This window comes from Peromyscus californicus, unplaced genomic scaffold (genome assembly GCF_007827085.1).
Source record: "Peromyscus californicus insignis strain IS unplaced genomic scaffold, ASM782708v3 Scaffold_5__1_contigs__length_169319896, whole genome shotgun sequence".
Lineage (NCBI taxonomy): Eukaryota > Metazoa > Chordata > Mammalia > Rodentia > Cricetidae > Peromyscus > Peromyscus californicus.
In genome coordinates, this window is record NW_026294573.1 from 154,492,997 (window position 1) to 154,781,354 (window position 288,358).

General features: G+C 38.7%; 3 protein-coding genes, 1 long non-coding RNA gene and 2 other non-coding genes across 13 annotated transcripts; 3 read left to right on the forward strand and 3 right to left on the reverse strand.

Annotated features, from left to right (window-relative positions):
- Positions 1–9,190: 9,190 nt before the first annotated feature.
- Positions 9,191–68,803, reverse strand: Cpne3 (copine 3). Of its 4 annotated transcripts, none has more exons than XM_052717007.1 (16): positions 68,688–68,803; positions 49,448–49,591; positions 48,586–48,765; positions 46,528–46,602; positions 44,867–44,938; positions 39,610–39,693; positions 37,744–37,833; positions 32,619–32,717; positions 31,224–31,310; positions 29,714–29,773; positions 29,064–29,197; positions 25,037–25,091; positions 21,992–22,043; positions 18,247–18,380; positions 16,977–17,213; positions 9,191–13,401 (listed from the first exon to the last, which is right to left on the reverse strand). In XM_052717007.1, the coding sequence occupies exons 2-16, from the start codon at positions 49,577–49,579 to the stop codon at positions 13,291–13,293; spliced, it is 1,602 nt and encodes a 533-aa protein (XP_052572967.1). In that variant the 5' UTR covers positions 49,580–49,591; positions 68,688–68,803; the 3' UTR covers positions 9,191–13,290. The 4 variants fall into 4 exon arrangements, with proteins under 4 accessions (XP_052572967.1, XP_052572968.1, XP_052572971.1 ...); XM_052717008.1 differs by having other exon boundaries at positions 68,684–68,790; XM_052717011.1 differs by lacking the exon at positions 68,688–68,803 and adding an exon at positions 68,458–68,589.
- Positions 45,469–45,588, reverse strand: LOC128098135 (U5 spliceosomal RNA). Its single transcript, XR_008214151.1, has one exon. It is a non-coding gene; the product is annotated as a U5 spliceosomal RNA (small nuclear RNA).
- A 5,487-nt stretch (positions 68,804–74,290) lies between the features above and the next one.
- Rmdn1 (regulator of microtubule dynamics 1) lies at positions 74,291–111,719 on the forward strand. The gene is made up of 10 exons (XM_052717012.1): positions 74,291–74,549; positions 80,003–80,120; positions 88,427–88,514; positions 90,084–90,243; positions 100,352–100,441; positions 102,789–102,844; positions 104,179–104,266; positions 105,451–105,481; positions 108,255–108,388; positions 108,915–111,719. The coding sequence occupies exons 1-10, from the start codon at positions 74,421–74,423 to the stop codon at positions 108,951–108,953; spliced, it is 933 nt and encodes a 310-aa protein (XP_052572972.1). The 5' UTR covers positions 74,291–74,420; the 3' UTR covers positions 108,954–111,719.
- Wwp1 (WW domain containing E3 ubiquitin protein ligase 1) lies at positions 84,515–218,849 on the reverse strand. Of its 5 annotated transcripts, none has more exons than XM_052717006.1 (25): positions 218,689–218,849; positions 202,824–202,916; positions 185,437–185,527; positions 180,149–180,287; positions 179,432–179,556; positions 173,257–173,394; positions 173,107–173,173; positions 170,572–170,756; positions 153,227–153,554; positions 147,469–147,564; positions 145,509–145,683; positions 143,914–143,968; positions 143,742–143,826; positions 143,499–143,627; positions 142,376–142,451; positions 142,205–142,276; positions 139,217–139,305; positions 134,888–135,047; positions 131,508–131,641; positions 131,274–131,414; positions 127,670–127,790; positions 125,739–125,843; positions 122,379–122,475; positions 121,511–121,583; positions 84,515–87,428 (listed from the first exon to the last, which is right to left on the reverse strand). In XM_052717006.1, the coding sequence occupies exons 3-25, from the start codon at positions 185,504–185,506 to the stop codon at positions 87,368–87,370; spliced, it is 2,721 nt and encodes a 906-aa protein (XP_052572966.1). In that variant the 5' UTR covers positions 185,507–185,527; positions 202,824–202,916; positions 218,689–218,849; the 3' UTR covers positions 84,515–87,367. The 5 variants fall into 5 exon arrangements, with proteins under 5 accessions (XP_052572966.1, XP_052572964.1, XP_052572965.1 ...); XM_052717004.1 differs by lacking the exon at positions 84,515–87,428 and adding an exon at positions 110,535–115,172 and having other exon boundaries at positions 173,107–173,170; XM_052717005.1 differs by lacking the exon at positions 84,515–87,428 and adding an exon at positions 110,535–115,172 and having other exon boundaries at positions 153,227–153,524; positions 218,689–218,848.
- Positions 218,850–219,123: 274 nt separating this feature from the next.
- LOC128097760 (uncharacterized) lies at positions 219,124–225,930 on the forward strand. Its single transcript, XR_008213981.1, has 3 exons — positions 219,124–219,231; positions 223,359–223,509; positions 225,012–225,930. It is a non-coding gene; the product is annotated as an uncharacterized LOC128097760 (long non-coding RNA).
- Positions 225,931–265,554: 39,624 nt separating this feature from the next.
- Positions 265,555–265,718, forward strand: LOC128098104 (U1 spliceosomal RNA). Its single transcript, XR_008214130.1, has one exon. It is a non-coding gene; the product is annotated as a U1 spliceosomal RNA (small nuclear RNA).
- The last annotated feature ends 22,640 nt before the right edge of the window (positions 265,719–288,358 follow it).

Here is a 288,358-nt window from a genome sequence, read left to right on the forward strand (position 1 = left end):
TGTCATAAAATATAGAATTCCTACTTGATGAATAGTTTGGGGTACAGATATGCCTGTACCACATTTGAGACAGGTCTCCTTTTTTTTATTTAAGGAATTTTTTTTATTTATTTTACATACCAACCACCCTCTCATCCCTCCTCCTGTTCTTCCCCAGCCTCCCCACTCATTCCCTCCTACAAAAGGGTAAGGGCTCACATGGGGAGTCAGCAAAGCCTGGTACATTCAGTTGAGGTAGGACCAAGCCCCTCTCACCTGCATCAAGTCGTCCCACCATAGGTAATGAGCTCCAGAAAGCCAGCTCATGCACCAGGGATAGATCCTGATCCTACTTCCAGGGACCCCTCAAACAGACCAAGCTACATAACTGTAGCCCATATGCAGAAGGCCTAGTCCCATGCAGGCTCCACAGCTGTCTAAAGTTTGTGAGTTCCTATGAGCTTGGTTCAGTTGTCTCTATAGATTTCCCCATCATGATCTTGAGTCCCCTTGCTCATATAATCCTCTTCACTCTCTTTGAGTGGACTCTCAGAGCTTGGCCTGGTGCATGGTTGTGGATCTCTGCATCTGCTTCCATCAGCTACTGGAGAAAGGCTCTATGATGACAGTTAGGGTATTCACCAATCTGATTACCAGGGTAGGCCAGTTCAGGCACCCTCTCCACTATTGCTAGTAGTCTAATTTGGGGTCATCCCTGTGGATTCCTGGAAATTACCCTAGCACCAGGTTTCTCCCTAATCCCATAATGGCTCCCTCTATCGAGATAGCTCTTTCATTTCTCTCCCCCACCTTGACCATCCCATTCCCTCATACTGAGACAGATCTACTTTTATAGGTTTATTTACAAGATTCAATTTTAAATTTTGTCATGTATTTTTGTTTGCTAAATCTTGCAACCTTATACAAAGGCTGTGTTGAAAAATAAGGAAACTTGTCCTTCTAACAGAGACAGAGAATTTTGTAACAGAAATTACTGTAGATGTAACTGTCTTGTTAAATAAGAAACACAGAGCCAGTGCAGAGATGAAAGCCCAAGAGGTCAGAGCAATAGCTAAGAGCTAAAAACCTTACCCTTCACTGCCGCTGCTGTCCTCCTCAGCAAGTGCGCTACTTCCTGTGTATCCATCTTTATATAGACTTTCTATTCTGCCTTCTCATAGGTTTTAAACCCAACCACATGACCTCCTTGCCACTGCCCATCTATACAGACCTCCAGGTCTTCTATGGTTGGTATTGAGATTAAAGCCGTGTGTCTCCATCTGGCTGTATCCTTGAACACACAGAGATCTGCCTAGCCCTGCCTCCCAAGTGCTGGGATTAAAGGCGTGCACTACCACCGCCCAGCTTCTGCTATGGCTTGCTATTAGCTCTGACCCCCAGGCAACTTTATTTATTAACATACAAATAAAATCACATTTCAGTACAAATAAAATATCACCATATTTCCCCTTTTCTATTTTAATAAAAAGAAAAAAGAAAAAAGTTTTAACTAATATAAGAAAAACTATATACAAAAATACAATAACTATATACCATATACACAAGCAATAAATACCTAAAAAATGTCTAGTCCATTAACATTTGACAGATTCAGACAAAAAACTCCATTATATATATTAACAATGTCCAGTCCAGTAACATTTGATAAACTCAGACAAAAAAATTTCATTACTTACCTTATTTAAAACAAGTAGTTCCTTTTTAAAAGTATTTTTTTCTTTTCATAATAGATTCAGTAATCTACCTTTTGTCATTTTTAAATCTTCCCCTTTTTTCTTTTTAGTGTAGATTTAATTATCTACCCATTTATCTTATTATTTCTTTATCTTTTTTCTCAGAGTAGATTCATATCTATATTCTCTTTTTTCTTTTTCTTTTTTTAAACGAAACCTCTGAATATAATCTCCTTGTTCAGCTTTTTTCCTGACCATTAACAATTAACAACTTGTAACCAACCGTCATAAACAATGACAATATCCAAAACTCATTAAACGACCAACCACCTCTTGGGAATGTGGGCGTCATTTTCTTAAAATTACTTCCTGCTTTCTGGGGGTGAAGATATCTTTAGGGAATCTTAAAAAGAAAATTTTTGGGTTAATTGTCAAGTCCTGTATCATTTGTCCAGTCTCTACATAATGGGAAAGTTCAGGGCTTGTTTCAAGTCCTTGTTGAAGTAGTCTGTCAGGTTGGATCATCTCAGCTAGCCATCTTGAAATTGTCCTATTTTTTTCAAACAATAATTTGGTTGGTTAAGCATTTGGCTGGTTAAGCTTTCAGGATTCTAGCAGCAGTTCAGCTGAGATTCATTCTGGATGAGGACTCAGAGGCTTCCAGTCTGAGGAAACAGGACCAGCTGAGGAACTGGCGAGGTGAGGTGGCTGTGACCTGTTCTGTCTCTCTGATCTTCCAGCGTTCACCCCAATACCTGGCTCAGGTTTGATTTTATTAATAAGACTCTTTAAGATTCATGCTACAAATTACTTTATAGCATACTTCACAAAAGTTAGGTTAAATGGACCCAAAGCTCTAAGATCTAAAGAGAGGAGTAATATGACCCCTGTTTTGTAGTCTAGAGACAACTTCTGACTTAATACTGATATTAAATAATCCTAAACTAATATACGACAGATTGATTCCTTTTGGTTATATGTTAGATAAAATATTGCTGCACAGAACTCCAATAAGGAGAATCTGCGCTTTCTGTAATTTGAACATGTTCTCTACCTGCAATAATTCTGTTGCCTTCCTAGGAGAATTCTTTGTAAATCTTCAGCAGCAATTAATCACCACTTCACTTTGCAATTTATTATATCTAATCAAATCAAAGACACGTGAAATTCATGTTTTAAGCACCTTATCCATAACACTGTAGTAAAATTTGATGTTTTCCCCTATGAAATTTTATGAGTGGCTATATTTTTCATACTATATCTTTTGGGACTAGAACGGATGGTACAAAGGTCAAACAAATGAGCATCATTAAGCAATACAACCTGACATTTCTAGACAATAATTCCCTTGCATGAGGAAAGGGAGAAATGCCTGAGAGATCACACCCCTCTCTCTGTCTCTCCCCACCTCCAGTCATTGCTCTCATTGTGAATGGCTGTGTTACAAATTTCTGAGAACTCTCTTTGTTGGTAATTGTAGGACTGCATAACTGAGTACACGGTGCCTCCTAAGGGTTATTAACCAGACTGGCGATGTCGTTTCTCACATACAGTTGTGGCTTCCTTCGGAATCAGAAACTTGAAAGGGAATTCAGATCCTACTCACATCCTCATTTAATGAAAGGTGGAATGAGATCCTATAATCCTGTATCCTGGGTTGTGAAAGAGTATGGTAGATTTCAAGGACAAAAGTACCATTTTTTTTTCAAACATGAATACCAGGGATGCTCATTCTAAAAGACTTTTTCAAACAAACGAATACATTTCTTGGGGTTAAATAGTGGTCAAGTTTGCTGTGTTATACTTTTTTTTTATTTTGACTTGTCCACAAAAAGAAACTAATCACAGATTTCACCAAAAAAAAAAAAATTAGGACTATATGAAAGACTTAATATAGTTTTTAAATGTCACATTTCTAAGAGTAAAGGTATTTAGTTATGAAACAATGGATGTTGCAGCACACACTCATCTGTTTATCCTAACAATGGCCAATCTATTTGCCTACTATCCTTTGGCACAACAAGAAAGCCTCTCTTGTTGTCTCTATACTACAACATCCTATGCAGCCTTTCGACGCCAGATGAATGCCAAACACCCATGCAGCTCTCCCATACCTTCCCACCGCCTTCAGTGTTCCTGTACTGAGAGCTTGTTTGGAGATTCTAGAAGGGAGGGTTTTAAGATCATATACAGAGGAAGAGTTCCTTTCTATCAAGGAAGGTCATCCTCTCCTACCAAGGGCACAGCTTCCCAAGGAGGGACATGCATGGGATGGTGAGGGAGGATGGGGACATTTGCCTATCCAGTGATCAATGATGTAACAGGTGTCACAGCCAGATCAAGACATTAGGTTCCTTGTACTGAATGAAAAAGACGTTCATATTTTAAGTTGTGATTTTCTGAAAATAGTTCATTTCTATCATTGTTTATGTATGAGTCCCTCCTCCAATTGTTCTCTTTCTTTAATTCTATTTTCTTTCTTTCTCTCCCACCCCTCACTCTGTCTTTCTTAAGACAGGCTTTTATTATGTAGTCCACACTGTCCTGCCAGGAGACTGAGCAGTTTTAGAAAGTCCAGACAGCCTGGAACACTAGATGGATGGATCAAAAGTTTGTACATACAATATTAGGGAACATGTCTATCAATTTGTTATCATAGTAATAGATTCTTTTCACTTTTACCTTAACTTGTGAAAACAAGCCCTCAGTACAGGGACACTGAAGGCAATGGGAAGGTATGGGAGAGCTGCATGGGTGTTTTGACATTTCATCTGGTGGTAGAAGGTTGTATACGGTGTTATAATGTAGAAAATACTAGAGAGACTTTCAGAGAGTTATTGGTGTCAAAGGCACAGTAGGCAAATGTGGAGGGCTCTGAAAACACCTGGCTGGCAAGTTAATGATACATGTGAGGCAAGAAGGAAATCTGATTCAACATGACTCAGTTGCCAGTCTTGGTTCAAACTTCTAGAGTTTGACACTGGGCAGTTTATTTTAGGCATATTTAAGCACAGCACAATTTTAGAGGAAAGTTTCCTTATGAAAATTAGCTCAATCCTTTGTTGTGTGTACAACAAAGTTTAAGACATGATGACATTGAAAGTCTTTACAAAGTACATATGACCTCTTCCATAAAGACGAGTTTAGTTGACTGAGAAACAATGCTAAAGATAAGGTCTAAATTGGGAGAATGACTGAGGTAAACATAAAGCCTGAGGGAGTCAGATGTGGTCTGGCCCTCCAGATATCAGAGAGGTTACCTAGGCTATTAACCACTTCTGCTCCATTTGGAAAGTACATGTGACATCTCCCATAAGGATGGGTTCTATTGACTGAGAAATAATGCACAGGATAAATGTGTAGGGAGGAACGGTCTGGGATAAACATAAAAGTCTGGGGGAGTCATGTATGGTCTGGCCACACAGACAGCACAGGTCACTGGGCTATTAACTACATCCATTCCCAGCCTTCTAGGCAGAAAATAGGTTATAGATCTCTTCCCCTGAAGAGACAACCCTGCATGTTTAACATCCCTGGTTTCCCTGGTGCTTATCTGTGAGGACTAGGACCTCATGCCCTCTACAGGCAAATAGACTGGGTATTGTTAAGATAAGAAGATGATCTCATGATCCTCCTGCCTCAGCATCCAGAAGGCTGGGATTAAATAGGAAAATCTAAAGAAAGTGGGATGGTGGAGGTGGTGGTGGAGGTGATGGTGGAGGTGGTGGTGGTAGTGGAGGTGGTGATGCTGATGGAGGTGGTGATGGTGATGGAGGAGGTGGTGGTGGTGGTGGTGGTGGTGGTGGTGGTGGTGGTGGTGGTGGTGGAGATGGAGGTGGTAGTGATGGTGGTAGTGGAAGAACTAGAGAAGAACTGGAAGACTAACTTTAGTAAGGTGATCAGCAGAGGTCTCAGTTGGTGATGCTTGAGTAAAGACTTGCAGAAAAAGAGGAAAGGGAGCAAGACACTTAAGTGACTATAGAAGTTTTCAGGAAGGGACAAGAGGAGGCTGGGCACAGTCAAGCAGGAGCAAGGAAGTTCATATGGTTGAGACAGAAGGGTCAAGGCAATGAGTATTAGGAAAAAAATCTAGAAAAGTAAGGAACAAGAGGAGCCATGCCAAGTAAAACAATGAAAATGAAAAGTGTGATGGGTTAGTACAATGAAGGCCCTAATGGATAAAGATTTATTTGAGTTGTGGCACTAGAAGGAATGTGAGGATAGCAAGTTTGTACTGGAAAATGGAATACTACACCTAAACATTAGATAAGTTTTTGATTATTTTGGGTATGTGGAAATGGGGGGGCGGGTTGGTGGAGAGATAGATTCGTGGTTATGAGTGTGTACTGCTCTTGCAGAGGATCTGAATTCAGTTCCAGCACCCATATCAAGTATCTAGAAGCTCATAACAGAGTGCAACTCCAGATCAAGGTCCTGACATCCCCTTCCAGCCTCCACAGGCACTTACATTCACCCACAGGCAGATAGATATACATATATATGCATAATTTTAAAATATAATAAATCTTTAAAAAATTAGAGAGGGGTTTGTTATACTACTAAATAGTTTAGGCTAAACTAGAGAATAAGAATTTACTAGAAGGAGAGATATACTATAACTTATTATTAACATTCAAAGTCAAAAACCTTAAAGAGGAGGGAAAACTATCTCAGAGCAGAGTAAGCCTCCATGTGTGATTTATTCAGGAGCTGAGTGGCGAGGCCCCTCAAAGAGCCAAAGAGTTAAAATAACCAACAACAAGTAGGTAGAATAAAGAAGTTTACCAAGTGAGTTCCAGGAAAGGCGCAAAGCTACACAGAGAAACCCTGTCTCGAAAAACCAAAACCAAAAAAAAAAAAAAAAAAAAGAAGTTAATGTGCCAAAATTTGTGTGAGGGAATGTGTCAACAGTCTGGGTGGGGCAACAGATTTGTCCTGTCTTTCAGAGGCCATTTGTGGGTCCCCAAAAATGCCTGAAGCTATGAAGAGACAGCTTCACTGTTACCACAGAGGACCTCACTTGCTTATTCCTGCTTTGTCTTCACGTATCACCTTCATTTTCATATTAAGTCATAAGCTTTGGAGATAATCAGATTTCTTTTAAAAAATTCCTTTGTTGATTGCCAGTAGCAAGCTATTCAGTAACTATTTAGGCAAGAGGAAAATGAATACATTTTACAGGATGGTGGAATGAGAATGGCCCCAATATATATACATACATGGTCTTCAGTTGGTGGAAACGTTTGTGAAGAGTTAGGAGTTATGGCCTTGTTGGAGGTGTGTCACTCGAGGCTGGGCTTTCATATTTCAAAAAGCCCATGCCATTCCTGTCTCTGTCTCTCCCTCCTTCTCCTCCTCTTATTCCTCTCTCCTCTCTCCTCCTGTTCTTATTCCTCTCTCCTCTCTCCTTTCTTATTCCCCCCTCTCCCTTCTCCTCGTCTTCTTATTCCTCTCCTCTCTTCTTATCCCCCTCCTCTCTCTTTCTGCCTTATGCCTGTGGATCAGGATGTAGGCTCCCAGCTACTAATCCAGTGCCATGCCTTACTTCCTGTTGCCATCATGGGTTCTAGCCCTCTGGAACCATAAGCCCTAATAAACATTTTCTTATATAAATTACCTTGGTCATGGTGTCATCACAGATACAGAAAAGTAACTAAGATGGGTGTGACGACTGAAGGACACAAGAATTATTTCCTATACATTCTTTTTCCTGAGAAACCCCTGGGGCTCCTAGTCCTAGACCTAAGTCCTGCTCTGAAGACCAGAGCTGTTTCTAAACCTGGTGACTGGTAAGTCTGCTAATGAATCAAAGATCCAACTCTCCTAGAGCTGTACAATATCAAAATTCTGCTTGAAATATCTTACCCATCATGGGACGGGGGCAGATAGCTAAGCCAGTCTCCAAGGTAATTTACAAACTCCTGTGATTTTTCTGGGGAATTTGGCAAAACATAGTGATGATTAGTGACAAGTGACAAGAGTAATGATCTTATCACAAGCAAGATTGGCAGTTCTAGAGATCTGTGTAATTACCAGGTGTGTGCCAACCTCTGAACCATTGAAGGAACTGATGAGAGGGCCCAAATGATGATACAGAAGCAGACTTGTAGCCAAATAATCTGGAAAAGACCCAGAACTAAGTGTGTGTTCTAAAAGCTGAGTCACACCAGGTGACATTGCCAACTCCCTGGCTTGTGTGTCACTGTGGCCAGAATTGAGTTTGGCAATGTGGTCAGTGGAGCCCTTGAGCTTATGTTAATGATGGAAATGTAAGGCCCTTTAAGTCTTTCAAAATTACGAATATGCCTTTCCTGAAACCTATCCAACATTATTCTTCCCCTAAGACTGAGCCCTCCCCTGTCTGCGCTGAGGGCTCCCCAGGATGAAACCCCACCAATTGCTCCTTCTTTCCACTCCTTTCTTGATTACATTTTCTCGCCCTTATATTCAATAAATGCATTTTTTTTGTATTCTTAAAACATTTAGCTTCTGTGATAGTTTAAATGTAACTGCCCCCCAGAAGCTCATAGGGGATCGTACTATTAGGAGCTGTGGCCTTGTTGGAGGTGTCACGGGGGGGGGGGGGGGGGGGGGGGGGTTTGAGGTCTCCTAGGCTCAAGCTATGCTCAATATGGACAGAGATTCTTTTTGCTGCCTGTGATCAAGATGTAGAACTCTCAGCTCCTTTTTCAACACCATGTCTGCATGCATGCTGCCATGTCCCATCATAATAATGGACTTGACCTCTGAAACTGTAAGCCACCCTAATTAAATGTTTTTCTTTATAAGAGTTGCTGTGGCATGTCTCTTCACAGCACTAGGAACCCCAAGCAGCCTAATATTTGCTGTTTAATCTTTTTTTATCAGTTACCATTCAGTTCTTAGCCCTACTGAATTGTTAATGCTTCTATCACAGGTCCAGGTCAGTCACTGTGGAAGTAGGTTCCTGATGCAAAGGATAAGTTCAGCTCAAATCCTTCTCCCCATCTCACATGTGTTCTTTGCCTTTCTACCATGTCACGACACAGCAGAGGCGCCTTCTAGATTCCAGCATCATGCTCTTGAACTTCCCAGCCTGGGTTATTTACAAATCAGTCTATGGTGGTTTTTAATGGCACCCCAAATTAGACTAATTTTCTATTTATTTCTAACTTTTCTATTATTTTTCTTGTATATGGTATATGAGTGCATGAATAAGTGTGTGAGGGATGCATAGGCCAGAGGACACCAAGTGTCCTCTATTTTTTCTCTGCCTTATTCCATTAAGTAAGGACCTCTTACTAAACCTGGAGCTTGCCAGTTCCCAGCTAGGCTAAGAGCTGTACCCATTCCCTCCAGTGCTAAGGTTAAAGCCTGTGTGGCCATGCCTGGCTTATTACAGGGGTACAAGGATCTGAACTCAGGTCCTCAAACTTAAGTGGCAAGTGGTGTTATCCACTGAGCCATTCATCCAGCTCCATTTTCTATTATTTTGGTAAGATGTAGAGAAATACAAATGAAAACAAAATACAGCCATGTTACATCAAGCAGTAACTTTATCCAAAGGGAATTCACACAGAAGATATATTTGACATGAATTCATATATTGGTAAGTTATGCACATACTGTGACATCCACAGCAACACAACTGCTCACAATTTTCACCCAGCTGCTAACTTACCTTACATCACCTTCATGAAAAATAGACTAGAGAGTATTCTTGAAGATGGCTTTCTAGGAAATGTATGAAAGGAGGAAAGCATGTCAAAATGCAGCACAAGCAGCAATGAGGCCCTGAATTTATTTTGGAAAAGCTGACCAAGCATTGTCTAAAGTGAACACTTGTAAATCCCTCAAAAGACTTAAAATTTTAAGGGCCTTTTTAAAAAAATCAATTGTAAACAGAAGACAAGGTGACTAGACCAGTGGGAATACTATTCCTGAATATATGCATGTACATATGTGGTTACAGAGAAATGAAAATCAATGTGGTGATTTTCATTTTAGATGTATTTTATGAAAGAATGGCATTTGTTCAAATAATGGCACAATAAGGAAAATAAATATTTCAATATAAAATGGCATGGAATGAAGTTGAGGGCTGAAACTACGAGTTTTATAAAATGACAATTTAGAAGTTGTAAATGCTTTTATTTCAAACTGCAAGTAACGTATGGATTGCTTTAGTTTGCCAGAATCACAGGTCTTATAAATAACATATCTATAAAAACCTGATCAAGATGAGTCATTTAAAGAAAAAACTATTTTAACAGCAAACAATTCTGGTAGGCCAGAATGTACAACTGTTCAGACCAAATGGCAGAAAGATGGCTGCCAGATGCCCACTGAAAGCATGAAGAAGGGTCTACAGTTCTGAGGAGTCTCTGGGGCTGAGCAAGCAGCAAGTCCTGCTTCAGAGCCAGAGAAGCCCCTCTGCTACTGCGTCACACACACGAGAATGTGTAAGCCACTTCTGTGCTAGCTCCCTCTGTATGCAAAAGAAAGTCCTGAAAACCACTGTGGCGTCTTCCCAAGCACAGAGAACTGAGATGTGTGAAACAGTAATGGCTTCAAAAGAGAGAAAAGAAAAAAAAGAAAGAAAATCAGTATTTGTCTCCTTTATTGATAACTGAATTGTTACTAATGAATCAGGCTGTACAGGTTCTTGAACTGTGGGCCATGGCCCCATAAGTAGTCATGTAGCTGACTGAAAAATCCAACTTCAGTAAAAGGTTTCTAAGGTCTAATGCACAATGGCCAACAATTAATTCAAAAGCAACTGTATAATGAATCTGAGGTGTTTCTGGAGGGGCTCGCCCATATTATATCACTCAACTTCACTGCAGCCTTGGTGCTGAGGACACACCCAGTGCACTTTGCATTACACAGCAGCCATGCCATGAATAACAACAATAAACACTGCCTGAGTACCTCAGCTCCACTCAGGGTTACTTGTGTATTAGGAATCACAGCCATTTTACTGCACAAACTAGCTTTCTGAAGCATAAGTGCTTAGTTTTAGAAAACAAAGACTTCAATACCTCCTGCCATTCTGAATCCAGTAAATGTCAAATCAATATCTCTAGATTGTATTGTGTTAGGAAGTTTGATTTTTAAAAATTGTCAGCTTCAGCTTCGTTCAAAAATCTTTAAATGTGTTTTGGCTTAGGATAAGGACAGAACATTCAACTTCTGAAACACCCCTAAACATGTTTATGACATTCTGTACTATGTATTTATGTGAAAGGGGGTTCTAAGCATTGACAATTGTAAAATCAAAATATCAATCAAGTCTGAAGCACATCAAAGGTGCTCTATGTATGCAACAGATCCAGCTGAGATCAAATTCTTATTTAAAAACAAAGTATATCCACCTCATGAATAGGCAAATATGCCTTCACCTTTAATAAATGGTAAAATTGTAAGTCTAAAAAAACTGTGTTAAATAAGTTTGTTTGTGTGTCTCTGTGTGTGTACGCATGTGCATAGTGCTCATGGAGGACAGAGGAGGGCATCAGGGCCCCTGAAGCTGGAACTGTGTGTGTCTCTGTGTGTGTCTCTGTGTGTGTATGCATGTGTGCAGTGCTCATGGAGGACAGAGGAGGGCATCAGGGCCCCTGAAGCTGGAACTGTGTGTGTCTCTGTGTGTGTATGCACGTGTGCAGTGCTCATGGAGGACAGAGGAGGGCATCAGGGCCCCTGAAGCTAAAGTTACAGCCAACTGTGAGCTGCCTGATGTAGGTACTGGGAACCAAACTCAGGTCCTCTGCAAGAGTAATATATGCTCTGAACCCTGAGCCATCTTTCCAGCCCCCTAAAATAAATTTCATTTGATTTACTTGCAATGTTTGATTTTATACCTATCTTAAATGCTTATAAAACTGGGGTTGCATAAAAATGTCTTGAGTGAAATGACTCAAAAATAAATTTAAGAAACCCTGCTATAGAGGTACACTGCCTCAGGTTAATAGCACATACCAAGATGCCAGCTACCCAGGTGGGAAGGAGGCATCTGCTCACTGGGCTAGGCAAACAAGACCTCAGCAATAAGTTCTTTCTGAGAAGCCTGCAGAGAACAAAGACACAGGCAGCAGTAGAGGGACTCAGTTACACTGACAGGAACGCTGACTAGGGCTAGACTATGTGACAAATACACAATTTTAAATGTTAAATTGTTAGTGATGATTGGCCACTGCATAGACGGGCAAAGTATTTGACATCGAGAGTCTCAGGCAAATGTTACAGAATCTATTCCAAACATGTGGTGCTCAGGAAGCAGCATGTTTCAAAGGGTAGAGTCGAGATAATTCTATTCTTCAAAACATGCATACTAAGTACACACTATCTAAATGTAGCAATTAGAAAAGGGTATTGTTTGTGTGAGTTGCTTTTTCTTTTTAAATGCTGTATCAGGTTTTATGCTTAACAGAATCCACTCTGAACTTAGGAAATAATACATTATTGAAATGAAAAATGGAATTTTGATTAATAAATAATGAACTACATGTTTAAAGAAAACAAAAATACCATTTTAAAAGGCAAAAATATCTAAAAAAAAATTTATACAAATCAATGCACAGGACCATAGCAAAAAAAGAATAAAAATGACCTCCCCCAATTATGCCATTAGATAGAAGAAATGGATTTCTCAATTATTTATTTTTCTTTGTTATTTTGAAACATCTTACTGTGTAGCTGGCTGACCTGGAACTTACTACATAGGCAGATTGGCTTCTGATGATTCTCCTGCCTCTGCCTCCCAAGCGCTAGTATGATGTGCCACCATGCCTAGCCTACAATTGTGAATTTTCATCTTAAATGTTTGGTCCTCACAGCTTTAATGGACAAAGCAATCCCAATCCCTTAGTTACCTTACACTGACCTAGTCATGTAGACTCTGGGAATGACCTATCATTTGCACTTCCACAGAAGGATGTCTTGTTTACTCAGTAAAAGAAAGGCCAAACCTGACCATGTTGTGTGTAACAGTTGACAGAGAAAAGAAGAGATTTCAAAAGGCAAAGCTGTCTTGTCTGCAAGGATCCTTCCACTGGTTGATTGAACATTTTAAAAACCGAGTAAGTTCCTGCTTTTCATGAAGACCCATGTGAAAACAGTTTTGTATAATGCATCATTGCAGCATGGGAAGGGACAAATACAAAGTCACAGGTACAAATTCAGTACTACTTGTTTTAAGGAGCTCTCTCAGTCACAAGTACAGACTCTGGCTTGCAAGATATTTACTATAAACAGTATAGCAACCTGCAAACCACATCATCCTGTAATTCCTCATTCACTCTGACAACATTTAAAATTAGCATTTTCATTATAGAAAGTAGACAACAAACCAACAAATCCCCACTTTTCCCACATTAAATTCAATTCCAAATAGCACTCTTACAATTTCTAGACATCACTAACAATCACTGAATTTATGAAGCAGAGATGGATTTGCTACTGTCCTCTTCAAAAAGTATAAAACGTGTGCTTTAAACAAATAAAATACGTACAAAAAGTTGGGTTTGTCTCAGGAACACTGGGGGTGAAAAGCACATAAGGTAGATAAGATACATCATTCTGCATAAGAGATGGCATTGCTCCACGAGGCTTATGAATCCTGGAGTTGTCCTGGCTCCTTCTATTTCACAGCTGGGTTTTTGGGAGGAAGGAGTTTGTATGTGTTGAAGTAGCCCACCACCTGCTGGGGAATCTCTGCCAAGACACACTGTGCAAGAGCTTCTTTTGGAGCCTTGAGGAAAAACAAAATCACAGTTACTGTTACCAACTGGAGATTTGCTGGCTTGCTTATTTGTTTGTCTCTTGTAGCTCAAGCTGGCCTTGGACTCACTATACAGTCAAGTATGACCCTGAACTCTCCATCCTCCTGACTCTCCCTACCAAGTGCTGGAATTGCAGGCACACACAACCATATTTGGCTGATATACTGGCTATATGATAAAAGATTACAGATAACTCAGCAGTCATTAAAATGTGGAAATTCCCAACCTCTAGGCTTGTACATTAGGAACAGTCCACATAATATGGGGGAAATAATCAATGTTATTTATAATTGCCATCATTATCACTGCTAATATGTGTCAAGTTCTTTGGTGCCATCCATTTCATATTGATAATTCTCTGTTGTTATGGCTCCTATTTTTTGAGGCAGGGTCTCACTATGTAGCCCTGGCTGGCTTGGAAATCACTATGTAGACCAGGCTGGCCTTGAACTTACAGACTTCTGCTTGCCTCTGCCTCCCAAGTGATCTTGATATCCTTCCTGCCTCTGTTTGCTTAGTGCTAAGACTAGAGATGTGAGCTAACATGCATGGCCTATTTTTTTTTTAATGTATCTTTAACTTTTTCCTCTTATTGAAAGTCTATATGAAAGTCATGTTAAAAGATTGTTCCATTTGTGCCTAAAGACTTTATGTTAGTCATACAAAGAGTTTATTAGTCATTCTTATGACTACTAAATGCAATCCCCATTTTAATTACCTATAAGCTCTAGTAATACTATAAAAGAATTTTAAAAGGAGTTTTGGGTATCAGTCACCATTCTGAAATGAGCATGTAAAAATCTAATGTATAATGCTATATGAAACACAGTCTATGATTACAGGAGTGACATGAGTTTAAACAGAATTGATTCTGAATGCTTATTTTCCCAAGCAACCTTCATGTAAGGCCTTCATATCAGCCTTTGTAAAAGCACCAGGTACTGTTTTTAAAGTCTATTCATAAGTATCCCATGTTTTAGATGTACCATAGTTTCCTTCTTCATTTACCTCTTGAAGGGCATCTGGGTTGTTTCCAGCTTTTATATATTATGCATAAAGCTGCTAAAATATTCACATTTGGGTTTCTATTTTTGTTTTTTTTATATATGTGATATAAGACTGTATTTCATATAGCATTATATATTAAATTTTTCCATGTTCCTCTCAAAATGGTCAGCCTGGTCTACACTGGAAATTCCTGACTGAAATTGTCTCAAGAATTCAAAAATCAAACAAAACTAAGGAGCAATGCATGCAAGAACCTGGGTGACTCTAAGAAGAACCATGCTAGAAGAAAAAAGCCAGCCTTATAGTTCATATACAGTATGATTCCATTTATGTAAAATTTTTGTTTACTTGTTTGTTTTCTGAGATAGTATCTCTCCAAGCAGCTCAGACTGGCCTCAAATTCACACTTGCTGCCTCCCATGTGCTGTTACTACAGACATGTACCATCTTACCCAAATATTTATGTAAATTCCTGAACTTACGAGATTATAGAAATGAACAGTTTAGTGGTTTCCATGGGCTAAGGAGGCACAGGTGTAGATGGGAAGTAGATGCACCAACAAAGGCACAACGTAAGGGCTCCCTGTGGTGATGAATCGTAATTATATTATATAATTCCTGGCTGTGATCCTATAAAATAGTCTACAAGGTATTAACACTGGACCAATCTTCTAACAGATTTTTTTTTTTTTTTGAGACATGTCTTCCTATAGGACTCTAGATAGCTTGGAACTCACTACATGGTCCAAACTGGTCTTAGAGCGAGAGAACTAAAGATGTATTAACATACCCTGCTTCTAAGAGCTTTTCTTCAAGTAGACATATTTTCCTAGAGGTTTGGCTAGTGTGCTGTGGGATGGTCTGTATGTCAAATGTGTTGCTGATTGGTCAATGAATAAATCACTGATTGGTCAGTGGCCAGGCAGGAAATATAGGCGGGACTAACAGAGAGAAGAATTGAGAAAACAGGAAGCTGGGTGAGGGAGACACTGCCAGCCGCCATCAGGACAAGGAAGATGTAAAGTACCGGTAAGCCACAAGCCACGTGGCAAGGTATAGATTAATAGAAATGGATTAATTTAAGCTGTAAGAACAGTTAGCAAGAAGCCTGCCACGGCCATACAGTTTGTAACCAATATAAGTCTCTGTGTTTATTTGGTTGGGTCTGAATGGCTGTGGGACTGGCGGGTAACAAAGATTTGTCCTGACTGTGGGCCAGGCAGGTAAACTCTAGCTACACTAGTGATTTGTTTTTCTGTTGTTACAAAGTGTAGCTTATTTTGATTGTCCATTCAATAGGATCCAGAATCACCAAGGACATAAACTTCTGGCCCTATCTCTGTTCCCAGAGCAGTTTAATTGGAGTGGATGAGTAGACAGACCTACCCTGAGTATGAGTGGTACTATTCCATGCATCAGAGTACTGGACTAAGTAAAGAAAAATTGAGCTGAGCATCTGAGCTGGCTGGTTTTTTAATGTTAATTTGATATAAACTAGAGTTATCTGAGAAGAGGGAGCTCAATTAAGAAAATGCTTCTCTAAGATTGGGCTGTAGACAGCCTGAAGAACATTTTCTTTCTTTCTCTTTCTTTCTTTCCTTCTTTCCTTCTTTCTTTCTTTCTTTTCTTCTTTCTTTCTTTCTTTCTTTCTTTCTTTCTTCCTTCCTTCCTTCCTTCCTTCCTTCCTTCCTTCCTTCCTTCCTTCCTTCCTTTCTTTCTTTCTTTCTTTTCTCTCTCTTTCTCTATTTCTCTCTCTGTTTCAAGGCAGGGTTTTTCTGTGTAATCCTGGTGTCCCAGAACTTGCTCTGTAAGCCAAGCTGGCCTTAAACTTAGAGGTATCTGCCTGCCTCTGCCTTCCAGGTGCTGGGATTAAAGGCATGTACCACCACCACCCAGCATAGAACGTTTTCTCAATTAGTGATTGATATTGGAGGGTCCAGACCACTGTAGGTGGTGCTACCCCTAGGCTGGTATCCTGGGTTCTATAAAAAGGCAAGCTGAGCAAGCCATAAGAAGCAAGCCAATAATCAGCATTCCTGTGGCCTCTGCTTCAGCTCCTGCCTCCAGGTTCCTCCCTGCGTGATGGACTGTGATAAGAAAGTGTAAGCAAAATAAACTTCTTTCCCATGTTGCTATAGATCATAGTGTTTTATCACAGCAATAAAACCCCTAAGTAAGGCAGTACCCAAATTCATCCTCTCTGCATGACTGTGGATGTACTGTGACCAGCTGGCCCAGACTCCTGCCATGCCTTTCCCACCATGATGGACCACGAGCCAAGGGAAGCTTTTACTTCCTCCAGTTGTCTTTCCAGGTAACTTTTCACAACCATGAGGAAAGTAATTAACACAAAAGCAACATCAACAACAACAAAAAAAAAACTTAACATATTCATAACAGTTTCATTTTAAGTTTATCATACTATCATAGCAAAAGCACAAAAGATACAAAAATGCCCAATCAAACCAAACCTCTCACATGCAAAAGCAAAAGCATCCTGAAGGTCTGGGTTTAAGTCAGAAAGAATGGTACTCACATTCTGGAACTGTCTGAAAGGCACGAACTGAACAATATCTCTTATGGCCACCTCTCCTGATGGGGAGCGGAGACTTCCCCCATCACCATCCAGAAACTCCATGGCACTGAAGTCAGCTCCCCCAACTCCCACAATGATGATAGACATGGGCAGTTTGGAAGCATTGACGATAGCATGTCTGGTTTCATCAAGGTCTGTGATCACGCCATCCGTGATGATCAAGAGCACAAAGTATTGCTGCCAAAACATAAAGCATGTCCACTGAGCAGGTGAAGGTCAGACAGTGGTCTAGGTTAAGGAGTCATCTGCCTCACTTACTCATTCTCACTGCCACACTAAACCTAGGATACCATCTGCATAAAATATTCTGGAATTCTCTGATGACAAGGATCAACTCTTACGAAAACTGAAGATTCATTACAAATGCAACACACCACAGAATAGGTTGAAAAAATACTCAGAAGAAATCTAAATGTCGAAGAGAAACCTTTCAAGTAATCAGAGGAATAAACACTCATTAAACTGAACCACTAAACATGTCAAAGATTGGAGCAAGGGAGCAGATGAGAAGTCCAATCTCAACAGATCCAAAACTTTTGCAGAAGGATTATCTGCCTGGCTAAAACAGATGCTTTACAATTTTTTTTTCTTTTTTGATGAAACTTTCCAGAGCAATAAAATGTCACATAAAGTTGTCATTTCATTTTTTGGGCAAGTTAAATCTAGGACAGGAATAAGATTTATGACAGTAACTTATAAGTATGGGCGTGTTTTCTCTGACCCAGGCACTGTGCACTTTACATGAATTATCTTGTTTAACTTTTTCAACACCTGCACAATAGGGTCCCCGTGATCCCTACTTCTAAATATATTACAACATGAGAGATTTGGTACCCAACATCCGACTGGTAATGGTCAACTAATTCAAACCTCAGTAGTACAGTTAAGTGATGCAATACCAGCAACTGATAAAAGTATTCAAAGGCCTTCACATCAACTATGTTTCTAAAAGTTAAGTAATAGCCCCCCCCTCCCTTTTGGTAGAATCTAAACAAATTACTTCCAAAGTCAGAGAAAAGACTCGCAAATGCAAGCATTATTTTGTTTTAGTGATCATTAGTAGCAACAGATACCTCTCCCAAACTAATGCTGATTATATCATCACTTTTCACTCTTGATTTAGTACCCTGACAAACTCAATAAACAACAGTATGGTAACCAGGAAGAAGTACCAACCACACCCTTTTGTTCCTGAGCCTAGAGCACTTACAGACGCTGTCTGCTGCTGTGTGGCGGCAGCTGCAAACCTGGCCACATGATTTATAATTGGAGAAAAATTAGTTGGTCCATAGAGTTTTATCTGAGGAAGACAGGTCCGATAAGCCTCTATAATGCCTTGGATTCCTAGATCAAAGAAAGTAGTATTAAAAATCCTCAAATGTAATTTGTTAGCCCACAGTACTGGGAAGCACAATTATATACATATCAAGTCTGGTGAATAATAGCTGTTATCCCAGCTCTAGGGAGACTGCAGTGGAAGTATCAAAATCACCTTGACTATAGTGAGTCCCTATCACAACTACAAAACAAAAGAAAACAACAACAAAAAGTACTTTGACTAGGGAAAAGTTTCACATTCAAGAGTTCTTCATGGTTGTGCTTCATTGTAGAAAGCTACAAACACAGCCTCTCCAAGCAGAAAGTATGCATTTTCATCTCAGATGGGACTTATATTTATGCTTAACTTTGGTGTGTTTTTGATGAAAAAAGTGTAACATCTTACAACTGTTAAGCAGAAAGAAAAAATTAATGAGATAAACACTGATTTGCACATGTGGTCAAAGTTCTATAAAAAAATAAGGTTATAAGGCTGATTGTTCTAAACAATTAGACGATACAAGTAAGGGTCAGGCACGGTATAGTGGATGCATTAGTTTCAATATTCACATGGGCCGTTTCCTGCATTTTCTGTAGAAACTGTAAACAGTTGGGCCTGCCAGTCTTATTAATAGCAAGTTGAACGGGGCTCTCTCTATGTGATTCAATGCATATAAGTGGACAGGGCCCCCACATCTAAGCAGATGCTTTAAGAACCACTGCCTGTTTTCTCTAGTTCTTGTACTCTGTTCCTGGGTCACAGGACCAGCAGGTGAAGAGCTGGTCCTTCAGGCTGAGTCCCAGACTAAGAAACTTAGGAGAGCTGGGTGAGGCTTTACATCTACAATCCTAGGACTCAGGAAACTGAGGTAGGAAGATGCCAAGTTTATAGCCTGAACTACATGGCAAGACCTATCTTATAAAAATAAACTAAAAAAGAAATGTGGAAAACAGCTGTGATCTAGCTACAAGTCAAACGAGTAAGGCACAGATGTGCCACTGTAAGTCACTGAGGTGTAGAGATAGTTCTGTTACAACAGCATGGCCTGGTGAGCCAGCTAGTGTCTGGTGAAAAGTTGTCTACAAATGAGTATCCTAGGTATGTTGATTCTGTCCTCAATGTTAGTTTAGGATACAGGCAAATGCTACAAATACCAAAAGAACTCCCTGCACTGTTTTGAAACCATAGATACTTGTTTATAGTGTATTTTGAAGTTTTATTTTTTTAGTGTAAATTTTTATTCATTTGTGTGTAGTGTATATGTGTGGTGTGTATGCATGGTACACGCAAGCGAATGTGCAGGTATGTACGCCTGTGCATGCCATACAGACACCATAACAAGGTATCAGGTGTCCTCCATTGCTCTCCATCTTCTGCCTTAAAACAGGGTATCATACGAACCACTTTGGTTAGGCTGATTAACCAGTGAACTCTCAAGATCTACCTGTCTGTGACCTCCAATGGGGTTACAGGAATGTGCAGTCATACCCAGCTTTTTACATGGGTGGCTGGGATTTGAACTCAGGTCCTCATGTTTGTATAGAAATTGTTCTTATTCGCTGACTTATCTCTTCAGCCCTGTAGAAAACTTTTCAACAAAAACAAGTCTCTTGCTTTAGATCAAGGACAAGAACGAAACACCAATTCTCTCCTCTTAAAATTTAAGAGTTCCAAGAAACTCCTTTAGGTCATGTTGAACTTAGAAACAAGTAGCCATGAGCAAATTACCTATGAGAATAATTCATGCAGAGATGTAATTTTACATGTATAAACTGACAGTTTAACTAGGAGTTAGTCTAACAGTAATAAGAACAATATTAACCATAGCTAGCAACATCACTAACTGCAATGGAATAGACTGTAGAAAACCTGAGCATTTTACTTCAGCAACAATAGTTGTGGTGGTTTGAATAAGAATGCCCCCCATAGGCTCACAGATTTGAATGCTTGGTCACCATCTGAAAGGATTAGGTGGTGTGACCTTTGGGAGGAAGTGTGTCATTGGGGTGGGATTTGAGGTTTCAGAAGCCCATGCTGACCCCAGAGTCTCTTTTCCTCCCACTTGCAGATCTGAATGTAGAACTCTCAGCTACCATGTCTGCCTGCACACAGCCATGCTCCTCACCATGAGGATAATGGACTGAACTCTGAAACTCTATGCAAGTCCCAACTAAATGCTTTCTTTCTTTTCTAAGAGTTGCCATGGTCATGGTGTCTCTTCACACCAATAGAACACTGACAAAGACAGAAGTATTTTCTCCATTTGTATTATTATGCGTGCTTTGTACCCTGAAGGTTTTAACAATTTACTCTCTTCACAAATATAAAGTATTCAACTACTCACTTAAAATTGAATTTTACTGAAATCCTTCCTTGCATTAAAGCAATAAGTGAAATGTCATTTCTAGGCAACTAGGCTCAATGATGTCTTTTTAAAAAGGGAATTTAGCTACACAGAGAAACCCTGTCTCGAAAAAAAACAAAAACAAAAAAAAAAAAAAAGGGAATTTAACTTTGGTGTCTTAAGTCCTTCCCTTTTCTATATAGTATACCTGTAATCTATAACCAAACTGTTTTTTTTTTCCAGACTATATACCTAAAGAGAAAAGGCTATTTGCTTGATGAGCAGACCAAGGATGGGTTCACACTACTTATAGAGCAATAAACTTCTAGAATGAGTTGTCATATGACATAAGTTATATTCCAAAAACAATTCCAATTTCAGATAAGCACCAAGGACATTTCTTTATTTTATCTTCAATAATAAATGGTTTTATAAACTTTATCATAAAAACCTTACAAATAAAATCAGACACCAAAATTAACACACTAACAAAAGCACATTTTTAAAATAAACTCAATTATAAATATCTAGACATAAAAATGGTCACAACCATGCACTAAAAGTACCTCAAAGGAATACTGAATTAATTAGTACAGGAAAGGTATCTTAGAACAAAGAAGAAACAACCCCCAGAAGTAACCCTGTGTTCTTCCAACCTGTGAGTATTTACAAAGATAAATAATCTTTGTCTCTAGAAGCTACTATGCACTTTGTAGATGTTAAAAGGGACCCTCTTAAGAAAAAAAAAAAAAAGGGACCCTCTGCAGGGTATCAATTTAGAATATAGAATTTTAAGTAATATCTCCAACCACACAAACACACAACTACCTTTCCTCCCCAAAACATTCAGTCTTACATAATTTAGTAGGAGTCTTGGTATTGCAGGTTGGTTGTTCAATTTGATTTTTCAAAAAATTACTTTTAAAGAGGAAGCATTTGTGCATCTGAAGTATAAAGCAAAAAGTGAAATGGAAGACAAACACCAGCTTCCTGCTGTCTACAGAGCTGTGCTAGGAGCTCAGCTCCCTGTTCTCGTCACCGTCCTAGCTACTGAGTGAATACTGTGCAAGCAGTAAGAAATATAAGAACTGACACTTTTCACTTGACAAGAGTGATTGCTTCTCTGAACCTTTTCTCCAGAGTCTTTAATACTGAACTAATCACTTATGGGAAGTTTATTTTATAGTCAACTTACATGTGAAAATACTTTTTATTTTTATGATGACTTTTAGTGACCTACTCCTAAGATGGTAGTGAGGTGGTCTTTATGTTTGGCTTCTTGGCTTTACTTACCATTACAGTAGGGGTTAGATGGGTTAAAGTTCATTGGAAATTCATGAGACACCTGTCAAAAGAAAAAAGGGTGGTGAGGCCTGTTTGCTAGTTCAGAATAAAGCTTTAAAAGGAGGTTTCCTGGCAGATCAGCCCTTTCCAGACCTGAGCCAGTCGAGGACACAGATGGCTCCACCCCAGACTTCTTGGTCTGGAGGGGCACCATCAACCAGGAGCCTGCCCAGTGCCTCTGGCACCGGGTGGTCTGGCACCATCATACCAAGTGCCACCCAAGGTTTCTAGGCCCAGACATGTCAGAAGAAAAGCAACAGGTCTGCACCATGCCTTGAGCAGGGGCAGGTAGGACTCAACGATGTGCCACCTGTGACCCAACCAAGAGCCATGGTGCCAGGATGGTTGGGCGCCAGGATGGTTGGGCACCATTATGGTTAGCCAGTACAGGGTGGGGAAAGGAAGAGAGAGAGAGGCAGAACAGTTCACGGGCTTAGGGGAGAGGCAGATCTGAAGACATGAAGGCAGTGAGGAATAGGCTAACGTGAATGGCTTGCTAGCCACCTGGATCCAAGGTGACTTGGTGTCTAAGCTATAGCCAAGGGCCAGGTCTTTGAGTTCTGAAGCAGCTGAGGTGGCCTGAGTTGATGTCTGTGACTCCTGTTGCCACTGATGGCTATGAGGAAGATTGTGGTCTGGGCCACCACCTGGAGCCATGTTGGTATCTGAGGGCTATGCTGTTGCAGGGGCCATGCCAATCTGGATGGCCTGCACTGCCACCTGGAGCCATGGTGCTATCTCGGCCCTGGCTGCTGCTGAGGACCATGTCTGGGTCCATGATCCTAACACAGTCAGGGTCTGAGTTGATGTCCCTGGTCTGTGATGATATGGGGGGCCACACCGATGCCCTGGGTCTAGGCCACAACCTCTGACCATGTTGGTATCCAAGAGCTGTGCTGCTGTCAGGGCCAAGCCAATTGGGGTGGCTAGTGCTGTCACCTGGGGCCATATCTGGGTCCATGGCCCTGGCTTAGCCAGGGTCTGTGTTGATGTCCAAGGCTCCCGAGACCATTGAAGGATGTGCTGATGCCAGGGGTCTGAGCTGCCACCTAAGGTCATATTGGTGCCCAATGGCCACACTGCCATGGGGGCCATGCCACTCTCAGTGGCCTGTACTGCCACCTGGGACTGTGGTGACATCCAGGCCCAGACTCCTGCCTAGGCTCACGTCTGAGTCTGTGTCCTATCACAGCCAGGGTCTGTATTGATGTCTGTGGCCCATGTTGCCAGCAAAGACCACACAGATGCCACACAGGGCCATGAGTGTGCCCAAGGGCTGTGGTGTCATCTGGCCCAGGGTTGCTACTAAGGTCCATGTCTGGATCCGTGGCCCTGCAAAAGCCAGGGTCTGAGTTGATGTCTATGGCTCCTGTTACCACCAAGGGCCAAACGAATGACCAGGGTCTGCTCAGCCACCTGAGACCATGTCAGTGTCCAAGAACCATGCCACTGCTGGGGCCATATTCATTTGGGTGGCTGGTGCTGCCACCTGGGGCCATGGAGGCATTCAGACCCAGGCTGCAGCCTAGAGCCACATCTGGGTCTGTGGCCCTACAGCAGCTGGGATCTGGGGTGATGTCCATAGTTCCGGTTACCACTGAGGGCTCTGCAGACACCCAGGTTCTGGTCAGTCACCTGAGACCATGTTGGTGCTCCAGGGCTATGCTGCCACTAGGGCCATGGTGACTTCTGGGCCCAAGATGCTGCCAAGGACCATGTCCTATTGCAGCTGGAGTCAGTGAGGATGTCCATGGTCTGCGCTAGCACAGTGGGAGGCGTCACTGGAACCATGCTGTGTTGAGCCAGTTCTACCCTTCACTGGCTCTGGCCTTTACTGGATATTACATCAGGAGAGCTGGTCCCACCCATCAGGGGAAAGCTGCCCCTCCACCATCATCCTCCCACAGCCCCTATCCTGCACTCAGGAAAGACAGCTCCACCCTTCACCACAGGCATGCACCTCACCTGGGCAGCACATTAGAGTTGATCCTGTCGTTAGGGACACAGGTGAGCCAGCTTTGAAGGCATGAGAGCAACAGAACTGCCCCTGCCCTACCTTGTCTGCCAGGAAGTGGCATGCATGAAGAAAAAATGCCCTCCCGCCTCCACCCCTTGCTATCCTTCCTCTCTCTGCAAGCGAGAGAGCTGGCCCTGGGGTCACTAGAGTGCGAACTAGCCTTTGCCCTCACAAGCTGGAGCAACATAAGAGTAGGCTCTGCACCCTACCTGGACAGCATACTAGAGCTGATTCTGTTGTCTGTGCACAGGTGAGCCAGCCCTGAAGGCACGAGAGCTGCCCCCACCCCAGTCCCCTATAGCAATCAGGAGAGAAGAGCCCTGCACCTCTCCCAGGCAAAACAGTAGAGTTGTGTGAGTGTGGGTGACCTGGACCTGGATCTGAGGACCTAAGAGCAGGAGAACTGACCCCACTTCTTGCTGGTCACACTGGGTAACTAGCCTGGCCAGTGCTGGAGAGCCACCTGGGTAGTGAAGATGAGGGAAAGGTGGTGAGATAACCAACCCAGCTACCACCCAGGCCCAGAACCAGGGCTATGAGTTGGTCCACCCCGACATCCACCTCATCTATGAACTGTTGGAGCAGGTGAAGGGGACAAACCTACAGATCCAAAACAGCAGGACCTCCACAACACAGGACAACAGGAGAGCCCATTATTGGTGGCTTAGCAGAAGCTAGAGACCTTGAGGCAGACCAACGACTCTGGCAATGAACCTGGCAAGTAAAGATGAGTGGACTAACGGGTAAACTGTGTGGCTCACCGGGCCACACTGCAGCTTCCATGACGAGATGCTTCTCTCTTTTGTTACTACTGTTTGTTTGTTTTGGTTTTTCTTTTAAATTTGGTTTTGTTTGGGGGAGGGGAAAGAACGCAAGGCAGAGGGCAGATGCAAGGGCACAGGAGATGAGTGGGACTAGAATGCATGATGTGAAATCCACAGAGAATCAAAAAAAGTTAGACAAAAAAAAAGAATTACCTGCCACTGAGGAGGCACCTGAGCTCCAAAGCCAAAAGCTGGAAACATCTTATCACTAAAAAAGAAAAAGAAAACAAATCAAACAATTTTTGCTAAAAAATATATATATATTTACTCACACTAAAAATAGTATGCTTATATTTAAAAAATTCAAAGCAATAAAAAATTATAAACAAAAAATTATCTATACTAATGCTGATGCTAACACTGGAAAACACTCATTTTAAGTGTTTTTCTGTGCATTAAAGGAAGAACTATCTTCCAGGTTCTTTTGCTGTGTGTGGTATGCATGTGTGATATCTATCTGAGTATGTGCACCTGTGTATAACCCAGGGAAGCCAGAGGAGGACGTACAGTATGTTCCTCTATCACTCTCCACCCTAATGCCTCGAGAGAAGCATAAATTAAAATTTACGGGGCAAGAGATGGCTCAATGGTTGAGAGCACTTGTTCTTGCTGAGGGCCTGGGCTAATTTCCCAGCACCTACTTGGTGGCTAGCAGCCATCTGCAAGTACAGTTCAGGGGATCCTATACCTCTTCTGATATCCCACAGGCCCCTGAACATACGAGGTGAACATACATACCCTCATGCACACATATACTTATTAAATAAATAAATAAAATAAGTCTCATAACCTACTACTTTCCATTTAAACCTTGTGCATTATTTCCCTGAACAAATATGAACAAGCCAAAAAAAAATAAAAGAACAAAAACCACATCTTTTTTTTTTTTTTTTTTCCTTTTAAGCAAGACTGTCTGGCAGAAAAACCAGGCATCAAGTAATGAAGTTATTTATAGCATTTACTTATGTCATTTGATGTGAATATTCATACATTTGACCATAGAAACACTGTGCAAAATGTCATTTATTATAAAACTCTCAAGTTTCTGCAAGAAAACACATGTCCATCTGGAGCCTGTGGTTTATGGACACAAAGTATGGACCTGAATATATAACATGTGAGTTGGTACTTCCAGGGTATGGGTATTCTCCCAGAGGCACACTGATGGATGGCCAATGTGCCTTACTAGAAAATACCACCGAATGCACTGTTTTCTACTGGAATAGTCTTTGTATGCTCACCCGTATTTACTACATTAATTTATTTATGTGCGTAGGGGGTCGTGTGCTGGCCACAGCATGTACGTGAGAACAGACGGCAACTCGGGTGTCAGGCTTGGCAGAAGCACCTTCACTTATACAAGCACCTCATTCATCCTGTATTATTAATTCTGAGCATTTGGGGTTCATTTTCCATTAATGATAGAACCCATGTCATGTCAAAAATATTTTTCCTAGTCTGCAGCCTGTCTCTAATGTGGTTTAGAAACTTTCATAGATTTCCTTTTCAAATTCTCTCACAGAATTTCCTCTATCATTTCCCAGTTTCTCCTTTATCACTTCCATCTTCCAACACTGACTATAGGCACACATGGTCATGTTAAGCTTTTCTATGGGTGCTGGGGATCTAACTAAGCTTCTCTTGCTTTCATAGAAAGTACTCTTACTCACTGAAGCCATCTCCCCACCCAACCTCATGGATTTTAGTATTAAGAAATGTGAACACATACAAATTATTCCAAGATTTCGGCCTCTGTTGTCTTACCAGCCATGCACACTGCAAATTATGAGCCAATCATATATTTTTTTCTAATAAAAATTTTCAAGTTTACTTTTGATATTAAACTTCTCATTACTCTGAAAAGTACTTTGAAGTAGAATATGAAGCAGAAACATCTGTTTCCCAACAACAGCACTCCCTCCCTTAATAACAGACACTTGAAGTGGTGACAACACCTATTCTAAAAGCCAGTCGAGATCAGGTGGCTAGGTTCTAGCCCAAGGAGATATGAGGAGGATTTTTTTCAGCAGCATCTGAATCATGGCCCTAAAAGGGAATGCACATGCATTTCTGGACCCCTTTCTCCTCTTCCTACTGTCTAAAGAAGAGCAGAGATTTTGTCACCAGGAATAGAATCTATAAATTGAGGAGGGCAAAAACATCGGAACAGTCCTGAACTCACTGCTATTTTGTTAGGCTGCTTTGTTGAGGAGTATCTACTTCAGGTTTACAATGTGTGGTTTATACTTTGCAGGTAAGAATTGTGGATTCAAATTCAATTCTTTGTTTTTTGTCTTGAGACAGGGTTTCACTATGTAGATCTCGCTGTCCTAGAATTCACTATGTAGACCAGGCTGGCCTCAAACTCACAACATGCCACCTGCCTCTGCCTCCCCAGTGCTGGGATTAAAGATGTGTACCACTATGTCCAGCTTTAAATTCCACTCTAATGCAATATGTTGCTGTTACAATCCTTTCCTCTTAGATGCTATTCTTACTTAATTCACTTATGTGTACATACAGTTCTATTTCTTACCATATGCTTGGTTCAATTGGTCAAGTATAGTTCTATACTTGAGTTGTAAAATAAATTTTAAAAACTGCTAGAGCAGGAATGAGAGCTACTCAGAGATTAAGAGCACTTATTGCTCTTACAGAGGACCCAGGTTTGGTTCCCAGTACCTACATGGTGGCTCACAATCTTCATAATGCCACCCCCTTCTGACCTCCACTGGCACCAGGCACACACATGGTACGCATACACATACAGGCAAAACACTCATGCACGTAAAATTAATAAATCCTTTCAAAAGTTAAAAACAAAAACCAAGCAAGAAAACTGCTAGAGCAAATTCCTCTTGCCTTTTCCTCTCCTTCCCTTCTTTCCTTTAGAAAAATGTCTGGATGATTCTGACTCCTTCTAGCTAGAGAATTTTAAGACTTGTCAGGATTCTACTGTAATTCTGATTTAAACTGATTAACTGTGAAAGAAATTTCATTTCACATCATTATCATAGGATCTCTCTATTTAAACATGGTTCCTTCTTAGTTCTTCAGCACAATTTTTAGTTTACCTTACTAAAAATCTGAGATATTTTACAAAAATCCTATTCATTTATTATGACTTGTATCGTGACTTTTATTCACTGTAATTTTTAGTGAATATAATTTACTTCATTAGCTTAATTTGACAATATAATTTTGTTGTTGCTGACTAGTAAGAAGTTGATTTTTTCTTATTCTGAATTTTCCCCTTTTTCTGAAATCTAGATACTTTCTAAATTTTTTAAATTCACTCATTTGGGTTTGAATTGGTTAATTACATGTTTTTAAGAATTCCATGTGTGAAATGACTCTGGCCTGGTACCCTTTTCAGGAGTGACTCTTTGATGACCTGTTGATTGCCATCTGTGACTCATCATCTATTCTGACTAATAAAATGATCTCTGGCACATACTATCTGTTATAAGAAATCTCTAATAATAATAATAATAATTAGTAGTAGTAGTCATATAGTTTTATGACTAAGAATTGAATCCAGGGTATACTTTGCAGCAATTAGGTTAAGATGCTCTTTAACCTTGTCAAAGCTCCAATTAAAAAATATTTTCAGCAGAGTGTGGTGATGTACTTCTTTAATTGCAGCACTTTCAAGGCAGAAGTAGATGGACCTTTGTGCTTTCAAGGTCAGGCTGGTCTACATACTGAGTTCCAAGCCAAGGAGGGAAATAGTGAGATCCTTTCTCAGAATAATATATAAATAATAAATAATAATAAATATATAAAAAATAAATAAATAAAATTTAATTATTGCAAAGAACATGTATATATGCTAAGAAACAATTTTTATTACTGTATACAAGATTATGTCATCTAGATTTCAATCACATATACAACTTACCCCTGATTAAAACTCCAAGGAAATCAGATCAAAGAAATGAGTCTTGCTGACTCCATCAACCACTAAATGAAGAAGCTATAGTCAACACATTTTAACGAGCCACAGCAAGAGTGAAGATCAAAGTGAAACAAAGGAATAAAGATGAGAAGTTTGTGAGGGAATGCTGCTCTATCACTGGCATCTTCCCACCTCTATTAGAACACCAGCTGATGAAACAGAAAGTGCCCTTTCTAAGGAATTATGAAACATGTACTTGAGTATTTCCAAAGTTATACTCACGCATCATAATCTTGAATTACCAATCCCACAGACCAGATGGCAGTCAGATACTCATTAACACCATTAGGACTGATGTAATGCAGGGAATCTGAAGAACGGGGGTCGCCATTGGAGCCGGTGAAGTCCACTCCCACCTGCCAAGACAGCAGTTCTTACTAAAGAGAAGGCAGGGCTGCCTGAGCTCCAGGTCCAAGAAAACTTCAAGCAACAAGGTCCCAAATCATCCCAGACCCTCTACTGCCAACCCCCAACAAATGCCCAGAGCATTTCCACAAACAAGTGAACAGGCCTCAGCATGAAAACAACCTGTACTTCTTTTTCTAGATGAAGAATCATGAATCACTGCGTGAAATGACCATATTTAGGGGCTGTTTTTACATGTTTGTTCTCTATTCCTTTAATTACTGCAGGGTAACCACTGGTTTGTGCATATCTGCTTTCTCTAAAGAGGGAACACTTATTCATCAACCAACTAAGTAAAACCCTCCATGATGAACCTAGACAGTCCATGAGGAAATCATGTTAAACAGATTGTATAAATTTCATAACAAGGCAGCTTGGTAGTAGAAGAATGCTGCAAAATGGAGTGGGGGGCGGGGGGTGGGGGGCAATATCTAACAGCCTATGCTAGAAAACTCAGTATTACTTACAGTAAAGTTCAGCTGGCACCCTCCCATGATGTAGTCAAGAAATGTGCATTCTACAGTAATCTAAAAACAAAAACACATGTATGTTAAAGCTGAACTCAGTCGGTGGTGGTACACACCTTTAATTCCAGTACTTGGGAGGCAGAAGTAGGCAAATCTCTGAGTTCAAGGCCAGCCTGGGTTACACTGAGAAACCTTGTCTTGATAAACCAAACAAAAATAACCAGAACTCAAGAGAAACAAAAGGCTCCTTGGTATATGCATTTCAGAATTTGTAAGTTGACCAGGACATGACATAAATACATGAAATTTACCTCACATTTAAGCACATAGAACTCCTCCCCGAGATGTCAGGACTTATAAAGACTTTACTACAGCTTAAGCACAGCAGTATTAAGACTAAAATATCAGGGGGAGGGTTCACGATGTCAGGTCCCTTCTGTGATTTCACAGGCTGTTAGTGACTGCTGATGGAGAATCATTTTCTTCAGGTATCACCACTGGTATGCTACTCATGCTCCTGTAAATAACCCTAATTAAACTGAGTAACACACACACACACACACACACACACACACACGGGGTGGGGGGGAGAAGGGGGGAATGAAAGTAAAAGGAGACTAGTTGGGAAGAGGAAGGACAAGAGAGGGTAATGGGGGAAGGTAAATATGAGCAAAACGCATTACATACATGTATGAGATAATGTCATAACAAAATCTACCATGGTTAACTAATAAATGCAAATAAGAACATAAAAAGACATCACAATGTGACTAAAATAAAAAAGATTAGAATACCAATGGCAAAAGGGGAAATGTAGTCACTGTAAGTTTTATGTAGTAAGTCTAATATACTGACAGTTTTAAAAAGCATCTAGTAATAAAGCTTTAAAGGAATAACAAAAACAAAACATGCTTTCATTGTGGAAAAATGTGGCCTTTCCCCACCATTTATAACATCTTATGAAGAAATTATACCCAGGAAGATGTACGGGGTTATTTCCAACCTCACATTTCCTCAGACAGAAGAAAACTTTATCATTCTTTATCCTTTGCTAACAAGTTGCCAATGGGCTCAGTACTGAAGAGGCAGTATTCTTGCAGAGGACATGGGCTGGTTCTCAGCACCCACATGGAGACTAACAACTATCTCGTAATTCCAGATCCAGAACACCTAACACCTTCTTCTGGCCTCCACAGATCACTGCACACATGTGCATACATCTCACACATAGTATACATAACTACTTGCAGGCAAAACACTCATATACATTAAATATATATATATATACATCCACATAAATACATGTACATATATCTATTAAAAGTTGTCAAACCTTAGAAGCAGAGTTACTTGAAAGATTTTATTATTCCAAATCCCATTCTTTCCCTCAAGATGATCACATGTTCATGTGATTTCCAGCTGCTTAGAGCCAGTACTTGTTTGGTATAAACCCACACTGATACAAGAACTCAGAAAGTGACCTCATTACAGGTGGCTATGGACTACTGACCTCACAGTGCTTTACACTGATAACACCTGAATTCTTATAGCTTTTTTTCTTTTGTCTCTTTTTTTCATTTATGCATTCATATTCAACCTATGGAAGGAGAAAATGAAATATTAAACTTTTTACAAGCAATAGCCAAATTACTAAAATGAATTTCAATGAACCTTTTCCCTTAAAATCAAATCTTAAAAGAAAAAGAAAAAAGAAAGTAAACGCTAATTTTTTGAACAACACAAAACGAAAAAAATGCCAAGGACAGAAAATGAACAGAATAAACAAAAATACATGAAATGCAATCCTGTGGCCACAAGAAATTACACTTTAATATAAATATAAACTTGACAAGAATGGCAGTCTCATGTGCACGAATCTTGAGCCTAAGATATTTCCTTACCAAAAGATACACTCCTCACAGCCTGTGCTGGGCTTCTGTTGTCTGTGGAAGTGTAACAGGCCCCCAGACCTCAGCACAACTGACTCCATGATGGAAGTACCATTCAGGCCATAAAGCTTATTAGCATGTAGACAGCACCACCAGCCAAAACTAAAACAAAGACCTAATTCATCCAAGTCCATAGTTCTGGGAAAGTCTCTAAATGCACTAACCTTGCTTTTTGGCTCCTGTAGTTCTGCTTCTGGTTAACTGTTCTTGTTAACTGAAGTATGTCAACCCTGAACATGGTGTTTAAGCTTTCTCACTGAGAAAGGCTCAGTGCCACACTGGGATTCTGAAAACCCAGTGTAGTCACCGGGCCACTAACAAAGACTTCCTATTGGTTTAAACCCATGTCTGAGCAGTTTTCCTGGGTGGATACCCCACAACGAAAACCTTTCCAGGCTTCAGAATCAATGACTATTCCATGGTTTACCTGTACATTAATGACTCTTGGGCTTACCCCTAATTATCAGTATTTTAGACTCTGCAGGGAGACATGAAGTCCTTCCATGGAGGCACAGGAAGGGTACAAATGTAGATCACAGGACATCTGCCCTGCTTAGCCAGCCATGGGGGACTCATACCTACCACTGAAGGTGATTGTGCTCTGTCTTCCCTATGTGGGCAGAGCATGGTTTCATCCAGCACTGGACTATGATGTTTTCCCTTCCAAGATAAAAAAGGAAAGTCTACTTCCACGCCTGGAGATGACACTGCAATGGTCTTTGCTTTCTTTCCTATAGTTTGGAGTCCTCACTTAGTGCTGGTCACCATTACAAGGTCTCCACTTAGTAAGACACATACCTCATGTATGAATTATGGATGACTATTGAACAAAAGATATTAGGGCTTAATGCAATATAGAATAAAAACATGATAAACTAATTGCTAAGTCAAAGAAAAACATAAAATAATAAACAGGTAAACTATAATGTTTATATAACTGCAAAGGTGTAACTTACAGGTGAGTTTCTGGAGGCTTCTTTGAGTTTTGTCATGGTGGTTTGAAATGTCCCAATAAGATCATGTGATCCATCATTGTCATAATCATAACACTCTACCTGGAATTAAATATAATAAAAATATACAAAAATCAGTATAATTTTATTAAAAAGTATTGGCTGCCATTTTAATTAAAATAAGGGAAAAACCCTTAATATTAGTGTCTAATTGGAGGAACAGGAACTAACTATCTAGAGAAATGATGCTGAAGTATGTTTAAACCGGAACTATCCAGAGAACAGGACCTAGACCACAAAAGATGAAAACCCAAATCTGGCCTGCATTTCACACAGGAAGCAGTTCCCAGCTCCTCTACCATGCTCGCTGTAGATGCCGACAGAAGACTAAGTGTGATTAAGTCTACTCTTTCATTTGCTTTACTTAATTACCACTGTATAGGAGGTAGAAGCAAGTATCCAGCCGCTAGAAATGACACAACTAAGTCCTAGATAATTTAGAGTTCCAAGAAACATTTCTGATCAGCTGCAACCCAAGGAATCTGGGCTTGTAATTACAAGTTAGACATGAGAGTCAGATTTGGTCTGAAGATTGGAAATCTTACAACACAAAGGAAAACTCTAGGGCGAGAACAGTCAGTTCACTTAAGTATCTACACTAGGTCACACTTACTCTGTTCCCATGTAAGAAGGAAGAAATGTAGAGTTCTAGAGTTCTAGCCTTAGATCTGAATCTTATTAAACGCACATTACTTCTCCTTCCATGCACCCTTCTCTCCTTCTCTCCCTGCCCATCTCAGAAAAAAAAAAGAAAGAAAAAGAAAAAGAAAATATTTATTTGCTCTTAGTAGGGTTTTTGTTAGTTTGTTTTGTATGTGTGTGTGTGTTAACTGGCAGATGGAAGAAAAAGTATTATATTCACCAGAATGCTAGAACTTTCCTATTGTAGATTATTATTTTAATATGTGTTACATTTGTTTATGCTGTGGAACATTTGCAAAGATGTGTTGCATTCTTTTTTGTTGCATTTGTTTAACTCTGTGAAGCTGTGTTACTGTGCCTGTCTAAAACACCTGATGCTCTAATAAAGAGCTGAATGGCCAATAGTGAGGTAGAAGAAAGAACAGGCGGGACTGGCAGGCAGAGAGACTAAATACAAGAAATCCAGGAGGAAAAGAAGAACAAGAGGGATAAAGGAGGAGGACATCAGGGGCCAGCCACCCAGCTACACAGCTAGCTGTGGAGTAAGAGTGAAAGTAAGATATACAGAAGTAAGAAAAGGAAAAAGCACAGAGGCAAATGTTAGATGGGCTAATTTAAAGTTAAGAAAAGCTGGCAAGAAATAAGCCAAGCTAAGGCCGGGCATTTATAATTAAGAAAAAGGCCTCCATGTGTGATTTATTTAGGAGCTGGGTGGCAGGCGCCCACAAAAGAGCAAAAACAACTAAACACTTTCTAATGAGAAAATAAGGTGCTGTGTTCAAGGCAAGCTATATTCAGGGCAAGCTGAAAATTGATGACAGGGATGTGAACTTCTAACATGTAATTTCAACACATCAATTCATTTACATGGATATTTAAATGTGTACACAGTACATATTCTCTAGATAGACCTAAGAGTTACATAGAATGGAGATGCTGTTACTATTATTCCCATTTTTCAGAAATGGAACTTGAAGGAATTAAGTGCAAAGCCAACAGATGCATCTTGTGTGGTAAGCAATAGGGACAAAGTAAAATCGCACACCAAAGACACTTCTGAAGACTGTGCTTCAAAGCAGAAGTTTCTAACAAGAATTAATTGCATCTGCCTTGGAGAGAGCTCCACAAAGCTTCCAGCCTTCATGAAGTTGTAGTGACCCACCAAGGTACAATGTTTAGGAATCTTACATGCTCATCTGGTGAATGATGGTTTTCTTCTCAGTTCTACATACCGATTGCTTTTCACAACTGGATGTCTTAGGGTTTCTATTGCTGTGATTAAATACCAGGACCAATCAATGTGGGGAAGGAAGGGTTTATTTCACTTTCACTTCCACATCACTGTTGATCATCAAAAGAAGTTAGGACAGGAACTCAAATAAGGTAGGAACCTGGAGGCAGGAGCTGATGCAGAAGCCATGGAGGAGTACTCCCTACTGGATTGCTCCCCCTGGCTCTCTCAGCCTGTTTTCTTATGGAACTCAGGACCACCTGCCCAGGGGCAGCACCATCCACAATAAGCTGAGCTTACCACATCATTCATCAATTGAGAAAATGCACCACAGCCTTGGCCACAGGTCTGTCTGGTGGGGACATTTTCTCAAGTAAGATTCCCTCCTCCAAAGTGATTCTAGTCTGTGTCAAATTGACATAAAATTAGCCAGTACACTGGAAGGCTTTCATTCATTACTTGTATTTTCATTATCCTTCAGAAACACTTAAAATCAATCAATCAATCAACCAATCAAAACAGGTACACTCTAGAATTGCAAAGTGCCTTGTTTAAGGAAATGCCTTATAGATATTTTTGCCCATGACCAAGTCTGACAGTTTGACTCCTGCCCTACATATTCAATACCCAATTTTAAACCAACAGCTTTTATATGACTAATGTTGTCAAGAGGAAAAAAATAAAAAATTGGTTTTTTTCTTAAAGGAAGCAAAGTTTCAAGAAGGCAGAAAACAAACCATCTTAATGACTGAATGAGATCACTTTTAGCAGACATTCTTAAATTATGGCAAAACAAAACTTTACATTTTAGATTCCATGGAAAGAACATCAATTTACATGTAAGCCAAATAAAACATTAAAATGGCTAAGATTTAGTTAGGCCTTAGTAAGGGCTAAAACGTTAAAAAAGTTTAGACCAATTAAAGCTTTAAGAAACAGAAAATACATCTTTACCCTCTAAGTTCTGATTACTCACTACAGGAAATAAATGGAAAAGCCCCCTCTTGTCCTTTCAAAGTCAGACATAACATTTTCAATGCTTCCAGGAGTATGTATAGAATTTAAACACCAGTACTATTTACTATTTAAGCAGCAGTATCTGAAGAGCTTTTGAAATTTAAATGTATGCATATATACATAAGAGCATATGTATATATGTAAAAAACTGTACACACCACACAATGCATCCTTACTTTAGGCAAGGTGGCAGCATGCATGATTATTTCTCTTACTCTCTTCATCTTTTAAAAATAATAATAATATACATGCTAGGATGACAGCACAGTGATGGATCCACAGATGACTCTGACTTTATTCTCTGCTCTGTAATTCTTTACCATACCTTTAAGTAATTTCCAAAGAGTAAGTAAACTGCAGATGTGGGACTATTTGATATTGCAAAGAAATACAGAACTAAAGAACTAAAGTGAGTGATGATGTAGAAAACCAAGTGTGTGTAATAAAAACAAACTAAGAGACTTTAAGAATGGAAGACATTTATCAGACAAAGCCAAGAAAATCAGTTTACTTACTATAACAAATTGGCCCTGCAAGCATGCCACTGTGAGCAAAAAATGTTTTAGAAACATGGTTTTATTGTTAATTTGTCAGAAACAGTCAAATAGTCAAGGCATAGACTTCTGCCCTCTCTAGGTTTGTCTTAAAATTAGAATTTGTAGCTACTTTGATAATATTTATACAATTCATAGTATATTTATATATTTATACCATAACTATATTTTCACTGCTCTTTGACACACCATACAAATCACACATAACAATAACTTTTTAAATTCTCTATAAACTAGGGACAACTCCTTCTGAAGCTCAGAAATTTTAGTAGCTTTTAATAATAGCTGCATCTCTGCTGCTGTTTTATCTGTTACAATGTTTTCACTTTCAATATTCTATCTTTACCCTCTTGTATGGTAGATATTACTATCCACCTTATTAGCAAGGAGATTAGGTGACTTGTTCAACATCCTTTACCTGGTTAAAGAGCTAAATCAAAATGTAAGCTATGGTCTGACTCCATGCTGTTATGTCACGTTATGCTGTTTCCTATCATCTTTCCCGTTTTTACTGTATTAATTACAAGAAGAAACACCAACAACACCTTCATCTGTTGAGGTGTAAAGGGAAGAAAGTTTTCTATAAGGACTTGTGGTAAGCCAGACAGCTCAGTCAGGAGGACCTGAATTTGGTCCTCAGACAGAACTCACCTATTAAAAAGGAGGACATGTTGGTGTTTTAAGTTTGTGTGTGTTCAACTGGCTGGTTGTTTGGGGTTTTGTTTTGTTGGTAAATACCTACAAATAAAAACATTTAAAATAACTGTGATCTGCTTTTCCTTGACCCTACAATACCTCCACTGTTTTTCTGCATAAGGACAGGAAGGCTCTGAGATCTCAGAATAACTAACACCTGCTTTTATTTTCAAAGGATACACTACAGGCAAAGAATGTAGTCAATGCTTCATATTTGCTGAGAAAAAGCATCTCATTAAAAAGAAGACATATTTAAACTGAATGTCTTATTTTTTAAAACAGGTTAAAATGAAAATTGTGCTGTACCCTTAAGCATTAAGTCAATATATTAGATAACAACAACACACTCACATACGTATGCCTGTAATGTCATTTATTTCTTAAAAAAATCTTATCTTACATATTAATTTTAGAAAGTAGGTAAAATGTATTCATCTGTAGGAGTTGTATACAGTGTCTGAGTTGTTACAGTGTGCCTTGAGGTTCTGACTTTATAATGTTGTAAAGGTGACACCATTTAGTAGACACTGCATGCGTTTTGAATTTTAATCTTCCTTGTAATTCTCTTGTAATGCTGGGCAGTGGCAGCAAGCCAAACCTGCCAATCAGCCACAGTATCACCATGGTAAATACCAACACTTAACAGTGTACTGTAATTTGGGTTGTTACAGGGTTGCTGTAATTTGGTAAGTTAGGTATATTAAATGCATTTTTAACATCATTTCTTCCCTCCTCTACTCCCTTTTCTTCCCTTTCCTTTCTCCCTGTCTCTCCCCTCAAATAAACACAGGCCCTCAAGATCACTAAGTAATGCTCTAACCAAACTACACCTCTAGCGTAACTTATGAAGATTTCAATTAATGATGAGTTTATCAGGACATAATCCCATAGCAAACTACAGAGTATCTGAGTAGTAATTTCAAATTACCTTAATGGTTTTGTCCATATCTCCATAGCACAGAGAGTTAAGAGAGATTTTAAAAGGCTTCCACACAGGATTCAGGTTGTTTTTTATGACCTGTAAAGAATAAAGGATCTATTAGAACACGCAGTGCATCACTATCTTTCTCTTGCCTTTCCTGGGTTCTTGCTACATTCTTACCACTTATCCCTCATTGTATCACTCAATTAATTCCAAGAAAAATTAGTAAGATAATATTTTATGATTATTATGTGGCAAGTATAATAAATTGTCCAATTGTAGTACATTCTGAGTAAAGAAGAAAGGTGTTTGGGAACTATATCTACCTAATAATAATGTATACTTAGAAATGGTAGCATGTGGGTTTTTTTAAACCAGGCATTTCACCATGGTCCCAGAGGATTAAAAAACCGAGCAGGAGAAGAATGAACCTTGTGGGTGCTGGGGAAAATAGTTCAGCAGTTATGAGCACTGACTGCTCTTCCAGAGGACCCAGGTTTGATTCCCAGCACCCACATGGTGGCTCACAACCATCTGTAACTTCTGTTCTAAGGCATCCAATATCCTCTTCTGACCTCAATGGTTACCGCATGCACACATGCAAGTAAAACACCCATATACATTTAAAAAATTAAAAATATAAATCTTGCTGTGTTGAACATAAATTGGAAAATAAAATCTAAGTTGTGAATTTTTAAGTTTCAATATTACATAGATATACAGTATCTTTCTTATTATGACCATTGAAAAAGAATGAAAGCTATGATATCCTCATATGAATTAACACATCTAGCACTCAGATCTTGACATCTATTTTATATGGTAAGAACTGGCCCCTTCTAACTCTGAAACAGAACAGCAAGAACAACAACAAAAACCATATTCTATCAATGCTGAAAAAAACCCAGGATCCATTTGAAGATGCACCCCCTCATCAAATCCGGATTTAAGCAGTACAAATATTAATTTATGATGGCAGTTTGTGAGTTTACAGTGATAAAGAATCCATCCTACTCTCAATAATTCAAGCTGTTCTATGACATGAAAGTATAGGCAGGTAAAAATAAGCGTGTAAGTGGAAAAGTGGGAGCTTAATAGCAAAATACAAAACATGAGCCTTCCCTTGAACCTAGACAAAACACAATCTATAAAAAATATGCTCTATTCTGAGGAAATCTGAGCATGGATGGCACTCAGAAAGGCATTAGTAAATCAATGGTAATTTCCTTAGGTATGGTGATAAATAGCATGTCCTTATTCTTTTGAGAGATGGTCTCACTATGTGGGTCTGGCTGGCCTGGAACTTAATTTATAGATAAAGCTGGTTCATAGAGATCTGTCTGCCTCCAGAGAACTGAGATTAAAAGTGTGTATCCCCACTCCTGAAAGTGCCTGATGTAACATTGAAAGGGAATCTAGATGCTTGTAGTTTATATCAGGATGGTTTTCCAAAAGAAAAATAAATTGTCTGCATAAGTGTGTGTGTGTGCGTGTGTGTGTGTGTGTGTATGTGTGTGTGTGAGGGGGGGGAAATAAGCAAGAACACATTTAGTATTCTTTACACAATTTAAAGTTTTTCAAAATGAAAATAATTAAGCATGTAGTATGTCTTTTTTTTAAGAGAAAAGGGTAAGCAAATAAGCATATTGATATGTCTCTGGCTGCATACAAACCTGAATTAAAATGACTATTTTCTGTGAGTTCGAGGCCAACGTGGTGTACACAGTAACTTCCAGGACAGGCAAGGTTATGTGGAAAGACATATGTTATGTTCCAAAAACAACAATATGATATATATGTGATATATAGTGGTTAATTCCTATTATAATGCCAAACAAAATGGTGATTCTCCTTTTAGATTCAAGTACTTACCTCTGTTCGGTGAACCATCAGCCAGTGGCCATCTGATGTCTGCTTGTGAAACTCCAAGTATGGATCTGACTTTCCAAACAAATCCTACATTAAAAAAACCAGCTTTCACTTTCTTATGAAACCCTGTGTGAACACACCTTATACATGATACACACACACACATATGCATATACATATGTATGTTTACATAACCACACAGGTCCAAGTCCATAGATATACCGGTTGCAAGTATCAATCCCATCACCTCTAACACTAACTTAGAAATGTGGAGAAGTATACTAGGGGGGAATATTAAGACATTTGCGATGAGTAATCCTGTGTATCAAACACACAGTACTTTAAAATGCATTGATAAAACGTGTGCTGGCTTAATGTCAGCATTTTAAGTTTCCATTCATATAATATTAAATACACAAATGATATCCCGAACATTAGCCTTATTAACTCTATGACAGACAGGGCTGTTAGCCATGGAAAGGGAGACGGAAAGGCTTTAATAACTTTCCCAAGGCCACATACCTTATTAACTGATAAATTTGGGCTTTAACTTTGTATCTCTTCCTTCCATATCTGACTCCCTTTCACCAATTCTAAACATATTTTTTCTTCACACAAAGGATCAGAAGTACACAGTATATAATAGAAATCGAAAATACAAGCTGTATCCCCTATACCCTCTATACCTCACCACAGCATTCCTATACAAGGTTTAGGCGCAGTGAGTCTCAAAAGTGCTTATTCCTTGTCTTTATCACATGTAGATAAAACGATGGCATAAGTACAAACTACTCCACAAGATTAAATTCAGCCATATGGTGATCATTTTGCTTATCATCATTTTGAAACATACTTATTACTAAGTTCATATTACTTAGTGTTTCTGAAAGTAGATGACACTTTTAATAACTCAAATAATACATGTAGATTGGTCACTATAATGAAGATTTATGCAAGTTAGGGCTGGCGAGATTGCTCAGTGGTTAAGAGCACCTGCAGCTCTGTTAGATGTGCCTGACTCGGTCCCTAGCACCCACATCAGGCAGCTCAAACCACGGATAACTCTTGTTCCAAGGGACCCAGCTCTCTATTCTGCATCTGTGCACACCAGGCAGAAACAAGATGCATACTCACATATGCATGCACATGAAATGTAAACAAAATATTTTTCTTTAAAGACCTATGATAGGACTATTTCTCTTGAGCAAATTTAATGTCAAACAACATACTTGGTACAGTGAAAATTAAAACAACTATAGAGAATTATCTCTAAGAATCTTAAAAGTGAATTAAAGAAACTTTTTGTGCTCCCATTTTCTACAGCTGATAAGAGTCTTAACAGGTAAGTTAACTTACACACACACATACACATTACATGCTTTGTGACTTATCTGAAAATGATTCCATGGGAAAGGCAAAGCATGCTTATTAGCATTTTGAAGGTCAAAAAGCAGTCCTTGTTTAAAAGTTCATTAACCTGTCCATATTAATAGTAACGGAGGAGGTAAAGGTTCTTGACTGACTTGTAGGATGCTAAAGTAAAAACAAACAGAATGAAAGAAGCATGTGTCGAACACAGTGCAAGAATGGAGTGTGCGAGGGGAATTCTGAGTGCCTGTGAAAAAGCTCCAAGAAAGCAAGAGTCTTGTGACCTTAGTTTCTTCAAAAACACGGAATTGTTCTTGAAATGTGATTTTTGTGCCCCTCCCAAGTGTAGCAGATAGGAGTGAGCTGATTTCAGCTGTTGTTATTCATATGCCTCTATGGAAAAACATGTTTGTGCCATGGGTGGCTTATCCTTGTGATTCAACACCTTACTTACATGTTTTTTTTTTAACCCTCAGAGTATAAATTGTCTGATGCTCTGAATAAACTTGGTTATTGCATTTAGTCCGCTTCATTTTTAGGCCTCACTCTCTCAGGTTCACGCTGCCAACTAGAGCAGTAAACAGTATGTATCTACTGAACTAGATTTACTTAAGGGCTGGGAGTGGATACTATAAATACAAACCCAAATACAATTATGTAAATATAGAGAGAATATGTACAAACATGTACATGTATGTGTGAACACGTATGTGCATAAGTATGTACACATATGTGCTGTGGGATGGTGTGTATGTCAAATGTGTTGTTGATTGGTCAATGAATAAATGACTGATTGGTCAGTGGCCAGGCAGGAAGTATAGGCGGGACTAACAGAGAGGAGAATTGAGAGAACAGGAAGTTGAGTCAGAGAGACACTGCCAGCTGCCATGATGACAAGCCGCATGTAAAGATGCGGGTAAGCCACAAGCCATGTGGCAAGGTATAGATTAATGGAAATGGATTAATTTAAGCTGTAAGAACAGTTAGCAAGAAGCCTGCCACGGCCATACAGTTTGTAACTAATATAAGTCTCTGTGTTTACTTGGTCGGGTCTAATGGCTGTGGGACTGGGGGGTGTCAGAGATTTGTCCTGACTGTGGGCCAGGCAGGAAAACTCTAGCTACACATATGTATAAGTATGTGAATGTCTATGTGTATATGTGCACATACACCTATGTAAAATCTTAGGTTCTCATGAAATTAAAGTCACAAATATAAACATTTAAAAATATTACTTACAGAAAAATAGCAAGAACAGAAAGAAAGAGAAACTAAATCTCTTGGATATATTTTGTTTTATAGATTTAGGTTTAAAGCCACAGGACTTGTTTCTTTAGAGACAGGTGTTCACTATGTACCCCAGGGGCCTCAAACTTGCAATATTCCTACCTGTTTCCTGAATGCCAAGTCTACAAGTATTGCCACCACAGCTGGCTAAATTATAGTGCAATGATCTTCTCTCCTGTGTGTGTGGTGACGAAGACTGAACTAGAGCCACACACAGACTAGGCAAGCATACTCCCAATGTTTGCTCAGACCTATAATCTCAGCACTTGGGAGGCAGAGGCAGGAAGACTGTCATGAGTTTGAGGTTAAAAGAAGAAAAAAAATAGGAAGAAAAGTATTTAAAAACCAGTGGGGGGAGCTGGAGGCAAAGATGACTCAGCAGTTAAGACACTTGCTGTGCAGCCATGGACCAGAGTTAGGATCCCAGCATACACATAGCAAGTCAGGCACCTCACAGACACCTGTAACTCGAGATCTGAGGGATCCAATGCTTCTGTGCACCCAACCACATGTGCACAGGCACATAAACTCACATATACACATAAAATTAATCTTTAAAAAAGGTCTTTTCTCGGGATGTGTGTACTACAAGGGCCTAGAACCAAACGACGAGTGACAGCAGCAGCAAATGGGAAGCACCTCTACGCCAGTGCAGCCCCAGATACACAACCATGAAGGTGAGACCAGGCTCTTTTTGATGGGCCAGTCTGGGGCAGAAATGACATAAAATTAACTTGGAACATCATGTCATATGACAGAAATAGAACAAGGAGACTATCTATAGATTCCTGTTTGTACCAAAAGGTCTCAAACCTGAGGCTGAGACTGGGATAACTTGAATATCAACCATAATTCACTTGTTGTAGTTAGCAGTTATTAATGTTTAAATCCATAAGTTTATAGTTATCTAAAGAATAAAATTAAACAACAAAAAATACTTAGTAGTCACATCTGGAGGATGCTAGGGAACCTACTTATTCAGGAAAAAAAAAAGATGTTTACAAAGGGTATTAAATGTTTTGTCTTTCCTGTATAGAACATACTTCAATGATAAATAATCAACAGATAAATATTGGGGCTAGATAGATGGTTTAGCACTTAAGAGTACTTGTTATTCTTGCAGAGTTCCCAGGTTCAGTTTCCAGCACCCACAAAGTGACTTACAACCATCTATAACTCCAGTTCCTGGGGATCTGAACATCTCTTCTAACCACCACAGACTTCATGCACACACATGGCAAACACACATACACATAGTCAAAAGACACATACATGAAATAGATAAGTCTAATAACACACCCCAAGAGGAGACAGACAGAGAGAGAGAGAGAGAGAGAGAGAGAGAGAGAGAGAGAGAGAGAGAGAGAGAGAGAGAGATATTGAGAGATTGATTGATTTAGTTTGGGGAAATGTCTCTCTATAGAAATGAAGGTCTAGTAGAGTAAGAATATCACTGTTTCACAGACCTGTAAGACAACATATGCAGGCAGCTATCATCAATAGTCATTAAAATCACCAAAAATAACTGATGAAATTGTCTTGCCAACAATTCAAAATACTATCAGATAAGCTTACTGAAATCAGGAAACAGAGAATAAAGCATGAGAAATGATGCCACAGGGATTTGGTTAGCCATATGCTGAATGTACAAACTTCTACAGGACAAAAGAATCTTTTTCTAACTGTATTGATAGATAGGTGAATGGATGAGTGGACGTGGGGTGGTGAAGGAAGGAGGAGTGAGGGATAGATGGCAAGAAAAGAAAGATATAACAAAGAATTTACAGATCAAAAATTATCTTTAGGTATTTTAAATAATCATACTTTAAAGGGTCTTTAGAAACGTATCAATATATTTGTGCTCAAGATGGCACAGTGCCTGAGAAGAGGAAAAGTGGATAAAAACAAACAAAATTCACCATGAATCACAATTGTTAAAGGTGGGTAAGAGAACATGGTATTTGTTGGATTTTGTTCTGTTTGTTTTGTTTTTTCGAGACACGGTTTCTCTGTGTAGCCCTGGCTGTCCTGGAACTCGCTCTGTAGACCAAGCTGGCCTCAAACTCACAAAGATCTGCCTGCCTCTGCCTCCCGAATGCAGGGATTAAAGGTGTACATCACCACAACATGGCAATATGGTATTTTGAAAAATGCTATTCTATTAATGTTATATGTTAATTTTTAAAGCCCCTGGAAACTAGTCTTAAGATACTTTCAAATTAAGTTCTAAGATAAACAAAAATGGTGAAGAACACTGTAAACTGTTGTGTATTCAATACTGAAATGCAAAAGGATTAACTGATTTATAATTAATAAGCCACAGGCATTTTGCTTCCCTCCCCCCCAAAGGTTATTAAAATACTTTCTGGAACTTTACTGTAACATTAATGCTTATATACTTTAATCTTTAATTGCACCTTCATGAAAAAGCTGAAGGGAACTAGGCGCTATTTAAGTAGACCTGGGGGGGGGGGGGGAAGAAGAAAGGAGGGAAGCGAGGGAAGAAGGGAGGGGGAGAGAGAAAGGAGGATGCTGTGCTCAGATGAACAACAGTTCATGGAAAAAAACTGGTACTATGCTTGTAAAATACCTCAAACCTACTTACCTTATTATCCAGTTTTCTGGCTTCCATTTCAAACAAGACCACTCTGTTATCCTTGATTTCTTCTGCTGAAATCTACAAGTAGATAAGGTAAGTGAAAAAAAATAAAGTACTTATGAATTAAGTACTTTCTTTTTATTTTACTTGCAGTACAGGGGATGGAATCCAGATCGCAGCACACGTCAGGCAACCATCTTACCAACTGATAAAAGTCTCTTTTTAAATGTGGTTCCTTAGTAAGCTGTTTCAGGTGTGCAAAGCAGGGGTGAGGTATGCAGATCTTATTACACAATGTATTTGTAAACATACTTTCACTGTGGATATGGTCAAGAATGTTCAAGAGTAAAAATAATGACCAGGAAAAAGAGTGGTTCTCTAAATATTCCTACTCCATAGAAAAATCAAAGTACCAGAAGACCAAAGGATATCCTTTATACAAAACCAGCTAAAATTCTGCACATTGAGAGGGAAGAATAAATAAATCCTATGTAGAGAACTGTAAACTGGAATATGAGCCCAGCGCTTTTCAGTCAGTGTAACTGGAAGACTCACTCTACCCTAAGTCGAATCCCAGGCTATCAACTATCTTTGCTTTTAGCCTCCCCTTTATAGCAAAGATTCAAAAACAGAAAAAAGGAAGGGTTAAGGCTCAAATCTGCTCCTCTTGGTGGAAATCCTTAGTAAAAGGCAAAAGACTTATATGATCTGAAGTGAAGCCAGTGTCTTAACGATTGACAAATTTCTCTGTAGCACAAAAGTCAACCCTCCCAATAGTCTAAATATTCTTTTGCCTCTGGAAATCTAAGATAGACAAAGAGCTGCTGAGAAAAATGTGTGTGACAATTATAATTACCAGGCTTCCATGTCACAGAAAACTAGTTAGAACACTATCATTGCAGATGGAAACACTACAAGTTAAGGTATTCAAAAGCTTATTATCCGATAACTGGAAATCTAAAATACAGTAAAGCATATACATGCACTTGGTCAGAGTTAGTAATGAGCAATGCAAAACCTAGATATGAGGACATGTAACAGAAGCAATGACAGGAAGCCACAGGAAAGCATTTCTAGAGCTTTTTGTTTGGTTTTGTCATTATTTGTTTTATATTTTTAAGACAGAGCCTCACTATTTAGCTCTGGCTAATCAGGAACTCAATACAGAGACCAGGATGACCTTGAATTTTGAGGGATTCTACTGCATCAGGCTTCTGACTATTAGGATAACAGAAATGTACCACCATGCCTAGCTAAGAGTTTATAAGTTCAATGGCCACCTTATAATATCCATTTAGAATAAAATCCATCTTGGGAAGTTTGTGTCATGGTAAGAGCACCATGTTTCCTTTGCAGAGAGCCCAACTGATTTATTCAGTTTACTAAGCCTTTCCTCTCTAATGTATGAATAGACACATTCATGGAAGTGTTGCACCTGACCTTGATGGACAACTTAAAAAAACTGAAAGAAGGAATTCCTACAATTCATTTTTTCTCTTCTGTTAGCAAGACAGCTTCCATTTCTGATGACTATTAGGTCAGAGTGAATGGAATGCAATGTTCAAGATCAACGGATCAGGAATGGCTATAGATTATTTGCTTGTTACATCCCATCTTATTAGACTTAACAGACTATCTCTTGAAGCAAAAGTTTATATTATCTTTACCGTAATACTCCCTTTCCCTGCAGGTCTGCCATTTCTGAGCACCAGTGGTCGAGTTAACTTCTTACTGGAAACAATCTGTCAAAAGCAGAAAGTAATGTTTCATCATGTGAGCTGCTGAACTGCATACTTAAAAAAAAAAAGAAGTTGAATATAAAGTTCATTGAAAGTCATTAGAAAGAGTGACATTAAAACCACACCCCTTAAAGACATTTAAAACGCATCTCCACATTTAAAACCCATTTGAAAAGATTTCAAAGAACTTCACTCTGGCAGCTATTATTGCCCTACCCATTAGGTTGTTCACTAAGAAGGGGGAAAAAGTCCAGATTTTAATCTCTTACACAAAGCGCTGGGCTAAAAACCCCCTGAAGGTAAAGGTGGGCCTCAGAATACTCAATAAGTGTGATTCAATCTCCCAACTGGCACAGAACTTTGATATGTAGCTTCCAGAAAAGCTCACATTGCTTAAAATGATATAGTATGTCTGGCTCTTTGAAATTGTCTCTCAAATTCATTAGAATTTTGGCTACATTGTTTTTTTTATTCTGCAGTTGATAAAAATGCTTCTAATTATTTTCTAAACTACTATTCATGGCCAACACAACTGATCAGTTCCACACTGCCCTTGAGACATGAGAACTAGTGGGACTGCCAAGTGATTCAAACCTGGAAAATAAACCCAGAAAAGCTGCTCTGAAGAACAACTTTAACTCACTGAAAAATGACTCTAATTTCCCTGTGTTTTTCTCAATTTATACAAATGATCATGACCTTTCTAAGCAAATCAGAGTTAGGAGCAAAAGGACAAACCCCTACCTAACCTGAACATGCTCATCATATACTAAGATGACAGAAAAATAAGGCACCTAAAGAATAAAATGACACACAAACAGTGCCAGCTCAGAAAAGGATGCTAAGGAGTCTACGGGGTCAGAGGTTTATGGGGAAGAGAGAGTTAAATGACACACTTAACAACGTGGGAAGGAGAGAGCAGGGGAAAGAGCAGTAACGAAATTACAGTTATGAAGTAGCAACCAAGTAATTTTATGGTGGGAGGTCACCACAACTTGAGGAACTGTATTGAAGGGTTGCAGCATTAGAAAGGTTGAGAACCACTGCCCTAGAGTCTCACTGGAGTCAGCCTGGAAGGTACACAAACCTAATGCAACTAATATCCAAAAGGTCTATTACAGACTTACCAACTTTAAAAAGTACACTAACAACCTGTGGTGGATTAAATAAGAATGGCCCTCCACAGGCTCATATATTTGAATAGTCGGACATTGGGGAGTAGCACTACTTGACAGGGATTAGGAGGATGGCCTTGTTGAAACAGGTATGCTCTTGTTGGAAGAAGTGTGTCACTGGGGGTGAGCTTTGGGGTTTCAAATGCTCAAGTCAGGCCCAGTCTCTCTCCCTGTTGCCTGTGGATCCTGATGTAGAACTCTCAGCTACCTCTCCAGCACCATGTCCTCCTGCATGCTGCCATGCTTCTTATCATGATGATAATGGACTAAACCTCTGAACTGTAAGCCAGTCCCAATGAAATGCTTTCCTTCGTAAGAGTTGTTGTGATCATGGAGTCTCCCCACAGCAATAGAACACTGATTAAGACACAATGTTTGCCGGGCGGTGGTGGCGCACGCCTTTAATCCCAGCACTCGGGAGGCAGAGCCAGGCGGATCTCTGTGAGTTCGAGGCCAGCCTGGGCTACCAAGTGAGTTCCAGGAAAGGCGCGAAGCTACACAGAGGAACCCTGTCTCGAAAAACCAAAAAAAAAAAAAAACAAAAAAAACCCACAATGTTTATCAAAAGCACTCAACTCTTTGGTTTAAAATCTATATAAAAAAGCTGGGTGTGATGGCACACACCTGTAATCACAACACTCTGGAGGCAGAGGCTGGAGGGTTACCATAGGTTTAAGTCCAAACTAGGTTACATAGCAAGTATGAGGCCAACCTCTGCTATGTAGTGAGATTTTTATCTCAAAAATAAATAAATGAATAAATAAAACAAACATCCACACAAAATTAAAGGTTACAAAAACTAAACACTTACTTGTCCAAGAGTGACTTCACATTCTCCTAAGAAGTCATCATCACTCAGCTCGATAGTTTTGTTGTCGATGTCAAAAATTCCAAATTTCAATTTCTGAACCACTTCAAAGTAGTAATCAATAATAAATGTCTTAGAAAATTTGGGACTCAAAGAATTCTTAATCCTTTCTGTCCGTTCAACCTATACTCACCCCAAAAAAACACAAGAAAAATTTTTTCAGATCCAAGAAGTACTTAGATTTTTAGCATCTTTATATACTAATTATAGTTATACATAAGCATGAAGATAAAAGGAAATTTCTCTTCTTAAAGTTTGTGCATGTGTCGGGGCATACAGGTCTTATGACATGTGTGAGGTCGGAGGACGACTGAGAAGAGTCAGTTCTCTCCTACCATGTGGCTTCTGGGGCTCAAACACAAACTGTCTGGTTTAGCCGTCTTGCCATTGAGCCATATCACTGGCCTATTTATCATTTATATTTTGAAATTTTCTCTATGAACATGAGGAATTGTGCTATCAAGGGCAAATTTGTAGAAAAAATGCACGAACAGATGAGATGGTGCAGTGCTGCTACTGTTTGTTGACGTGGGTGGGTGTCTCCCTGCATGGACAACTGTGCAACACATGGGTACAGTGCCTGCAAAGGCCAGAAGGGGGTGTCAGATCCCCAGGAATGGGAGTTACAGGTAACTAAGCTACCATGTGGGTGTAGGAATAGATTCCAGGTCATCTAGAAGATCAGCCAGGGTTCTTGATCTCTAAGCTATCTCTTCAGTCCTACAGTATTACTTTTAACATTTTAAAATAAACTCTTATTGTAAAAAGGAATTTACTGCTTTTCCCCGAAATCATATAATATTACCTCATACCACTGTTGACCACTCGTGCTCAAAAACAGCACACATAAAGGGTCCGACTTTGATGTTACATCTTTATCCAAAAGGTTGTCACAGGAAACATTTAGTTCCACCTTCGTGACACACTGGGCAGCCATGTCTTGCTTGAGCTGTGGGAGAACCAATGAGAAACATTATCTGTAAGAAGCACACTCACTCTTAATGGAGATAGCTGAATTACTAACACAAGCCTCCAGCAAGGACTTACTGAGCAGCTCTGCTGGAGGAACTGAAATTCGAGCCTCCAGAGGATGGGGGTGTTTAGTAGCTCTTGGTCCAGTGACACTTTATTCTTTCACTGAGTAAAACCTGCTTATGATCTAGCAGTAAAATGTACCTTTCAAGACAGCAATTAATATGCACTAATACTCTGCTTACCTTATGTATTAAAAAATATATTGGTGAACTGTCCTTTTCTGTTTAGCTGACTCTGATAGCAAGCTCTCAAAGTTAAGCATGTTTTATCAAGTGTCCCCTGAGACCCTCTCCTGGGACAGGCTGACCCCTAACCCCAGTGACAGGGAGAAAGGAGAAAAGTAAATGCCTAAGGGTATTAAAACCATCCCATCCTTACAAACAAAGCAAACCTTTACCAACAGAGTCACTGTGTTTATCCTATGATATAAAAAAACGTAGGTGAGGATGAGAAGCCAAATGTCATACATGAAGATGTTCTTCCTGGACTTTCAACTGGAAAGGCCACCATGACAGGTTCTGCAGAGCTTCACTACTCATTCCCGATAGATGCTGATTGATGATGTTTTGCTATTTGTCTGTTTTTTTCTATCTATGTGGTTTAAAGCACAACTTGGGCATCATCTCTGGATGATTCCAACGAGAATGCTCCACAAGTAGCATTCAGCAAATTAGTGTGTACGGCTTGCCATGGCTTGCCAAGAAATACCAGTTAGTCTAACTTCCACAGCTTCAACCACCAAACAAAATACATTAACAAGACTAGGGGTGGGGCAGAGCACATGATGGGTGCTGGCCTTGAGGAAGCCTTCACAGCCTGCTTGCTGGCACATGCCTTGAATCCCAGCACTTGGTAGACAAAGGCAGGCAGATCTCTAAATTCAAGGCCAGCCTGAGTTCCAGGACAGCCAGGGCTATATGTAGAGACCGTGTCTTGAAAAAATCCAGAAAAAGGGAGGGCAGGAAAGCCTTGAGCACTGATGGTGAAGTGTTCTCCTCCACAGTGTCACCAAGAGGAACTGGGCACGGCACTTCTGCACTGGACGTCAACAGAGCCAACTGTGTAGCATGACTTAGGAGTTCACGGTGGCGGTGCGGGTTCTGGGCTACAAAGACACTTCCTCCCAGCATCCTTTGCATCTGGAGTGCTCAGTGCTCTCTACTTTTGGAATTTAGCGGAGCTACTAGGCCAACAGGAATAAGTCTACTCAGCATCCTGTTTAATATTTAAAATGGCAGTAGCTTTTATGTGCTGTATAAAATGCCTCATCAAGCACAAGAAAAAAAGAACGGTAAGATCCTTTGACAAGTCCAAAACACTCACGTGAATGTTCATGTAGATGTGTGTATGTGTGTGTCAGTAAGAATGCATTTGGAGGTCAAAGATCAATGGTAAGTGTCTCCCTCAACTGCTTACTTTCATTTTAGAAACACTGAACCTAGAGTTCAGTTTGGCTAGGCTGGACAGTCACTAAGTGCCAGGGTTCTGTCTGTCTTTGCTAGTCCCCTTCCCCAACAGACATTTTTTTACATGGGTGATCCAAACTTAGGTTCACATGCTTCTTAAGAAGCAAGTACTTTATTGTGCTGACTGAGAGCCATCCTTCCCACTATTTACTTTCTATAAGTACCAACTGAAAGGTTTACAACAAGCCCCCACGGTCGGGCGTGTTCGCATATGCCCGACGGACACTTCCGCCTAGCCAGTTCCAGGTCGGGATAGCCATTTCTGTGTCAGGGCATCTCATGTGACCAAGATCCGTGACATTCCACTGGCTACGTAGGCGCGCAACGTGGCCATGTGATCTACGTGCTTGCGTGTAGTAGTGACGTTGATCTGTCCACGCCCAGCCTTTAAAATCCGGCGCCATGTTCCCGGTTCCTTCTTCTTCTTCTTCCTTCTTCTCCACACACGTGTTTCCCGCAGGCCTGTTCACTCTCTGTCCCTTTATCTTTAATAAAACTCTTATTAGCGGATTCTGTCGTGTTTTGTGACATTTCCGCGCAGGGTAAGAACACAGCACAGTTGAAAAACTAACATTTGGTGCCGAAACCCAGGACTGTGAAACTCTGCTCCGTATGTGACAGACTGCTCTCCATTCGCCTGACCACAAAACTTCCATGCAGCACTGCTTTCTCCGATTGGTGAGTCCCCCCATTTTTCGGCCAGTGTAAACGGTTTCCTGAATCTGTGAGAACAACCGGTGCCTCACAAGTATTCTTGACGGGGAATCCCCGGCCACGGTCTTCATTGGCTACGGTTGGCCCCTATTGCAGGCCTCAGATTTTTAGCCCTCTCCCACGTCTGCAGCCTGAGATATTTCTCGCGCTGGGACCACCGCCGTTGGGTGCGTCCTGGGGGCCATGTGGGGCCGACACGTTCATCCGACTTGACGAAGCGAAGCGGCAGACACTGTCCGGATTCCTGGGGAATCCTTTCCTCACGTGGCAGGGGCCCTCCGCTTCTGTGGCTGATGAGCCAAGGAGCGGCTTGTGCCTGGTATCCGTCCTTGGCCTTGGGGACGCCTGGGGCCTTGGCTCCGGATCACGTTTGGTTTTTTTATCTTTTTTATTTTTCTGCCTCTCCGCTGCAGACATGGGAAACAAGGCTTCCAACCCTGTTAGTCCTTCCTCTCCGTTAGGCTGTCTTGTTGAAGCTTTAAAACCTCTCAGTTTAATGCCTTACATAAAGATTCCTAAGCTAACTCATCTATGTTCTAAAAAATGGCCCAAGAATGCTTTAGAAAACAACAAAAATGGCCGCCGAGTGGCTCCTTAGATCCCGATATTTTACGGGATTTATCTAATTTCTGTCAGAGTTCAGGCAAATGGAAAGAGTTGCCCTATGTGATAGCATTTTTCTTTCTCAGTGCTAAACCATCTCTTCTGGATTCCTTCTCTCCTGCTCATATGCTCTTAGCTATGCCTAAACCGGAGGATTCTCTGACTCTGGAATCTCTAACTTTAGACCCTGCTAACAAACCTCCACCTATTCGACCTCCAGCTCCAACTCCTAGAACAACCGTTCCTTCCGCTCCCCTTCCGGATTCTTCTTCTAAAGCTGTTCCTTCCTCGGCAGCGGCCATTTTCAAAGGCCCTGTCCTAGCTCCAAACTTCACTCCTCTTACCACCCGCTCTCGGACTGCTAAACTGCCTGATTCCAGCCATCCAAACCCTTCCACTGTTCTCCCTTTGCGAGAGGTAGCTGGTGTGGATGGACTGATTAAAGTTCATGTTCCATTCTCTCTAGCAGAACTCTCTCAGATAGAAAGTAAGCTGGGTTCTTATACTTCTAATTCTGCTGCCTTTATTAAACAGTTTCAATATATAACTCAATCTTATAGTCTCACCTTTCATGATATATTCATGATACTTTCTAATAATTTACTTCCTGAGGAGCGCAGGCGGGTTTAGGAACAGGCTAGGACTCATGCAGATGAAATTCATCAAACTAACCTTTCACACCCTCCAGGAGCTGAGGCGGTTCCTGACCGAGAGCCACACTGGGATTATAACACCCAGTGTGGCTGTCTAGCCAGAGATAGGTTTATTACCTGTCTCCTGACAGGTCTCCATAAGGCTGCCCTAAAACCAGTAAACTATGAAAAACTAAAAATGGTAATTCAAGATAAGGACGAAAATCCATCTCATTTCTTAGAGCAGCTCACCAAGGCTCTGCTTCAGTTCACTAGCTTAGACCCGGAGAGCCCTGAGGGCAGGCAGCTGCTAATAACCCAGTTTGTCTCACAGAGCTTCCCTGACATTAGGGATAAACTTAAATGTTTGGAGAACGGCCCTCTAACTCCACAGGCAGATGTGCTGGCGATAGCATTTAAGGTGTACCATGGGAGAGATGAAAAAGCCCATAAGAGGAGCTGCCAGATGCTGGCAAGCACTGCCCGACCGGCTCCCCGAAAGCCGTCTGGTCCCTGCTTCAAGTGTGGGAGAGAAGGCCATTGGGCCCGGGCTTGCACCACCGGTCCACGAAGGGCACCGACAAGGCCTTGTCCAAAGTGTTACCAAAAGGGTCACTGGTCAGCTGACTGTCCTAATGTCCCAAGTGACATAGGAACGCCAGACGAAGACCACTCTCCAGCTGACTTTGTAGGCTTGGCTTACAGCAAGGACTGACACTGCCCAGTTTCCGCCCCAGCCACTCCCATCTCACACAGGGAACCTAGGGTAATTATAAAGGTCAATGGGCACCCCATCTCGTTCCTTTTGGACACCGGAGCTAACTACTCTGTCCTGAGAGAGTTTTGGGGGCCCACCTCTCCTGCTCATCTCCCTATTGTCGGGGTTGGGGAACAGCCTTATCTACCTCATCAGACACCACCACTCAATTCCATATTCAGAGGCATCCCTCTTACACACACATTCTTAGTGGTGCCAAGCTGCCCTGTACCTTTAATGGGGAGGGATCTTCTAGCTAAGGTAGGAGAGTCCATTTCTTTCGCTCCACACATTCGCTCCATCCCAGATGCTCCAGCAGCTCCTTTACTTCTCCTCCTAGCCACTCACTCTACTGACTCTAACAATTCTTTTCCCTTGCCAGCCTCTCAGGTAGACCCAAAAGTCTGGGATACCCAGAACCATTCTATTGCTAGACACCATCAGCCTGTTATTATCCAGCTACAAGATCCTGCCAGGTATATCACCCAAGCTCAGTATCCTCTTTCACTCCAGAGCCTGAGGACTTAAGCCTATCATTTCTGACCTCAGGAAAAAGCTGCTCCGCCTAACCTCTTCACCTTTTAACACTCCCATACTTGCAGTTAAAAAGTCTAACGGAGCCGGGCGGTGGTGGCGCACGCCTTTAATCCCAGCACTCGGGAGGCAGAGCCAGGCGGATCTCTGTGAGTTCGAGGCCAGCCTGGTCTCCAAAGGCGCAAAGCTACACAGAGAAACCCTGTCTCGAAAAACCAAAAAAAAAAAAAAAAAAAGTCTAACGGAACCTACCGCCTGGTTCAAGACCTCTGGCTCATTAACTCTGCAGTGGTCCCTCTCCATCCTGTAGTGCCTAACCCTTATACTCTCCTATCCACTATCCCTTCGGGAACCTCTCACTCTCAAGCTATCCACTGCCTTGTCACCAATTCCAGAGGAATAAGGTATCACCCCTTCATTTCCCAACCAGGGCCACACAGAGCCGGAGGCAAAAAGGACCATCAAAAATATCCAGGCGGTAAGGAATAATGTAATACAATAATCTATTATTGTTCAATACTCAGCAACTGATCACCTGCGTTTCCCAAATGCTAACCTAATAAGGGAAACAGGTGCCTTAAACAAACTACCTCTAATAAGGCTTGTCTCAGATAAAAATTAAGCAGAGTACTAAGGCCAGATCTACCTCAGGTAAATATCACATGTCTCTATCTGGGCAGGCCAGATCTACCTCAGACAAATGCCAACTCCAAAATAAAATAATAATGATTCTTTCTCTCTAAGCTTTTTCTATGTCAACAGTATCTTGTCAAACACAAGGTTCCCAGCCACAGCACAGAAGGTTCCCAGCCACAGCACGGATGGACAGCTGCAGAACGAGGGGACAGCAGAACGTCATTCCAGGACCTGCCCACCATCATCCCAGGACTTCACAAGATACCCTCTCATCCCCCACCCCCAAGAGCTAACCAACGCCCACTATTCAGTTGGAAGCAGTCTCTGAGAGAAACGTTGCCCCCATACCCAGTCAACCACAATTTTTTTCTTTTTTAAAAAGAAAGAGTCAGGGATGAAAGGTTTACAACAAGCCCCCACGGTCGGGCGTGTTCGAATATGCCCGATGGACACTTCTGCCTAGCCAGTTCCAGGTCAGGATAGCCATTTCTGGGTCAGGGCATCTCATGTGACCAAGATCCGTGACATTCCACTGGCTACGTAGGCGCGCAACGTGGCCATGTGATCTATGCGCTTGCGTGTAGTAGTGACGTTGATCTGTCCACGCCCAGCCTTTAAAATCCAGCGCCATGTTCCTGGTTCCTTCTTCTTCTTCTTCCTTCTTCTCCACACACTTGTTTCCCGCAGGCCTGTTCACTCTCTGTCCCTTTATCGTTAATAAAACTCTTATTAGCGGATTCTGTCGTGTTTCGTGACATTTCCATGCAGGGTAAGAACACAGCACAGCCGAAAAACTAACACCAACAACCTTCAACACATGTTAAAAATCAGCACTAATGCCTGTTCACCTGAAAACTATTTCTTACAGAATGACAGTTCCCCCAAATCTCCAATTTGCTTCCTATCTTCTCTGTCCAGAGATATTACAATAAAATTAAAACTACTGCAAATGCAACATCGACAAAATTGCACTTAGCTCTGTTGGCTGGGTTTTGTTTGGCTTTCTGTCATTTTAACAGGTATCAGAATAGTTGAGTACTACAGTATTAATGGTACATACAAAGGCTATAAAGGGCAAGGAAAAGCTACAGAAGCTGCTGGAGGACCGTTGACAGTATGGGGCAGACTTATCTGAACAGAAGCGGCAGGTAACACAAACACAGGAAAGAGCAGGACCCAAGAAGGCAGAGGGGACACCAAAGTATGTGATATTTTAAAAGTGAACTCACTGGCGAAAAACAAACCTGACAGGAGACCGGACAAGTTTAGAGGGCCCAACAGACCAGAGTGCTAAATGGATGGATCACAAGTTTGTACATACAACATTCGGGAAGACTTCTATCACGTTGTTAACATAGTAATAGTTTCTTTTCACCCTTATCTTAGTGTGTGTGTGTGTGTGTGTGTGTGTGTGTTCTTGAAAATAAAACACAAGAGGCAAGAAAAAAAGGTAGGAAAAGAAAAAAAAAACAGTGAAACACAAAAACAGTTAATTAGAGGGTATGTACATCATGGAAGCCTGATGTGTTAGCAATGGGACCTGGGCCTAAATCCATTAACTAGTACATCTCTTCCTCCTCCCACCTGAGAAGCCAAGCATAAACTAAGGGTGTTATCTTAAGGTCTTCATACACATCTGCTCATGTTTACCCTAAGTCTCTCAACACTCAGGTAGCTAGTTGGTCCACAGTGCTCTGTAAACCTTCGGCCCTCACCTGTGCTCTGATATACAGGCTTATTTTCCCTCCTTTTTATGTCTATTATATTCAGTCCTGAAGCACCCAGTACCCACTGTTCATGACCACATACCACATGCTCTGGAATCTCATTCTATGATTACTATGTGACTAAGGCTAGATCCTTATCTGTTTCCCCATCTATAATGTAAATAATTGTCCCTATCTCAAGGGGCTGTTCTGAGGACTGAAAGAGTTATTATATTTAAAAAGTATACAAATGTTTACTATTATTATTTTAGCACTGTTTGCCTCCATGCACAATGTAATCCTTTCTAATCCCACATTTCCTATATTTAATTGTTAAATTCCATGATGATTTTCCTGACTATGCCAAAACACATTAATTGCATCCCATCCCACCCCCAAACTCCTGCAGCTCTCGTAGTAACAGATTGGTACAGTATTGGAAAACAATATCAAATTTTGAAAGTTGGGTGTGGTAGTACACCTCTATCTATATCCATAGTATTCAGGAGGCTAAGAAAGGCAGATCACATACAAGGCCAGTCTAGGCTACATCAAGATACCCTGTTTAAAAACAAGTATGAAGGAATGCACATCTGAGATAAATTTAGCACCTAGACCCATCTGTGTAACCACATGGAAATAACTTCAACTTCCTAAGCCCAGATTGCCACATAGAAATAAACTAAATCTGGAATGTACAAAGCATATTGCTTTCCATCTCAGACACAGAATCTGTGAAAAAAAGTTTTATCATGTCTTTTCTTTTGCATAAGGTAGTTTTAGAGTCTTGTAAGGTACATGTCCACAGTACCCTGTTACAAACAGAATGAGCATGATTGTTAAAGAACACTGTTAAAGATCAGCACAGAAAATTCTCTACCACCAACCAAACAAGTTTATATTTCTAAAAATGGGGAGAACTCAACCAAGAACACAAATATTTATGTACAAAGTGATTCTCAACAGAGGCACAACGTATCAGTAGAGCAGTATTTTTCTCTCCTGAATACGCTCAAACAAAAGCTACACAAACAACATGCTGGCATGGCAAATTATTTAAGAACTTGCTGACAGTTGCCATTACGACACTGTGGCCAGGAAGCAAATTCCCTCCAGTGCAGCACCTCCATCACCCCAAACAAGCCGGATTGCCATCTCTCTGTGCTATTTGCCCATTTATCTCCAGAAACCCATTACACTGAATGGCAAATGCAAGAAATTAAATAGACATTTGGGTCTAGAACTTTGCCAATATGAACATTCATATAAATACTCTTGGCTGGTGTGCTTTTCAGTAACTATTGAGTACAAGATATGTGAAGAAAACAGTGTAATCCATGCATACAGTGTAATGGGAGAAGATAAACCAATGTTCTGCATTCTTTGAGGATAGAAAATAGGTCATTTTTCTGCAAAAAAAAAAAAAAAAAAAAAAAGACCAATCAGAAGAATATGTGAGCAACTAAAGAAGACTCCTTATGTTTTTTCCCTAAACAGGATCATAAAGAGGATACCAAAGGAAACACTTAAGATGAGGTGCTTGTGCCGGGCGGTGGTGGCACACGCCTTTAATCCCAGTGGAGTCAGGCAGATCTCTGTGAGTTTGAGGCCAGCCTGGTCTACAGAGTGAGATCCAGGACAGGCACCAAAACTACACAGAGAAACCCTGTCTCGAAAAACCAAAAAAAAAAAAAAAAAAAAAAAAAAAAACCAAACAAACAAACAAAAAAAAAAACTAAAGATGAGGTGCTTGGCTAACATAATCTGTAAGCATACTGAACAGAATTCATTCCCCCCAAATTTTACCTTCTACAGCAACATAACAGACTATACAAATCAAGTGAAAATTAAGACATGAAGTGGAGCCTGAGGTGAATTTGAAGTACATGGCCACTGCCATGCCCTGCTGAAGGCCTCCTGTTTGTCAATGTTTCACAATAAACAATTTAAAGGAGGAAAGATTTATTTTATGTAATTTTTCCCACTTGCCAATCAGTCATAATGCATTTCTAGGTAAAAAGAGGCTGCTATCAGAGTCAATTTCCAGAAGGTGGGTGGGCAGGAGTGACAGGAACTAAGTCTCCTATCAGACCAAAATAAACAAAATAACGGTTTGGGTTCCTGGTCCCTCAGGCCTGTCCCTTTGGTCTTGAGATGAGACACAACATCACAGTGGACGCGCACATGGTGCAGAGGGCTGGTGACCTCAGGGTGGACAGGAAGCGAGAGACTAACACCTATGCATCTACTCCTTCCTCCTCTTTCACTACACCCGGGCCCCAAGTCCCTTGGGCACTGCCATCATCTCCTTTCAGGATGGATCTTCCCACCTAGCTAATCCTTTCTGGAAATGCCCTCAAGCACACCCAGGAGTGTGCTAAACTAATATCCTAGATATTCTCACTATATTGAGAGCTTAAAGGCAGCCTGGACTACGTCACATCCAAGTAATAAACACACACAATACTTACCCTATGGTTACTAACCTAACAAACACCAGACCAAAGCTACAACACAGATGTTTTATCTCCTCATGACAAAATGCTCTCAGGGCAATAAAGTGCCTCTAATTAATATTTGCTTGGTGTAATAGTAATAATATTTAATTGATTCTGCAACTGTTAGCATATCAAATAAAATATTTATCATGGCACAATTGAATAGTGAAATAGGATCTCAAAAAGTATAAGGTTAATATTTAGGTTATAACTGTTAACATCTTTCTTAAACAACTGTAGCCAGAATAACAGCAGTCTGTCAGGGACTGGAAGGAGTAGCATGGCTTATATTATACAGCAGCTCCTCTTTGAGACAGTCCATTAGTCTGTAGGTTGACTGTAGGTTGCTTAGTGCTAAGCAAGGTTTTTCTCCTTTCTATTTTATTTTTTATTGATATGTGAGAGTTTTGTCTAACATGTCTAAGTGGATTATGTGCATTCAGTGCCTGTGGAGGCCAGAAGAGGGCATCAGTTCCCATGAAACTGAATTAGAGGCTTGTGAGCCATCACGTGGGTGCTCGGAACCAAATCTGGGTCCTCTGTGAGAGTAGCCAGTTTTCTTAACTGCTGAGCCATCTCTTCAGCCCCTTTTCTCTTTTCTAGGGCATGTCCACATTTTCATGTCTACCATGCGCTTACTGCTGCACCATCTCAGAACAGCAAAATTTATTCTCAGGAACTGTCAGTCAGCTTTCTGTCCCTGTGACAAAATACTTGAGAAAATGCAGCTTTAGAAGGAAGGGTATGTTTTGGCTCATGGTTACACAAGTTATAGCCAATGGCTGAGTAGTCTGGTAGCGTTTTGTTTGTTTGGGGTGTGTGTGTGTGGTGTGTGTGTGTGTGTGTGTGTGTGTGTGTGTGTGTGTGTGTGTTGAGGCATCGCATCATGACAGAAACAACTAGGAGAATACTGTTCATGGAATGGCTTCCAGGGAACAAAGAGAAAAGCAGGCTGGAGAAGCAGATGAGCTGGTAAAGTACTTGCCACGAAAGACAGGAGCGCCTGAGCCTCAGAAAGCACCTGAAAAAACAAAGTGCAGTGACACTAGTGTGCAACCCCAGTGCTGGGAGGTGGAGCCAGATGGACTTCTGGACCTCACTGATCAGCCAGTTCAGTCAGCTAGCCTACTCTACATGCTTCAGGCCAGGCAGAGAGCCTGTGTCCAAACAATCAAGGCAGATGGCACCTGAGGAAAAACACCCAAGGTTGGCTTCTGGCTTCTAATACACACCATGCCTGAGCACCTGCCCATACAGGAACATGCACATACATGTACATATATACCCCATTAAGCTATGAAATTAATAAATGTATAAATCCCCCAAGAGGCAGAAGGAGACATATCTCTCTGAGTTTGAGGCCAACCTGATCTACACAGTGAGTTCCAGGACAGACAGGTCTCATTCTCCATAGTGAGACCATGTCTGAAAAACAAAAACAAAACAACATAGATAGATAGATAGATAGATAGATAGATAGATAGATAGATAGATAGACAGATAGATAGACAGAGAGAGAGAGAGAGAGAGAGAGAGAGAGAGAGAGAGAGAGAGAGAGGTATGAACCCATTCAGAGAGCCCCATAATTCAATCACCTCCTGAAGTTTCACCTCTGACCACTGCTACCCTGAGAATCAAGCCTCTAACATGGTATCTTGGGGGACACTTAAAATCCAAACCACAATACATATTGCACTTAAAAGCCAGATTCTTGTTATGGGTGTAGCGCAGTGATAGAGTGCATTTTCTATACACCCAGGCCCCCAGAATCCAAATAAATAAGCAACCAGGCTCTGAGACTGAAAGTCTCACTTTAAAAGAATTTAAAGCTAGGTGTGGTAGCACAGCTTGCATTAATATTCAGAAAATTGAGACATGAGTTCAAGTCCATCCTCTACTACATATTAAGTTTTAGTCTAGCCTGGAATACATAAGACCTTGTATCAAAAATTAAATTAAAAAAAAGAAAATAAATTTGAATTCCACAAGAAGAAAGTGACACCAAGGGTTATTTCTGGCTGGCTGCTGTTTCTATCCTTGCCACAGATCTGAGAAATGAAAATGAGGAATGTCAAGTATAAAATCACTCAAGACAGAGAAGAGGACACTGTTCTCACTTTAGTATGAAGCAAACAAGAAGGGTCACTGGAGAAGTGAAAGAAAGCAGACCCTGGCTCTGGATTAGACGTGATGGGTTTGTGGGCAGGGGGTTAACTTCTGCAGGCCTTGCTTTTCCCAGTGGGAAATCTTAACAGTACTCAGTATCTTCAGGTAATGCCTAATGTCTCCTCAAGTTTGTCCTTTTACTCAAATGTAATTACAGTGAACATATAACTTGTGTAGGAAGTGCTACTCAAGGACTCAAAAGAAACCGAAAACACCAGAATATTTATAACAGCAAAAAGAAGAAATGGTTGGAAAAGGATGGTATTGTCCAAACTCAGCTTCCATCAGCCACTTTTTTAAAAAGCTATAAAAATGTACGTGTGAATACTTTCTCACTAGTCTGGGATCTCTGTCTGAAACTGACTAAACTCACATATAATGTGAAAAAGGCAGCGTACCCCAACAAGCAGACAGGCGTAGCCTACTGCGCCAACACAGCACGAGGAAGTGAGTTTTACAAACCCATGGCATCTCAGTCTGGAACTCGCAGAACACATCACGCCAGAAAAGGGAAACAGATTTTGGGCACCATTTAAAAATTCTGGTGTGTATGTAGGGCAATGAGATTGGCTCAGTGGTTAGGAGCACGTAGGAGTGCAGCATCCACCTCAGGAGGCTCACAGCTCCCTGTAATTCTAGCTCCAAGGAATCTGACACCCTCTTGTGGTCTCTGTGGATATCTACACACACGGCAGGCACATACACACAAATACACAAATACAAATAAAAATAAAATAAATCTAAACACTTTTTCCAAAATAGTAGAACATGTCTTTAGCATATGCAAGGCCAGGAGATGCCTTCCCCATCCCCAAAAGGTTCCCAAATTCTTAAAGTAAAATCTGAATGGTGATACTGCTGCTGGCCCCTGGGCATGAAGAACAGAGGAAAGCCAGCTAATAGGAAAGTATTAACACTGGATCAGTAGCTTAAGAAGTACATATGGGCCAGGCTGGGATGGCCCGTGCCTTTAATTCCAGAGACAGGTGGATCTCTGTTACAAAGTGAGTTCCAGGACAGCCTGGGTTGTTAGACAGAGAAACCTTGTCTTGAAAAACCAAAACCAAAAAACAAAACAACAATATAAAAATACACATAGTTTTACTTTGTCCTTATTACCAGAAAGTGAACTATTAACTCAAGCTCCTCCCTTAAATTCTCTCTAAAATCCTTAAAACATATTCTATGATTGATTCAGAGTAAGAAAGAAACTTATTTATTAGGTTTTTTACTTAATAAACATTCTAAACTTTGCTACTGTTCTAACCTAGGTCAATGTACATGAATTCTAGAAATGTCACAGGCTACACATTGAAGGAGTAGATCACCAGACAGCCACATGGGAATTTGATGGCTAGCTGAATAGCAAGTTGACAGGATCTACAAACACCTAGGAGATGTGTAATCGGATGATTCCTGTCCCAATTGCCCAGTCCCAAAAAACCACTCAGAGGCTTATATTATAAATGCTTAGCCAACAGCTCATGCTAGTTACTAGCTAACTCTTACTTTTAAATTAACCCATCTCTATTAATCTATGTATTGCAGCATAGCTTGTGACTTTACATGTCCTCTAGCATGTCTTGCTTCCTGGGTGGCCGACTGGCATCTCTCTGACTCCGCCCTCCTTCTTCCCATCCGTCTCAGTTTGGCTTTCCCACCTAACTTCCTGTTCAGCTACCGGCCTGTCACTTTTTATTAGCCAATGAAAGTGATATATATTCGTGTAGTGTAGAAAGGATTGTTCCACAGCAGAGACAAGCTTCTAGGCATGGCCATGAAGGAGTTTCTACAATCCACTCTAAATGATACCATTCCACGAGCTGGGGTCCCAGACTGAATAAAAAGTAGAAAGCAAGTGGAGTGCCAGCTTCCAGGGCTCTCTGACTAACGACAGGTATAAAGTGACAGCCACCTCCCATTCCTGCCACTGTGTCTTCCTTGCCACAGTGGACTGTACCTTGAGTGGCTTTTGTCCAGTATTTTGTCACAGCAGTGAGAACAGTAATTAACACAGGTTTTAAAAGAAGCAATGCCAGCACCTCACTTTAAGAAACAAACATCTGAGCCGGGTGGTGGTGGCGAACGCCTTTAATCCCAGCACTCGGGAGGCAGAGCCAGGTGGATCTCTGTGAGTTCGAGGCCAGCCTGGGCTACCAAGTGAGTTCCAGGAAAAGGCGCAAAGCTACACAGAGAAACCCTGTCTCGAAAAACCAAAAAAAAAAAAAAAAAAAGAAAGAAACAAACATCTGGCCGGGCATGGTGGCGCACGCCTTTAATCCCAGCACTCGGGAGGCAGAGCCAGGCGGATCTCTGTGAGTTCGAGGCCAGCCTGGGCTACCAAGTGAGTTCCAGGAAAGGCGCAAAGCTACACAGAGAAACCCTGTCTCGAAAAACCAAAAAAAAAAAAAAGAAACAAACAAACATCTGAGCACACCTGGCTATAAAATGCACACCAACAACGGAACTCATCTTTACTTCAATATAAATCGGGGCAATCAGCTGCCAACAATGTAAGTAAAGACAGTAAAGCTGTGGGCCAGCTGTGCAGAAGTGTGGACATGTACTCAGGCATATGATCTACTGAAACTCAAGTCCTTTATGAGTCCCCTTTGCTTGGAGCTCTCTATGAACTTTCCACTGCTCCTTACCTCCACATGTTGAGCCATTGGAACTTCCCACTGCCTTGTGAACTATGTCTTGACTCTACACACCTGCTTTTTAAATATGGCTCCCTTTCTTCCCTTCTTAGCTGGGTACCGGGACCATTCTGCTGGATAAGATCAGCATTTCACTTGTCACATAGTGCCTCTCTAGTTCATAGTGAACAATGATAGAAAAGTTCTTTTAGGGTCGATGGTCTTACATGCCAGGATCCCAGCATTTGATGGTCTTACATGCCAGGATCCCAGCATTTAGGAGGCTGAAGCAGGAAGAAGTGAGTTCAAGCCCAGCCTGGGATCTTACCCCAAAATAAACAAACAAATTCCTTCAGTTTAAAGCTGAAACAACTACTACTTTCATTCTCAAAGTTTGAAAGTTTATAGCATTCATGGTGTTATAGATCATGTTATGGCATTCCTAACACAAATAAACGATTATATATTGCACAAAACTATGAAGATGTTTAGATATTTTCTGATTTCAAAAATATTCATTTCATGATTGATTACCATATACATCACAGCTGTTTTTAACTTTCTGGCAAATCCTTTTACATTTCCCAATCACTAATATTTAATAACATTATTATTCAATACTCACTCATCAAATTCCTATGGATCACCTGCCCTGTGCCAGGCACTATTCTGAGTTGTTGGGGAATCAACACAGACCAAAACAGACTCTTGCAATAATGTGATTACACTATATAAAGATAAACTAGCTAAGTAAAATTAACAGCATGTTACGTGGTAGTAAAGGCTAAGGAGAAAAGTAAAGCAGGAAAGGAAAACAAATATTGTAGGTGCGCTGTACCTTCTAGATATTTTATAAATTTCTTTTGACAATACCATCAGGAAACATTTGTTTAGATTTTTACTTCTGGTGATAAAAGCCTGGTGGTGGTGGTGGTGGTGGCAATGTGCACACCTCTAATCTCAGTGCTTGGGAGGGAGACACAGGGATTTCTGTGAGTTTGAGGCCTGTCTGGTCTACAGGGCAAATTCCACACAGCTAAGTCTATGCAGAGAAACCCTGTCTTGAAGCCCCTCCCCAAAAAAGACCCCCAAGCAGATGGAACCGGACTTCCACTCCTTTTCTCCTATGTATGAAATGGATGCACTATGTCTAGTTCCTGTAAAATTAGCAAAGCAACAATGTGGGTGTGGCTTCAAGTGCCATCACACTACTCTAGTGCTCTGTTTTGCTTGGCTGTTTCCTTTTCTTTCTTTCTTCAAGTCCTTCCACTCCTTTGCAAATATAAATTTTAACATATAGTGATTGTCAACTTAAAGTCTAGAGGAATTATAAAACAAAAGCTGCATTACAAAGTAATGAAGTACTTGGGTGTGGTTGTAAGGACCGGTAATCCCAGAACTTGGTGTTTGGAGGGAAGAGTTGAAGGTCATCATCCAGTTCCACCAAGCTACCTAAGACTCTTAAAAAAAGAAAAAAAAAGAAAGCAAGGGGAGGGGAGGAGAGGAAAAGCCAGCAGTGCTGGCACTCGCCTTTAATCCCAGCACTCTGGAGGCAGAGGACAGCCAGGGCTACACTGAGAAACCCTGTCTCAAAAAACCAAAAAAGGGAAGGAAGGGAGGGAGGAAGGAAGGGAGAGAGGAAGGAAGGAAGGAAAGAAAAAAAAAAAAACCAGCTCAAACAGAGCAAAGCAAAACAGAACACCAGAGTAGCATCATCATACACTTGAAGCTGCACCCACATCCCACATTGTTGCTTTGCTAATTTTACAGGAACTAGATATAATGCATCCATTTCATAAGATGGTATTTCAAAATAGTTTACTAAAATGACTGTAATAGTCCTTTCTCATGGAGGAACTGTTAATGTACTATATACCTAATACAAAATGGTAAGTGTGGCCACAATATTGACTAATTTTCATGTCTTTTTAAAAGTTATGATTCCATTCAGTTAACCTTATGTGTGTGTGTAAATATGGAATGAAAAGCCTTTCCAAAAAAAAAAAATTCCCAGTATCCCACTCCCAGCCTTCTTCAAATACATTTAAACCAGTATATAACATAGCTACAGGTATGGTTTAAACATAGTTATCAGAATCTTATCAAAATGTGTATATAGTAAGTTCAGTTGGTTATCAGTATGAGAAACTTAATATTAAATAAAATCTATGATAAGTGATTATTTAAACTCTTGACAACTCTTAAACAAATCTTTTACAAGTCTTCTACCTCATTCATTTTGGTTTTAACCTAGACATCAGCACCTACAAGACAAATTTAAGAACATAAAGGAAAACACTAGAAGAAAGTCAGACTGCAAGATGAAGGTAACAGAAAGGACTTGGCAGCAATGGCTTGGACTCCTCAAGGGCCCAGGAACTAATGGAAGTGGTATTGATTCTTACTAAAAGATCCATTACAGAGATCATGCTTTGATAAGAATAGAGCCTCGTTATGAATATTTAAAGGTCAAAATATCATGACATTATTTTTCTCAGCCAACATTTTCTTTCTTGACTTGACTACCAAGCATACTTAAATCATTGATGAATGAAATTTTTAGAAAACAGATCATGCTTTGATAAGAATAGAGCCTCGTTATGAATATTTAAAGGTCAAAATATCATGACATCATTTTTCGCAGCCAACATTTTCTTTCTTGACTTGGCGACCAAGCATACTTAAATCACTGATGAAAGAAATTTTTAGAAAGAGGTAGTTTAACAATAACAGATAAAATCCGGGGACAGCAACAGAAGATGGCAAGAAACACCACATAGAAAAGCAGACGAAGAATTGACAAGGCATAAGAACAATATGAACTAGATGTCTGAGCAGATGGTGCAAAAGGAATTCTGTTGCAAAGAATGATAATAAATATTCTGTTTAATTTTACGTGTTTATTCCAGTGTTGGGGGACTGAGCCCAAGGCCTCCACTTTGCTGGACAAGTTCCCTTACACTGAGCTACATCACCAGTCCCATAAAATATCTTAAAATATATAATTGTTAGCTTTCTTACATGTAGTTATTTTATAGATGACTGTCTACAAATGTTCACATTTCTAAGTAAAATTAGAAGAGATGTCCAATTAGCAACATGCCTTTTTTGTTCCCCCAATTCTAAAACCTCAGCTTTTGGGGTTAGATCAGAAGAGATTCTGAAAGAGAATACTTCATTCTCTTTCTGTGCACGGCATCTTTTAATCCGTAAAAGCCAGAAATTCAGTTTGCCTCAGTAAGAGGGCTTCTGCATGGTCCTGTTGCCAAAAGGAACTGCCTTCGTAAAGAACTGTCACAAAGGTAAAAAAAAAAAAAAAAAAAAAAAAGGCCTTGAAAAGCAGATTAATCCTGAGAATCCATTAATGTCACTGCAGCTATTATCATATGCCATCTTTTCTCAGTTCCCTTTTCCTAAGCTGTGCTGTTTCCCTCTACCTATGTTCTAGGCCCGAACAGGTTTTATTTGGGTACAACTGGCTGACAAGATGTGTGGGAGTATATAGTTTATCATTATTTGTGTACCAGACACTTTGCTGAATGCTTTACAAATATTTTACTTAATCCTCACAACTCTATGACATAGCAGTACTGTATCTACTTTACAAATGTAGAAACACATCTTAAAGGGTTGTGTATCCTACCCAAACGTTAGACAGCTAACACACCTCAGAACATACTTAAAACTAGACAGATAACTTCCTCATGAAATCATGTTCGTTTACATTTATAAATCTTATACTATAAAACCATACAGACCTGGATCGCAACCTAATGCTATCACTTGACACACATACAGCGAAAGTAAGTCAAGCCCGGTTTCCTGAAGAATGGAAAAGATAAGAGCACCATTTAAACTGTGAGCTAACATATATAAAAACTGTCTAGCACAGTGGCTGTGGATCACTGCAGTCCATTACTACTTTTAAACCCGCCCTACCCTCTATTTGATTATTCTGAGGCGGCCACAAACGGGTAACAGAAAGAAGCAAAAGTTGGAAGATCACCGTCAAGTGCATTAGGTCCAGCACTAACGGTCACTTTGCTCTGTCAAGTTTCTGAGTGAAAAACAAATGCCACTGCCCTTCCTCCAGGCCCTGTGGCAGTGAGCCCGAAGCACCGGGCAGACTTTCGAAGCCGGTACAGGTGCAGGAGCTGCTAGGACTTCACGCAGTCCTGGTTTTGCACCGAATTCAGTATCACCTTTTCCCATACCGTGCAGCCTCTCCTCCACCGTTCCCCCCCCCCCCCCCCCCCGACACGACCGGTTCGTCTGGTTCACCGATCTCTCCCCGCTGAGCGGGACCGAGATTTCGGAGCATGGAACCCTTCGCCCCACCCTGCCCTTCCCTGGGGCCCGCCGATCCCTGGCTCCGCCGTCCAGGTGCGCCAGCTGCAGGCCCAGGAGGTGCTCGCGGCCCAAGGCTGACCTCGAGCGCCGAGCCTCGACTGGCCGCGGACCCGGCACGCGACGCCCGGGGAGCCCCCAGGGTGGGCACCGGAAGCCCGCGGAGCACTTCCAGCGCCCGGGCCCGGCGGGCGGAGCAGCTCGAAGCCTGCGGGCCCTAATTCCCTCCGCTAGGACCAGCCGGCTCCCCGGGAGGCTGCAGGCGGGGGCTGGGCCACAGGGCTCCTGAACTGGGAAAAGTCACGCACTCACGTGCGAGGTCGCCGGTGAAGCGGAGTGAGGGTGGAGACCCAGCAGAGAGCACCGCAAGGTGGCCAGGAGAGCAGGGGCTTTACTGGAACCTGAGGGCTGGCCCGCGGAGGGGCGGGGCTCGTGGGCGGGGTCCTGAGCGGCTCGGGGCGAAGGCGGGGCTTGTGGGTGGTTCTAAGATGAAGTTTTGCTTTTGGTAGTGAACTTGCTCCCCACCCCATTTCACTCCAGTTTTCTTCGCTGAGCTTCTGCCCGCGGACGTTTTAAGATTTCTCACAAAATCCGTAGTTGACTTTAGACATTGAAATATCAGATCTGGGGGGCTCGGAGGTTAAGAGCACTTGCTCTTGCAGAGTTCCCGGTTTGTGGCTCACAAACATCTGGAACTCCTGAGGATCTAATGTCCTCTTCTGACCTCCAAGGGTAGCAGGCAAATATATATACACATACATGCATGCAGGCAAAACACTCATATATAAAATAAATAAATCTTTAAAAAGGAGAATAGATCCAGACAAAAATTTTTAAGAATGAAATGCCAAGTCTTAACCATCCTGTAGAGTGGGTTCAGTGTGCATACTCCCTGAGTCATTTTACATGCTTAATTTTATTTAAGCATCACAAAAGCCTTGGAATGTTTTTAGTGCCATGTACCTTTTCATAAGTGAGAAAGGTACAAATGAATAACATGAACTGTGGTAGATAAGTAGTTGTTCTGTTTGCCTAAAGTCATCAGACTGTACTGATCTCAAAAAGCCTATTGTGATGGGTACTCAATGTCACATCTACTGCATAAAAATTTAAAACTTCTGCACAAGAATGGGATAAAAATAAACAAAATAACAGTAGTTACATGAACCTGGAAAAAGTTAGTTCACTTAAACTGAAGAGAAAAAGGGGGTGGGAAGAAGCACTCAATAGAAATAGCCAAAGAATGGAATACGTTATGTGTGCTACCAGAGGAAAAAAGTAATCTCAGTCTTACCCAGCAGTGAACCCTGTAAGCTACAGTAATAACCAGCCTGGAAAGACAGGCCCCACTGTGCAATAGTGGCAGAAATATCATGGGAATAACCAACCACTTTCTGTTTGGATTTAAGTTCCACTCCACAAAATGAAACTCACACCTGGCACTGTTATCAAGACAAGAACTACGGCTAGACAAGTCATAGGCCCTAAGCAGGAACCTAGTACTGCTAATGGACAGAGTATTAAACCAACTCCTAATGACTTACTGCTAAACCCATAGATTAATGCACCTCTCAAACGCTCAGCAGAGAAGCTTCTATTTAACACAGAGTCCCACAAATAGCAAAAGCACAGAGAATAAGAGACGAAGGAAAGGTCAGCCTTAAATGGGATATCTGTATCATACCATCATACCGCGCCCCCCACCCACCCAAGACCCAGCAGTGATCATTAAAGAAGGCAGAAACGAAAGAATGGTCAGTGTCAATGAGAATGGCCTGGGTCAGTGAGTAACTGTAAGGAAATAGTTTTCTAGGCAGTTTCACATATGAACTCATAGCAATTGTGACAGCATGCAAAAGGTCTGCCAAAGCTCAAGTTAGACAGCATCTCAGCAGGGAGAGGGGCAATGGGCATGGGGTCTCACCCTTGGCAACTGATAACTGCTGGGAGAAGGAGAGTTAGTTTCCTTTAAGGGGGTTGCCCCTCGGAGGCCAACCATGCTCCCCTTTAGTCTGTTCTCAACACAGAAGGCCCCACCCAACATACCATGTAAATTAGATCTGACCTAGTCACACAAAGAAAACATTCAAAATTCTTACAGTGTCACTGAGAAGCTATACTGCGGGCCACCCACCTTGTCACTGATCTTTATCTCTTACTTCCTCCTTGCCTGCTGGTCATGAGAATTTCCATTTACTTTTCCAGAGCAGGACTTTGCATGTTTATTTTACTCTGCACAAAATGCTTTGTCCCTAAAGATATTCGGGACTCACTTCTTCGGGTATTAATTCAAAAGTTCTGAGTGAGGGTTTTTTTCTGGCCATTATCCAATTTAGGATTGGAAAGTTTGGCTGAGGTAGTTGTGCAGTTATAAAGTACTAAATACCTGGCATGAACAATATTTAACACTGAAAGGGAAAAAAGAAATAAAATGAAATTGCAATGCCTTACAGAAATATATTTATACTTCTTTCTCCCTCATCTTCCTAGTTAGCATTTATCACCATATAGTATTTCATACTGTTTTTACTTTTCTTGTTACTTGAAGAGTAGAAAGCATATTACATAAATGAAAAGAAAAAAGAAAAAAAAAAGGAGAACTTGATGCTCCTAGGTATAGGTGGAGGAGGAAGTTTATTGTAGATACAATAAGGCTGTGAAGAACACAGCCAGAGGTATCTGGAAGTGTCCAGACTGAACAGGGCCATGAGAGAAGAGAGTATGGGAGAGTGAAAGAGCAAAGAAGAAAAACCGGGAGCCGAGAGGCCAGGAGACCAAGAAAGAGGCATAGCCAAAATGGCTGGGTTATATAGGGCAGAGCTATAGTGTTTAGGGTACAGGGAGGGGTATGCCAGCCAGGATGACCCAGTAACAAATAGTTGCTGAGAATCTGGTGGCCAGAGTCTGCTTTGATAGGTTACATAGGCACCTCAGTTAGCCATTTGTCCGAGGTCTGAGACCTAACATTATATATACATAATACATATTTACTGAATGAATAGGAAAATTGGGTCATATCTTTTTATAAGTGAAAAAATCAGACTAATTGAAATTATAGTATAATGAAAGCATATGCTACCAATTCCTCCAAAATATACTCCAGACAAACAAATAATCACAAAAGTAAAAGTGAAATTATGAATTAATAAATTAAAATATATTTAGGAGTAATTAAGAGGCATTTCTTTAAGGAAAGAGAAATTAAAATTAGCCAGGTAAGAAAGTTTGGTCATATGGGGAAAGGAAGAAGTTATTTGGTAGTAGAATACGAAGGAATACTGGCAAAGAAAATATCATGGAGTGAAGCCTGCAGCTCATTGTAGCATCAAAAAGACAGTGGGACTGAAACTTACTGAGCTGCATGTGGTGAAGGGGGAAGAGGAGAGGGGTCAGGGAATGAAGCCAAAAAGACACAGAAAAGATAGCAGAAAGTGTAGTCTCTGTGTGCCGGGAGAGTATGCCAATAACAAACTTAAGAAAGGCAGTAAGTGTCCGATCTACCTTTTATTTCCTTTTCTTACAGGGTCAGGGATCGAACCCAAGGCCTCACACTTTAGCATTCTCTCGCCAAGCTACAGAACCAGTGCTTTAAATCTGTTTCTTAAGCAGATCCCATTGCATGCTATGGATTATATCTCACACGTGCAAGGTCCTGGGTTCAAACCATGTACAAAAAAAAAAATCCTAACTTGCCTATAATAGGACAAAATCATATCAAAAGCTTCAGTATGCAAAGGGATGGAAAGGATATATATATCACATAACATTTCTGCCAAAAATACCAAAACCAAAAAAAAAAAAATGACTGAGGTTAACTCAGGAAAATAGATAGTGCAGGAGATTAAACCTATGGTTTCGTTCAGGCAAGGTAAGCACTCTACCATAAACTATGTCCCTAGTCTCTAAACTGATGATGCCTGACCATGGAAAACCAAGTAAGGTTGCCAGAAAAGATGCTGAGCTAAATCTGAATTTCAGGTAAACAAGTTTTTCAGCATAAGTATAACCAATGAAATATATTTTGGGTAAGGCCATGCACGCTCTATAACCAGAGCCCTTGCCTAACATGTACAAAGCCCTGGGTTTATTCACAACAACACAATAAACCCAGAATTCATTGTAGCTGAAACATCAGAATTGGAATTTCAGCATGAGCATGGCCTCCAATGGTGTATAAACATATTATTTAGCAATATTGAACTAGCTGGAAGTAGAGATACATAAAAGGATTCAACAGAAGTTGAGAAGGACATATACATATTTTCAATATAATGTATTTTTAACATTTATTTAACATGAAAATTGGCAAATAAAATTTTATATATTTATTAAATAGTGCATGATGTTGTGGCATATATACATGAGTTGCTATTATCATAAAATTATAGTTGATTTCCCAGACAACTAGAGACCAATACAATAAAGTTTGGAATAAGAACTAGAATGTGGGGACAAAAGCTCAGAAGTTACCCCTTGTAACTCCAGTTCTAATTCCAAGAAATATTCATTCTCATTTCCTCTCTCTCTCTCTCTCTCTCTCTCTCTCTCTCTCTCTCTCCTACATGCACACATACACACACACACACACACACACACACACACACACACACATACACACACACACACACCAAACAGAATGTGTCTTGTAGATTTGCCACAGTTTAGAGAAATCTTGCAGGCATATTTTTCCATTATCACTGACATAAGCATGTTATAATAGAAAAGGCAACATCTTATGTCTTTGCAGCTGTGAAACCTGGTTTGAATACCAGTTCTCTCGATTTTTTTTCATGGGCATGAGTGACTCTGGGGAATTCAAACTCTTGCTGAAGCACATGTCTTCTCATTTATAAAATGCAGAAACTATCTATACCTAATGATGATTAAATGAGATAATTTAATGACATAACGATTAAATGACATTAAATTCTCAGCACCACATAGCACCTTTAGCAAACAGGGATCTAAATAATTTAAGGCAATAAATGTAAGTTAAATTATAATTTTATTTTTTGCCATCTCTAGGATATAACCACTCAGGAAAGCACTGGGATATTTATCTGTCTGCATTTTTTAAATGCAGCGTCTAACAGTCATATTCTGTATTTCAGGCTAGACTGGTATTCACTGAGTAGCCCAGGCTGTCCTTAAATTCAAGATAAAATAGTGCTGGGATTTCAACAATCAACTTCTTTTTTTCTTTATTGAGACATGGTCTTCCAGATTTCAAGCTAGCACTCAACTCGGTATGTAACCGAGGATGGTCTTGAACTCGTGGTTATACGTCCACCTCGCCAGTGCTGGCATTATAGGCATGTGCTACCACTCTAGTCTTATGCAGTGCTGGGAATTGAACCCAGGACCTCATGCAAGCTAAGGCAAGCACTCTGAATGTCTGGCTATGGTAGGATTCCTCCTCTTCCTAGTTAGTATTCTTGACTCAGACCTGGTGGGCCTTTCCTTTCCTTCTCTTCTCGGTCGGCTCCCCAACTTTAGCTTCCACCACCTCCAGTCTGTGGATTTCCACTGTCCCCTTATGTGGGACAATTTAATTCATTCAAGCACTTATTTTCAAAAAGGACCGTAAGTGCCAGGATTGACTTTACTTTTGGAGACTTTGGAGGATTATGGAAAAACTGCTTTTAATCACCTTTTCTTTCATGCATACATTATTGGGTCCACTTCAGAACTTTCAGCTCTGCTCTGTTAATTTACACTTTGGCCAAAGGTAGGAAAGCTTTTGCAAAAGTTACAACAGACAGCCGCCACTGGCCACCGGGGGGCTCTCTCGCTCGCCGGAGCTTGCTGCGCGCATGCGTGACGCCCCCCCCCCCCCCCCCCCCCCCCCGCCAGCGCCTCCTCCCGCCCCCCGCCCCCCCAGACCCGTCGATTTATTTCCGGTCTCTGGAACCCGAGGCCCGGAAGCGGGCGTGGCGGAGGTGCGGGCCAGGAAGCTGGAGACCAGGGTTCCGGTCGTGCCTTTCGCCCCGCCCCGTTCGGTGGAGTCCTGGGGACGCGCTCGGGCAGATTGGTGCGCTGTCAGTCATGGCGCTGTCCTCGCGGCTGTGGCGCCTTCTCCGTCTGCGGCACGGAGCCGCCCAGAGCGTCTGTCCGCTGGCGAGGGCCTGGGGCAGCCGTGGGCACTGTGGCGCCCGGGGATTCCTCGGCTCCGAGGTAACCGGCTGTCCTGGTCCTGCCCGCGCCCTCGGCAGGGCGTCGGGGGTGTCCCGTCTCCAGGTTCGGAGGTCCAGCACCCTGGCTAGACGTTCGCGGAGCTTCGGCATTGCACGCCTCCTCCGTGACAGCTGGCCCTGGGGCAGAGGTGTTTGTCCTCCCTGCCCTTCCTGTCCGAAAATAGAACAGGAAGGTGCAAGAACTTTGACCGTTGAGAAAGTCGCTTTCTGCCAAGCCACCGAGGGTTATGGCACCCAGGTTATTATTACCTCAGACAGCCCAGCCTGATGGCTCAATGCTGTAGTCCAGCTGCTAGGCAGGAGGGTCGCAAATTCAAGGTCAGCTTGGGATATGGAGCCAGTTCAAGGCTAGTCTGGGCAATTTAATGAGCCTTTGTCTCGAAATAAATAGTTAAAAAGAAAGAAGCTCAGGGCTACAGCCCTTGCCTACCACCCGGGGGCAAAATTGCTTTTGATGTAACTCTGAAATTTTCAATAAATACGAGAATTTATTTTTTAAAGTAATTATCCTCGAGTTTCTTGGTTTCTATACATGTTAATGCTGTCTGGATTTTTTTTAAATTGTCTCAGTTCTGAAACTTTTACTAGACTGATCATAACCCTATTTATTCTTGAAAAGGGATGGTATTGGTCCCTAAAATATATTTAACTATTTTATTATTGTAAGCCCAAAAAGACGCTTTTAAATGCCTGCTTAATACGAATATTTATTATCCGTGGTGTGTGTAGGTCAGGAATCTAGGTATGGCTTAATTGGGTGCCTAGCATACGATCTCTCATGAGGTTAAGTCAGGCTTTCAACTGTTGAGGTCTCATTTAAAAGCTCAGGATTTTGTTTTATTTTGTGGTTGTGTTTGTTGGCTTATTTTGACAGGGCCTCCCTAATGCCTAAGGTTGACATTGAATTTAATGTGCAGCCCAAGTGGTTTTCTTGCCTTAGCCTTCTGAGTGCTGGTATTTCAGGTGGGAAGGTTAAACCAACAACTTACCTTGCTTATGTTTTTTAAAATTTATGTGTAGGGGTGTTTTTCCTGCATGTATGTCTGTGCACCAAATGCATGCCTAGTGCAGGTGGAGGCCAGAAGAGGGCATCAGATCCCCTGATCCTCCAGGAACTGGAGTTTTTTAAGTGGTTGTTAGTCACATCATGGGTGCTGGGAATTGAATCTGGGTCCTCAGGAAGAGCAGCCAGTGATTTTAACCATGGGTTATCTCTCCAGCCTCTCTTTTGCTTTTTTGAAAGCTCAGTTTCTGAGGAAAGAAGGAGGAAGTTCTGCTTCCATGCTCTCAGATGGCAGTAGGCAGATATTTTCTCCTCAAGGCTGCTGTTGCCAGCAGACATTGCAGCTGACCTTCCCAGGGTGGGCAGGGGGTCAAAGAGGATAGTGGTCTTCCAACCACTTAATCTTTGACAGTAAGGAGGTCAGTAAATCCACAGTACAAGTAAAGGAAAATGTCACACAAGGGATAAATTGCCTTCTTTTTTTGTGTGTTGCGGGGGTGGGGGGTAGTGTCTCACACAGGGTTTCTCTATGTATCCCTGACTGTCCTGGAACTAGCTCTGTAGACCAGACTGGCTTCTAATTCACAGAGATTCACCTGCCTCTGCCTCCCAAGTTTTGGGATTAAAGGTATGCACCACCATGGCCTGGGATAAACTGCCTCTGACAACCAGATTCAGAAAACCTTGTAGACTGTGCTACTTGATCCTCTGACCCACTGTGGAAAGATAGGACTGAGTCCCCAGAATTATTCTCTGACCTCTACATGTCATCTGTACTCATATCATACAATAATAAGTACAAAATTTTAAAACCTTATGAACTGTTGTAAGTATTTCTGATTTTAGTCTAAAGATTATAGGAAATCAAATAACAGCCTAATGAATAGTGGTGCTACTTAGTGAGCTATGACTGCCAAAAGAAATCTGAGGGTAAAGGGGAAGTTGACATATGGGTAGGCAAATAGCTCAGTAGGTCTGCCAGGTATCTTTTGAACTTTTAGTATGTAATGATTTCTTTGTTTTGTTTTGTTTTTGAGACAGGGTCTCTTTGTAGCCTGGCTGGCCTGGAACTCACAGAGTTCTGAGCGCCAGGATTAAATAAATGCCAGTGTCACCATAGTAGGCTCATATATAATTGTATTTTTTTCAGCCATGGCAAAATATTCGAAGTATTTAATATGACAGCAAGAAAGAGGCCTTGTATTCATCACAGGGGAATTCTAATATTTAAGAGGAAGATATTCTGGCGAAAATTACAAAGAAAGGAGGAAGAATTTTAACATATTCCTTTCCATCTAATGATTTAAAAAAAATTCTGGCTTTCAAGTTGGTAAAATTAATGTAGAAGAAAAAATATGTCTGAGAGCATTCTTCTTTTATATAAGAAATGTTTTTAAAAACTGTAATTACATTTTACTTTCCATATGTGTGCTCAGATGCATACTAGTTCGAGGCCAGCCTGGTCTACAGAGTGAGATCCAGGAAAGGCACAAAGCTACACAGAGAAACCCTGTCTTGAAAAACCAAAAAAATAAAAAATTAAGAATTCATTCAGAACATGAAATACTATTTTGCTGTTGATTCGTTTTTAATTCACAGGTGCTAATATCTTGAATATTCATTTTAACAAATCATTCAACAAATTAGAATGTGGTGTATTTTCCCTTTTCTAGTCTAAGATTATATCAGAAGTTTAGATGTGAATTAAATATGGATTGTGAGAAAATCTAGACGAGTCAGTGGTTTTTTGTTTATTTTTAAAAACTGGACAAGTAGGCTGGAGAGATAGCTCAGTGGCAGTTGTTAAGAACATGTTATGCTCTTTCTTAGAACCCCATTTCTGTTCCCAGCACCTACATGGTAGCTTACAACCTTTGGTAACTCCAGTTCCAGAGGATCTGACACCCTCTTCTGACCTCTGCAAGTCCCAGGCATGCACATAGAACATATACATACTTTCAGGCAAAGCACTCATGCACATAAAATAGATGAATCTAAAAATAAAAATAAAACCAAAACAAACAAAAAAGAGAGCAACTAGGAGAATACAGCTCCCATTTCTTTAATAGGGGAACTGAGAAGAGAGAGTTTGGTGGGAAGAACCCTGCCTTGAAAATCATAATAGACTTCACATAGAGACAGATGTTGAGTGACTCTCCAGTTGAGAAGAGACGTCCAGGCTAGAGATAGAATGGGTCAAATCTGTCATTTAAAACTGTGAGAGGAAATAAGGTCACAAATACAAAACAGAGGTTTAGGATTAAGCCTGGACACATACAACAGGTAAGGAAATGAATTAATAAAAGAGAAGTAACAGTCATGAGACAGGAAGAAATCCAAGGGAATAATATTTCAAAAACAACCTGAACTGTTTTAAGAGTAACAAAACACTTGCTGGGAAAGTACATTACAAAAAGGATAATTTTAAGTTGATAAGTACGTTTATCATCTTGATTGTGGTGGTGAAAATGGATTTCCCTAGTTTATACAAGTTAAAATTGTACCCTCAAGTATGTAGTTTATTATATGTAAATATTCCAATAGAGATGGTTTTAAAATTTAGTGTCAGCCCATGACTTGTCTATTTTTATTCTTATAATGTCTTTTTCTAAGAGAAAATAATTAGCTGTCAAATGCTGTTGATATGCCCAAGTACAATGAGAATTCAGAATTGACCACAGGAAATATAGAGTAAGCATTCTTAATTTGAAAATTGAACTCCCAAAATGCCTTAAAATTCAAGGCATTTGAGTGCCATAGAATTGGAAATTCCACTCTGACTTCTTGTAACAGGTCAAAGTTAAAACACAGGCACACTAATAATATTACACAAAATTATTTGCAGGCTCTGTGTACAAAGATCATAAAAACCATAAATTAATTTCATGGGTATACTAGGGACCTATCCACATGATCTCATCATGTTTCTATAAATATTCCAAAATCTGAGAAACAAAACAATAAGTAGGTGCTATTAACTAGAATAGCATTTATAGAGTGGTTTGGTCATGTATGTCCTTTTGAGCTGTGAAGGCAGGGGGATCAGAAGTTCAAGGTTATCCTCAGCTACTTAATGAGTTCAGGGTCAGCCTGGGCTACCAGAAACACTGTCTAAATATATATATATATATATATATATATATATATATATATTTAATCTGTGTGGGTTCAAGAGAAAATGGGAACTAGAAAGTGGAAACAAGTAAACAGAATAAAGAACTTCTTGAAAGAGTTGGGAATGGAGACAAAATGAGATTTTAAATTAAGGGGAAGTGTGTTTTATTTTTTTCAGTACTGAGATTAAACATAGCTGTCATAAGTACTTTACCACTGAGTTACATATCTGGTCCAAGGTTGTTTTTTAAAAGCAAAATAAATGAGCTGGAACCTTGTAATCCCATCTCTGGAGGCAGAGACAGGAGAACCAGGAAGATAGTCAAGTCCAGCTTGGCCTATAAAATGGGACCCAGTCTCCAAAAGATTGAAAAAAAAATTACAGGCTGCTTTTTAATAAAGAGAGCAGTTTGTTTTTATGCTGATCAAATGATTTGACAAAAAGGAAAAAATGATACTGTGTCAAATAGAAGAGTGATGAAAAAGGGGAAGAGTTGTAGGAGTGACATATAGTCCTTGTAATTGGTCAAAACAATCTGGTTATAAGTCAATTCCAAATCTGCTTGTATATTTTGTTGTTTGAGGCTGGGCCTCAGGTCTATCCTAGTTGGCCTTGAACTGAAACTCAGCAACTCTTTTGCTGATAATGGCCTTGAATATCTTTCTGGTCTGCCTGCCTCTAACTCCTGAGTAATGGGATTATAGGCATGTGTACCATACACATCTTAAATATGATTATTATTCATCATCTATTTAAAAACTATAGGGTCTTTAGTATCCTATCTGAGAGCTGTATATATTTTTATGTGTAGTAATTATAGTTTTCAGCTTGTCTGTATTTGTTATGTGTTGGTTTAGAAGATCATTGAATTGATAAATTTATTATTAATATTATTCCATACAATTTATAGTATCTATGTCTTTGTAAAAGATTTCCATAATAATGTGAGTCATGTTTGCTATATTAATTAATTAATCGATTGATTGATTCATTCATTCATTTTGAGGTCCTGGGTTTTGAAACAAGTGTCTCATTCATGATGCTCTACCCCTGAGTTACATTCTTAGTCTACAATTGACCTTTAGACAAACTGCTACCTCCATTACTAAGATATACTGTATGTAAGGTTTGAAATAGTTTTACTAAGGAACTGTTTTTTGGTTTTGTTTGTTTTTTTTTTTTTTTTTTAGCTTCTATCATTCTATAATTACTTGCTTGCTTTGGAGGTGGGAGAAAATGTATATGTTTTTGCTTGGGGTTGAAAATTCTTTATGATTTCTAAGTTTTATAATTTTAATATATTATTTTTCTCTAGGTGATAGGAAACACAAGACCTTTCAAGAGAGGCCTATTGTTCTCAGCCTTGTCTTATTTGGGTTTTGAAACCTACCAAGTCATTTCTCAGGCTGCCGTAGTTCATGCCACAGCCAAAGGTAAGCATAAGCTAAAGATCTTGAAGATTTTTTTGTGGGTGGGTGAATATGTAAGCCAGCCCCTTAATTGTGAGATTTTATCATTAACTTATTTTTGAATACATAATGAAATTTATAGTATTATATGTTCTTCTCTATCAGTCAGTGTGTGTGTGTGTTATATAAAATTTATTTAATGTGTGTGCTTGTGGGGTGCCACAGCATGGTAGCAAACATCAGTGGACAACCTTTGGGAATTCTTTCACTCTACTATATGGGGCCAGGAGATACATCTTAACTTGTCAGTCTTCCTGGGAAGTCCTTTTATCCACTGAGCCCTCTTTATAGACTCTTAAGCTAAGATTTTTTTTTTAATATCTTGAAACGTTTGAAGATGCATTGTGTGTATAGAATGAAACAGGATAGCAAAAGACAGTGAATGGCCTACAAACTCTAAACTCTAGATGTATATATAGCAGAAGTTTATCAACTCTTGCTTTAGAATGACAAAATGATTCTTTTATTTCTCTAGTACCAAAGTGTTATACTCGATATAATAAAGAAGCTATCCTCTAGTTTAGAATTTGGAGAGGGGATTATTTTATTTACAAATAGAATGCAGCTTGGTATCAATGATTAGGTAACTGGTTAAAAAGTGGGAAAATTCCATTTCATTTCTTCTTTGACATAACATAAATGAGTAAACACTTTAAGGCTTGCCCATTAAAAAACGTATCTCATTAAGTCAGTTTATATAGCAAGGGGCAAATTTTTTCTTATATAAAAGGAATACCACTTCAGTTTATGGATTGATTCTTTTGTAGCCCTAAAGGAGAATGTGATCAAGGAAGGGAAGTACTGAATACTGAACTGATATTCTTTTAAAGTTCTGATACAAGAACTTGAGGTTGTTATTATAAACTAGTTGGTAGAGCTTAGTGTGATGGTGCATGCAGATCTCTGTGAGTTCTAGGCCAACCTGGTCTATATAGCAAGTTTCAGGACAGCCAGAGCTACATAGTGAGACTCTGTCTTTTTTTTTTTTTTTTTTTTTTCCGAGACAGGGTTTCTCTGTGTAGCTTTGTGCCTTTCCTGGAACTCACTTGGTAGCCCAGGCTGGCCTCGAACTCACAGAGATCCGCCTGGCCCTGCCTCCTGAGTGCTGGGATTAAAGGTGTGTGCCACCACCGCCTGGCGAGACTCTGTCTTAAAAACAAAACAACAAAAAACAGAAAAACAAACAGAAAACTCTAGTTGCCTATTTCATTTATATGGAACTATCTTGTCTTTAAGAAAATGGTACCCAGCTGGGCGGTGGTGGTTCACGCCTTTAATCTCAGCACTCGGGAGGCAGAGGCAGGCAGATCTCTGTGAGTTCGAGGCCACCCTCTTCTACAGAGTGAATTCCAGGACATCTAGGGCTGTTTCACAGAGAAAAACCCTGTCTCGAAAAACCAAAAAAAAAAAAAAAAAAGAAAGAAAGAAAGAAAGAAAATGGTACCCAGGAGACAGAGGCAGGTGGATCTTTGTGAGTTCAAGGCCACCCTGATCTACCTAATGACTTCCAGATCAACCATGGTCACACAGTGAGACCTAGTCTAGGGGGAAAAGGTCTCTATATATCTGTTACATTAAAAATACGTTTTCAGAAGATAGACCTTCTTGAGGCCCGTGAACTTTGTGTATGTGTAATAGAAGGGGTGACGGTATGGGAGGATATGTCTTCTAAGGGGCAATCAGGAGCTGGGATGTGGGACTCCTATATATAAATTACTAGTATTACCATTGGATGGGATTGATTGATTCATGCTTTTTTTTCCCCTTGCAGCACATATATATTTTGGTGAACCACTAATTCAGATTTTTGCTTCTTGTTTGATTCTGTCTATGTTTTTTTTGTGTTTTGTTTGTTTGTTTTGAGACAGGATCTCACTATGTAGCTCTGGATGGCCTAGAACTCTATATGTAGAAGAACCTGCCCATGAAAAGCTAATTCAGATTTAAAAACAAACAAACAAACAAACAAACAAACAAAACAGTTAAATCACCAGGGCATGATGCTGCCCACCTTTAGTTCCTTTAGCACTCAGGACGTGGAGGCAAGCAGATCTCTTTTAGTTCCAGATTAGCCAAGTTACTAGTTAAGACCCTGCCTCAAAAATATAAAATTAAACCAAAACAAAACAGTGGATCAAGTAATAAAGTATTTATAAGGATATGGAAATTTGGGGCAACATGGCAGTGGTGCTTAGTCTATTGATGAATATGAATTAATAAAATGCATTGTTTACAAGCTCCTGTGGAATATTTTTAAAATACTGCATACTTAGACATAGGTTTGGTGCCTTTTTTTCAGCATCCTAGAGACTGACACAACATTCTGGACCTCATAGGATTGATTTCTTTTTTCTTTTTTGGTTCAAGACCAACTTGGGCTTCTTAGAAAGTCACCTAGAAAATAAAACCAAGAGGAATAAAAAGGAACCTCTACTTGATATTAAAAAAAGTTTAAATTTTTTTCTAATAATCAGCACAAGGCCATGGCAGATTAATTATTTGCCCTTGGTCCTGAGTTCAATCCCCAGTACTACTAATAACATTACTATCATTTTTTTCACATTTTTCAGCTCTAATGTAACTGGGTAGGAATCAACAATAAAAAGCTGGCCAAGGAAATCCAGTATGTGATAATTTCTAAATAATTCACAACGAAGGATAAAATATGGACTAACACTAAGTTAAAGTGGAAATTGGAAGAAAATTAATTGCCTTAGCTGCGTTTGTTAAAATAAAACAGTGGAGAAATAAAGTGTCCAACTTCAGATACTAGGAGGAGACTATCAGAATACTCAAATTAAGTAAAAGGAAGGAAATAACAAAAAATAAACAGAAATTGGTGGTCTGGAGAAGTTGGGCTGATCCTTTTTAATGGCTTAATAAAATTTGGACCACTCAGCTAGTAAACATGGAATAAACTACTCAGGTAGTAAATCTCGGAAGTAATGGTACTATGAACCAAGAGTGAAAATATTTTTTTGTGAGAAATTCAAGCAAGCACAGACTGTATAAGAATAAAAATGTTGCCTTAAAGACAAAACAGTAGTCCCCATACTTGAGAGGCTGAGCTGGGAGGATCTAGTATTTGAGGCCAGCCTGGGTTACACAGAGACTTTGTCTGAAAATTCAAACAAAAGAATTGGGTGTGTAGCACAGTGGTATTGTGCTTGCCCAGCACTACAAGGCCTTGGGTTGATCCCCAGTACTGTTAGAACAAACAAAAACAGCAAAGTTAGACACACACACACACACACACACACACACACACACAAAAGCAATAAAACGAGCAAAAGGAAACTGAAGTTCAGAGGTATATTCCATAGGACAGTGATTAACTTCAGACATGTTATCTTCTTTTATATTTTGAGATGGAGCTTTACTGTGTAGCTCTGGCTGGACTGGAACTGAGTATGACACCAGGCTAACCTCAAACTCACAGTGGTCCAACTGCCTCTACCTCCCAAGTTGTGATTAAAGGCAGTACCCCTAGCCCAACTTCAAACATTGTTATATAATATGTATGTTATATAGATATAATATACAGGTGAAAAAATTAAAGGTGACTGTTTTAGTCAGTGTTCTATTGTCATGAAGAGACACCATGACCACAGCAATTTTTATAAAAGAAAGCATTTAATTGGACCTTGCTTACAGTTTCAGAGGTTTAGCCCATTATCATCATGGCAGGGCGCATGGGAGCAGGCCAGCTTGGTGCTGGAGAGGTAGCTTGAGAGTTCTACATCTGGATCCACAGGGAGCAAGAAGAGAGAGGCACTAGGACCTGGCTTGGGTTTTTGAACCCTCAAAGCCCACCCCCAATGACACTTCCTCCAGAAAGGCCACACCTTTAATCCTTTTAAATAGTGCCACTCCCTGTTGACTAAGAAATCAAATATATGGGCCTATGGGGACCATTCTTATTCAGATCACCACAGATGACTAAAGAAAGAACAGATATAGAATATATTCCAAGCCAGTAGAGAGAAAAGAAAATGAAACTCTCTTCAGTACACCCTTGGGTAGGAAATAACAAAGGAAAGAAACAAAGGCCCGTTAGTGTTGCTGTCTCCAAGTTGATTTCCCTTTATGCCCCTGCTCCCTTCCTGAGATGCCTGCCCTTGGGTAGTCTTCCATAATGAGCTGGCTGAACTTCCTGGCTGGTGTTAGTCCTATGGCATATTGGCACAAGTGATAGTGTGTCACTTCATACCCACTATGGCTTGTTTTCTGGGCCTCATAATACCAATCTTTTTTTCTGTTTAATCAAGGTAGTTGGCTCTTTGCATGCTAGGCACACTCAACTGTTATGCCTATATCATGGGGACCCCCCAAAAGACCACGACAGAGACCAAATCCCATATGTAAAAGCAAAGAGCCTTTATTTCAAACTCAGAGCTTGGCCTCTCTGTCCGATGCAGTGGTGAGAGCAGAGAGTCCAAGCCTGGGCAAGGTGAGGTTTTTATCATAGCAGAGGTTGGAGTGAGGGCATTTCCAGGGTTCAGGACCCTGATTGGCTGACATTTGTCTAAGGGTATAGGGAATGTTTGGAATGTCAGGTATATCCCCTTAGACCCTGGGTAGGGGTCAGCTTATGGCTTTTCCTGGATCTGTGTGTTGCCTGCCAGTAAGCCTGTCATAGAAGCTGTGTCTGGGCCTCTAAGCCTGTCATGGCAGCTGTTTGGTCAAGCTGCTTTGGGCCCTCCACACAATCACTGTGGATTTTTTTAGTTTTTTAAATGGTAATATCTGTGCTCACCACAAGGTGGTAGCAAATACCTAGTCTGGCAAGAAGTGAATACACACAGTGAACAACTTCAAAATTTTTTTCTTTAAAATGGATACATTTAAATTCTGTGGCATAGATTAGTATATTCACAGTACTCTCCTGCAAGTGAAAGCTTACTTCTAAACTACTTAGAAGTTGAGTTAGTCACAGGTGAGCAACCTAAAGATTCTTCATGTATCACTTCATTTCCCTTCTTTTCATACTTTTGAAACATCCCTCAAAGATGAAGAAACCTACAGAAGTTCAGTACTACTTAAGTAATATTACCTGTTATTTTATTTATTTATTTATTTATTTATTTATTTATTTATTTATTTATTTATTTATTTATTTTGGTTTTTCAAGACAGGGTTTTTCTGTGTAGTTTTGGTGCCTGACCTGGATCTCGCTCTGTAGGGCAGGCTGGCCTCAAACTCACAGAGATCTGCCTGGCTCTGCCTCCCGAGTGCTGGGATTAAAGGCATGCGCCACTGCTTTTCCTGGTATTTTTAATAGCATTGTTTTCTGTACTTGTGAGACACACAGAATTACTGGTATGAAAGATTTGCCTCAGATCTGGATGATGATGTTGTATTGATCCTTGACTGTCAGTATGAATATTTTCCATGTATTAAGTCCTACATAAAGAAAACATAGAAGTATGAAAATTTTGGTTGCCTAAGAAAACTTATATTTTTGGTTGTGAGCCTAACCTTTAACTGCTGAACTTTCTCTCCAGCTCCCCTGAGCAAAACTTAAGGAGTATTTTATCTTTGTCTTGATGACTCTGATGTGACTGCAGTTCATTTAACAAACAAAAAACTAGAAAGTCAAAGTTTCCTAGCACATGTACATGCCAGGTTTCACACCATTGGCATTTCTTTCTTTGAAAAGTTTTTGCAGAACTGTTATCAACTTGTGTGTATTCATTTCAGGTCAAGTTTAAGATTTCACTGTATAGTTGTGTTTCTTACCTTATCTTAGAATATCTATATTGTCATAATTTAGGTTGAAAGTAGTTTACTCTAGATGTTTAGATTGTTTTCTAGAATGTGGTTTCTATGTCAGCAGCATTGTTTATTTTTAAATATTTCAGGACACTGCAGAATATTAAATCAGAGAACAACCAATTTTCAGATACGTGCATGGAGTGGTCTGCATGCTCCTACCAGAGTACCTATGTGACCCCATAGTACTATAACTATTTTTTTTTCTTATATGTCATATACTGTGTGGTGTTCAGAATTCCTTCTTAGAATCGGAAGAGATTACACATATTTTTAAACTCTGTATATTATAATGTATCACAATATAAAATTTAATAAAGAAATTGGAGCTAAGTGGCTTGAGAAGTTATTAGAATATACACAAAAAGATTATTCACTGCAGCAATGTAATTTTTAAATTACTGGCAGGATGAGATATAGAATTCCTGTTAAGAGCATTAACTAGTTTTCAGGAGTTGTAGAGTAATAAATAAAATTAACTGCTGTTTATATATTTTTATGTAACTATTGAGATTACCAAGTAATATGCTTTAGTATTATATTAGTATTTTTGTCACTATTCTGGCAAAGTTGGTAACTTAAGACAGTACAGACTTATTAAGTTGTTCATTTGGTACTTGTCTAATCCCAGAACATGGAAAGTAGAGGCAAGAGTGTAAGTTCCCTGTTACCCTGTAATATATATTGAGAGTTAAAAAATACATAAATGGACTAGAAAGATAGCTAAGTGATTAAGACCACCTACTGCTTTTGAAGAGGACTCAGGTTTGATTTATAGCACCCACATCGTGGCTAGTAACTGTCTGTAACTCTAGTTCTAGGGGATCCAATTGTCTCTTCTGGCTTCTACAGGTATTGCATACACATGGTACAAAGACATACATGCAGGCAAGACACCAATATACATAAAAATAAAAATAATAAACCTCAAAAAATATGTTAAAATAAAATTACTTAATTGTAATAATAGTGAAATTGCTACTTATCCTAAAACTTGTGTTTAAAATTAGACTTGACAAATTAACTATTTATTCATATATAAATAATAAAATGGAATACAATTGAAGCAAACTTCATAAATTAACCAACCAAATGAATGTATTAGAATTGATCCTAACTAATCAGATGGAAGTGCAATTAGTAAGGAAAAAAAACTTTAATAAATTTTAGTGTTTCTTTACTGTTGTCATCCAATTTATAAGTAATATAGTTGGTGATATTAACTTACAGTATGGCTATGCTATGAATTTCATGGTTTTGTGTTGGTCTAATAGATTTTAATTTTTTTAACTTAAACTTTTAACCTCAAAAGACTATGACTAAAATATATCAAAATGGGGCTGAAAGTGTCAAACACTGGCTGCTCTTCCAGAGGACTTGGGTTCCATTCCAGTACTCACATGGCAGCTCATAACCATTTTAACTCCAGTTCCAAGGGATCAACACCCTCTTCTGGTCTTCTCAGTCACCAGGTACACACATGATGCACAGACATACATGCTGTCAAAATATTCATATACATAAAAGAAAAAGAATTTAAAATAAAAAATCAAGATAAATAATAAATTGAATACAAGCTTATAGGAGGAGTAGATAATATGGTACCCTTATAGAAGGCAAAATTTAAATTCATGTGTACCTAAGTAATAAATGGAACTTCCTGGGATTCAAACTTACTGTGTTTTTAGTAAACAAACAAATTTTGGGGGCATTAGAGTGTGATTAATATTTTTATGATCAATATGTATTTTATAATCATGTGTAATAGTTTTAAGACTTGCATGGAATACAGTGCCAATAAATTACGTTACAGATTCTCTGTGTGGTTAGCTTTGTCTAAGTTTATGACAGGTTTGACTTTTACAGTGTATGTATAAGTTAGATAATAAGAAAATATAGTAAAATAGTGTGTTTGTAGTTCTGCAAGTAGATAGACTATATCATTTTCTTTAAAAATTTATTATTTATTTGTGTGTATGTGTGTATGAGAGAGAGACAGAGACAGAGGAGAGAGAAAGACAGAGGGGGGAGGAATTAGTATGAATGAACATTTATTTACCCAAGAAGGACAGAAGAGGGTCTCTGATATTTACAGGGTGTCTGATAGGTGGTTGTGAGCCACCAGACATGTCTACTAGGAACTGAACTCTAGCCTTAACCACTGAACCATCTCTCCAGTCCCTATATTATCCTTTCCTACAGGGCATGACAATTAACAGCAGCAGCAAAAAGATTGTAGTTTCAGTGTCATAAATTCCTCATAAGGAATCATTCTCTTTCATTTTTTAAAACTGTATTCACCAAATTTAGTATCCCATGTTCTCTAAGTTGTATGCTCTCCAGTTTCAGTAGATCACTTACTATAATTGCTTCAGGCTTACTGCTCCAGTACTTTTATCTGGATTGTTCAGAATTTCTGATTTAAAGGTAGTTTCTGTGTCTGGTTTTGTTAGCATATATAACAGTGGCAATCTTTTTTCATTTTATGATTTTGGAAGTTGAGGAAATACTTGAGCAAGCAGACTACCTATATGAAAGTGGAGAAACAGAGAAGCTTTATCAGTTGCTCACACAGTACAAAGAAAGGTAAGCAATGTATGATTTTCCTGGGTTTGAAGTTAACCCAAAAAGTTTTTTTTAACAATGAAATGGTTCTTGGTATTAAAATTTTTGTATGACATTTTTTTTACTCAAAGTAGTATTTCTTAGAGTTCAGTTTATAGTAAATCATTATTTAAAGTAAATGATTGAAAAGTGCTATTTGAATCTCATTGATTTGTAAAGACTATTCTTATTTTACTGGAATGTTGAAATATTTTTTCTATTTTGCATTGGTTCATAAAAGTATCACTAAATATATGCATTTTCTCATCACCCATATTTCTTGTTTTTTAAAAAAGTAATTCCTAATTGGAATAAGATTTAAATGACTTTACTGGAGTTTTGGACAGTTCTATGGCACTACTGAATGGCAGCTGTGTTTAGAGTTTTCAAAGAAACACCAAACACTTCCATATTCTGTTTTTAGTTCTAGATTACATGTTTACTATAGAATATCAGTGTGCATTCTTTCAGAGGGTAGGGGTGGAAACCTCAACCCTATGAGTTAAATATGGCTAAATGACATTTCCAGGTATTTACTTCTGGAAATATTGAGTTGCTTTTCATCTACTTGGATTAATAATTTCACCCCGCCCCATTCCTATCAACTTCAGTTGCTAAGTATCTATAGAATCAGTCTTTACTTCTTCAGTGTTTTTTTATGAGTTGGCTGTTTTAGCATTTTACATTGCTTATTTGAAAAGTAAGCTATGAGGTGTAATTATTCCATGTAACTGAATAATAAACATACTTTTTTGTTACCTTTAGCTTCAACATTTATGTGAATGTTATTTTTCATTAACAAAGAAAAAAATACAAATTAGGCTTTAAACACACACATTTAATAAAAAGTAATTCAAGGTTAAAACATTTTTTATCCACTGTGATTTTTAATTTATTAGCCATTTTTTGTTTCATATGATTGTATTTAAATAATAGTTCTTAAGGAGTCTAGTGCCCTTACTTGAAATATGTCATACAACATCATGGCACTGAAACTTAGGATTTAGTTCAAGATTGCATTTGTTCAATCATTCATTCATGTACAAATGAGTAACTATCACACATCTCTTTTTGCCAAATATATTTGGGGAAAAGGATTTGGCAGTTCCATTTTTATAGAGTATGATCCTGTGCATAAAGCTAATGTATTTTATGGTACTATCTGAGCCAGTTAGGAGTTGTATGAAGTACAATGTTAGTAAATCAAGCCTCATGATATATGTTGAGCTTGAAGACAAGTAAGTGTTCAGAGAACTGAAATACAAAAATATTTTTTAAAGAGGTCACTGTTTTAGATATTGTGTGTGTGTGTGTGTGTGTGTGTGTGTGTGTGTGTGTGTGTGTGTGTGTGTGTGTTTGCCAATAATTTGGAAAATTTCAATAGATTTTAGCAAATAAAGGCTTTTATGAAAGAAAATAATAGTATTAATAATGCCTCTTATATGATACCTGATACATCCTAACTCAGCTGAAAGAACTTTCATTAGTGATGCGACATTTAACAGTTTTTTAGTGTGAATTAAGACGGTTTTATGTCTTGTCCAAAATTAGTGAAGATGCAGAGTTACTGTGGCGTTTGGCACGAGCATCACGTGACATAGCACAGCTTAGTAGGACTTCAGAAGAGGAAAAAAAAGCTTTGGTGTATGAAGCCCTAGAGTATGCAAAAAAAGCACTAGAGAAAAACGAGTCAAGTTTTGCTGCTCATAAGGTGAGTTAGTTAATAAAATGTTATGTGTTAGCCCTAACTTCTGTGAGGAGAAAAAATGCTCCACTTTAAAAGACTAGAAACAGGATTGATACAATTTTGAGTTTGAATAGGTAGTCTAACTCCATTAGTATGCTTGATAAAATACTTTTGGGAATGCTTATTGTGTGCCTATTTTTAAACAAATACTAGAAGTCACCAATCTTTATTTGTAGTTAGTATAGCAAGCATTTGACATATTATGTTTAATGCTGAGCATGTTGGTATAAACCTGTAATCTCAGCACTGGGGAAGGAGAATGGAGAGTTCCAGGATTGCTTAGGCCACATTGTAAGTCCTTGTCTGAAACCCTCCCCACCCCCCCCCACCCCACCCCTTTACTGTTTTCTTTCTTGACTGTTTCTGGTATATGCAGCAGTGGGAGTATAGCAACTGGAAAACTGAGAACTAATATTATTCCCATATTTTGGTTAGCTTCTGCATCTCCTGACGGGTTTATAGTGGTTTTTCAGTGATGCGAAGAGATTGGCGGTGAGGTCAATACCGTCTTGGATTTGGACTTTTTTTTTCTTTTAAGAAAATTTAAAAGCAAATTTTTAAAAATAATTGCTTATTTCATTTGTATGAGTGTTTTGCTTGTATATATGTATATATGTTCATCATGTGCATGCCTGGTACAATGGGGGGGTCAGAAGAGGACATTAGATCCCTTAGAACTGGAGTTTACAGACAGTTGTAAACCACCACTTGGGTGCTGGAAACAGAACCACGTCTTCTGCAAGAAGTGTTCTTAATTGCTAAGCCATCTTTCCAGCCCTTTCCACTTGAGTTTCTGTGTAGTGTTTTTACAAATCATCCGGTCGGAACTATATTTCACTGACTATAGATCAACTTGAGGAGGATCTTGATGATATTAAGAATCCTAGCCCACTTTCTGCTTATTTAGATCATTAATGTTTTACACAGTGTTTTGTATTTTCTAAGTACATTAGTTGACTTAATTTGGTTAAATTTATTCTCAAATATTTTTTTGATTCTCTCGTTTACTTAAAATTTTTTTGAAATTATTTATTGCTGGTATATACAAATGTAACCATTTTTGCATTTTAATTTTATATCCTGTGTTTGTTTAATAATTATCTATTGGTTCTATTTAGGATTCTATTACAGATGTAAGATCAGATGATATCGTCTATAAATTTTGCTTTATATTTTTTTTTTCCCATTTGAACACCTTTTTTTTTCCCCCAAGACAGGGTTTCTCTGTGTGTCCCTGGCTGTCCAGGAACTCAGTCTGTAGACCAGACTGGCCTTGAACTTGGAACTGTGCCTGCCTCTGTTTCCCAAGTTTGGGATAAAGGCATGTGCCATCACTGCCTGACCCATTTGAACACTTTTTAAACTACTTTTCCATCCCCAGTTTCCCTGGCTAGACTCTTAAGTACAATGTTGAGTAGTAGTGACCAGAATCAATACCTTTGTCTTATTCCTTATTTTTGAGGGAAAGGTACTGTAATCAGAGAACATCCTCTTTTTTTTTTAATGATGTCTATTTTAGTTTTTAATGATAGCTATCTTAGATAATGTGTACATGTATGTGTCTTTATGTGAGTATGTGCATGCAAGTGCAGGTTCCCTAATATCCTGGTCAGAGGCATTGAATCCACCTGAAACTAGAGTAATAGGCAGTTGTAAGCTTCCTAACTCAGGTGCTGGGACTCCAAATGCAGTCCTCTGCAAGAACAATGCTCAACTGCTGAGCCATCTCTGTAGCTCAATCTATTTTTAAAAATTTTTGACATGTATTTAAATTATTACTTTTTCCCAGTGTGTTGCTTATATTACTAAATCTTTTAAAATTGATATATACCAATCATACTAAGAAGGTTTCACTGTGACATTTTCATAGGTGCATATAAAATTACCCTCACTATCCTCTCTTATCTATCACCACCTACTTTATTTCCTCCCATGTCCCTAATTGTCTCCCTTTTACTTCCTTTTGGGAGAGCCTATAAAGATAGTTCCAGGGTTCATGCAATTTGACCATTTTCACCTCCTATACACTTTATTTATTCTCCCATTTCCTTTTGCTAGATACATTACTTCCTCCAATGTCTCTGTTTTCCTGTCATATATGTGGTCTTATGTGTCTGTATAAAAATCTAGGCTCTACAAATGAGAAAAAAACAGGTAACTTTACCTGGCTTATTTTGCTTAGTATGATGTGTCTATTTTCCAGCAAATGACATAATTCAGTTATTTATGGCTCCTTAAAACTCCTTTATGTGCTGGGCGGTGGTGGCGCACGCCTTTAATCCCAGCACTCGGGAGGAAGAGCCAGGCGGATCTCTGTGAGTTCGAGACCAGCCTGGGCTACCAAGTGAGTTCCAGGAGAGGCGCAAAGCTACACAGAGAAACCCTGTCTCGAAAAACCAAAAAAAAAAAAAAAAAAACTCCTTTATGTATATATGCCATATTTTCTTTAAAAATTTATTAATTATTAGGTTTAGCATATAAAGTTATGGGTTTCATTATGACTTTATTTTCAGTGTTTATTCATAGGCTAATCCCATAACATGGTGATAGTGACTAGTGCTCCAATAAACTTTGTATGCACAAGTGTCTCTGTGATATGCTCACTACAATTGCTTTGAGTATGTACCCAGAACTTGGATCATGTGGTAGCGCTTCTTTATTTGTGTGTGTGTGTGTGTGTGTGTGTATGTGTGGGTCTGCAGCTACTCATATACCTTATCTTCAGCCTCTTATATTTGTTGTCTATGTACTTTACCCAATCTACTAATAAGTCTTTCCACTGTGCTTTTTATTTGGCCTTTTGATGCTTCCATTTATAAAATTTCTTTTGACTGTTTCTATATCTTTGTTGAACTCTTTTTCATGTTCTCAGAGTCATTTATATTCTCTTTGAATTTATTCCAAAGTTTTTTTGTTGTTGTTGGTGTGTGTGTGTGTGTGTGCGCGCACACATATGTGTACCTTGCATGACCTCATTGAATATTCTTATTGTCATTCTTTGAATTCTCTAGAATTTTATCTTATTCATTCTCATTGGAATCCATTACTTGGAATTGGTAATTTTTAGAGGAGTCATGTTGCCTTGATTTTTCATATTTCCTGTGTTTCTGATGGAACATGGACATCTTGTATTAGTTTACTGATTAAAAAAAAAGGGGGGGGTGGGTCTGGACATGGTGACACACACCTTAAATCCCAGCATTCAGGAGGCAGAGGCAGGTGGATCTCTGAGTTCCAACTTGGTCTACAAAGAGAGTTCCATGACCTCCTCCCCCACCCCCAATGTACTTTTCCCCTGTATTCTTTCAGTTAACATGTTTGTGATTTTTTCCAGTATGACTAGGTTGTAGAGTTGAAGTGTTACTTTTCCTCATATACTAAATGGTTCAGTAATGAAACCCTCAGTTTATGTGCTCAGGGCATGATCCCAGAATCTTTCCTAGATGCTGAGGACTTCTAGGAAGGATAGTAATAACTAAATCAAAGCCAAATTCTACTTCAACTCCAGTAACTTTGGGAGACTAAAAGAATGAGGATATTACAGTATCTGTTAATGTACTTATTGCCAGGGATAGGACAGGAAGGAAAATACAATAAGTAAGCCTAGTAATCTATGTAAGAGCAATGGAGAAATGATAAAAGAAGTAATGTGAAAAGAAGGGGGGTTATAAACAAGAAAAGAGATAGGTAGTGTCAGACCAAAAGAAACCTGGGACAAATGGCTAACTGTGGTGCCTATTAGCATACCAAAGAACATGCTGGCATCTAGGCTCTCTCAGCATTTCAAGTACCTGTTACAGAAACCATCCTGGCATCCCAGCACCTCTCAGCTCTTCTCACCCCACCCCCTACCCTAAACTTCTCCAGCTCATGGGCTTCCCTTCTCCCAGCTTCTCATTCCTCTGTAACCCTGCTATTTGAGCCATGCTCTCTCTTGGACCCCTCTCTGGGATCTCCTGCTCTCCTCTCTTCTTCTTTCTTCTTTCTTCCTTCTCTTCCTCCTCCTCCTCCTCCTCCTCCTTCTCCTCTCTGTCTCTGTCTCTGTCTCTCCCCCTTTCTGTCTTCCCCCAATCCTTCTTCTCAGGGCCTGGTTCATTCTACTGACTGTGTTCAGTCTACTACTTTCTTCCTTCTCTGGACACTTCCAGATGCCTCTGACTGTACTCTCCCTCATGTCTACAATAAAAATCTTCCCCTCAGCCATACCTTGGAGCAGTCATGTCCTCACTTTATACAGGTAGCATGAATAGTAGAGTGGATAGAAACTTGCACCCATACAACCTAAAACACTTCCTGTGCCTGAGAGGCTGAGGCAGGGAGATCTCCCAGTCCAGGACAGCCTGGGTCTTTTGGGAAAGACTGTCTCCAGAGAAAGAGGGAGAGGGAGAAGGGGAAGGAGTGAGAAGAATTAAAATTAGATAGCAAATTGTGTCTGTATCTATACAGTCACTTTCATGAGTACAGGTATAGACTGTTTAGTGCCTTGTGTGTGTGCAGGGGCAGAGTTTCTGGTCACTTGTGAATGTACAGGAACATACTGTCTCTGTGTGGTCATTCACATGTGCAATGGCTTTATTCAGTCACTTGCTTTATAATAGATGCAAACTGTCTAGTATAGTCTCTGCATATGCACAGGTAGAGGTTTTCTCTATGCCAGTGGTTCTTAACCTTCCTAACGCTGTGATCCTTTAATACAGTTCCTCATGTTGTGGTGATCCCCAACCAGAAATTTATTTCATTGCTACTGTAACTTTGCTACTGTTATGAATCATGATGTAAATATCTGATATGCAGGATATCTGATATGCAACCCCCAAAGGGGCCACTACCCACAGGCTGAGAAGCGCTACTCTATGCAGTTACTTGACTGCATGTGCATTGTCTCAGTGCCATCATTTGTCTTAGTGTAGGTGCAGGTCCTGTTCCTATGCTATCTTGCGTTTCCTTCTCTGGCTACATGGAATCGAGCATAGCCTTTCTAGTACACTCTTTGTGTTGGTCTTTGTATTGTGCACATCACAACCACAGAGTGTAGTCTAGATTAGGCAATGGGTCTTATAACTAGAGGTATGTTTCAGTCTCTAGGAAGTGGACAGGGCTGTTAGCAGTTTTTCCAATGGTATGCCTTAGTACCTAGTACCTTTAAGCTCTTACCACTGCTTATCTTTTCTTCCAAGGACCTAGTGAGTTTCACTCCCAGTGTATGGCTCAGAGCAGGTTTCCACTGTGTAGAACACTGCATAGTTCTGGCTAAGGTTTGCTCCAGAGGTGTCCTGATTGCCAAGACTCAGAGAATCCTTCCATGACACTTGCCCTAGGTTCCCAGAGGCTGGTATAGGGAGGGCACTATGTATCTAGAGTCACCTACCTGTCAGTTCAGCAGGGGGCTGGCATATTTTTTAATCATTAAATATGTTTCAGGTGGGTTGAATATTTTGCATCTGTTAAATCTAATTGGTTTTCAGTATTCAAATCTGTTCCCTGCTGGTTTCTATTTAGTATTTCTATCCATTCTTGAAAGTGGGGTGTTGAAATAGCTGAATGATCCATTTTTTCTCTTTCAGTGTCTTTGGATATTTTGGGCTTCTGTTATGTGTATTTTTTTTCTACAATTGTTACATCTAGATTGTATTTTCCATCTATACTTTTTTTGGTCTTTAGTCATTTTGTCTGTTATTAGTGTAACCATTCCATCTCTTTCTAGTACTGTTTATATGAAGTACCACTTATATGTTCTTACCCTTATCCTGTGTTTCTTTGAATCTCAGTGTTATGTAACGTATATTGATTCATGTATAGATCATATATAGATCAGTTTCTACTCAATAATTGGAGGAACTGTTTATTCCACTTTGCTGGTTTTGTTTATGTTGTCATGTCATTTTGTTTCTCAGTTCTTCAGTTAATGTCTATTTTTTTTTGGTATTAGATTATATGCATGTGTTTAATTCCTTCATTTTATTGCTTATTTTCATTAGAATTATAGTTTATAGCAATGTACTTTGGGCCAGGAATCAATTTCATTAGTATATAGAGATTGGTTCTTATGTATCTTTATTCTGCTTACTCTGACAAAATTCGCTGTCACTTTGGTGTTCGACCTCCTAGCCTCTGCAACAAATGTGAGAAATAGGGCTGTGTTGTTTAATGCACCCAGCCAATGGCGTTTTGTTACAGCAGCCAAGCCCACTTAAGACAGGCACCCATGGCTACTGGTGAGAAATATGCTGTTAACCCCTATGAAGAAGATGTTTTGTACTGATGTGTGGCTCTTTCCTGCTGCTTTAGGGATCATCCTATTTTGATGGTTTGTGCCTTTTGCTGTGGAGCTCTCTGAATTTTTCTGTCTTGAGATTTGTTCTTCAAAGTAAGGAAGGATTTGCAAGTTGGAGTTTCAAATCAATTTTTAGTGCCTTTCTCTCTCTGGTCTCCTGAAACTTCCATGTATGGGTAGGTTTAGTGCTACCCCACAGTTCTCAGAAGCTATGCTTACTTTTCTTCATTCCTTTTCCTTTCGTCTGACCAGACAGGATAATCTCAGTGGATATATCTTCATGTTAGCTGATGTTTTTCTTCAACTTGTTCAGGTCTGCTGATGAGCTCTTGCTATTGAACTTTTCAATTCAACTAAACATATGTATAAATTGTAGCCTATAGATTCCCTAGTGCTGGGATTACAGGCATGTACCTGTAATTCTGTCTAGCTCTTTTTCAGTATTTTCACCTCAAAAATTTGTTTTTTAGCTCCTTCTTTTATTGGTATTTTTATAGCAAAACCTTATTCCTTTTTTTTAAACAAATATTTTATTTTCAAATTTTATGTATGGAGTGTTTTGTCTGTGTGCACTTCTATACCACATGTGTGCATTACCCCGAGGAGGACAAACAGGGTGCTAGATCTCCAGAAGTGGAGTTATTGACAGTTGTAAGCCCTTAGGTGAGTGCTGGAAACTCAAACTTGGGTCCTCTGAAAGAACATTATGTGCCCTTTACTGCTAAGCCATCTCTCAACCCCCTTTAGTTTCTATTTTAAAAAATACATTTATCTAGTGTGTATGTGTGTACACCTGAGCATGCCATAGCCTGCCTGTGAAGGTCAGAGGACAATTTGTAGGAATTTGGTTTCTCTTTCTACCACATGAGTCGCGGGGATTAAATTCAGGATCTCAGGCTTTGTGGCAGAGCTATCTTGCTGGCTATTAGCCTTAGTTCTTTAGACACAGTTTCTGTGTTCAAGTATGAATAGTATATCCAAGAAACTTTTGTCCATGTCTTGTGATGTTACTGCGGACTTGTTAGGTAGGTCCTTAATGATGTTTTAGTTCATTTCTACTGAACCTAGTTTGTTCGGAATTCTTGTTATGAATGTTAAATCTTTCTTCAGCTATTGAAATAATCATGATTTCTGTATGTTGATGTAGTGTATCACATAATTTATGTACATTGAGTGATCCTTCACCTCTGAGAGGAATCCTGCTTTGGTGAATACTCTGCTTGGTCACTTATTCATTATTGTAAATAATCTTTAATGTGATACTGGACTGATTGCTAGTATTTTCTTGGAGTTTTGCTGTTGTATCTCTACTGTTGTCTTCGTTGTTGTTATCTTCCTTTGGTTTGATAACATCCATCCATTTGTTTCTTTAATAGAGAGACTTTAAAAAAGTAATAACTACATTAATATATTAAGAAGTAATGGTTTTTACTTTGGCAGGACTGGTACTGATTTGTAAATCTAAAAGCTTGAACTGATTCTCTCTCCCTACTTTAACCAAGGAGGAAGGGTATTCTCCATAACATGCTGCCTGGAACAGGGGGTAGCATACACTGGCAAATTTCTCCCTCTGCTTTTTTTTAGTACTTCTTATTAGAAGGCTAACACTAGGTGCTATAATTTCATCAATTTATTCCCTTAGGTCTTGTAAGGGATTTTGGGGTTTCAGCGATTAAATTTGCTATTCCAGTGAAGAAAAAAATGTCTAAGAGTCTTACTCTGCTACTGCTCTCTTACCCTTCCTCCTCTAAGTAGTACTGAAATTATTCCTGGGCTGTGTTCTCAAACATAGTTGAGTTACTCAGAAACAATCTGATGCTGTAGAGACTTGTCTTAAGGTCTGTTAGGCAGGACTAGAGCAGCATCTAGATTAATTCTTCCTATAATTGAGGCAGAGCCAGATGGGATGGCTTACAACTGTAACTCCAACACTCCTATGGTGAGGTGGGAAGTGGAGGCAGGAGAATTTCCATAAAGCTGGCACCTGGCAGCCTAGAATATGAGAACAACTGAAACAAGAGATTCCTAGTCCCCCAAGGAAAGGAGAACCAACTCCCAAAAGTTGTGCTCTAACCTCCATACTCATTTTGTCACACACACACACACACACACACACACACACACACACACACACACACACACACACACATCACCACCACCACCACCACCACCAACAACAACAACAACAGCAACAACAGCAACAGAAGTTTAAATGTAAACTTTGTAAATAGTGGACATTTTAGAAATTGAAATGGGTGGATATGGAAAGAGAAGACACTAACTAGCATACTTCAGCTATTGCTAGTATAAGCATGACATCAGCTCTTGCTAGTATAAGCTTAAGGAACAGTATAACAAATAAGGCTAATCAAGGAGAAGATGCTCCATGTTTGTTTCATGTATAGGTAGTAAATGCATTAAAGACTTTCTAGAGGCTGGAAAGATGGCTCAGAGCACTTGTTAGTCTTGCAGACCTAGGTTCAGTTCTCAGTACCCACATGGTGGCTAACAGCCACCTGTAACTCTAGTTCCAGGGGATCTAATGCTCTGTTCTGTCCTTAGGGCACTGCACATACAGTACACAGACATACATGCAGACAAAACACCCATATACATAAAATTAATTATTTTTCTTCCTTTTTTATTTTTGATTTTCAAGACAGAGTTTCTTTGTAACAGCCATAGCTGTCTTGGAACTAGCTGTGTAGACCAGGCTGGCCTCAAACTCACAGAGATCCACCTGCGTCTGCCTCCCGAGTGCTGGGATTAAAGGTGTGCACCACCACTGCCCAGCTAAATAAATCCCTTTTTTAAAAAGGAAGTTTTGTGTTTGTGGTACAGTGGGTTACACATGATACCCCAACTCCCTGCCATTGAACTGTACCACTAGCCATTCATAAGAGATTATTTTATTCAATAGCTCTGATATGTGGGAGGAGATCTGAGTAGCAAGTTTAAAATCCTGCTTAACCCTTCTAATGAACTGAATTTGTACAACTGGATAACAGAGATTTAATAATAATAGTCTATAGAGAGGTGTGTATATGTGTGTTTCAAAATGTGCCATTTTATTTCTACTAAACATGCCAGGACACAGAAAGTTTCTGTGGAAAGTAGATTTAAATAAATTTATATCTTTTTATGTTGTGTATTCAGATCCTTTAGCTATAGCTCATACAGAGGGGAGGAATATAATAAGAAACTGTTGCATGCACAGAACTCATAGGCAGGTCCTTCTGGTCCCCCAAGAAAAACTAGCTCAATTGCTCCAAGTCTTCACAAATATTTTTTACTGCAGACATTTTTTTCCTAAACATACCATAAATCTGGTGGCTCTTCATAACACCTGAGTTTATGAAGTTTAGATATTTTAGACTTAATTCTTTGTAGAGAAACTCAGATCGTCTCAGTTGGGGTCCATTGTCCAACAGTGGCTATGAAGGTGATGCTACAGCTGCCGCTGTGCCTTTCTATTTACAGCAATACAGATGTTGAAAAAGGAGATGAGACAGTACAATAAGTCATTCAGTTACAACCCTATCTAAATGTATATTCAGATGTTATTTCTCTATTATATTGGCAATTGTCTTAGATTTTACCACTTTCTACCTTGTATTATAGCTCTGTGTGTCCTATCCTTTAGTTCCTAGGGGGCCATGTCTTCTTTTATTTGTACCTTTTGTTCTTAATTCATCATTATGCTAAGTAACATTTGGCTAAATGAGAATAACAATGGAGAGTACTCGTGTAATTTTTATTACGATCAGTATTCTCATCTTTTATTTTTCCTACTTTTAGTGGTATGCGATCTGCATTAGTGATGTTGGAGACTACGAAGGCATCAAGGTCAAGATTGCAAATGCCTACATTATCAAGGAACATTTTGAGGTACTGATTTAAGTTCATGAATTTAAGAAGTCAGTAGTTTTCTGAGTGGATGTGTTGTCATTTTAATTACTGTATAGAGAACATGTTACTGCATACTTGTAGGCCAACTCTTGAAAGACAGAGGCATGAGATTACTTGAGCCTAGGAGTTAGGGACCTATCCAAGGAAACAGAACAAGACCTATCTCATTTTAAAAAGCACAGCCAAAGCCTAGTGGAATACAGCAATAATAGTTCATTATTTCTTCCAATTTTCTGGGTAAATTGAATGTATTAGTGCTTTTGCCTTGCTTGGTAGAGCTACAACCATTATGTGCTTTACTTAGCTAGGGCTGGGAGATTCAAGATGGCCTCTCATCTAGCTTAGTTCCTCTTTACTTGTCCTGTTGTTTAGGGGTCTAGCCCAAGCTTCTCTACAGTATGAGAGATGGCATTCAAGAGTGAATCTCCAAAAGAAAAGTTCCAGTGTACAAACTTTTTCAAACCATTTGTAGCACAACTGATAACACTGTATTTAATTTAAAAATTTGCTATCTGTAGTGGCACATGCCTTTAATACACATACTCAGAAGCAGAGATATCTGTGAGTTCAAGACAATTCTGAGAGACTCTGTCTCAAAAAAAAAAGTCACAGGCTAAGCCAGTTTCTGTGGAAGGTTTTGAATGCCCATTAGTTAAAATATAATAGTCTAATACAATTGACACACCTTTATTAGTAGTAATAATTTTATGATTATGCTGTGTATATTTTATGTTGTTTGAAATTTCTCCCTAAAGTTAATTTACTTTTAGTAATTTTGTTCAGTGGTAAAAATTACACAGAAATCTATATATTTCATATTCTATGTGCACACTATTTCATTATTCTTACACAGAGAACAAAACTACCAAAATGTTCAGCATTTAAAAATCTTTTATTATTGTAGATCATCTCAAAGCACATGTAGGAATGGGCTGGGTATGCTACTCAGTAACTCCTCAGGAGCTGATGGCTACAAGTCCCAGTTTCTGGCTTATATAATTACTAGAGAAAAATAACATTGGACTAGAAATCAGGACACCTAACTTCTCAAACAAGCATTTTTACATATTACAGTTTGTTTATATGTCCTATATTTTAATATGCCTGAATTAAGATTACATCACAGAATTAGTGTTACCTTACAGTATAAATTAGAAGTAGTATTCTTTTTTCTTTAATGGGTGTTTTGCCTGTACATATGTATGTGCACCACATGCATGCAGTACCCAGAGTGGTCAGAAGATGGTGTCAGAACCCCTGGAACTGTACTTACAGATGGTTGTAACCTGTCACAGGGGTATTGGGAGCCAAACCCAAGTCCTTTGCAAGAGCAGCATGTGCTTTTAACTGCTGAACCATCCCTCCAGCTCTGGAAGCAGTATGTTTTATTCTTTTTAAAGGGGTACATAAAATGGTTTTGTGTCACATTGATTTGGGGGGAGGTGATAATGGGAAGACTTTTCTCCAATATTCAATTAAATTTGTCAAAAAGGACTTATTACCCTTCCTTTTATCTTAAAGAAATAGTAACAATTGTACTTTATTAAATTATTTTCAGAATTAGATTAATTTGTATATTTTATGGGGTTTCTCACCTCCTAAACCAATTTCTGAAACTTGTAAAATATATCTTTAGTCTAAGTCTTTAAATAGTGTATTGGAACAACTTTAACCAATTAAGAATATGGGGGTGAAGAGATAACCGTGTATAAAACATTTGACATGCAACCATGAGGGCCAGAGCTTAACTACTCAGCATCCACGTAAAATGTTAGGTGTGGAGGTGTGCACTACTAAGTCTAGTGTGGGCTGAGACAAAGGCAAGAGAATCCTGGGGACTTGCTGGCCAGCTGGTCTAACCAGTCAGTGATCTCCAGGTTTGGTAAAAGACCCTGTCTTTAAAATCAGGGTGGAGAATGACTGAGGAGACATCTGGCTTTAAGCTCTCACCTAAACACATATAAACACACATGGAGGGGCAGTGTAGGTGGGGAAGACTATATCCTGAGGGAAAACGCTGTTTTTGATTACAATGCGGGTTTTGGGGCTGAAGAGATGGCTCAGTGGTTGAAAGTGCTGAGACTGCTCTCCCAGCAGACCCGAGTTCAATTCCCAGAACCCACATTAGGTGGCTCCAGTGCCAAATGGCCCAACACCCTCTTCTAGTTTCCATGGGTACCTGCACGTATGTGGTATTTATTCACATACACACACACACACACACACACATACACACACACACAAAACCTTTAAAATGCAGGGTTATACTTTTCTTTTTTTAATTCACTGCTGCTTTGGTGTTTAGAAAGATTTTATTTCTTAACAGAAAGCCATTGAGCTGAACCCTAAAGATGCTACTTCAATTCACCTTATGGGTATTTGGTAAGAAAATTTCAGTAATGTTTCTGTCCTATTTAGTATGATCTTATTTCGTACTATGTATAAGCACTATTTTATTTTACAATATATATCTAAGCAAAATAAACTATTTAAAATACTATTTAACAGAGCTGAGTATTAAATCACTAAATAGCACTTGTGTATGTATTGTTAGAACATAGTAAATGTAGACAGACATGGTGGTGCATGCCTGTAATCCTAGCACTTAGACAATGGCAGGAACATTAGTGAGTTCAGGGCAGCATCGTTCACATGAGACCCTGTCTCAAAACCCTCTTTCTCACCACCAGAAAAATAAAAATCCCAAGAAAACTAAAAAGACTTTAAGATTTTTTCTGTAGACCTTTAAATTTCCTTTCTTGGGAAAGACCTCATTTACAATGCTAAATAAAACTGCATTCTTATAAATACAGTAGGTTGCCACAGGAGGTCTTTGTATCTTCAAAACATCAGATTGAGATTTGAATATTCTGGAGAACTATGTAATCTTTCTTCCAGTTTCAATGTGACCTTATGTCCAATATGAGGAATTATTTTGCTGGTATGAGGGCATTACCAATGTTTTAAATATTTGCTGGTCTATTATACTCTTCTACAAAAGAAATACTTTTCAGATAAACTACCCACTGAAGATTTATAATTATCAAAGGACAGCCACTTAATCAAAAAGCAAATGTGTGATACAATCTATGCCCAAGGAGTTCAGTCTCTAGTCAAAGATCTGAAACAGTTTTTTTCCTACTTCAGAAAGTTGTCATTATTTTTGGATGCTAATCACTTACTTCACTCTTTTTTAAATGGGCATAAATTAGTGGCTGACATTGTTATTCATGTATAGTACATTGTTTTGTCATTTAAAAAAATTCTGAATTTTCTTATTCAAAACTAGTAGTAAGCCAGGCATAAGCCCTTCAAAAGTGAAGATGAGGCAGAAAAGGATTAGGAGTTCATGGCTAGCCTGGGATACATCTAACCCATTCTCAAAAGAAAACTTAAAACAAATTGTAATTACGGTCCTGTGTCACTTAGTTGTTCTAAGGAACAAATAAGAAAGAGAGTAATGTTGGTCCAGTACCTGGTACAAAGTGACCACAGTTGTTTACATTTAATCACAAAATAGACCCAACTTCTGCATCAGGTCTGTCTCTAGATAATAAACTAAGTATAAATAGTAACCAACTATGTATCATGTAAAGTTCCAATTATTTAAAAATATAATAGAGGATTCCTTTTATAATATCTATTAAAATGTTTGGTTCTCTGAGTAAAAATGGTACAATTTGAATGTGTAATGCTATCTCTTTCTTTCCCTGTAGGTGCTATACATTTGCTGAAATGCCTTGGTATCAAAGAAGAATTGCTAAAGTGCTGTTTGCAAATCCTCCTAGTTCCACCTACGAGGAGGTAGTATGATGTCCTTTGTTAAGTTAGTACCGATTTCTTAACTACAGTACCATTCTACAGTGTCCACACATATGGAGATCTGATTCTGTGAGGGACTTGAGCGAGTTTCTAATGATCCAATTCAACAATATCACAAAGGCTTAATACTTACTGTCCAGGACTGGTGAGTGCTTTTTTTTTTTTTTTTTTTTTTTTTTTTTTTTTTTTTTTTTTCTTGTTGTTTAGGTGAGTGGTTTAGGCTGATAATTCTGGTATATTGTCAGCTAAAGTAGCTAATGGCGAAAACAGACCTCCATTTTCTATTTGTAATCTATACCACATAGAAGTCATAAAATAGAGGAAGAAATATAGTAATTGTTATCCAGTAAGTTTTAGATATTATACATAGCAAGTCATCTAGAGAAATGAAGGACATGTAAGAATTGATTTAAAAAAATTATTGAGTGTGAAAGGCTCCTCATATTTTAAAGGCTGTTTGATTTTCCTATAAAAATAAAATTTGAAAAGAATTTGTACACAAGCTTTAAAGTCCACCCTTTGAATGCTGGGGTTTGAACCAGGATCTTACCACTGACCTACCTTCCTAGCCTACTGGATGAAAATCTTAAGTTTATTTAATCACTTAATTTTCAAAATATAAGGAAAAAATTATCCTAGTATTTCTTCTATCATAGTAAGGAGTATTTGTTGTTGTTTGTCCCTAGGAATCTATGGTATACAATCAGATGTTGAAGAACCTGGTTTCTTTCCATTCCCAGTCAAAGCCAAACCAAACCAAACACACACACACAAAAAGTATAAGCAGTGAATGAATTCACCATTTAATCATATCTAGTTTGTACTAGAAGTGTGACTATCATGACTTAGGAGAAAGGTAGCAGCTGAATTCCACATGATCAGTTCCTTAACTTTGTGCCAGGATAGTCTGGTACAAACTCTTAAGTAGCAACCAGGTAATTATAAGAAGTGATCTTCATTATTAAAATCCTAGTTTTTAATGATTTAATAGTGTTATATTGAACCTATGTAAATCTCCTTACTGAACTTATTATTTTTTAATAATCATTTACTTCCTGACACCTTTAATAGTAAGAATAAATCTTAAAGAAAATATGGGTTTTTTTTCCCCTGAGTTATTGAATCTAATTCTTTCCATTCTATTTTACTCTTTGTATTCTTAACAGGCCTTGAAATACTTTCACAGGGCAGAACAAGGTGAAATACTTTTATTTCAACTATTCGAATAATATTGTCTCGGTGTTGGCTATGTCATAGAAAATTTTAAATCAAGATAAATATATATTTGCTTTATCTTTCACACTGGATAATATAAAATTTAAATTAAAAAATTTATATGTATGGGTATTTGACCTGCATGTATGTCTGTGTACCACATGTATGTCTGGTGTCCTTAGAGACCAGAAGAGGCATCCCCTTGGGGCTGGAGTTAACAGTTATGAGTTGCCATGATGGTGCTGGGAATTGAACCCAGGTCCACTGGAAGAACATTCAGTGATCTTAACCATGAATCCTCTCTCCAGCCTCAAATTTTAATTTTTTTTTTAAATAAGGATCACTTATTTAATTCCTTAAGTAGGAATTGCACTTAAATTCAGAGTTCCAATTCAGGAATGTTCCCATCATTTAATGTAATTTTTTTATTAGGCAGCTTGCACAAATTGTCTAACTTGATATTTTATAGTTAGAGGCACCTAAATGGAAACTATTTAAATCCAGGCTAATGCAGTATATTGCATTCCATTGTGAAAGAGTTTGTTTTTCTTACTTTGATTTAAAAAAAAAAAAAAAAGGCTACTCCTGTAGTGCTATTGCTTGCCTGTCCTACATATTTCTCCTTAAAAAACATATAGAACTGTGGTTGTTAACTCAATGGCACAGGGCTTTGCTAACATGCACAAGGCCCTCAGTTCAGTCCCCCAAATGAGAAGAAACAATAAGAAAAAGAAGTGTCTGTGACCAAATGTACCATAAAAGCCACTCCAAATACCTTTTCATTTTCTTTTCGATAGTTCTCACTACAAACCTCAAGCTGGCCTCAATGTAACAATTCTCCTGCCTCAGCTTCCAATTATTGGAATTTTATAGGCATATGATACTCACAATTCCTAATAACAGAAAACTAAGGTATCTTTTTTTAATTTGAGGTGCTTAAGCAATTTGGTGATAACTATGTTTGAATGTTAAATATTTCTAACTCAAAGTTTTGCTCACTGCTCATTTTATTGATAATTTTTTTCTGACCATATTATGAATATGAACTGATCCTATTCATGAATATGAATCACGAATGAAATTATCTCAAAGGGGTTTGAAACTATAATTCTAAAGCAAAAATTAGACCTTAAGATAAGGTTTGGCAGTCCTAAATGAAGTTGTGCTCCTCTGCTCATGGAGTTAAATCCTTGGTGACTCCACTTGGACATAGGATTTTATCTGAGCCGTCACTTTCTGTAAGTATAAGGATGCCTGCCTCTAGTCCAGAAGCCCCTCCCATGTTGTGTGTCATACACCTCCCATATGGGTCTCCTGATTCTGCTGTTTGTGTGTGTAAGGCTGTGTGTGGGTAGATGGGATGTTTTTCTTTTGGCTCATGATTATATTTCCATTTCTTCACATATGATACTTGGCTGACTTCCTGGATGAGGATATAGATGCATAAATCAGTGTACTTAACCTTAAAATGTTGAAATCCAAGAAACTAAATGACTTTGAGTTTTAAGCAAATGCAGGTAATCATAAGTTACATCCAGGAAAAAGTAGGCTTTGTTTTTTTTTAAACCTAGACCCTGGTATGTGCTAGACATGTGTTCTATTACCAAGCTTCATCCCTGGCCTAAGAAAGCATGCTTGGAATAAAGAAAGACCAAGATTATTAAGAGGAAACTATGTGAAGTTAGAGCTGAGTGTGGTGTGCATGCCTATTGTCACCACCAGCACTTAGGAGACTGAGGTACTGTGAAATTGAGTTACAATGAATTTTTCAGTTCCAGGCTTACTTAGACTACACAGAATTCTCTCTCAAAAAAACAACATAAAACAAAAAGTTAGTGAGAGGATTCTTTTATACTTGCATTCATAGGCTTCTTAAAAAATATTTTTATTTAACATATAATTATACATATTTATGGAGCATTGGTAATTCAGTATATTCATACGTAAAGTAATTATCAAATCAAAAGTTATCTCCATCTCAAGCATATATCATCTTTGTATTGGGAAGTACTGGAGTCTTGTAAGTCTTTGAAAAATATATAGTAAATTGTTAAAAATATTTCCCTACTTTTGTGACCCCCTATCCAGCTTCTGGTAACCACTATTCTATTCTCACATTGCTAAGCTTTGTCTGTACTTTTCTTTCAACCAAGAATATTCTCTACTTTATCTGTTAAAATCCTGTTCATCCTCCAAGATGTTTATCAATTAGTTGTTGTCTTTTTTTGTTTGTTTTTTAAATGTGGCTTCTTATAGCACATAAGTTTATATCTGGCAAAGTATTTAGTTGTGTTCATGTTTCCCTCTCTGTACCTAAGTATAGGAGACATTTAACAAATTGATCAAATTTATATTAACCATGACTTCATTCATGCATTCCTTCATTCACTGAACAAATGCACTAAGTATATTACTTCCCCTACACTATTCAAGGCAATTGGAATATAATAAGGATGGGTGGTTTAAAAAGAAAATGGTTCTTATATAGCTCATGTTCTATCAGCATGAAGATACCATATAATTAATTCTTAAAGTGAGACCTTGGTATAATAATATATGGAGCCCATAAGTATATTCAATACATAATTATCTTAGGGTGGTTTTTAAAAGGTAACAATTGAACAAAATAATTATATTAGCCTAATCATTGTTTTACCACACAATTTTATTAGAATTTAGACCAAAAAATTTAAACCTATAAAAATAAAAACACTATTTCTCTGGAGCTGACTTTGTTTCTCTTCCTTATGTACAGTGGATCCAAACTTCTACAGCAAAAACTTGCTGCTTTTAGGAAAGACATACTTGAAGCTAAACAACAAAAAGCTTGCTGCTTTCTGGCTGGTAAAAGCCAAGGGTTATCCAGCACATACAGAAGAAGATAAACAGGTAAAATATCTGTAATAAAGTAAGGCAGATAGGCTTTCATTGAGGCATTAGTAAATAAATGAACTGAGAACGTCTTTAAAAGCATAATTGTTTAAATGCATAGTATTGTGGAAAGTACAAGTGCCCATTTGTTTATTTACCTTTACAGTTTAACATGAGAACTCTTTAGTTAATATCACCAAATGTTATAAGTTGCTTGCTGCAGTGTAGAATTAATTGATGTGTATATACAATCAGATGTGATTTCTAAAATGTAAGAGTCAACTCAGCCATAGATGCTTACCTGACATGCACAAAGACCTGGTTCAATTTCTGACACTGGGGGAATGGGGTTGGGGGCAGGATATGGAAGGTTAAGAGAATGAACTAGAGTTCTCTTGGAGTCTCATCTAATCATCACTATCCACAGACCTTATTCATACCATGTCCTGTCTTTATTATCTTGAAACTCCTAGAAACCAGTCTAATTAACAATTTTCAGTTTCTGGCTGCACTATTTATATGTAATGTGTTTTTTTCACTTTAGATACAGACAGAAGCTGCTCAGTTGCTTACAGGTTTGTGACAAGAACTGAGAACTTTTTGGAGAAGGCAACAATGTACCTAACACTTTGCACTTCATTGATTTATAAAGATGAAACATTAACCATAATGATTCTGTGGCTTTTTTCCCCAGTTCTTTGATGTGTGACCATTTTACACAATAAATGTACAAAATTCTGGGTTTCTTCACAAGTAAATGGGTAAAAGAAACTGCCACATTGCCCTAAGAGTGGCAGTAATACACTTCACTGGTTCATACAGACATTTTCAATTTGGAATGCCAATAGGAAAAAATGGTATGGGATATGTAAGAACTGATCACATCAGGATGAGAGGTTTTTAAAAGAAGCCTTTGTGAACAGGTGGCATATGAGAGAATGGTTTTCAGGTTGTAACTAACTGAAAGCTGCTATCTTAGAGAAAAGGTAAAACAAGAGTTAGGTGTTTATGATGTTGTGGGTTCCTGGCATAAAGAACTTAAGTGATGTGTTGTAGAAGCCAGCCCAGATAAGGAAAAATACTATGGAACGATTTTCCTTTTTAAAATGTTATAGCTTCATGTATGGGTTGAATTTGTCAGTTGACAAATTGTAATCCTTTATAGAATGGAGGGACACAGACTTCAGGGTAAGAAGGAAATAGATGTATTTAACAGGCAAGGTGCTATCACTTCAGTCTGAGGCACCACCACAGCAAACTTAACATTTTGTAACACCTGAAGCTTGAATGCCACTTACACTAAACAAATGTGAGGCTGTGTATAGGTATATTTTCTCCAAAAGACATGAGAATTGTAATGTTTTAATAAATTACAGCAAAATGTATAGGTGTGTGCTGTACCTGTTTTACCATGTAAACTTTCAAACATTGGAAATACATCCTATACTTGGATTTAAGGTGTTAATACTTTGCTATATTCTATTTATATATGTATATCTATTCATATATAATGGATTTTTAAACCTTTGAAATTACAGATATCATACCCTTAAGTGTCTCAGCTGTGTCTTATGCTTTTCAGAATAAGTACATCTTAAAAACAAATACATCACACCTATTACATTACCTCGTAACAAGACATACTCAGATTTCCTTAACTGTCCAAAAAACTGCTTTTTGAGACAAGAATTTGATTTGCAGCAGATGGTTTTAGTACAGAAAAATTTTTCCCACATCTTACAACATAGACTTTTTGGAGAGGCCAATCCAGTTGTTATCAACTGTCCTTCATTCCAGATCAGCCTCTGAGAATCCATGTTTCATCTTGTCTTCTGGACTCCAGTTAATTATATTCAGTCTTCTTTGGCTTTCACATTCATGACTTTGAAATTAACTTGTTTCATTTTCTACTTTCATTTCCATTTTTGATACATTTTGTTTTGCTTAAAGACATGATAATTGTCTTCATTTGCACGCTTTGGAGTTTGGGTTTTTTGTTTTGTTTTATCTTTTTCTTCATTTTTTTCCCTTCCCGACTTTTGTCAGCAGCCACTTCATATCTTCATTTATTGTTTAGTTATAAACTTTAGCTACTTTTCATATTCACATTAGTATATTATGCTAAAGAATTTAATTTTTTTACATTATATCCAGGTCCTTGTACTTCTTAAATAAGGGCTTTTTTTTTTTTTTTAAACCAGATATGTATCCCAGCTGCTTCTGTGGGTTTATCCCTTAGAATGGCTTTTCTAGTGAATTTTTGTTACCATCTCAAAGGTCCTGGAATCAATCCCTAGCACTCACACACAAAAAATTATTTCTGGAGAGTTCTTTTTGTGAAACAAGGTATTTTCCAGTAATGAAGACTTTTGTGGATTAGAGGATCTATCTTCTGATGCTTTATAGACCTTCTTTATTTTAAAATAATTAAGATTCACAAGAAATTACATATTATAGTACAAGCAGGTTCTGAATACCCTTCTTCCTGGTTTGCCCTTGGGTGACATGTAACTATGGTTTTATAACAAACTAAGAAACATACTGGTATGATCTGTAGATCTTAATTCAGATTTTATGACTTTTAGATGTCCTCACTTTATGTCTAGTTCTTAGTAACTTTATTATACAATTTTTTATAACTACCACCACAGACAAGATACAGATTTGTTTTACTCAGACATCTAGTGCTGTATATAGCCATACTCAGCAACTTTCAGTCCCTCTTATATTCCTGACACACCCTACAGCTAATCGGCTATACATTTGTCATTTCAAGACTCTTAGGCAAATGCAATCTTCTGGAATATAACCTTTGGAGATTGTGCCTTTTTACTTAGCCAGATCCTCTTATAACAACTAAGTTCAATCAATATTTTTTCCTTTTATTACATAGGTTTACTCTTTTATCCACCTGTTGAAGGTATTTAATTTTTTTCTGATCTGTGACTATTAAAACTAAAGATGTTTTACATTCATGTTTATTGTGGCATTGTTCACAAACAAGTTATGGAATCAGTGTAGATGTCTATCAAGTGAACAAAGAAAATGTATATATTAACAAACCAGTTTTATTCAGCCATAAAGTGAAATTACCTCATTTGCAGCCAAAAGGATGGAACTGAAGATGATCTTGTTAAGTCTATATAAGCTCAGATGGATACTACATGTGGATCCAAATTAAACAAACAAACAAATGACATGAAAGTAGAAGGCGGATTACTTGGGAAGAGGAAGGAGGTAATGGTGGGCTGGACATGTCAGAGCACATGTGAAAATGTCACAGTGAAACCTATTATTTTGTATAGTGAATATATACTAATAAATAAAATTTTAAAGCTGTTATGACCTATTTTTTTATATATTTATTTTCCTACATGGGATAAATGACCAGGAAGACAAAAGATTCTGTGTATTTTCTAAGTCCTTGTTTTTACTTCCAGGAGCCTTATTCATAAGGTTTCACCTTAGTTCTTGATGTGGGCCCAAGGGTGAGTCCACTACTCAGAGAATGCACCATTTAATGCCATTATCTCTCCTTCCTGTAAAATTACCATCTGACTCTGTGCATTCCAGACCTCACTTTGTTTGAATAAGGTTAATTTCCCCATGCACATAGTTTGTTGTATTCTCTATGCTAAACATACTACAGACAGCAATGGGTGATCTCCTCTCCTTAACTGTGTCTCCTACCTTTGAGGACTGCATAAAACCTGAATTTGGATTTGTTTATTGGTAGTGCAGTGGCCAGGGGAGCATAGGCCTTTGAGCACACCAGGGAAAAGCTGGGGGTATTTGGTTGTCTCCTTTCCCCTGGTATTCGGCAGTGAACCTGTTGTCACTTCTTGATAACAAAATACTCCCAGTGTGAACCATCAACAGGCAATGGATGCTACAACACAGCTTGTCAGATCTGTCTCATCTTTAAAAAGGCATAACAAAAACAAAACACCAAGTTAACCACAAGGACCAAGAGAATAAATAGTTCATGAGAAAAACATAGAATTACTGCTTTAAAAAGAAATACTATCATCACTTTAGTTGCATTCTCCTTGGTTGAATTTTGGAGTAGAGCTTCTAGAATTTAGTACATAGCACTTTTAGGTTTATGTCAAATTCCCAGTTGACATTAAACTTGATCTCTATATTCAACAGATTAAGAAGTAGGGCATGTTACAGGAGAACTTTTATTTCACGTTTCAATAACTGATTTGTTTCTTCATTGTTTACTAGATCATGTTAATGTTTAAATGTTAGACACAATAAGCCTACAATAAACTACGTTCGTTTGGCATCAGTTTACTAAGAATACTGTAGTGCAGGAAACATGACTAGCCACAGGGCAAGGTTAGGCCTCGTTCCAGAAAATGAACATGTAGCAATAATGTAGCAGGAACATCTACATGGTTCTCCAAGAACCAGAGTCTCCTAAAGAGACAGCTCAGGGCATAAGATTGTAAGAGTTTTCAGATTCAGGGAAACCCCATTACCACTCCCTAGTATACATCAGGAGCTTTCTCAGTTCAGAAGCAGCTTAGTTAGGGTCTTTGCAACCCCAAACAAAAGCAAGGGTGTCTGGTAATTAATTGAGTAGATATACAACACCTTATTTAGTTTTCAGGAGAACTGGGTGAAGTTAGCTGGAGGAAATAGTTACATTTTTATTTTCAACTGCCTAGAAAGTACAGAAAAGAAAAAAAGACAGGGACAAAACAAAAAAACAAATAGTAGGTTCTTTCCCCAAAGATAGTTGGCTGAGTTGACCAGTAAAATTGTTTTAAGCCTGTGACCCATTCCCTAGGCTCAATTTATTGGTGATGTTGGGACCATCACTATTATAATGTATTATTAGCCCATCTCTGAGTCTCCCTCATCTCCCATTTTGTTATGACTGTAGTGGGTCCAGTTCAGAATAGGGATGGGAAGGAGAGAAGACAGGAGGTGAACTACATCTCTTTGATTTTATGTTCAGTACTGAGAAGATAAGACAAGTCTATATGTATTAAAAATATAACTGCATATGAAAGATAGATGGGCCTGATGAGGTCTGCAAATTAGTCTTCACCAGAAAACTGGTTTGGTCTTATGGGCTGTTACCAGTGTGAGGTAACAAAAAGAACCAGCTCCCTGAAATCCCACCTGAAAGCCACCTTGAACCATATCTGCAAAATGATAGTCTCAAATACCTCCACTGAATGAAAGCCAATACTTTCAATCATAGCAAGTTTATTATTTTACAGAATAATTTATGCATACTTTTGAAGACTGGCCATCCTCTACTATATAACTTGTCATATACTAGGATTAAAAAAAATTCTTTAAGCTTGAAAATAACCAGATTTTTTGTAGTTTATCAACTATGAAAATTACTGGTTTTATTTTTTCTTTCTGAATTTTGAATAAAATTGAAGAACATAATCTAAATATGTAGAAAAATAAAATCTTGGCAAAACTAAACTAGTGAGTAGAAGTTGTAATTCTAAGTGAATTTCATAGTTACAAAATTTTAAGTTAATGAACTTTGAAGTGCATATTGAAAGGATAAAAATGGAAAATATTTTTATGTTAATTAGGAAGCCCAGTTTGCTAAAAGTAGCAGTATCGTTCACATTAGATTTTAAATTTTTTCATACACCATGAATGCCCTCATAATGAAAATCAGTGTTATTTGGAGAAAACTTGAAGTATATAAAGTGGGGGGCACAAAGGATTTTTTTAATGTACCTACTGAATTTGGAAACAAGTTTCATGAATTTTAAAGGAAGGGGGATATGTAGACACTAATAGAAAGTTCTTATTGTGAATGCTTAAATACTTATGCAGCTTTTTGATCCATTTAGTTTAATTACATCTCTAATTTCATAAAACTAAACCTTGAGCACAAAAGCGTCAAAGTTCAGTACCTTTATATATCCCTAAGTATTAAACTATCAATTTATTATTAATTAAATTTGAAGCACATTACAAGTTTAAAAATGTTAAGTACAGAAATGCCTGATTCTTTGAAATTCCACAAATATCCAGCATCCCAAAGTAACATGTAAATAGACCTCTGCTGCTCACCAAATCAATTCCAGCTGCTCCTAGACACTATTGGATCTATTACATGACTTCTGTGTTTACTGATATAACAATGATGGGAAATTTTTTTATCTATTCATTTAGAACTTGGTAAATTGAAGTACTTGTCTTCAGAAAATTCAGCAGCATTTTAAAAATACACTTAAAGACTTGGCCTAAGCCCTAAATACCTTCCTGAACAGCCATGCAACTAAACACAATCAGATGTCACCTAAGGAGAAGAACATGGAACATTTGCACTTTCCCCTGAATAACAGAAACACGGCAAAGCAAATTCAGAGCTTTGTGAGTGAATGGCTGCCATGTTTAGTACACCTGGTGCTCTATAAAACTAGAGCCACTGTCATATGCTTATATAGATATATACTTCTTAATAAATTCTCTTGCTTGCTTCAAAATTTAAGGATGATCTTTTTCCTGGTCAGTCATTTCAAGGGAACAATAAATAAAGTAGAAAATGATGAAATGTTTTGCATATTTCTGTGGAAGAACGGAAAACATTGATACTTTGAAAGATTCAGAAAATTAACTGTACAGAATGAACAGCTTATATACACTATCTGTGCAATTTTTCTTGGCTGGGGTATTTAAATGCAAGAGCTCCTCCAAGACAAGAAGCCACATTCATTCTTGTCCAAATCCCTCTGTCTCTTCTATTGCAAAAAGAAGTTTTTCCTTTAGTTGTTCATAACTCTTATATGGTGGTAGATCCAAGCGATTAAAACTGAACAAAAACAAAAACAAAATCAGACGTTTTCAATAAAATAAACTGAAGAGATTTTTAATACAGTATTCTCTAACAGCACATTGAAACCTTGAATATTATGTATGTAAAAATTTTGCCAAAGGTATCCTAACATTTTAATATAATAATTAGCATATTAACTAACACATCTATATTTCAGAGGAATCTATTCAACTTTAAGACATAAAATATCTATATATTTGCATAAGAATAATGGAATTATAAATAATATCAATATGTATAAAGACTAGATTAAAAAATTGGGTTTCCTTTTGCTATTCCTGTGTCATAGATCATGAGTCTACATAACTTTTCTTAGGTTAAGAACTAATTTCATCCATTCACTATTTTCTGAGAAATTTTGTGTGCAAGATGTCCCAGCAGCTGGTAATACAGTGATGAAAATGCTAAGTCCCTTCTCTCATGGAAGTTAAGTTCTGAATAGAGACAGTCAAAATAGATACATATATTTGTCTCCTTAAATAATTCCACCATATTAAATTCTAATCTACAAACTGACCATTTTCCAGTCCTTCTAAGATCAATTTTTTTTTTCTGAGACTGAATGATGAAAAGAAAAATACTAAACTAAAAAATAATAATATTCAATTTCTAAAATATGATAGAACTAATTTCATTAGACTCAAGTATCCATGGTTTTGGCAGCTTAGTGAACACCTAGGAAAGAGTCAAAACCTTTCTGTACCTTCATTTTTTTGTAGACACTTCTCATTTGTTTTTGCCCCCAACCATGCAAGTTAGTCTTGAGGAAAAGGCAGCTAATTTCAACAGTTATGAAAACCATCATTAACATACTAAAAAACAAATATATTGATGGTAGCAATTTAGACTTTATATGACTGCCTTTCATTTTAAACTACGCTCCAAGAAAGAAAGACTCTTAATGGTAACTGAGGTTAGGAAAACAACAAAAAAACCTTTTTTCAATATACTCCTATACCAAAACAGTACTTCACACACCCTTTGCAAAATTCTGTCATTCTACTAAATCCTATATTTTCCTCCTGATCATTTTTGTTGTCACTATACCTTCTCTGTCTCATCTGGACCATTAAGAATTTGTTGCTCTGCTCACTTTCCATCCACTTCCTTTCTTCGCCCTCTATGTTGCTTTACGTCACTGCCTGTGTCACTTTGCAAAAAAGACATACTAGCTTAGACAGTCTTAGAAACCCTTTACTGCTAAAGCTGCAGAAGATGTAAAATGACTGATGGAAGCCTAGTATCAACTTATTTTATGCTTTTTAACATAATACACACTTTTTTCTACAGTCAAATCCTTTGGTCTAGAATACCCTTGCATGTGAAAGTCTCATCTGTTCACCAACAATCATCCTAAATGCTAGAGCTTCTAAGAAGTTTATCTACAGCATCTTACATAGCTCTTTATTTCATTTTAGCATTCTTATCATGACTGACAGTTTTCCCCCATTAGATTAAGTGCAGAGTCATCTCTGAATTATTAGTAAATACTTAATTTAGGAAATGTTAAGCTGAATAACAGACAACAATGGATTATTTGAAAATACTCCAAAGAGATCTCTGTTTCAAGAAAGTGGCCATTATGTTTGTGCTGCTTCATAAAGGACAGAGACATTAATAAAAATACGCTCATTTTTTTAATTAGGCATTGACTGTAAATATCAAAGTACTGGTTTTTAGGTCTGGCTTTGAGCCTGATGTACTCAAAATAGACAAAATCAAATTTGCTACTTCTACTAATCTGTAAAAAGGAAAGAGACTTGCCCATGTATTTTCCACATAACCTGAAAAATTAAATGCTTACTATTTATTGACTCTGTAACTTGGAAACCAAAGCTGCTACCTCACTATGAAGATGACACTAGTAGGACCCCATAATTAATAATGCCCCAACTTACTGAGAGTCATTAAGGCTAAATATATTACTGATGAGATCACCATTTACCTTAGTCATTGTTATAAATCAAAATCTTTCTGATCACCTATGTTTTATCCAAATGCTCATCAGAATACTCATTTGTATTTTCCCTTGTTTGAATTAAATCCCAATCCTATCTCAGACTTCTTTGGGTCTGGTCTGAGCTTCTGATTCATGGCTTTTAGTCTCTTATAGTCTTAACTCTTCATCTCTTATCATAAGTGAAATTCAACAAGGTGAAAAATGTCATTTCCTTTGAAGCCAATCAGTAAAAGTGTTCCTTTTCTGATGCACACCCAGTTCATCAGCTACGTGATCTTTCTGAATTTCTTACTACATGTTCTTGGTTGTGTTTTTTTCATTTAAGGCTTTGGTTTAGAGGATTTACTTCACAGTATTTACATATAGATGAAAACAATGTCATGGCCTCCCACTTCCTTGCCCTTCTCACTCTTGAGTGATCTGTTGCTCTATTTTCTTCAGTTACTGACCTCAGGATCTTATCTTTAATAGTATCACCACCAATGAAGAACATTTCTTTCTTAATAGTGTTTTCTTAATCGTGTCTTTCAAGTTTATTTCAATGAAAACGCAATCCTGTTGTTAAGTCAATACTCTTTTACCACCAAGCCACAATTATACCAAGAGGATATAAACAACTTTTAGTAGATTAAAACAGTAACCAATGTTGCTCAATTTTAAAAAAAGTTTTAAATGGACTCACTAATAAGTGCCACCAGCCTTTTAAAGAAAGGTAACATCAGCACTCTTCAAAACATTGCAGAAGATAGAAAAGGAAGACATTTACCACATTCATTTTATGAAGCTAGTATTACCCTAGTACCCAAAGTAGATAGGCAAAAGAGAAAATTACAGGCCATTATCCCTGATAAACACTGATGTAACAGTTTTTGAGAAAATACTGGTGAATCAAATTCAAGAGCACACCAAAAAGATCATTCATGAGGCTGGAGAGATGGTTCAACAGTAAAGAGCACTGTTCAGTCTTCCAGAGGACCCAGATTCATGTCCTAGCACCTACACAGTGGCTCACCACCAACTCTAACTCCAGTTCTTAGGGATCCAAAGCCTGACCTCCAGTGGCACAGACATGGAGTACAGACATGCATACAGGTAAAACACTCATGCACATAAAATGGAAAGAAAAAATATTCACCATGACTGAGTTTCATTTCAGAAATTCAAGAACAGTACAAAACATACAAAATACCTCATAGTATTACACAAAGATCAGAAATCACCTTATCATATCAACAGATGTAGAAAAGGCCTTTGATAAGGGAACAACCCCTAGAGATAAAAGCCGTGAAGAATCTAAGAGTTATAGCAAAAAGGGCATATACGACACCTATAAGCAACATTATGGTGAGCAGGAAAATAAACAAAAATCAAAGCATTTTCACTAACTCAGGAAAAGAAAGAATGTCTAATTTCTCTACTCTTATTTCATAGAGTTCTTTTAGTCTTAACTAGAGCAATAACAGATGGAAACAAATAGGAAAGGAAGAAGTCAAAGTACCTTTATTTGCACAGTATAATTCTATATGTCAGACTATAAACTCCACCAGATTTTTAGAACTAATAAACACTTTGAAAGTAGCAAGACACAAAGTCGACATATAAAAATTGGTAGCTTTCTTATAGCCCTAGAATGAACTTGGCAAGAATGAACTTAAGCAAGCAGTTCTATTCACAATAGTTTTGAAACAAAACAGAAACCCACTAATGAATAAATTTAGCCATAAAAATGAAAGACCTCTACCTTGAAATTATTAAAACCACTCAAGATAAAAACAGAAGACAACAAAAGAGGGAAAGAACACTTACACTCATGGATTAGTAGGATTAATGACTATATTACTGAAAGAAATCTACAGATTCAATGCAATCTCCAATAACATTCTACACAGACATAGAAAACTAAGTCTTAAAATTCATATGAAAACAGTTATGCCATCCCATAGGTTTGTACCTAAAAGATTCCAAATAACATGCTACAGTGATTCTTACAGTCTATGTTTCAAAAGATGCAAAGAGCAAAGCAATACTGAGCAAAGAGAACAATGCTGGAGATATTACCTTACCCAATTTGAAGTTATACTAGAAAGCCAAAGAAACAAAACAGACAAATCAATGCAATAAAATAAAGCCATTTGACTTTTGACAAAGATTCCAAAAATACACACTGGAAAAAAAGATACCTTCTTCAACAAATAGTGCTGAAAAATGGGTGTCCATGTGTAAAAATATAAAAATAGATCCCTATTTCTCATCCTTTACCTACAATCAACTTAAGATGTATCAAATATCATAATGTAATACTTGAAACAGCTAGAAGAAAACCTAGGAAAAATACAACAAATATAGAGTATTTTCTGAAAAGGAGTCCTATATCAGGAAATGAAACCAAGAACTGATAAACAGGTTTGCATGAAATTACAAAAATTCAGCACTGCAAAAGGAACAAATGAGTGAGCAGACAACCTAGAGAGCAGGGCAAGAATGTGCCAGCTATATATACATTTGATAAAGGACTAATGACAAGAGGACTAATATCTATATTAAGAACTAAAAATACTAAATACCAAAAGCCAAGCAAACCAATCAAATAGACTAATGAAATGAACAGGCAGTTCTCAAAACAAAGAAATGGCCAATTAATATGAAAAAGAAATGTTCATTGTCCTTAGTCATCAGAGACATACAAATTGAAACTACATTGAGATTCCACATCATCCCAGTCAGATGGCTATCATGAAAAAAAAAGAACACATGCTGATGAGGATGTGAGGAAGACAGAACCCTATGTACTGCTGGTGAAAATGTAGGTAATCTATCTGCTATGGAAGTCAGTGTGGAGAGTTCTAAAACTCGAAGTAGAACTTCCACATGATGACACAGTTATGCCATCCCTAGGTATGTACCTAAAGGACTCTAAATCAACATGCCACAGTGATTCTTACAGTCTCTGTTTCAACAGTATTCACAAAGGCAAGCTATGCTATCAGCCTACAGGTCTTGAAACAGATAAATGGACAAAGAAAATGGGATGCATATACAGACTAATAGTTTTATTCTGCCACAAAGAATAAAGTTATGTCATCCGCAAGAAAATATTCAAGCAGATAATCATATTAAGCAAAGTAAGACTTAGACAAATATCATATATTCTCTTCCATTTACATATCCTACATTATAATACATGTATATGGGACATAAAAGTAGAAGCAAGGAGAATGAATGGAAATAGTGGAGGATGGGATAAAGGAGAAAAAGAGGTTGAACTTAACCAAATAAATGGTATATTTACATGAAGATGTCTGTACTAAACCCATCACTATATACAACGAATATATGTTAATAAACTTGAGTATTAATGTTAGAAAAGGCATATATTCAAACATCAAGATTTAATAAACAATGCTTAGTGCTTCCTAAAGCACTGGCTTTACTTATTTTGACAAGTACATGTTCTTGAAGAGTATCAAAGAACAGCTTGGCATTCCTGCTTTTATTTGTCCTAAGACACTACCAAGTTTTAACGCTATTGTTTCTGCACATGTAGAAATACCAAGGCAACAAAAAGCCAAATCATGGCTTAGGATGAAAACAGCTTTGAGCTCCTGAAAGAACTACTTATAATTTGTGGTTTGGACAATGTAACATTCCCCTGCATTCTCTTTCACTCACTTTTGTTATACTAATACTAAATGATTTCTCTTAAATCTCATTATTTGTTATTTACAATTTTTTAACCCTTTAAATTTCCTTATAAGGAAGTCCAAATTACAATAATAATATGGGCTAAATCATGTATTTCCAATATGTTCATATTTTCTGACTCACTAAGTTCCAGTCAGGTCAGTCAATTATGTTCACGTTTTCTGACTTACTATGTTCCAGTCACTTCAGTCAAATTTCAGTTCTTGATTCAGGGCTTTTGCTTTCTTCAGTATTTATTCTAAGAATATTCTACTTTCCCCCATAGCATGCTATTTACTAAACTTAAGTTAAATATTACCCTTTCCAAGGAATCTGGGTCATCATCACGTCCAAGCAACTCGCACACTCCCAATTGCTACAGTATCCTTTTCTCCTTTTAGCTATTTGTTATTTTTCTGTCCTACAAAGACTCATAAAAATGCAAAGAGTAATTCCATCCTACTTGCTATATAATGGGTACTCTAAATATTCATTAAACCAATGGACACATTCTCAAGTATTTCTATTAAAGCTATACAAACTCATTCTAGAGCACTTAGTTACAGAACACTACATAATGAAGAAGTAGCTATTATGGCTCTTACCTGGTAACAAACAAATAAACAAAAACCTCTCTGGCCCTCACCTTCCTGTTTAGGATTCTTAAACTTACCATGTATGGCTTCTTGGTAACCAGGTGTCTTTGCCAACTTTTTCAATACAAAACTTTTGAGGCCCATTACTTCCTAAATCAGGAACATAAGAGAAGAAAATATTTATCTGATGGTGCTTTAAAACTAACAGAAGCATGTCATACTGTTATATGAATGACATAGAGGAAACTGAAATTTTCATAATTATAGTCTACTTCTGAACTGAGAAGTTTTTGGTGCTGCAGAGATACTGAAGTAAGAATTACATCCCTGGAGAGAAAGGTAACTATTTTTACACAATCTTGCTTTCCTAGCAATTACCCTATGGAGTAAAGCAGTAGTTAGCTCTCTTTGATGACACTTCCATTTTATCTCACAAATTGTGGTGGTCTGAATGAGAATGGCCCCCACAGGCTCATAAAATCAAATGCTTGGTCACGAGGGGTGAGATGGATTAGGAGGTGTGGCCTTTTGGAGGAAGTGTGTCACTGGGCATGGGCTTTAAGGTTTTAAAAGCCCATGGTAGGCCCAGTGTCTTTCTCTTCCTGCTACCTGTGGATCAGAAAGTAGAAATCTCAGTTACTCCTCCAGCACCATGTCTGCCTACATGCTGCCATGCTCCCTGCCATGACAATGGACCAAACCTCTGAAACTGTAAGCAAGCCCCAATTAAATGCTTTCCTTTGTCAGAATTCCCATGGTCATGGTGTATCTTCAGGGCAGAACAGTGACCAAGACACAAATGGCTTTGGTATCAATGATTTTTTCTATTGTAGAAACCTTACATATAGCCCAGAAAAAAATAGTCATTACATTTAAGTCTACTGTACGGCTAATAGCTATTACACAAAACTAACTTCAGAGAAACTACAGTGAATCTGCATTTACCCATCAGCTCAGCAAATCCTCCTAGAGGTAATCGGCAGGTTCCAGTGACAAACTGCAAGAGTCGCATTCTTACTTCATTATCAGTCTCTTTCACAAACTGTATGACAAAATCAAATGTACTTTAATATAAAATAAGGGTCAACATCCTGTCAATAATGAACAGTAAATAGGTGAAAATGTAAAAAAAAAAAATGAACACTGACACTGGTTCAAGTAATGCAATAAAAAGTGTAATACTACCACTTAGGTGCACTGTAGATCTCACATCAACTAACCCTCACAATAACACTACAACCAGCCACTATTACAGCTATCATACAAAAGGGAAATAAACAAGAAGCTTCAAAATCTTAAGTCACTAAAAAGTGTCTCTAAGAGGTACACTTGTCTCTCTTCCTGAGAGCTGGTGTTAAGCACTGTGACATGTGTTTCTCATTTACTTAGACATCACAACAATCTATGAGGCAGCTGCAATCATTAGTAATCTCACCATACATGCAAGAAAAGGGAGGCCTATAGAGTTTAAGTAATTTGTCTCTTCAAACTGCTAAAAAGTTGAACATTTGAACTCTGGTCTCATTGAGCCCTAAACTACTGGTAAGCTATGTCAACTACTTCCTTTTAAGCTACAAAAACAAACGAACACTTCCCCACTACTCCTCTCTGTGGTATTTTCTGCTATTAAGCATTTTACAAACTTTCTATGCCCTTCACTAGTACCTGAAACACTGAAGATGTCTCCAAAATAGACATTTGCTGACAAGTTAACTTCTTTTGGAAGAGGAATATGAATGGCAAATAATGAATAGGTTGGTTCGAATATAACAAAGTCAGCAACTTAAGAGGGCAGTTTGAGAACAAAACGGCTTCTTTCAAATAGGAAATACACAGGTAGTGGCTAATTTTTATTATGGACTTGACTGGATTAATTAAAAGCCTAAAGCTTTAGTGAGGCACAAGCTTTGGGTGTGTCTCTGAGGTGTTCCAGACAGGATTAAGTGAAGGAAAAAACTCTCCCCTAAATGTGGGAGGCACCATGCCAAGGGCTAAGTCCCAGGCTGAATAAAAAGAAATGTGAGCAGGCCATTTCTACTTCCTGATCTGCATACCTATGAACAAGCTCCCAAGGTCACTGCTTTTAGCTGCTCTTAACATCATGCTTTGCTGTGATGGCTGGTACTCTTAAAATTGTGGGCCAAGAATTTGTCAAGAATTTGGTCATAGTAACGAGAAAGTAGCTAATGTAACAATTTAGTTAAACATAAGACGCTTTTTTAATCCAGATCGAAAACTGCACAGAATTGTGCTGAGGCACACAGTCCATTGTGGGGATGTGAAAGCCAGCTCTAAACTGATGGCACTGTGTTTTCTGCCTGTCGAGAAATGAACTGCTCTATCTCAGTTATTAGAGTGCTCAGACCTCAGCAATAATTTACACAGGTCCACTGTGATGACTAAAGAAATGTAATATGGAGCCAGGCATCCCTGAAGGGCTGTTGACCTTTTGCTCTGGGACACCTGGGAGATCCTAGTGGCCTGCAGGTGTGGTAAGAATAGTCATGGGCTGTGAGGTATTAACAGCTGCCTTTGTTTCTGTAAAACCTGCTTGTTGCTATGGGAAAGGGAATGAAATGGTCTTCTTATTACTATATGGGGGAAAATAAACACCTGGGGAAGTAAAACAATTTTCCTGCCCAGCTGTGGATTCCCTGGATAGTTGTGATACATGCCTTTCTGATGTTTGCCTTAAAACCACACCTTAACCCCGCCCCTTCTGCATGGCTTACTGTTTGGTTCTAACACTGCCATCCTTCTGCTAGCAATAAGAATAAACTCATTTAATCTGAATTTGATTGAGTCTGTCTCTGGTTTTTCCTAGTGGATTCAAATGCCACAATACCATCAAGACATGGGAAACACATTTTATTACCAGCTTTGACATAAATCTCACCATTTTACCTAAATCAAACAGTTCAGAAATACAAATACTCATTGGGTTTCTATGACTTCAAGTTCCTAGGTTATTTAGACACATGTCCAAATGTAAGGTCTTTAAAGTGTAAGGAGACAGGAAAGGGTGCAAAGGGGAACACCTGTGCACACTGTCTAGTCGGCATTTCTGTATTTCATCTTGAAAGCAGACTTACTCCTGTGTAAACAGGAGAAACAGACACTAGTTTTTTTTTTTTTTTAATGCTTTCTCAGCTTGGCCTCCAACTACTAAGCTCCTCTTCCCTTCTCTTCCTACCTTTCAGAGACGGTATATTCATATCCTATAGCACATACATACAGAAAATAAATGTTATAGTTCATTCAATCCTCTCCTGGAAGACATTTGAGTTCTGTTAGCATACAATTATTGCATTAAGCACTTTGGTGTATGCCATTTTGTACATATTGATGAATATTTAAGACAGGTTCCCAGAAGGGTCTATACATTAAAATATAATGAACTAATGAGATTCATTCCTATAAAAAGAAGTACCTTTTGGAAAATCTCCTCATGATAATATGATACCCAGCTTTTCACCTGAGTGTGAAAATTGCCAGAAGTCCAATCGTTAAGTTGCTCAGTTGAGTTATAGTTAGTAAAACAGTTATAGAAAGAATATCCCAGGATTAGAGATTTAAAATCTTCAACATGTAAAACAAAGCAAAACAAAATGCCTCTCATAAAATGTGCTTAAATAGCTAGGTAGTGGTGGCTCACACCTTTAATCCCAGCACTCAGGAGGCAGAGGCAGGCAGGTCTCTGTGAATTCAAGGCCAGCCTAGTCTACAGACTGAGTTTCAGGACAGCCAGGGCTACACAGAGAAACCCTGTCTTTGAAAAAAAAAAAGTGCTTAAATAATAGAATGGTGAACTTGGATGTTCTGCGACCTACCCGATCACAGTTTAAGCCAAAACATAGTAGGAAAAAATAGTCATTCTTGTGTATTACTATCTGAATTATTCCAATTCTTTAGCAGATTATCACTTTCAGAAGAATTAAATACCCACATTGACAGCATCATTAAAAACATACACCTGGCAGCACTGAATGAGCTGATGCAGAAGGAAAGCAAATTCATGACCAGCCTGGGTTATTCAGGAAGACCTATCTCAGTGGACAGTCCAACAAATCCCAAACCAGCCAGCCAAAACCCTACACGCCCTCTTCTAGAAACATGCAGAATTCATAGAATAGTTGTGATACCACTAAAGACCAATCTTATCTCCATTTAGAAAATAGTGAAAGAGTTGGAAGGCTAAAACACAGGTCCAAAAGCACTCTCAAAAATAAAAACTACTTTAAGACCACATTTTATGAGAAAACTTTTTCTTCAAATGATTTGTCTCAAAAAAGATAAAGCAAATACCTGCCAAAACCAAATAATTTGCTTGCTGTTTCTTGTATAATGTCGGTAAACAGTGTTTCTCTGCCAGTCTGCCAAGTCAACCTCTTGCATGCCACACAGCATAACCTGGGGAAGAAGCATGCTATCAGCCACAACAAAGACTGGGGGGCAGGGGAGGTTGTTTGCTTGTTTGTCTTTGTATTATTTATAGGAGTTTCTGAAAATATATTTTGTGTAGAATAGTTTGTCCTGGTAGTTTCTGCCAGTGTGTTGGTGTTTTCTTTTCCCTCCTTCCTGAGGCAGGGTCTCACTATGTAGTCCTGTGGGAAAGTAGGGGGTGGGGGAACTCACCACATATACCGAGCTAGCCTACAGGCCTAAAACTAATGGCAATCCTCAACCGATCCTCTCAGTGCTGGGACTATAGGTATCTGCAACCAAGCCTAGCCTTTTTAATTCCTTAACAGTGTCTTTTAAAGAACAGAATTTTTACTTTTGATGAAGTCAGGCTGTTTTCTTTACAGTGTTAAAAAAAATTCTCTGTAAACAACTTCTACCTATATCATGAATATTTATATTTACCTCCAGGTGTTTGTATAAACACACATTTCATTTCCATAGGTAAGTAGCTAATGGAAGATTTGCTAGGGCATGAGGAAGACATACATTTAACATTATAACCTGAGAAATTACCAACATTATCCAAAGTGGGATTTCATTTAGGCTACTATTCTCTTGTTTTATTTTAGGTTTTCATGTTTAATATTCATTTAAAATTCATTTTTGTTTCTGGGCTGAGGTAGTGGCCAAAGTTAACTTTCTTTCACATGGATATCCATTGCTTCAACATTATTTGTTGAAAGGGGTTTCCCTTTTCCCACTGAAAATAATTTGACAATGCATGTTGTGCTCTGTTTCTAGATTTGCTTAGATGCCATAAATCAAAATGTATACATTTGAAATATGCTACACTGAGGACATTATGGTAGTGACATAAACAGTCATAAAAACACAAAGATGACATGATTTCATTTATATGAGATTTAAACAGTCAGAATAATAAAAATAAAATAGGGGGCCACGAGGCTTTGTGCTTAATGTGTGTGTAGTTTCAATTTTATAAGACGGAAGAATTCCCAAGACTTGATGTAATGTATAATGATGCAGTCATACTTAATATTATTGAATTGCATACTTAAATATCATTGAAGTGGTAAGTTTTATATGTATTTTACCCTATATAAACAAAACCACTTCTGATGCATGCCCATTCTTACTTACATGAAGTCAGGACCACTAAGAATTCATTTAAAAATCTCATCTTTCAGGTTAAGTCACTACTAAATTAAGATTCCTGAAACTGCCCTAAATTATTAATAGTGTTCAAATCCTGTTTTATGACCCTTAACAGATGACACAGATTAATGATATTGTCCTTGTAACACCATTGATTTTTGTTGTTGTTGTTTTTGGTTTTTCCAGACAGGGTTTCTCTGTGTAGTTTTGGTGTCTGTCCTAGATCTCGCTCTGTAGACCAGGCTGGTCTCGAACTCACAGAGATCTGCCTGGCTCTGCCTCCTGAGTGCCAACACCGCCTGGCAACACCATTGTTCTTAAAACATCACAAAACATAAGACACACCCAATTCCAGATACATTTAGAGAAATGAGAAAATTCAATATTATACACAAATGTGTGGACCTTGTGTATAAGCATAAAAGAAGCCAAACATGGTGGATCAGCACTGGCACGTGAAGACTACAGAGGCTGAAGTAGGAGGATCAGGATTTAAAGGCCAGTCTGAGCAGAAGCAGACCCTGTCTTAAAGGAACAAACAACACTGACCATGGACAGGAGAGGTGAGGTGGGGGGGGGTGGGGAGGGGGAGGGAGAGGAAACACAAAATCCAGCCATTCCCACATCAGCTGCTATCAAATAATAAAGAGTCTAACCTCCAATTCTTTTTCATCAAAGTACTGTAGCCACTGAAGGGGAACAACTTCATTAAACCCATCAAGGAAAGCTTTGGTCTGTTCTTGTACTCCTCGAGAAAAACGCCATTCTGTCATTAAACTGAAAATAAAGACAGTATTTGAAAATAGGTCACTTATATATGAAGCTAAAGGAAAAAACACCAAGAAAGCCTTAAATTCTTTCTCTTTTTCAAAATATACTCCCCAAATGTATGCACACAATAAGCATATATGCATGCATATATGTGATTTTAGAGTTAACATAATTTTCCATTAACAAATTCATTCTACCTTTTTTACTTTTATTTTTTTGAGATTATAATTTAATTGTAACATTTTTTCCTTCCCTTTCATCCCTCCAAATCCTCCCATATACCTCTCCCATATTCCAATAAAAGGAAAATACAGAAGAAATAATATATTTCCTGACACATATGATCTACCACAATTATATAAAAAGTACATAAACAACTTAAATAGATCTATAAAAAGCAGTGAAATCGAAAGTGTAATAAAGTATCTTCTAAGTAAAATGGCTCAGGCCTATATGGCTTCACACTTACAGAACTAACATCAGTGCTCCTCAAAGTAGTCCATAAAATAGAAGTCTATCAGTCATTTTACAAAGATAGTTATCACCTGATACCAAAACTTCACAAGGATAGACAAGCTGACAGACACACAGACACACACACACACACACACACACACACACACACACACACACACGAGAGAGAGAGGGACTGAGACTCTGAGACTATAGGATAGAAATCACATGGGATTTCAGAAGATGGAGAAAAGGCCTTAGACGGTGTATCTGACAAATCTATAGTCACTGCAGGAAATGCAGAAGAACCTCAATGCGTTTCTGAGCAGGCCGAGACAAGGTGCTTCCTCATACTTAGTGTACCACTTGAGTCTTTGCCAAGGTAATAAGGACAGAAAGAAACAAAGGCACAAGCAGGAGCAAGGCATCCATTTCCCCTGGCAGGCAATGTGATTCTGTATACAACAAATGCTGAAGACTCCGCGGGAGAAAACTCTTAGAACTAACAAACCCACTCAGCAAAGTAATAGGACAAAATGAAGACACATATATAAATCAGTTATTAATAATTTTTATAGAAATCAGTTAACAGTGTTTCTACACACTAGTAATGAATATCCCAGTAATGAGAAAGAAATTAGGAAAATAACCACATTCATGATAGATAGAACATAAATCTTAGGAATAAATCTAATCAAGAAAGTGAAAACTTCTGTAGTGAAAATATTAAAACACTACAAAAGGAATCTGAAGAAGACAGAAGATAAAAGCCACCCATACTCATGGAGCAGCAGAATTAGTAGCATGGAAATAGCTACACTATCAAAAGCAAGACACAGAGTGGAAACCTCTTCAAAATTCCAATGACATTCTGAAAAAAAAAAATTAGAAAAACACCCTAAAATTTGTAGGGAAATACAAAATATTGCCTAGACAGCCTGGCAATCTATAACAAAAAGGACAATTTAAACAGAACCAAAGTCAGAAAAATAAAACAGACATGTGGTTCAATTCAACAAATTACAGGCCCTAGAGTTACAGAGCCACTTGACTTTTGTCTAATGAATGGGTAGTTCTTGAAAGATGACATACAAACAGCCAAAAAAAACATAAGAATGTTCAACATCACGAGTCATCACAGAATGCAAATTAAAACTACACAGAGACCACCTGACCCCAGAGTAGCTACCACAGAAAAAACAACAAATGCTAGCCAGGGAGCAGAGAAAAGAGAATTCGTACATACTGCTGGTGAGAGTGCAATCTGCCTTGCTACTATGATAATTAGTAAAAACAAAAAATAGAACTATTCTCAAGGAAAAGCATACTTATCTAAAACCAAACAGCCCTGAAAATACCCAAATAACTAACATTATAGACTGAACAGATTGTATTTAGGAATATATATGTATAAACATAGACACATAAAACGTTAGTGAAAAAAGGGGGCTATGAATTTGAAAGAGAGCAGAGGTACATGGGAGAGGGTCTGAAGCGAGGGAAGGCAAGAGGGAAATGATGTAATTATATATAAACTCAATCTGACGACAATGGATAAAATTAGAGATGATTATATTAAGTGAAATAAACTAGATTTAGAAAAACAAGTATTTCATGCTTTTACTTGTGAATCCCAGATTTTATAAAAGATATATAAATCCGTAATTTTTCTTCAACCATGTATTTTTCTTTTATGTATATGGATGGGTATTTTGCCTGCATATATGTATGTGCACCATGTGAATACCTGGTGCCTGTGAGTCAGATCTCCTGGAACTGGAATGACATATGGTTGTGAACTACCATGTGGGTGCTGGGAACCAAACCTGGGTCTTCTACAAGAGCAGCAAATGCTCTTAACTGCTGAGCCCATTTTCCAGCTGTCATGTGTGACATGAAAACATAAAAGGGACTAGGAAAAGAAGGAGAATAGTAGAAGGCAGTGAGGCCAAGAGGAGGAAATGGAACACTGAATACAGTCAAAGTTCAGGATTACTTGAAATTTCTTTATAAAAACCCAGCACCATTCACACTGAATATAGGCCAATGAAACATTTATTATGTACCAGTTTAAAGAATGAGGCTGTTCTACAACATAAGTAAATAAGTAAGTAAGTAAGTAGAATTTTTAGGGTGGGATGCAGCAGGGAATGGCTGACTGTGAAGGGACAGTTTCTAGACATGGTTTTGCCCATTCCTAGTATAGCCTCAGTCCCTTCATCTATAAACAAACAGGCTACACAGTTTTTGCAAAAACACTTTTTTTAATTCAAATTTTATTATAAAGAACTTAGAAATTTAAAAAAGTCCACACACCAAAATTATCTAGACTTCAAGTATATATATCTCAATAAACTTTCGCGGGATTTTATGTTTTCACTATTGAACATATTTGTATGCATTTATCTATCATCAAAAAATGAAACAGCCTCAACAGAATTAGAACTAGAAAAACAATAAGGTTTATATCCTCCTTCATGAATCAAGTGTCAATAACCTACATTCGGTCTTTCCTTATCATCACCTAATATCCACCCTTTCCTGTTCTCCTTTCTCCACGTTACACTGTGGCTGCATGTGCACTTCACACGAACACACACACAAACACACAAAACCGGCTAGGATCCACATATGAGGGAGCATATATAATTTTTTCTTTTTGAGATTTTGAAGATTGCAAAGTCCCTTTTCAGCACCAGTATTCTCATGTCTTCTGATCTGGGCAGATGGGGAATGCCTGTTGCAAATGCAATGGGAAAGGGAAGGATGACACACATTTTTTTATTTCAAGAAATTTGGGATGGGAGATGTGGATCAGCTTTAGAGCACAAGGATCAGGCCCTAGCAGAGCAAGAATCTGATGAGAATTTTCCAAAGGGTAAAAACTAATAAAATTAAGGGTGTGTGTGTGTGTGTGTGTGTGTGTGTGTGTGTGTGTGTGTGTGTGTGTGTGTATATATATATATATATATATAAGATTTATAATTAGATTTCATAAATTCTATAGACTGAGTTCAATCAGATCTATCAACCTACCCAATATATTCATCTTTGTTTTCTTCAGTCACTAGGATATTGGAACCTCCCAATTTCAGATCATGTGAAGTAACTTTCCCTAGAATCTCCATGTCAACAGAAAAATACATTTCTAAGCCACATTCTTCAATGTTGTTGTCTCTGGATAAAAAAAATAGCATGTGAGTGTGCACACAAACAAAGTATACAAATGGGTTTTAAATAAATACCTCAATGAAAAAGAAATCTTCAAACCTTATCCAGATAAGGGAGTTATAAAATTCAGTGTCAATAGATTCCAAATCCTTAATAGTAAGTTTTTTACTTAGCATACGCTTGTAGAATGGTAAAGAGAAACCAGTATCAATAAACTTTCCATGGAATAGTGCCTGTTAAGAAAAACAAGACGTTTTATTTAAACTTACAAAATTATCTTTACAGCACAGTGATAAAACAGAAGTCATGAAACTTTACATGTTAAAAAGCCTTACTCAATGGTATAAATTGTGAAAATTAAAATATGAAAATGCAAAGCATAGAAAACAAATGAAAATAAAAATTTTATTTCACAGATCAAACATATAATGTACAATCAACACTATATAAGACGATATGGTACTTTATTATCAACTTGCCCTATTTTTTAGTATATTTTTTAATAATTAGCTTAATTAGACGAAGAAATGAAAAGCCCCATGCACCTCTTTCTATTTCTTTCCTATCTGCAGGACCCCCATGTCTTCATGCCTATGGACAGGATACGCATGATGTGCATAGCATATATACATAGGAATATAGGAAGAAACACCAATGATTTTTGATCCTATGGATATCTAAAACCACTCACTGAAACAATTATATTGGCCCTCAGCCCCATATTCGGTTTATATTCAATCACAAAGCCCTTGAAATTATCCTCTTACATAACTTCAAACTCTGCCCACTGTATTTCAAACAAAATCCCAAGTCTAGATAAAAACCAACTTAAAATTGACTCCATCTATACCTTGTTAGAACATGTTAGAAGTACATATACCAAGCTAGCTGGCTGTGCCCAGCAACCTCAGAGGAAGCATTATTCCTTACTATATTCAGTTTCCCTGTCTCAGATGACGATTCCCCAATGCACCTTTGTCCTCATTCACTCACTATATTTATTGCACACAGGAAACAGCAACCAGGAGAGCTTTTGTGCAGTCTACCCAATCTGCTCACCACTAGCATCTGAACTCCCATACTCTTATTGCAAATAAGCTTTCTATTACTTTTGTGAGTAGTACAGACTGCTCCCTTTTATTCAAGGCATTTCTCCTATACTCCTTGTATTATTGACTTCATCAAATTCTTTGTTTTCAGCTGGGCTTGGTGGCACATGGCTGTAATCCCAGCACTCAGGAGGCTGAGGCAGCAGGTTATCAGCCTGAGCTACAATAAGAAAATCTACTTTGAGATCAAATTCTCTATGATACTTTACTACAAACTTTTCTAAAGCAGATGCTTATATTTTGTTTGAATACACAGCAATTTTTCCATCCTAACACAAACATTTTTCACCTTGCTAAATGGTTGATGCAAGACCCATCAGTAATATATGAAAGGGTTAACCATGGTGTCTTCTTTGAAAACCACTTCCTTCTTCCATTTTCTTCTGGGAATCACTTAATTTGATTTTCCAATCTCAGGTAGTCTTGTTTGTTTGATTTTTTCACTCCTTTTCATCTCCTCAGCTTACAAATATCCCTTAACTCCCCTGTCCACATTATTTCTTAACACAATCATGAGCTTTTGATACATGTTTAGAATCCCAAATGCCTCTTTCTAACCTGGACATCTCCTCACTGCCAGATATGGACACCTATCTGTTCTACACCTCCACTGGATGCCATATGCAGTGAAGTGCAGAAGAAATCCAACATTCTTGATTTTCCTTACCTCCAGTGTTTATATGCTCTTGCCACCAAAGCCTCGTCTTAGGAAATGGCAATTTCAAGCAAATGTATAGACCATGCATTTTGATGCCTCACTTTACAGTTATGCTTTGCCATTAATCTACTAGGAAACGTAGTTCTTTCTAATTTCCAAATATATCCCGAATCCAAACCACTTCTTAAAACTATTACTACACTATATAGATCCAAAAATCACTACGAGATCTCACTGTGACCTCCACAAACTGTCTTTATGTCTCTACCTCTGCTTTCCCCTGTGCACAGTTGGAGGATTTCTTGTTGGTGTTACTTAATTCATGACACTAACTGACCCACTCAAAACCTTTATATGACTTTCCTAAAAGTCCTACATGGTACTTCTCAATTTCATCCCTCACCATATTGTCTTCCATATACTTTGCCCCAGTCATGTTCTTTTTCAACTAATGAGGCATTTCTAAACCCTGCAGCCTTGTCCTGCTATTCCATGAGCCCTAAGTGCTCTTCTCTAAGGTATGCATATGACTCAGTCTCTTCCTTCTTCATGTTTCCATTCATGTTCAACCTTCTAAGGTCTCCTTTAACTCATATAAAAAAGCAAGATCTCCCCAGATCCTGCTTTACAGAATTTAGATTCCAAGAGTAGGAACTCCACCATTGTTGTTATTGTTCTTTAATACCCGGTGCCTAGAAATGGGTATGAGATTATTATAGATCATCAACAAATGTTTGCTGAATGAATCAATGGATAACATAGTGTAAAAATAACAAACACCTTTCAAAATGCAACAATTCACAAGGGCAACTGCAAAGCTCTGAAAATTCTAAAAGCACTAAGTTAGTGTACTTACTCAGCAACTCAGATTTTCCTTGGGCTAAATAACTACATACACCATTTCCTTTTCCCCACACAAAGTGAATAACAAATAGGTTTTTACTTTTTTCTGAATTTTATTTATTCTTCCTAAATTTCATCCATACATATCATGTATGTCTTTAATCATATTCCCATTATCATGTTATCCCCCCCTCTCCCACTCAACTTTGCTTCTTTCCAACAAATTCCTCCCCTTCTACTTTCATCTCTCTCTCTCTCTCTCTCTCTCTCTCTCTCTCTCTCTCTCTCTCTCTCTCTCTCTCTCTCTCTCTCTCTCTGCGTGCGTGTGTGCACATATGTGTTTAAGCACACACATCCCGTTGTATTTAATCTGGGCTGCTTGAGTGAGCATGAGTGAAACACTTTTACATAAGGAAGGGAAGTTTACTGGTAGCTCCACCACTGAGGAACCTGACACTTCCCCCTAATAACTGTCAATTGCCTGTAACTGCTCAGGGAGGCTATAACATTTCATTCAAAATATTTTGATACAATACACTTTTGCACACGTCTGTGTATGCGGCACACACATGTGTGTAGGCCCAAGGCTGATGTTGGATCTTCCTACATTACTCATCACAATACTGACACAGACTCTCCCAATCAAACTTGAAATGTGCAGTGTCAGCAAATTTACCTAGCCAGCTTGCTCTGAGGGTCCAGTATTACCTTCTGAGTATTGGAATATATGCAGGCCACTGAAGGTCTGAACTCTTAGTCCTTGAGCCTGCTTGGCAAGATAATTTACCCACTGAGACATCTTCCTAGCCCCTAGAACACTTTTGAAATAAGCAATATGTAAACAAAATAACTGAAAGTTGAGAACTCACCATTGCAATAAAGCGACCAATAAAACAGAAGTATGAAAGATGATCAGGATTTATGGTTGATGCTGGATTTATCTGTAAACAATAGTTATTCTTGCCTGCATACTCAAATAAGCAATACATTGGGTTCAAAACTTCATGGGAAAGCAAGAAAAACCATTCTCTATAAGAAAATAAGTCAAGATTACTTTTAGTATCACATATATGTGTATTTTTAATAGGTCTTAAATATATCCGTAAGTAAATAAATGTGTGCATGCATACCCATACATGCGTGCACGCATGTACACACACACACACATACACACACACACACACACACACACACACACACACACACACACACACACACCTAATCATTTCTTAGCCCTCCTCCATTTATAATTTATTTCCATTCAAAGCCACTGCTAGTTCTGCATTGTCAAACTGCAAGCTCACTGGTCCTCCCCGGTAGTTCTTTTCTGCATCAAACTTTTCTTTGGGTATCTTTGCTCAACTTCAATTCAAGCTACACAGATTACATTTTTTCTTAATTCACATTTCAATTCAATCTCAGCAATTTCTGAAGCAATTTCAGAGTATAGTTTCTATCTGTCATTGCATTCATTGTGCAATAACAATCTGAAAATGTATTTTTATGCACATTAGCCTCTAAGGCAAAAACCATGTCTATATATTTTCAGTATTCTTAACTCTTATAGGTATTCTATAATATATATTTAACAAGCTTTTTATTATGCTTTGGGATGTTCTTTATTTTGTTGATGCTGAGAATGGAATCCAGGACTTCATGCATGCTAAGCAATGGATAAACCACTGAGCTATACTCTGAGCCTCCATTACTAGTAAATATTTGATGTGACTTGTATCACATAACACTGCTGCTATGAAACAGTGAATTGTTATTTTGTTTTTGAGATAAGGCCATACTTCCTATCTCAGGCTAGTCTGGAACTTGGTAAACAGTTCAGGCTGACTCTGAGTCTGTAGCAGTCCTCCTGCCACAGGTTCCTAAGGCCTGGCATATCTGGCTTTTATAGAACAGTTTAAATTGCATTACAAATGTATTCAAAATGGTGTTAAAACTAAAAAGTGAAATCTTTAAATGTGCTAAGTGCTTACGAACTTTTAACTACCTATTTTGCTACACTTTAATAATCTTGAACACAAAATAAACATTTATAAAACGTTCTACAGCAAGATTCCAAACTCAAATATTTACTATGATCAGTGTGAGCTCATAGGGCTTTGCCTTGTCACTTGCCCCACTCTTCATTAAAAACCTGCTAATAAATATTACTGCTTTAAGGAAAGAAAACTTCTAGGCACAATAACCTAGTCTTCATATGATAGTGGCTGTAGACAGTGGTGGGTACTTTCTACTGTGAAGAGTGTATGGTATCCTAAAGGATTCAGCCAATCAGTGCCAGTAAAAGCAGAAATGTGGGTATAGTATTTTTAAAGAAAAGCCACAATTGTTGTTGTTGTTCTTGTTGCCACTGGTGTTCTTTGTTTGGTGTCTTGAGACAGGATCTCACTATGTAGCCTTGACTAGCCTGGAACTTGCTAAGTAGACCAGGCTGGCCTCAAATGAAGTCTGTCTGCCTTTGTCTCCCTAGTGTGGGGATTAAAGCTATCACCACATTTACCTCAAGAAAAGACACAATTTTAATCTTCTCTCAATCTGGTAATTTGTGTAATACTATCAAGCAATTTGAAAAAATTTTAAGTCATCACGGGTCACCTCTATGCCAATTCCTATGATCTGCTATTTTGCTTACCAATGTTTAATAGAGCTTTTAAAACATTCCCTGAAACTATCTGAAGGATACAGACAACAGTCACTAACCAAAATCAACTATGAATTAATGTAAATTCGTATAATTAAATTCAGGCTCAAAATACTAAGTGAACCAAGTAACTTTACTTTGTGGTTGGGCTGAAGTAAGACATTTTTCTCAGAGAAGAGAAATAAGCAAATCTAGTAAGAATGTGTTTATATGTGTACACACACACACACACACACACACACACACACACACACACACACACGGAATTAAATTTCCAACTGCTTCAGATCACTTTTAGAAAGCAGCAAACCAGAGAAAACTGTATTGACCCAAAAGAAGAATGGATACATGACAAAAGCCTTTATCCTAATACCAACACAAAAGAAAAGTTCCTAACTAGCAAGAGGCAGAATTGACTTTCAACACAAGCTCGGCTCTGTACTCTCAAACTAGACACACAAGGCTGAAAGAATCATGACCTAATACATAAGAGCTAGCATGGCCTGGAGAAGAAAATGAGGAAACAGTAAATCAGCAAATGAAGAAAAATCACATGACAAGCAGCAAAACATAGGGCAATCCTGCAAACAGTGACATGAGGACAGGCTTCAGAAAACCAAAACAGGAAAAGCACTAAGATCAAATGATAACAGATACATTAAGAGAAAATATGATAGACATGTAAGACTGACAAAGGAGATTCCACATACCCATGACTGATGTTCCTGAAGAAAGAAAAGAACAAATAGAACAGAAAAAAAAATATTCAAAGGTAAAATAGAAGAAAACTTCCCAGAAATTAAAGCTCTTAATATGTTCCTTTAAAAATGACCAAATGCTAGGCATGGTGGCGCATGCCTTTAATCTCAGCACTCCAGAGGGAGGTAAAAGCAGGCTGTGAGTTCGAGGCCAGCTTGGTCTATAGACTGAGTTCTACCCAGACAAGCCCTGTCTTGAAAACAAACAAACAAACAAACAAAAAACCAAGTAATCTTCATTGAAACTAGTGAACTTTAAAGGACAGTGTGGACACCTAGGGAAATTTTCTGACAAAGGTTTGGTCTCACACTTCATAGTGCTTACATTCGATGCCAAACAATAGTGAAGCAGTACCTAAGAGTACTGGATAGACAATCCTGTGTAAGAAATGTCTGTCTAGAGAGGTTGTTTATATAACCAACAAGGAAAATACTTCCAAACATGTAACAACTATAGGGACATATCCCCCCATGAACTCTCGAGTAAGCACTTTGATGATGAGTCTAACCAACAAATGCATGATCAAATCAAAAGTTAGGAGTAAGAAAATAATGATACACAAGAACTGATTACATGTATTTAAACTGTCAAAACATAGAACTGGAACCAAATAATTAAGATAAACAAGGGTTCACAAAAGAATATAAATGTTATCATGTCAGACACTGAGGAAAAAAAAATGTGTTCTCTCTTTTCTAAGATGTACCTTTCTTTTCAATGCCTGGGCATTTCTGAAATTGAGAAAAATTCACTCACAATTCACACAATGTGAGTATTTACTGGATAGAAGTGCTTACTGAAGACATGTAATAATATTTTGGATAGAGAAAGAGGCTAATAGAAACACTGACAAACCCACAGCAATATTATGTACCTACTTCTACGAGCTCTGACCTGGTTCTGCACTTCTCTCAACAATATTGAAATTGTGGTTATCTAATTCTATGAAAATCTGAATTCTTAGGAAGACTTAATAAAACTGATAAACTTAAAAAATGTAAATTTATATTTGTATGAAGCAATTAGGGAGAAAACAAAGAAAAAAGGATTTTCATTAACTACTTCACAGATATCTCTTAACATTGTATTCAGTAAATGTAGACAATTTCATTTTCCAAATAAACTCAGAACAGAGCAAAAGCACAAATAAAAGTAATAGGCAATGTTATAATAGCAAAATAACTAAATATCCTCTGTAAACCCATTAATTATGTTACTAATTATGTGGAATACTAACCATCTGACAAGAACTTTAGCACGTACAGAAGAATAATCATAATGGTTGGACTCTGCACATTACCATGCAGGCAGGACACTCTGAGTTCTCTGATCCCCAGAACCCATGTGTTCTGGGCATGTGGTCATGTGACTAACTGTAATCCCAGTACATGGGATGTGGAGATAGAAAATCCCAGAAAAAGCTGGTTAATCACACCAGCTCAAATGTTGAACTCTAGATTCATCAAGAGACCATGTCTAAACATTTAACGAAGAAAGGGATAGAGGAAATCACCACATGTCAACCTCAGGTCTCCACACACATGTGCACACACCCCTGCATAGCATACACCCATGTACACACATGTGTACCATACTCATGTAAGTACACATACACACATACTATACATATATATATATGCAAAAAAATTTGTAATAATGGTTACCCAAAAAAAACTCTGGTTGCTACTAAAAAAGGTAATTTAATATATTCATATATCTTTTTAAGAATACATCCACCGCAGATGACAAAATAGACTTATTAAAAGTAACTTTTTAACTTTACCTTGCAAGGCCACCATAATCAAGGCCTTCTTCTCCTCTAAATATTACATATAATCGCCTCCTTAAGTCATACGGTTTTAATGCCATAATCTAATTAAAGACAAAAACATGAATATTTAGACATTTATACACTGTATAAGTTCCTTCCAAAATAATTCAATTTAAATTTAATCTGTAATTTTAAAAGCACACATTTCACCATCTCATATTTAATTCTGCAGTTCATCTGGTTCGTCCCATAACTAGCTAAAAGTGGACAATCCTTCAAGTTTTCTCTGACTCATTTTCATATATTCTTCCCCCTTCTGGTGTTAAAGGGTAGTTCTACTTAAGAGTTAGTGTGAGGAGAGGAAAAGTTAGATTACATTTTCTCCCCTTCCTTCCTCAAGTTTGATAATCTTTCAGCTTGTGACTGGTAAGCTCTTCTCTTATTGTAAGGTGAAAGGACTTTTTGAGTCCCACCTACATCACATCATCTATCCCTCAGGAGGATAGAAATGTGTCTGCAATCCTTACACAGTGATTTATATTTACACAACAGCATGCCTTAAAATAAGATCCAAACATTTTTATAATTAATAAGTTCCCATCAAAGTTAATCATAAGCATGCTCTACTATGCATAAAGATTTGTATCTACTATCATCCAACAGAACCACAGCCAAAATTGGCAGGTCTGAGTCCAAACACAGCTCACTAATAGGATTCCCTAGGAAGCAATTATGGGCTTAACCCGTATCTGAACAGACTTAAGACAGGAAAAGTAAAACAATAACTAACATGAATTAGATACACAGTTACTAAAAGCAATTCAAATACATATCTGAACAAGCCATTTGTAAAAACACTTGGAAACTTGAAACAATTATTTGGTTCAGAATTAGGCACTCATACACAAAAGCAGTTTTGATAACCACTACAATGGCTATCTTTTCTAAAGCTTAACAACAGCTAGTAAATAAAAATATGATATAAATGTCACCAGAATGTCAGTATTACTATTCCATCTTAACCTATACAAAAAAATAATGAATAATAATAGCAACCAGCATGGCACAATAACCCATAGGGTGCCATGGCAAACATACCTTGATGGTAACCAACAGCTCTGTAATTGGATCTAAGACTGCCTCAATAAGAGGGATACCATGCCTGGTACTGGAAACCTAGCCAACTCCCCAGTACTAGTGAAGTCATAGATCCTAGAAGAGAACCTCTTTGCTAAACTAGCATAATCTCTAACTATATTCTAAATATTTGCCCTTATACCCTCAGATAAATATAGTTCTCACTCTTCATCAAAGAATGTTCTCTTTGCAACAGAGACTATTACAGAAAACAACCAAATAAGATGTAGAGTTGTGGAGCCCAGTTGCAACTGCTATATCTGCAAAACAACTCCCACACCTCAAGCTCAGAGAAGACTGTAGAAAAGGCGTCAGAAAGATTATAAGAGCCAAAGGATCAGGGAGTTTGTTGTGAAATTGTTTCTCCAAGGAATGTTAGAAGCTACACCCATAAGGTCTAACAACATGAGTGGCTAACCGTGAGTTAGAACAAGGAGGAAACCAAGGGACATGCTAATATGGACAGGGGAAGGCTCTCAAGGACTCAGCCCTATTTAAAGAACTACAGGCAACTAAGGAATGATGAGAGCAAGAGAAATAGTCTTCCTTGGGGAAGAGCATACCAATTAGCTCTCTAATACCATATGGTCAGCCATAAAAACATATACATATCAATAATATTATATAGAAGAAAAGGTTTGTATTTATATATTGTGAATATAAATATATATAACATACATGTATGTAACAATAATTAGAGAAAAAAAGAGGTCATAAACTTGAAAAAGAGCCAGAAGGGGCATATTAGTGTGAAGGGAAGACATGGAAGGGGAAAAATGATGTAATTATAATCTTAAAAATAAAAGAAATAATAAAAAAAAATGAAACTCATATTTGAGTACATAAGAATGTTACAGTCATTGCTTTAGAGAGTGAAAGATCATGAAAAATTATCTACTTCCTAAAAGAATGACATTATTCTGTTTTTAATAATATTCTGCAGATGACTCCAGAAAGGCAGACAAGTTACATTCATGCATTCATTCATTAAGTATTTACTGAGTAACTGTCATATTAAAGGCACTATTCTAGGTACTGGACAAAGGTAAAGTAAACCAATAGTCCATGTTCTCACAAAGCATACATTCCAGTAAGAGAAACAGGGAGGGAGCAGTGCTATGAAAATAATGAAACAAATTATTTGAAAACAACCACATATGGGGAGGGAAGCAGGAACTGTAATTTTAAACATGCTTAGGCTAGGTGAAACCTAGTGGTAAGAATGAACATGAGTTACTAATGGAATATTCAAATGGATTTATAGATCTACCAATTTGATCTGTTAGTATTTCACAAATTTTACAAATGTGAAAACAGACTTGCTCCAATGCTGTTCAAACTTTATTTTAGTAAAAATATACCTAAATTATTTTATTCATTTGTTGGTTGGTTGGTTGGTTTTTAAGACAGATTCTCACTATGTAGCCTTACATGAATTCACAGAGATCTGCCTGTCTTTGCCTCTAGAATGCTGAGAATAAAGGCATAGGATTCCACATCCAGCTACACCTAAATTCTTGATTCTCTCAGTCTCCCACTTTAGCTATAAACTGGAGGATGATGGTGGGAATTCTCTCACAGAGATGCTGTGAGGAGGAAAGAAAAGCAATTAAAAAAATTTGTCAATAATTGACAGTCATCACTTATTGCAGAGTAAAGTTTAATTTTATTTTATGTATATGAATGTTTTGCCTCCATGTATACCTCTAGCCCACATAGTAAAGTTTAATGTAATTACTAATTTAGCCACTCAAGAAATGAGGCCTATTATAAATGCTTAAAGACTCAAAAATTTTTTACTCCCTTTAGAAGCACAGAATAAAATAAGACAAGAAGCACTGTTTCATTTTGATAATACCTTACCTGTTGGAAGGAATCTTCAAATAAAGTCTGTCGGGACACATTGATCTTTACGTGACTGGGTAGTGCATTAGACTAAAAATAAAAATATCGTATTGTGTAAGCCACAGCATATGTATTATATAATGATCAGACTAAATGATTATAAATGAGATTTATTTACCACTTTAGTACCTGGCACAAGTAACGGAAGTGAGCAAGTTTCCACCTAAAGCTGCGTTCATAAGCAATCTGTGGACCACCTTTAGTTCTAAAGAGAAGCATAACAAATAAAACTGTAATATTAAGTATGAAACTGTGCATGATAAGCCCTTAGTTTATAGAAGTCCTAAAATCTACTATAGACTACTTAAAAGAATTTTTGATAATTCTGTTTTGATTTTTTTTTTTTATATTTTATTTGTGGGGAAAAAAAACTACAAGAATTCTGATAATTCTTAAAGCTGAGGAAGTCAGGGATTCTATATAAGAGAAACATGAGGAAAAAACCCTGTACCTCATCTTAAACTTGATCCGAACAAAAACAGAGCAAAGCAAAATTAAATTCTTGGAGCAAGTTACATGCAGATCATGTGACTCAGCTGGACAATGAGCAAAGAGGCAGACACAAGATTCAGCTCCGAGTAGGAGGCACTCCTGCCTAGAGTCTTAACAGAGAATATAAGGCACTTTCATGTTAGAGTTAGCATAAAATCCTGTCTTCTGCTGTCACAATCAGGGAAGTTCCTTCATCCAAGAGAGTTTATCAAACACTTAGCAGGGACCTGGAGTTCTAGACAGTAAAAGCATTATTTGCTAATAACATGGAGAAAAGTGGCTGTTTTGTGTAAGAAATGCACCAATGAAGGAAATACACAGAATAAAAAAAGTAAATTATATATTGTGTATCTTAAGGAAATAAATGGCTTATTACTTCTTAAAGGGGAAAAAGGCCTTGTTAAAAGAAAAAAATAAATAGGAAAATAATATAATAGCTCTCAAAGGTCATGAGAAGATAAAAATGAGCTAACATATCTAAAATGCTTAAAACACTCTTTGGCATGTAGTAATTACTACACACATATTTGCTATTGTTATTATATAAAATAATATATAATGAACATATATTGTTTAATTAAAAAAATGTCACACCACAAATCATTCTGGAACAACATAGAGCAAAACCAGTTATAGTTAGAAATTACCTCTACATGTCTTCTTAGCCAAAAATGACTTGTTTCTAAATTTGGGAATACATTAGAGACTAAACTTCCTGTCTTCACTAAGTAGTATTTTTCAAGTTCGGGTTTCCACTTACACGGATGACTTCCCATTGCGAGGGTCTTTGAATGTTGTTGTTCTTGTGTTGTGATCAACAAAGTACCTAACACCTTCCCGAGTATACCTGATCTCCCAGCCTTCTGGCAGGGGTTCTTCATTTGGTAAGCTATAAGATAAAATCACAATCATAAGGTGGGTATGTTTTAGGTACTTACAGCTCACTGATTCCATCCATCCATCTACCCATGTGTGATAACTTAAGACTGTAGTATACACATACCCTTGAGTTCTTGGGTCTTCCCATTGGGTTGTTTTTGTATTATGATTCACAAAGTAAACTCTGTCTGTTGAATCCACTCTTTTTTCTAAAACATAAAGTATGAATAACATTTAAGAACAACTTTATAACTACATACATTACACATATTTTTATAAACATCCTATAAACTTACCCCAGCCTGGTGGTAAAGGTCCATATGGGTCATTTTCTGCAGCTAACATTGAAGCCTGGTTGAAAAAGAGGTTCAGGACAGAAATAAAATAACAATTTTAGCCAGAAATATACTAATATAGTAAGCAATTAACAGTCATATCTTAGAATTTTTTTAAATATTATGAAGTAATAGGAATATAGCAATTTCAAGAAACAAAGTTCAAAAATATTATGAAGACTGGCCATCAGCTGCTATAATTATTAGTAAATGACTTAGAAATAATATACTAATATCAATACGTTAATTTCCTAGTCCTTTCTAAGGAGTAAGAGATAGGTGAACAGTATATAGAGAATGATGCCATTTAAATGAGACGTTATTTCTTCAAAAATAGAAAAATTATAGTATAATTACTCTGCAAAATAATTATTCAATGGTAATATATACACATTTTGATAAATATTTGATCATACTACCACTATAGATAGTGCTAACTATACTCATTATCTCTCCATCTTTATCTTGTCTTTCTTGATAATCAAACCACTAGTTTTGTTTGAGCAATGTGTCCATAAGGAATAGTCCACTGAATCTGAATTAGTAATGTATAAAGTGAAAATTCTGGCCAATGAGGCAGAAGGAGAAGGCCCTGATCCTTTGCTAAGGTGTCCTTTGCTAAGCTGCTAAGCAAATATTCAGGGGCTTGCTAAGTACAAGGGCCTGCTACAGGAAAGCTCTCCCCTTTCAGTTTACCCTTCCCTTTCATGGCAGAGACTCTCGAAATCAGGCCAAGGACAGCAGCTCTTTATTTTCAAAATAGCTGGCAAAATGCATGACAACAGAAGTTGCAGGAAAGATGCATGGTAAGAGATGGTACTGGTAAGATGTGTGAACAGAAGGTGCAGGTAAGATGCACGACAACAGATGGTGCAGGAAAGATGAGTGACAACAGATGGTACAGGAAAGGTGAGTGACAACAGATGGTGCAGGAAAGGTGAGTGACAACAGATGGTGCAGGAAAGGTGAGTGAACAGATGGTGCAGGAAAGGTGAGTGACAACAGATGGTGCAGGAAAGGTGAGTGACAACAGATGGTGCAGGAAAGGTTCATAACAAGAGATAATGCAGGCAAGATACATGGTAATAGATGCTACTCTAAAAGGCAGAACTCAGCTGCTTGACAGCACTATTAAGTCAGAGAATGCTTCTTTCTTTTTCCAGCCCTGGTATTCTATTGAGGTAACTTAACTTGCATCCATTTAAGAGGATTCTGCTATTTAGCAGAAACTATTTTGACACATACCCAATACCTAATTTTGTCCTGTTTCCAAATTTTCATGGACACAAAGTCTTACACAGAAACAAAACAAACCTCATAGTACAAACTTTCTTATTTACTATATACAGGATGAGCACCCTAATCCAAAATCTAAAATACTCCAAAGCCAGAAAAATTTCAAGAATGTTTACTCATTTATATGTATCAGAAACAATATTAAAGATTAACCAAAAATAAAACGAAGCAAACATACCACTGAAATGTAGTCTACATATTTTAGAAAGCCACCAAAGTAAAGGAAAGAGAACATTAACACCTTGTAATTTGCTTATTACCGAATAGAGGTATCGCTGGTTGAACTGTTGCATAGCTCCCTGCAATTGATTCCGCTGAGATTGCCACTGTTCAAAATTCCGAACAGATTCCATGGTAGGCCGCTGCCAGGTTGTTGTTCTGGTGTTATGATCCACATAATAAACTCTTCCACGGTCATCAACTCTTCTTTCCCAACTACCACAAATAAGCAATAAAAATGAAGCAATGAGTAATCTCCTGATAAATTAAAACATCCATATTTCTACTTTATTTATCTATTGGCATTGCTAAGGATGAAACCCAGGCAACTGAGCATGTTAGGCATGTTCTCTACCTGTGGACCTACATCCCAGTCTTGGTCTTTTGAGACAGGGTGAAGTTATGGAGACCACACTGGTCTTAATCCATGGGACCAGTAGGCTTTCAACGCACAGTTCTCTGGCTTCTCCCTCCCAAGTGCTAGACTTACAGGAATATGAAACCAGGTCTGGCTGTTTTTATTCTTCAAAAACAGGATATGAATCTGTGAAGCGTTTATCTTTGCTGAACTCCTATCCTATCACAGACAGACTTACTCCTCGCTAATTCTTGAGAAACAGTTTTCAGGCACATTGTCAGAAGAACCTAGCACTTTTTCATTTCCCAGAGTCCCGTAGAGGCCTCATCTGAGCTGCTGGTCCCAAGTGTGTCTTGTGTGTCATCCTGCCCTGCCACTCTTGTAACTCCAGAAGAGCAGAGGCCCTGTTCTAGATCTCTTATCAACCAGAATTCTACTCAGGCTCCAGGGTTCTGTTTACTCCTTGTATTTCCCAAAACCTGGGATCTACTAAGCCAGTTTTTGTCATTAATTTTATTCTATGACTAATAATCCCCTCTGGATCCAATTCAGAAGTCTTCCAAACTTAGTATTTCAAGGATAATGGGATCTGTTGACACAGAGAAATATAATGGGATCTGTTGACACAGAGAAACCCAAACTCAAACCCCCTCTAAAGATATATATATATACACACACACACACACATATATACTTAAGTATATACACGGGTCAAACAAAAGAAATGTGTGACTCTCCAAAAATAGTGATGTGTATTATTATATTTCATGAGATTTAATAATGTAAGAGATATTAGACTGATCCCAAAATTAAAATCTACAAGCTTAGTTACATGTAAGCTTATATTAAACCATATAAAAAGTTATAGTTTTAAATAATTTATAGTTTTAAATAATCGAAAATGTACTAAATAAAGTTCCTGCTCCTACCCTGTCTCAAAGTCAATGATAAACTGATGTTCCTTTGCTTTTTAAAATAATTCTTTACACACTGCATTGACAGCTAAGTTAAATTATACTATTGAATTCCCCTCAAACATTCTCCCTATGCTTGGAATACATTCCTTCAGCCTTTGACACCCAAATGCCTGGCTTCAAGTGTCAAATGAAAGAACTTAGCACTTGGTCCTATGGTATTGAGAACTTATCACTGGAAAACATAGATGTGGTGTTTCAATAGAGCACATCCGAAGGCTCATTTTAAATAAATAAACAGGATCACCATGTTAAAATAAATAAATAGCCGGGCGGTGGTGGCGCACGCCTTTAATCCCAGCACTCGGGAGGCAGAGCCAGGCGGATCTCTGTGAGTTCGAGGCCAGCCTGGGCTACCAAGTGAGTTCCAGGAAAAGGCGCAAAGCTACACAGAGAAACCCTGTCTCGAAAAACCAAAAAAAAAAATAAATAAATAAATAAATAAATAAATAAATAAATAAATAAATGTTTAAATAAATAGGATCACCATGTTATAGTTATTCATTTAATCCATCCATTGAGAACCATAATATAAAGTCTATTTCACTAAAACCATTGTCCAAAAATTATAACGAGATTATCTTTAAATTCTTATTTATGAATATATCTATACATTTAAAACTTACACACAAAAAACCTAACTAAAGATACATAAGGATAATGCATTACCCTGGAGGCAAAGGCTGTGGTCTCTCCCATGTGGTAGTTCTAGTATTATGATCTACATAATAGGTTCTACCATGAGGATCTTTTCTCTGTTCCCACCTATAATAAAAGTACAAAAATAGAAATAAAAAAACAAAAGATTAGAAAATCTGAAAATGTTATAGAATCAGGAACATTAAAAACAGGCTTTACTTCACAAGGCACACACACACACACACACACACACACACACACACACACACACACACCAAAAAAAATACTATAAACATATTTTATTTGTGGGGTTTTTTTTGGGGGGGGTTCCCAAGACAGGGTTACTTTAGCCCTGTCTGTCCTCGAACTCAAACTTACAGAGATCTCCCTGCCTCTGCCTCCTAAGTGGTGGGATTAAAGGCATGAACTACCACTGCCTGGCTATAAAGGTATTTTGACCTCTTAATTATTGCTTCTTCACAACAGCATTGGAAAATAAATAATTGTAGTTAAGAAAGAAAGCATAGAATACTCAAAATTTTTAAATTTATCAATTTATACTCTTCCAAATTAGCAGAAAAGAAAAATAATCAAGAGTAAAATAATCTCAGCAAAGAGCAAGCCTAAGGTACTAAATGCCAGTAAGTAATATCCATTTTGCCTTTGATTTTAAAATTATGCATCTAAAAGGTTTTCAGCAGAAGCACCTTAAAGACACGTGGTGGTGCTGTCCCTGCCAAGTCTGTCATCTCTGTGTGCAGTCTCACTGTGCACATCTACTCCACTCTTTATTTCGGTAGTCCTGAGAATGAACATCACAAACTTATCTTTTCCTGAAAGCTTCTCAATGTGTTTTCCCCACTTTGATTTTCTTTTCTTGGTTCCCTATTTCTTCTTCTCTGCAATTTTCTCAATATGACATATTAGGAGGGGGAAAAAAAATTAAAAAAACTCTGACCAGTTTTCATAGTGCTGGAAAAGTATCATAAGGACTGCTTAAAGAGAAAAGACATCAACAATCTTACTGAGCACCAGACCCTGCAAGCTAATACCAACCTGCCAGGCAAAATGTGCCCACTGGTCAGATAGCGGTTAGACCACTTACAGAGCAAGCAGCTACGCTCTTGATTGGATTTGAGGCTTGCTCTACTGAAGGGAACTCATGCCTGGTATTGGAAAGCTGGTCAAAATCCATGGGTAGGACAATCACGGGTCCAAGGGGAGAACCCACTGATGTTGTTTGCGATAGCATCATGTTGTCTAACCGTCTACTAAATATTTATATTTACATAAACTTGTGCTGTTCTATACTTTGGTCAGAGAAGTGTCTTAATGCAGAGGGTAGTGGTTACACAAAGCCTTACAACTATTCAAAGTGCTAAGAATAAGTGACTGTGACTCCTCAGCTGTAGAAGGACATCTCTATCAACCCCCCTGTGAAGGCTCAGGGAACACTATGGAAGAGGGCACACAAAGAATGCAGATCCAGGGAAAGGTAGGAGTGTTGTGAAATGCTGTCCTCTGGATATGTCGTGGCTGGTGAACACATGAACCCAGTGGCAAAGTTACCTGTTTAATATCTGCACAAGATCAAGCCAGTTAACACTAACATGGAAAAGGGAGGGTTTTCCAAGGCCCCACCCCCAGCTGGGAAGCTACTAGTAGTTGACAGTAAACTGAAAGTCACTTTTGGAGAGGCACAGGCACCAGTAAGTTGGTCATGACCAAATGAATGGTCCCACACCCATGTGCATACAGACAACATTAACTGAACTCAGTGGGGTAACAGGAAAAAAAGGAAGTTGGGAGGGAACTGTACTAGGGGAGAGGGGATAGCTAGAGGGAGGGGTGGAAGAAATACGATCAAGATGCATTATATATATAAATATATATAATTAATATAAATTAAAATTTTTCATGTTTCTGCATTTCATCTTCATTTTCAATTTTAAAATAAAACAAATTGAAAATATATTCATTTCTGATAAACATAGGAATCCAATTGAATTTAACTCACTGTCAGAGAAGCCTTCAGTTATTAATTTACTTTCTTTCTATTGTCTTCATATACTAAGACTGCAGCACATAATACAATTATTTTCTAAGGAGAGGTTGTGCCTATGCATTCATATTTAAAAATAACAGGAACACAAATTCATTCAACAATTTGTCACACCTAAGAAAACCAAGTCATAGAATGCTCAAGTAATGCCCATGAACAATGAAAATCCCCAAATTTACACTTACACTAAAACCACAGAAATTATTAAATTACCTATTAAATTATCAAAGCATAAAATACTATACCAACATTTATGCTATTCTGCACTTCAAAAATACAAACTACTCTTCTCAGAGCATATCATTAAAATAAGTGACATGACATTTTAGATTTGCTTCATTTATTCCTTTTAAGAAAAAGTTTATGGGAAGGAAAGACTTAGAGAACTTAGATTTCACAGGCATTTCAGGAATACCTATAACATACATCTCAGGCCATTCAGTTATGTGAAAGCTTAACAACCAAAACTAGGGGCATTTCAGGCAACTTCTGGCAATGGTACTTTTGCTATTTTTAGGTAATAATTTCTAAAACCAGTCCTTATTACAATGCTCTGGTTTCAAAATGTACTCTTTATTGGTTTAACTCTAGCTTTGATTTTTATCAGAATAATATATACTTTCAAATAGTTCATAATACCTTCATAGTAGTTAAATAGACTCATACAGTCTATGGGTCACATAGCTCAAACAAACACACCTGCTGCCCCCCATCACTTTATATTCTCATCCCCACGGCAAAATTTTCAAACCATTTGTACATGCTCTGGTATTTACTTCTTTTCTTATTAACATGCTTAACTTCATATGACTTAATTTCACATAAAATGTATTGACTTCTGGCTGTGAAAAGTAAAGCCATAGGTCCCTTTCCTGAACATCTAAAAACACTTAACAGCCTCTTCCCATCCAAACTAACATCCTTCTAACTGTGCAACTAGTTACAGAACTCTGAATTATATGAATTTGAATGAAAATGGCCCCCACTGGCTCATATATTTAAATGGTTGGTTTACAGCACTCAGGTAAATTTGTTTCCAGCTTCTGTTGATTCTGACAAGTCTGTTGTCACTCTCATTAGTATAAAACCTGGTTTGTTTGGCCTTTTAACAAAATCTCTGGGGGATGGAGAGATGGCTCAGCAGTTAAAGGTACTGGTTCAGGACTTGGGTGTGATTTTCAGCACCCATATGCTGACTCCAGTTTCAGGAGATATGACACTCACTTCTCGTCTCCACAGGTACTGCATGCATATGTTGCACGGATATGCAGGCAAGCAAAACACTCATGCACATAAGCAAAAATAAATATTAAAAAAAAATCTCGGGATGGACTTGATATTTCTTTTGGTGGGGCAGGAGGGCACACAACAGAATAAAATGTTCATGGTGAATAATTTAAAATAGGTCTCTTTTCACTTACCATCAAGAGTTTTGGTAAGTCTTTTCTCTAAGAAAAAATTTGCCTATCATATTTGTGAGTTTCTTGTCATTTTATTACAGATCTCCTCTTTTGTTTTCTGAAACCTTATAACTAGTCATCTAATATTTCAACTTGACTTGTATGTTATACACTTAACTTTTTGCTCTATTTGCTGGCAAGTTTCTTTACCTTTATCAACTAAAGTTTCCACCGATTTACTTTGCCTGGAGACTTTAAATTCTTTAAACATTCATTTTGCACAATACCTGGCTGTGCATGTGATACATTTTCTTATCCTCTGATAATATTGAAATAGTCTCCTTTCTTCAAGCAGCATTTTCTTTTTTTAATTAATTTTTAAAGTTTATCATCATCATCATCATCGTGTGTGTGTGTGTGTGTGTGTGTGTGTGTGTGTGTGTGTGTGTGTGTGTGTGTGTGTGTGTGTGTGTGCCGGCCACTGGGTGCATATGGAAGTCAGAACAGTATGTGTGGGAGTTGGCTCTTTCCTACCACCATGTGGATCCCAGGGACTGCATGATGCCGGGCTTGGTGGCAGATATCTTCACCAAAAAGCCATCTCTTAAGAACTCAAGTAGCATTTTCTACACTGTTTTGTCCCTTTTCACATTACAAGGCTTCCCTCAGATGTCTAATGAGTAGGGTTCTAAAACAGGGCTTCTGGGTTATAGCATTAATTGAAGGTGATATACACTGTATTGTAGCTTTGTTAGAAAACCATGAGTATCTGCAGTCTTTGCGGTAGGCAGGGGCAGAGTATCTTGAATAGAAGTCTCTTCTGACCACACATAAAGGTACCAAAACTTAAATGATAAGATCTACTAGGGAAGCACATGCAGATCACAGTCTGAAACCACAATTACACAATGGTAAAACCAAATGAACAAGTAATAAGCACTGAGAAAAAAAGTTTCAAAAACAGGAAAGAAGTCTGCACACAATACTGTGATGAGCAATCAAATGAATAAGGTTAATCAGAGCCCTCTAGGGTAGTTTCAAAGGCTACATGTCAACATTCTAATTAATGTAGACTGTATTGAAAACTAATGTGGTAATTTGAATGAAAATGGCCCCCACTGGCTCATATATTTAAATGGTTGGTTTACAGTAGACTATTTAGGAAGTATTAGAAGATGTGGCCTTGTTGGAGAAGGTGTGTCACTGGGGGTGGGCTTTGAGGTTTCAAAAGCCCACACCAGGCTCAGGTTCATTCTTTTTCTGCCCACTGCTTATGGATGTGGGCTCTCAACTACTGCTCTAAGGCAATGCTTGTCTACTGCCATGTTCCCCAACTATGATGGTCACAGACTAAACCTCTGAAACTATAAGTAAGCCCCCAATTAAATGTTTTCTTTTATAAGTTACCTTGGTCATGATGTCTCTTCACAGCAACAGAACAGTAACTAAAACAAGTGTTATATTTTTATCACAGTAATTTCAAACTGTATTATGCACACATGGTATCAAGTCTAAGTCTAAACTTGTATCTTGAACGTACACAAAATGAATGAATAATTAATATGAGTATCTCCAGTACTAAAAAGAATAAGTAAGGATAAAGCAATCTTTAAAGAAAATTATTGGGAGTTAAATAATCATACTTAAAGGAGATTAGGAAACTTAAAGGACATTAGGAAAAACTAAGATAAGGAAAATCCAGGCTGGTAATAGAGCCCTTTGGAGACTGTCACCAGTATTCACTAGCAATGGAAATGGATGGCTAGCTGATATCAGGGATGCAAGATCACACACAAGAACTGGAGTTATGACAAGTGTGTCATGGTCACTACTATACAAAGTGAAAATAAAATCAAAAGGTCTTGCAGATTCACATCAGGTTTGTATGTTCATTTTGTACAACACATATTTTGACCAGATAAGTGGTTGCTAACTACAAAAGGCAGTTTCACTGGAGCAAATAAATAGTATGAATGTTCCAACTTATAGTTAATTTTTAAAAAGATTTATTTTTATTATTTTTAATTATGTGTATGTGTGTCATGTAGGAGTGTGAGGTATGTATGTACATGAGTGCAGGCATCCGCAGAAGTCAGAGGAATAGTACCTTGGAGCTAAACTGTGAACTTCCTGACATGGAGTTTGGGAACTGAACTTGAGCTCTCTGCAAAAACAGTCTGTACTGCTGATTCATTTCTCCAGCCCCTAGACTTATTTTTTTCAACAAAAGGAACATTTCATATACATATGCAGTCAATAGTCATACATCATCAGAAATTTTCTACTTAAATGGAAGTCAAACATTAAAAACATTTTCTTGACATACCCTGATGGCAGAGACTCTGTGTGGGCATTTCTAGACCGTGGCCACAGAGGTTCCGCAAACCCTTCTGGCTGCCTTAATTTATCAAAAGCAGAGTTATTTCTGGAATCAGAGTCAGGGTCTATGAGGCTCCGAGCTTCTGGTCCCACTTCGGCACTGGTAGAGGGAATACATTCACCGTGTTCTGAGGGTGCTGGGGGTTCTTGGACAGGAGGCTCTTGGATGGTGGTGCTAGTGCAATTGGAAGTCGAGGCGGTTTCTTCAGATGGTAGTGGAGTACCCATGGTGGAAGTACTATCAACTAGGACAGATGAAGATGATTCTCCATTTACTACAAGGGAAAATAGCAAAATGACCTATGACTAAATTACCTAGTCAATTTACTACACTTGCTCAATGTCCGATGCTCAATTCGAACTGAGCAATGTACTAGATACTGAAGAACATAAAATAATAAGAGATGTTTTTGAAATCAATTTTTAGGAATAAAGTGAGTAAATAATAAAAATTTTAGGAATTTTAAGAATAAGTTGGTAAATGAGAAAGTTTTAAGTATATATACTAATAATTTTAACTTCAGGCAACACATCAACATTAAGAAAATAAATGTTTTCCCTCCAAATCATCAACTTTAAATCTCCTATCTTATATGTAAGTGGCAGCTAGTCTCAAAACAAAACTAAATAAAAAACTCTTTCATCCAATAAGAAGTACATGATTGCATTAATTCTTAAGATAGTACCATAGAGGACTATAAAAAAATACCCAACAGTTTATTCTAAACTATTTTTTTTAACTTTTTGAGATGTTTCACAGAGTTACCCAGGTAGGTCTTGAAGGTGAAATCCTCCTGTCTCAGCCACCTGAGTAGCTGGGATTGAAAGTACACCATCAAGCCCAGCTTCCATTCTACACTTACTTAAGAAATAACTCACTGCTGAGACTTACTGACACCTTTTTTTTTTAAATTTTATTTCAAGTATAATTGATCCATTTAGACTATATGTACACATATAATTGAGTCAAACCTGTGCTGTGGGATGATCCTTCTGTACACTGTGAATATGTATTACTCCCATTGGTTAATAATAAAGCCGTTTGGCCTATGGCAAGGCAGGATAAGGTTAGGCAGAACAATCAAACTGAGGACTCCAAAAAAGAAGGCAGAGTCAAGGGAGACCACATGAGCCAGCCACTCAAGAAGCAAGATGCTAGAGGGCCAGTAAAGCCATGGCTACGTGGTAATACATAGATGAGAAATGGGATAATTTAAATATAAGCTAGTTAATAATAAGCCTGAGCTAACAGTGAACACTTTGTAATGAATTTAAGCTTTTGTGTGTTTATTTGGAACTGGGCAGTCAGGACAGAAAACTCCGCCTCCAGTTACATATGGCACTCCAACGTGGCACATGAAAATACTCATAGAGCTTGAGAGCCTGAGAAAGCTTTAAAAAAAAAAAGAGTTCTAGATACACAAAAATGGAGTCAAGAGCAGCTTTATAGTTCATGTCTCTCATGGGGGTCATGACACAAAGACTCGTCCCCTGGCTGCCACATGTGTGCTTGAGCTGCAGCACGGCGGATTCCCACAGTGTCAGGGCCCTGGAACAAGCAAGCGTGTTCTGCATGACAGGTTTAGGGTTTGGGCTCATACAGACAAAACAGGTTAGAGATACACAGTAAGGGCAGATTCAGGCAAAAAGGCCTCTAAACAGATCACAATATGTTTAAACAATATGTGTAGACTTGGAAGAGAGAAGAGAAAGGGTAACAGTCATAGATTTAAAAAATGATTTTAAAATAATAATAAAGTTCTTAAAAAGGAAATAGAATAATAAAAAAAAATATGATAAGCCATGTAAAAATGGGAAACAAATGGAGTCTGGATTCTACACTTAATTGTGTTGTCTTTAGATTTTTTTTGACTGTTAATGGAAGAATGATAACTACTGAGAGACATTTGATTGTAAAAGCTACTAAATTAAACCAACCTATGTTTTAAAAAATATTTTGACTCCAAAATTTAAGTCAAAAGACATGTCACTTTGGGGGAGAGGTTGTGTTTTTGTTTCCATAGGAAAAGAGAGGCAGGCTGTGGATTCATTCTGGGTTAAGAAAAATCAAGTTTCAGCAAGGAAGACCCCCTTAAAAAAGTCTCCGAAGGGAATTGATGGCCCAGGTGATCCAACATCCAGAATAGCTTCCAGGCTTCTAAGATAATCCAGCCTCACAAAACACTGACAAGATTTAACAATTGTCATGATTTTCTCAGGGTACCTTAAAGATTACCTGTGGTGATATAATGTGTCCCTCAAAATATTGTGAACCCTAATAAAGCTTATCCAAGGATCAGAGGAAAAAGCCAGCAATTATATTAAACATAGAAGTCAGGCAATGGTAGTATATGCTTTTTATCTTAGCATTTGGGAGGGAGAGATACATTTGGATCTCTGTAAGTTTAAGGTCACACGGGGAACAGAGCCAGGCATGGTAACACATGCCTTTAATCCCAGTACTAACCATAGAGGTCTGGAGGTCTGTACAGACAGACAGGAAGTGATGTAGCTGGGTGGAGAGAGGAAGTGAGTTGGCAGAACAGAAAGGCATATAGGCGTGGGCATACAGAAAGTAGATCTTTTTGGAAGCTGAGGACTCGGTAAGGTGAGGTTGGCTGTGGCTTCTCCTATTCCTCTGATCTCTTGGTTTTCACCCCAATATCTGGCTCTGGGTTTTTTATTAATAAAGACCATTTAGCAATTCATCCTACAATTACCAGCGCCCACCAATCATTAAGAAGTTGTCTAGAAAACTATGTCCACATTCCCAAAAATATTGGTTATAAATGTTTGTTTTCATTTAAGGGGGTTTGGTTACAAATTGTTATTGGTCATAGTCAATCTCTTTCTAACAGAAGAAAGAGGGATATGATATAGAAATGATGGGGAGAAGGGTAGATTATTATGATGGGGAGAAGGGTAGATTATTGAATCTACTTTAATCAAAAAAAACAACTGTTAATCTCAAAATATTTTAAATTGGCATGTATTTTAGTTTATACAAATTTAAAGTTATTTCTGTTATGCTGTATTATGTTTCTACTCTTGTTTAGGATACTGTGCTTATACAGCTCATTTAAAAATATAATGTATAATTAAAAATACAGATTAATAAACATCTATAATAGTCAAGCTTACAGTAATGTTAAATGTTTTCAAGGTCATACAGAGATATATTTCAAGAAGGTAAATGGTCTTCAAACACTTCAAAGACCTACAGAATATGGCATTTAATATGTTTAAAAACTTAAACTTTTATCAACAGTGAGGCACATCTGCTCCTGACAGCACCAATTATTTCAAAGAGGTTGATGGGCATTGAAGAAACTTCATTTGGAGTTTGTTTTCTTTGTGGCAAAAGCTAGCCATGTGGACAAAGAAATTGTCCTTGCCTCATTTGTTCAGTTACTGGCCAAACTGGACCAGCAGGACACAAAGAAAAGTGACTGCCAAACTTTGCCAAGACAGGGTAGGACAGTCCTTCAAAAGTCCATGCTATAGTCTGCTGTGGGATGTTCTGTATGGCAAATGTGTTGCTGATTGGTTAATAAATAAAACACTGATTGGCCTTTGGCTAGGCAGGAAGTATAGGTGGGACAAGGAGGAGAATAAAGCTGGGAAGTGGAAGGCTGAGAGAGAGAGACACTGCCAGCCGCCATGATGAGAAACAGCATGTGAAGATGCCGGTAAGCCACGAGCCATGTGGCAAGGTATAGATTAATGGAAATGGATTAATTTAAGCTGTAAGAACAGTTAGCAAGAAGCCTGCCATGGCCAGTTTGTAACCAATATAAGTCTCTGTGTTTACTTGGTTGGGTCTGATGGCTGTGGGACTGGCAGGTGAGAGAGATTTGTCCTGACTGTGGGCCAGGTAGGAAAACTCTAGCTACAATAGTCTGTCAGATACTATAGACCTGTAGGCCAAAGACTGATGCCCCGACATTACAGAGGAACTTTGGGTGACTGTCCAGACAGCCTGATATCCCTGTCATTAGGTAACATTTCACGCTTCTGGGATCTTTGATGGAGATGAAGACTAGATAGTCATAATTTTTCTTAGTTATGAGAAAAGGTAAATTAGATATGAAACTTTAGACTCACCAAGATAAGATGGATAATTGAATGAACTTTAGACTCTCCAAGATTAAGATGAATAATTGAAAGTTTTCTCTGATTTTGTCAAATACAAATTGACTGGATATTGGAACTGTAATTCTTGCTCAGTAACTGTTTTGTTGTATGTAGTTTTACTATGTTAAAGTTAAAACCTTTTTGATTAGACAAAATGGGGGAGATGCTGTGTGATGACCCTTCTGTACACTGTGAATATGTATTACTCCCACTGGTTAATAATAAAGCTGTTTGACCTATGGCAAGGCAGGATAAGGTTAGGCAGAACAATCAAACTGAGGACCCGGATAAAGAGGGCAGAGTCAAGGGAGAAGACACGAGCCTAGATACCAAGAAGCAAGATACGGGTGGAACGTTAAAGTCGCAGCCACATGGCAATACATAGATGTATAGAAATGGGTTACTTTAAATGTAAGAGCTAGTTAATATAAGCCTGAGCTAACACCTCGAGCATTTTGTAATTAATATAAGCTTTTGTGTTTAACTGGGACCAAGCAGTCAGGACAGAAAACTCCACTTCTGGTTATGAACCCACAAGGAAGAAAATTCAAGATGGCAGATTAGAGTCAACAAGCATTTGCTTGCCTCTCTCTGAGGGTGAATCAAAACACTAAAAACACTGAAATACAACAGAGGACAGGAAGAGACATGTAAAATAGACTAAAGAACGAAGAAAGTGCACCTTAGTACCAAGTATGGCAAAGACAGACACGGCAGTATCAACACAGTTCTGAGATCTGCAAGGCACATGGATGCAGAAGAGTTCTCTGCGTTTCCTAGTATATATCTGTCATGTCACTGAAGGGAGACATATATTGACAAGGTAGTGTGTGAGCTTGCTACTTGATGAAATAAGTCTCTGCATTTTCCTGTTTCCTAGAAACTTAGAGGAAACACTGCAGTACTGCTTCAATGGATGTCTACCTTGAGATATTCTAGTCCCACTGGAGTGTCCCTGAAACAATCCAGGGACTCCTTCATGTGGTGGGAAACTGATCATAACAAGGTAAACCTTATTTTCTCTGAGACTGGTGAGTTGAGTGACAAGTTTAAGGACTTTGAGATAATGGGCAGTCATCCAAGATTATGCAGGGGAGCTAGGACATGAATGTGATTTACAGGATTGTCAGAACCACAGGTAGTGTACTGCATGAGACCTATACTCATCACCCCCAAACGGGTGGTCTGTCCTCCAAGTGGATTCACAAACGGCTCTGGAAACCCAAATGTACTGCAGTGTCTAGCATCAGCCGAGTACCAGAAGGGCACTGAGCAAAGTTCTCCACTGTGAATTTCTGCTCAGTGCGTTTTTTGCACCTGGCATTCCCACCTACTGGCTAGTAGGGCAACTGAGGCCAAAATGGGTGGCTTCAGAATGAAACTACTACATTGGCTACCTGGTGAGCAACACAAAAGAAGGCTGGAGTGAATGACACTCAGCTTTTGCTTTCTACAAGGGGCATACATATTTTTAGGATAAATTTATAGAGAACTGTCTAGAAATCTGTATTTTAAATATATTACCCAATATATGTTCAAAAAGTTCAAAAAACCATGACAATGTTTGCAAAGAAAAACAAAATTATATGAGTAAAATCAGAAATACACAGAACTTTATTGCAATGAGTCTGAAATGTATTAGGCAAATGAAAGAAACTTTAAATGACCAATGAGAGTGAAATGGAAAGGTGATGGGAGAAATGTATCCCTCAAACACTGGGGGTGGACAAGGTTTGTAAAAGTTCTCTAAGCTTTATAGACAATTCTTACATGATTTAAATTATTATATTGTATTAGGAAAAAAAGAACTTTCAACTCATATAAAACATTATCCCCAAACCATAGGCCAACATGATATATAATCAAAAATAATTCAATATTAGCAAATTATGTTAGGAAATGTATCATGGTAAATGAACAAAGGATAAAAGAAATATTTTCAATACTAGCTAAAAAAGTATACAATAAAAAACTAATGAACAAAGTAAGCATGATCAGAATCACTATTCCAATTCAATATTGCTGTTTATATTTGACAATGTATTAAGACTAGAAAAATCAAAAACACTAAAAAGGGAGCCAGGCGGCAGTGGCGCACACCTTTAATCCCAACACTCAGAAGGTAGAGCCAGGCGGATCTCTATGAGTTCGAGGCCAGCCTGGTCTACAAAGCAAGATCCAGGACAGGCACCAAAACTACACAGAGAAACCCTGTCTTGGAGAAAAAAAGAAAAAAAAAAAAAAACACTAAAAAGGGTAAAACTCAGATATAAAGGAGAATATTTAGAACACACACACAATAAATAATCAGAAATTATAACTAATAAATTAAATACAAATACAACATATTGGCAGAATGAAGAGCCTTAAGTTCACTATCAAGACCATATTCAAGGTCTGTTAGAAAAACAAAACAAAACTGTACTGGTGTTTGTTGGGGTTTTTTGTTGTTGATGTTGTTGTTGGTTTGTTTTTATTCCAGGCAGTCCTGTAAACTAATCCTGCCAAGCTCTTGGGATTATAGGCATGCACCATCATACTGAGACATTTATAAAAATAAAATGACTAAGAATAGGTTAAAAAAATACCTTTGGGTGAGAAGGTGGGAAAATACAGCTCTGCTTAAATAGAAAGGCTGGTAAGCATGAAGAACAAGAGGAATTCTCATTCCTTGTTGGTGGAAATGCACAGCACAGTCACCTTGGAAAATGACTGGGCAGTTTTCTATCATACATTCTACTGATCTACTCATTGTCAACCAAAATGAGATCAAAGCTTATGACCACACTAAAAACCTGTACACAAATGTGGACAGAATCTACATTCCTAATTGCTTATAACTCAAGAGACCAGGCTGCTTCAATGGGTGATTAGATAAACAAATGGTGATACCACAATAAAGAAAAACAATAAAAGTCATAGACACAGAAGAACCTGAGAGGTATACACATTCCTAAGAGACAAGAGTCAATATGAGATGGTTGCAAACTCCATAATTCTAGCCATAAGATCTGCTGGAAATGACAAAAATATGGAGACAACACAAAGATCAGTGATTCTTAGGGAATGGGGAAGAGTGAATAAAGTACAGGGGAATTTTAGAGTAGTCAAACTTTTCAGTACAGTGCTGTAATGGCAATATGCATTTCTCAAAACCCACCTAAGTAGTAGACCTCAAGAAATGAAACTTAATTAAATTATACATTTCAATCCAGTGTTTCTATCTGATACTTTTTACAAAGTGATACTGTTTCATACTTTCTGATTATACATGTTTATAAGTCATGATTATACATGTTTATAACTCGTGATCCTTTGTCTTCATTATTAAATTAGCTTGATTTTGTATATATAACATTTCTGAGTGAGAGAAATAATTAGGTCACTGAAGCTGCTGCCCTTGGAAGGACTAAGGTAGTTCTCACACAACATCAAGTCAGTTCCTAAGAGAGGGAGTTGTTATGAAATATTAAGTCTTATTCCTAGTTCTCAGAATTCCTGTCCTATCAAGTCATCATTCTCTTTAATATATATTCCAACCATGAGGATATCTAACATGAGGTCCTCACCAGAATTCCAAAGGAACTAAATGATTATGAATTCTCAGACTAGAAAGTAGCTAACTAAATCTCTGTCTTACACCCCACCTCACTCCCACCCCCCGGCAGAGGATCACTATGTAGCCCTGACAGGCCTGGAATTTACTATATAGATAAGGCTGTCCTTAAACTTACAGGGGCAGCCTGCCTCTGCCTCTCGAGTACTAGAATTAAAATATTTCTTTATTTGCTAGCTACACAGTCTTTTGAGTATTTTGTTATTTTAACATAACAAGATCATGGTACCATTTTACTACTTTTCAAACTATGACATGAAAACTGGTTGTTTGCTTATGCAATTTCCTTACAGGTAAATCATTTTAGAGTGGCTGCATCTACAAAGGCAAAGTCTGTAAGGCAGCCCTGTAGGAACAGCCCAGCTCTGTACCTATAATAACGGTAGTTAGATGAAACACGCTGTGAAGCAATTAAGCACTCACACACAAAGCAAGTAGGCAGAACTGCTCACAGTGACTAAGTCTGAGCTTGATTAGCACCAGTTTCCTGACTGGTAACTTACTATAGTCACAGATGGGTTTAGTATGGTAGAGGCCAGCATACAGGACCTTCCCATACATTTCTCTGCAGTTTTCTCAGTATTAATAAAAAGAGAAAAAAAAAAGTTTAACATGACTATAGAATAGGTTTGTCTGATATCATATCACACTTATCTATTATACATATAGTATACATGTGGTAATAACTATACATTAGAAAAAGTCATCTCAGACTAGAAGTTAGAGAGGAGTAAAGTGGAAAAGAATATAGTATTTTCTTAAATACCACTTTCCAAGAACTATGACAGATATTTTTATTTAATATCTCATTTAACCTTTAAAACTGAGTTATAAAGCGATTAATGAAGAACATCGGTCACCTTTATACAAAGAGATGCTAACTTTGAGGGTATGTTTGTCACCTTTTAGCAGGTTAAGTTCACTCTTTGCAGGTTTACTCTATTTCTCACTATCTCATCATCTCACTGTAATCCAGAATAAATATTTATGGCAACTAAACTCAAATGAATCTTCTTAATCAAAAGGGAGAAAAAGCCTTCATGTACAATACTACCTCTGGTGGGAAATTATTTCTCTGAACTCCTTAGTATTGGCCCACATTCATTATCTGAACCCCTTGGAGACAAATGTATTCCAGAATTCATGTTTTAGAATTTAGAACAGTAATATAGCATATGCATTATATATCACACCAACACCCGAGTAGGTTAAAAATCAAAATCAATCCTGGCAGAAACTACAAACAGCCTCATGCCAGTTCAAATGAATTTACAAAACAAACACACACACACACACACACACACACACAAACTTTCTTCCTGGAACCCACTCTGTGTAGACTAGGCTGGCCTCAAATTCACAGAGATCCCCCTGCTTCTGCCTCTAGAGTGCTGGGATTAAAGGTATGTGCCACCACTACTGGGAGATTTCAGAAACTTTGAATTACAGGTATATTAGAATAATTTCTTGGAAAAAAAGAGGTTTACTGAGCTCACAGTTCAAGATCTTCAACAGTATACACCAGCATTAGCTGGATCTAGCAAACACTTGGTGGTGAATGGGAGAGCATATAGGGCTCCATACTCATTACTACAATTCCAATAACAAAAGCTGGCTTAAAGACTTGAATTGAAAAAAGGAATATTAGTGATGAAGTTCAATGGTAAAGTACTTGCCTCCTATCTCTAAGTACCTGTGGCAATACCCAGCACCCATCTCCTCAAAAGGGGTTGGGGAATACTACTTGGCACCTATATATTAAAGGAACAGGGAATGCCCATTTCTTGAAAAGATATCTGAATTAATTTTATAAGTAAGTAAAGAACTATCACACAAAGACATCAGCTAAGTGGTTGCTACCAACACAAATGGTTTAGAAGCCCTTTAAACTAAATGGAATGAGGACAGTTACACTATTTTTAAGAAAATCACAGCAGGCAAAAAGGTTGGGAGAATGTTCTGGGAAGCCTATCTCAATATAAAAGATAAGAATCAGCCTTTTGAGATCAGCTCTTTGTAACTAAATGTGAATAGGAGGTAGTATAAAGCTGAAAGCCACAGAGCTGGATATTAATTCCTGTGACCCCTCTGCACTTCAATTCCTTCGCAGCAAATGGAAAATATTAGTACATATCCCAAAGAATGACTGCAAGAGTAGCTGGTAAATAGATATTCATTGTTTAGTACATGAATAGTAGATGTCAGCTGTTAAGACTGCCCTACCTTTCTTTATAAATTCACAAGTGCCAGGGCATTATTTTCAATGCTAGTTCCTCATGTGTGGGTTTTATTTTTACCTTGAAATTTCAGATAAAAACAGGTAGAAGAATGTGAATAATGAACTCATCCCCAATGGAGAGAGTATATAAAATATTCAACAAGCTATAAAGTATGCACAAGAGAGTCTACAATGCTAGCTGTACAAAGATTCATTCTTTCACGTTTCATCACCATCTGAATAAGCCCAAAGTTAAAACATGCAATAACTAAGGGCAGTAAACACTTTCACTAATCTACTCACACAGATAAATGTTTCAGAAACAAGAGCAAATTCTTCAAATTCCATACATTTAACTGGCCTTTGTGAAGTGACTATTCCATATTTTTTTTATCATCAGATTCTTTTCATGAATAAGGAATCGACTTAATTATTGGTCATGACATCTAATTACTGAAAGAGATGATGCAACTCCTTCAACTCCTGAATCCAACAACTGTCACATGAAACAAACTCATTTGGTTTGGTAATATGTGAGTGAACAAGTTTTGGCTTTTTGTTTTGTAATTTTACTTTTATAACTTATTGAAAGAGTTCACCAGGAAATAACTGTTAATATGTAAGTTTCAAAAAGATTTTTACTTTATTTTGTTTTTTCCTGTTCTTTCCTATGGATTACTATCTGGTAAACTGAAAGGTCTTTTAAGCTAAAAAGCATTAGACCCATGTAAAGAAGCCTGGTGCTCAGACAAACCATTCTTCTTTCCTGATATAAAACTACTATTGATCTTTCTGTATCTATTTTTTCAGACCATATATTTAAAACTGCACATTCTAATTTTTAAATTGGCCCAAAAGGTAGCTCACGTATTCAGAATGGTATTTTGTCCAGCCATAGGATGAATTTTAAAAACATAATATTAATTTCTCAAGTATTTCATATATGTTGATCATATTTGCCCCCTACTTTTCCCAGATCTAATACCCTCTCTCCAATAACTCCAACTTTACTACTGTTGGAGCCCATTTTTAGGTTTCCTAGAAGCTTTACCCAGCAGGTCTGCAGAGAGAGAATGAATGGACCACAGGCCTTAGTACAGGTGTCTGAGATGGTCTGCACTTGGCTGTGCTGGGGGGAGGTCTTTTGCTCCACCCAGTGTCATTCCTTTAAATATCTTAGGGCAGAGACAGTGGAGGGCCAATGGATTAGGATCCAGGCTCTCCCAAGTCTATCCTGTATATTCTATCTTTTTCTCTCCCTTCTATTCTTCTAACTAATATTTCCTGCTGCTTCTACTCAAGAGTACTCTGAGGAAATATGGGGGTGGGGGATGGCCCCCCACAGATGGCACCTGAACAGGGGCTAAGAAAAAAAATGTATCTATCTATCTATCTATCTATCTATCTACCTACCTACCTACCTCCAGAGTACTTGGAGAAAGTAGGAGTTAGGTCCTACCAGTTAAAGCAGTTGAGCCAATCCGGCTTTGTAGTAGTAAAAAAAAAAAAAAAAAAAGTTAAGTGGGGCAGGGGGTTTTATCCTTAGGAGAAAAAGAAAAAAGGGACTGGAAGGATGTCCGAATATAAGGCTACAGCATAAAATCTTCTATATCAAGATCTGTCTCTTTCTGTCTCTCTCTTAATTTCTATCTATGAAAAGTAAGGAAAGTATGAAATAGATATATAGTATAGAAAAAACTTAGAAGAGTAAGGTAGTGTAGAAAAAATTAATAAAAATAGCATTAAGAAAACTTAGGATAAGATAGGCAACTAGACAGAGAAACTAAGTTTTAATTTTCTAACTTTGGGGCTATGAATGCAAACTGGGGAAAATCTATCCTCTTTGAGCTTAACAGGCAAAAAAAGGCTCATCTTTGAAATTATTGGGCAGAAAAAAGATTCCTATGGAAGCTTTTGGCCTGGGGACAGCTAAAATGTTAAGTCCAAGCAGCAGAGGAAAGAGATTTCCCCTGCAGCAGATGCAGATGGATGAAACAAAAATTCTTTGCTCTGTTAGCAATGACTGAGAAAACTTGTACAACACCTTACCAACAGAATTAGTCTCTTCTTGGCCATTGAAGCCAAAAAGTTTAGAGAACAGAAGTTTTGGGAAAACTGAGTGGTTTCTCTCTCAAAAACTGAAAGATTTCTTGGGGAAAAAAACTTAGTAATCTCTCTCTAAAAAAACTAAAAAGCTTTTCAGAACTTTCTCAGTTTCGCTTTCTGTAAGGTCAAAATTAGATGCACTTGGAAGAGTGCGGGAATTCACCTGTGGTTCGCTCTAAGAAAAAACAGAAAGACCTCTTAGAATAGGGCATAACCTCTCTAAGCTCTGTCTTTCTTTCAAGCCAGAAAAAAACAGCAGCCAGAAGTTCACTATGGTTATAGCCTAGTTAAAAAAAAAAGTGCAGGCAGAAAGCTGCAGCAGGACAGCTCCCCCAGAAGGTGAAGAGACAGGGGAGGGGCAGCTGGTGAGAAGGAAGCAATGGAAGCTTTAAAAATCCTCTCTGCAATGAGGGAGGCAGGGCTTGTGTTCCTAAAAATCTCTCTTCTAAGCTTTGTCTCTTCAGGCCAGTAGAAATCCCTCTGCAACGAGAACCGAGCCAAAGAACTCGGGAAAGTGCAAACAGAGAGCCAAATGGGGCAGGAAACTGCTGGTATGGAAGAGGCAGTAAAGCCAAGCCTCTTAGCTGTGGCTGCAGCTGAGGCATCAGGGGCTTTGTTTCTGGGTGGGCATCAATCAGAATGAAAAGGTTGCTCATCATTGCATTAACACAAAGGTCCCCTGAAAAATGCAAACCCTCTCTGTTAGCGTTTTTTATCTTCGCTTCTCACCAACAACTGAGAAGCGATTAGCCAGCACCCCCGAGTTTGAGTGCATTCCAAGGATACTAGGGTTCCTGCAGTTGTCAACAGCTTCCTTGAGTGTGGAGCTGAGGCAGACAGATTCCTCCCTGATGGGAGGGGCTGCTGGCATGGAGAAGGCAATGAAGCCAAGCTGCACCTGCACTGCTGAGTCACAGACACTGCCTGGGGAAAGAGTGAGCCAGGACAAGATGGAGAACCATCCAGGAGAAAAGCTCTCTTTTCTATGGGGGAAAAGACATTTCTGAAGAGCTTTGTTTCAAGCACTTTCAGTTTCCCCCATTGACTCCCAGTAAGGAGAGGGAGGGAGAAGCGATAAGCCACTGAGTGCATTGGGACAAACAAGGAAACGAGCTCAGGAACTAGGTCAGGTGAAGGGCCTGATCAGGGAAACACACCTGCCCTAATGAGAGCTTAGGGACAACAAAATCCTCCCTTGACAAAAAAGCAGAAGCTGGATTTCTGAACACAAACCACACAGACCCTGAAAACAGAAACAGAGAAGGGACAGATTCCTCCCCCAAAGGTGCAGGACCTGGGGAAAGCTGCTAGAGTCTGAGGTAGATTCAGGAACAAAAGTTCCTATCTCCAGAAGCAGTTAGCAGAGGAACAGAGAGTCACAGCCTGAGGCATCTGAAGCTCTGCATCTGGGAGGAAGAAACACGCAGGACTAGATAAAGATCTATCAGGGAAAGTCTCTCTGAAGGAGCTGTAGGAAAGTTTTGCTTTAAGTGCTTTTGTTCCTTTTCACTGACTGGCTGGGCAAATGGACAAGCCTTGAGGGAGTTTTGGTATCAGGGATGCCAGCCTCTATGCACGCTAACGGAGCAGGTGTGAGTCTGATCTGGGGCCAGTATCAGACAAAAGAAAAACACCTGTTAAGGCCAGCTCAGGGAGAACAGAAATCTTTTGACTCAAGAAACCTCACGTGCTAAAGAAAAAAGCTCGTTTGAAAGCAAACCTGGTAAAAGGGAACCAAAAGTTGACTCTGGGACCCAAAAGGAATTATGGGAAATGGAGTCCAAAAGGTAGCTCATAACAGCAGGCTGATATACAGAAATGCATTCTGGGAAAAGGTAGTTTTTCCACTAAAGATGGCAGTATTTTCCAGAAAAACTGTTTTTTCAGCTTGAAAAAAAGCTCATGGTAAACTTAAAATACAGCTTTTAAAAAATTAAGAAGGAGGAAAACTATCTGAGTTTGTTGAGTGTCAGCCCCAGTGAAAAACTGCAAGGATACAGAACTCAGAGCTGTGCTGCTTCTGGCTTTACAGGCTCCCTTTAGAAAATGCCTAATATTGCCTAATAACTGCGCAGAGTGTTTTTTATGGTAGCTGGATGACAAAGAGCTACCTATAAGAGCAATGAAGTCACAGAGAAATACATTAAGCTTTCAAGACAGTCTAGCAGGGAAACCTGCTAAATGATGTAGGTCTGGAACCCCACTCCAACTTAGACAAATTATCTTCTCCTGATGGGAAATTGACTGTTATGAAATGACTAGCTGAGCAATTCAGAAAGAGAACGTTCCTTACAAGGTTTTTCTTCTCATTCTATTTTTGGGTTTGAAATGAAGTCCAAAGAATATTACTCTCTGTCTTGCTGGAAGATAATGTAACATCTCTTCTAAATGTTAAGAAATCTTTTTAAAATCACTTCTAGGTGTTAAGAAATCTTTAGGTGTTTGCTAAGTTAGATATTTACTAATGGTAGCTCTATAGAGAGTTTGCTTAATGTAAGTTTGTAAAATAGATCTATAGAATTTCTTTAAGATATGTAGTAATAAGCTTGTAAGAAGTATGATAGTTGTAAATGTAAGTTTAAATGAGTGTATAAGATATTTGCTAAGGCAGTTCTATAGAGTTTCTTTAAGTTTTAGGAATAAAGAGCTTAAGTAAGACTTAGGTATAATAAGGTGGGATATAAGCTTTAGGTCTTAGGACATGAAAGGTTTAATATAGAGATTATAATATGGTGAAGGAACCTGGGGGCATCCATAGGCGACTGTAAGCTGGCAGTCTGAGCGGTTTCAGAAACTCACGAAGCCACTAAGAATGGCTGACGCCAGAGCCAACACAACAACCATGGTCAGGCATCCGCAGCTGAGACCCACAGAACATCAACCCAGTGCAGAAAAACCTGAGTTAGCAGCAAAAACGTTGTAGTTTCTATTTGATGGTTAAAAGAAAGTCTCTGTTGAGAGGACTTTGCACCAACCAGCTCTTGTGGAGCTAATAGTTTTCGCTCTGAGGGAAAAACTGCCATAAAATGCTACTGTAACTACAAAATATCTCTGGACTGAGAACGAAAGTTGCAGAGACGCTTGTTTGAACTGAAATTGTTAACTGCAAAAGGTTTTTGGTTGTAAAACGTTTCTTCATATTTAGAAGTGGAAGTCTAGTACCAGAATTCATTTGAACTTTTTGAACTTAAAAAGAGAGATAAAATTACAAAAAGGTTTTGGTTATGGGTTTCTTCATATTTGGAGGGCTGGTACCAGAATTTGAATATTAGGACTTAAGAAATGAATTAGACAGGAGTGATTTCATTGCAATGGGACAATTTTGAATTTACTTATGTATATAGATTCTATCAACGTTGATGATTTATGGAACTGTTTATGTAAAAATGGAACTGCCTAAAAATGGAACTGTTTAAATAGAGAAGTTTAGAGTTTTCTAAAAAATTATAAAGAAAATGGGAAGTGTTATGATTCCTCAGTCTATTTAATTTAAAAAATATTTTCATGTTACTTGAGTGAATTAATGTTATGTTTTATATAGTTCTATTAAGAAACTGTTTTTGAATGTAGATTTGTAGGAATTAATAGTAATGTTCATGTTAGAGTTATTATGTTAACCTATTGATACTGATTCACCATGGTTTGTTGAAGTTAAGTGTTTAAGTTTGATGTGAATACATCAGAAGTTTATCCTATGTTTTGTTAGCAAGAAATTCAAATGCTTCTATTAAGAATTTGCTTTAAGTTGTAAGATTGAAAGAACTGTAACTATGTATAGCAATATTTGTTAGAATTATGTTAACCTGTTAATGTAAATGATGAAGCTAAGGAGTTTTTAAGTTTGATGCAGTTGCATCAAGAGTTTTTTGATTTAAAGGGCTTGATGCAGCTAAGACTGCTATAGTCACCTTAGACCCATTCCAAAAAAGAATGCCATCTTTATCATCTTCTACTCTTATACTGGGAGGCATGACAGCAATGGAGAGTGCTATTAGCTCTTAATGGGGACTTATTTTTTATACATTAAGAAGAGGGAACCTGCTGGAGCCCATTTTTAGGTTTCCTAGAAGCTTTACTCAGCAGGTCTGCAAAAAGAGGATGATTGGATCACGGGCCTGAGTACAGGTGTCTGAGATGGTCTGCACTTGCAGGGAGGTCTTTTGCTCTACCCTTTGGCATTCCTTTAAATACCCTAGGGCAGAGATAGTCGGGGCCCAATGGATTAGGATCTAGGCCCTCCCAAGTCTATCCTGTATATTCTATCTTTTTCTCTCCCCTCTATCCTTCTAATATTTCCTGCCGCTTCTACTCAAGAGTACTCTGGGAAAATGTAGGGGTGAGGGATAGCCCCCCACACTTTACATGCTTTTTTTTTTCTTTTTAAAAATAAACCATTAAGTCCAATTTGTGCTTCTCATATACTCAGGGGTGTGGGGTCACGCCCTTAAAGAAAACTGACTTTCCAGAAGCCATCAACTGTCAATAATTATTTAGGAGGAGGAGCTCACGAGGACCTGTCCCTTCATCAGATGGGTTTTACTTGGCTTATACTATCATGATATGTCATTTTTCTTTTCTGAAAGAGAAACAATTAAGTTCATTCTTGTATCAGCCTTCTTGGAAGTATGGAGCACCATGTGTTGTTCATATCATGGCATATTTTCAGATAAATCCAAAACCATTATAAAGTCTTCCTGGGATTTTTCTTCTACAGCAGTGTAATTATTCCCTTGGGGAAATATAAATTTTCTGATAGCTATATCAAATCACAGAACACACTTCTAGCAAGTTAGCTATTAAAGGGGAATCCATACGATATGCTGGAGACAGGTTAAAGAAACCATTCATTACTAACTTTTGCTAACAAATCAATGAATTCACTCAAGTTCTTTCAAAAGTATACTTTATATCACTAATTAAATAGTATCTTTGGCCTAAAGCCCAAGAATCTTACAACATATTAGCACTTGCTTAATAAAATGTTGTGATTTTTCAACTGTTTTTGGAATAAAATAATTCAGAAGACTAAAAGCAAAAAAAAAATAAAATAAGAAAAATTTAGTATAACTTTCCACTTTATATTACAGAAGATAAAGAATAACTTTCCACTTTATATTACAGAAGATAAAGAATGATAACATAATAAAGGAAATGGAGGCATAAATACATAAACTTCTTCAAGTTTCACTCAAACAATGAGGCAAACAGTCAAGGTTACCTGTGTCACTGGTGGACTCAGATGTGAGTGGTTTGGGAGCTGGAGTATTTTTGGGTCTGGCAGCAACCTGAGATGGGGATGAAGGTGTGTTTTCTCCATTAACTACATGTGAACAGCATGAGTTGGGAACAACAGTATTGGTTGGTACATGATTATCTATTCCAATAGTACCTTCAACAGCCAACCTTTAAAAAGAAAACAAAATTCTAACTTCAATGAGTTAAGTACAATAAAACAATCTGTCAGCAGAGTTTACATAAAATTTTACTGACTTTCTAACATTAAGTTAGGAGTGCTAGACAGAGGAGAGAAAGAGATACCACGTGCTGTTAACACACTCAACTACACTACCTCCAGTTGTAAGTGTCCACGCTGGCAGACACACCAAGTATGCTGAGTGTATCTAGGCCTTCAAACACTGTTCAAATTGTGTATTTTAAATAAGAATATTAGGCTACTTTAAATGCTCTGAGAGCAACTTCAAAGGCTCATGAAATTTTATGAAATGTCCAAAAAGTAATCCTAACCTTGGAATTGTATTTAGCAGTGAAGACAAGTAAGGTCTGAACAAAACTTCCAGATAATTTTGATGTCTGTATCACTCCTCAGCCCTCCAGTATCAGTGGATTCTAAGAGACAGAAGTCCTTGGGAACCCCCTGACACCACCGGACTTATTTTTAAAAACAAGATGTGCTACCATAAACTAAAACAACAGTTTTGCTCGTTTTGTCTTGAGACAGGTCTTCCTAGAAGGGCCAGACTAGCTTAAAACTTGGTGTGTAACTCTGGCTAGCCCTGCCTGAACTTGCAGCAATTCCCTCTGCCTTTCAAGTGCTGCCATTACAGGCATGAGCAACTAAGTACGACGCAGGATTAAATTTTAGGTGGTAGTAAAATAAACTCCTTTAAAATCTAAGACTGTATTTTAAAGAATTTAAATACATGTCACACATTAATGCATTTTAATCCACAAACTTACATTGTTTTATTCATTAATTTTTCTCAGTGCAAATTATAATCTGGAGACTGTTTATTTGAGGCAAATACACAATTTAAAAGCATAGTTTCAAAAGTTTTTTTTTTTAAAAAAACAAAACAGTAGTGGGTGGGCTGGAGAGATGGCTCAACTGCTGAAGGATAGGCTCCCCGCCCCCTCCCCCCAAAAAAGGCAGTACTGAGAATCAAACCCAAGTCTCTGAATATGGTATGCAAATGCTCTACAAAGGAATTCTACTCCTGAGCCTTCTTCACAGTTTCTGTTTTGAGACACGGTCCCACCGAGCTACCCAGGCTGCCTCAAACCTGCTTTCCTCTTGTTTCAACCTCCCAAGGATCTCAAACTGCGGGAGTGTGCCACATACCTAGCTTGCTCAAGTGCTCTGATGAGAAGCATGCGACAGCAATGAAGAATAATGTTGTCAGGAACTGAGCAGCATCCAAAAGGTTATACTTTGCCCTTTATTGGCATATTTTCCCAGATGTACCAAGTCAATTATATAAGAATATATTTTCATATTTTTGGATTTTAACTCCACCATATTTGAATTATTATATACTCTCATTCCATCTACATGTTTCAAATCATCTTTTAATCATCACAAAATGTGAATGGCAGGGAGGTTTTGAAATGGCAGGATGAATTCTGTGGCCATAATCTATCAGTCATTTATCTTGTGAGCTACAGGAAAATGCCAAATCAATAAGGTCTCCTTCCCACACTACTCACTCTATTAGCCAACAAATTGTAAATACTGATTGTGAAAAGACATTTTCAATAAGAAAGGAAGAACAACCACACTCCACAGCATAAGTGAATAGTTGAAACATTATGCTATGGCCAGAACAGTGATTTTCTTATGTTTTAGATCTTAATAAGCTATTACTTTAAAGTTTCTTTCCCGGGTACTCGGCAAATAGCATCTTTATATTTATATTTAAGCTTTTAAGTTTGTATTTGTATTTATTAATATATATTAATATATTTTTGGTAGTTTTTGATATAGTGTCTTTTAATGTATCCCTGGTTAGGCTTTTAAATTTTATGATAAATACTAAATTGAGGTTAAGAATTAAGACTTCTGCCAGGCAGTGGTGGTGCACACCTTTAGTATCAGCATTCAGGAGGCACAGCCAGGCGGATATCTCAGTTTGAGGTTCAAGGCCAGCCTGAGCTATAGAGTGAGTTCTAGGACTGCTAGGATTGTTACACAGGGAAACCTTGTCTCTAAACGTGCCCAAAAAAAAGTTAAACTTCTAAATAGGGTGTGGTATGTACCTTTAACCCCAGCACCTGAGTGGCCGAAGCAGGGGGATCAAAAGTTAGAGGTTATCCTCAACAGCACAGTAAGTTCGAAGTCAACCTGGGCTACATAAGATCCTGAACACCCCTACCTCCACCCCATAATATAATCGTAACAATCAAGAAACTGAAGCAGGAAGGAGCTAACAGGAAATAAACTAAATTGAAAACACAAACTTCATGCCTGGGAAATATTATAACATGTTGTCACAAATAATAAAGTAAAGAACTCTACCCGGTAGTGGCCCGTGTTGAAGAGTCTCCATCTTCGTGTAAGGCATCACCATTCTGCTGTATTTCTGCTAAACATCATGAAGAAAAACAACTCAGTTTCTACGTATCTGTCAATTTTCTTTACTAATTTAAAAACATAAGCACAGCTTACTGGTTGGAGAAGAGTTGTGGTTTGTTAGATTTTCTTGCTCAATCACTAATCCATCAAGCACAACTGTCAATTCACCAGTTTGCACTATGCCATTCTTGTTTTCCAAGGAAAGTTTTAATAGTTCTTTCACTTTTTCTACTAGAAAAAAGAAAATTCTAATTTAAAAACATTTGCCACATATAAAAACATGTTTTAGAGATAATTTGATTCAAGAACTGCTGTATTTCAGAACTTGACTGCTGCATTTGGAAGTAATTCTTTACATGCATATCTGTGGACCGGACCTTGCATTAAACTACAATAGGAATAATTCCATTCTGGACAGTTTAGTGACTCTTCGTCCCAAGCGCCACACTTTTGTCATCATCTTTAATTGCTTCCGTGCACAGTATAACCTTCAGAGGATATGCTAATATTATCTAGATAATAAGTACAAAAGCTGTGCAAATTTGTTTCTGAGCAGGAGCCCAAAGACCGTGGATGAAGCACAATTTCATCCTGAGAGTCAAGAGTCTCAGTTAACAATTCCACCTCTGCCACTTACTAGCTATACAAACCTAAGTTATTCAAGCTTTAGTTAGCATCAGTTTCCTCACTCTTCATTACAAAATGGAACAATAAGAACATCAAAAATGTGCATGCCTTTAATCCCAGCACTCAGGAGACAAAGGTGTGAGTTCAAGGTCAGTCTGGTCTACAAAGTGAATTCCAGGACAGCCAGAGCTACACAGGGTTTCGAAACCCTGTCTCGAAAACAAAACACATCAAAAAGGAACTTCAAATCCAGTGGAGAATCACAAAGACGTAATTCAAAACAGCACAGAAAGTTGTAGCACCACACCTGACACAGTTGGTAATCAATAAATAGAACATACTGTGATGACAGCTTGGTGATTCTTATGCAAGGCCAAATACTTCCCTCCCATTAAATCTATTCTGATTTAAATGCAAAGCCAATTTGACTCAACTTCCATACCACAGAATATATATTAAATTTACTTAGAAATGAGAAGAACTTGTGAAGACAACAAATGAAAGAGTATAAGGGTTCAAATATACAAAAGAAATACGGGGTTTTCATGCCTGAAATACATTATGGGCCAGGCGGCGATGGTGCACGCTTTTAATCCCAGCACTCAGGAGGCAGAGCCAGGCGGATCTCTGTGAGTTCGAGGCCAGTCTGGTCTACAGAGCAAACTCCAGGACAGACACCAAAACTACACAGAGAAACCCTGTCTCGAAAAACCAAAAAAAAAAAAAAAAGAAAAAAAGAAATAGATTATGATGTGGTGAATCAGTAAGTAATTATGTACTTACTGAAAGTTTAAATATGCATCACAAAATCGGTACTTGACCAGATATATTAATTAACTTGATTTGATTACTCAGTTTTATACGTAAGCCATAAAATGACTTTTTACTTCACAAATATAATTTGTCAGTTAATAATTTAGAAAAATAATTCTCTTTAAAATTCATCAGTGATCATTTTATTATCCAATATGATTTTCTTTTTTGTGTTTTGTTTTGTTTTTTGTTTTTTTAAGATTTATTTATTATGTATACAGTGTTCTGCCTACATGCATGCTTGCAGGCCAGAAGAGGGCACCAGATCTAATTACTGATGGTTGTGAGGCACCATGTGGTTGCTGGGAATTGAACACAGGACCTCTGGAAGAACAGTCAGTGCGCTTAACTGCTGAGCTATCTCTCCAGCCCATTTTGGGTTTGTTGTTGTTGTTGTTTGTTTTTTGAGACATGGTCTCTCTATGATAGCACTGGTTATCCTGGAACTCACTATGTCCACAGCTGGCCTCAAATTCATAGAGATCTGCCTGTATTTGCCTCCCAAGTGCTGCCCTTATCAGTAGAAATTTACTAACATGGACATACAAAATGGAGAAACTATATAAAGACACAGGGAAAGGATGGCTATCTACAAGTCAATGTAAGAAGTCTCAGAAGAAAACTGCCCTACCATCAACTCAATCAGATTCGAGCCTCAAAGAAATGAGGAAAAAAGGCTCTAGTTGTTGAAGATCTGGGTGCTGGGGATGTCTTTCTATATGCTATGAATATGTTGCTCTGATTGATTGATTGATAAATAAAACACTGATTGGCCAGTAGCCAGGCAGGAAGTATATAGTATGGGGGGACAAGAGAGAGGAGAATTCCAGGAACAGGAAGGCTGTCAGGAGTCACCAGCCAGACACCGAGGAAGCGAGGTATAAAAGTACCAGTAAGCCACAAGCCATGTGGCAACTTAACAGATTAATAGAAATGGGTTAACTTAAGATATAAGAACTAGATAGCAAGAAGCCTGCCTGGCCATACAGTTTATAAGTAATACAAGTCTCTTGTGTGTTTACTTGGGTCTGACCAACTGCAGGCCCTAGCAGGACTAGAGAAAACTCCAGCTACATCTGGGCATGGTGGAACATGACTGAGATTTCAGCACTCAAGAGGTCAAGACAGGAGGATCATGAGCTTAAGGATAGTCTGGCTACATAGTAAGACCCTACCTCCAAACAAAACAGAACAAAATTTAATGACTATGTAGGATACTACTGCTGGTTTTCTGAAGTTCTCCATTCACTTTACAAATGTTTAAAAGCATTTTTCATCTAAGTACATTCTGCTCAAGTAGATCAGATACCTAAATTTATACAATTTATGAGGATTTTATCTCAAATTATATTGACATTACAAGTTTCCTAGAAGATGACTGCATAAGATAGATAACTCTACATGGAGGTTAGGTGATTAAATTTATTTATTTATTTATTTATACAGAGGTTGAATACAGACTAACCTTCAGAACACAGTTAGAAACAAACTAAATGTACAGTAGTAGAAACATAGATAATGATCTAAGAATCCAGGTAAGATACCATACACTTACAAAGCCTATTAATTTCTGTACCAAGGCAAATGACATGGCCAAAATAAGCCAAGCAATGGCAGATAATTAAATTAGCATAAACCATAAGTAATATATTTTCTTTCCTAAAACTCCTGGTGTTCAAAAAACACTTTCAATTACATGTGGATTTTCAGAAGGAATTTTTTTTCTTTTGAAGCTAGGGGACAATATTACTAAGAGTTTAATAGAAAAACACCCAGGGCAAGCAAGCTGTAAATCTCAGCAGTTGCCCACAGGAGAAGAATGGAGGCAAGAAGTGAAGAGTCATGCTGTTTGCATTACCAGCATGGAGGTCTCCACCTAAGGGAATCAGGCAGACACATGGTGGAGAAGGAGTTTTAAAGAAAGAGTTAGAAAGCCCAAGACATAAAAACAAAAACAAAAACAAAAACAACAACAAAACCATCCTGAGGTTGTGACCAGCATCCAAAATAAAAAGATAGAAGGAAGAAAAAGGAAAAGCTGCAAAGGTGAGCAGACTCAATGAGCCTCATGGCAATTTCATGTTAGCTTGGAGGAGCTGTGTGGGAGCAGGAACTCTGGGAAGGAAAAGCACTGTATCTCATTAAAGGAGTAATAATTTGTTAAGGGGAGTCCATCTTCCTAGAGGTGTTCCCTCCATCCTGAGGGGTGATGTCTTGGCCCATGGATTGACCTGCCCAACTGATAGTTAGGTCTCTATCCAGATCAGAGATTCTATTCTATTAACCAGAAATTTTTCCTTAATTACTGCTACTCTCATTCTCCCCCCACTGAAGAAGTAACCATAAAACCATCTGGGCACCAGGTCAGGGATCCAAGTCCCTAAACATTTTTGTCATCTCCAGCCTACGGCAAAGATGAGACTACTAAGAAGCCCAAGACAGCTCTGGCTTTTACCCAAGAAACAGGTTATCTTGAGGGGGTGGAATGGGGTGCCTTTTTTATCCTCAATGGCCTAGCCAATTTTTCTCTCCCACTCCTACCATTCCCTTCTCTGAAGAGGTGACACCAACTGCCACTGCGGAACTGGGACAATGACTAACCTGACTTTGTGAAGGAACTTAAAAAAAAAAAATCGGGGTTGGGGATTTAGCTCAGTGGTAGAGTGCTTGCCTAGCAACCTCAAGGTCCTGGGTTGGATCCTCAACTCCAGAAAAAATTAAAAAAAAAAAAATCAACTTATTATTTTAAGTACCTACATTTTAAACTCTTAACTTAGTAAACCAATGTTTAGGAGTTTTTTGGGTTTGCCATAACACTGTAGATTGAGCCAAGGGCCCTGCACATGCTAGGCAGGTGCTCCACTAAGAGACATCCTCAGCCCCAACTTTGAGAAATTACTGAAAAAATAGCTAAGAAACTGAGGCAATAAGCACAAAGATCCACAAATGTCAACAGAAGTATTACTTCAGTGGATTGTTGAACACTGCCTAATACCAGGGATAACAATGTAAAAACCACTATATGGCTCTGGAGCTGGAGACAATTAAGAGTGCACACTGCTCTTACAGAGGACCTGAACACCCATATCAGGCCTTACAGCTGCCTGTAAATCCACCTCCAGGGGAATCCAATGCCACCAGCCTCCTTGGGCACCTGCACTCACATGTACATATTCTCATACAGAGACACACATACACAGAATTTAAAAAATAAAATAATTATTAAAAAAAAATCCTGAACTAGTATTCCCTTCAGCAGTACTTGTGATGTGATTCAGAGAAGATGAGGGTCCCTGTGCCAAGGAAAAATATCATGAACTAGAATTCTGGTTTTTAAATCTTCAGTGAATTACTAACAAGATTAGATTTAAAACCACAAATTCTTTCTAAAGAATTATAAATCTATGTATATACACACAAAGTTTTGTACATAGCACTATTGTAGTCTAAACTACTTTAAAGATCCCAATGCCAAGAAATTTCAATCACAGAACTATGGCACTTAGAGTATACTGTTGATTTTTTTTTTTTTTTAAAGAGAAGTAGATGATTAGTTCAGTGGAAAAGTATGTCTAAAACAAGAAAAAGAGAACAAATTATTGAGTGGTTATCTTCAGATAGAATTGTAATTTCCGTACTCTGTGATTTTTCTTTCCTTTTTTTTAACTTTTTATTGATTCTTTATGAATTTCACATCAGGCATCCTGATCCCATTCATGTCCCTGTCCATTCATATCTAACCTCTGCTCTTGCAACCTCCCCACTAAAATAAAAGAAAAACAAACAAAATCGCACCATGGAAGCTGTAGTGTGAAATAGTATACCCTTTAGTCCATACATCTTTACTTGCAAGTGTCCATTGCAATGAATCACTGGTCTGGTTCCAGGCCTCTGGCTTCTGCTACACTATCAATACTGGGCCCCTACTGGGACCCTTTTGAACATACTGTTGTTGACGTGTCATGGAGATCCTGCAGCTCTGGATATGCAGGGCTGGCCCCTTCATGTGCCCCAGCAGTTCATAGATGGGGTGGATGTTGCGGTGGCCAACTCTTAGCCCTGGTTCTGGGCCAGGGTGGTAGCTGGGTTGGTCAGCTTTCGCCATCCTCCTCACCAGGGCAAGCTCTCCAGCACTGCCCCAGCTAGTTCACCCTATGTAGCAAGGAGCAAGGGGCAGGGCCAGTTCTCCTGCTCTCTGGCTCTAGGGGTGGCTCACCTGCACTCACACCCCTAAGGCCAACTCTGTGTTGCCCAGGTGCTCCTCTCTGATTTTTCATTTCTCCATACTTTTCAGAACAAACTAGTAATCACTGAAAAATTATAACACTAGAATATTTAATCTAAATAAAGTTGTTGTTGTCAAGGAAAATAAGAATATGTTCAAGGGCATGGGACACAGTGAGGAGGCAAAGTCCCTGCCTAGTATGCACAAGGACCTGGTTTGATCCCCAGCAGTCAGAAGGGAGGGAGAGGACATGCTATTTATCTATTCATCCTAGGCTAACCTGAACTTCATAATTCTGCCTCAGCCTACTGACACCTGGAATTACAGGCATATACCACCATGCTTGAATTAGGTCTTAAAGTACACAGGTAAATAATAAATGAGTGGTGGTAAGTGGTATCAGAGAACTAGTAGATGATCTCCAGTGTGAAGAAAGGATGGGAAAATACTGCCCACTGTACATTACAACACAGTTCTGAAAGCAACCACTGGCAATTCTAAGTTTTATAAACACAGCACTACACTTCACTTCTGGACTTTAGAAGACTATGTTTAAAGTCTCTGAAGTACTGTATAAAGAAACAAAGGTCAGAAAGCACTTACATTTCCTGTTGTGTGTTAACAGCACTTGCTTCAAGTCCACTGTTGCTCTTCCTAACAGAGCATCTGCTTTTAAAGTGTGGTGACTCCAAACTCGAAACTCCAAGGTGGTCTGTGGGGTCACATTTCTGCATGAACAACATTATAACAAAAATGAACACGGCATCACTGTGAGTGCTAATTCTTTTATCTATTTCAATGATTTTTCAAAAACCATGAATTCAGTTTACTACTGTATGAAATAGTAAACTGATTGGATCAGAAATGAAAATAACAAGTATTTACAAATACATTATTACTTTAAAAACTATATCAGGATTTTTGTAGTTAACAACCAGCACAGCACTGATTATATTACTGAGACCTCAGAAAAATTTCTGTGGAAACACATTTCTACAGACGTTTAGAATGGTTGTCATTAGTTATAAAGCTTCTATTACATGTAAATTTATATTGTTTTACCTCACAATGCCAAAATTAAAAATGACTGACTTTATTTCTGTATCAAACATTCAGAGAGAATACGGCCATGTGGAAATAACTGTCTATAAAACAAAAACACAATTATTGTGCTTCCTCTTTGAGAAAAGTGAAATTAAAAATTTCTTCGTATGTTAAATTCTTAAAGAAAAAAACCTTATTACTTGAAGTCATTCTACAAAATACAAAACATAGCACATGTGACTTGAAGATTTTGTATCCTTTACATAAGATACTCACACAGTCAGTTGCTCATCCCATTTTGGATTAGAAGAACTACTGGATTTTGCTGTTTTCTTAATCTCTCCATCTACAATGACTTCAGTATATATTGCTGTTCCAAACCAGTTTTTTTTTCTTTTTAATTTGGCACTAGAAACTAACAGAAAACAATAATTAGTTGTCAGTATGTACAACCAACGAATCTGTACTGCCAACTAGTAAACCAATAAAAACAGAAGTGTTCTTCCACCTCTAGGTACATGTCTCACTGGTAAAAGGAGAAGCTACTAATGTCCGAAAGCCACCTCATTTTCTCAAAAACCAATTTATTGAGATAACTCATCCATTTGAATAGGATAGTTCATTCATTTTAGATTCAAACTTGTACAAACATCCAGATTAATTTGAAAACATTTTTGTTAATTCTCCAAAATAGCAAACGAACATTAAGGAGGAATTTTCCTATCTTCTGCCAACATCCGCCAATCTGTCTCTATAGATTGCCTGTCCTGAAAATTCTGTTTGGTGGGATCATATACATGATTTCATGACTGCCTTCTTTCACTTAACGTATTTTCAGGTTCCACCAATGCTGTAGCATGCATCAATACTTCATTCCTTTTTCTGCCAAATACTATTCCATTATTGATATACCACAGTTTATTTATGTATTAGTTGACAGGCATTCCAAACACAGAACTGTGCACTTTCAGGGCACAATACTAACTACCAACCAGTGAAAATACCACATTGTGATCACCTCTATAACCAATTCACTGCAACTATCCTGGGTCCGAGATGACAAAAGAAAAGCACCCATGTTACACTCAGGAATCATTAAGAAAGGAAACAACATAAGCTTCCATTCTACTGAGAGAATTTAGTCAAATAAACCAATGAAATACGAAGTGAACGTAATGTGACAGAGATAAAGTGTTTGAAATAGTTACCCCTCTGTTAATATGTAAAGAATAACAAAAAAGATTATAAACAAATGTTTATTAAAATACTGGCAACAGAGTACAAACACTGTTTAACATAATGTCTGAAGTGCTACTGGGAGGGTGTTAGTTTTAAAACTCATTCCCATCCTTTGATGCTGCAAGTTGCTCTAAGTTTACCACCAAGGGACTGATAGAAGGGGCCAGACTTGTTACCTCTCAAGAAACTCTCCAAATAGAAGGTTTCATTCCAAATAAAAGTTATTTCTTGGATATGTACAGGTCCTATCTATCCACACATTGAAAGTAAAGAGAAGGCAATACAGGATCATGTTAAAAGCATTCAAGTGTAATATATCTGGATTCATGTTTTAACTGCCATTACTAGAATCCTGACCTGAAGGAGGTCAATTAACGGCTCTGCCCCTCCATTTTCTCACCTGAAAAACAGGGGAACAATAATACCCAATTCTTAGGATTGGTGAGTGAAGGCATGCAAAAGCACTATCATCATCAACAAATTCCCCGCATCCAGTATAGTGACTGTACCTATGCTATTACTAATGACTCAAAACATGCCCACTGTGTTTCTTTATTTGGCAAAGTGCTTGACAGTACTAAAAGCTGCTAAGGTGACAGATCTTCCTTCTCCCCTCAACAGATTTTTAAAAATATCCTTTTTAACTCAAAAATTTGTAACAAGGTGGCTCAATAGTACATATAAAATTAATGGTATGTTTTTAAATAAAGTGAATGCTACTATTTTAAACAGGAGTTCAAATTAGTGGAAACAGGATAAATTACACTTTCCCATTTACTGGTTTACCTTTGGTGTTATACTCAAAATGCCCTTCACAGTAATACTTTGTAAATATTGAAAATTAGCAGACTTTGAATGAGGTTCCTTAATTTAAAAAGGTCCAGTAACAGTAATGTCCCTAAAAACATGTAGTAACAAATGTATATGGTCCACATGAAATTTACCATAAAACTTGAATGATGGACACCAAAGAGAAAGAAAATGATTTGATGTATTCTTAGATCTGGGAATTTTAAGATAAAAGCTTTAAATCATCTCCAATTTAATATATCATTTTACAACAATAACATCAAATTACTGGGTTTGAGTGTTCGGGGTAAACACAGAGAGAAATGGGGAGCTTAAACTCAAATAAGGAGCCAAAGAAAATAGCCAGCAGAGACAAATGTGCATAAGATATGAGCTAATTAAAGACTTCTCCAAATTTATGTACTATAAAATGAAAGCAACCAGACAGTCTAATAGTGACGTAAGAAACAGTATAGAACAAGTAAGGTGGTAACACTTGAAATCAACAAGAAAAAATTGGTTAGGTCATAAATAATTAAATGCTTGAGAAAAAATCACCTATACTGATGTAAGAAATAGTATAGAACAAGTAAGGTGGCAACACTTGAAATCAACAAGAAAAAAATGGTTAGGTCATAAATAATTAAATGCTTGAGAAAAAATCACCTATAGCACACAGCACAAACACTCACAATTTAAGTGAAATTAAGAGCCAGCGGGGTGGCTCTGTGAGTAAAGGCACTTGCCACCAAGCCTAATGAATTGAGTTCCATCCCTGGAACCCAAATAGGAGAGATTCCCACAAGTTTTTCGCTAACCTATACATGTACCATGGCTCATGTATGTTCACATACATAAATAAATGTAAAAATCAATATATTTTTAAAGTGTAATTGAGGTACCATAAGACACAATCCAAAAAATACATATATATGCTACTATAACAATCTATTAGTTTTTAAGTCAAGAACTATACATACCTTGTAAACTTTGCATCTGATCCTTTCATGTTGAAAATCTTAAAATCTACAATACTGAAAATTACTTATCTCTGCATGCTATTATAGTTATGTACATGGTATAGTAAATTATCACATTACAGTGGGTTACCTTCTGTTTGACTTTTAGATCATGGTTTTCCTGTTTCTAGGATATTTATTGGTTGACTGAGTGGTTAGTTTTTTAGAAGCTGAAATGAAACTCAAAGCCTCAGATACACCAGGAAAGCACTCTATCATGGAGCTACACTCACAGCACACTGTTCTTCTATGTTTGTTCCCTTCAATCAGCAATAGCTTAATGGCAGAAATAAAGAAGAGACTGCTGTGGGATGGTCTATATGTCAAGTGTGTTACTGATTGGTCAATAAATAAATCACTGATTGGCCAGTGGCCAGGCAGGAAGTATAGGCGAGGCAAGGAGGAGAATAAAGCTGGGAAGTGGAAGGTTGATCCAGAGAGACACTGCCAGCCGCATGTGAAGATGCCGGTAAGCCACGAGCCATGTGGCAAGGTATAGATTTATAGAAATGGATTAATTTAAGCTGTAAGAACAGTTAGCAAGAAGCCTGCCACGGCCATACAGTTTGTAAGCAATATAAGTCTCTGTGTTTACTTGGTCGGGTTTGAGCGGCTGTGGGACTGGCGGGTGAGAGAGATTTGTCCTGACTGTGGGCCAGGCAGGAAAACTCTAGCTACAAGAGACATGGGCACAGTGGCACACACATGTAATTCCAGTATTCCAGTGCTTAAGGCCTAAAGGAGGATCATGAAGCCACCCTGAGTCCTACAGAGAGATTCTGTCTCAAAACAAAAAAGGGAAAGAAAAAAAAATATGCTGGATGTGGTTTTTAGTACATGCCTGTAGTCCTAGTACTTGTGAAACTGAGGCAGGAGGAACACAAAGTCAACACTAGCTTTGGCTACATAGTTCTAGGGCAATGTAAGCTATATAGTAGGACCTTGACTCAACAAAACCTAAACTAAACTAGTTCTCTCTGCTTTGTACTTGCATTTGAAGATAGACCTCTCAGCCTCCTGTTCCTGATGCCATGCCTGCCACTTGCTGCCATGCTTTCCTCACTAGAAAGGATTCTTGCCTCTCATTAACCATAAGCCCAAATAAACTGTTTCTTCTGTAAGTTGCCTTGGCCATGGTGTTTGATCACAGCAATAGAAAAGTGATAGAGAAGTTGGCACCAGAGAGTCAACTGTTGCTGTGAAGAACCTAACCAAGTAGTTTTTGGAGGAATGTGAAAAAGTTTGAAACTTTGGACTAGAAAAGCAGTTGAAGACTGTAAGCGAAGTTAATGAGCCATCCCACCAAGAGCTCAGAAGACAGTGGTGCTGAGATCAAGTATGTCATGGAAAATCAGCTCAAAAGGTATTTCAAGGGGAACAACATTAACAATTGGACTTATGGCCATTTGTGTCAAATTTTGGCAAAGAATCTAGCTACTTTTTGCCCTTGTCCTAAGAACTTGCCTGAGGCAAAAATTTAAAAGTAATTGACTAATCTCTTTAGTGGAGGCAATTTCAATGCAACATAATAATGAATTTGTGATGTGATTATTATTAAAAATGTTTATTTGGGCCTACAATGAAGAAGAGAAAATTGGGCAGAAATAAATGCAAAATGTACAGTTTGGAGAAGAAATGAAGATCAGATCTAAAGAGGCAGCCAAGGTTTGAGTTGAAAGAGATAGGGAAATTAACATCATTAAGAAAAAGTCTCCTGCTTAGCACTAGATAAAGGGAAGGGTAACCTCAGGGCAAGACTCCCCACAACTAAGCTTCCAACTTATGAATGAATATAGGGTATTTCTTACCCCTAGAAATCAACAGAATAAAAGCCCTGCTGCTAATGTGACATCCATCCCAGGCTGGCAGTCTGATTATTCACAAGCTGCTTTGGATGAATGAACATGCAAGAGTAAAGGGGTTTACAGATAGACAACTACCAGACTTCAATAATAGAGGGAGCATTGCATGATGGTGCCTGATTGTTTGAAATAAAATGGCTAATGGAGTAAGCTGAACTGAGGATGTAGTTTGGTGGTAGAATGCTTGCCTAGCACCCACAAGGTCCTGGCTTCAATCTCTAGGACCGAAAAAGGGGAAAAAGGAAAAAAAAGAACATGGTTTGTGATAAAAGGAACAAAAAACTAGAGTCTTAAGACCGCAACTAGCATCCTCACTATGAAGAGAAGGCAGTGGTTTCTCTGGACTTCAGTCTCCTCATTTACAGTCAGAAGTAGTAGTTTTTATTACTCTAGCTATTGTGAAATCAAGAGCATGGATTTTACAAAGTTATTTTTACTTTAAAAAACAGAAATGAACAAAATGATAAAATCAAGGAAAGGCAAAAAAATAGAACATGAAGGCAAGACACTAAAACCCAGTGCCGCCTAACATCAGTCCAACTTCACTGTGTATGTTTCAAAAGCATCACTTATGGAATACATTTGCCTAATTAGGTATGCAAAATCCAGTTTCATCTACCCATCATACTACCACATTATTACTAAAATCACTTACCAGTTACCGTTAACTGTAACCTTCCACTGTGCTCATCACTAGTATCAGACCTCGGTGAAGCAGTGGCCATGTCCCAAAATTCACCTTAACTCTATTTAAAAAAAAAAAAAGATAATTTGTTCGTGTGAGAGATTTCAATTTTCAAGATGATTAAAACCATCTAATCAATGAAAATTCATACCTATCACAAGTTCTCAGATATCTTTCATTTAAAATTAAGACAGTATACAAACCTTATATAAGAGTGGGACCATTTAACCATATCTGAGTCAATTTGAGCAACAAAGTAAATGATAATACTAAGAATCCAGGATCATATGGTAATTTAAAAATGAATATATACATGAATATGAAAACATATTTATGCATTATTGAAATCTCCTGAGTATATAGCCCTTTTATTCTTTTTTTTTTTTTTTTTTTTTTTTTTTTTTTTGGTTTTTCGAGACAGGGTTTCTCTGTGTAGCTTTGCGCCTCTCCTGGAACTCACTTGGTAGCCCAGGCTGGCCTCGAACTCACAGAGATCCGCCTGGCTCTGCCTCCCGAGTGCTGGGATTAAAGGCGTGCGCCACCACCGCCCGGCTTTATTCTTAAATACTTCTGCTGTGGGATGGTCTGTATGTCAAGTATGTTGCTGATTGGTCAATAAATAAATCACTGAAACTCTAGCTACATACTTCAGTGTGTATTTCCTAAGAATAAAAACATCCTCCTAAATAATCACAGTACAATAATTAAAGTAAGGAAAATTTAAACTGTACACTTAACCAAGAATTTAAATTTTGTTTAAAAAAAATTAAACGAAAAGCAGAGCCAACTACAGTTTTCTTCTACAGACCAAATATCAAGGCTCAACTTCTATCCACCTTTAACCTACTAAAGATTAAAGTGGGCTATCCTGGGAAATACTGAAAAATACTAATGAATATTAATATTTATCTTGCTTTTCCCTTAATTTGTCATCTTTTCTGTGCTCCATTTAGATCCTTTCCCTAAACTCAGAGACCAATATTCTAAAACCATTACACTTTCTTCACTTGCTTAAATTTGCATAGATTATGTTTTGATAAATAGACACATGCGTATGCAGACACACACAAAAAGATGAGCGTTGCTTAATCTATGATCAAGACCTCATTCAGGTCAATATACTTATTCTACAGAAGAGAAAACAGGTTTGCAACTGATACCTACTCAAGAGCAATCAGTTGTCATGTTCATGTAAGAAAACCAAACAAGTCAGCCCTAAAAACTTAGATACAAGTAACATTATATGGACTGAACAAACGGTATTTAGAAATATATAAGTATATAGCTATACAATTTTGCATATAAAAACAAATTAATAAAAAGCAAGACCATGAATTTGAAAGAGAATGAAGAGGCACATGTGGGGCTTGGGGTGTCAGGAAGAAAGGGAAGGTAGAAATATACTTATATTAATCTCAAAAATAAAAAAAATAGAATGAATTTTAAAAAAGAAATCAATTGAAATGGAACACATATTATCAACTAAGGGAATAAAGTCAATGGAAATTGAAGGCTTTTTCAATTTTTAGCAGTCTACTAGATAATAATGAAAGACCTTCCTTCTTGCTTTAACATAAACACTTCCTGCGTAACTCAAAACCAGCTGTCTTATTTTCCAAGTTCTGTTATGTTCTTAAGTGTGGAAGTTATCAAACCTATACTACACTTACATAATGGCAGCCTTAAAAAAAGACAGAGAGATGAAATAATAGTAAGAAACATATAATTCAGTGTATAAAGGCACCTGCTGTCAAGGCTAACAATCTCAGTTCAATCCTCATACCCCACAAGTTGTCCTCTAACTTCCATGTTTTATTTATTCCACATAAATAAATAAAATAAATTGTAAATAGTATAGACAAACAAACAAACATCTTATCCTGAGTGATTATGCTCACAGTTGTAGTGCATGGTCAAGAGAAAAAAACTGGGCCTACTGAAAGGTGAAAGGAACTGAGACCTCATTGTGAGGACCCAAGACAAAATTACATCAGAGCACCAACAACCCACTGATATATACCGTTAGGACAACACTCAAACGTAGACATGGGGTTTACTGCAAATGAAGAGCAGCCTAATCTGGGCCTACAAGTAAGAGTCAGTGGAAATCCAATACAATAGTTTCTGACAGTTAAGAACTTTCAAAGTTACAACCATATACTTTTAAATTCTAGTTTTATTGATGAATGATGAAGTATGGCCAAGCAAGAAAAAACTATAAAAAGATAATGTACGGGCACCAGTCAGAGGAATGGGTGAGTTACCCACCTGCCAGCTAGACTGCCCCACTCCCTGGATTCTGTTCCCCCAAGACCCATTCCGCCACCCAAGCCTTCCTGCCTCATCACCTTCCCTATGACTAGCCTTTCCCCCAACTCCAGTAGACTTTATTGGCTCACATACAGTCCACACCAGTTGGAAGAACAGGTGAGTGACCTGACTCCTGCCAGCCAAGCTGTCCCACTCCCCCAATTCTGATCCCCAGGACCCATCCCACGGCCCTTCCCCACCTACCTCATCACCAGCACCACTGCTGAGCACTGCCCCCAACTCCTGCAGAATCCCACTGTTGGGGTGTAGACCACACCAGTCTGAAGAGCTGACTTCAGAGGCTCATGTACAGACCACACCAGTTAGAAGAACAGGTGCAGATCAAAGCAGTCAGAAAAACAGGCCACATCAGTCAGAAGAACAGAGACCTGCTGTACCAAAGCCAAACTAACCAGCAGGAGGCCAGTTCCCAACTTGGAGAGAGACTCCCTACTAGATCAGAGGTCATGTTGGCCACTAGAAATCCAGGCCACAAAAACTGGAAGACCAAATAGAAAACAGAAATCAAGGAGACAAACTCAGAAATCAGGACCTAGACCTATAATCATCCTAAAACCAGGTATCTAAACACCAGTGTAAGAATACAATCAACAATAGCCACGGCAACATGGCACCACCAGAGCCCTATGATAGCAAGACCTGAATATTCCAGGGCTGCTGAAACACAAGAAAACCATTAAAACAACTTTATGAGGATGACAGAGGTCTTTAAAGAGGAAATGAAAAACTCCCTTAAGGAAATCAAAGAAAAGACAACCAAAAAATGGGAGGAAATCAATAAATCCCTTAAAAAATGCCAAGAAAAGGAAGAAAAGCAAAGAGATGAAGGAAACTAATTAAGATCTGAAAATCAAAATAGAAGAAATAAAGAGAACACAAACTGAGGGAATTTTGAAAATGGAAAGTCTAGATAAGTGAACAGGAACTGCAGAAGCAAGCATCACCAACAGAATTCGAGAGATGGAAAAGAGAATCTCAGACATTGAAGATACAATAGAAGAAATAGATTCATCAGTCAAAGAAAATGGTAAATCTAAAGAAATCCTAACACAAAACATCCAGGAAATCTGGGACACTATGAAAAACCAAATCTAAGCATAATAGGAATAGAAAGAGCTCAAAAAACCCAGATCAAAAACCCAGAGAATATATTTAACAAAATCATAGAAGAAAATATTCCTAAGCTAAAGAAGGACATACCTACAAATGTTCAAGAAGCTTACAGAATATCAAATAGATTGGATCAGAAAAGAAAATCCCTAATCCACATAATAATCAAAACACTAAACATACAGAACAAAGAAAGAATGTTAAAAGCTATGAGAGGAAAAGGCCAAGTAACATATAAAGGCAGACCTATCAGAATCACACCTGACTTCTCAATGGAGAATCTAAAAGGCAGAACTGCCTGGACAGAGACCAGCCCAGACTATTATACCCAGCAAAATTTTCAATCAACATAGATGGAGAAAACAAGATAGTTTATGACAAAGTCAAATTTAAACACTATCTATCCACAAATTCAGCCCTACAGAAGGTACTAGAAGGAAAACTCTAATCAAGAAAATTAACTATACCTATGAAAACACACTAGCAAATCCCAAAGGGACACACACACAACCACTACAACTACCACCACCACCAAGAAAAAATAACAACAATTAACAATCACTGGTTGTTAAGATCTCTCAATATCAATGGACTCAATTCCCCCTCAAAAAAAGACACAAGCTAACAGAATGGATACAAAAACAGGATCCATCCTTCTGCTATACATAAATAGCACACCTCAACATCAAAGACAGACATCATTACCTCAAAGAAAAGCATTGGAAAAAGATTTTCCAAGCAAATGGACCTAAGAAGCTAGGTATAGCTATCCTAATATCTAACAAAATAGACTTCAAACCAAAATTAATAAAAAAAAAAAAATGGAGAAATACATTTCATACTCATCAAACAAAAAATAATCTCAATTCTGAACATCTATACCCCAATGTAAGGGCACTCACATTGGTAAAGGAAACATTACTATCCCTTGAATGACACAACAAACCCCACATATTAATATTCAACAACCCACTCTGACCAATGGAGGGGTCGTCCAAACAGAAACTAAACAGAGAAATAATGGAACTAACAGATGTATTGACTCAGATGGACCTAACATATCTACAGAACATTTCACCCAAACACAAAAGAATATACCTTCTTTTTAGCATCTCATGGAACCTTCTCCAAAGTTGACCATATACTCAGACACAAAACAAGTCTCAACAACAACAACAACAACAACAAAAATTGAAATAACCCTCTGTAGCTTATCAGACCACCATCGATTAAAGCTGGATTCTAACAACAATAGAAACTATAGAAAGCCTACAAATTCATGGAAAAAGAACAACTCTCTACTGAATGCCTACTGGATCAAGGAAGAAATAGAGAACTTAAAGGCTTCCTAGAATTCAATGAAATCAAACGCACAATGTACCCAAACTTATGGGACACAATGCAAGCAGTACTAAGAGGAAAGTTCATAGCACTACGTGCCTGCATAAAGAATTTGGAGATCTCATACTAGCAATGTAACAACTCATCTGAAAGCTCCAGAACAAAAAAGAAGCAAATTCAGGAGGAGTAGAAGGCAGGAAATAATCAAACCCAGGGCTGAAATCAACAAAACAGAAACAAAGAGAACAATACAAATAATCAATGAAACAAAGAGTTGGTTCTTTGAGAAAATCAACAAGATAGACAAACCCTTATCTAAACTAACCAAAAGGCAGAGAAAGAATATGCAAATTAACAAAATCAGAAATGAAAAGGGGGCCATAACAACATTCACTGAGGAAATCAGAGAATCATCAGGTCATACTTCAAAAACTTGTGCTCCACAAAATTGGAAAATCAAAAAGAAATGGACAATTTTCTTGATAGGTACCACATACCAAAATTAAATAAAGAAAAGATAAACAATTTAAATAGACCTATAATACCTAAGGAAATAGAAGCAGTCATTATAAGTCTCCCAAACAAAAAAAGCCCAGGGTCAGATGGCTTCAGCACAGAATTCTACCAGAATTTAAAAAATAAAAAGCTAATACCAATACTCTACAAATTGTTCCACACAAAAGAAACAGAAGGAATATTGCCAAATTCTTTTTATGAGGCCACAATTACTCTGATACCCAAAGTACACAAACCACAACAAAGAAAGAATTACAGACCAATCTCCCTCATAAACACTGACGTAAAAATACTCAATAAAATACTGGCAAACCGAATCCAAGAATACGTAAAAAAAAAATCATCCGCCATAATCAAGTAGGCTTCATCCCAGAGATGCAGGGATGGTTCAACTTACAAAAATCTGTCAATGTAATCCATCCAACTGAGAGAGAAAAAAAACACATGATCGTCCCATTAGATGCTAAAAAAGCCTTTGCCAAAATCCAACACCCCTTTCATGATAAAAGTCTTAGAGAGAACAGGGATACAAGGGACATATGCTGTGGATGCAGGACTGGAGAAAACTCCAGCTACAGACATACCTAAACATAATAAAAGCAATATACAGCAAGCTGACAGCCAACATCAAATTAAATGGAGAGAAACAAATTCTGTTATAATCAGGAACAACACAAGCTGTCCCCTCTCTCCATAGCTATTCAATATAGTACTCAAAATTCTAGCTAGAGCACTAAGACAACAACAAAAGGAGATCAAAGGGAAGGGAAATTAGAAAGGAAGAAGTCAAAGTGTCATTATTCACTGATGATATGAGAGTATACATACATAAACAACCCAAAAAATTCCACCAGAAAACTCCCATAGCTGATAAACACCTTTAGTGAAGTGGCTGGGTACAAGATTAACTCAAAAAAAAAGAGTAGCCCTCTCTACAAATGATACAGTGAGCTAAGAAAGAAATCAAGGAAACATCAGCCTTCACAATGGCCACAAATAATATAAAGTATCTTGGAGTAACTCTAACTCTAACCAAACAAGTGAAACACCTGTATGACAAGAACTTCAAGCCTTTGAAGAAAGAAACTGGAGAAGATATCAGAAGATGGAAAGATATCAAATGCTCATGGATTGGTAGAATTAACATAGTAGAAATGGCCATCTTATCAAAAGTAATCTACAAATTCAACACAATTCCCATTAAAATCCCAACACTATTCTTTACAGACCTTGAAAGAACAGTAATCAATTTCATATGGAAAAACAAAAAGCCCAGGAGAGCAAAAACGATTTTGTACAATAAAAGAACTTCTGGAGGTAGCACCATCCCTGATTTCCAGCTCTACTACAGAGCTATAGTAATAAAAAAAAAAACACATGGTATTGGCATGAAAACAAACAGGTTGATCAAAAGAATCGAATCAAAGACACAGACATAAATCCACACATCTATGAACACCTGATTTTTGACAAAGAAGCCAAAATTATACAATGGAAAAACTAAAGCATTTTCAACAAATGGTGCTGGTTATAACTAGATGTCAGCATGTAGAACAATGCAAATATATCCATATCTATCATCCTGCACAAAACTCAAGTCCAAGTGGATCAAAGACCTCAACATAAATCCAGATACACTGAACCTAATAGAAGTGACAGTGGGAAATAGCCTTGAATGGATTGGCCCAGGAGACAACTTTCTGAATAGAACACCAATAACACAGGCACTAAAATCAACATTTAATAAATGGGACTTCATGAAACTGAAAAGCTTCTGCAAGGCAAAGGACACCATCAATACGACAAAATGATAGCCTACAGAATGGGAAATGATCTTCACCAACCCATATTTGACAGAGGGCTGATTTCTAAAATATATAAAGAACTCAAGAAACTAGACATCAAAACACCAAATAATCCAATTAAAAAGTGGGGTAGTGATCTAAACAGAATTCTCAACAGAAGAATCTCAAAAGGGTGGTGCAGAGATTGAGGGAGTGGCTAACCAATGACTGATCCAGCCTGAGACCCATGCCAGGAAAGTGAGCCTACCCCTAACACTGCCTGTAGTACCAGGACCCAGAGGCTGAATGGCTCAGAGACCAAAAAGAACAAAACACAACTGGAGAGGGGAAAAAAAATGTCTTAATACAAAGGGGGGTGCTTAGTCTTACTGCAACTTGATATAAAAAGATCATGTCACATAAAAAGAATACAATAGGGCTGGAGAGATAGCTCAGCAGTTATCCAGAGGACTCAGGTTCAATCTCCAGCACCCACACAGCAGCTCACAACTGTCTGTAACTCCAGTTACAGGTGATCTAAAACCCCCTCTGGCCTCCAAAGGCAATAGGCACGCATGTGGTACACATACATACATTACACAAAACACCTACACACATAAAACAAATTTTAAATCAAAAGAGAACATAATGCTTACTTGCTATGCTTCCTTGGGTTCTCTTTGGCTGTATCCATTTATTGAGACTTGTACTGCTTCTGTTTGGTTGGTTGGTTTTTTGAGGTGCTCAGAATTCAATCTAGGGCCTCACAAATGCTAGGCCCTAAATGCTCTAAAACTAAGTTACATTTTCCTTGTATTTTATTTGGTTTTGTCTTATGATTCTGAATATGAACCAAGAGCCTTGGCATGTGCTCAAACACTGGCCACAGCCCAGGGCCTTTCATTATTTTTAGTGGGCCTGAGATTATTTTTAAATGTCTTATAAAATGTCCCTAACTTGGATCTGGCTGTTCCTTTCATTATTAAACTAAGTTTGCAGGATTGGAGTAAAAGGCAACCACAGAAATATTTTTATTATACATCATTATAAAATTTATTTATACTTACTGTATATCAAGGACATACTTTAGAAACATGATTATGATGCTAATGCTAACCTCGATCATATGTCTGAGGAAATGTGTGTCTTATTCCACTACTGTAGTTGCTTATCCTCTCTTTCCCATGCTGTGTTCTGGGAGGAACTCACTATGGGTAACCTACACTGGAAGTATGGAGTAAGTTATTTCCCACATCCTTGAGGACAGACAAACATACTCTAGCTGGAAAAGATTTTTAAATGAGAAAATCAACAGCTTGGGCTGTATAGTGGTAAACAATTTCAAAATAAATTAATCCCCCAAAAACCAAACAAGAAAGAAAGAAGGTAAGGAAGACAGGGGAGGAAGAAAAATACCAAGGGTTAAAAACTTGAATGGATGCTAGGCAGTGGTAGCTAATCATAGAAGAGGCAGGCGGAACTCTATGAAAGAGCCAGGACAGCCAAGGTTACACAGAGAAACCCTGTCTTGAAAAACCAACCAACCAAACCATCAAAGAAAAAAAACTAAACAAAAAACCTTGAAAGACAAAATAATATATATAATCCCAGAAAAATGAAAACAAGACAGAAAATGACTTAGTTTTCAAAACTAGTGAAGGACATTTATCTGAAATGTCAAGAAACAGTGCATTGTTTTTTAAAAAAAAGTAATATAAAGAAATTCTTGTTTAAGGAAATCTAATGTCCTCTTCTGGCCTCCAATGGGTACCAGGTACACATTCGGTGTACCCACACACATTTAGGAAAACACTCATATGCATGAAATAAAAATAAGTTTTTAAATAAAATAATCAACTACTAAAAGTCTCTTTGGAGAACATAGAAGGCATGAAAAAACTGCTTAGATAAACCAATAAAGTATTATCAATAGCAAGCCTTTACTTAAGCAATGAAAAAGGCATGTTTCATACAATTCAGAAGGGTGATCTGAGGTGTAAAAAGAAAAAGCTGAACGAAGAAGTTAAACATACAAGTAAATCTATAAATACTGTCTAAACTATTCAGAACCTATTATTATAATTTTAATTATAGTTTAAAAGTGGAGACTTGAGCAGAGATAAAATTACTGCCCAGCAGAGGTACTACAATCTGGCTGAACATTAACTGTAAAGATTTCTTGGCAGATTTTCAAGGTTGGTCATAAAGAAATGGGAAGATAGTTTTCAAATTATAAAGGAAAATACAGAATAAAAAACAATTCAATCAATCAGAAAGGTTAGAAAGCACAAATTAAGAATTCATATATAGAAATAGAATAAACACACAAATAAGGTTGGGAATCGAGAGAGAGAGAGAGAGAGAGAGAGAGAGAGAGAGAGAGAGAGAGAGAGAGAGAGGAGAGAAGGGGGAGAAAGCAAGAGAGGAAGAATAAAAGAAGGAAAGAAGGAAAAGAGAAAGACAGAGGGAGGAGAAAGAGAGAGGCAGGGGGAAGGAAGGATTATTAAGGAAAAGGATACAAGGTTCAATTCAGTTAGAAGACATAAAGCCAAACTGGCATGCTTTAAAAATAAACAAAATCACATATTCTTTCTCCCAACATGATGATTTAGCAAGAAAAAATAAACCAAAGGGAATCCTACTTTCTGATAAATGCCTTGCTAAATATGCCTCAAACTAATCCGATGAAGTAATAGAATAGATGACGTAGGAGAAGATGTCTTAGCCACTTGGCAGAGTGATGAAGAGAGCAGGTAGAGGGCATCTCCATCTGACCGCTAAATCCTGCCCATTATTCCACGGGTGGTTTAAGAATCCAATATTAGCCAGTGTCATCTTCACACGTTTAGACATTACACTGCTTTCTAGGGAATATGATTTGTGATGTGACAGAAACCTCCATTAAAGAATCCTTTGGAGCACTAAATATCAATCGATTAACCACACAAGCCCAGCAACCTAGAGAAGTCAGAAGTCTCTGATTACTTCAATTTTTTCTTTTGTGAGACAAGGTCTCACTGGGTAGAGTAGAACTGTATGTAGATATAGTTCTGGCCTCAAACTCACAAGAGTTCCATCTGCCTCTGCCTTCTGATTATGGGGTTGAATGCACTAAATTTAAAGACCAGGATTCTATACTCACTGCCCTTAGCATCAATGAAGAGAGTTTTTAAGAAAGAGATTAAGTTAATACTGCTGATCATGTACAGGACAAAGACAGGGACAAGTGATTGTTCTTTTGGCCAAGACTGAATTCAAGATAACGATTAAACAGATACAGAATGGGCAGTCTGTCTTGCCAAAAATAGCTTTCATGAGTCTCAACCTAGAAAAGAGGCAATGATCTCAAAACTTAGAAGGTAAATATGATTGTTATGGAAGCAACAGATACACCGATTGCTATGACTGAGGTTCTAAATACTAAGATACTGGGGTGACTCTTGGAAAAGAACTTGACAGGTGTCTCCCGTAGGAAGAGGAGGTATGGTGTAAGTGTGGACCACTACAATGCCTACGGCAGATGGCACAATCAATTGTGAAACTGCAAAGACAGTGACCCATGGGATGACTACAGGAATGGTAACATTTCAGGGTTTTTTATAGTGTGATAAGATCTCTCACCACACAGTTGTGCTTGATGCAAATAGGATGCCAGATACTCACTGTTACCAAAGACCAACCTGGAACAACAGCTCCTGAGTTCACTCTCAGACCAATTATGACTGAAGACATGGATACACAATGGGAGCAAGCAAAGAAAAGCAAGCTTTATTTAAAAAGATACTGAAGGAAATTAAGAACATAAGGGAAAATAAGAGAAACTCCCAAGAGTGGAAAGAGATACCAGAGGGGAAAACGCCTTGAACTTCTTTGTCTAGTGATTTTTATAGATCTGAGGCAAAAGCAGGCCAAAGGCTGAGACAATCACTATGAGACTGATTAGTCCTCTAGGCTATCACGGGATGAGCCATTGGTGGGGCTAAATGCTCTATGCATGTCTCCTGTCCCAGCCAAAGAGATGACTGTGTTCTGTTCACATGAAGTTAACCAGTGACGGGTGGTCAAGCCCCTCAATCCTACTTTGTCCATCTTTGACTCCTGACCTTGACTGCTATTAATTATTATATACTGGCTAGTGTTGCTACCTTCAGTCCTCTGGTGTCTCTATGCTGTTAATTACACTAAGCTCTCTTTGCTCCTCAGAGCCACCAGAAAGTAGCTACAGTGTTCTTACTAACTCCTTATTACAAAATGGTTTGGGTCTCTTTTCTAGAATATGTAGAAACTTCTTAGAAACTACTTTTACTTAGTCTGTTATAACTGGCTGTGTTAGAAGCAAGAAAATACAAAACAACAATAGTGTCTAACATACATTATCAGGGGTAGGACAAGTTTCACAGAAGACAGCCTGCCACTCTACCCACACTGGCCTGTCAGTCTATTTTTCTCTTATGTATCCTAGGCTATCTCATACTCAGTTGTAAGCTCTTCGTTTTTCACCTGTTTCTGCTTCAGCTCTTTTAACACTAACCCTCCTTTCTTTTAACCACAGCTCTACTTTTCATTGCAATGCATATGAACTATTTGCAGTTTTCACAATGGGCCCTTTTCCTTTACTACCTACAAAGATCTAGAACACGAATCAGTAATAGCCATCCCTCTCAAAAACTCAAATGTGAAACTTCAGATTACTCCTAAGTCAAATGACTTGTGCTGACACTTCTCAATCCAGCCCAGCAACTTTTGTATGTGAAAGACAACACCCGATGACTAAGTAGAGGCTGAGAAGTAGAAGAGCAATTATGGAAAGAGCAGGAGAAACTGAAGTATGAGTGAGGTGAACCACTAGAATGATGGTGTCCAAACTGGTAAAGTGAAGAAGTCTAGAAATTGGAATGACCAAGGACAGGAAATGAGGCGTCTGAGACTGGGGCCTTAGCCACTTTTGTGAGGAGTCAAGATGCATGAAGGAGAGTGAAGAAGTGGAAGACTCACTACTTTCCACCTTCAACTCTTCTAAACCTGATGTGGTGGTTTGCATGAGATGTTCCCCATAAATCTCAGGCATTTGAACACTTGGTCACCAAATGATGACACTGTTTGGGCAGGACTAAGGAGCATGGCCTTGCTGGAAGAAGTATGGCAGTGTAGTTTCAAGACTAGTGCCATTTCAAGTTAGCTCTCCATGCTGTCTGTGGACCTCGATGTGAGGTTTCAGTTGTTGCTCCAGCAGTCTATTTCCATTGCCATCATACTCTATTATCTCTCTTAAACTCTAAGCTCCAAATAAAATCTTTCTTCTGTAAGTTGCCTTGGTCATTTTATCATAGCAATAGAAACGCAACTAAGATACCTTAATAGAAGCTAAAAGTTGAGACAGCCTCTCCAAAAAAGAACATATGGAGAAGTTAACTCTCTACTTGACCTTAGTGCTCACACAACTCAACTTCTCAGGAAGAATCAACCAAGAGAATGAGAAATAGTAGGCCCTTTGTAGAATGAATGAAGGCAACGAGAGGATCCTGCAACAAAGTAAGATCAAGACTGCAGATCTACACCTGGGTCAAAGAAAGCTGAGGGACAGCCAACTGCAGGCTCTGTGCAGGAACATGCTGCTCTCTAGGCTGATGGTGAAGAGAAAAACCTTGCTAAATAGATGCCGACACCCATGGTTTCTCCTAATCTCTCTCTCTCTCTCTCATTCAGAGCAAGCCAAATCTCTAATCACAAGTCAAAACTTATCATCTATTAGTGGTGTGAAGAAGCTTCAAAGATTAGAAAAACTACAAGAAGAAAACTGACTATTGCTGGAGATCAAATTTTTCACATTTAATCACAGGTGAAATGGACAAAAAGGGAGAGAATTTAATGAATAAAAACAGAAATTTATGTCTATTCTAATTCTTAGTATATAAATACTCTTCTTAAGGACTAAAGGAAGTATAAAATTACAATACAATAATGAAAATTTCATTGAATTTCAAATACTGTAGTTTCCTATTCTCTGACCATAATAAATTAAACTAAAACTCAATATCAAATTAAAAGCTACTTTTAAAAACTTTTTAGAATTATGTTCATTTAATAAACCATAAGTGCAATTTTCAAATGAAAAAGAACTGAATGTCAAAAAAAATTACATATAAAAGTTTGTGGAATACCAAACAGTTATGCTTACAAGTAAGTATATATAGCCTTATCAAGTGACCTAGGAAAAAAGAAATTGAAGTCATGAGTTAATTAGGCATAATAAAACCTGAGAAAAACAGTAAGGAGATGATAATAAACTAGAAAAAAAGTGATCAAAAGTATCTTTAAATAAAGACAAAGATAGTGGGGGATTGGGGGGGCTCAAGACAATGTAACAGCCCTGGTTTTCCTGGAACTCACTCTGTAGACAGGCCGGCTTCAAACTCACAGAGATCCACCTGCCTCTGACTCCCAAGTGCTGGGATTAAAAGCCTTTGCCACCACACCTAGCTCAAAACATATTTTTTAGAAAAAAATCCTTCTGCTTTGTGGAAGAGAGATGGCCCAGCAGTTAAGAGCACTGACTGATGTTCCAGGGAACCCAGGTTCAATTCCCAGGCTGTTCCTTTCCCTTTAAGAGGTCATTGTACAAGGGCAAGAAGCACAGCCTCCTTCAGGCCCTATAGCCCAAGGTCATGGGCGGAGCAAATATCACTACACTGCTTAGCTATTTCCTCTGAATTGAACTATTCCCTGCTGGAGGGAAGAGGGAGATTCGTAAGACTCTGGAAGCTAAGAAAAGGTAGGCTTAGAAAGTAAGGCTCATAACTTCAGACCTTTTTAAGATTCACGAGATCCCTTCCCCAAGATTACACAATCAATAAGCAATTGCTAAGGAGGAGAACTGCCTGAAAATTGGTCAGGGAACTAACTAGCTCTAAGAATGCAGTTTTTGTGAGTTGTCACCCACGCTAGGGTGATGCAACTACAGAGATATTCATGTTCTTCAACCATGCTCTTGAAAATAACCCCAATGAACTCACTGGTTCACCAAGCTAGACTTGGATGTAATTGTTTCTTTGTTCTGTTGTCAGTGTTCTACCGGGAAAGAATGGATGTTTGTTCATGTCTCCCAGGAAAATTAACAAACAACAGTAAACAAATGGATAGCAAGATTGATGAAGAAACAGAGAGACCTACCTAAAAAAGAAAAATGCATGTAAGAACACACCTGTGTGACAGATGTAGTAATACACAACTAAAAGGAGTTTGAAGGGCCCCAGATCTAGAGCTCTGTGAGAGCCACGAGCTTAAACACCAAGTGTAAGAAACCAAGTGGTGGAAAAGTCATGACTCACTGGAGAGCCCTAGCTAGCAGCAAAGAATAAAACCCAGGCTAGACTGAAAACGGTATGAAGAGCCCTGAGTGCAATAAGAACAGGGAACTAGCTGCAGTCCACAGTGCTGACGATGATAAAACTATCAATGATTGTCTATGGAGCCTGCCATAAAAGCAGCTGGACAACTGCAGATAGACATCACAACAGTAAGTCGGGCGGTGGTGGCACACGCCTTTAATTCTGGCACTCGGGAGGCAGAGGCAGGCGGATCTCTGTGAGTTCGAGGCTAGCCTGGTCTCCAAAGCGCGTTCCAGGAAAGGCGCAAAGCTACACAGAGAAAACCTGTCTCGAAAAACCAAAAAAAAAAAAAAAAAAGAAAAAGAAAAAAGAAAAAGAAATCACACCAGTAGACTATGGTCCTCAAAGTATATCAATATGGAAAAATATGAAACTAAATCTCTACCTCATATCGCTTCATATATAAATAAACCAAATCAGGATGGACTAACAATGAAAATATGAGATGCAACCTAGTAATGTAAATATGCAACAAATTGATACTGCTTTACATTTCTTCTAGGACAGAAGGGCTTCTTAAACAAGACAGACCAGCCTTACTAACCAAGAGAGAAAACAGAATTTTCATTACATGCAAGCTGATAGCTTCTATTTATCATAAAACATAAAGAAAACTATAATAACTAATTTTTCAGAGCTGGCAAGATGGTTCAGCAGGAAAAGGATCTTGAGTTTAATCTCTGAGGACAGGATCAATTCCTGCAAGTTGTCCTCTGACCTACACACACAGGCCTAGACACATATCCTGGTGTATACACACACACACACACACACACACACACACACACACACACACACACGATAAATGTAATAAAAGTTTTCACTAAAGTATAAAGAACATCAAAAGACAAGCTATGAGCTGGGAAATTCCTGTAAAACAAAAATCTAATTAATGATTAGGATCTAAACTATGTAAGAATGCTTACAAAGACTGTCAAAATAGGTCAGTCAGTAAAGGACTTGCCTTGCAAGAGCAAAGACCAGAGCCCAATCCCTAGAACCTATGTAAAAAGTCAGAGATGGTGGTGCAGCCTAGGCTATCTACATAGTGAGTTCCAGGAAAGTGAGAGGCCTATCTCAAAAATAAAACAAGACCCAAAAATGGGGGTTGGGGATTGGGTGAGAAGACAGTACCTAAAGACAACAGCCTAAGTTGTCCTCTGGTTTCCACTCATGTACACACAGCATGTACACACATGCTAACACATATATGCGTGTATATATAAGACACAAATACTGTCTACAAATAATAAAAAAAAGATAATACATCAAGCAAAGTGGCAAACTCTTGACTGGAATTTCACAGACAAGGAAACTTACAAAATGGACAAATGCATGAAGAAATACAGGATGTCACTGTCTACCAAAAAAATACAACTTCAGACTACAGGATGCCATTTTAAAGTCTTTAGAATAGTAAAAATTAGAAGAGTTAGCATGATACATTGGCAAGAAATACAGAATAGTGACATATCTAATAGACGTCACAGAGGTATAAAACTGGTAAAAATCCTACTGAAAAATAATTTGACATTACCATGTGAAGATGAACATTCATATGCTTTTTTATGGGCAAATCTCAATTTTATAATAAAATACTTTTATACTTGTATTTTACATAGAACCATCCTACCTAATAAAAACAACAAAACTAAATCTATTCAAACCTCCGTTGGCTAATTGGGCTAATTCACATACTAGAGCACTATAGCATAGTAAGAGGGAATGAACTACAGCTGTAGGCAATGACATGAGTGAATCTTAGAAATATACCAGTGAGCTGGGAGAAAGACAAGACTTCTGAGTGGTAACATCTTCCTCTCCCTTGGCCTTACACCAGTACTTAGCACTCTGTCACCAAGAAATTCTCCTAATCCTAATAGCAAAGAATGAAAATGGTTTTTTGCTTGTTTGTTTGTTGGTTACTATAACCTCAACTTTAGCTTCTACTTTCCTTTGAAAATGCCATGATTCCATAGCTGAAAAAAAAAACAAAAAACATGGGTAATTGTGGATGACAGACCTCAAAAGCCTACAGAGCAAACACAAAATTAAATGAAGCACATTTGAAATCTGTTAAGGTCCAAAGAGGCCGCCAAATGGCAAGCTGTCACTTGACTCTTTGCAATTATTTTCTGGTTATAAGTCTGAATTTACATCATTTACATAATGTGATGCTTCTATGTGGCCTTTTATCTTCCAGTATTTGCTTGAAATAAATAAATATCTGTAAATTCGATGTTCCTCTAAAATATAATACTCTGCGCAAGCTTTAAAAAACACGTTGAATAGATACTGTGGTGGCCTGAATGAGAATGACTCCCATTGGCTCAAGTGTTTGAATACTTGGTCTCCAGTTGGTGGAATTGTTTGGGAAGGACTAGGAGGCCTTGCTGGAGGAGGTGTGTCAACAGGGGCAGGCTTTGAGGTTTCATTCCCTTCTGCTTGTAGGTCAGGATATGAGCTCTCAGCTGCCACTCAGCTACCACCATGCCTTTGCTCTGCCAACATAAATGCTAACCCTCCTGAACCATAATCCCAATTAAACTTTCTTTTATATGTTGCCTTGGTCATAGTGCTTTATCACAGCAATAGAAAAGTGACCAAGACACATAAATTCAAAAGCATTTTCTTTTTGTATTAAAAAAGAGATAAAGTCAGGCCCAGTGGCATGCTCTAATCCCAGCATAGGAAAGAAGCAGCAGTAAGACTGAGTTCAAATTTGAGGCCAGCCAGAACCTGCTGGCTGTAAAGATGTGCACCCTGTAAAAATATTTTTATAAAAATACATTAATTGATTTATACAGGTATAAGAAGTAACAATCAACATACACTTAGTTTGACTACTACCTACAAAATTTTCATTTAAACAAAAGGGGTCACTTACTGTGTATCAGGAATTGTGCCAGACACTGAGGATACAAAGATGTGCAAGATACGAGTTCTGTCAAGGAGCTCATAGTCTGGCGAGGAGACAACCCTGCAAATACAAAAGTTTTCAGTGTGACACAGAATACCTAACACTTCCTCTGGAGCACATAAGGAAAGCAGACAGCCTTCAGTCAAGGAGTGGAGCCATCACAGAGAAGATATCCTGCACATGTAACTCCAACTGTCACTTTTTAGTTTATTTTAAAGAAGACTTGTGCCAGACCATCATGGCACACACATTAATCCCAGCACTCAGGAGGCAGAGGCAGGTGGATCTCTGTGATTGTGATTACATCCTGTCACAAGAAAAACAAACAAACAAACAAACAAATTATGTGTATGGGTGTTTTACCTGTGTGGTTGCTTGAATAGGATTGGCCCCCATAGACTCCTGTTTAAATGCTTGGCCCATAGAGTGTGCAACTAGAAGGAAATGTACCTTGAGTGGCCTTGTTGAAGAAAGTATGTCACTGTGGAGGCAGGCTTGGAAGTCCTATATGCTCAAGCTAGGCCTAGTGTTGATGCTGTGGATCAAAACAGAACCTCCAGCACCATGCCTGCCTCCATGCCACCATGTCCTGCCATGATGATAATGTACTAAACCTCTGAAAATGTAAGCCAGCCGCCAATTAAACGTTTCCTTTATAAAAGTTGCTGCAGTCATGGGGTCTCTTCATAGCAACAGAAACCCTAACTAAGACAGCCTGAATTTATATCTGTGTACCACATACATTCCTGGTGCCCATGGCGTTCAGAAGAGGATCCCCTGAAATCAGAGTTACAGAAAGTTATGAACCACCATATGGGTACTAGGAATAGAACCTGAGTCCTCTGGAAGAGCACCCATTACTCTTAAGGGCTAAGCCATCTCACTACTCTCTTCTTTTTACGTATGTGTGCATGTGTGTATGTCACATATATGCAGATGCTATGTGCTCTCTAATTTCAGAGTACTACAAATACAGTGTATTGCCTATATTTAGGATTCCCTTATATTCTCTGCAGTTGAATAAAAACCCTATGGCATTTTCAAAGGGTTGAACTGGACAAAATCAGCTTAGATGTACATGTTGTCTCCTCTACACGTAGATTTTAACCTAATCTTATTTGGCTGAATATCCACTTTGTTGAAAAGTTTGGGGAAAGTCAGACTTTTCTATTTGTCTTGTCTCACTTACCCTCCAAGTTCCTAAATCTGAATTGACCCTACAGTCTTTCTCTGTTTTCATATGCTGGGTACCAAGTACTACTGGGAAATAGTCATAGCAACATGCAGATTGTTGTCCCTGTGGGTTTATGAAAAACACCATAGTAATATTGCTTAGCTAGGGTTGATCACCTTTTCTTAGTCCGCTCAGAAATATCAGAATGTCTCCTCCATGAGCAAGCCTGTGGTCTTCTATGATTAATACCTCTGACAAACTTACTCCAATATTTCTTCTCCATTGACTTAAGCCTAGCTGTCTCTGATATGGGGATATTCACAGGTTTATTTTGAACATCATACTTCAAATGAAAATTGTCTAACTTCTCAAAATTAGAATACCAACTAGCTTTTGATAAGTGGTTGTTTTGAACTATGCAGTCATTCATTTCAAAACTGGGGGAAGGAAGCTAGGTGTGGTGATGCACGCCTTTAATCCCAGCACTCAGGAGGCAGAGGCATGTGGATCTCTGTGAGTTCAAGGCCAGCCTGAGCAATATAATGAGTTCTAAGATAGCCAGAGCTACATAGTGAGACCCTGTCTCAAAAACAACAGCAAAAAGAAGGGGAGGAGGAGAAGAAAATGGGAAAAAGATGGTTGTTGTTATTGCTGAGAATGGGTCTCACTATGTCACTAGGGAGCTCAGACTGCCCTCAGATCCTGAGTGCTCCATTTACAGAGTACACTGCCAGCTCTAGAAGATGTACCTAACTGCCTGCTTACTTCAAGACACCACTGTAAAGTCAAAGCAATAAAACAAAATAACAAACAACACTCCCCTCCCCAAAGAAATCTGTTTAGAATGACCTGAATTGTCTGCACACGCAGCACATACTGAGCATAGTATTAAGGCTTTAGAAGGCCAGTGAAATATTGTCCCAACTCCTTAGGCCTGCATCAATCAATAAACATAAGCATTGATTGTCTAATCTGTAAAGAACAACACAGATAGAAAAATAACAGAAGACAAAGTCCAGATTCACCAACAGGGAGTATAGTTTTGGAGACAATATTACAAAAAAGGAAACAACCCAGTAACAAGATAGGGCAGAGAGCCTCAAGTGCTACAGAAGCTTGGCCCAAAGACAGGGAACTGAAAAGTTACAAATCCTGAATTAAGGCAGTTATTGTATCAACAGCACAAAATTTAAAACTCAGGGAATGTACAAATGATAAATGGGGATGAACCTATCAGTGTCCCTAATACCCAATTTAGCAACTCTAAAGCACACAAAAATTATTTTATAAAAATGTAAACTACAGAATGTGATATTTAACTTAAAATAAAACAAGAATGTTACTTCTACATAAAGATAATTTATAAAAAGATATTGCTAGGTATTTTAATAAGTTTATAAAACATGACAATGATAGGAAAATAGCCTTGTTTGTCCAGGACCATCTACATTTTAGTTTTCTATCCTTGGAAACTCCTCAGTTCTGTGGGAAATGAGACAGTCAATAGTCTTAGCAACCAAGGTAATGATTCCACCTGTTTTAACTTTTTCTATGGATCTCAACAGAACAGGAACTAACAGAATCCTGCAACAAAGCAGTTTCTTAAAACTGTAGAAAGAAAACCAGATCAGTTACACAGAACTAAGCAGGGCTCAGGATTATATCACAGGGACTGCATTTGCGAGTCGGGGAGAAATGTCTCTCTTAGCGCTAGAAATAATTTTAACAAACTCTAAATCATTACTTCTTTGACTCCTAAAGATCCAGACTCCTGCAGAAACTTCTTAATGCTGCTCAGTCTATCTGTTCTTCCCATCCCAGGCCTTCATCCCAACTGCATGGCCCCTTGACAAGGTAAGGCCTTCATGTCTATACCAGTACCTCACCATCTTGCAGCTTGCCAGTCTTCAACCTTTTCATTAGCACACATGACCCTCATCCTGATCTGATGGGCCCTTCTCTACACACAACCCTGCAGAAACTGTCTCTACCACGGTGCCCACTTTTCTTCTCAGGCATTCCCCTCTGGATCTTCTAAGGATAGCAGCAGTGCCATCGAGCCTGCTCATCGAACGTACTCTACCTCTAGGCTACACTTCCGCTGTCTTCTAGGTGGTTTTTGTATTGTAGGGTTGTCCTTTTGGGGGAGGGGGTGTCTCTTTTTTCTTTCCCTCAAAACCATCATCAGAATGACCAAGCATCTTCCTCCCCTACTTGCCCCAATTGAGTTAGAAGGGTCACTTGAGCCCAGAAGTTCAAATGCAGCCTTAGCAAAGTGAAACACTACATCAAGGGAAGAAATAAATTATCATCAGAATTTTTTATAAAGTTTACAAATTAATGCAAACAAACCCTCCTCCAAGAGTCATCAGTGTAGAAACACTATTTTACAATAAAATAAATTTAAAGTCCCCGTAAATTAAGTAAACTTAAATTACTCAAATAAGAAATGGATGACAGAACACAGGTTTTTTTTTTTTTAAGCTTGGAATTATTTCACTGAAAATACTACTTATCTCATAAAACAAGAAATCATCCATTATTGTACCAATCTAACTCCTGTTTCATTTTATACTACTATTTTCCCCAAGCACACTTTTTATTTTTAACTCCACAGCCCATTTATAAAAATTGTCAAATACAGGTCAGGTAGAATCCTTAGATAACATCAAGACATCAAATATGTAATTTATGTTCATGTTTGGAGAACTTTGAAAACAATATTCCAAAACACCACAAGATGGTGATATTGCACCATAAAAAGGATGTTTTAAATAGTTACTTTTTTTGTTATCATCGTCCCAAAAACAAAATAACTTAACTCTTTTCCAAGAAAGGACATTAAAAAGTGTGCATGCTTTTTTTTTTTTTAAACTAGAAAACACTAGTCAGGAAAGCATACTTAAACTTAGCAGCAAGTCTTCTGGCCTTTAGCCCAAAGAGGTTAAAAACCCTAGACTAACAAAAACCCAAGAATGGTGGCTATGCCCACAGTGACCTCCTTCCCTGACCAACTCTGCCTACCCTCATAATCATCACTCAAAATTTCAATTCAGTATATGTTTTACTTGCTATGCCTAACAATTCTTCCTGTACTTAATTTAAGAAGTGATTCCTACTTTTTCCTTTGCCTTTTATACATATATATATGTATGTATGTATGTATGTATGTATGTATGTATGTATGTATTTTGAGACAGGGTCTCAAGCTCAGGCTGGCTTCAAAACTCAGCAATCCTCTATCCCCGCACTTCAGCCTCCAGAGTATTGGGATCACAAGTATGAGCCAGCGTACCCAGCTCCCATTCCTTTTTTTTTTATTGTCTTAAAAAACACTGACACTAAGCTTCAGTTATATCAGCATAGGATTATACCTGAATGGTGTTGAGCACTGGAAGTTAGGTACTTCCTTTTTTCCTGTGCTATTTCACAACATCTTATAATATGCAATACTTACTATCTTCAGAATGGGAAAATACTAACTTTAAAGCAAAAAATTATACATGTAGTAATTTTTCCTCTGGGCTTATTGAACACTGTAGAAAACAAATTTCCTATTCAAATGCTGCACAGTACCAATTTAAAAAATACTATTCAAGACTAAACACATTAAAACTTTAGTTCAAACTCTAAGACCGAATCCCAGCTTACACATAGAAAATACTGCCTCAATGCTATTATCTTGCGAACCCATAGGGAATACCTATGTCCACAGATGTGGTGTCAACTAATGGAATGGCACAATACTTGTATAAAATTACACACACCCCTCCCATATACTCTAGTCACCTGTGGACTACTTTAAAAACACAATGTAAATCCTATGTAAAATACATTACACTGTATTGTTCTGGAAATAAAAGTTGAGGGGGACCATGAATGTGTTCAACACACATGGGGAATTTTTTCTCAAATAGTTTCAGTACAAGGTTGCTTGAACCTGTGAATGCAGGACTTACCGATACAGAGGGTCAAATGCATTTGCTGCATCATGAAGTAGCAGAAAGCACGGTCGGTCATGAAGACCTGGAGTTGAAGAGGAGCTACAAGCGGATGAAGAGACTTGGGGACACAAAGCCCTGAGGATCCACCAAACCCACTCCCGCTGAAAAGGTTTACTTTTCTTCCACCCTGCACTGGACCCTAGGCTATCATGACCAAAGCTAAGTTCCCCTCAAATATTTCCTTATTATTTCTAAATATATTACAAATTCTAAGTTACCACCATTTTCACAGCCACGGACATTTCCTAATCTCAAATACCAAAGTGACATTTTTTTTGTTTTGTTTCAGAAGAGCATGTTGGGGTAAGTTAACACAAAAAAAACAGTTTTCAAGTCAGACAGACCTAAGTCCAACTTCAGCTCTCCTACCTGTATATATTTAACTTGCTTCTTTTTTATCTGAAAAATGAGGTTACCAACATGAAACTTTTGCCTTTTAGGTGCTAACACTAACCCTAGGAAAGCAGAGAAACTCTTGAGATTGACAGCTCTTCTCCCTTACCTGCTGGTCTGCACTTGTAAAATCTGGCTACTTGTTTCTTATTCACACTTCAGCATTTGCTGAAGCACAGGTCCTGCCTCAGATCTTCCCTGCAGTTCTGCATAAACTATATGTGCATATGGAGTCCCTTGCTTGATTAATTGCTTTCATGCTTTTTTTGGGGAGGTGGGGGTGGGGAGGGGTATGAGTGTGCACCATACGCATGTATGTACATGTGAGCACCCTTTGCCAGAGGGCATTGGGTGTTGTCTTCCATAGCTCCTCTACCTTATTCCCCTTGCTGTCTTCAACTAGGTTGGTAGACAGAGCTGCAGAAAGCCTTCTGCCGCTGCCACCCCAGCCCACACCCCTAACACTGGGGTCAGAGATGCACGTGGATGGGCCTTTCCACAGGGGTGCTTGGGATCTGAACTCATGTCCTCATTGTCGCATAGCAAGGGCTCTCACCTACTGAATGGTCTACCAGCGATCTCTCCACACTAATTCTGAAACAGATCTGAATCAATGAGTGAAAGTGTAGTACAAACACATCCCAGAGCGATGCTAAATGTCAGGCTTAGGTCAGCATATATGTCTATAAACCGGGTGCCATTATTCTCACTTCACATGTGAATAGCTAACAGACACACAAGAAAACTCAAGTTAAGTCAGGTTTACACGCGCAGAACTCAAATCTAGATTTGTATTCCTTTACATAAGGCCTAGGCTTTATTAGATCACTTTAAATAAAAACCTAAATTACAAAGAAAATTTTAAAATGTATAATTACCAAAATGTTTAACCTAGAAAAATAAAATTTCCAAATATAATGTACACCTTGCATTCTGGGTATTCACATCTAAATACTAACATTATATTCCACAGGTCACAGGATAAAAAGAAACAGTCTATTGTTGCTTTTTCCTTGGTGAAAACAAGCACAAAAACAATGGGCTCCAGCAACAGAAATGCCAACTAACTCATTCCAATTTACAAGGACCCAAGGCTTGGTATGTTTTTCAACGCGACATACTTGCAGTAACCTCTGTTTATTTCAACCATACTTTTGGTTTTTCCAGGAACTGCCCCCAATTTAAAGATCTGGCTCAGGGCTGGAGAGACAGGCGGCTTAGCAGCAAGAGCCCTGGCTGCTCTCACCAAGGGCCAGGTTCAGTTCATAGCACACACATGGGAGCTCAGTCGTCTGTAATTGCAGTTCTAGCCGTTCTAACATTCTCTTCTGGTTTCTGTGGACACCAGGCACACATGGTACACACATATATATGCAGGCAAAACACCCATTCACATAAAAGGTCAAAAAAAAGAAAAAGAAAAAACAAGTCTGCCAAGTGTGGTGGTACACGCCTTTACTTCTCAGCTCTTGGAAGGCAGAGGCAGGCAGGTCTCTCTGTTGAGTTCAAGGCCAGCCTGATCTACATAGTGAGTTCTAAGACAGCCAGAGGCTTCATGACGAGACCCTGACTCCAAAAACAAAACAAAAACCAAACCAAAACAACACAAATTTAAATCTGATTGAATTTAGAGGTCCTGTTGGTCACAGAACTGAGGAACATTTAAGTGACAGAAGTGCATAGCCATCATCAGCAAGTAAAAAGAATTTGAAGTTTGTTTGTTTTTTCCATTTTCACTGACTTCAAATTTACACCCTTTTTCATGATTTTCTTCCTGAGTAAATGTCCTTATGCCACAAAATGGCTTTTTCCCAAAGGACATACCACGCCCACAGTTAACCTACTTTCTATCCAAAAGCCCAAATTCCAAATCTGACACCCTCAATCAATGTATCTATTTCTGAGTTGCCTTGTCTGAGCTAAGTAAAATGCAGTAAGACTATCTAACCAATTATTATAATATCTAATTTAACTCTTTCAAGACTGCACTTAGAAGAAGAAAAAATGTCTTTATTCAAAGGAATTTCTTTGGTAGAATGGGGAATGTTTTTGAACAAGGAAGCCGGGGCACTTCACTTGCCTGCTCAGGGCTCTACGCCCCGTGTAGCAGCTTTCTGTAGTTTGCATCACATCTTTGACAATTATCTTAAGCCTTTTAAAACATCTGGAAGGTTCAGATGTTAAACTCTCTTTATATTTACTCTTCACATGGGTTGTAAGGAACCTAGAAAAACGGTCACATTAGGGTCCCAAATTACAGGATCAGTTTCTGTCAACAGTTTATCAAATGAACATGTACAACATCATCTGAGATGTTTACTAGGTGAAGAGTCCTGAAAAATCTTCTCAGGACCATATAACCCAGGCTCTGAAAGATAGTAATAATGTATATCATAGCAAACACCTCCAGCTGACACCCATGACTGTTATGCAGAGGCTAAATCTTGACCAACTGGTCTGTACTGAATTTAACCTAATCACATTTGTTAACAATTGTTGGGCCCCAGGTTACACATCCTAATCACTGCCAACTCATGTACCACCAATCTGTTGCGTCAGGATCTTTCCCAGAATAATCCTTACTCTTTTTACAACTTATTTTTTCAACTGAGAGGAAGATTTGCTATACACTTTTGTATGCACCAAAACTAACCTCTCACTGTCCTTAACAAAATTACTGGGCCAGCCACAGTAAACTACCTACTGGTTTGAACTATCAACTTAATACTTAATTAAAAGTAATAAAAATTTATGGGCTTATAATATTGAAGCTACTATGATTTCCACTTTATAAACAACCTTTCAATTAAAATCCAAAATGAAGCCATTCTTTCCATTTTGCAAATGAAGGAATTGAGGCAACACCACAAGTAAACAGCACAGACAGAAGTCAGATCTGCCTAGTTACAGCTAACTCCTAGGTCAAGAGAGCTTCTGTTCTTAACGATGGAAGCAATCTACTTTGCCTCCTTTTTTGTGGCTGTTTCACTGTTTGCTTTTTTCAGATATGGTAGTGTGTGTGTGTGTGTGTGTGTGTGTGTGTGTGTGTGTGTGTGTAAGCGCGCGCGCACATCACGCTGGCCTCAAACTGGAAATCCTCCTGCCTTGGCCTCTGAGTAAACGACCATGCCTGGTTTAACCTGTCTGTACCTACAGTAAAGAAGATCTTACAGAGAGAAAATTCACTTAACTAATTCTCCCCACCCTAACTTAGAGCACACAAAAAGTAGTGCATATTGGCAAGTTAGGATGGATTTCCGCCAAAGTATCCTACTTCAAGTCAGGACTCAACTGTTTGCTTCCACCCACCTTAATAATTATAAGTGTATTAAACAGCTATCCAAAGAACTTGTTTTCTTTAGTTAAGGCTACAATACCTAACAATTCTGTTACTGCTGGGACATTTTTTAACTATCCGGGTAATTAAGAGGCAGGAAGAATGCCAAGAAATACCTTAATATAATTCCAGCCATCCTGCCTGCAACCCAGCCTTTCCTAAATCATGTTTCTCAGCACACTCAATCACCAAACCCTTTCGATGTACTATTCTCAGAAATATGCTATAGGCTGCAGGGGCAGGTTTTGAGTATAATTGTTTCAATTAAATGCATTACTTCATTAATCTACTATGATACAAAGTAATAAAAGCTAAACATTCACTTCCTTCACCTCAGTCAATCATGCCATTACTTATTAGCTAATTTGAACAATGCAGAAAGATACTAGGAAACTAAGACAAACAAAAAGTAAATCTGTGAGATTCATGTTGTTCAAGACTGATCAAGCAACTCTGATCCCTTGGGTCTCACATTTAATCACAAAGGGTGAAGAGATGGTCTCTGCTTACCACAGATCACTCTCTAGATGAGGGACTGTCTGATCAACACATGACACTGGGTAAATCATTTCTCTGAATCCATCTGCAGTCATGGGGCCTGCACTTTCTTAAACCCCACTGTCCTCCAACAGAAGCAGCCGGTCTCCCCTGCCACCCTAGCATGCCATAGGTCACTGCAGAGCGTCCCACTTCCACGAACCCCAGGCCTCATATATGCCAGGCAAGCATTCTCCAAGCGAGCCTCGATTACTTTTCTCATGTGGGGGACAAAATCCCTGACAAAAGCCACGTAGGGAAAGAAGGGTGTGTTTGGAGCAGTCCTTCCCAGCAGGGAAGTGGTGATAGCAGGAGCATGGACCAGGGTCACACGGCACCCAAAGTCAGGAAGCAGAGAGCTGCCAGTGCTCAGCTACTTGCTCCTTTTTCAGTCAGTCCGCAACTCCAGACCCTGAAATGGTGCTGGACACACTCAAAGTCTTCCCTCTACAGTTAAACCTTCTCAGAGCACGGTCAGACACACCCAAAGTGTGATTCTAGATTCAAACAAGATTAACTATCACACAGCTCTTTAGCATTTCTAATCAAGGACAGAACCAGCTGCTTCTATCTGCAGGAAACCAAATGTACTATCACTTGCACTTTAGACTCAATTTGCCCTCTGGCAGGCCCAGCTCAAAGTTTTGATTGGGGAAAACAGTAAGCAGCCTAGGCTTCAGCTTCCAAAGTCTTCTAGAAGATGTATCTTTACATAATATAACTGATACTGTTCTTTTATAAACTCTGCCATAATCCATTACAAGGTAGCCCCAAATGGATGCAAACACATGTGGAGTAGTAGTAACTCCTTGTCCCAATATAGGCCAAACCTGTGATTTCACCAGCATGAGGCAGAAATGATTGTGTGCCAGTCCCAGGAACACGACTTAAGAAGGTCTGGTTCCTTCAGCTTTTGTACTCTTCAGAGCCCTAAAATACAACGTAAAGCTCACAACCCTGTTGCAAAGGCCACATGGAGATAAAGGATTTCAAAAGGAGAGTGTGCACAGCCCCAGCTGAAAAGCCAGTTGAATACAGCCACTGTAGTGACTGTGAACAAAGCCAGAAAACAACCAAGAGGGACAACCTGTAAACAAGTAAGATGACTGTTTTCAGTCACTTGGTTTCAGGGTTGTTTGTTAGAGAGCAATAAATAGCTGAAACAATGCTACTGGGCTCTTTGTGTTTCTGCATGATTTGCCCAAATACCACAGGAAAAGAAGGGGTGTCATTAATTTTACTTTCCTAACAACAGCAGATAAGGTCTATGCTTTTCTTGATGCCAAAACTCTAATGAGCTCTAAGTTCTAGAGAACAGGCTTCCAGTGTATTGTCTCAAAACTGTACCCCAGCAACTAGCACAATGTCTGACATACAGTAACATACAGTATGTGTTGTGAAGAAATAGTACACTTAGGAAATGTCAAGACTAAATCAACACATGCTATTCTCCACTGTAACTTAGAAATCATATGACATATTGCTTTAACAATCAACAACTCCAAAAATGTTTAAATATGAATTCAAAGTGAACTAAGAGCTTTTATACATGGAGAGGGGTGATATATAAAGTTTGGTATACAATGGTAAAAAATCATAAAACATCACAATATCCCTTTGAAATAAGATTCTGACTTCTGTGCTACACACACACAAATAAACAAATAAATAAATAAATAATAAATAAATGAAGCTTTTCTAAGACTATGCTTTTATATAAGATAATCAAGTTCCATCTTCAAAAACAGAAAAATCAACAAATTTTCCAAAGTAAATTAATGTCAACATTTTACCAATGTTTCTCCCAGAGAGGATATCCATCTTTACATCTTTATCCTTGACTAGAGATTAACTATTTGGTGATAAAATATTTATAAATTTCCAAATTACCGACCAGTAACCACATCAAATGAAGTTACCATGTCAACACAAGGAATGCAACAAACACTTCCAACAGGTAGTCTTCACACACCTTATAACTTCAAGGTCCACTGTAGGCAAAAGACCAGAAATTTGGTGGAAATGATAGTGAATTAAGAACAGAAATGTAGGTTATAGTTCTGATTCTAATCTGGGCTGCTAACTAGTCATACAGGACACTTAACCTTTAAAGCTGCAATGAACCATCTAGATTAGAACATGATGGTTTCCTCTCTACCCACCTAATTCTCAAATGCCTCAAGAATCACATGATAAAGTGTAAAAACTACCATAAAACGAATGAAAAAAAAAAAATACCACAGTTCTGCCATGAGCTATTCATCTCCATATCAGCAAATAAAGGAAAATCCGTGTGTGTTTTTGCCAGACATTCTTCCACTTGCATTAGGGACTAGCTCCTTGGATACCACTCATAATAAGCAATTTATTGGGTTTTCCACTGTTCATTATAATTACATCATACATCTCTATGAAAGTAAAATTATTTTGCCAGGTGTGCTGACATAGGCCTTTGGTGCCACCACTTTTGAGAGGCAGAGGCAGACCTCTGTGAATTCAAAGTCCACACAGGGAATTCCAGGCCAGTCAGGGTTACATAGTGAGACCCGGTCTAATGATTACAAAATCAAGGTTTCTATAGTTAGAAAAGAAACCAACTAACAACAAGGAGACAATCCCTCCCACCAGAGAAACAATCTTTTAAGGGTGCAGAGAAGTCAACTCTTAACTAATCAAACTATGCCATAACTACCATAGTGAGAATCAGCTACTTAATCCTCTTCAGAAAATTCACTGAAAATGAACCCCCATTTCACTTCTTTTATCACATATTGCCTCCTGATTGAAGGACAGGCATATTCCTAAGCCAGGCAAACAGGAATAGAAAAGACTAAGAGTTTCTTCTTCCACTGCTGGTACCTCTACCATCTCTTCCCGATTCCTAACTGAAAGCCACAGAGACAGTTATAATTAAAGTGTCTGAACTGATATTGCTATCTGTTCTCCACACACCCATATCATTCCTCAGTCTCACTAGTTCTCAAGTAGACAGAAGAAAAGATGAGTACAGATGTTCCAATGAAAACCTAAGCACCAAGAATCACAAAACCTTAAACTGGAAGGAACCTCCTGGCCTCACTTACAAGACATTAACTATATCCAATCAATAGTAAATCAGTTGTGTTGTCTTTGTACAAAAAAAAAAAAAGAAAGAAAGAAAGAAAAGAAAAGAAAGAAAAGAAAACCATCACTGTTAACAACTCCGGATTCTATTTTACCACATGCAACTGGACTTGTGACAGACAGCTATTGGGCAAGTTTATTCCAAAATATAACAAATAAAAGGCAGTATCATAGAAAGTGTGAGGCACAACACAGTGCATTCTGTCTCTAGGTACTTGCACAATATATGTCTACAGTCAGGGTCATTAACTTTCCTGTAACTCTGAAGCGCCGCCCCCCCCCCCACAATAGACGGCCCATGAGTTTCATGTAGGAGCTTCGTGTAATCCACAGACTACCCTAAAATCACATCCACAAAGCACAGATGCATCTGGCCAAGAGATTTCTTTAGTTTCAACAAGGGTTAGCAATCCCCAAAAGACTAAGAACCTTATGATCTCTTACTAAGGATAATATGGCTAAGCTACCACTAGTCTCTCTACGGACCTGAATCAGAACCATTATTTTAACTTTCTTGGGGGGTGGGGGATGGGGGGGGCGTTTGAGACAGGGTTTCTCTATGTAGTTTTGGTGCCTGTCCTGGATCTTGCTCTGTAGACCAGGCTGGCCTTGATCTCACAGAGATCCGCCTGGCTCTGCCTCCTGAGTGCTGGGATTAAAGGTGTTCGCGATTGCCGCCTGGCTATTTTAACTTTTATAAAAACAACTACTTTAGCTCATAGTAGTGCATACCTTTAATCCTAGCACTCAGGAAACAGAGCAGGCAGATCTCTGTGAGTTCAAGACCAGCCCAGTTTACATAGTGAGTTCCAGGACAACTAGAGCTACATAGTGAGATTCTGTCTCAAAAAAAAGGAAAAAAAGAAAAACAATTCTTTTGTGGGTGGAAGAAGATGTGCTTGTGTCACTGGGCAAGTGCGAAGGTTAGAGAACAACTTTGGGAGTAGATTACCTTACTACCCCGTGGGTTCCTATTAACGAAATGAGGTCATCAGGCTTGGCAGAAAGCACCTTTACCCAGAGTCATCTTGCCAATTATTTTAACTTTCTTCTTTTACCTGATCACCAAATTCTATCCTACTTTCTTTGTCCGTTCCATTTGTTCAGACCCTTGCTACCTATGATGATGGAAATCCTGAGGTTTATGAACCTTTAGGTTCTTCCCACCTCAACTCATACTCTAATGCTACTAGATTAATTCTTCTAAACAAAGGTTTAAAATTGTTTCACTCCATCTCCAGACTGCCCTAGTAACCTAGTCATTAGTCTAACATTAACCATACTCTTATGCCGTGAGTGATGGCACACCCCTTTAATTCCAGGGCTCTGAAGGCAGAGGGAGGTGGATATCCATGAGTTTAAGGCCAGTCTGGTCTACATAGCAAGCAAGTTCCAGGTCAGTCACGGCTACATAGCAAAGCCTTGTCTCAAAAAGAAAAAAGAAAAATTTTGTTACTGGTCTTGGTTTTTATTACAGGCTTTCTTACCCTACATCCTAAGTACAAATCCTTTAGACACCACCCAAATCCTCTTAGATCCTTCTTCTTGAATTACCTTTCCCTGCTTACGAAAAATCAGTCATCCTTCAATCCAGCATCTTCAAAGGAGAAGCCCTTAACTCATCTGAGAACTACTGTCTCTCATCTTGAATTGAGATAATTTTTATATTTATGAGACCAACACACACACAAACACACACACACACACACACACACACACACACACACACACACACACAAAGGTATTCTAGGCATGGTGGCATAGGCCTGTGAGCTCAGGTCTGTGGCAGGAAGATGGCAACTTCAAGGCCAAATTGGGCTACACAGTGAGATCCTGCCATTTATTCACACAAACATAAAAGGAGCATTTGTGTATAATCTAACATACATACCTTCCTCCTTATGCTGTAAAGACAGAAGCTGCTAATCATTTCATCAATATAATACACCCCAATATAAACTCACACTGTCATACAGTTGATGCTTAATAACTGTGCAAGAATGTAAAAGAAATTTCAACCAGCTGAAGAGATTACATCTCTTTGAAGGCAAGAGACCTGATCAGCCATGTCCTGGGTTTCAAAAGCAGCGTATCAAAAGCAGCTCTGAACGTTATGTGAAGAGCTGTTTGAAAATGTTAATAATCTATGTCTCAAAGAGCTAAGCCACATTCTTCACACATCTCAATTTCAACAGCTCCCAACACTTGGTCACTATACTTTGAATTTAAAATGTTAACTAGTTATTAAAAAACGATACTTTTCAGTCAGTTTAAGTATATTACTTCATGGCTAGTGCAAGTCAGATAAATGAAAGAATGTCTTTTCTAAAAGGTAAGTTTTACTAACAGTTACAGACTTGGTGAGACATGTCAAGTGGATTTACACATAAGTATAAACTCTTGCAGAAACTTACAGACAACTGTGAAACTGGTATTTCATGAGAGAAAAAAAAAACAAAAAAACAAAAAAACACCAAACGGGAGTGGGAAGATAACTCTGAGTGGTTTTTTTTTGGGGGGGGCAGCATTTTAAGAGTAGAAATTCAATCGTACTGCACACAAAAACCTAAAAATCTAATAAAAAATTACCAGATATCTGTGAATTATTTTATGGTAGAAGAGTAAAATATTTCAAAAGTATAACAGATACATCTTCTTTTTGGTAATAAAGGCTTCTTATGATCGCTTAAAGCAGAGGAACTTCAACTCCAAACCTAGGAGTAAAGGAAAGGGACACAGAGTCCTTAGGCACACAAAACTGATCATTTAAAGACTGTAAAGGCGATGGGCAAAGTACCAATCCTAACCACACTTAAATCTTAAAAGAAGATTTAAAGGAAACGGCCCAAATCACAAGATGGGGATTAGAAAAATTTGCAAGGTCACTTGAACCTACCAGGTCACCAAAGGTAGAGATTGGGGGGGGGGGGGGGGTTGTTGGTGGGAGGAGGTGCGGAGTCAGTGAAAAACCCTGAAACGCTAAAAACATGTCAGGAAAGGACGTTCTGAGGCTGGCGTCCCGGCTCGCGCCGGTGGGATCCCGGTGAAAGTCAGGGCAGCAGTTCCGAGGCAGGCAAGCAGGAAGGCTAGCGAGCCGCCGGCCAGGAGGCTGAGCACTGCAGTCCCCGAGACACTTCGCCGGGCTCCGGTGTCACCCGCACCGGCTGGTGCCAGCGCCAGCTCGGGGCAAGCCCGGCGACCCCACCCCAGCGAACTCCGGCCCGGCCGCCCTCCAGGCTCCCTCCCGCGTCCCACTGTGCTTACCCGCGCGAAGCTGCGGCTCCCGGGGCCCGCGGCCACCGCGGCGGCGCCTCCTCAGCCCTCCGCGCCCAAGATCGCCATCTCGCAGCAGGCGTCGGCCGGGCAGCCCAGGCCGCCCGCAGCCACCCGGATCCCGCACGCCGAGCGCGCCGACACCCGGCCCTCCCCCCACCCCGCCCCGGCCCACACCTCCCTTTCTCGGGGACGCGCAGCGTACTCGCGACGCCGGTGCCGCGCGCGGGCGCGCCTCCCCACCGGGGCCGCTCCGAGCCTCTAGTCCAGACCCGGACTCCGGCGGCCCACGAGCATGCGCGGCGAGCGCCCGCCGAGCCCTCCTGAGGACGGCTCCGCTGCTCCGGGTCTTCGCGACGGTCGAGCGGAGATGCAAGTCGACCAATAGGAGGGAAGGGGCGGGTCCAGAGCCGGAAAGGGGGCGGGGCCGCCGCCAGGAAGCCGGTGGGGACTTTGGAAGCTGGAAGCTTACTGTTACCTGGTCTGTTCAGTCAGCTGCAGAGCCTCGTGCACAGCCTCGGGGAAGATCCTCCGGTCAGTTACGTGCTTACTCCAGCACTTCACAGCAAAAGGAGGCTGTGAATGAACACTCTTTGACATCGCTTAATATTTGGGGTCCATTCGCAAATGGTCACACGAAAAGACTTGCATTTGTGTTGGTAATCAAATTGTGCCCTTCCCTTGGCACCACGCTGGCCCAGTAACAAAGCTGCTGCTGATTGAGCAAATGCACGGATCCGTATCCGTGCAGCTAAGCAGTACAGCAATCTTGAAAGGTAGCGTCTCTTGACTCCATTGCACAATGAGTCAACTGGTTAGAAAAGCTCGGTTGGTAATTTACATTGCTGTTGTGAGAAAGGTCACACTGCAAATACAAGTCAGTGATGACCATTTACCATATGGCCTGCTATTCTACTTCAGAGAAAGAACAAAGTTCTTCCGGCATTGTACAGTTGTTAGCCAAACACCTCACCTAGGCCCCACAAATTACTTACACCCACCCCAGAGTCTACTGGTTCTCTTGCTTCAGAAGTTCAGAAATGCTGGCTTCTTTTCAAATAAGACCTCTCCACGGTTGCCTGTGACGCCTTAACATGTCTTTAACCTCACTGCCCCATGGGTAACAACTTCTCAGCATAATCACCTTTTAAGGCTTCTCTGGTCCAAATTTTTTGTTGACTTTAAACCACTTTTCTGAGTCACTCTTTTTGTGTCGTTGTTGTAAATTTTGAAAGAATAGAATAACAAGACTACTAAGACTCCATGAGTATATGTAGGACTCTGTAAATACCTCTTGAATGAACACATATACATTCTCTTCCACTCTGGTACAGTAGTTACTGCCCCCAACTTCACATATAAGTTAGGTGCGTGTGCACATGATGCACAAAAATCACTAGGAAATGTACATGACAATTCTACATTCTATTCCTCTTGCTGTGGTAAAATACTGTCAAAAGCGACTTGAGAATAAAGGAGTTTATTCTGGCACATATCTGGTTGCAGGGGCTCGATATAGCTGGTCACAATAAATCAGAGGTCAGGAAGCAGAGAGAGAGGCATGCTCATCATGCTTCTTCATCGTATGTAGTCCAGAATCCATTGCCTATAGAATGGCCCTGCCCACACTTAAGATTGGTCTTCCCACCTCGGTTAACATAACGAAGATAATCCTTCATAGGCAATGTCAGAGGCCTGTCTCCCAGTGAAGCTAGATCCTGACAAGTTTCCAGTGAACACCAACCACCACATCACTCTACTGGTTGAATTCATTGGCTCCTCAGCTTTTATGACAATGTACTTTTCAAAGCACCTTCAAGCCCATATGCTGTTTGTATTGTTAGGAGATCACTGAATGCGCTCACTTGGCTCTGTGTTTAAACCATGCTGCCTTGACATGGTCTGGACCTTTTTGCTATAAGATTTCTTTAAATAAATGCAGCAGCTGTTTCAAAACACCCTTCGAGGGCTGCCTTCCTCCAGAGATTGCGTGAAGGCCTTCTTCTGCCTGCTCTGCCTCACTGTCTCAATCCCAGTGGCTCAGACTTTCCCCTTTCCCTGTGGTCCTATAAGAAGTTCCTGGGGTTCTCCTATCCCAAAGTACATACCTAATATCAAACATTTGTTTTTATTGAATATTTCCTTAGTTTTCAATGAACACTGTTATAAGTATCTTTTCATCAATATTTCCCATGTCCTTGTTTACCGTCTCAACTCCTCCAAAGTAATCACAGGGTGTGAATAAGTTTAGCCCTTTTGAAACTCATTGGCAAGTTGCCTTGCAGGGAAAATGTAGGCTTAGGTGACACGTTGCTGGGATCAAAGCATAGCTCTGCCACTGCAAGTGAATTCTCATTTTCAGGACCTTAGAAACTATCCGAGAGGCCTCCTCTTCCATCTGAACAAACAAACAAAAACCTCTGCAAACTGTATTTTCTGTTTGCATTGGTCCATGGAAAATGTGTTGACACTATACTTTAAAGAACTGTATTTGGTATTTACATTTTTCCCTTCAATCTTCATGGGATTTAAACCGGTTTTCTGGGCCCTGGAAGTATTGTGAGTCAGAGCCATTGCACCCATGCTGCCTAAATGCATGAGCCAGCCCAGTTGCCACCACAAACTATGAGTTCCTTGATCTGATTGTACCTAAGCTAGAAAACTGGTATGGTGATGACTACATGATATAGTAAAAAATAATTTGCTACAAGTACAATACTTACAGACATCTAACACATAGGCTAGTCAACAAACTACTGTTGCTGTATTATTACCAGTTTTTCCACATCACTGTATGAGATTACTGTGCCCAAGTGATCGTGGTTCATTCCATACGAGCAAATGTGTACTTATCCATCATTACCCACTTTCTTACAGAACTATTCACTGCCACTTCATATATATAGATATTGATTTAGGTGAAACATTTGTCTTCTTTTATTTTTGTTTTCTTTTAGACTTCACACATCCATTTCATCCTAACAGCATATAATTTGTCTGTTTTCTACTTGCTTAACAATTTACTGTTTCACTAAACAATCATCTAGCATTTGTTTTAGAGTGATGAAATAATATTTTTCTTTAAGTAGCTCATGGTGCTTTCCATTCTATTTGCTAAAGGACTTTTCTCCAATGGTAGTGATCTTAAAAAATGTGTTCACAAATTTGTGGACACTTCTTCCCTCACAAACTAGAGCCTAATTCTCTTCCAGTATGGCCCACAGTTGGCAACGTGGTTCTAACATACATAACAAAGCTGAGTTGTCACTTCTGACATTGGGTCATAAAAGGGTATTGTGGAATATTTCATTATGCTGCAGAATATTATTTTAACTGTGTAAAGTTGTGTTACCTTTGTTCATCTGCATTTGTTTAATGATGTAAGGATGTGTGTTTAATTATGTAAAGATGTGTTGAATTTATTTCACCAAGCCTGCCTAAGGCACCTGATTGGTCTAATAAAAAGCTGAATGGCCAATAGCTAGGCAGAAAAATGATAGCAGGAGCTGGCAGGGAATAAATTAGAGTAATAGAATAAATAGGAGAAGTAGAATAAATTGGAGAATAAATACAGAATAAATGGGAGAAATTTAGGCTCGAGAGGAATAAGAAAGAACGAGAAGAGAACAAGGGAGATGCCTGGAACAAGAAGCCAGGCAGCTGCCAGCTGGCAGACACAGAGTAAGACATACAGAAAGAAAATAAGAAAAAGTAAAAAGCCCCAAGGCAAAACGTAGATAAACAGGTTAATTTAAGTTAAAAGAGCTAGCCGGAAATGAGCCTAAGCTAGGCTGAGCATTCAAAACTAGTAGTAAGTTTCCGTGTCATGATTTGGGACCTGGTTAGTGGCTGGCCTAAAAGAAAAAGCCTAATACAAAAGGCCCGCCTCTGCCCCCTCAGATCATTAGCAAGTAAGGACCTGCTAGGCAGCCCTGAGAAGGAACCCACATTGTAAGAAACTATGGCATCTTGCCTGAGACCAGGAAGGAGCTGAGGCCCCCTGCCAATTACCACTTGAGTAACTTAGAGAAGTGGATTGGATCCTTCAGTACTTCAAAGGATATCATCTTGACCACAGTCTCACAGAGATATGAAACCAAATCCACTCAGTTAAGTCATTCACCTGCCTGACCCTCAAAACAATGAATTTAATGGAATGGCTTCATTATAATTGTAAGCCACCGAGTCTTGGGACATAATTTGATATCCAGCAATAGAGAACAAGTTCACTAAAGTGGTTCTTAACCTGGGACAATTTTGCATTGCAGAGGAATTCAGTGATGCCTTGAAGTTGTGTGTGTGTGTGTGTGTGTGTGTGTGTGTGTGTGTGTGTGAGAGAGAGAAAGAGAGAGAGAGAGAGAGAGAGAGAGAGAGAGAGAGAGAGAGAGAGAGAGAGAGAAAGAGAGAGAGAGATGATTTTTTAGGAAGGTGGTTTTGATTGCCATCTGGAGAGTAGTACTAAACATTCTATAATGAACAAGACAGCTTCCATGCCCACTCAGGCAGGAACCAAATTTCCCAGCACTATGCTAACTGCACCAGCCTGTCCACGTTCCCCTATACCTTGAGTTTCCTCTCCCATGTGTGCTAGTGGGTAAGGACAGCTTTGCTTCAGATCCATCATTCACTTGAGTGCTCCTCTTATTGCTCACCTTTCCTAGTGCCGTTGCCCTCTACAGCTAGTGAAAGCCTGAACTCTCTACTTGGCAGTGCCACTCAAAACAACCTGCTGCTTCCTTCAGGACTCCTCCCAAGGCAGAGAAATTAGCCAAGCTACCTACCTGGGAGCAACTCCCTCCTACTCATTGTCAGGTAAGGCACAATGGTATCAAGGATATTAGACTTAAGAGTTGATAGCAGGGCTAGGCGGCGGTGGCGAACGCCTTTAATCCCAGCACTCAGGAGGCAGAGTCAGGCAGATCTCTGTGAGTTTGAGGCCAGCCTGGTCTACAGAGTGAGTTCCAGGACAGGCACCAAAAACTACACAGAGAAACCCTGTCTCAGAAAAAAAAAAAAAAGAGCTGATAATAGATAATAGACAAGCATAATGTCACACACCTTTGATCCCAGCACTTGGGCAATGGAGGCAGGTGGGTCTCTGTGACTTTGAGACCAACTTGATTGACATAGTGAGTTCCAGAGCAGCCAGGGCTACACTGTGAGACAATGGGAATCTGTCTCAAATAAATACATGCATAAATAAATAAATAAATAAATAAATAAATAAATAAATAAATAAGAGTTGACAATAAATTGAAGCAACTGTATCTTACAAAACTATCTTATTTTTGTTCACTGTATGAGAGTTCTTCAGATAATCCGAACGAGTAACACACACACACACACACACACACACACACACACACACACACGGATATATTAGGAAATCGGCTCATACACTCACAGCAGCAGGAGAAAAAGCACACCTTGTTCAGTGAGGGAGAATCAGATGTTTGAACTTCTTGCATTTTTCTGTTCTATTGACCTTCAAGGATGGTACTCTCTCATCTCCAAACTGTGTCTTCCTCACTGAGCTCATGGGCCCACAAACTATTCCTGTCTGGAAATTCCCTCACAGACAAACTCAAAAAGAATGATCCGCCTCCTTTTCCTGTCTCTCCCTCCTCTCCTTCCTTCTTACTCCTCCTCTTCTCTCTCTTTTTTTCTTCTTTATGTTTTTGAGGTTTTATGGAGACAGGATTTATGTAACCTAGACTGACCTTGAGCTCACTACATAGCTGAAGCTGGTGTTAAAATTCTCATCCTCCTGTCTCTATCTTCCAAGTGCTGGGATTATAGACAAGTCTGCAGTTACATCTTTGTGGCTGTGATAGAGTTAGCTCTCTGCTGTGGTCAAGGTCCAAGTCGGTTATGTAAGTGTGAGAACAAAGAGATCTTAGTTTAATTAACCATCAGCAAGGCACCTACCTGCACAGTGGATGAAGGCAGTGCCAGCCACAGCTAACGGCCAGCCGATAGTCAAGGTCAGCTGCTGTGTTAGTCACAGTTAGCCAAGGTTCTCTAGAATAGCAGAACTTATAGAATGAATCTCTTTTTCTATATATAGAACAGGGATTTATTAGAATCACTAACAGTGGGCCATGGTCCAACTAATCCAACAATGCCTGGCTATGAATGGAAAGTCCAAGAATCCCAAAGTAGCTCAGTCTACAAGGCTGATGTCTCAGCTGATCTTCAGTAGACACTGGAATCCCAAAGAAGTAGTCTTTAGTATCAGTGAAGGAATGGACTTGCTAGCAAGATGAGAACGGGCAGGCAAAGAGCCAAACTTCCTTCTTTCATGTCTTTTTTAGGCTTCCAGAAGATGTGGCCCAGAGGTAAAGGTGTGTCCTCCCAATTCAAGATCTGGATTAAAGATGTGTGTCTTCCTACCTCAAAGGTCCTGACTAGAAGTCAATTCACCCACTTCAGAGCAAGGGAAAATCTCTCATTGGTGTGCCCTCCACATCTGGATTGTAGTTCATTCCCAATGTAGTCAAGTTGACAGCCAAGAATAACCATCACAGCTGCTAAAATATTAAGTCAAGAGACAGAGGGAAGTGTGACGGCTCCTAACTGAGTGGATAGAGGATGAACAGATGACAGTTGTCTTCCTGGTGAGGCCAAGAGGGCATAGAATGTGTGTGCCCTCCTTTGGCTCAGCCCATCCTAATGCAGAGAACCTATAATCCCATAGCAGTTAAATCAGCCTTTGTCCAGTGTCTATAAAAATGTAAGACAAACAAAACAAAAAACAAAAATTCTTGGGTTTTTTCCCTTCTCTTAGGCACCCCTTCTCCTCTCAGGAGTTTCAATTTTTCTCAATTTTGCACTTTTCTGTAATTCTTATTAATAAACCTTGCTTCTGTCTTGCTTATTCCTAGAGTGTTCATGTCTTTAATCTTTGCTGGAGCCACTATCCTAAGTCAGTCCTTGGTTTCTGTGTCTGACATCCCAGATCCTTGGATTAAGCACAACTGGACCCAGAAATGTTCTGTCTCACCCAAAAACCTTGTATGACTTCTAATACTTTGTGACTTTCTGTACACTGTGTGGAGGCAGAGACTGAGTTTATCTTGTTTGCTCCTGCATTTTATAAGCCAGCACAATGCCTGGCATTTTGTGTGGATTCAATACATATCTGTTAAACACATCACTAAAATCCTAACCTCCAAGATTTTGCCAAAACCTTTATCATTTAATTTACTTTTTTGATTTACTTATAAAAACCTAATTTCCTGAATAAGTTGCCTTGCCCAGATTGTCTTTAGTGAATTATTGCTTAATATTTGTTTTACAGTTCTCCCTCTTTGGAGATTATTAAAAACATTCTACTCTTCTAAAAATATCTTTATAAATTATACTATGTGTATTTGGAAGGGTGGGTAGGTGTTGAGGAATATTATTTTAAGGTGTGACACTTTTGTTTATGTTGCATTTCTTTAACTCTGTGAAGATGTGTTACTGTGCCTGTCTAAAACACCTGATGGTCTAATAAAGAGCTAAATGGCCAATAGTGAGGCAGGAGAGAGAAATAGGTGGACCTGGCAGGCAGAGAGAACATATAGAAGGAGAAATCTGTGAGAAGAAGGAGAAAAGAGATGGAGGAGTGAGAGAAGGGAGAAGCCAGAAAAGGAGGACTCCAGGGGCCAGCCAGCCAGCTACACAGCAAGCCACTGAATAAGAAACAAAGAAAGGTATACAGGTATAGAAAAGGAAAAGCCCAGAGGCAAAAGATAGACAGGATAATTTAAAGTTAAGAAAAACTGGCAAGAAACTAAGCCAAACTAAGGCCGGGCATTCATAAATAATAATAAGCCTCCATGTGTTAATTTATTTGGGAGCTGGGGGACGGGCACCCCAAAAAGAGAAAAATACCACCAACAACAGGTAAGTAGGTGCACATTAACATAGGCCAATGTACTTGTGTGCGTGGAGGCCAGAGGTCAACATTTGGTAATTTTCTCTATTGCTCTCTACCTTGTTTTGTTGTTGTTGTTGTTTGGCTTGGGGGGTTGTTTTGTTTTTAGACAGTTTTTCTCACTGAACCTAGAGCTTACAAACTAGCTAGAGTGATTGTCCAGCAAGCCCCAAAGGTCCTCCTGTCTCCACCTTACCAGTGCTAGGAATACAGGCACATAGCGTTACACCTGGCTTGTTTGAGTGGGTGCCAGAGACCTGAACCCAGGTCCTCTTGCTTCCATAACAAAGATTTTGTGAACTGAGCCATCACTCCAGCCCCACTTTTGACGTTAGTACACTATATTTATAATTAATGTGTGACAAAGAAAAAGTTAGAGTTTTTTTCGTGTTTTATTATTTTGTTGTAGTTGCATAAAAGCATCAATTGTGGTAATGTAGACATAAGGAATCTTAAAGATACATCTGTTAAATGAGTAAAATAATCATGGGGATAATGAAAATGATCACATTGTGGATGTCTTAAAAGTAATGTGCACCATTGACCTTGTGCCCTGATCCACAGAGTTTGCCTTACTTTCTGCATAAAGTGAGACTGTTAGCCATTGTACTTGGTTATTTGATTTTGATCATAAATATTATTTTAAAATCCATGTAACTTATAGAATAGATGTTGTTGAAAGTTAAAGTAATAATTAAATGAGATTCTTGTCCATATGGACTTTCTATTTCAATTATCTGTGACCAAAAAGAAGGATGATCATATATGACATTCAAAATAGACTCTGTCTGAGAAGGCTTTCTAGACAGGATTATTAATCTAGGTCTTTAAGAGTGAATACTGTTTTGTAAGGAATAGAGTGATTTACAAAAAATGGAGGCATGCTGGAGGGAAGAATTAGTGTGCACAAATATAAGAAAAGCTGCCACTCTAGCTTCATGTAAACTATTTTTGATGCATGTCTTTATTCACTATTGCTTCCTGTTTTGCTGTGCTAATCCCAGTGTACTGATATTTTTCAAAGTGTTTGTCTTTTTTATATATGCAATCAGATTTCTTGTTGTGGTATATTGTTTTAAGATGTGTTATATTTGTTTATGCTGTGATATTTGTTTAATGATGCAAAGATGTGTTGAATTCTTTTATGTTGCATTTGTTTAACTCTGTGAAGCTGTGTGGCTTTGACTATCTAAAATACCTGATTAGTCTAATAAAGAGCTGAATGGTCAATAGCTAGGCAGGAGAAAGGATAGGTGGGGCTGGCAGGCATAGAGAATAAATAGGAGGAGAAATCTGGAAAGAGAAGATTGAGGAATGAGAAAAGAAGGAGGAGAGAAGGACATCAGGGGCCAGCCACCAGCTACACAGCAAGCCGTGAGGTAAGAAGTAAAGAGAGATATATAGAATAGAGAAAAATAAAAGCCCTGAGGCAAAAGATGGTCAGGATAATTTAAGAAAGGCTGGCTAGAAACAAGCCAAGCTAAGACCAGACATTTATAAGAAATAATAAGTTTCCATGTATTTATTTGGGAGCTGGGTGTCAGGCCCCCAGAGAATAAAGAATAAAGAGTAAAAAGCAAACAACTGTAATTTCCCTTTGGAAAATGAACAAATTTTGAACTATACTCTGCTCCTGTGATGACAGTTCACACATTTATACAAAGGAACTTGCATTTTAGGCAACTACCTATCAAGACCTGCACAAGTTGAAGTTGTTGTCCCACTCCCCCAAAGAATGGCCTCTTTGGTAGCTGTGAGTGATCACTGAGTTTCATAGCTTCACCAAGCCCTTTGTAATTTCACTGTATGGTAACCCTTGCCTGACTTCTAACCCTGCTCACTGTCTAAGAAAACCTCCCTTCTTAACATACCCATGCCTACCATTTACACCACAAGGTCATAAACTTGCCAGCCCCAAAGGCTTGCTACATAGAAACTAGGGGATATAAACTCAAAGTTCTGTGGGTCAATCAGATTATCTTTCATAAGAATTTTAACTGAGAGGCCTGGAGTTTTATTCACTGATCAGTTGAGGGTGTGGAAGTGGCAATATTTGGCCAGGCTTGTGTCAAATGGCATCATAGCAGCTCCGAATTCTCATGTTACCTGGAAGTCATCCAAGAACAGAAACCAAGATCCTTTTGAAGAAGTCCAGCTCCATAAGGAAATTAACCTACAAAGAGGTGCAGAAAAGGGAAATGATATTGTCTAAAGAGGAAAAAGAGAGCGAGAAAGTCAATTTTCTGGAGATTTTTCAACATTTATGAGGCTCTATAGTACTATTTGTAGTTGGATAAAATAAGATTCTCACTTATCCTTTAAGTAAATTCTCTTTTCCCCTTACCTTTTGAAGTACGTTTTGGAGATTCTCAAGCAAATGATTTGGAACATACATTGACATAAAGTGTCTTCATATGGTATCCCCTGCAAAGGCTCATGTGTTAAGTGTTTAGTCACCACCCCTAAATGTTCAGGGAACATCATGGGAGATTGGTTGGAAGGAATGTCAGGGCAAGGGCATGGACAGAGTGCTTTGAGATGCAGACTCCTGGATATGACATGGCTATATGACTCATGAACTCGCAACAGCTGTGGTTATCAGCACAAAGCAGCATAAGAGCAAAGCAGCCAGAATTCCAGCATGGATGGTGGGAGAGGTTCCAGAGGCTCCATCCCTAGCTGAGGAGCTATTAGGAGTTGATGGGGAAGGAAGAGTCACTTTTAGTTGGGGGTGTGGCCGCTGGTTGGTTGTCCATACCCCAGTGGATGGCCCCACATGCATGCATATATAGGCAGTATTAATTATACTCAGTGAGTTAGATTTTGTAAATTTTTAAAGAAGACAGAGAATATATATTTGGGAGGTTCCGGGAAGTTAGAGAGGACAGTTAAGGTCAAAATGTACTGTACACTGATATAAAACTCTCAGAGAATTAGAAAAATACTGTATTAAAATAATAAAATGTTAACATTTTACAATTTTCTGGACATCTAGTAGTCGCACTCATGAATTTACAGAACCTTCAGTTAACTGCACAAGGTCAAGCCAGTTGATAATTCTAGCATGGATGGAGAAGAGGTTTTTAAGGCTCTACTCCTCACTGAAGAGCTGTTGGCAATCGCTGGGTGCTAGGGTAAAGGGAGTCATTTTTCTTTGAGGGTGTGGCCACTGATGGGGTGCCTATGTGTCTGCAGGTAGCTCTAATTGAACTCAATTGGTTAAAAAATGGGGTGGATTAAAAAAACGATGAGAGAGACATGTGTTGGGGCAAATATCCTAGAGCAGTAGAAGGGAATAGTTGAGTGTGGATATGCTCAAGATAAATTGTATATATGTATGAAATTATAAATAATAAAACTATTTTTAAATTGAAGATGTTAGCATTTTAATTTTCTGAAAAGATTTTGTTTCCAGCTAGTAGATCCAATCCTCACATGGAGATTGGATTATGAGAACTGTACCCTAATCAATGGACTAGCCCCTTGAAGATGTCAGAATATGACATTATGGAGCAGTAGTGAAGTGTGCCTTGTTGGAAAAGTAGGTCAACACCTTGGAAAGATGTAACTTGTCCCTGACACTTCCTGATGTCTGCTGGCTTCCTGGCCCAGCATGAGGTGAGCAGTTTGCCCATGGTGCACTGCTTCACCACAGGCCCAGAAACAATGGAACCAGCAACCATGGTCTGAAACCTCTAATATTGTCAGGAAAATAAGCCTTTCTCTATTAAGTTCTTTTCTTAGGTATGTTGTCATAGTAATGAAAATTGCTTGACACAGCCCTTCAAATTCTTGGCCAGGTAGATGTCCCCACAGTTGCCTACCTCTGTTTGCCTACCTCTGACCACAAGTGTACCTCCTAAACACCTGGCATTTTTTGAAACAACTGATGAAGTTTTCTTGCCAAACAAACAGGCCTAGAATTTGGTTATCTCATTTAAGATCATTTGTAACCAATATTTAAAATATAATCTCTTACCTTCAGTTGTCAAATCTTTCTAATCTAATATAAATTTACAAGACACCATGGGGCTAGAGCACAACTCAGTAGTTGAGCATGTGTGAAGGCATAGAGTTGATTCTTAACACTGGAGAGGGAAGATAGAAAAAAAAAGAAACAGTAGAGCATTTGTAAGAATAGACGTGCTGGCAAAATTCCTGGTGTTGACATAGGGAAGGGAGAACCAAGTTCTGCTAGAGTCACATTTTTGCGAAGCATGTTGCTAGCGTATTCCATCCAAGTCACAACAATTAGAAAGGATAAGGTTCTGGGTCAAATCAAGCAGACTTGACTTGTCTTAGCAAGCAGAATATTCCAGATATGGTAGCACAGAAGAGGTGAGATTCAAGGTTAAGTGGAATCTGATATCAGTGGCATTAAAGCAATCAGGAAAAATAAACAAGCAGACCATAAATCAGGACATGCTTGGAGGGAGCAGTTATTTCAGTCAAGGAGTGTCTGCTGAGAGAGGCTCAAGCTACTGGAACAGCTCCAAGCTACTAGATGGCATTAGTGTTTATGGCTATAACAAACCTTTTGTGGCCAAAAAAGGTCCAGAACCAGTCAGAGAACTTCAGAGATGTCTCATTGGGTGACTGCAGTTTCAGGCTTTGACTGGTCCATAAACCCATTAAGGGCCCTAGGAGTGGGGGATCACTGGAGCTGCTTTGGCACCTTGGAGAGGATTTTCTTTCTGAATGCTAGAGTCTTTAATCCCACCATTCTGGCTTAATTTTTTCATTGCACTTATCATCATCTGAAAATTGTATTTATTTGCTTGTTGTCTGTCTTTCCACCAGTAAAAGCAATGTTGTTCTAGAGCAGAGATTGCGCTGCTTCTCCCTCCTGCCCCCATTGCCGTGTTCTTAATACCTTGAACAATGTCTGGCTCGTGTTATGTTCTCAGTAAATACCAAATAAAGACCATGGGCCAAGAGCAAACACTGCAGTCCCAGTGTGGTGATTCTGACAGTCCTTGTCTAGAATGCCTGAATGTTAATCACTTCTAGAAAACAAATGGCATTGATCTTCACCCCTTCATGCTCAATTCTGTTCTCAAGCTCAATAAGGCAAGTTATCTAAGAATGATTTATGTAACTGTCCTTCTCACTGTTCCCTTATGCTTTTCAAGCCCTCAGCCATAAATGCTTCTCTCCTCCTATCTGTCTCTGAGATGTTTCTTCAAGTCTCCTTAACTCCAACTTTCATCTAATTCTTCTTAATAAGTAAACTCCTTAATTCTCACAGCTGCCAAAACACGATTCTCATGGAAGTGTAAGTGGGCACTATTTTAGGAAACAGATTAAATTGTTCATGTACTTTGCCCTTTGAATAACAGCCACATGGCCCACTATGTGTACAGTGCTTGTTTACTAATTAACAAGATGCCATCCACTGAGTCAGTCACCCTTCCTCTCTCTATTTCCTTTCCATTCTTAGAAAATCATCACATGAGTAAGTACAAATTTGGCCCAGGTCTTTCCAACATGTATGATGGTCTTACTTATTAGCATGGGCATTACCATCCCTGAAATACATTTCTTTATAAGACATAATCAAGGTGAAAAAAAATACTCTATTAGCAATGATAAGGTCCACAGGTGGAGTTCACTGGTTGAGCAGTTGCCTAGTATGCATAAGGCCCAAGGGTTTGATTCCTGGCACAACACACATGCAGACCCGGTACACTACACACATAAACCCTTGACAACACACACACACACACACACACACACACACACACACACACACACACACAGAGACAGAGAGAAGTTTTGAAGATATATATATGTATATATATCCTATATAGTATATAATATGATAACTATGCACAATATCTTTTTTGAGAGTATAACACTAGCACAAATTTATGAAGTTGAACAAAATAATCAGCTTTAAAATAAAGTGACTATATTTAAATTAGTGGGTAAGTCAACTAGTATTTATTGACTATCTATTATTTACAGCCTTCTGAGGTGGATAATCAACACACTACAGAAGCACAGCTAAGGTCCAGACTTGCTGGGTCTACTGGGTAAGACAGACCATAAGCAAAACCGTTAAAGGCAGAAATGAAAGATAAAACTTGTCCAAAATGGTCACTAAAGATTTCCGAGAGGAGGTAGAATCGAAAAAGGCTTAAGGATTAAATAACAGAACTTGTGCTGAGAACTTCTTTGTAAATCCTGAGAAATTCACAAAAATATGTAGCTGACTTGAATGTAATCCATGACAAAAAAACTTGGATAAGAGCTTCAGCTGGTAAGGAAAATTTGAAAATTTAAGAAAACAGTCATTTCACTAAAAAGTGCCTCTTTTCTAGATGGAGATATCATTTCTTTCAATAACATCTGGTTATTATTGCTCTATAAAAACTGCACGAACTCCGACTGAGAAGTAGAAGTGTTCATTGTGCAAGCATGTGGATCTGAGTTCAGATTCCCATCACCCAAGTTGAAGCTCCCATGGCATGCAACATCTATAACTCCAAGACCAGAATGTGAATATAGACAGATCATAGAGGCTCACTGGCCAGGCAGTCTAGCCGAAATAATCATCTCCAAGTTCAGTGAGAAACCCTGTATCCAAAAGTAAAGTGGAGAATGGATTGAGGAAGACAGCTCCACACATAGCCTTCTGTAGTCTATAGTCCACCTGCATGAACACAAGCATACACCACACACACACACACACACACACACACACACACACACACACACACACACACACACTGCAGATATTGCTTCTGTGAGTTAGAAATAGGAAGAGGGATCATATGAGTGAATGGTTTGTCTGTGCTTCATAATATCTGGAACTTCAGGTAAAAACACTTAGAAGTCAAGACTGATCTGAAAAAAAGTTCACAGGTCTGGTAGTTGATGCCAGCTTTTTACTGGCCCTTAGCAAGATGTTGAAAACCCTGCTTAACATCAGCCTTCCACGTGAGCCTTGAGCTTTACAGGATAGATTCATTCAGACTTCTTACATGGCAGCTCCCATGACAGGTTCCAGCAAGTAGGAAGAAGCTGTACTGCCTTTTTCCAACTAACTTCAAAGACAAGCTACATCCCCTCTATCTGATGCTTTATCTATAAGAGAATCACCGCCCTACAACAGGGTCCTCATAATGCTACTAAAACCACTCTAATTCTTGTCAATTTTGGTCTTCAACCTGTTGAATAAAATATTAGACCCTTGACAAAGTTAAAGGAGCTATGTTTAGATGATCTAGACCTGCTGGTGCTGCCCCATGACCTCCACCAAAGTCCGTTAAAGAGCTGGCTTCATAAGGACAGAAGGAAAAACACAACATAAGATAAAAATTAAACTTAAGAAAGAAAGAACTATGGCCCCATTTGAAAGTGAGTCTTAACAAAGTGGAGGCTGGAACACAAGCTGGACCGCTAGCTGACTTGCCTCTCTATCACACCCACATCCATGCTAGTCAAGCCGACGCCCTGTAGCTTTGAAGGGAATCCAGGAGTTGAGCACTCTTGATTGCATCCAGCACTCTGTACAACCCTTTCCACACTGAGCATTGCACATAAGCTTCAAACTGTCTGCATGCTTCAATTCTGCTTTCCTACAATGGTGTCTGTACATTATATCCAGAAAACAAAACACACAAACACAAAATCTTTTTAAAATAATTTACCACTAAGCCATATCCCCATGCTTTTTGTCTTTTCTTTCTTTCTTTTTTTTCCTTTTAAACAGTTTGTCTTGAGACTGGCTCTCTATAAGTTGACTCACTCTGTAGCCTAGGCTGTCTTGAACTTGGTATCTGCCCGCTTATGCTGGGTTTACAATTCTACACCAACAGTGCTATTTTCCCCCTCTTTTTCTATTTTTTTGTTTGTTTTTGAAACAGTCACACAATGTAGTCAAGTTGGTCTCCGACTCAAAGAGATCCGTTGCTTTAGCCCCTCTGGAGAGCTGTGACTAAAGGCTTGTACTTCTATGCACAGCTTTTGTTTTCTGTTTCTACAAGATCTTGCTAAGTCGCCCAGGCTAACTTTGAATTTGGGACTCTCATGCTTCAGCCCCCCAATTCTGAAAATACAGTCACACACTACCATGTCTCGTATATGGGAATTCTCTTCTATCACCTTCACGACTATGTGAGGCAGACTAGAAAGCTGGGAAAAAATGAGGGGGCCCAGGAAGGAAAAGCAGTCCTTTGATCTCAGAGTCTTGTTGAAGCCTCTTCTTAGTGGAGATAAAAATCTCAACACAATTAGCAACCTTTGTTGTGAAGGTTGCTGATGTGAGATAATATTCCATTCATAAATATATTTCATGTTAAAGTAGCAATGAACCAGACCAAAGGCCTGAAAGTATGAGTTAGGTAGGGCCTCGTTCCTCTCCCACACAAGTTCTAGGAATATTAAACAAGACTTCTAATTTTGTTTCGGACAGATAACCAGCCTAGCTTCGTGCATCCAGGTGCTCTGAACTTTCACCTTATCAATTGTAATCCTTCGAGATGCTCCTCAGCTCCACTCTATGATTTTGTCAGCCATTTGAGAATAGAGACACAGACAGCTTCATACTACCACCCTTAGTACCCCCTAGAATTTTAGGGATCTCCACTCAGGCTAACCCAGGACTCATGGTTTCAGTGCTGAAAAGAAATTCAGGACTGGCCAGATAATGATGAAACAGAATCGGAAAGTTTATTAAAGTTGTTTTAATATTGACTTAAACAAGAGGGCTAAAGACAGACACAAAAAAGACAAACGTATGCCACAACCAAGTAGCAGCGTGTGCTTCCACAGGAGGGTAAGGGAAAGCTTGATGACCCGGGTGTGAGTCCAGGCTTCTCCGGGGAAGACTAAGGAATCATTCATTGTTTTAGAATTAGCCACATGTGTGGCTTTGATGACTCTCAGGTTACATCTCAAAAAGTTGTTGAGAAACTTTTTTTTTTCTGCTCCTTGTGATGGTAAGAGACATAGTTGAGGTGGTTATAGGGATGCTTCAGGCAGATTTATAACCAGATAAGATAAAATGAGGAGCCACTAAGGTTGCTCAGGGGGGTTAGTCCATGCCCTTTGCCTGTAAATGAGGTTTCTGGACATTCCTAAACCAAATGCAGGTTTGTGGCTAGGAAGAAAGAAAGGCCTCAAACAGTAGTAGACAATTGTTCTGAAATTATTGCTTTGCTTACAACAGATATTTTAACCTACTTTCTAATGGTATTAGATGAGTCTCAGTAACTTGCAGTCTAGTCTCATCATTAACTAAGCCCTAAATGAATGCAAAGTATCATTTTTGGAAAAATATGACACACTGTTATAGATCATATTGGAATTAACATTTTTGCTTATCTTTACTGGCTTGTTTAGGCAGAAAGAGTTATCCTCAGGTTTGACCAGGTGATCTGCTTTGGTCAAGGTAGCTCAGTGGGTAGAGTGCTTGATCTGCATACATGAAGCCCTGTGTTTGATCCCTATCACTGCACAAATGGGTGTGGTGGTGTATGTGTGCAATCCTAGTGAAAAAGAGATAGAGGTAATAGCTTCAGTGGTTGGAGGTTATCCTCAGCTATTCACTGAGTTCAAGGCCAGCCTAGATAGACCACATGAGACCCTGTTTAAAAAAAATAAAGGGAAAGGAAAGAAAAGAAGGGAAAGGAATGGTGGCTTATAACAATTCTGCTTGTTTGCTTTGTTTCATTTTCTTTTGCTTTGATATACACTCTCTATGTAGCTTTGGATGTCCTAGAACTCACTATGTAGACCAGGCTGGCCTCAAACTCACAGAGATCCATGTGCCTCTGCCTCTCAAGCACTGAGATTAAGGTGTGCAACATGATGGCCATTGCAAATTCTTAACAGAACTAACCAGAGCTATCCTGAAGCTTCATTCTTCTCTCTGTGCTACACAATTGACGAGACAAAGCTCTTGCACAAAGCTGGTGCCATTGGAGTTGACTCAGAAGACTGTTTGTCTGCTCTGAGCTCTGTAGCCTGAAGCTGATCACACCAAGATAATGTGTGGAAACTGGCAAGTGCTGCAGCTGAGGCTTTACTCCAACATTCAAAGTCCCTAGTACTTGTAGTTGTTCATTACCACAGCATAACTCAGCCTGTCAACTTAAATGCCACTTACTTACTATTTATAAACCTTGACATTCTAGTTCTAGTCAATAAATGTATGATAGAAATGACTAAGTTGGTCAGGTGTGGTGATGCATGGCTGTAATCCTAGCACTTGGAACAAGAAGGCAGGAGAAGCTCAAGCTTGTCCCCAGCTTGGTAAGCCTGGGCAATGTAAACCTGTAGCTAAATAAATAGATGCAAAATGAAGTAACAGTCTGAAACTACATTTAAACAAGGACAGGGGCTGGAGAGATAGTTCAGAGGTTAAGAGGACTTCTTCCAGAGGACCCAAGTTGTATTCCCAGCACCTCTATCTTGTGACTTACAACCAACTGGAGTCGGTCCCAGGGAATGCAGTGTTTCTATCTAGTCACCTTAGGCACCTGCACTCAAGTGCATAAACACACACACACACACACACACACACACACACACACACACACACACACACACACGCATTCATAATTTGAAAATAAATTGTTTCTAAAAGAAAAGAAGGGATTTTACAGCTTTTAAAATCTGTGAAAAAGGGGCTGGAGAGATGGCTCAGTGGTTAAGAGCACTGGCTGCTCTTCCATAAGACCTGAGTTCAATTCTCAGCATCCACATGGCAGCTCACAACTGTCTGTAACTCTAGTTCCAGGGAATCTGGCACCTCACACAGACATACATGCAGGCAAAACACTAATACACAGAAAATGAAAATAAATGAATTAAAAAAAAAACTGTGAAAGAAGCTAGGCAGTGGTGGCACACCCCTATACTCCAAGTACTTGGAAGCCGATGCAGGCTCTGTGAATTCGAGGCCAGCCTGGTCTACAAAGCAAGTTCCAGAATTTCCAGGGCTGTTAGACACAGAAATCTTGCCTCAAAAAAACAAAACGAAACAACAAAAAAAATAAACAAAAAACTATGAAAGGGGGCTGGCAAGATGACTTAGCAGGTAACGGCATTTTCTACCAAGCCTGACAATTAGAGTTCAGTTCCTGGAACCCAGGGTGGAAGAAGAGAAATGATTCCTGAAAGTTGTCCTTTGACCTTTTACATGCACAGCATGACGCGCGCGCGTGCACACACACACACACACACACACACACACACACACACACACACACACACCCACCAGTAATACAATAATAAAATTTGTTATAAAAATATGAAGTATGAAATTTCATTCTACTTGAAGCTTCCAAGTTAGCCTTCCTCAGTTTTCTGAACAGTGGTGGAGACCATCAGCCTCCTAGGCTGTAGATCAAGAACTGTGTCAGTTACAGTACGAAATCAGCATGAACTTCATGTTTGTGTCTGTTCCCCAAGCTGCAAGGAAAATGGAGTATTTTAGAAAAATGATGAATGTGCAGTAGGTTTGTGTCCCTGCTGAGGAATCTTATCATTAAGGAACTGAGTTTTTATAACGCACTGCAAGCAAACCCATACACCTTTTGTCCTGAAGAGAGACAATATGCTTATGACATTTCATGGCAAAGAAGCCCTCTTCTTCCTCTAGCAGGAGGCACTGACATTTGTGAAGAGTGCAAAACAAAAGATGGTCAGTGCCCCTGCTTCATGGTGCTAAATTTCAGAAGAATTAAAATTACCTCCAAAATGGATATTATTATAAATTGAGATGTTATCCCCACCTAGGATCATGGATTGAATGTTTAGCCCTGTCAGCCAGCGGCTCCATTCTGGGAGGTTGTGAAAGCATTAGAAGGCAAAGACTAAGTGGAGGAATGGGTACCTAGAGGAAACATTAGTCCTGAACCTGGCCTGTTGTTTTTTCTGCTTCCTGTCCTCCATGATGTAAACAACCATCATCTACCACAAGCTCCCGCCCCACTGCTGTGATGTTCTACCTGGGTACACCCCTCAAGTAGCTCCAGACTAAACATTCTGAAACCATGAGCTGAAATAAAGCCTCCTTCCCTGAAGTGTTTCAAAAAGTGACTAATTCGGATATAAACTCTGAACAATACAGCCTCAATTTTGACCTTAGTGCTTCTAAGGGTGCCCCATATTAGTGTCTTCCTGGTCTTTTCATCAAGAAAAATGATAGAGGTGTTTATTTTTTTCTTTACCTTTTCTATGCTCTAGACCTTGGTTAAATCACGGAATTTCACCATTTATAGAAAGAACTTCATCAGTTAAGTCTCAGAGATGTTAATAGTAGATGCTAGGTTTTGTTTTTTTTTTGCGTTGTTATTGTTGCAGCTCTTGGTGACACCAGGCATGGACATGAGAGCCCAGGCTGTGCAGTCAATTGGTCCCACTTGAGCAAATTCCCAGACTAGAATTTAACCTTGGCCAAGTTTAGAAATGATACTGCTGCATAGTGTGAGAACCTTTGTGCAAAATGAAAGAAGCATCCTTCACTTGTGGGATTTGACTTCTTGCCCAAAGCTTTGCCCTAAAAATCCAGGGGAGGGTGAAGAACTCAGCCTTAAGTCCAAGAGCCGATGCTTACTTTTAAGTTCCCAAGTGGAGGGTGAGCTTCTGGAATAGATAAAAGTTCTGAGAGCCTGAAGACCAGTAGAAAGAAACTTTCCTCAGTAAAAGTGGCCTTTGGGGTCTAGAAGAGGGCATTGGAGTGGCTCATCTAATCTACATGCCAGGAGACTATGTAAAGCACTCCCCCTTTCTGAACTGCCATCCTTGTCTCATACTTCTAACAGAGAAAAGACAGGATCCAAGTGGAATTTGAGAATTTTCACTGAGACCGAAGTCTGCATTTATATCATCAGTACTCCTGAACTCATTTGAGTCCAAGTCTAGAGGAAGGAAGACAGGCTTTTTGAAATATCTGAGAGTCACTAAATTATTAATTTCAAATCTGCTATCCAAGTAAGCATGTTGGCATACTGCACCATGGAATGTATTAAATCAGAAACATTTGTGACTATCAACAGTATAATGCACATTCACTGGCGAAGCCCTAGGGATGCCCGAGAAGTGCTTGAAATGTGTCTCAGGTGTAATTTCTCTCCTAGTGCTATCTTCTTCTCTGGGGCTTCAGTTCTCTCACTTCTTTATTTAGAAGCAAATTCCCCTTAAAGTGTTAATTGATGCATTTGCTTCCCCCAAGAGTGTTTTCCAGTCCCAGAAGTCAACTAAACACAAAAGCTCTTAAGGGGGAAGAAAGAATATAATTATGGGGTGCAAAATCTGAGACTGACTGTAGAGATATTTTGGGGTAGTAGAGAGGGCTTGCTTCTCTCAAATTATATATCAGAAGTGTCTGCCTAGTTTTTTCACCTAAGTTGCATGCTTTAGCCCAGACTCTCCGGAGTGCTAAATCAAGGAGAGAACAATGTTGGAGATTTATTTTTCTCCTGGAAGCCTTTAAGGAGAATTATTTTGACCAGGTTTTCAAATTCCCATCATATTCTCCACTGCTGCACAAGTCTGAAAGTACATCATTTAGTGTTGATTTTTCTCCAATTGTAAATAATAACAAACTCCAAGATGTTATTTGTGTCTTTTATTGTTGTTTTCTTGCCTTGAGATTTGTCAAATGAAACCTTGATAATTAGGCTGACTCCGTGGACACAATTCATTCTACTTTGCTTAGCAGCTCGTACAGTTTTAACAACATTGTTCTAAAAGTAGGTGATTGATTAATCAATCTGATTCCTACATGATAAGCATGGACTATATCCTTTTTTAAAAAAAAGCCTACGAGCTCTCCTTGATAACTGGTATTGGCTAAATACTTAATTTTTAGCCCATTTCCCTTCATTAGTTTGCCTATTATTTCCTTTATTGTTACAGAAAGATGTGTCAAACTTTATCTGCATTAAAAAAACTTAATCTGCTATTTAAAAATGTTTCTATACTATTAGTTAAGCATCCTTAATTTCTGTTGGACTTTGATCCTAATAATTCTAAATAGCCCTAATAAATTTAGATATACTTCAATTGATTTTTTTTCATTTTGTTAGAGGGGATTGAATTAAAATTAACTTGAATGTTTCTTCAATTTTCATCTATGTTGTCTAAAGAAAATCATTTAATGTTTAAAATTACCACTGGAAAAAGCTCCATATCCACCCAGTCAGGAATAAATTTTCTTACACAATACTGTAGGTAGAGTTTTCCTGCCTGGCCCACAGTCAGGACAAATCTCTTTCACCTGCCAGTCCCACAGCCTTTCAAATCCAACCAAGTAATCACAGAGGCTTATTTTGCTTACAAACTGTATGGCCGTGGCAGGCTTCTTGCTAACTGTTCTTACAGCTTAAATTAACCCATTTCTATTAATCTATACCTTGCCACATGGCTCGTGGCTTACCGGTATCTTCACATGCTGTTTCTCATCGTGGCAGCTGGCAGTGTCTCTCTGACTCAGCCTTCCACTTCCCAGCTTTATTCTCCTCCTTGTCCCGCCTACACTTCCTGCCTAGCCAACGGCCAATCAGTGTTTTATTTATTGACTAATTAACAACACATTTGCCATACAGAACATCCCACAGCACAATACCTTAAACATGAATGAAGAATGAAAACACAACTCTGTGGGATTATAGTATTATAACTTTTCTTAATATTATCTGAGGACTTCAAATACAGGGATGCTGCATAGGCAATTTTCATGTTCTTTATATTATCCCTCTGAAGAAGGAAGCCACATTCTATTTCTCTAATAAATATGACCATCGATTATAGGGAAGCCATATAATCTCATTTACATGTTATCAAAACCACAAAATGAAGCAGGCCTATAACACAAACCTATAATTCCACCACTCAGAGGCTGAAGCAGGAGTATTGCAAGTTAAAGTGCACCCTGGACTATAAAAGGAGACACTGTGTCAAAAAATAAAATTACTATCAAATGTTTTTTCCCTGAGGTATCAGAGAATGGATTTTTCAAATTCTACATAATGATGAATCATTGGTTAAAACATTAATATGAAATTTCTCTATACCTTTTTTCCAGAAGTTAGATCATACATCTACATTTACTACATAAATATGTAGTGTATAGCATATAGTAACAGGACACACACACACACACACACACACACACACACACACACACACACACACATACACACACACGATTTACCTTAGAAAGCACATTCCTTCACTAAAAAGAAAATCAAGTGCCTTTGGCCACAGAGCATCTTAGAGATGCCCAAGTCAGTGGAGTTTGCCATCTGGCCAGCTGGTCCTATTTGCTTCCATACCCACTGGAGAGCTCTATCTGCCTAGAGAGGGCATTTTCTATGGTGGCACAGCTCCTTTACTTCCATTTCTTGATAAGCTGTAAGTGACTTCTCCCATTTCTCCATTATTTCTGTTTAATTTTCCTTCTCTATTAGCTATGTAACATATTCCTTATAACACTTATTGAAAATAACATTTTTTTCTCTCCTGAAATCTATCTGGAGCCCTAGTTTCTAGTTAAGAGGGCAACCCCATTTACCCTTCACAGAATTTTAGTGCTACATCTTAAATTTAAAAGTTAATTTCCTTCATTCTGTGCACACCTCTTCATAGTCTTAAATCCCCAAGGAAAGAATTACTGTGTTTTTACACAATGAAAAAGAGGTTGATTTATCTGAACACCTACCCCTGGGTGGTGGCACTGGTTTGATAGAGTGTTTGGCCTGGCTAGTGGAGAGGAAAGTCCTAAGAATGGGCCTTCAGGGGTTATAGCCCAACCACACTTCCAGCTCTGTTCTTTGCTTCCTGATGGGAAGGTGGGAAGAGAGGCAGCCTCAAGCTCCCGCCATTAGCACGGAGCCTGTGCTGGTTTCCAATGGCTGCACAGGCTCACAGGTTTGAGCACTTGCTCCCCAGCTGGCGGAACTGTTTGGGGGGGGAATTAGGAGGAGGTTTGTCACTTAGGGAAGGCTTTGAGATTTCAGAGGACTAACACCGAGTTAGCTCTTACTGCCCCCTGCTTCCAATCAGATGGAGATGTGAGCTCCAGCTGCTACTTACTTCTGCCATCTGCCACCATGCCTTTGCTCCACCATCATAAGCTCTAACCCCCTGGAACAGTAAGCCCTACTAAATGCTTATTTTAAAAGTTGCTTTGGTCATGGTGTCTATCACAGAAATAGATCAGTAACCAAAACACACAACAGACTCATACCAGCTGCCCTGCCCTTCGCTTCCACAACGGACTGTTTTCTGGCACTATGAACCAAAATAAACCGATCAACTGCTCATATATTATATATATATGATTACTTAAAATTGTTCTATCTTGTAGATCATTCTTAACTTATTTTGTATGATGCTGATACAGAATTGCACCCATCAACCCAGTGTTTCAGATTCAAGTGAGAAGTTATCTAAATTACAAGGAAGAAGAATCACAGAGTCAAAGTGTCTCAGGATTACAGGAAACTTGCATGTCTATGGCATGTCTACCTTGTACTCTAACCCTCTAATGGGGATTCTCCAAAGCTTTGAGAAAAGAGAACTAACTGTCCCTCTACCTTTCTTAAATTCATGATAAATTAATGAGGTCTAACAACTCCAGTTAAATATCTGAAAAGAGTAATAATCATGCTTGTTAGTCCACATTTCTTTAGGCTAAACACTCCAAATGTACCTGTCAAACATGTGGCTTTGGTAAGGTTTTCCAAATTTACACACTTTCAAAAATATGCTATGCCCCTAGATGAGTGCAGCTCCTTCACATACAGTTTTACAAATGCTAGGTAGAACAGGATTGTTTCTTTACAAAATGTTCATATTTTGAATGTTTCAATTCAGAGTAAACACACACACACACACACACACACACACACACACACACACACACACACACACACACATCAAAAACTATGCCTTGAGAATTACACTTACCAAAGACAATAAATAAAAGTTCCAAAGAAACATATTCCACTAAAAACAGATAAAAAGAAAGTAGAAAACAATATCAAAATGATTAATAGAAAATTTGTAGTGGAAGGAAGTAAAACATATTTGCAAGATGAATTGTATATTATAGGATAAGTCAGGATTTATAGAAAATTGCCCAACACAATTCTTGCTTTCAAATTCTTTCTCATGGAGCCATGAGTGGTATGATCTTTACAGCCAAGATTTTTTCATGTGCATTCCATCAAGGAAATGATGGAAGATATTTCACATCTAGAATGTGGCTAAAACTATTTCCAGAAATACATACATTTGTTATGTAGATTATTCTACTGATGTATACTCCATCCTTTAAAGATAAAATGCCATAGACACTGTGACTGTGAGGTACAGTGCTAAGCAGACCTTTGATGACCGGTTGTCAACATATAATCAGGACTTCAGGTGCTCACAATTTACTATGTCTGTAACAGAGCCCAGAAAGAGCAAAATGCTTTCTAATTATACTTTCCACTCTTTAACTTTTACTTTAACTCTTGTTAAAGAGTTCCTTGGTGTTACCAATGTGTGCATAGGAATCCACAACAAAATCTAGATTATAAATCAAAATTTTTCACACTCAGACTTAAAGGAAAAGGAATATTAACAATGTGTACATTAGCATAATTTGATTGTAGTCAGCAGAAACTAAACCTAACTAAGTGAGACAAAATCCACTTAATAGAAAAATATGAAATTTATTTAAGACATTGGGGCTTGAAGATGGGTATGAACTGTAGAAGACTGGAGGGCCACCTGACAATTTTCTCACAGCAGGAACTGTCTTGTCAGGATGTGACTGATTCCAGAGGTTCTAATTCCATTCAACTTTCTGCTCAAGAGTCTGCTTGCCCACCAGAAAACTCTTTAGAAATAATAATCACTTTTAGCAAAGCAGCAGGCTGCAAAATGAACATAAAAAAGTTGGTAGTTTTCCTGTATACCAACTTGAATTTACCGGAAAAAAAAAAAAGAAATTCCATTCACAATAGCTTCAAGGAGAAAACATGTCTACGAATAAACTTAACAAAGGAGATGGAAGATCTCTCCAATGAAAACATTAAGACACCAAAGAAAGAAATTGAAAAAGACAGGAGAAGAGGAAAAGAATTTCTATGCTTATGGTAGAATTAGTACTGTGAAAATGGTGATGTTACCAAATGTTATCTATAGAGTCAATGCAAGTATTATCAAAATCCCAATGTCATTCTTTATAGAACTAGAAAAACCAATCCTACAGTTGATATGGAGGCACAAAAGACTCTGAATGATGAAGGCAATCTTTAGCAAAAAGTGCTGTGCTAGAGGTATGGTATGTGATCTCAAACACATAGTAACAATGCAGCATGGTCCTGTCATATAAACTACCATGTAGTGCAAAGGAATGGCATAGAGGAACCAGAAATAAAAACACATAGCTACAGCCACTTAACTTTTTAAAATAAAGTTGTCATAAACATATCTTGGAGAAAAGGCCGTTTCTTTATCACATGATGCTGAGAAAGTTAGATTTCTCCACGTCGAAAGATAAAACTATATTTATATTTCTCACCCTGAACAAAAATCACTTCAAAATGGATCAAAGACCTTAATGTAAGACTGGAAATATTGAAACTGCTAGAGGAAAACATATGCAAAAGACTTCAATATACAGGCACAGGGAAAAAACTTTCTGGAAAGGATTTCAATAGCATAGGAAACAATCCTAGAAATGACTAATTGATTATATGAGTGAAAAGGAAAGAAACATTCATGAGTATCAAGAGACAGCCTAAGAAATGGGAAAAATTCTTGCCAACTGTATTAGTCAGGGATCTCTAAGAGAACAGAAATGGAGTGGTGTGTGTGTGTGTGTGTGTGTGTGTGTGTGTGTGTGTGTGTGTGTGTAGGGAATTTATTACATTGTTTTACAGGATGTGGTCTGTGTAGTCCAACAATAGCTGTCTCACACTGGAAAATCCAAGTATCTAGTACTTGCTTATTACAGGAGGCTGGATGTCTCAGCAGTTCTAGGTTGGCACTGAAGGCCTGGTGGAGAGCTGCTAGTTTTCACCTATGTTGGAAGCTGTAGGTTCTACTATCGGTGAAGGAGTGCTTCAGCAGCAGGAGAGATAAACTTGCCAGTAAGGGTGAGGGCAAGTAGATAAAAAGTAGTTTCCCTTTTTCACTCCCTTTTATCTGGGATGCCACCAGAAGGTGCCACCCACATAGACTGGGTCTTCTTGCTTCAAAAAGCCTGATAAAAAAAAATCATTCATAGGAGTGCCCAGCAGCTTGTATTTTAGTTGATGCAGTCAATTTGACAACCAACATCATTCAAAACAAGTATGCATACATACATACATATCCTGAAGGACTCTAGGTCGACATTCCATAGGGATGCCTTCTCATCCATATTCATTTCTGCACTGCTCACAATAGCTAAAAAGTAGAACCAGCCTGGATGGATGAATAAAGAAACTATGGTACATAGGTACATACATACAATGGACTTTTGTTCAGTTAAAAAGAAAAATAAAATCATTACGTTTTCAGGAAAATGTATAGTAATAGAGGTTACTATGTCAAGCAAAATAAGCTAGACTAAAAAAGACAAATACTGAAATACTGCATGTTTTCTCTCATATGAGGAACCTAGTTTTAAAGTTTTTTTTTTTTGTGTGTGTGTGTGTGTGTGCCACAGTGAAACCCATCACCTTATATGTCAGCTTAACAAATTAATTTTAAAAATTCTGCATGTGGCTTTAAGATGTAGCTCTGTGGTAGAGCACCTTTGCCTGAGCCATTGTGAAGACCTGGGTTTGATTCTTAGCACTGAAAAAAAAAAAAAAAAAAGCTTCTGTTTGTTTCAGCTTGTTCACTGGAGGGACAGGGGCCTGAATGATATTCTGTGAATTGGTACCTCTCAACTTCTTTCTTAAGGTCTGATGTGGTTGGTGGTGTACGCCTTTAATTTCAGCACTTGGGAGAAGCAGGAAGAAGCAGGCAGATCTCTTGAATTCCAGGCCAGCATGATCTATAAATCAAGTTCCAAGACAGTCAGGGCTACATAGAGAAACCCTGTCTTAAAGAACAAAAACAGACCTACTCTGATGATGGGATGGCCAAACACCCTAATTGTCATGCTAGAAACCCCCATCCAATGACTGAGGGATCTGGATGCAGAGATCCACGGGCTAGGCCCTGGGTGGAGCTCCGGGAGTCCAATTAGCGAGAAAGAGGAGGGTTTATATGAGCGAGAATTGTTGAGACCAAGGTTGGATAAAGCACAGGGACAAATAGCCAAACACATGAACTATGAACCAATGACCGAGGGGTCGCCAACTGGATCAGGCCCTCTGAATGGGTGAGACAGTTGATTGGCTTGATCTGTTTGGGAGGCATCCAGGCAGTGGGACTGGGTCCTGTGCTCATTGCATGAGTTGGCTGTTTGAAACCTGGGGCCTATGCAGGATTGTTTGGCTCGGCCTGGGAGGAGGGGACTAGACCTGCCTAGACTGAGTCTACCAGGTTGATCTCAGTCCGTGGGGGAGGCTTTGCCCTGGAGGAGGTGGGAATGGGGGGTGGGCTGGGGGGAAGGTGAGGGAGGCAGGAGGGGGGAGAACAAGGGAATCCGTGGCTGATATGTAGAACTGAATTGAATTGTAAAATAAAATAAAATAAAAATAAAAAATAAAAAAATAAAAAAAAACCAAAAAACTAAACAAACAGAATTTTTATTAGTGTGGGTTATATTTACAAATCCATATGTATTTGCAGTGCTAAAAGCTATTAGTTAAGTTTAAAATAACAACAATAAACATGCAATACAAACAGCATGTTTATAAAAAATAGCTATAGTTTCCCAAACAAAAATTGTTTCACATTTTGTAAACATATTTAAGTTATCTTGGAAACAGAAAGCTGAATTATCAAATTTACTTCTGTGTTTACACCTTTGCAGTATTTTGAAGAAATACCTGACATTGTACAAATGTACAATAACAAAACAGAGAAGCATTTTAGTTGTCTTTCTCAGGTTATCATGGAAGAATAATGCTAAACTTGAAATAAAGACCATAGCCTGGAAGCCTGAAGACTTGGCTGATGGAACTGCACCTCAGTAGAGGATGTAGAGACCAGAGGAAGGCCAGGGTAGGGCCACCTGTCTCCAGCCTCCCTTCCCCATTGCCATCTCACATCACTTCTGAAGACAAGATAAGAACAAGAGAGAATTTAAGTTTCTACTGACTGATATTGAATTCTGAATGAAACTCCTTTTTGACTGAAGTTTTCTGGAGAGAAAATAGTCATTCAGGTTCCCCTGGGGCAACTGCATAAGGGGACACTATAAGTTGTTACCCATAGTAATAACATTTAAGCAACAGAACAATGCGCACAGATTCTTAGATGGTTTGCCATTGCTGACACCAAGAACTGAGAGAAAAAGTCTGTCTGATGTTCTGTGCATCACAAGTTTCGAAAGGTTATCATGTTTGAAAATGGTTTCTCCTCTACTGGTTTATTTTACTTCATACAGTTGTCATGAACACCTCTGCAAAGGAGCTGAGCAAATGCATCCTATTGCATAAACGTTCACAGCATTCTTTCATTTTGGACATCATTGGCCTTTTCCTCCAAAACATCATCAAACATATTCCATTCTGAGAGAATTCTATGGAATTCTTTCAGTAATATTTAATAAACAAGAAAGAGGATTTGTGTCTCTTTTCTTCCTTATCTTCCCACACTTCATCTTTCAACCTTATGCTCTCTCTTTTCTTTGTTTACCCCTCTCTTACATTCTCTCTTCCTTATCTCTTTTCCTTTTCTGTCTCCCTATTTAATGTTCAGTCTTGGTTCTGTGTCCAAATCACTGCAGCCACATTTTCCCCCAGATCTGATTCTTTTGTGGAGCCATCCATCTTTGTATAAGACAGGTATTTGCCTCATGCATTTAGGGATTCTGGTTAGTATGCTATGGAACAGATTGGAAAACAGATGAATTTCCAGATTTTTTACTTTCAAATACTGTTTAAAAGTATTTCCCCTAGAGAAAAGTAATTCTTTTTGGGAACATATGCTGGCTGCTACAATTGTGAATTTTTAGTCTAAGTGAAAAGGAAAAGAAAAGAAAGAAAAATGAGTAACTAAACTTTTATCATGGAGAACTTTCCTCCTAACATTAAACAAAATCAATATTTTGCTGTAATGCTGTGGTTCTGTCTCTCTCTACTGAGGCAACAATAACAAAGTTCTAAACATCAGGTGGCTTAAAGAATAACATTTTGCTTCTAGAGGCAAGAAATCTAAGATAAAGGTGTGAACACGGTTGGTTCCTGTTGAGAACAAGACCTCTCCGGGCTTGGAGACAGTCATCTTTTGCCTGTATCTTTACATGGCTATCCTGTTCAGCTTGTGTTCCAGTCTTCCCTTACAAGGACCTAGTCACACTGTATCAGGGCCTGTCTTCAAGCTATTGGTTTAACTTAGTTAGCCCTTTAGAGGTATATTCTACAAGCATGTTCTTCCTTTGAGGTACTGGGTGTTGATTTCGGCATCTTCGGACTGTGCTGATACAAAGTTTGTGTATGACTCCATGATATAGTCCAATGTTTTAAAATTCCAAACAGAGGACATCAGCTTCCTGGAAGATGAAGTAAACATACTTTTCCATATTCTTCCTATTGACTATAACAATATGACATCACACTAAAAACAAAAAATTTCTATAAGGCACAGAAGAAATTGAACCAGAAGTGACATAGAAAAAAGTTTTCTGGGTTAATTTTTTTTTTTTTGCTTTTTATAGTAATTCTTTACTATATGAAGATTATGTTAAAAAAAAACCCTAAAAGATGCCAGAGGCCAGCACTGAACACTGTATATACTATGCTTTTTCCTGTATATAAGTATGTTAAAGATTAGTTTATATGTTAGATACAGTAAGAAAATAATAGCTACAATAAAATAGAAAAACTATAACAATACACTGCAATAAAAGTTATGTAAATGTGGTCTCTCAAGATCTTATTTTACTTTCACCTTGCACTTGAAGCATTTCATGGCTTCACTGTCACATGTCAGAATTGCCACTATTCATGTGCTTTGTGGCCATTGTTGTGTGAAATAAGGGTCAGTTGAGTACCAGTACAGTGATGCTATGACAGTCTGATAATCGTGCTGGATAGTAGGTTATAATGGGCATGTACAGCATGGATCTGCAGGACAAAAGAGTGATTCACGTCCTAGATAGGTTGTGCAAGATGTTACCATATCACAACATAGCAATATCAAACAATTGAAATGAGCTGAGAACAGAGGCATACACCTGTAGTCCAACTCCTGTATAGAATGAGGCAGGAAGGTCCCTGGGCAACATAATTGGATCTTGTCACTTAAAAAAAATGGTTCAGCAGCATGTGATGACCCAAGTTCAATCCCTCACACTTATGTGGTAGAAGGAGAGGACCAACTCCCCAAAGTTGTCCTCTGACCTCCATGAGCCATGGCCCCCAGCCACATATTAAATAAATGAAAACATTGAAAAAAATAAGTTCCGGGTGCTGGTGTCCCCCTACACATGTAATAAATATGTAAACACAAACATTGATAAATATTAAATTAAAAATAGCTCAAGAATTAAGAATGATACTGCTCTTGTAGAGGACCCTAGCGCCCACATCAGCTCACTCCAAGGAAATTAATCAGAGCCTCTGACCTCCAAGGGAACCTGAACATATCTCCTCCCCAACATATACATAATAAGAATATGAATCTTTAAAAATTAAATTAAATTCAAAACTCCAAATTGCCTATTTGTGGAATTTCCCACTTAATATGTCAGCTCACCCCACCATAGGTAAACAAACCTATGAAAGTGAAAATTCAGATAAGAAAAGATGGATCCTAGTATACCTGAAGTTTTCCTGTGTCCCACCTGGCCCATGGTCAGGACAAATCTCTCTCACCAGTCCCACAGCCACTCAAACCCAAGTAAACACACAGAGGCTAATATTATTTATGAACTGTATGGCCATTAGCTCAAGCTTATTACTGACTAGCTCTTACACTTAAATTAACCCATAATTCTTATCCATGTTTAGCCACGTGGTTTGGTACCTTTTCTCAATTGTGCCTTCACATCTTGCTTCCTCTGTGTATGGCTGGCAACTCCTGAATCTGTCTTCCTCTTCCCAGAATTCTCCTTCTCTACTTGCTCTGCCTATACTTCCTACCTGGCTACTGGCCAATCAGTGTTTTATTAAACCACTGTACAAAAGCATTATCCCACAGCATTTTCCCTTTTCTGTCTAATTAAAAAGAAAGGTTTTAACTTTAACATGGTAAAATTACATATAATAGAAAAGTTACCAAGCAAGAATTACAGATACAATATCTAGTCTATTTGTATTTGGCAAAATTAAAGAAAATATTCTCTCTATTCTATATTTGTGAGTCTGAAGTTTCATATCTAATTTATTTTTATCATTACCAAGGAAAATTATAACTATCTAGTCTTCAACTACACCAAAGACCCCAGAAGGATAAAATATTATCTAAGTAAACAGGAAGTGCATTGTAAGCAACTTCCAAAAATCTAGAATGACAGAGATGGCTGGCTACATGGACAGTTACTGAAAGTTCTTCTACAATGTTGGGGCATCCATTCCTTAGCCTACAGGCCTAGAGGATCTCAGTTGCTTTTCTCTGTGTTCTGTAGAATGTCTGGCCATTTCTTCTGTGAAGCAGAAACCTGAAGGACCATTTTGCCTTGCAAAGTTCAGTGGTCACCTTCTTATGGGTCCTGCATGTCCAGTCAATACAACATTTTGTCAAGCACTCCAGGTAAGAACAGTTTCTTAGCCGGGCGGTGGTGGTGCACGCCTTTAATCCCAGCACTCGGGAGGCAGAGCCAGGCGGATCTCTGTGAGTTCGAGGCCAGCCTGGACTACCAAGTGAGTTCCAGGAAAAAGGTGCAAAGCTACACAGAGAAACCCTGTCTCGAAAAAAAAAAAAAAAAAAAAAGAACAGTTTCTTGCCCAAATGGCTATTTTTGCCAAGAAGAAGATAAACTCTGTATGGAGTGTCTTTGATGCCCATTTTTTCTCTTTGAAGTAAATCGGTGCTGCCAGGAGCAGATGTGTCTCACTGTCCAGAAAGTCTAAGTTTTTAAATGCCATATTCTGTAGGTCTTTGAGGTGTTTGAAGATCACCTACCTAATTGAAATGTATCTATGCATACCTAGAAAACTTAACATGATTATAAGTGTGATTATCATAGATGACTAATTATTAATCTATATTTCTTAATTATCCATTACAATTTCAAATGTGTTGCACAAGCAAAATACCTTAAAAAAGAGTAGAAATACACATATAGTATAACAAAATTAACTTTAACTTTGTATAAACTAAAATCTATAGCAATTTAAAACATTTTACACAAGTTGTTGCTCTTTAAAAGTAGATTCAATAATCTACCCTTTCATCCTATCATATCCATGTCCTATCCCCCTTTTTTCTCTAGAAAAATATTGACTATGACCAATAACAATTTGTAACCAACAACCTAAACAAAGACAAACATCCATAAGACATATTTTTGGGAATGTGGGCATAGTATTCTATGCTACTTCTTACTGATAGGGGGTGCTAGCAGTCTTATGGGGATCCTGAGAAAATTTGAGACAATGGCTAAGTCCTGGGAAGACTGGCTATAACCTTTGTTCATAGGTACCATCTGTTAAGGTTCAGGAGGTCTGGCTTGATCAAATCTGATCCATCTTAACCTGGAACAAATCCATATCCTCTTGCTTCCTGTGGAAACAAAAACAGAGCCTCCTTTCCAAAGCAACATACTCTTAGATCCAAATTTTGAAGTCAAAATACCTTTAAAGTATACATATTGGTTTAACTTAGTAGCCTTTACAATCAAATGTCTTTCTGCAGTTAAAAATATCAAAGACAACACAATCCAGATTCTTTGTGTAATATCCATCTTTATGTGGTTTATTTTTATACTACTTTACTATCTCTTTAAAGACTTTATTTTTAATAACTATTTCTTTATATAACTATCCATATTCATTTTCTTCTCTCTTCCAAGCCTATGTACATTTTTATAGATATTGTAAACTGTTTAGGGTTTATCCCATCTGAATCTATCTTATTGTGAATCTATTGCTTTAAACTACAGCATTACTAGGACTGAAATGGTAGCTTTGGCTGCTGGCTCTGCCCACCTCAGTTTTCAAACATGGTGGTGGTACATTTACTGCCAGCTCTGGCTCTGGGAGCCATGTGTACCACCAACTCTCAGAAGCAATGTGTCTATGCCTCCATTAAAGCAGAATGTAGCCCAGAAACCTTTTTTTTGGTCTGTCCTAGCAAAGGCTAAATCCACCACATACCACACTGTGCAGCTTGGAGATGCCTCTGTGTACTGTGGCAGGAATCTGCAGCCACACCGCTTAGCTCATAGCGGCTTGCAGCCAGCTCCATCTCACAGGTAGCTGTCAGGAGATGAGTTTGTGCTGCTCCTGGCATGAGACTGTGAGATTAGGAAGCCTATTGTGGCTCTGTTTCTGTGCATTCAGAATCTTTAAACTTTCTTAGGTCGATATGGCTCAGTGCCCCACGTTGGGCACCATTTTAGCTGAAGTTTTCTTGTGCCCCGCCTGGCACACAGTCAGGACAAATCTCTCTCACCTGCCAGTCCCACAGCTGCTTGGACCCAAGTAAACACACAGAGGCTTATATTATTAACGAATTATATGGCCATTAGCTCAGGCTTATTACTGACTAGTTCTTACACTTAAATTAACCCATAATTCTTATTTATGCTTAGCCACATGGCTTGGTACCTTTTCTCAGTTGTGCCTTCACATCTTGATTCCTCTGTGTCTGGCTGGCGACTCCTCACTCTTCTTTCTTCTTCCCAGAATTCTCCTTGTCTGCTTGTCCCACCTATACTTCCTGCCTGGTTACTGGCCAATCAACGTTCTATTAAACCAGTGTACAAGGGCATTATCCCACAGCATCCTAGGGAAGCTGGCAACGCATAATGCCAATTTTTTAGAAAATAAAAAAATCTCCCAAGAATAGTTTCATTGTTTTAGTCAATGATCAGGAAAACCATAGTAAAACAATGCAGAAAGCTTGTAAATAATACAGCCAAACACTGGTGTGTGTGGTGGGGAGTAGGGGTTGAGGGAGTCCCACTCTCACCCTTCCAGTAAGGCCTGCTGGGTAGGGTCCTGGCTTTACCTCTGTCAGGCTGTAAAGAATCATCTTAACTCTCTACCCATTGACTGAAGGCTGGAACTTTCTGACTTTTCCTCTGGGTAGTAAAGAGCTCCTCTCAGCCTTCCCTGAGAGTGTGGACCATCAGGCAGACTGGATTTCCACTGCATCCTTATCATGAAAAGGCATGGTTCCTCTTTCCCTGGAGACTCAGGATTTTAGCTCCCGTTCAGCAATAGTGGCTGTGTGCCCCTCAGCTTGTCAATGGGGACCATGTGGGAAACAATGAAGTTGGCTTTTTCCTCCTAGACAGGAGGTTTCAGGAAAGGCCTGGTGAGCAGCCTGAACTCTCATTTCCACACAGGAATGATGAGAAAGCCCTTCCATTCTGAGTAGTAATGGAGGTTGAGTAGAGAATTGTGGGGCGTTTACCCACCACCCCCACAGTTCCCCAGAGTTTTCTTGAGTGCGAGCAGCAGGAAATATTAGATAGAAGGATTTATAGAATCTTGCGGAGATAAACAAATAGAAAATAAAGGATAGCCTCGAGAGGGCCTGGAACCTATTCCAACGGGCCCGACTGTCTCTGCCCCAGGGTTTTTATAGAGACGCCAAGGGGTAGAGCAAAAGACCTCCCCCCCAGCACAGCCAAGTGCAGACCATCTCAGACAACTGCACTCAGGCCCGTGGTCCTAATCATCCTCTATGCGGACCTGCTGGGTAAAGCCACGAGGAACCCGAGAACGGGCTCCCACAGAGAATCTAGACTTAACATGATGAATTGCAGCAATTCTAAGCAAAAGAGCCATTCAAGCATTGAAGCAAGATTACAGAAGGCCTGTTAACATACAAAATATAAATAAGATACAGTCTCACTGCATAATAACAATGTCTGTGTTTCAATACAAATTTTACATACCACACCAGGAAGATCTCAATCTGAATATGGAAAGAAATCAATCATGTAGAAACTGACATACAAGAGATGTTAGAATTATCTGATAAGTATTTAAAAACAGCAACTATAAAAGCCCTTCATTCAGCAACACACTTAAAATGAATGAAAAATTATAAATATTTAAAAAATTAATTCATAGAAGAAAGTTAAAAAAGAAACAAAGGAAATTTTTAGAACTTACAAGTATAAAAACAAAAAAGAATGTTTTAAATTAGAAAATGGATTTACCAGAAGATTGGAGAGAACAAAGGAAAGAATCATTGAACTTCAAGACAGAGCAATAGATTGAGTAAACTAAAAGTAAGAACAACAAAGACAAGAAAGTATGAGAATTCCTGGGACATCAAACTATGAGATGTCTGTGTTATGGTTACTGGAAGAAAAGATGGGGATGGAACAGTCAAAGAAATAATGGCTATAGGCAAACAGTTAAAACACAGCAGAATAGCAGCATCAAAGCCAAAAGCAAAGCTAAAAACAGCCTGCAGATTCAAGAAACAGGTAAACCCAAAGAAACACACACCTAGACACATCAGGGTCAGACTTTCGGAAACTACAAACAAGAGAGTCTGAGGACATTCGTGACAAATGACAGCCTGGGAATGAGTCAGTGATTGTGAATCTCCCACTGGAAATTATGAGAGCCAAGAGCAAAGCGGACAGTGTTTGACAAACACTGAAAGAAAAAAATGGCAACTCAGAATTCTACATCTATGAAAACATCCTTGATGGAGGAAGAGGAAATCAAGACACTGGATGAAAGGAGCTAAGAGGGTTTGCCATGAGATCATTCCCAGGCGAACAAGTTAAAGGAAACCGACACAAATTTGTATCGTGAAGAAATTAAAACACACACACACACATACACACCAACAAAACAACAAAACAAACAAACAACAACAAAAACCCTGGTAGCTGGAGAGATGACTCAGTGTTTAAAAGATTACAGCTCTTGCAGAGGTTTGGGTTCAGTTCCCAGAACCCACACCAGGCAGGTTCACAACTGTAACTCCAGTTCCTGGGTATCTAATGCCCCTCTCTGACCTCCTCTGGCACTTTCACACATGGTTTACATAAACTGCAGGCCCACGCACACACAAAGAGACACAGACACAAACACACACATACACTTAGTAATGGTTATGTTTCTCAATCCACACAGAGGAGATGTTTCAGACCATTATATTGGGGCTAGAGGTATAGTTCAATAGTAGAGTTCTTGCTTAAAATGTACAAGGCCTGGACTTGATCCCAAGTATAAGAGTGCCTGAGAGATGTATAAGGGTATGTGTTTGCCATGCCCAATGCCCTAAGTTGTTTTTAATCCCTGGGACCCGACCCATATGCTGGAATAAGAGAATTAACTCCTATAAGTTGTCTGCAGACATCCACAGGTGCACCCTAGAAATAAACTGATTAATGTAATAAAAAATTTAAAAGAATTATAAATGGCAGAGTGTAAAGAGATATAAAGGAAGATATGGTTTCTATGCTTTGTTAGAATTGGTAAAAGCATCAACTCAAGAGACTTAGTAATTTATGTAGTACTTACAAGTTAATATGATTCATATTAACGGAAGTTTTCTAGGAAATAAGTAGTTGGGTGGTTGATAGATTGGATAGGTAGATAGATATATTACTTTTTTGTGTGGTGTTGAAGCCTTTGTATAGAAAGCTAGTGCTCTAAAATGAGCTACATTCCCATACATTGATATTTTAAAGAATTATCTTGTATGATTAGGCAGGCTGTCAAGTTTTATATTTTCAGAATTTGCTGCTAATCTGGAGGCCCTACCAATGAGCCAGTGTTGCTGGTTATGTAGGTATTTCCTCTGAACTGAAATGTCCCCTCCAAGAGAGAGGAGGAAGACTTAAGACTGGGGAAACACAACGCCCAGGTAACCAAGAAGATTCTGGGTGGTGAAGGATCCTCCCCATCTTTATATAAGCATATACTGGGGAAAGGAGACTCTGAGTAGCATGAGCCGCCTGCATACAGGTCATGCAGGGAGTCACAAGGATGAGCTTTTGTGAGTCCTTCCTCTTGCTGGTGATTCCTGTTTTGGAGTCATCTGGAGGTGACCCCTCCTCCATATTCCTGCAAGAAACCCCATAGACTCCCTGCTTCACCTAGCTTATCTGGGTGAAATCTTTTCTCTAGGCTGTCGTTAGTGCTTTATCCAGGGCAAACAGAGACACCTATCTTCCAGGGAAAATCCCATGACAGCTGCAGTTCAAGTCCAAAGGCTGTTGATGGCAGGATAAAAATGTTTTGATCTAGGGAACCCAGTCTTCTGTTTCTTTGAGTCTTTCATCTGATGAGTAAGGCCCACCTACACTAAGAAAGCTAATCTGTTTGATTCTTTTAATTAGTTTTTAAATTTTACATACAAAAGAATGAATTTCATGATGAAATTTTCCTGTACTTTTTCTTGTTGATCCTCATCCCCCTGTGTTGTACCACTTCCTCCTCTTATCCCTTCTGTTTTCTGTATTCTATTACTCTCTCTTTTCCCATGTTCTTGAGATCCTCCTTTCTCATGAATCATTTTCTTATTTCATGGTTCCTGTCCCCTATATATACATACATACATAAAATTAAAGTCTAAGATGCACATATGAAAGACATGGTTTGCCTGAGTCAGGCTTATTTCAGTTAACATAATGGTTTCCAGTTCCATGCATTTTATATCAAATGTGATGATTTTATTCATTTTATGGCTGAGTAAAAGTTCATTATGTGTATGTCTCACTTGTTGAGTTCATTTACCTCCAGTGTGCTGCCTTTTTCTTCCTCTCTCTTCCCCTTTAAGCCAAATTCCCCCATAGTCTTCCTTCTACTTCCTTGTCATACACACACACACACACACACACACACACACACACACACACACACTCCATATACAGAGTCCATAAGAGTCCATATATATATATATATATATATATATATATATATATATATGTGTGTGTGTGTGTGTGTGTGTGTTATATTTATAATTGTGGGTTGTAAGCTAGGAAACATACTACATAAATAAGCACAGAGTTTTCACAAAAATTAAAAATAAAACTAGCATATGATCCACCTATGCCAGACTTAGATTATACCCACAGGGCTTTAAGTCCTTCCATAGAGATATATGCACATCCATGTTGATTGCTGCACTATGCTTAAGAACTACGAAATGTAAAGTTCAAACCCTACAGAAAAACACATCAGGATGAACATAGTGGGTTTATGTAAAGCACAAACTGTGAAACTTTCAGAAGATAACAAGTGAAAATCGCAGAACTGATCACTTGTAGCTATTAGACAACATATTTTGAACAGACTCATAAAGCAAAAATTAATAAATGGCTATTTCAAAATTAAAAGCCTTTGTCTGTGACAGATATTGTTGAGAGAATGAAAGGACAGGTTACAGACCGGGAGAACAATTTGTGTTCTTGCGTCTCTAGGAGATACAAAGCATTCTCAGTTGCCACCGTTAAAGAAATGAGTTCCAATTTGAAAATGAACCAAACTCAAGAAACATTTCTTGAGAAAATATACAATGGCAACGAGTGTATAAAACGTGTTCATCATTACTAGTCATTTGGGTAATGCATACCTCTTAGGACAGGGTTTTTTTTCTAATCATGAAAATATTAGCTACTATATGTAAAATGATACAGCCACTTTAAAAAAAATGATAATCTGTTAAAACAGTTAAGTGTATGCTTACAAAATGATCCATCAACTAAATTTCTCATCATTTGTTCCAGGGAGATGAATACTTGCTTACATTAAATTTGTGTCATTCTTTTTTCAGAGCAACAATTGTTATAATAGTTAAAATATGCAAACAACCAAAATGACTATTTATGAGTTAATAATTAAACAGTCTTTCTCCATAGAATACCACCATTCATAACAACCAATACGTATATAGTACTTAGCAGAAAAAGGAAATATCACTAAACACAAAATTTGGATAGATTTAATGAGCTTTGTGCTAAGCAAACAACAGTCTCAGTAAGTCACATACTATCTGATCTCATTTACGTGTTTAAATATTAGTATGAAAGAATTATGGGGATCAAAGGCTGATTAATGGCGTCAGGGAGAGAAAGGAAGTGGATGTACGATAAAGAGGTACTATGGGTAAGAGCTTTGCTGTAATGAAACAGTTTCTATTGTGACTGAAGTAGTGCTTTATAAATGTACATTTCCAATTACGTGTTATAGAAATATTCACATGTGTGCTGATGTTAAATCCCTGGTTTTGATATTACACTGTAGGTATGAAAGATCTGAGGAGAACTGGGTGAAAGAGACACAGGGCTTCTGTAATGTACACAGGACCTCTGTGGAATTTCTGTATTTACTTGTATATTTAGTTATTTCAAATGAACAGCTTAAATATATGACTAACCTGGTTCAGACCAAATGCTAGTTATGAGCTGAATTAACTTCTTTGTTTAATCATCCATTTCAAGAGTGATTGCATCAGAACTAGCAATGAGGAATGCAAATGGCTAGTGAGCAATGTGATAGATGACTCCTCAGTCAGAGAGTCTTAATTCAGAGGTTATCCCAGACATCAATTGGCAAAAGAAATATTATCAAAACTATAGTATAAAATAATCAGTTGTAGATTATACATTTTTATCCCCAAACTCTGAATTATTACAAAACCGCAAACCAACAAACAAAAAACCTGCAACCAGTCCTCTGCATTCCCATTTCATCCTGTTTTTTCCAAACAGCTTGCTCATCAAGTTATGTCACTAATTGAGGCAGGTAAGAATATTTTCATGTTTCTGAAGATCATGGTGAGATTAAAGATTTGCCTGACAATTCCTGTTCATTTTTCTTTATTTCCTATGCTTTAAAATTAGAGGCTCTTTCTAGCCTCCTTTTTGGTCAGCATTTTCTGACTTTGGTAGCTGGGGCCCATCCATGCCTATGTACCTAGAAAGAGCCCAGTCCCTGAACATACACCTGGATGCTGTCTGTCCCATCTCAGCTGCTTACTCAAGTGAGGGACTTTTGAGCCACTTGAGACACATTTTTATTATGAAGTGGGTTTGTAATATTTTACCATACATCTGTAATATAGGCTGTCTATAATGCCATGAAATGGCTGATTTCATGAAGATGACAGACGGGAAGTTGACACAAGTCTAAGGTATTTCTACTTGTAGGATCATACAAAAGAAGAGGATCGAGTCAAGAGTCTAGGAGATCATATTTAGAGAGCTCTAGCAAACTTTTAGAAATCAAGCGTATCAGTTGAATCATAACTAACAGACAAGTACAAGAGAGTAAAATGGGAAGAAGACTGTTTTGAGGTAGCTGGTGATCTCCCAGAAGGAATGATGGATGAAACCACATCACATCAGTTCTGTGGAACCAAGATACAGCTATTTCTGTTTCATCAAAAAAAGGCATGACAGGATGGTAAACTGACGGGGAGGCAGAATAGAAAACTTCCACATTGACAATAAACCTTCTGAAGGAATCAGCTGTTTTCATTTTGTTCCTCAGCTAAAGGGGGGAGAACACAATTGAGTACCACACTCTAAAGGCAGATTTAGTAGAGTCAATACCTGAAAAGTTCTCCTCCAGGTCTCTCACCACTATTGGCATTGCAGATTTCAGAAGCAATGATGTTTACAGTTAGGGAAGTGTCACTGTGGGCCCAGGCAGCATCTATAGCTTAATAAAATGTTTCTTGTATGTGAGTTATTTAAAAGGTTTTGAATTGACTTAGATGAAAATTATTTGTTCTACTGTCTCTCCTTTTAAGTTGAAAGGATGGATGATAAATGCATCTTATGTTTTAATTAACATAAATTCTAAGCTTTATTTCTTTGTACAAGTTTTATTTCCTGTGAGTAAAAACAATGATGTTAGAAAGACACCAATAATGTAAATTAGGCAGTATTTTAGTGATTGTGTTGGAACAAAGAAATATGGACAAAGAAGACGTTATATATCACAAAAATCTCAGAGAAGGTAACACATTAAACAGGAGTAGCATATCCAAGGATGATGAAGACAGTTACAAAATGAAGGGTAGGAGAGAGTTAATAATTTTTTAAATAAAACAGTAAATTTTATTTTCTTATTTACTATAAACTCTGAGAGCAAATTCGTTCTGTGCTTATGAGTGTTTCCTCTGTAATAAATTTCTATGGGGTTTGAGAAAGTTTCTGTGAAGCTTTCATAATTGCTATGGCTTTGTGTGCTTTTAAACTGTACTGAATTGAATTTTAACCACACTAGCTTTACTAGGCATGTGCTTTCCAAACAAAAGCAGGGTTGATTCTTTTTAATGGTGGAAGATAAACCAATTTGAAGGCATTTGTGTATGACCAAGAAATGGTTAATTCACCTACAGTATAAAGTATGCAAGCATTGTGAATATGATGGCACTTTAATATAATACAAGAAATGTGCTTAAAATGTGGTCTGACTTAGTTTTTCTAAAATACTACCTTTAAAACCAATCTGGTCATACTTTAATTTTCAGAAGTTTAAAGTATACCTCTTGCTTCTACTTGTATGTGCTTATTAACTCAGGATTGCTATTGAGTGCCAACAATATGCTACAGATTACCAGGTACTTGGAGTGTAGAAGTGAGAAAAAGAAGATTAAAATTAGTTTCCATAGAACTTAGATCTTAGCAAAGGAGGACAATGAAGAGTACATATAAGTAAAGTTGGCAATGTATTAGATGTTCTCCTAAGAACAAGAAGAGAGGAATAAAAAACAGTGGGAAAAGGACAACTTGGGCAGGAATTTCAGAGGGGTGATCATGAGAAGCTTCATTATGGACCTGATACATTAACAAAAATTCTAAGAGGAATAAAGTCATCTCACAGGATAGCTGGGAGCAGAGCATTCAAGACAGAGTGAAGGCAAAGTTGCTGTCTCGGTTAGTGTTCTACTGCTGTTAAGAGACACTATGACCAAGGCAACTCTTATAAAACATTTAATTGGGCCCTTGATTACAGTTTTGAGGGTTAGTCCATGATCATTATAGTGAGAAGCAGACAGGCATGGTACTAGAGCAGTAGTGAGAGCTTTACATCCTGATCCACAGGCAGAAGGCAGAGATGATTGATAGATAGATAGAGAGATAGATAGATAGATAGATAGATAGATAGATAGATAGATAGATAGGATGTTTTCAATTTATCATTTACATCCAGGTGCCCTGAGTTTGTATTCACAAACCTGAATGGATATGTTTATGATAGTTTGGGTTAGTGTTAAAAAAGCTTCCGTTCACTTTATAGGTGAGTTATAATTCATCAGTCTCATGGTGTTGGGTTTGGCCTTGTGGCTTGCCTTGACCAAATAATGCCAGTAGTCATCAGGTGATTGGAGGCTTTAAATATGCTTGATTCTTAATTTGACTTGGTCCTGGCTTGCCATGAAGAAAGCATGTCTTAGGTAGAATGGTGCATACAGACCAAACCTGAACCTAACCCATACTCTGAAGTAGAGTTATCTAGCAGATTCCAGTTCAAGTAAATAGATCTGTATTTGACCCAGATCCTAGAGCAGAGTGTTTCTGTAAGCTACTGAGTTTGGTGTAACTGTAGCTTTCCTGTGTCCACCCGGCTCCTGTGTCCTTGCATTTCCGCAGCCGCTCAGACCCAAATAAATACACACAGGCTAATATTATTTAAAACTGCTTGACCATTAGCTCAGGCCTACCACTAACTAGCTCTTACGCTTAAACTCAGCCCATTTCTGTTAATCTAGATGTTGCCATGTATTCTGTGGCTTTACCTGTGTGCCTGTTACATGCTGCTCCCTGGATGGCAGGCTGGTGTCTCCTGACTCAGCCTTCCTCTTCCCACAATTCTCTTCTCTGTTTGTCCCGCCTATACTTCCTGCCTGGCTCCTGGCCAATCAGCATTTTATTTATACAAAGCGATATCCACAGCACTTCCCCTTTTTTTTTTCAAAAAGGAAGATTTTTGACTTTAATGTAGTAAATTTATATATAACAAAACAATTATCGAACAAGGATTATAGTTATAATATCTAGTCTATTTGTATTTGGCAAAATTAAAGAATCTATCCTATATTTGTGAGTCTAAGGTTTTATATCTAACTTATCTTTTATCATAACTAAGGAAATTATAACTATCCAGTCTTCAACTACATCAAAGACCTCAGAAGGATATAATATAACCTGAGAAACAGGAGAAGGATGCAAGCAACTTTTGGGAGTCTTGCAAGAGTAGACAGAGACAGCTGGCAGCCTGAACAGTCCATCCAAAGTTCCTCTGTAAAGTTGGGGCATCTGTCTTCAGCCTATAGGCTTAGTGTATCTGACAGATTCCTTTATGAAGTAGGATGTATGCAAGGCTTACAGTTTGACCTCACATTTGGTGAGAGTAGTCCATGTACCAGAAACACTTGAATTCCACTAGTGTCCTGTTATGACTCAGGATTTTAAATTCTGGAAATTGTTGATGTTTTTTTAATTCAGCTGTCCATTCTTGTTGACTTTTGGGTGGCTTCATCTCTTTTATTAAATGCCAGTCTACCATTGAGAGGTTAGACTCTGTCAGCTTAGTTACTCTTTCAAGAATAACTGTTTCAACTACTGTTCCACGACACATCAGAAGCCATTGGTCCACTGCCAGTTTAGCTGCCTTCAAAGAAAGGGGCACTGTACCTAAGTATAGGTGGGACAAACAGAGAAGAGAATTGTGGAAAGAGGAAGGCTGAGTCAGGAGACACCAGCCCACCGTCCAGGGAGCAGCATGTAATGGCACACAGGTAAAGCTACAGAATACATGGCAACATCTAGATTAACAGAAATGGACTGAGTTTAAGTGTAAGAGCCAGTTAGTGTTATACCTGAGCTAATGGACAATCAGTATTTTATTTATACAGAGCGATATCCACAGCAGTTTTGTTTTCTCTTTTTAATACAGCATCATTGCAGCAATAACAGATATGTAGACAGTGCTTTTGCTATCATTGAAACAGGCTCTCATGTATTCCATGGTGGCCTTCTGCTCTCTGTGTTTGAGAAGATGATCTTGAATGCTGTGGGATGTTCTGCATGGCAAATGTGTTGCTCTGATTGGTTAGTAAATAAAACACTGATTGGCCAGTAGTTAGGCAGGAGGAAGTATAGGCGGGACAAGGAGGAGAATAATTCTGGAAAGTGGAAGGCTGAGTCAGAGACACTGCCAGCTGCCATGATGACAAACAGCATGTGAAGATGTCGGTAAGCCACAAGCCACATGGCAAGGTATAGATTTATAGAAATGGATTAATTTAAGATATAAGAACAGTTAACAAGAAGCCTGCCACAGCCATACAGTTTGTAAGCAATATAAGTCTTTGTGTTTACTTGTTTGGGTCTGAGCGGCTGTGGGACTGGTGGGTGAGAGAGATTTGTCTTGACTGTGGGCCAGGCAGGAAAACTCTAGCTACACTTGAACTCCTCAGCTTCTTGTTTTCACCTCCCTAGTGTTGTGATTACTGCAGTATACCACCACACCTAGTTTTATACAGTGCTGAGACTCAAATCCAGGAATTCATGCTTGCTAGGCAAGTCCTCTACCAACTGAGCCACACTCCCAGCTCATAATTTTTTTCTTGAATAACATTTAAAAACATACCCAAAACTATAATAAAGAGGCAGGAGATGGGCAGATTCAAAAAAAATTCATGATTCATATGGCTCAGGATTTGAACTCTGCTTTGTTCACATGTTGTTTACCCAAAGGAAATGGATATTGATCTAATTCCAAAGAAAAATTCTGTATCAAATTAGTGAATTAGGTTTAGTTAGGACAAAGGTGTAGGGAATCCTTGTGGTTCCCAAGAATAACCTGGGTACTAGGGTTCTCAGCACTGCAGTTTAACTTCTGCACCTGGCCCATCCTGCTTTCCTTGTCTCCCAAGGGTGTCTTGAGATTATTTCCCATAAACTGTTTGTAAATCTCCATCTCAAGTGCATTTCTCAAGTAGGGTGGCTTAAGACAACGAACCATATGTGGGATTATATCTTTATACGGTAGCAATAAACAGTGACTAGACACATTTTATTCTCATACACATCTGTAAATGCTTAACAACTCCCTGAAATGACATACAAATTATTTCCGGACATTTTTTACTCTAACTTATCTAGTTAAGAGAATATTCTTCAAATTTTAACTAGCTGTTTTTAAAAGCTTTTATCTACTTACTTTATGAAGTTATATTTTACTTGACTGAACTTCTACTTTTTCCAGTAAGTCACCACGAAAATGTGTATGTTAAAGATATTATCAGTGGCCAATGTTAATATTTTGAGAATAGATTTTGGTACTATATACTTGTTGCTAAAGCCTCCTGAACGTCTGAGGATAAGTAAAATGTATTTTATAAGGGTATGTGTCATGCAACAGACCAAAAAGACATTTTGTATTGTACAATTTAACGGTTTGTTAGTGATTTAATAGGGAGTTATTTTGGTCATTAGATTACGAATTCTTGCTCTCAGAGTAAAGTAGTCCACATTTTTGTTTTGTGCAAGAACTGGATTAGTGAAAAGTTACAAGTAAACAGAACTTTGAAAACTTTGATTGACTGGTTTTATTTTAAAAGGAGAGCCATGATATAATAAAACTATAAAAAGAAATGTTACAATGGAAATGAGAAATGAAGAATTGTCACTGAGAGCATTTACTTTCTCTTGATAGTTTTTTCTTTGAAAACTTCTCAGTTTAATTTTTTTTCTAGTAAAGAACTTTAAAAAAGATTTATCAATACTTACCTGGCAGGGGAGATACCATGATCACGAAGGTGGTTTTCCCAGGGCGAGGCTTATCCATTGCACTCCAGATGTGCTGACCCCTGCGATTTCCCCAAATGCGGGAAACTCGACTGCATAATTTGTGGTAGTGGGGGACTGCGTTCGCGCTCTCCCCTATTTTAAAAAAAATAAAGATTTATCAAAGTAAAAAAAACAAATTTGGTATATAAAAAAAGCTCCTTGTTCTACATTCTGTTAGGATAGAGAGCCATCAAAAGAAATAGCAATCATAAGTGAGTCAAGTTTGCCAAGGATGTGGAGTCTTCAGTTGTAAAAAAAAAAAAAAAATTCCTTAATAATTTATCAGCAAATACATGTCTTAGTTTCTTTTCCCTTGCTGTAACACAATACCCTGACAAAAGAAACTCAAAGGAGAAAGCATTTATTCCGCTCACAGTTCAGGGAGGAGGCCCATCATGATGGGAAAGCAGAGCAGGGATGCAAAGAACAGTGAATGAATGCTACTGCTCCATTTCTGCCTTCACTGATGCAAGACAGGAACCTAGTCAGGAAATAACAATGTGGTCAGCCACAGTGGGCAGGAATCAAGATCATCCTCCAGAGCATGCCCACAGGCCCATCACCCAAGTCACTCTGTCAAGTTGTTGGTTAGCATTATCATGTAAGTCTAAAATATACAGTGTAATGTGTGTAATAAACAAGTTTTCATATAGTATTATTTGTTGTTTTAATGTTACAGGATAATATAAAGAAGTTAAGCAATGATAAAAATTTCAAAAAGTATTTAAAAGTTACTGCAAAACAGAAGAAGAAACTTTACTCCATAATTCTACCTAGCTATCATCTATCTTCATCATCGTTATTATCTATCCATTCATTCATCCAGATGGAAACATATACTTATAAACTGGTAATAGTAATTTTAACAAGATCACATTCTAAATAAGGATTATTATATCTATATGTATTTGAGTTCAAGGAAGATAAAATTGAAAGTATATTACGTTCTAAAAGATTTCTTGTTGTAGAATATTATTTTAAAATGTGTTATTTTTGTTTATATTGCATTTGTTTAACTCTGTGAAGCTATGTTACTGTGCCTGCCTAAAACACTTGATGGTCTAATAAAGAACTGAACGGCTAATAGTGAGGCAGGAGAGAGAAATAGGCAGGGCTGGCAGGCAGAGAGGATAAATAGAAGTAGAAATTTGGAAGAAGAAAGGAAAGAGAGGAAGGAGCCAGAGAAGAGGAGGACTCTAGGGGTCAGCTACACAGCCACCCAGCTACACAGCCAGCCATGGAGTAAAATAAGATTACAGAAGTAAGAAAAGGAAAATGCCCAGAGGCAAAAAGTAAATAGGATAATTTAAGTTAGGGAAAGCTGGCAAGAAACAAGCCAAGCTAAGGCCAGGTATTTATAAGTAAGAATAAGCCTCCGTGTGTGATTTATTTGGGAGCTGGTGGTGGGCCCCCCATAAGAGCAAAAACAAAACAACAACAATTTCTCTTAATTATGAAGAAAGGGACAGTGAAAACCATTAAGAAATTGAATTATTCTTTGGCAGGCAGTGTGATGCACGCCTTTAATCTCAGCACTTGGGAGTCAGAAGCAGGTGGATCTCTGAGTTCAAGGTCAGCCTTGTCTACAGAGTGAGTTCCAGGACAGCCAGGACTACACAGAAAAACCCTACCTCAAAAAACAAAAGCAAAAATAAACAAACAAACAGATAACACTTCTTGAGTGGTTATAGTTTTTCAAGCACAATTCTAAATGACTCACATATATAAACCCATGTCATCTTTAAAACCCTGTCAAGAAATATTTTTCCCATTTTTTTTTAGGTGAAAAACCGGGGTTCAGAAAACTGACATGATTGCCTAGGATTACTAGGGATGAAGGTGGCCAGAATTCAGATCTAAGCCCAGAATGAGGCAGGCTCCTGACTTCACAACAGAACCTCTTTTCACAGTTGTTACCTTCATCCGCACTGGTTAGCTTAGCTATTACAGTCCAATTGTATACTACTTGATTATTGTTAGATCACATTAGTTTAGCGTTTAATCAATACTTGGGTGTTTTTTATGCCTGCGTTCAGTTTTCTTATATGATTTTTCCATTCATACCTGAGGTTTGTTTGACATTCTGACATCTTCTTTGAATATAATCTTTATGAGCCTTGTGCTTTTTTTCTATTGGGAATTTGCGTCATGTGTTTCTCCCTTTGGACTGTTTTATGCTGTGAGAAAGCAAAGATAGCCTCAATTTTGTTTCCTTTATAGCAGATTTTCTTCAGCCTGATTCCTGATGAATATCTGCTTTCTTCTCACCTCATTTTTCTTCTTTTCTTCTTACCCTCTTCTTTTTTCTTTTCTTTCTTTCTTTTTTTTTTATAACTTCTTATTGGGGGCTGGAACGATGACTCAGCAGCGAGGAGTGCTGGCTGCATAACCATGAGGACCAGATCTTATTAGCATGCACACCTGACAAGCCAGGAGTCCTGCACATGCCTATGATCCCAGTTTAGGGTGCATGGAATAACAGGAGGAAGGTTGGAGCATGCTGGCTTCCAGCCTTTCCAAGGGAATATTAGCTCCAGGTTCAGAGGAAGATCTTGTCTCAAAGGAATAAGTGGCCTCTACATGTACATGCATACATAGGTGCTCACACTTGCTTGCACACAGGTGTGAATAAATTCACAGACATAATAAATTAATTAATGAATAAATAAATTAGGATATATGTACTAGTTAGGGTTACTATTGCTATGATGAAACACCATGACCAAAACAATTTGGGTAGGAAATGGTTTATTTGGCTTAGACTTCCATATCACTGTTCATTAAAGGAAGTCAGGACAGGAACTCAAACAGGGCAGGAACTGGGAGGCAGGATCTGATGCAGAGGCCATGGAGGGGTGTTGCTTATGGGCTTGCTCAACCTGCTTTCTTATAGAACCTAGGACCATCAGTCCAGTGATAGCATCACCTGCCATGGGCTGGGCCCTCCCCAATCAGTCACTAGTTAAGAAAATGCCTTACTGCTGGTCGTATGGAAGTGTTTTCTCAATTGAGGTTCTCTCCTTTTAAATGACTCTAGCCAGAGCAATATATTTTATTGTTTTAAGAATTCTTCTATCTATCTATCTATCTATCTATCTATCTATCTATCTATCTATCTGTTTGGTTTTTCGAGACAGGGTTTCTCTGTGTAGTTTTGGAGCCTATTCCAGCTGTAGACCAGGCTGGCTTTGAACTCACAGAGATCCGCCTGCATCTGCCTCCTGAGTGCTGGGATTAAAGGCATGTGCCGCCACATCCAGTGAATTCTTTTATTTTTAAGTGTGTGTGTGTGTGTGTGTGTGTGTGTGTGTGTGTGTGTGTGTGTGTGTGTGAAGGTGTCCACAGAGGCCAGAAAAGGGAACTATCCCTTGAAGGTGGATTTAGTAGGCAGTTGTGAGCTGCCAAATGTGGGACTAAACCCAGGTCTTCCACAAGAGGAGGACAATCTCTTAACCACTGAGCCATCATGAAGAGATATTTCTAAAAATATTATTTTCACCACTGTGTGTGTTAATGTTTTCTATTAAGTGAAGCATTTTCTTTCAAGTTTGTATAAATGCTCAATCTACTGGAATCCTTCTTTATTTGAAGGTTATTCCTTGGTGGTAATTCCTTGAGAGTGTTTTTCTGCTTGAATTAAATTCACTAGTTTTAGAATGATCATTGTGGAGTTGTGGAAATTTGTGCTTCATATTTATTTGTTTGAATTTGATACTTTTAAGAACCAATTCCTTTTCTAATATTTTCATTTGTGACTGATTTTACTGGTGACTATTTCAAACTTTCTTTTATATTTGTAATTAAATTTTCACCTCTGCTATTATACTTTGTACAACACAATGGTAATTTTCCTTTTCTGTAACATTTGGGCGTTTGGGTGATTTCATATAATCATCAATTTCATTTATTTTCTTTCTGTTCTATTTCATCACAATGTGTGCTGGTAGTTTGTATTTCCTCTTTTTATTTGCTAATGTTGTGCTATGAGTTTTCCTGTGGAGATGTGAACAAACAAAGAAACAAATAGTGCACCTTTGGATTTGTTGGGGTTCTTAGAGGAGTATAGGTGAGGGTTAAATGCAGGATCATGGGTAACTCAAATGCAGCTGAATCACTGAAAAGCCCCCCCTAGCATGGAAGATGACTCAGGAAAGTTGCATCTATAAAGATCCTTATACTCTGGACAGTGGTGGCACACGGCTTTAATACCAGCACTGGGGAGGCAGAGGAAGGTGGATCTCTGTGAGTTCAAGACCAGCCTGGACTACAGAGTGAGTTCCAGGAAAGGCACAAAGCTACACAGAGAAACCCTATCTCAGAAAAACAAAAAACAAAAACAAACAAACAAAAAAGATCCTTACACAATTTCCAGACAGCTTACCCAGAGAGAGACTCTTCTGCTTAGGGAACTTGTGAAGCTTGTAAGTTTCAGGAACTTCCTGAGTGGACCTTTTATGTCCTGAATCTTACAATCCTCCTTCCTCTCTCCAGGAGGAAAACTTGGAAGAAACAGCTAACAACTAATATAATAAATTATTTTCCTGTTCGTTTTTCCTTTATTTCTCACATGCCCTGTGTTCTGCAACACAATTTAAAGACGTTATCTATGGCATAGGATATGATAGGAAGGAAGAATTGCTCAGAGGAGAGTGTGTCTCCTCTTGGTAACAATGCCCTGTTGGTTATGCTTTCATGTCTGGAGCCTAGGGTCAGCTATCTCTTATAACAAGTGATTTTCAAACCTTGGAGATTTTACACAATGAAAGTTTGTTTTGTTTACTACCATCTTCAACACGTGGCCTCTTGGATCACCATGGAAGAGAAAACATAGGCTCTTACGTGGATCTGAAAGTGGTGTTTGTAACTAGCTAGTATTTCATTGGTTGAAACTCAGTTTCATGGCCTCGGTATAGTGGTAAATTGGCTTAAATATGCAGAGCAAAATTGTACTCAGGAGGAAAATTACACAGATTTACTCACAGATATCATGGTTTCTTTCTTTCTTCCTTCCTTTCTTTCTTCTTTCCTTCCTTCCTTCCTTCCTTCCTTCCTTCCTTCCTTCCTTCCTTCCTTCCTTCCTTTCTTTTTTTCGGTTTTTTGAGACAGGGTTTCTCTGTGTAGCTTTGCGCCTTTCCTTGAACTCACTTGGTAGTCCAGGCTGGCCTCGAACTCTCAAGAGATCTGCCTGGCTCTGCCTCCCAAGTGCTAGGATTAAAGGCGTGTGCCACCACCGCCCGGCTCTTTTTTTTTCAAGATGGGGTTTCTCTGTGTAGTTTTGGTGCCTGTCCTGGATCTCACTCTGTAGACCAGGCTGGTCTCGAATTCACAGAGATCCGCCTGGCTCTGCCTCCTGAGTACTGTAATTAAAGGTGTGCACCACCACCGCTCGGCCAATATCATGGTTTCTGTCACAGGTTCCCAAGTCAGGGCCCACAAAGAAAAACCCAGCATCTGCTGTTTCATTCCCTGTATCAGCGATCACAATGAAAAACTGAGGACTTCCTGGCTTCAGACTAGTTTCCTGAATAAGTGAGGCTCATTGAAACACATTCAAACCCACGGTTAGTTTTTCTTATTTAACTCATTTTTCCCATCATTCATTTCTCTGACAAAAATATGATAAGCCATTTCATTTTAATATAAAATCTAAAAATTAGAGTAGCAAAGAATTCTTAGGAATTTGACTCTACATAAGAGGATAGCAAGTTCTAACATTTCAAGTTCTTCTGAGCCATCTTTGAGCATCACCACTGACTGTGAGTTTCCCAGCTCTTGATAGACATGACCATCACGTGAGTCCCCTCACTAGTCAATTCCCTCTCAACTAGACCAGGCTGATTTCCTACTCAGTCTTGCACTTAGTGGAAATTTCCTCTATGTCAGCCTGCAAAATTGTTGAGACAAACCAACCTTACCTTTAAGTGGGAATCAGGAGGCATTCTGTCCTCTTATGACAAGCCTGCCCCATCTCCGAGGCAGCTTTCGCTGCCTCATTCTGCTCCTGAGTGCAGGCCTCATTAGTACTGTGAGGTACAAAAGTTTTTTTTTTCCCCTGGACCATGAGAGCATGTGACTAACAAAACCACTGGTGTTCTCCTCTGTGCAGCACTGGGTGTGAACATTTGCACACACTGTGCTATCATGAGGCTTTTCTCCTTCATCAGAACAAGAGTTAGGAGGTCTTCGAACACTGCATTACCTAATTTCCCCCATTTTGTGTTTTTTTTTTCCTCATAATTTTTGTTAAGAACATATTAGGTGGTAGATAACTTTAACGCTACAGGAAGACAGTTTTGAGGTAACCTTGTTTTACTCTAAAGTTCTTTACCATGATTTTGTAGAAAAGAATGAATGGACAGTATGTAGGTGTGTTCAAGAACCTCCAGCACCATGATCTTTGATGACAGGAACAATAAATGAGAGATCTGCTCAGGAGATAAAAGTGCTTGGAGAGTAGGCCTGATGGCTTGGATTCGATCCCTGGAACTCACGGAGGGACCTAATTGCAGAAAGCTGTTATCTGACCTCCAGAGGTGATCTATGACACATGTGCCCGCGCCATGACAGGAAACTATAATGAGAATGAGGCTAGTAGTACAGTGACATTTTAAATGGAATAAAAAATACTATAGCCATAAAAGGGGACTCACTGAAGCTATTAAAGGGCTTAAATGACATGATGTCATTTTAATTTCATCATGCTGAAATTCTCATTGTTTTATGAGAAACCAGTAATGTTTCCATCAAAGATAAACTACAGCTACTGAATTCCAAAACAAATTCATCCTCAAGGAGACTGTATTTGGGGGCCTAATTCTACCTTTAAAGTTTAAAACATCTTCATTAAAAACTTTTAGATTTGATCCTCATGCCCTCCCAGCACCTTGTGGGTCAGGCAGGTGAAAGACACCCAGGGCAGCCTTCCTCCTCACGGTCCAGCCTGCCTGAAGCATCCACATGCCCCCTGATGCTATGTGGCTTAGGTGGGCAAAAGACACCCATGGGGTAGTCTGCATGCAAATGCAGCCTGCCTGAAGCATTCACATGCCCACCCTGCACCTTGTGATGTCTGACAGTTGGGTGCCAATATGATGAGCAAGTGTATGGTGGTGAAATGGGAGAGAAAGAGAGGCAGAATAGTTCATGTGCTGTGGTATGGGGCAGTTCTGAAGAAGCAAGGGCTGTGAAGAATGGGCCGATGTTGGCAGCCTGCTTGCCACCCAGGAACAGGGTGATGTTTGGTCCTGGGCTGCTGCCTACAGCCATATCTGGGTCTGCCACAGCTGGAGTCTGTGTTGACGTCCATGAACCATGTTGTCACCAAGACCACAGGGATGCTTAGGGTGTGGGCAGCCACCTGTAGCTATTTTGATATCCAAGAGCCATGCCACCACTGGGGCCGTATTGAACTGAGTGGCCTGTGCTGCCACTGGGGGACATGATGATCTGGACCTGGGCTGCTGCCGAGGGCCATGTCTGGGTCCCTGGCCTAATAGTAGCCAGGGTCTGGGCTGATGTCCATGGCTCACGTTACCACAGGGGTTTATAGGAACCATGCATGTTGAAATCCAAGGGCCGTGCTGAGCCAGCCCTGTCCCTCACTAGCCCCAGGAGAGCTGGCCCTGCCCCTTGGGGGACACAGAGCAGGAAAACCAGTGCTGCTTCCCATGGGAGAACTGACTCTAGCACTCAGGAGAGATGGCCTCACCCCTCACCACAGGTGTAGAAGAGCTGGCCCAGATGGCACGGGCGTAGGAGATCTGGCTCTGCCCCTTACCTGAGAGTATTGTCACAAAGATCATGACCGACCAGCTCAGATACCATTCAGACCCACATGCTGGGCCTTGGGGTGGCCCACCCTAACAGCTGCCCCATCTATGACCTGCTGGAATGCGGGAAGGGACTGGTTCTGCAGAATAAGATAGCTGCAGGATCTCCATGATTTGGGTCAACAACACGATATCCGAGAAGCATTTTGATGAGGGCCCAGTAATGATGTGTACCAGAAACCAGAGGCCTTGAACCAAATCAAGGACTCATTGCACTGAACATTTTGTTGGTGGGGCTGATTGGACAAAAGGGTATACTGTGTGACACTCTGTAGCACCCAATGCCACTTGGATGAATGAAGAGGTGTGGGAAAGATGGAGGAGTGAGGTGGGCCTTTTGTTTGCTTGTTTTGTTTTTAATTAATTAATTTTGTGGGGAACATACTACAGGAATGAGGGGCAGATATGGAGGGACTGGCAGGTGAGGAGGATTGGAGTGCATGATGTGAAATTTCCAAAGAATCAATAAATAATTATGTTTAAAACAAAAAAGAAGAAAAAGGTCTAAACAAATAAAATAGTTTCCCCATCAAAAAAACTTTAAGATTTAACAAAATAAAATTACATTTATTTATTTGTGTGTGTGTGTGTGTGTGTGTGTGTGTGTGTGTGTGTGTGTGAAAATAACCCATTGGAGTCAGTTCTCTCTAACATGTGGGTCCCAGAAATTAAACTTAGGTCTTGAGGCTTGGTGGGAAGTGCCTTTACCTGCTGAGCCTTCTCACTGGCTCAAAATTTAGATTTTTATAAAGTAATCTAAATTGTTTTAGAATGTCTTAGTTTCTACCACTAAAATAATCCTTGCCTTTTCCTTCAATCCAGTTTAGTCTCAAACTCTGGGCCTTCCTGCTTCTGCCTCCTCAGTGCTGATGACATGTATAAGACATGGCCCAGCTAGAATATTGTTGAGATTCTCTCTTCATATACCTCTACGTAACAAACTCTGACTTTCATTGTCAGTGAATTTTTGTCTCCACAGACTTCCCTCAAGTTGGCAATTATAAGAACTACCTTTTCACCTACACTGTGTTTGAAATTAAACTTGATAACATGCCATATGTAGCTTCAGTGTCTAAATCGGCTTCCATCATCTACAGGGCCTTTTACTCTCACCAGAATACAGAGATATGGCTCCTCCTCTTCCACTCTTCTGTGTCATTCATCTTCACTTTCGTCCTGTAGTCTGGCTTCCTTCAGTTTTAGCAGTTTGCTTTGACCTTTCCCTTTGTGATTCTAGCTATACTACAAAGTCAATAAACCTCAAAAAATTAGTATATTCATTTATTCAGTGAATGTTTTTAGATTATCCTGTGACCAAATGCTCAAGAAAAGCAGCTTATAGGAGTAAAGATTCCTTTTCATGGTTTCGGAGGGTTCATCATGGTAGGAAGGGCAGGACAAAACAAGGCACTGTAGCAGAGAGGAATCACTGAAGGAATAGAGTTACAGGAAGGAATGAAGGCAAATCATAGCCCCAGGAGCATCTCCCCAGTGACTCCTCCAACTAAGCCCATCTTCTTCATCATCACTTAAGGATAACATATCACAAACTTAACAAAAGTCTGACCTATTGAGTGGAGTGAGACTTTATGACTTAATTGCCTTTGAAAAATCTATCCTAGACACAACAGATACATGTCACTACTCTCCTAGTCATCTATTAATCTAATCAGATTGACAACTAAGACTAACTATGATGTCAGAACCCAAGGCAGATACTAGTTTCCAGGGACTATAACAGTACAACCAGTCTTTAAAATGTTCAGAATATATAGCAGGGATCATAATCAGTGGAATAATGGATATAAATGAAGATTTTTAAAGGATACAGAAAAGAGGTATCCATTACATTAAAATTCAGTAAAAAGCACAGCAATATGTTTAGTTGCTCACAGGAGAGCTATAGCCATTTTGAATCAATAAAACATTTCCATGTCTAGAAATTCCTCCCAAATGTATCATCTGCATTATGAGATTCTTGTAACATGGCCTGGTAGAGGTATTTCTTAAGTAAATTTCATTTTTTACCACCTTTCTGAACACAGTAGTATTTATTTTGGTATTGCTGGAATGTGCTGCAAGCCAAGAGGACCAGGCATTCTTGCTATTCCCAATCCATGATGCTCCACCTCCCTAGTTATAAATGGGACAAGAATGTTGATTTCAATAAAATTTCTTATACAAATCTGAACTTCATTTTTCCTGAATCGGAAACTACAACCAGGAATAGTAACAGGGGAAGAGTGTCTCAGGCAATTCTACCGCACCCTGAAAGGAAAATGCTACTATCATTATCAGATAGGTGTCTAGAACGTCAGTGTGTAGATCTTTGCCAGCTCACTGAGAAATCACTCAGCAATAATATGTTCTAGCTTCCTAGTTTGTTGCTTTGCTTCTTATCTTGTAGGCTCTAGTTAATCAGCACATTCAGGAGTCCTTAGGCAAAATGATTCCTTGTTTCGAGACAGGGCAGACAGCTCTTACAGTCCATTACTGACCTGAGAAAATATGTCCTGTTTGAACAATTATGAAGCTAGTCGTGTTTCCATGTTTGAAACCACTAATGGCTCATTTATGAACTAGCGCTCTGCCCTTCTTAACTGATTGGCAAGTGACTTCTTAAAGTGGTTCTCTGTAGATGACTGTGCCAAAATGTCAATCTACCATTTACAATTTCAATTTTAAACTTCTTAACCTTATTCCTTTGGAGTTGGTTTTTTTTTTTTTTTTTTGGTTTTTCGAGACAGGGTTTCTCTGTGTAGCTTTGCGCCTTTCCTGGAACTCACAGAGATCCGCCTGGCTCTGCCTCCCAAGTGCTGGGATTAAAGGCGTCTTAACCTTATTCCTTTGGAGTTGGTTTTTTTTTTTAACACTTCAAATATAAGGCAGACATTGAGAGAAAGATTGAGTGCATAACATTATCAGTTCAGGAAAGTGTTGGACAAAGATTTATTTCCTTAAAGGACCATTTCAGAAAAGATGTGGCAATTTTAAGCTTATGTTAAGTACCTAAGATGGTGATGACTGATGGCAACTATCATGCATGAAGCACATGTAAGAATGTAACATGGATTATTATTTCTACTCCTCACATCACAAAATGTCATATATTTTCATTACTTGCATTTTACTATTGTGTTATAAAGATATCGAGGATTAGAGGCATTGAGAAAAGGGTCACAGGTATACAACCAACATCCTGCTGAGGGTCTAACCAACCTTTGGATTTATGACTACAATCAAATTTCTTCAATGCTTTGTTGAATGTTGAGACTGCAGGAAAGAACATTTGGAGTAAGGACTTGAAGAGATTGTCTTAAAATTATCTTTTAAAAAATGACTTATTGGGGGTTTCAACGTAGCTCAGCAGTCAAAAAAGTCTCTGGGCTCAATCCCTGATAACATACAAACACACACACACACACACACACACACACACACACACACACACACACACACAGAGAGAGAGAGAGAGAGAGAGAGAGAGAGAGAGAGAGAGAGAGAGAGAGAGAGAAAAGAGAGAGAGAGAGAGAGTCTAAACATCTCTCAAATTCTACTTTAATAACTAATGTATTTGCTCAGCAGCCACTGAGTAACCAATTGTTTGGGGACTATGAGAATAAAGAAGTTAGTTACTTTTGTCAAGCAGTCATGATCCAGGAAAAAAGCAGTAAACAGATAAGAAACTGGACTGAGGGTGTAGTTACAGTGTCTTCCCAAGTTGTTCAAAGCCTTGGATCTAATCCAGTGTATTGAGAATGACACAGGGCTAATCAAGAACTGCTTGGTGCCTTACAGTTAGCATTGGTTGAGGGGTTGGGGTTGGGGGTCATGCCTGGCAGTAGTGTATCACCCTGTGGTTTACCTTCTTTACAAATTCCAAGACAATCTAATCTCTCTCTCTCTTTGCTCTTTGTTCCCCACTTTTTTCATCATGTAGTGAAGATAGTTTGATAAGAACAACCATGAGAACCCACAAAAGTTATGAGAAAAACCTCTGAGGGCAGGTTCTGCTTCTATAGTCATTAGCTAAGTGACCTTCAGTTAGCTTCTCAACTTCTCAGAGCCTCATAGCTTTCATTCTTACTTCTTAAAATTTTTTTTAAGACAAGGTCTTGCTATGTTGCCTTGGTTATCCTGGGACACTGTGTAGATCAGGCTGGCCTTAAACTCACAGAGATCTGTCTGCCTCTGCTGAGATCTAAGGTATATGCCACCATGCCTTGTCTTCATTTGTACTTCTTAAGCTTTTGTATTAAATAAGGTCATGCTTTCTCCATTTCTTCCCCGCTTGTTTCCAGCATAGCCCTTTGATATAGTCTTTGTTTTACTTTCCCCTTTAGTGTGTGCATTCTGTGAAAGCAGGAATATTATTTACTTTTTTGTTGTTTTAGCCTTATATAAGAATATCATTTGGCACTTAGTAACTGAACACATAAGTGAAGAAAACAAAATGCTGAGCAGTGTCTGGTTCATAGTAAACATTTAATGAAATGAGTTTCGTGACTAAGATTATTGTAAGACACATGTGCATTTTAAAGTTGGCAAAGGTAGCCTCAGTTACCAGAGAAACTGGCTAATATTTGTCTTGTGTGGTCTAGTCCATTGTCTTTTGTCTATTCTTGTTTTTCCATTATTCTTAGTAACTTGACTAATTAGTACCATAAAAGGTGTAAAGCACTATGTCTATCCTAAAGACTAGTATTTAAGAATTAAGAAGAAACATTGGGCTTAGAAGTGCAGCCCAAAATTGAAGCTTCACAAAGAGGCTGAAGCAGGAGAACCGTGAGTTTCAAGGCCTGCCTAGGCTGCACAAGGAATTCAAGGCTAGCAACTTCATGTGATCTTGCCCTAAAATAAAAGGTCAAAAGAGGCCTGTGGATACAGTAACTCAGTGACAGAACACTTGAACAAGGCTCTAGGTTCAATACCCAAGTACCATTGCCACACACTAGAGTCAAAACAGATTCAAGCAAGAACAAAAGAATGAATCATTAATTGTGGAGTTTGAAATTTGTGGGTGAAGTCTAAGCTTCAACTGTGGAGTTATTTTGGGAACAAGGAAGAAACACACTCAAAAATGGCTGGAACTATTGATGTTTTTAATTCTCTCCCACCCCAGGTGTCTGTTGAATCCTGACATTAATCTGCTATATTTTCACTATAACATAGCCAATATGTATTGTGGATTTGTAGGACCCTTTCCTACTCTGAGATTTGCTTACCTGTGTTGCCCTGAGGAAAATCTGAATCACTTATAACTCATCATCCTACTTCATTCAGGAGGCTGGGTGAGTCAGGAGTATGTCTGCCATTTGACCAGAATCCTGACACACGCCCTCTGAGATCATCTCCTCTCTTCAGTTTTACTCTACCACTTCAGAGATGGCTCTATTGTTATATCATTAACTCATCTGTTGTTTTCTGTATCATCAGAGAAATATGCAGCAGCATTTTATGGGGCTTCATGGTAAACCATAATCCAGCACTGAATTGATCATGCATATTTTCACATAATTGTACTGTTTTTTCAGTGGGATACCTATTTTACTTGTAGTATTCTTTAAATTATATTTCTTTTTGTTCATTTAAACATTACAGATGTATAATTACCATCAAGTGTTTATGCAATGTGTTGATGAATAGATACAGGAGCAGGAAACTAAAATCAACAGCAACTTCTTAAACATATTCCAAACAAAGGGGGAATTCATGATAAGCCAAGAGTGCTAAAAATACTGTAATAGACTTATTTCTAGAATGAAATGCCAGATAAATATTCCTAAATTCAAACTTTAAAAGTAATATATTATGGGTTGATATTATTTTATTCATTTTCAAATTGTTATTATATTTTATTTTCTCTCTCTTTCACGTGTCTGTGTGTGTGTGTGTGTGTGTGTGTGTGTGTGTGTGTGTGTGTGTATGTGTGTGTGTGTGTGTGTACATGTGCAACTGTGCACATGCAGAGGTGAAAGAATAAGTTGCAGGAGATGGTTCTCCCTTGCTACCATCTGGGCTCTGGAATTAAAAACAATAATTAAATAAAAGGGACCTCATGATACTAAAAAGCTTTTGTAAATCAAAATACACCATCATTCAAATGAAAGAGGCAGCCTACAGAAAGTGTGTGTGGGGGGTATTCCCAGGTATTCATTTTAAAAAGGGTTAGTATCTAGAACAGTGGTTCTCAACCTGTGGGTCATGACCTTTGGGGATCAAACAACCCATTCACAGGGGTCTCCTAAGACCATTGGAAAACACAGATATTTATATTATGATTCATAATAGTAGCAAAATTTCAGTTATGAAGTAGCAACAAAAATAATTTTGTGTTTGGGGATAATTTTAACATGAGTTCTATTAAAGGGTCACAGTATTAAGAAGGTTGAGAACCACTGATCTAGATTATACAGAGGAAGAAACCAAACAAACAAAAAAAGAATCAAAAACTAAAGATCAAGAAAATAAACAACACAGTGAAAAAAAATGGGCCATGAAATTAAACAGAGAGTTCTCAAAAGATGAAATATAAATGCAAATTAAAACGACTTTGAGGTGTCATTTCACCCCAGTCAGAATGTCTAGGATTAAAAAGGGTTGGGGGTTAGAGAGATGTCTCAGTGTTTAAGGTCACTGACTGCTCTTCCAAAAAACCTGGATTTGACTCCCAGAACCCACATGGCAGCACAAAATCATCTGTAATTCCAGTCCCAGGCGATTTGACATTCTTTTCTGGCCTCCATGGGCACTGTATGCATGTGGTGTGCAGACATGTGTGCAGGCATAATGTTCATATACATAAAATAAAAATCTAGGAAAATTGTTTTTTAAAATGGTGACAAATGCTTGTGTGGATGTGGAGAAAAGAGAACACGTATTTACTGATGTGTTCACAAGTGTGAACTGGTATAGCCACTATGGAAATCAGATTAAGTTTCTTCCAAAAGGTGGAACTAGATCTACCAAGCTATCCAGCTATATCACTCTCAGGCATATACTTAAAGGAGTCTATATTGCACTATGGTGATAACCTGCTCATTAGTGTTCATTGCTGCTCTACCTGCAATAGCTAGGGCATGGAAACAGCTTAGATATCCACCAATTCATGCATGCACAATGAAACTGTGGTATATTTACACAATAGAATATTATTCAGCTGTTAAGGAAAATAAAATTGTGGAAATTTCAGGTAAGTGTATGAAGCTAGAAACAATCATTCTAAGTGAGGTAACCCAGACCCAGAAAGACAAACATGACATGTTTTTTCTCATTTGTGAATGTCAGTTTTGAATCTTCAGATACATGTGTTTCAAAGCAGTCAGGAAATTAATAATGGACCATAGCTTTAAAGGGAGGGGAAGCAGAACACAGTGGTGTAATGGGTTAAAGGGAAATAATAGAATAGGAAGGGTTAAATTGGGGTGGCATATAGGAGGGCAGGGTAAAGGACAGAATATATAGAGTAATGAATAACACTGAGGACCTTTCCAAAAAAAGTCATATGAAAACCTACCTATTGTAAAAGCTTCCCTATATTTAATTTATATATACTCTATAGATTTATAGTACATATATCCATACACATTTTGAAAATGGAGTTACCCTACTAGATAGTTCATGCCTTTAATACTAGCACTAAGGAGGCAGAGGCAGGTGGATCTACATATGTTCGAGGTCAGCCTGGTCTACACAGAGAGTTTCTGAGACCCTGTTTCAGGAAAAAAAAAGGTAGCCCCTTGTAAGTCAACCACAAGCACACTCTAGCAGAAGGCCACATCTCCAAGAATATAGGGGTAGCACAAATTATACTTGCGTGTAAAAAAGAAAGAGAAAACATGAAGTTGGGTGGGTAGGGAAAGGGTGGATCTCAGAGGCCTTGGGGGAAGGGTGAATATGATCAAAACACATTGTACAAAACTAATAAAGTGTTTAAAAATTACAAATGAGAATGATCAAACAGCACGATTATCATCCTTTCAACTCCAGGTATCACATTTCTCTGAATTTCCTTGAAAGCAACACCATGTAATTAAGTTACATGTAACATTATTTTACAGCTAAAACATGTTAACTTTTTATGTGAAGTTGTACATGAAACCATACTTTCTTGATTAGGACTGGGCAGGTGAAGGGCACCCACATGCCCTCCTGTGGTTGCTTGCTCTGGGCAGGTAGAAGAAACCACAGGCCTGCCTGGTACCACAGGGTGGTCGGGCACTATTATGGTGAAAAAATGTATGGTTGAGTATGGGTGAGAGAGAGAGAGAGGCAGAATGATTCATGTCATGTGGAGAGAGGCAGATTTGAAGAGACAAAGGTGGTGAGGAACGGCTGATGTAGGTGGCCTGCTTGTCACCTGGGGCCATGGTGATGTCTGGGCCTGGGCTGATGCCAAGGGCCATGTCTGGGTCAGTGGCCTTGCTGCAGCCATGGTCTGTGTTGATGTCCATGGCTCCTGTTACCACTGAAGGCCATGAAGATAGGGCTGCACAGACTCTGCCCTGCCCCTCACCAGCTGCAACAATCAAGATAGCAGGCAGGCCCTGAATCTCACCTAGGCATAACAGCAGAGCTGACTCTATTGGTGGGGGCACAGATAATCTGGTTTGAGAGACTGAGAGTGGAAGAACTGGTCATGCCCCTTGTTGCATAGGGTGAGATAGCTGGGGCTGTGTTGGAGAGAGGATAGCTGAGAGCTGGCAGACTGACCAACTCAGCTACCCCCCATGCCCAGAACCAGGGCATGAATTGGCCCATCCCAACATCCACCCCATTTATTTTGATTAATAGAACTATTTTTCTTTTTCTTTAATGCTTCGTGATTTTATATCCAGTGTATTGATGAGAATGTACTTTTCTAGTGTGTCCTGAGTCTACTTTCCTGGTTCACTTGAACTAATGTTAGAGTACCTTGTCGCAACTCCATGTCTAGAGACATGGGTTTGGTAGCTTGAAGTTGGCTAAATGTAGGAGTATTTATGTCATAGGAAATAATGGTATTGAGCAAGAGCTCAAAGTCTAACATGTATAGAAACCAACACTAAGGTACCTACATTTGGATTTGGTGACTTCAGAGATTTGGAAACTTAAATAAGGCTACAAGATGTTTCCTGAGGCATGGTGCAGAAGATCACAGTTGATAAAACAGAACTCTACTAAATTGTTCCACACAATAGAAACAGAAGGAACATTACCAGACTCCTTCTACGAGGCTACAATTACCCTAATTCCTAAACCAAACAAGGATACAACAAAGAAAGAGAACTACAGACCGATCTCCCTCATGAACATTGATGCAAAAATACTCAATAAAATACTGGCAAACAGACTCCAAGAACACATCAAAACAATTATCCACCATGATCAAGTAGGATTCATTCCAGGGATGCAAGGGTGGTTCAACATACGAAAGTCCGTCAATATAATACACCATATAAACAAACTCAAAGAAAAAAACCATATGATCATCTCACTGGATGCAGAAAAGGCATTTGACAAAATCCAACACCCCTTCATGATAAAGGTATTAGAGCGATCAGGAATACAGGGAACATACCTAAACATAATAAAGGCAATTTACAGCAAGCCAACAGCCAACATCAAATTAAATGGAGAGAAACTCAAAGCAATTCCACTAAAATCAGGAACGAGGCAAGGCTGTCCACTCTCCCCATACTTATTCAATATAGTACTTGAAGTTCTAGCCAGAGCAATAAGACAACATAAGGAGATTAAGGGGATACAAATTGGAAAGGAAGAAGTCAAGCTTTCCCTATTTGCAGATGACATGATAGTATACTTGAGCGACCCCAAAGATTCCACCAAGGAACTGATACAGCTTATAAACACCTTCAGCAACATAGCAGGATACAAGATCAACTCAAAAAAATCAGTAGCCCTCCTATATACAATGGACAAAGAAGTGGAGAAGGAAATCAGAGATACATCTCCCTTTACTATAGCCACAAATGGCATAAAATACCTTGGGGTAACACTAACCAAGCAAGTGAAGGACCTATATGACAAGAACTTTAAGTCCCTGAAAAAAGAAATTGAAGAAGATGTCAGAAAATGGAAAGATCTCCCATGCTCATGGATAGGCAGGACTAACATAGTAAAAATGGCAATCTTACCAAAAGCAATCTACAGATTCAATGCAATCCCCATCAAAATACCAACACAATTCTTCACAGACCTGGAAAGAATAATACTCAAATTCATATGGAAAAACAAAAAACCCAGGATAGCCAAAGGAATCCTGTACAATAACACAACTTTTGGAGGCATCACGATCCCTGACTTCAAGCTCTACTATAGAGCTACAGTAATAAAAACAGCTTGGTACTGGCATAGAAACCGACATGTGGACCAATGGAATCGAATTGAAGACCCTGACATTAATCCGCACACCTATGAACATATAATTTTTGACAAAGAAGCCAAAAGTGCACAATGGAAAAAAGAAAGCATCTTCAACAAATGGTGCTGGCAAAACTGGATATCAACATGTAGAAGGCTGCAAATAGATCCATATCTATCACCGTGCACAAAACTTAAGTCCAAGTGGATCAAGGACCTCAACATAAATCCAGCTACTCTGAACCTGCTAGAAGAGAAAGTAGGAAGTAGTCTTGAACGCATTGGCATTGGAGACTACTTCCTAAATAGAACACCAGTAGCACAGACTCTGAGAGAAACAATCAATCAATGGGACCTTTTGAAACTGAGAAGCTTTTGTAGAGCAAAGGATACGGTCAACAAGGCAAAGCGACAGCCTACAGAATGGGAAAAGATCTTCACCAACCCCACATCTGACAGAGGACTGATATCTAGAATATATAAGGAACTCAAGAAATTAGACATCAAAATGCCCAACAGTCCAATTAAGAAATGGGCTATAGAACTAAACAGAGAATTCTCAACAGAGGAAACTCAAATGGCCGAAAGACATTTAAGGAATTGCTCAACATCCCTAATCGTCAGGGAAATGCAAATCAAAACAACTCTGAGATACCACCTTACGCCTGTCAGAATGGCTAAGATCAAAAACACTGAAGACACCTTATGCTGGAGAGGATGTGGAGCTAGGGGAACTCTCCTCCACTGCTGGTGGGAATGCAAGCTTGTACAACCACTTTGGAAATCAATATGGCGCTTTCTTAGAAAATTGGGAATCAATCTCCCCCAAGATCCAGCTATACCACTCTTGGGCATATACCCAAGAAATGCTCAACCACACCATAAGAGCACTTGTTCAGCTATGTTCATATCAGCATTGTTTGTAATAGCCAGAACATGGAAACAACCCAGATGCCCTTCAACTGAAGAATGGATAAACAAAATGTGGTACATATACACAATGGAATACTACTCAGCAGAAAAAAACAATGGCATCATGAGGTTTGCAGACAAATGGATGGATCTAGAAAAAATCATCCTGAGTGAGGTAACCCAGACTCAGAAAGACAAACATGGTATGTACTCACTCATAGCAGGATACTAGACATGAAACAAGGATGAATTGTCTGCTACTCACATCACCAGGGAGGCTACCCGGAAAACAGGACCCCAAGAAAGACACAGGGATCGCCCAATGACAGAGAAATGGAATGAGATCTACATGAACAGCCTGGACATGAGTGGGGGTAATGAAAGGCGAGGGTCGAGGGAAAGAGAGCTTGGGGGAGCGGGAGATCCCAGCTGGATCAACAACAGAGAGGGAGAACAAGGAATAGGAGACCATGGTAAATGAACACCACATGAGAACAGGAAGAAGCAAAGTGCTAGAGAGGCCCACAGAAATCCACAAAGATACCCACACAACAGACTGCCGGCAATGGTCGAGAGACAGCCCGAACTGACCTACTCTGGTGATGGGATGGCCAAACACCCTAATTGTTGTGCTAGAAACCTCATCCAACTACTGAGGGATCTGGATGCAGAGATCCATGACTAGGCCCTGGGTGGATCTCTGGGAGTCCAATTAACGAGAATGAGGAGGGTTTATATGAGCGAGAATTGTTGAGACCAAGGTTGGATAAAGCACAGGGACAAATAGCCAAATGAATGGAAACACATGAACTATGAACCAATGGCTGAGGGGTCCACACTGGATCAGGCCCTCTGAATGGGTGAGACAGTTGATTGGCTTGATCTGTTTGGGAGGCATCCAGGCAGTGGGACCAGATCTTGTGCTCATTGCATGAGTTGGCTGTTTGAAACCTGGGGCCTATGCAGGATTGTTTGGCTCGGCCTGGGAGGAGGGGACTAGACCTACCTGGACTGAGTCTACCAGGTTGACCTCAGTCTGTGGGGAAGGCTTTGCCCTGGAGGAGATGGGAATGGGGGGGGGGGGGCGTTGGGGGGAAGGTGAGGGGGACGGGAGGGGGGGAGAACAAGGGAATCCGTGACCGATATGTAGAACTGAATTGTATTGCAAAATAAATTAAAATAAATTAAAATAAATTAAAAAAAAAAACAAAAAAAAACCCAGAACTCTAGATAATGGGCTTCAAGAAGTTGGATATCTTCATTGTTAAAAAAAAAAGGGGGGGGGATCTTTTGTTTGTTGGATTCTTGGAAGATACCGAGAAGAGTTAGGGGACATGGTGGGGGAGGGGGAACGAGTCCCTCACACTGGAGTCTTGAGAAGCGGAAATTTCAATGTGATTAATATTTTCTATGAAGGTTGCTGACAAAAGGAACTTTCCTTTCATATGTAGATAATTTTTGTTCTGATAAACAGTGAAATGGGGCTAGTGTCTGAACATATGCTCCTTGGGCAGGGCTTCATTCCTTCCTCAGACATTTTCTGGGACTCTCAGCCATGATTACTATCACAGTGCCAGCTGCCAACTTGACACAATCCAGAGTCCCCTGGGAAAAGGGCAATTCAGCTGAGGAATTACCTCAATCAGGCTGGGCTGTGGCCATATCTGTGAGGCATGTTTTAAATTGCCCACTGGTGTAGGAGGACCCAGGCCACTGTGGGCAGTGTCAGCCCTAGGCAAGTGGACCTGGGCTGTATAAGATAGCAGTATTACTCCATGATTTCTGCTTCAGTTCCTAACTCAGGGTTCCTGCCTTGAGCTCCTGCCCTGGCCTTTCTTGATGATGGAATGTAACTTGTAAGCCAAACGAACCCTTTCTTCCCCAAGTTGCTTTTAGTCAGTTTCTTATTGAAGCAATAGAAAGCAAATCAGAACAACTATTAACTTCGTTTGCATAAAGATGTCCTACTTTCCTGCATCTCTGTGATCTAGGATTTACCTTACCAACTATTACCCCCAGGAACTACCTTACTATTTCATTTAATTCTCATCAATCTATCGAAGATAACAGCTTAAAAACACTAAAATCCTACATATGACTGTTGTAAAGACAATGAAGCATGTTTTCTGTTTTCGAGACTCCCACAGTGCTCTGTAACGTGTTTTATTTTCTTTATGGAGCTTCTTATTCTTTTAACGCTGGCCCTTAAAATCTATTTAAAAACATATCTAATAAATCCCCAACTCTGCCAATGTAGCTTATCCAGAAAGTGTTGAATCTTTTCTGTGTTGGAGCCAAGAATCCAGTTTTATCTGAGTAGAGATCCCTAAAGTGACTGGCTGCCTGAAACTGTGTCTTTGTCCCTGTTGCCACTGACAGGCCCTCATCCAAATTCGTATAACTCAGGCCTTAAGTCTATTGCTATTTTAATAATTCTTATTTGAAAATATTTCCATATAAAAGAAATACCTTCTCTGTTGGCAACCTTCAAAGCAAATGTTGGTAACTGTGCCGGATTCTTGACTCTGAGCTGGCAAGAAGCTTCAAACAGACTGAAGGGTGAGAAGCACCTTTCTCTTCCTTAACTTTTTTTTTTATCTTGTTTCATTAATATATTATCCTTTGCAGAATCTGGGTGATGGCTGTAAACAATTTTTTTTGTACTCTTTATCTCCCCTCCCTGTTTCCCTTCCTCTCTCCCTTTCTCCATCCCTCCCCTCCTCTTCCCAATTTCCTTTCCCTCCCTTCCTAGCTCCCTTGCTAATGTCACTTTATGTAGCTCCTGCTGCCCTGTAACTTACTAAGTTAGCATTGAACTAGTGACCCTCCTGCCTCTGCCTGTCTTTTTTTTTTTAACTTTTGTTTAACTTTGAAATTACCTTACAATTTTCTTAAGTCTTTCTTAGTCTGAATTGGCTATTCTTGTGCAGTTTCCTCTGAATTGAAAACATCTCACCTGTAGAGAGGACAGAGGCTCATAAGACAAAGGGAGCAAAAAAAAAATCTTACAGGCCTCAGGATGCTTCAAAAGTTATGACTCCCAAGGCTCCTCCCTAAGGTTAGAAATACAGTCAACAGTTGCTGGGGAGGGACAATCTGGTTGGCTGAATGGAAGCACTCTAGATGAAGTTTTTTGAATTGTTGCTTATCTTAGCATGGGTTTTTCAGGGATGATGTTGCCTTTGAGTCATCGATACACCTGTACATATGACTCTGGTCCTGTAAGTAATCTTAGTGAATCCTAGACTAGACTCAAATGGAATTGTTTCCTGGATATATTATTGATGTCCTTCATGGTTTTAATAAACAATTGTTATAAAATACAATTGATGACCAAGCAGGAACCAACTGACAGAACCAATGACAAGTTGTAGAAGAGGGTTTCATAGCTTCTGTGATGAGTTATAACACATGTAGCTAAGATTGAACATAGAACACACACAGGCAATTCCAGTGTAGAGACATCTTTTCCCATGTGATATGAGATGGTGTGTTTCCTTGTGAAGACAGTTGAATGTTTTCTATGGAGTGGAATTCATGAGAGTAGAATGACATTTGAAGAAATTCCAGGGGTCCATCATAATCTATATTGTGGCATATCCCCTTGATAAATGTTCCTCTCGCAAATGTGAG

Excerpts from the sequence above, each read along its gene's own strand:
- Cpne3 (XM_052717007.1), bottom strand. The coding sequence starts at position 49,579 with ATGGCTGCCCAGTGTGTCACGAAGGTGGAACTAAATGTTTCCTGTGAC. Across the intron at positions 32,718-37,743 it reads ATATGGACAAAACCATTAAG|GTAGAGTGTTATGATTATGA; the intron begins GTAATTTGAAAT and ends ATTTAATTCCAG. Across the intron at positions 13,402-16,976 it reads CTTTCAGACAGTTCCAGAAT|GCTCCAAAAGAAGCTCTTGC; the intron begins GTGAGTACCATT and ends TTTTTCCTCAAG.
- Rmdn1 (XM_052717012.1), top strand. The coding sequence starts at position 74,421 with ATGGCGCTGTCCTCGCGGCTGTGGCGCCTTCTCCGTCTGCGGCACGGA. Across the intron at positions 80,121-88,426 it reads AGTTCATGCCACAGCCAAAG|TTGAGGAAATACTTGAGCAA; the intron begins GTAAGCATAAGC and ends TGATTTTGGAAG. Across the intron at positions 88,515-90,083 it reads CTCACACAGTACAAAGAAAG|TGAAGATGCAGAGTTACTGT; the intron begins GTAAGCAATGTA and ends GTCCAAAATTAG.
- Wwp1 (XM_052717003.1), bottom strand. The coding sequence starts at position 185,506 with ATGGCCACTGCTTCACCGAGGTCTGATACTAGTGATGAGCACAGTGGA. Across the intron at positions 131,642-134,887 it reads TTGGTCGCTTTATTGCAATG|GCACTATTCCATGGAAAGTT; the intron begins GTGAGTTCTCAA and ends TTTTCTTAACAG. Across the intron at positions 125,844-127,669 it reads TTGATGAAAAAGAATTGGAG|GTTATGCTGTGTGGCATGCA; the intron begins GTTAGACTCTTT and ends CTTCTTCCCCAG.